The sequence below is a fragment of the Panthera tigris genome, chromosome X (genome assembly GCF_018350195.1).
Source record: "Panthera tigris isolate Pti1 chromosome X, P.tigris_Pti1_mat1.1, whole genome shotgun sequence".
Classification (NCBI taxonomy): Eukaryota; Metazoa; Chordata; class Mammalia; order Carnivora; family Felidae; genus Panthera; species Panthera tigris.
In genome coordinates, this window is record NC_056677.1 from 96,086,786 (window position 1) to 96,325,328 (window position 238,543).

General features: G+C 42.3%; 1 protein-coding gene across 6 annotated transcripts; it reads right to left on the bottom strand.

Moving 5' to 3' along the window:
• Nucleotides 1-25,071: 25,071 nt before the first annotated feature.
• KLHL13 (kelch like family member 13) lies at nt 25,072-224,883 on the bottom strand. 6 transcript variants are annotated; one of them, XM_042974024.1, is made up of 8 exons: nt 224,617-224,883; nt 146,046-146,106; nt 67,159-67,300; nt 49,437-49,569; nt 48,486-48,682; nt 36,179-36,974; nt 29,259-29,372; nt 25,072-26,671 (listed from the first exon to the last, which is right to left on the bottom strand). In XM_042974024.1, exons 2-8 carry the CDS (start codon nt 146,096-146,098, stop codon nt 26,184-26,186), a joined length of 1,923 nt encoding a protein of 640 aa, XP_042829958.1. In that variant the 5' UTR covers nt 146,099-146,106; nt 224,617-224,883; the 3' UTR covers nt 25,072-26,183. The 6 variants fall into 6 exon arrangements, with proteins under 6 accessions (XP_042829958.1, XP_042829957.1, XP_007091798.2 ...); XM_042974023.1 differs by having other exon boundaries at nt 146,046-146,119; XM_007091736.3 differs by lacking the exons at nt 146,046-146,106; nt 224,617-224,883 and adding exons at nt 106,548-106,613; nt 108,347-108,575.
• Between the last annotated feature and the right edge of the window lie 13,660 nt (nt 224,884-238,543).

Genomic DNA, 238,543 nt, shown 5'->3' on the forward strand with positions numbered 1-238,543 from the left:
AGGTTCCTCAGAAAGTTAAAAATAGATCTGCCCTACGACCCAGCAGTTGCACTGCTAGGCATTTACCCAAAGGATACAAAAATACTGATTCAAAGGGATACATGCAGGGGCGCCTGGGTGGCTCAGTGGGTTAAGTGTCCAACTTCGGCTCAGGTCACGATCTCGCGGTCTGTGAGTTCGAGCCCCGTGTCGGGCTCTGTGCTGACAGCTCGGAGCCCGGAGCCTGCTTCCGATTCTGTGTCTCCCTCTCTCTCTGCCCCTCCCCTGCTCATGCTCGCTCGCTCTCTCTCTCTCTCTCTCTCTCTCTCTCTCTCTCTCTCGCTCTCTCTCTCGCAAAAATAAATAAACATTTAAACAAAAGGATACATGCGCATAGATGTTTATGATGAGGGAGCATGTTTATGATGTTTATGATGAGGATGTTTATGATGAGGGACGTGGGGCAAACTGAGAACTGGGCTACCCAAGAACAAAGGAAAGGGGTTTAAGCGCTTGCCATGGTAATGTGGGAAACTAAGGCAAGTGAGAAATTAAATTCAATTCCCTTACTGCCTACAGTCCACTGACAAGTCCTTGAAACAGGCAGTGTCCTCCCTCTAGGAGCTCTGCTGCCTCGATGATGACACTTTGCTGGGGCAAAAGGGAATCTTGGCTTAACATTACCCTGACGACCCCCCACCCCCACCCCAGGATCCTATAAAGTCTACTTTCACATAGGAAAATTCCTTTGGAAACTTCATCTCACCTCCCCCGAGATACATGCTGGTAATCATACTCCAAGCTTATGGCCCCCAATACACATCTGAAGGGTCTCATGACTGAGGTTTCACTAAATGGTAATGAAAGGCCTTTTCCTAAGAGCAGCTGGCCCCTTCAAGGTCCTGGAAACCTTGCTTCCAAAATATCTTAGAGACTTACTCTATCCTATATACGATGGAATATCGCTCGGTGATCACAAAGAATGAAATCTTGCCATTTGCAATGACGTGGATGGAGCGAGAGCGTATAATGCTAAGTGAAATAAGTCAGAGAGAGACAAATACTCTATGATTTCATTCACACGTGGACTTTAAGAAACAAAACAGAAGAGGGGCGCCTGGGTGGCTCAGTCGGTTAAGCATCCAACTCTCGATGTCAGCTCAGGTCATGATCTCACTGATCGTGAGTTTGAGCCCCGTATGGGGCTCTGGGCTGAAGGCACAGAACCTGCCTGGGATTCTCTGTCTTCCTCTCTCTCTGCAACCCCCCCCCCTACACTCACACTCTGTCTCAAAATAAACAAATAGACATTTAAAAAATAATAATAATTAATTACATTTCAAAACGTGGGGGGGGAGGGGGTCAAAGGCAACTGGTCCTGGAGACAGGAGGCCTGGGCCAAAGTCCAAACTCTAGCACTCACTAGACACGTGACCACAAGTAAGTCCCTTCACTGCTCTGAGCCCGCACATTCCTCACCTCCTATATAGAAACAGGATAAGTAAAGAAAAAAAGAAAAGAAAAGAAAAGAAACAGGATAGGAATCCATGTCTGACCTCAAGGGTGGCTACATTTTTAAAAACTGAAAATTGTGAAATACCTATTTCAGCATTTGGGGTTTTTTTTCTTTTCTTTTCAACTAGTTGAAAGAATATGAGGATAAAGAGTGAACAGCGATCTGAGAGCTCGTATCGGCTCAAGTTACAGACACGTGGCAATGCGAAGCCATTCTAAGCTAATTTTCACAAAAATCTCAAAAACAGGCAGTTCAGTTCCTCTGTAGCACTAATTCTTTTTTTTTTTTTTTTTAATTTTTTTTTTTCAACGTTTTTTTATTTTTATTTTTGGGACAGAGAGAGGCAGAGCATGAACGGGGGAGGGGCAGAGAGAGAGGGAGACACAGAATCGGAAACAGGCTCCAGGCTCCGAGCCGTCAGCCCAGAGCCTGACGCGGGGCTCGAACTCACGGACCGCGAGATCGTGACCTGGCTGAAGTCGGACGCTTAACCGACTGCGCCACCCAGGCGCCCCTCTGTAGCACTAATTCTTAACTTTTCCGGCCACCCAATTCTAACCAAATTGTTCTTTGTGGTTTGGGGGTTTTGGTTTTGGTTTTTTGTTTTCTATATAAAATTACTGAACCACAGATGTTTGTACCTGGAAGGGATCATAGCGTTCATGTTATCCAATCCTGCTTTGTACAGATGAGGAAATGAGGCCCAGAAGGGTCAAATGCCTAGCCAAGCCATTCGGGGAGTTAGTGAGCGATCCAGAAGCAGAATCAGATTCCCCTGACTCCCTCCAGTGCCCTTCACGTTCTAGAAATCTTCTCTGTTCCATCCTGTCTCCGAACCTCCGTCCCACCTGTTTTAGTGCACTTTGAAAGGGATCTTTGCTTCTAAAACGCTCTCCCTAGCTATTTTTCTTGAGATTAATCAGTTTCCTTATCTGATTGCAGCCACACGCACATAGGAAAGTGGCCTGTCACAAATCTCTCGCACTGGTTCATATGGGTAGTTGAAACAGGACCGGCAGCTGGACCGTGTTCAATTACACGTTCATTTCTCTGGGGCCATTCAAACAGACTACAGTAAAATGCCTCTTACCCTTATAAAAACCATACTGAAATAAAAGAAAAAGAAAAGAACAGGTGGCTTTATACACGAAAGACCATTAAAACCCACAAATGGGTTAAGTTGGCAGAAAAATTCTAGCGTGGCCAGAAACAACAAAGCGTGGTATCTTGGCCAAACACTGGCCAAACATAGGGACTCCTACGGAGGATAATAGGAAGCACCGTATAGACAGACAAGACTTACCATCTCACTTGACACTTTCTTCCAAAGCCCCAGAAGCACTTAAGTCACAGATGCGCTTTTCCCTAATGACATCAAGTGGTGGGGGAAATATTGAATGGAGGCTTTCTCAAATGGTCTCTTGGGAACTTACCGCATAACACACTCAGTGGAGACTGTACTACAAAGCATTGATTCCACCTCCGGTGAGGTTCCGGTGACATCATCTGAAAGGCTTGGTCAAAGTGAAGAGGTCACTGGAGTGTGAGAATGTTCTACGGCAAGGCACTAATAGAAACTCTCACAGAAACCATTTCTTTTCTTGCCGAGGGACTCGGGGCTAGCTCATTGTTGAAGAGACAGACACTCTCCGGGGCCGCCTAATGAAATTAAATTCTAGAAATGTTTCCTGCTGAGTCAGCACTTCTTTTTATAGAGCCGAAGGAGAAACAAAAAAAAAACAAAACAAAACAAAGAAAGGACCCTAGCCCACAGGGTCCTTCCTTCCTGCCCCGCCTGCCTCACTGGCCAAGAGGCCAAGGTGCCACCCAAGGACAATGGTCTCCTCCCCCAGGCAAAAAAGATCATGGCATTTCAGATGCTGATGCTGAATGTTATAGAAATGCTGGTTGCAGGGATGATGGATCGAGTTTACTGTAACACTTTGCTCTGGGCAGGGCAACTCCCACCAGCTCATGTAATCCTTGTAGCATTCTGTGGGGTAGATATTTTATCTTACCTTTTTTTTAAAAAAATTCTTTAAGTGTATTTATTTTCTTTTGAGAAAAAGGGAAAGCACAAGTTGGGGAGGGGCAGACGGAGAGGGGGAGAGAGAGGATCCCAAGCAGGCTGTGAGCTGTCAGCACAGAGCTCGATGGGGGGCTCGAACCCACAAACCATGAGATCATGACCTGAGCAGAAATCAAGAGTTGAACACTTAACCAATTGAGCCACCCCGGCGCCCCTATGCATGCATTTTGAAGCATTCACCACCAATCACCTCAGTTACCATTTTCCTCTTTTTTCCCCCTTTTCTGGGGTGAGATCCCACAAGATCTACCCTCTCGGCAGATTTCAGATACGCAATACAATATTGTCAACTGTGGTCACACTGTTGTACCCTGGTTCTCAAAATCATCTTCTTCCCGTGCAGCCGAAACTCTGTGCCTCTTGACCCACGTCACCCATTTCGCCTTCCCCCCAACCCAGCCCCTGCTGACGACCACTCTACTGCTTCTGGGAGTTGGACTAGTTTAAACTCCACAGGTAAGCTCAGGCAGTATCTATCTGCATCTCGTTATTTCGCTCAGCGTAATGTCCGTCAGCTTTACCCAGGTTTTCACGCGTTGCACGATCTCCTTTTTTTGTCATGGCTGGTATTCTGTTGTTTACATATCCCACATTTTCTTTATGCATTCATCCACGGACAGACATTTAAGCTTTTTTCCATAGCTGAGCTATTATGAATAATGCTGAAAAGAACATAGGAGGGCAGATATCTCTTCGCGAGCCTGATTTTATTGCCTTTGGATATATAGCCAGAAACGGGATTATTGGATCATGCCGTAGATCTGTTTTTAGGTATTTTAGGAACCTCCATACTGTTTTCCCAACTGGTGGCACCAATTTACATTCCCGTCAAGAATGTACAAGGGTTCCCTTTTCTAGACATTTTTGCCAACAGGTGCTGTCTTTCTGATAATAGCTATTCTAAAATGTCTGAGGTGATATCTCATTATGGTTTTGATTTGCATTTTCCTGATGACTGATAATTGCTGAACACGTTTTCATATACCCTTTGGCCATTGGTGGGTCTTCTTTTGAGCAAGAATCCTATTCAGATCCTATGTCCATTTTTATTTTATTTATTTTTTAATTTTTTTTTAACGTTTATTTATTTTTGAGACAGAGAGAGACAGAGCATGAACGGGGGAGAGTCAGAGAGAGGGAGGCACAGAATCAGAAACAGGCTCCAGGCTCTGAGCTGTCAGCACAGAGCCCGACGTGGGGCTCGAACTCACTGACCGCGAGATCATGACCTGAGCCGAAGGCGGCCGCTTAATTGACTGAGCCACCCAGGCGCCCCCCTATGTCCATTTTTAATGGGGTTTTGCTATTTGGTTATATTAAGTCCTTATGAATTTTGGACATTAACTCCTTATCAGATATATGGCTTTCAAATATTTCCTCCCATTTTGTAACTTGCCTTTTTACTCTATCAACTGTTTCCTTTGCTTTCTAGAATATTTTTAATTTTTTGGTTTTTGGGCTTTTTTTCTTTTCTATCTAAAAGATTTTATGATTTGGGCACCGGGGTGGCTCAGTTGGTTAGGTGTCTGTCTCTTGATTTCAGCTCAGGTCATGATCTCATGGCTCATGAGTTTGAGCTCTGTGCTGACAGTGGAGAGCCTGCTTAGGGTTCTCCCTCTCTCCCCCCCTCTCTCTCTGCCCCTTAAAGTTTATTTATTTATTTTGAGAGAGAGAGCATGAGCAGGGGAGGAGCAGAGCGAGAGGGAGAATCCTAAGCAGGCTCAGCACTGTTATCATAGAGTCTTGGGCGGGACTCGATCCTAGGAACTGTGAGATCATGATCTGAGCTGAAATCAAGTCAGATGCTCACCCCACTGAGCCACGCAGGTGCCCCCCCCACCGCCAAAGATTTTTGTTTGATGTAATCCCACTTGTCTCTTTTTTTTTCTCTTGTTGCCTGTGCTTTTGGTATCATATCCAAGAAATCGCTGTCCAGACCAACGTCAAGAAGCTTTCTGTGTTTTCTTCTAGTAGTTTTACAGTTTGGGTCTTCCATTCAAGTCTTTAATCTATTTTGAGTTGATTTTTTAATATGGTGTGAGATAAGGGTTCAGTTTTATTCTTATGCATGTAGATATACGGTTGTCACAAAGGTCATTTATTAAAGAGACTATCTCTCCCCGCTGTATATTCTTGGTGTCCTTGTCAAAGATCGGTTGACTGTAGATGTGTGGACTTACTTCTGGGTTCTCTATTCTGCTCTATTGGTCTATGTGTCTATTTTTACGCTAGTACCAAAATATTTTGATTACTACAGTCTTGTAATGTATTTTGAAATCAGGAAATGTGATGCCTCCAGCTTTGTTCTTCTTGTTGAAGATTGCTTTAGCCATTTGGCGTCTTTTGTGGTTCCATATAAATTCAAAGGCTTTTTTCTATTTCTGTAAAGAAGGTCATTGAATAAATTCCTAAAGCATACAAACTAGCAAAAATCAATCAAGAAGAAATAGAAAACTTAAGTAGATCCATAGCAAATAAGGAGACTGAATCAATCATCAACCATCTCCCAACAAAGAAAAGCACAGGACCAAATGGTCTAATGGGTGAATTCTAGCAAACATTCAAAGAAGTATTAATACTAACCCTTCTTAACGTCTTCCAAAAAATAGAACAGGGAACACTTCCAAACTCATTTTGTGAGGCCAGCATTACTCTGATACCAGAACCAGATGAAAACACAGCAAAATGAGAAAACCGCAAGCCCATATCCTGGATGAAGACAGATGCAAAAATTCTCAAGAAAATGCTAATAAACTGAATTCAACAACACATTAATAGGATCAGACACCGTGACCAAGTGGGATTTACCCTTGGGAGGCAAAGTGGTTCAATGTATGCAAAGCAATCACCGTGACGCTACACATTAACAAATTAGAAGAAGAAAACCCCACAGGATCATCTCAATAGCTGTAGAAAAAGCACTTGACAAAGCTAAACAGCAATTCACGATTAAAATGGCCAACAAGGGGCACAGAGGCTGACAGCACGGAGCCTGCTTGGGATTCTCTCTCTCCCTCTGTCTCTGCCGTTCCCCAACTCTCTCTCTCTCAAAAGACATAAATAAACTTTAAATAAATAAATAAATAAATACACGCATACATAAATAAATAAATGAAATGCTCAACAAAATAGGAACACTTGGCTGGCTCAGTCAGGAAAGCATGTGACTCTTGATCTTAGGGTCAGAAGTTGGGGTCCCATGCTGGGTATAGAGATTACTAAAAAAATAAATACACTTTAAAAAAAAAAGGCAAGGAAACAAGTCTTGGCACTGTGTGGAGAAAGGCTGGGCACTAGCAGTGGGAATGTAAATTGGCACAGCCACTGTGGAAAACAGCGTGGAGGTTCCACAAAAGGTCAAAAATCGAAATACCGCACGATCCAGTAATTCTACCACTGGGTACTTAGGCACAGAAAACAAAAGCACTAATTCGAAAAGATATATGCACCCTACGCAGCTCTGTGTTATTGCAGTATTATTTACAGGAGCCGACGTGGTATGTATGTGCAACAGAACATTACCCAGCCACGAAAAAAGAACGAAATCTTGCCATTTGCGACAACGTGGGTGGCGCTAGAGAGTATTAGGCTAGCTCAAATGAGTCAGGGAAAGACAAATACCCATAGGATTTCACTTATAGGTGAAGTCTAAAAAAACAAAAGCAAACAAACGAACAAGCAAAAAGAACACACACACACAAACAGCAGGAACAGACCCACAAATACGGAGAAGTCGCGGTTGTCGGAGGGGAAGGGAAGGGGGGGGATGGGCAAGGTGGATGAAGGGGAGTAGGAGGCACGGGCTCCCAGTTATGGAATGAGCAAGTCACAAAGACGAAGGGTACAAAAAAGCTTTCAGTGCCTCAGATGGACCAGCCATACGCCAAGTATCCAGAGAACCGTCTCGACCAGTGTAGCTATATGATATGTCCGTCATCTCAAAAAGCTTTCTTGGCCAGGACTGCTCTATAATAAAACAGAATACTACTTCTTGCACATGAAAAGCTACCCAAATGTTTCCCCTCAGTCATTTTTTTAACTTTATTTATTTATTTTGAGAGAGAGAGAGAGAGAGAGAGAGAGAATGAGTGGGGAAGCAGCAGAGAGAGGGGGACAGAGGATCGGAAGCGGGCTCCAGGCTGAAGGCAGAGAGCTGATGCGGGGCTCGAGCCCCCCCCGAACCACGAGATCATGACCTGAGCCGAAGTCGGACCTTGAACTGACTAAGCCACCCAGGCGCCCCTCCCCTCGGTCATTTGTCATCCAGAATAAATAGCCTTAGTTCCTTCAACTTTGGGGAATGGTTGTAGTCGTTAGCTAGTACTGCCTAACAATGAACCCAAATGAGGTGGCTTAAAACAACGTTCGTGTGTCTCATGATTCTGGAGGTCAGAAGTCAACAGGCTCACGCGGGTTCCATGCTCTGGTATTCAGAAAGCCAAAACCAAATTGTCGACCAGGCTGGGCTCTTATCTGGAGGCTCTGGGGGAGAATGTGCTTTCACGTCCATTCAGGTTGTTGGCAGAATCACGTTTCTAGAGGATGCTCTTCACTCCTTGCCCTTGGACCCCCTCATTTATTCCCTCCACTGCAAAGCCAGCAATGGTGCCTCAAATCCCTCTGAACTTCCTATTATGCTACTAGGCAGAGAAAACTGTGTTTTTAAAGGGCTCATATGCTTGGATTGGTCCTACCTGGATAATTTACCTACCACAAGGTCAACTAACAAGTAACCAGCAAAATCCGTTTGCTGGGATGTCTTCATATTCACAGTCTGAGGGCTAGGATGGGCCATCTTGGAAAGCCATCTTAGAATTTTGCATACCGCAAATGATTTCCTGTTACTATCTAATCGTGGCCGTGACCCCTATACTTTCTTTTCTTTTCTTTTTTTTTTAAGTAGGCTTCACGCCCAGCACAGAGCCCAACATGGGGCTTGAACCCATAACCCTGAGATCAAGACCTGAGCTTAGATCAATAGTTGGATGATTAACCGACTGAGCCACCCAGGTGCCTCAACACCTATATTTTTTTAAAATTTTTTTGACATTTATTTATTTTTGAGAGAGACAGAGCATGAGTGTGGGAGGGGCAGAGAGAGAGGGGGAGACACAGAATCTGAAGCAGGCTCCAGGCTCTGACCTGTCAGCACAGGGCCCGATGCAGGGCTTGAACTCACAGACGGCGACATCATGACCTGAGCCGAAGTCGGACGCTCAACCGACTGAGCCACCCAGGCGCCCCAACACCTATGTTTTCTTTTTTTTTTTTTAACGTTTTTATTTTTGAGACAGAGAGAGACAGAGCATGAACAGGGGAGGGTCAGCGAGAGGGAGACACAGAATCTGAAACAGGCTCCAGGCTCTGAGCGGTCAGCACAGAGCCCGACACGGGGCTCGAACTCACGGACCGTGAGATCATGACCTGAGCCAAAGTCAGACACTTAACCGACCAAGCCACCCAGGCGCCCCAACACCTATGTTTTCTAAAGAGCTGTTGGCATAATGGCTGTAGACAACAATGCTGTATTATAAACTTCAAAGTTGCCGAAAGACTAGAACTTAATTGTTCTCACCACACACACACACACACACACACACACACACACACACACACACACACACAATGATAATGACGTGAGAGAGACATTAGCTAACACTACGGTGCTAATCATATTGCGATATATAAATGTACCAGATCAACGTGTTGTACACCTTAAATTTACACAATGTTATATGTCAATTGGATCTTACTAACATTTGTTAAGAATAAAGAGCGGTTGATCAAGGTCATTTCTTCGAGTTCTGCAAAAAAAAAAAACAAAAAACAAAAAAAAAACTGGCCAGCAGGAAACATTTCTGAAATTGAATTCCAACTAAAAGTGTGTTAAGTTTCCTATGTGCAGTTTGAGGTCTCCTAGAGATGAGCAATTAGCCGCAGGAACACAATCAAAACCCAGAAGTAAAGGTTTTGTTTTACCAACTCACTATTCCGAGGAACTAGGAGATCACAGTTTTTCCACTTAATGACCTACACATGTTCTGAATTCGCGTTCCGACGAAAAACCTGAACTCAAGGAGAGTTCGAGGGGTTTAGCTTTGTGTGTCTAAAACTTACTGGGCCACCTGGGTGGCTCAGTCAGTTGAACATCCAACTTCGGCACGGAGCCTGCTTCAGACCCTCTGTCCCCTCCACCCCCTGCCTCTCTCAAAATAAATAAACTTAAAAAAAAAAAAAAGGAAAGCTCATCAAAAGAAAATGTAGCAGATTTTCAGAATTAAAAATTTAACACAGGAGGTGCCTGGGCGGCTCAGCCAGTTAAGCATCTGACTCTCTTGATTTCGGCTCAGGTCTCGATCTCACGTTTAGTGAGTTTGAGCCCCTCAACCGGCTCTGTGCTGACAGTGTGGAGCCTACTTGGGGAATCTCCTTCTCTCCCTCTGCCTCTGCCCCTCTCATGCGATCTCTCTCAAAAATAAATAAGGAAGCTTTAAAGAAAATGCAACACAGAATATCCCACAAAATTAGTAAAGGCAGTGGCCTCAGAAAAAGGTTAGCAAAACAGCACATTTAAGACTAATATTAAATGATGACTTTTCCATTATTCTCACCTGATTGCCCTTGCTAACTCCTTCAAAACGCCATGGTTCGCAAAAATACTACGAAAAGTATTACGAAGCTACGGCTTCGTGGAAAAGAAGGTAGTTAGTACTTGCGACACCCTGCAAGCAGGAGCGTGATATTCTAAAAAGTTTGAATCCTGGGGCGCCTGGCTGGCTCAGTCAGTAGAGCGTGTGGTTCTTGATTGGAGAGTCGTGAGTTCGAGCCCCATCGTGCGCCGGGCTTACTTAAAAATGAATAAATCATTAAATTTTTAAAATAAACAGGTTGAATCCTACTAGGAGAACAAAACGCTCACGTGGTGAAGCGATGACAACCTTCTCCCACCGGAAGTACCAAATTGGGGGAAATATTGAAAACATACCTCACAGCCACCCAGCGTCTTCCCTTGGAGAATTCACACAAGTCCTGGGCTCAAAGGTCCGCGTATGATCTGCGGGGCAATGTTTTCAAGCGTGTCTCCCTCCTTCACAAATTGCAGATACAAAATATCTACCTCCCTCCACCTCAGGGTGGAGAGGAAAAAAACAAAACAACAATGGCTCGATGTTGATGTTCGTTTCCCCCCTCCGGCTTTACCCAGGTATAAGTGAGAAGTAAAAATTATCTCGATTTGGGGCGCCTGGGTGGCTCAGTCAATTGAGCTTCTGACTTCGGCTCAGGTCATGATCTCACGGTCTGTGGGTTCGAGCCCCGCGTCGGGCTCTGTGCTGACCGCTCACAGCCTGGAATCTGTTTCGGGTTCTGTGTCTCCCTCTCTCTGACCCTCCCCCATCCGTGCTCTGTCTTCCTCTGTCTCAAAAATAAAATAAACATTAAAAAAAATTTTTTTAAATTTTCTCGATTTAAAGTGTGCAACTCGATGTTTTGATATACATACACATGGTGAAATAATCACCACAGGCCAGCGAATTGCCATGCCCATCACCTCACATAGTCACCCTTCTCTTTTTTTGTGTGGTGAGCACACAGACCTATTACTCCCCTAACAAACTGCAAGTATACAACACTATACAGCAAAACCTTGGTTTGCGAGCATAATCCGTTCCGGAAACACGCCTGTCATCCAAAAAGCACTTGTACTTCAAAGTGAATTTCCCCGTAAGAAAGAATGGAAACTCCGATGATTCCTCCCACAACCCACAAATTTTCGCATAAAATGATCACAACACTGTAATAGGGTACAAAACAATAAAGAAACCACAAAACGTAAAGAAAAATAAACAAAGTAACCTACACTCACCTTTGAAAACCTTCGTGGCCGGCATGAGGGAGACCAGAGGGAGGAGGGTTCTTGTGTAGGACGCCGTTCACTGTCACGAAGGGAATCCCTGCTACCTCTTGGCTCAACGGGATCTTTTTCTTTTCGTGCGACCTTCACAAGGAACCTACCCAACGACACTCGCTTTTGCCTCCTTTTGAGGATTTCACGGACATGTGACATTACATTGTCATCAAACCGATTCGTCACTCGCACGGCTGCAGCCTTATGCGGTAGAGCTTTTCTACAAAATTTCGCACTGTGTCCCACATCTGACACATCTTCCTAATCTCATTTGAAGCGAGGGATTCCTCCACGCTTTTCTCCTCTTCCTCTGCAGACGAGAGGCAGAGGTAGACTTCTCATAAAGTCTTGCAATTTCGGCCACTCGCAGACCTCGTTTGCACTTCTCGATGATTTCCTTCTTAACTTCCACCGTAACCAGCTCCTTCTTACCGCCTTTCTCTTCAACCTTTTTGTGCACGGGGGCCATCGCATACGCTCGCACGGATGTTGACTACGGGACAGCATTAATAAACTCTTGTCCTAGACTGTATTTCATGTAACTGGCAATAAGGCAGCAGAGGAAAGGGCTATATATCTGCCGGCAGCCTGACCTAGAATGAAGCAAAGCATTCCGATGCTTCCTCTTGTCTGGAGAAGCAAAGGACTGTCCAGAGGTGCTGTGAAGTGACAAAAAATACACTAGTGTGGGTTGTGGGCACCTTCCAGCGTTCTGAAAGATCACTGATTTCTGCCAAACACCGTGACCTGAGACCGAGCATCTGAGCATGGGAGACGATTACCCACAATCCCGGGAGGAGAGAGAGAGAGAGAGAGAGAACCATTGGCTCAGTCGTGATCATGTGACATCCGACATCAGGTACTACTCGTATTGTAAGACATCGCTCGTTTATCAAGCGAAAATTCGTAAGAAATGTTTGCTCATCTTAGGGAACACTTGCAGAACAAGTTCCTCCCAATCCAAGGTTTTACTGTACTGTTAACTATAATCACGTTGCTGTACATTAGATGTCTAGAACTTATTCATCTGGCGTAACTGACACTTTACACCCCTTTGACCAATGATTACTATTATTACTGCATGGAACAGAGGAGGAACCTACCTCACTGAATTCCTGTGACTTCCGGCAAGATCAAATGAGCATATTGTCTTGCAATTTCCTCATCTTGCAAATGGAGACAGGGCACGGATAAATGATTCTAGAATTCAAAAAAAAATGACTTACACTTAACACAGTTTTCTATTTCCCTGGACAAGAATATTGCTTCGAGTGAAAAAGACAAGTCCATAAGCACCCTGAGTGAATGACCTCCAGACAAAGGCGGGACGCTTGCTAATCATTTCCAGTGGTGTAAGCTGACCTTCCCACAGTCTGCTCTCCGCATACCTTATCCCCAACATCCCACAAGAGGTCATGCCTGTTTACAGAGGTAATACTCATAGCGCTAACTCTGGCTGTTTTTTGCAAAGGGCTTTCACAAACCAGCGCTATCTCCAGAACGTTTGCCAAGTCTTGCTAACTCGAAAGAAGCTGTCCCTTCTTCAACATCCCTGCTTCAACTTTTCCCAGGGGCCATTTTCCTTGGTGTTGACCGTGGCGTCAGAAGAGACGCCATAAAACGTTAAAACCTTAAAGAGTTCTTCAAAATGGAGTCTAATCCCACCTTTTCATTAAAAAAAAAAAAAAAAACTTGATTTGAGAGAGAGAGAGACAGAGCACAAGCAGAGGAGGGGCAGGGAGAGAGAGACAGAGAGAGAGAGACAGAGAGAGAGAGAGAGAGAGTCCTAAGCAGCCCAATGGGGGGCTGAATCCCACGAACTGTGAAATCATGACCTGAGCCACGACCAAGAATCGGACACTTAACTGACTGAGCCACCCAGGCGCCCCAATCCCACCTTTTCTAAATGAGGAAACTGAGTTACAAAGATGTTAGACTCATAGAACTTAGTTCCATGACCATAGTCATCTATTCAGGACTATCCCTCAGCCTGGTCTGAGCTTCCGAGTACCCACATGCATAAAAGCCTACAAAAAATATGTCTGATTCCTAAGGCCAAAGAAGAAACATGGATCAGGCCAGTGCCCCCTAGCAAATGCTGAATTTAGCTCCAGGACAATCAGCTTATCCATTTCATATTGTCCAGTGAGATAATGCCTATATATTTCGAGTCGTTTAAAAAATTTTTATTTTAAAATGATTCTAGACTTACAGAAAATTTTCAAAAATAGTCCTGGGAGTTCACATATACCCTTTACCGAGCTTCTCCTAATGTCAACACCTTGCGTAATCTTGGTAAAATTAGCAAAACCAGGAAATTAACTCCATATAGTGTTATTAGCTAAACTACAGACCTCATTTGCATTCCACCAGGGTTCTTGTGCTAATGTCCCTCTTCTGTTCTGGTATCCAATCCAGATCTCATATTGTAAATATTTGTTGTGTCTCTTTGCTCTCTCTTCCAGTCTGTGATAGTCCTTTAGTATTTGACCTTCACGATCTTGGCACTTTTGACGAATACTAGTCCGTTGTTTTGCAGAAGAGCTCTGAATTATTTCAGACCATTTTCGAGAAATCCGAATCTCATCGTTCAATAAAGGGGTGCCCTCATTTTTTAAAGTCTATTTATTTATTTTGGGAGAGAGAGGGAGTGAGTGCGAGCGGGGGAGGGACAGAGAGAGAGGGAGAGAGAAAATCCCAAGCAGGCTCCATGCTGTCAGCGCAGAGCCCCATGTGGGGCTCAAACTCCCGAACCACGAGATCACGATCGGAGGCAAAATCGAGAGTCAGATGCTTATGGAACTGAACCCAAGTGGGGCCCCCATTTTGCATCCTGATCAGGCTCGTGTGTTTTACCACTCACCTCCACTTACATGGTATCTGTCTTTGTCTTGTTTTGTTTTACTCACTTAGGACCATTCCATAAATGATTGGGGTCAAATTTATCATCCCTCATTTGCCAGAATTAGACGTACTATTCTTCCAGCATCTCTGGAGAACCACCTCGTGATGCATTATGAGTAACAAGAAACACTGCTGGGACACAGGATGTGAAACTGATTAACGTGTTCATCGCGAGTGTGTGTTGTTACCCATAGGAGGGCCAGGCCATGTTAACTCAAGCCAGTCACATCCCAACGCACTGGAACCTTCAAGGTCTGGGGGATGTTGGCCATGACGGACATCAAAACACACTCCAGGGGGGGCGCCTGGGTGGCTCAGTTGGTTGGGCGGGCACCTTCGGCTCAGGTCATGATTTCACGGGTTCATGAGTTCCAGCCCCGCGTGAGCTCGGTGCCGACAGCTCGGAGCCTGGAGCCTGCTTCGGATTCCGTGTCTCCCTCTCTCTCTGCCCCTCTCCTGCTCACGCTCTGCCGCTCTCTCTCTCTCAAAAATAAACAATAAAAAAAAATTTTTTTTTAATTTCGCTTTAAAAAAAAACAACACTCTGGGGGCACCTGGGTGGCTCTATCAGTTGAGCGTCCGACTCTTGATTTCGGCTCAGGTCATGATCTTGCAGTTTCATAGGTTTGAGCCCCCGTCCAGCTCTGCACTGACAGTGTGGAGGCTGCTTGGGATTCTCTCTCTCTCTCTCTCTCTCTCTCTCTCTGCCCCTCCTCTGCTCGCATTATCTCTATCTCTCTCAGAATAAACAAACTTTCAAAAAAAAAAAAACCACTCCCAATTTCACCCCAACTTTGAGATAGCATGTTCCCATCATAAAATAACAGTACCCATCATAAAATAGAAGATGCATGCCTATAGAAGAGGATGGCCTGGATGAATAATCTTGGGCAAATCCTGGGGGCCGTGGCTGGCTCAGTCAGAAGAACATGTGACTCTTGACCTCCGGGTTATAAGTTCCAGCCCCATGTTGGGTATAGAGATTACTTAAAATTCAAAGCTTTGAAAAAAACCTTGGGCAAATCCCTTAATGTCTCTGAGATATTGGCAGTTGGGGCAGGGGAGGAAAGACAAAGGAAAGAACATGAAGGAAAAGACGTTGGATACCCCAAGGAGCTGCCATGGCACCAAAATCATGCTCTTCTGATAAAGCCCCCCTCCAACTCACCCCACTGTCAAGAGAAAGACAGACCTGAAAAAGTTGTGCCCTCATAGAGATCATGCAATCCTTTCTCTTGACAGTGGAGGCTTCTTGGAAGCAACGGCGAAAGCTTCCGTTGGGCCATACAGCGATCGGTAAATGTTGGCCGAATGGATTAACGAACGATGAATCAATGAAAAAAGCGTAGGTCATTCGAACCTTCCGATGACCCTGAAGAATAAGCAGGACAGGATTTCCATTTTAATGAAGAAGACGAGCTTAAGGGACCTGCCCTGTGATCTCATGGCTTCAGTGATTCCCATGGTGCTAGGACGAGGGAAAATAAAGAGAATGACCCAAATTAAATGCCACATTTGTCCCATGCCTTATGCTGAGCCAAGAGTAGCCAACTCAAGTGCCTTTAGAGGTCCACAGGTCATCTAAATGTGCACAGAGGACATCAGATAATACAAGTGGTAGGGACAGTGGCCCAGTGGATCATGCCTGCAAATCACGTTTAGTCCAAGGGATCTGCACCTCACACCCAAGATCTCATTTACCCTCCTCGCCACCTGTAAGGTCTGCATTATCATCCCCCCTTTACAGCCGAGGCTGTTGGGGTTTAGAGATCTAAGTGCCTTGGTCTTCCTGCTAGTGTGTGTCCAGGTCGGGGAGTCAAGCATGTGTCTAGGGGACCTCGTCACCTGGAGAAGCAGAACGTCTGGCTTTTCTTCCACAACTGCCCATACGCGGACAAAGCTCAAAGAGAGAGAGCCTCAGTAAGACTGAAGCTGTAGGTAAACATTATTGTGTTTTGCCATGTCTCTAATCTAACCCCTTTAATTTTCAGAACATCCAGCAGAAAAATATCTTAAAGACCCCCCAGTCCAGGGGCACCCGGGTGGCTCAGTCGGTTGAGCGTCCAACTTTAGCTTGGGTCATGGTGTCGCAATTCGTGAGGACTAGCACCCAGTCGAGCTCTGTACTGATGGTGCGGAGCCTGCTTGGGATTCTCTCGCCCCGCCCCTCCCTCTGCCCCACCCCCCCTTGCACACACCCGTGCTCTCTTCGAAATAAATAAATAAACTTAAAAAAAAAAAAAAAAGACCCTCTAATCCAGTGTTCTTCAAACTACCAGACAACTCTCCTTGCTTGGTCAGAAAAATTCAGTTTCTGGGGTCACAACAGGCAACTCAAATAATAGAAAATAATGGAAAATATCAGAGTCCCTCACCCATGACTGGTGGTGCATGTGATTTTGTGAAATTTGTAGACCCAGTAAAAAAGGAAATTAAAAAAAATTTTTTTTGAAGTTTATTTGTTTTGAGAGAGAGAGAGCAAGTGAGCGTGGGGAGGGGTGGGGTGAGGGAGAGAGAGAATCCCGAGCAGGCTCCCCTCTGTCAGCACAGAGCCCGACGTGGGGCTCCATCCCATGAACCGTGAGATCATGACCCGAGCTGAAATCAAGAGTCAGACCCTTCACTGACTGAGCCATCCAGATGCCCTTAAAATATATTTTTTTACAAGCTCACGTTGGGGGCACCTGGGTGGTTCAGTCCGTTGAGTATCATTTCGGCTCGGGTCACGATCCCAGGGTCGTGGGATCGAGCTCCGCGTTGGGCTGTGTTGCCACCTTGGTAGGCTTCAGGCAACTCACTTGACTCTATGTCTTTTTTTTTTTTAAGTGTATTTATTTATTTTGAGAGAGAGAGAGAGAGAGAGCAAGAGTTGGGAGGGGCAGAGAGAGAGGAAGAGAGAGAATCCCAAGCAGGCTCCGCACCATCAGCAGAGAGCCTGATGCGGGGCTCGAACTCACGAACCGTGAGATCGTGACCTAAGCCAAGATCAAGAGTCAGGCGCTTGACCGACTGAGCCACCCGGGTGCCCCTCGACGCTATGTTTTTGACCAGAGACCACACACATTCTACCCTGGACCCCTAGAAAGCAAGAGCAGACACAGATGGGATTTCACGGTTTTCTGGCCTCTCTGCAGACTCTCGGGACCACATCTGTTTTACCTGAGACATGCGTGAAGACAGTAGTGAGCACGGACGATATTTCGGTGTCTCTTCGCCACCCCTTAAGGGCGGAGGGGACCCCAATTTTCATTTAGTGGCCGTTCCCAACAGAGCCTCTATCCTTTGTGCTCTGGGAGGAGGTGCGAGACCTTCCCCCCGTGACTATCAGTGTCCCAGCTTCTCTTCTCCTTCCTCCAGTGGCCAGCCTTTAATTCTGCCCTCGTTCCTGTGCTGGATCCCTCAAAGGCACTGCCCCTTTCAGAGACCTCACTGGTTCTGACCGTGGTCACCATCCCCCAGAGGGCAAAGAGGGGTTCGGGGAAAATTTCCTCGAGAGATGGTCTCCCGCCTTCTGTTTGCAGCTATGCCCCCAAAGGTCTTCTGGATCGGGCTCCGGGCTCCTCCCAGTCCTCATGAACGACGCTGGGTCCGCGACAACATCCGCCAACCTGCGGCCGATTCGCCTTTCCCCTTCCTCTCTCAGGAACCTAGAACGGGCCTGGCTCCACTCTCCTTCGCTGAACGACAGAGTCACCTTCTAGAGACATCTGGGCGGTGGCCTGGGCTCATTGTGCTACAGCATATTATGCTCTTCTGTCTGATTCTTAGCCCACCGTCACCGTCCAGCACCCCCCAGGACACACAACTGTTGGTTTCCTACGTGTGTTCAGAGTCTGTGCAAATTACGTGTATGGCTCCCTGGGCTCCTTGGGTCTCGGTAAGCCTGCCTGCTTGCTATAGAAGGAAAATAACAGACTGAAAGGGCCCTGCGGAATGAAAGAAACGCCCAGCGTGTGGCTTCACTCCAAGCCACCCATTGGTTCCTCCCTCATAATCTGTTGGGGCCTTTCACTCATCTATGGGGCTTTCTTGGACTCCTAAGGGATAGTCGGCTGCTTATAACCCGCCCTCTACAAAGGGATCAGTTCTCCCATCCATGTACATGCCCTGCCAGCTCGTTGGAAACTCTGCTTTCTCGACCCGTGACCACACGCACCTCCTCCCTTGGAAGCAAAATTGGGAGCGCCTTCCTCTTTCTTTTTTTTTTTTTTCCAATTTTTTAAATGTTTTATTTATTTTTGAGAGGGAGGGCATGAGCAGGGGAGTGGCGGGCGGGGGGGCGGGGACAGGATCCAAAGCGGGCTCTGCACCGACAGGCTGCGAGCCCAACGCGGGGCTCAAACTCGCCAACCGTGAGATCATGACCTGAGCGGAAGTCGGCCACTCAACCAACTGGGCCACCCAGGCGCCCCAGTAGTGCCTTCCCGATTGATGGATGGGTGCATATTCTTTCACCTTCCAAAGACTTCCGCCCTTTCCGTGGACTACCCCCCCCCCCCCCCCCCCCGATCTCCCTAAGAGATAGATGGAAAAGAACCAGATCTGCTCGGTCACACGAAGAGGTAAATGACGGATGGGGGACGGAAACAAAAAGAGCAGACACCAGGTGTGACAAATATTCCAGCCATGACCCACGTGCCCCTGACACAATAGCCCTTTCCCTGTCCTCTCTGGATGGAGCTCCAATCACGGGGATTTCTTTTCGGATAATAGTAATGGGCCTTCTTTGCGGCACTGGCCTCACTGGCCCCAGGGTCTCCCTCAGGGTCCAAACAGAGCACTCAGTACTGTCCAGGTTAGAGGTCAGATCCTCTGAAGCTTCCCTGTGTGACCAGACCAGGCCAAAATGGCCGTGTCCTCCTCTTCTGCTGACTGAAGGGGAGTTTGTCTAATTCTCTAGACTTCCTGGGGCCCAGGAGGTTGGGCAGGGTGCTGAGGGCTGGCATGGTGCCACAGGGAGCTTTTGCCTTCTCCAGACCCTCCTCGCCTGACCGATGCCTCTAGAACATTGTCCCAGCTTCTTTCTTTTTCATTTATTGTGAGAGAGAGCGTGCGTGACAAAGCGAGAGCGCGCGCGAGAGAGCACAAGTCGGGGAGGGGCAGCGAGAGAGGGAGGCAGAGAATCCGGAGCAGGCTCCGCCCCGACAGCGCAGAGCCCGATGTGGGGCCGGAACTCACCAACCGCGAGATCATGACCTGAGCCGAGATCAAGAGTCGAACGGTTAACCCACGGAGCCACCCAGGCGGCCCTGTGCCAGCTTCTTAAAATACCCAGGCTTCTTGTTTCAAAGAGGTAGAGTTCTTTGATCGATGCTTTCAATTTCCAATGACATCCATTTCTCCTACGCACGCCTCTCGGGTCAGTTTCAAGCTTCGACAAAGCACGCGTGTGACCTGTTCACGCGATGAAAATGACAGGTGTGGGCTGGAGCTGGCTTACGTGGGCTTGTGAGAAACCACCGTCTGCCTTTTCCCCCAACTGCGCTCGCGGAGATGTCACATGCTGGCTTACAATTTACATGGTGGGAGTACTTACAGCACTGAAATTAGCAAATGCTATAAATTGGGGCACCCCCTTTCTTTTCCCTGGATTGTTAAAATATTAACCTGGACACCACTGTGTATAGATGAATGATTGAGTGTAAATATGGGAACCTCATAAAAGGTACAGCATAGGGAATATAGTCGATGGTGTTGGAACAACATTGTATGGTGACAGATGGTGACAATACCTGTGAGTACAGCATAACGTTGTACACCTGACACTAATGTAACGTGGTCTGTCACGTGTACTTCAATTAAAAATACAACAAAGAGGGGCGCCTGGGTGGCTCGGTCGTTGGAGCGCCTGACTCCTGAGTTTCACCCAGGTCACGTGATCTCGCGGTTCGTGAACTCGAGCCCCGCGTCGGGCTCTGCACGGAGCCTGCTTGGGATTCTCTGTCTCCCTCTCTCTTTGCTCCTCCCCTGCCCTCTCTCCCTCTCAAAAATAAATAAACTCTAAAAATATACAATAAATAAATAAGGGCACCCGGGTGGCTCAGTCAGTTGAGTGTCCAACTTCGGCTCAGGTCGTGATCTCACGGTTCATGAGTTCCAGCCCCATATCGGGCTCTCTGCTGTCCGCGCAGAGCCCGCTTCGGATCCTCTGTCCCCCTCTCGCTCTGCCCCTCCCCCACTTGCGCCCTCTCTCTCTCTCTCTCTCTCTCTCAAAAATAAACATGACAAAATACAATCGATCGATCGATCAGGGTTACCACAGACAACGAGGGGACAAAAAGCAGTCAGAAAATAGGATTATGTCACGGAAGCCCAAGAGTCTCAAAGAAGTGGTTCACCTGGCCCAGCTCTCGAGCAATTTCCGGCGTTCTCCTGCCCATCCCTGTGCATAGCTATGAGTTGAGAGTTTTTCTCTTGTGACAGAAGAAGCAAGCCGTGTCTCAGAGGCCAGGCCTCGGTTTCCTCCTGTATCTTGCTCTTGATTCTCAAGCCCAATGGGCAGAAGCGACAGTTTCTCATGAGACTTTCCTGCACCTGCTACCCCAGTCTTGGCCTCTCTGAGGCCTGCAAAGGGATCTATCCTTTTTTTTTTTTTTTTAAGTTTATTTATTTATCTTGAGAGACCGAGAGCATAAGCGGAGGAGGGGCAGAGAGAGAGAGGGAGAGGGAGAGAGAATCCCAAGCAGGCTCCGTGCTGTCAGCGCAGAGCCGACGCGAGGCGCAGTCTCACGGCCCGTGAGGTCACGACCTGAGCCCGAAATCAAGAGTTGGGCGCTTAACCGACTGAGCCACCCAGGGACCCGCCCTGAGATATATTTTTAAGAACTCGCTTTTGTTCAGTGTTGTACCCGTGAGTGTCCTAGGTATGCTTCTTAGGCGTCTGGCCCTGCTCTTGAGGGCTTTGAAAAAATGTCACCCCCCCCCCCCATCCCGAATGAAACGCTCCCTGGTGAGGATCATTAGCCCTTTTGGGCTAGGGCAGCCCCTCCCTTTGCCATAGGCCAGCATGCTCAGGGCATGGGCTGGCACTTCCCACGGAGGTGGTCCCTCCCTCTCGTACTGTCTTACTGGCAGATATTCTGAGGTTGTGGTCTTGGGCCACAGAGCCCTCTTCCATCCCGGTTTCAACCGGGGAGCAAGAGCGAGGCGGGGGACAGCGGAGGACATTTAAGTATCTAGTGGGTATTTGAAGAAGATGGGGTTTATAAATATGCAACGGAATACCACTCGGCCATGAAGAAGAATGAAGTCCCGCCATTTGCAACAACGTGGATGGAACTGGGGGGCATTGGGCGAAGTGAAATAAGCCAGAGAAAGACAGATACCCTACGTTTTCACTCCTAGGTGGAATTCGAGAAACTGAACAGAAGACCACGGGGGAAGGGAGGGGAAAAAAACGACTTATAAACAGAGAGGGAGGGAAACCATAAGGGAGTCTTAAATACAGAGAACAAACTGAAAGTTGATGGGGGTCGGAGGTGGGGGGCGGGCGGGCGGGGAAAATGGGTGATGGGCACTGAGGAGGGCACCTGTTGGGATGAGCACTGGGTGTTGTTTGTAAGCGATGAATCACTGGGTTCTACTCCCGAAGGCAAGACTACCCTGTATACACCGTATGTTAGCTAACTTGACAATAAATAAATACGTAAATACATAAATGGAGACGGAGTAAAGTATCGTAAATTTTGTTAGACCCGATAATGGGATTGGTACAAAGAAGAAAATTTTCCTTAGCGTTAAACATATGTTCCGAAGTAGTTAGGGGAGAAACATCACAATGTCCATATTTACTTGAAAACATTTTAACCTTTTAAAAAACGACATGAAGCAAATATGACAAAATATTTACACTTGTTACACAGAAGTAACAGGTACACAGGTGGTCGTTATCCTATTTTCTCTACATGCTGGAAAATTGTCCTATTTAAGATGAAATGTAGGGACACCCAGCTGGCTCAGTCGGAGGAGTGTGTGACTCTTGGTCTTGGGGTTGTGGGTTTGAGCCCCATGTTGGGTGCAGAGATTAATTTTTTTTAATTAAGAAAAAATTATTTGTTTTAGAGAGAGGGAGAGACGGTGTGCGAGTGGGGGAGGGGCAGAGAGCGAGGGAGACACAGGATCCGAAGCAGGCTCCACGCTCCGAGCTGTCGGCACAGAGCCCGACTCGGGGCTCGAACTCATGAGCTGTGAGATCATGGCCTGAGCCGAAGCCGGACGCTTAACCGGCTGAGCCACCCAGGGGCCCCTAGAGATTACTTTTAAAAAATACAATCTTGGGGCGCCTGGGTGGCTCAGTTGGTTAGGCGGCCGACTTCGGCTCAGGTCATGATCTCACGGTCCATGGGTTCAAGCCCCGTGTCGGGCTCTGTGCTGACAGCTCAGAGCCTGGAGCCTGTTTCAGATTCTGTGTCTCCCTCTCTCTGCCCCTCCCCCGTTCATGCTCTGTCTCTGTCTCAAAAATAAATAAACGTTAAAAAAAAAATTAAAAAAAAAAACAAACCAAGAGTTGGATGCTTGACTGACTGAGCTACCTGGGTGCCCCTATTTACTCTGATTTTAAATGACAACTGGGTAAAAAAACAATAGTCTATTTAGCAGTAATCACCTTGACATGGGGGGAGATAAATATTTTTCTTCCCACTTGTATTTCCCAATTGGTCTATATTTTGCACGTTACGACTACCCAAATAGTTTACTTTTTAAAATTTATTTTTATTTTCTTATTTTAGAGAGAGGGAGAACGAACAACGGGGGGGCGGGGGAGGGGCAAAGGGAGAGAGAGACCTTCAAGCAGGCCCCACCCTCAGTGTGGAGCCCGACGGGGGAGGCGGGGGGGCTCCATCCCACGACCCTGGGATCATGACCTGGGCAGACATCAGGAGTTGGACGCTCCACCGACTGAGCCACCCAGGCGCCCCCAAAAGGGTTTTTACATACGGCATTATTTGACCAATTTAAAATTCCCTTAATCCTCGTGAACTTGCCTCACATTTCCTTTCTCCCTTGCCCAGCCAAAGAGCTATCTGATGTGGAAGGAACTAAACCTGAGGTTTGGCAGCCCGCAAATGAAAAACAAACGGCGGGCACAGGAGCCAAGAATACAATTAGAGGCGATGCCAACTTTCCACCCAAGAAAGTCTGCTCACTGTTCATGGGGGGAAAAAAAAAAACACAAAAGACTTTGAACGCGGGGGGGGGGGGGGGGGGGGGGAGAGGGGCGCAAGGTCACATGGTCGAAGTAATGAAATAAAACACTCCTTAATTGTCCTGTGGAGCACCCTCTCAGGGCTAAGGTGAGGGAATTATTTTAGCAACCCGCAAAGAAACATTACACACTTACATATTTCCCTAAGTCCCTATAGTAATATTAGACGGGAAAGAGTTTCCGGTCCTAAGTTTTACTCGTCAGGACCAAGCCTGGTTATCGCGTGCATTTTTCGAAGTTCCAGAAATAGGCAAAGTAGATTTTTTTACTCATCTTTCCCACCCTACTGATGTTGACCAAGAAGGAAAATCATGAACCTTTTGAGATGCAATGCATTCTAGAACTCCTTTTTCCAGATCAAGAGCCTGAGAAAGGCAAGGGTGAGAAACGGTGTTTTGTAAAGCACGTTATTTATTTTTTTTGATAAAGACAAATAGTTAATTCGCTGGGAAGGAAAATGTGTAATCATTTACCAGCTGTTGGGATGGTTTAATAACAGCGCTGTGTGACATTAATCACCCTATTCCCTTCCTTCTGGGCACGCAGCTACCTGATATTTCCTTGCCCCCCCCCCTTTGGGTTTATATGTGACCATGGGACTGACTTCCGGCCAGGAGAATGTGGGTGAAAGTGCCGGATGCCTCTTGCAAGCCTGGCCCTTCCAGCCCTCATACCTGCAAGGCTCCGTTTTCCTTCCGTTGACTGGACAGGACTCCAAGGACGTGGAGACGAGAAGAGGCGACAAGATGCCAAGGATCGTTGCTGTTTAGAGGAGAGCCTCCGGACCAGGAACCCCGCCCCGCACTGGATTGTGGCAGGACCGTGACTCCGTCCTGCACACGCCCCCATCTTTAGGCAGGTGGGAGCTATATGCCAATGGATAAATGAGCTCCGCTGACAAGCACAGGACTGAAATCACCTGACCCCTGAAGAGGCGAAGACCTCGGCACTGCTGATTCCTCACTGGTGAAAAAAGCTGGTGACACCCTCGTTGCTCGGGGACTAGCTCCAAATTTTTGGTTCCGACCGAATCTGGTCATTGGCAGATACGGTAAGAAAAGATCATGCGTGTGGCCCTAACCTAATCTTCAAACAATCATCTCCCCATTGTTCCTTTACAATCCTAGGTCAAGAACAAATCTCTTAGGTCATTTTACATGATGTCTTCTCCTTAGGCAACACGGATCTTCTCCAAGATCAGGGAAACTGGCCTCAGAAATTTCCCTGCTCTTATGGTGGGAATGAAGAGGGGCCGATTCACATCTTAGGTGAACTAATTCCACAAAGACAACCAGCAATGAGTTTTGGCCAATGAGGTTAGACCTGGTCAGGTTACTTTCTTCCCTGAATAGAAGCCATTCGCATTAATCCACACCGTTCAGTGCTCTCGGCTCCGCTGAACCTTGCCGCACCCAAAGCAAGAAAATTAACAGAAGTCAAATCAGACAATAACAGGACGCCTGAGACCAACATGACATTAAATGCTTTTTTATTGAACAAAAAGAGATAAAACATGGAAGTTGAGATCACTGAGCAAAAGCAGCTCGCCAGGTGAAGCTGCTACATTTTGTGCTAAATAACCTTATGAATCGAGAGTATACAGAACACATGATACGTAAGTTACCTCAACAGCCAAGGAGAAGGTGTCGATTCGGAAGGAAAAATTTGGTCTTGTGACAAATGGAGTTGCTCCAAATTTCTAGCCCTTATCCACCTAAATTCAGTATGCACTGAATTCCCATTCTCATGGAAGCTGCTTTTTGGAAGAAATTTAAAAAGGCTTTTGCACGTTGATCTGACGCGCCGTTCGATGTTTAAAATTTTGTGTCCATACACACTTTAGAAACCCCGAACCCTTGTTTCTAAGTACAGGGGTCGTGCTGTTTTTTTTTTTGTTTGTTTGGTTTGGTTTGGTTTGGTTTGATCGATACTGGTGAATTACAGTTACGATTTCTCCTGTGTGTCTAACAAACTTTCTATGTTCTCAGTGCACCCACACAGACAGGTGGGTTGACAGATATGTCAGAAATACTTTATGAAAAGAGGGAGGGAGCTCATGCGAGTTGGCGACCTTTCGCTATTGTCTCCTGGTGGGGCGAGCCGCCTCCCTTTGACACGTCACAAAGATGAAAGCGAAAACTTTTTACTTTGAAGCCTAGTTATTAGCACAGTTGTAGTCACTACAATCCACCTGCAAGTTGGTTTATGGGGCTTTCTAATAGGAGATGATAAATACCTCACACCCAGTACACGGCATCAAGAAAGTACTGAAGAAACATTTTATAGACAATACCTTGGTGGGTTCTTTTTTTTTGTGGTTTTGTGGTTTTTGGGTTTTTTTTTTTTTTTTTTGTATGTTAAACATCAGCTTCAATGGGATACATTTCCAGAATGGTTTTGTTACCACTTTATAAACACTCTAAGCCAAACGAACAGCACAAATAACATCAAGGTTGTCTTTTTTCCAATATCGGTATCGATTACTGGAGGCTAATCCTAACACACTACGAAAGGGGGGCAAAAGAAGAGAATTCATGACACGTTGCAAAGATAGGACTACAGCATCTTAGCTGGAGGGATGATCTTACGGTGCAGAAAGAGGGGACTCTCTAGAAGGTGATGGTGTGGTTTCTTCGGGGGGGAAAACCGTGAGCGTACAAGCTCGGATGCCACCAAGGGACTCCGGGAGATCAAAAACCTTATGCCATTCATCTTTATCTGGGTCGTATTTCTGCACGATCTCCACCATGCAACGGTTATTCCAGGAATACCCACCAACCACGTAGATTTTATTTTCAAAGACAGCGACCCCAACATCGCTCTGCCCCCTTAGCATGGCAGCAATTGGGGTCCACTGGTCAAGGATCGGTGAGTAGTATTCACAGCTCAGGACATCGTCGTAATCGCTCGTTCCTCGGAAGTGATTGCCACCAATGACGTAGAGCCTCTCGCCCACCGTACACATGCAATGCAGACCTCTGACAGTGGTCATTGGCGCCTTCTGGATCCATTTGTCAGTATCAGGGTCGAAGCACATCAGCTCCTTTTGGAAAGTATCATGAGTAATTCCTCCTAAAGAATGAAAGTAGGCATGAGGTAGACAGAGAATTCTAAAAAAGCACAAGTAAATAAAAGGCTACCACAGATAATGAACTTGTGGCCGCACAGTGTGACACTTTACAGCTTATCGGTAAGCCATCTTCAGATTCTTTTTTTTTTTTTTTTTTAACATTTATTTATTTTTGAGACAGAGAGAGACAGAGCATGAACGGGGGAGGGGCAGAGAGAGAGGGAGACACAGAATCGGAAGCAAGCTCCAGGCTCCGAGCCATCAGCCCAGAGCCCGACGCGGGGCTCGAACTCACGGACCTCGAGATCGTGACCTGAGCTGAAGTCGGCCGCTTAACAGACTGAGCCACCCAGGCGCCCCGCCATCTTCAGATTCTTAAAGAACCACAAACTAGCTTATATTATTGCAAGGACGTTCTCAAGCAGAGACCCATGGACTTTATGAGGCTTTACTACATGAAAATATATTTGGGCCACTTTTGGAGAGCTGGGTCTGCAGTAAATCGCAGCTATGAAGCAGGCATGCCCCGGGAGCTGAGCACTGGGCTGGGGGGCGTGTTAAATTCCAGTTGCCCATTTCCTCACTTGCCACATAAGAACGGCTACCCTTGTAATCTCGTTAGCATTGGGACTTTGAAGTCAAACAAATCAAAATGCTCCTTTGCAAGGTGGATGGTATTATGCAAACACACAAGCATGTAACAATACTCGGAATTGGGTTTTTTTGGTAGAGTTCCTGCCTGGTGGGGTGAGGAAGGTAATCTCATCGTTATCAGCATGGACATTTGGAGAATTAGAATGCTGAACGCGTACGGAATTTCATATGTACAGCAGTTTGTTGTTGACCTGGTGAGTCTGTATCGTCTACAAAGGACGTTCGTAGGTCACTTATAAATCAGCCTCTACAATGAAAGTACCAGACTCTATGTTCTGCAGATTAGGGAGAGGGCTAAACAAATTTTCATCCATGTCAATCAAAACTCTACTATCTGGTGGCCAGATGGCAATCATTGTTTTCTTTCTGCTTTTTAACTTTTTTTTTTTCTCCTGTACTTTACAGAATTCTCTGGAAGCAAAACAGCATTTTTTTTTTTTTTTTTTTTTTTTTTTTTTTTTTTTTTTGGTTTGAGGATCAGCTATGGTTACGATCCTATTCTTGACTGGTAAGGTCGTTTCCGCAATACACGTTAGCTATGGCAGAGTACCACTAGAACCATTCGATGCCATTTTTTTTTTTATTTTTTTTTAATGTTTTTTATTTATTTTTGAGACAGAGAGACAGAGCATGAGCAGGGGAGGGTCAGAGAGAGAGGGAGACACAGAATCCGAAACAGGCTCCAGGCTCTGAGCGGTCAGCACAGAGCCCGACGTGGGGCTCGAACTCACGGACCGCAAGATCATGACCTGAGCCGAAGTTGGCCGCTTAGCCGACTGAGCCACCCAGGCGCCGCCCATTTTTTTTTTTTTTTATCCCAAGAGGATTTGGAGCTCTCATTATAATGGCATAGCATCTACACACATAAAATAGGTAGGGGGTGTAAATCATTGAGTAGCGGAGCATATGATTTCCTGGATGGCTCTCGCAATATAAGACATGCCGTAGTTGCTCATAAATTTAACACCAGAAACCTGCCAATCACACACTCCAGGCCTTTCACTGATCCTTCCTGATTACATATTTCATAAGGCAGCAGCGTTCAGAGACGCCGACCACAAACATCACCTTAACGCCTCTGTTCTCTAATAGTGTAGCTGCTGGCCTGGCATGGGCAGGCTCTCGGGATGGGAAGAAAGTGGCAAAAGTCGACCATGTCAGGGCCAGACGAGAAGAAGCTGCCTACCAAAGTAAAATGTCAACACCCGAGGTGAGCGTTACGTTAAAATGAGACTCCTTTCTAAATTCGACATAGGGACGATTTCAACACCAACAGTTTGAGAATGAAAGTTGTTACTGGAGCAACTTGTAGCTGTTTTAGGATTTGTTATCAGAAAAATATAAGTGCACGTCGCCAACATATAGGTAATCGGCACAGAATTATTCACGCAAGGACATCACAGTAGAATCCCATGATAATGCTGAAGAAAAGGGAAAAACACATTATCGGGTGCACTAAATGACAGAATGAACATCATTATGCATTATAGGTACATCAGAAGCAAGTTTTGCACAGTACAGCTTGCATGTTATGCAATGATATATTTCATCATAGAGTTTAGCTAAATGTAAAATCAAAATGAATTAAGTATCGCTACGGAGAATACGAACGGGGGTTGTTAGAGTACAGGCTTTATTAGAGAGAGTAGGGAGTATGGGGACTGGAAGGCAAGCTGGGGAAGCTGAATGCTTTCCAATTTCTTCAAAGTCGGGTATTTACAGCAGGACTATTTTGCTCTTAGTCTTATGACCTTATAAAATACCAAAGGCATCTATATGCAAATACAAACACACAACAGATCTTTTCAAATAAACATGAATTATACTTCGATTATCCATTTGTTCTGGATTATTTTTATATACTATATGGAAAGATGGTGACATGGTTAAAAGTGTTTGTGTTATGTTAATTGCATCTGCATTAGAATTGTTTACCTGAAATATACATCACTCCTCCATATACGGTTCCAGCATGGCCATAGTGGGGCTCACTCATTTTGGCAACGTAGGTCCACTCATTTGTTCTTGGATTGTAACACTCGACTGTGGCTGTTGTTCAGGGGGGGGAAAAAAAAGAACAGACAAGGAAATCGTGTATGAGTTCAAATTTAGCAATTCATTCTTTTTCCTTTTAAGTTGAATAATAAGAATATTTAAACAACCGATCCATATTTCTTATAGGTATGAGATACCCTTCGGGGACCTCTTTTTTTTACTCATTGAGATTGTATTACTGAGATGAACCATGAATACATTTTACATTAGATACTTATGTAATAATCTAACACATTTCTGTCGCTGCAGAAATTGCTAGGATTTCTTTGCTTCTAGTCACTTGTTACATCTTTATAATTTGACATGTCTCCCATTTCCTTCCTCTAAATATGTGGAAGATGAGAAAATCATAAGGGAGGAAAAAAAGCCAGTTCTTGGCCCCCCTGCTGATCCACCATCTAGGAAACAAAGGTTAATAGATAGGGAGCAAAATTTGAAGTTCAGAACGAACATGTATGCACACTGCCCAGTGTATGTTCTGGCTACCTATTGCTTTATTTTATATCCCGACTACAAAATAGACACTGACAATAATTTTTCTACATTTATACATTAAAGCCAATATGTGCACATATCCAATATCATTGTAGCCAGTAATGCTTTTATTGGAAGATGACTGGAGACATAATACGAAGTTAAGATTTTTATCAGGGGCGCTTCCTTTCAGTAATAAATTTATTATCTTTAACATAAAGTGTTTCGGAGAAGCGGCCTCAACTTATTTAAATATCAATCTGTTATAGCCTCAAGAACAGACCAATCACGGTCCAGACAGATAGAAAACGTGATCCCTTTTAAAAGGCAGAAAGAAATGGGGCTGTTACGAGGACTCTGGTCAAAAACACCAAGTCTAGGGTGCCTGGGTGGCTCAGTACAGCAGGCAACTCTGGATCTCAGGGTGGTGAGTTCGAGCCCCACGTGGGGTGTAGAGATTACTTAAATAAGTAAAAGTTAAAAAAAAGAAGTCCAAGAAAACAGCAGCGCCTGGGTGGCTCAGTTGGTTAAGCATCCAACCTTTGGTTTTGGCTCAGGTCATGATCTCCTGGTTTCGTGAGTTCGAGCCCCAACAAACAAATAAAAAACTTGAAAATTTTATATAATTTATTACAGACGCTGCCAGTTGCCAACCCAACTGCTTGCCTCCCCCGACGCTGCTTTTTTCTCAGGAACAGAACCACAACACCGCTCACGGAAGCACTATGCTAAACTCAAAATTCAAATTAGCGGGTTCCCTTGAAGCTGGAGTTGACCACATACGTGATGGAGTACTGGAATACCGAACTGATGAATCATCCTTTGAACAAGATTTCCTTTTTAAAACACATTTTGTTTAGTTCATTCATTTCTTCCGAGAGACAGTGTGCAAGCAAGCAGGGGAGGGGTGGAGGGAGGGAGGGAGAGAGAGGGAGAGAGAGAGAGAAGGAGAGAATCCCAAGCAGGCTCCCTGCTATCAGCGCAGAGCCCGACGCGAGGCTTGAACTCATGAATCGTGAGATCATGACCTGAGCTGAAACCAAAAGCTTAACCGGCTGAGCCACCCAGGTGCCTGAAGATTTCCTTTATTACCAAGAAAATAACGTTAACAATAGGCCGCCCTAAATAGAAAGAGCGAGAGATTCACTTTCTACTCCATTCAACAGTTTCATTTCTTCAGCAAATTGACTATGTGAAATGCTTCTTTCTCTTCTCCAACAACTCCTACGTTACACCACTGCTCACATCCCTTTACTGATCGCCTTTTGCACTGACCTGGGCTTTACATTTTCGGTCTTATTTCAAAGGCCTTTACTCTTCCCATTTTGATCTACTCTCTTGGTAGTTTTGTTCATTGCTTCAGGCTTGGACCCTCACCAACTCTATCCCTTCTAAACCCTTCCATTAAGTAGCCAGGTCCTGCAAACTCTTTCCCCCAAAAGAGGGCTATTGCCATAACTAAGGACAAGCTAAGACTAACTGTTTACTCCGAGACTGGTTTTGACTATTTGTAGTCACCAGACGTCTTCTCTAATGTCCATTTCCATTCGCCTTTACCATGACTTTCACTTAATTGACAAGCACAATCCTACTGAACGTACGTTATTATCTCTCTCTCTCTCGCTCTACCTACAGAGGATCTAGCATATTGATTGGTATTTGGCATCAGCAAAGTAATTAATGATAGGGTTTTAGCTGATAAAAGAAAGCCATCTAATCACACATCCTAGCGGTGAAAGCGTTTTAAAAGACTTCCTGAGATCATCTTTTTCACCTATTTGATGTCAAAGACAGGTTTTACCATAGTCCTATGCTTTCTTTAATGAAAGATGCTGCCTTGAACTTGGAAATTTCTAGAGTGTAACAGTCTTTCCTTGTGTCTAATTCCATCTATTCTGATGGAGTTTCCATGAGTTTTCTCTTACTCTTTTCGGACTGGAGCTGCCAGGTGAACAGCTATTCGCTCTTCATGATTATGAAAACTTTCCCATGTAGAAAGATAACGCTGTGCTTCTGTCAGTGAATTAATTGCATTTTTCCCCTAATAGAGGTTATAAGAATCCACCTGTATTTACCAGCAGTAATAGAATAGCTATGGAATACTTCATCATCCCTCAACTTTCCGTCTTCTGGCTAAATAATCCACTTCCCTTGGCTTTCCCCATCATTTAATATTTACTGCCAACCTATAGACTTTCTCCAGGAAGAACTGGTGTCGTTCTTAGCAAAATCCATACTATTTGCTTTCAAAATAGAAGACATCTAATTAAAAGTACACACACACACAGGCCCTTATTTCTATTTTCCGTGTTCACAAGGCAGTGAGATAGAGGTTAGTGCCCAACAACCCTGACAGGGGGAGGGGGCAAGGGGTGATGCAAAACACAAAGCAGTGGTTCCATCGAGGTCGATGAGCGGGAATGGCAATGAATTAGTAAGTTCTAGAATGGGGCCAGCAAATGAGAGCCGTAAGCCAAATCCAGGATGCTGCCTGCATTTGTATGTCTCACGAGATAAAAATATGAATGGCTTTTACCTTTCTAAAGAGTTGGGGGGAAAAACATCAAAGAGAAACTACTTTGTGGCATACGAAAAATCGTGTGGAATTCCAACGTCGGGGTTCCTACATTAAGCTCTAGCGGAACAAAGCCTCACCCGTTTGCTTATAAATCGTCTGTGGTTGCTTTTGTGACAAGACAGCAGAGGTAACGAGCTGACAAGATCCTATGGCCTACAAGGCTGAAAATATTGACTTTCTGGCCCTTTACAGACTTTTGCTGACCCTTATTCTAGAGAATCATCTTCAGTGACCTGGTGGCCTGCCACTTAAATTAGAGACCTTCTCCAACTTAAGAATTACACGTAGGTTGCTTACTTCTCATAAATCATCAAAGATTCCTATTTTCTCAGGTGAGCCGACGGGAGTCCAGAATCGGTCCCAAGGGATGATGTAGAACTCGCTTGTTCTTTTTGAGATGAGGAAAGAGATTAACCCCGGATAACCACCGGATTAACGCCGGATAACAACAATGGATCCCAGACAGGGGGGTATGGTCTCCAGAATCTTAGAGTGCCAGCTGGCGACGGGGTGTTTAATGAACAAAACTGCAAATCCGTTAAGGGATAGGGAGGCATTTGATAAATTTCAGTAACTTTATTGTGCATTTATTTGAAAAAAGAACCTAACACGTTTTCTGTTAAGTTTTTCAGTATTTCAAAGCTTGACTTATTAATATGGAACAGAAGCGCAAGATATCTGAGCTGTCATCTCTCTCTTCAGTATAGAAAACCTCAATGGAAGATCGATCTCTTGTATGACATAAATTTGGAAGATGCCAGAAATAACGGACTCCTCTTTCTCGTAAGTGACAGCTGGTCTAAGCTTCACGTCATTTCCAATTGTACCTGGTGTCACAGGAAAGCAGCATTTCTAAGGAATTATCTTTCCCATATGCATTAGTAGTATCTTTTAATGTACTATAGGTTTAGGTCCATACACTCCACGAAGGGATTTTAAAAAGCCAAATGCATTAAAATGATCGAAAGTGTCTTGTAAATGCTGCCCCTGGTTTCTTTTCATAATTACATATAGGCAATGGTCATTGTATATATGAAGAATAAATAATATGCCGGTACTGATGAACCTATTAATTTTTTTTTAAGATTTTATTTTTAAGGAATCTCTACCTACAGTTCTGAGACCAAGAGTCACATGCTTGGTGTGCCCGGGGGGGCTCAGTCGGTTAAGCATATGACTCCTGATTTCGACTCAGGTCATGATCTCACGGTTCGTGGGTTTGAGCCCCATGTAGGGGTCTGCACTGGCTGTGCGGAGCCTGCTTGGGATTCTCTCTGTCTCCCTCTGCTCTCTGCTCCTGCCCTGCTCTCTGTCTGTGTGTCTGTCTCTCTCTCTCACACAAAAATAAGTAAATGAACTAAAAAAAATTACTACAGACTGGCTTTGCTGGGTATGCTGACTTTAAGGAAACCAGTCCTTTTCCACAAACGTTTACTTACTTATAGATTATGGGAGGTAATGTCAAAGGAAAGACATATCATTGGCCTTTAAATGGAACTTGAGTTGTTTCTTGGTATTGAGGCTTTGGGTCTATATTATGACGATACGTGTACTTGCGAAAAATGCAGTTTATGAATTTAGATAAAGATGGGCCTAAGTTTACCAACTAGAGGGGGAATATTTTCTGGGAAGATTTAAGTCATTATCCTCAGGATGCAACTTTGGGAGATTGTGATTTTAAAGCCTAAATATAATCAAAGAGTTATTATGAATTTGGAATAGCCCATGAAAAGCAGGCTTCTTTCTTTTTTACTTTCAAACTGCAACACAGAAGGTATTTTTAATAAGAGATAGAGGGTGTGATTTCTGAAGGTCACGAGCAAGGAAGAGGCCGGTTGCCCAATGAGGATAACATGGCCAGAGCTCAGAAAAAGAAAGCCTCTAGCTTCCTGGTTTTATGTAATGATTCTCCCTGGCCCAAAGATTATAAATTCTCAGAAGAATAAGGCCTCTAATTAACACTAGGAACCATACACTGAAAACTTCCTATTGACAGGGGTGGGGACATCAGTGGGCAAGCACTATTTCCCTCGAGAAAGAGGTTTTGAGATGACCGCTGACTGCCGGGATCGAAGACCTATAATTTGTAAACTTGTAAAGATTATCCGAGACCAGTGGTTTTCCTGAGAAAGCACCAAGTCACTAGCTGCAGCTTCTGGATATTTCCAGACGCTGTAAGTGTAAAATACCAGAACAACATGAAAATAACTTGTGTGGCGTGACTGAGGAGACCTGAAATGACAATTCTACACTGAAGGATACTAATGCCTCAAATGCTTTTCAAAGTCGGATTACTGGGGGGCGCCTGGGTGGCTCAGTCGGTCAAGAGTCTGACTTTTGGTTTTGGCTCGGGGCATGACCTCACGGTTCGTGAGTTTGAGCCCCGCGTCGGGCTCTGCGTTGGCAGCAGGGAGCCTGCCTGGGATTCTCTGTCACTCTGTCTCTCCCCTACTTGTTCATGTGCTCTCTCTCACTCTCTCTCTCAAAAATAAATAAATAAACTTTAAAAATTCTGATTATTAAAATACACTGGGGAATCTGTGTGGTTCATGATAATGACACCTGAAGCCCAACCATTTGGAAAGCCTGGTCTTAGAAAAAATATCACTACGACAGCAAAAGAAGAAATCAAACTGTGGGTAGGAAAGGTCAGTGACATTAAGACATCACGAACAAGAAAGGGCTTGATAAGCTGGAAAGCGTAAGAGCTGAGAGCAGTTCTCTTTGCCTCCAATAAACAGCTTGTTCTCAAATCCATTAAGCTACTTTTTATTTCTTAGACTACAGAAGAAAAAGATTTTGATAATTACTCTCAATTTATCCAGAGCCGATGCCAACATCTTTCACTTCCCCAGCATTACAGAGCCTGGGACGCTGGTCAGCTACAAGGACTCAATTCATAACCGAATAAAAGAAGGATGGCAAAAAAGGCCAAGCAATGATGGTAATGACAGATACGTAAGGCGTGACAGTAAATGTGGTCTTCCTGACTTCTTTTTGGACAGCTATCTCATCCCAATTTCATCTAAAATTACAAAATTGATGTAGCCAAAGTACTGCTCTCTGTTCACCGTACTTGTGACCAATTTTAGATTTAGGGAGACAAAAAAGTGGCCATCAGTTTTAGCGAAGAAAGCTGTTTGGTATTTCACCAAGAGAGAATGGTTTTTGAAACGAATAGCCCCAGATCATATTACTCAAAGTAAATAAACTTTGGGTAATATCGAACTTTGTGCATTTAATTGACAAAGAAAATGACCTTACTATGTGGTCTGGGATAGGGTAACAGATTATGTAAAAGAAGAAGCAGTCACAGTGGGTCCTCTGTAGGGAAGGAGTTTAACCTGCTCACTGAAATATTATGTGGGCTTTTAAAAATGGAAAATAAGGAAACGTGCCAAACTTCTGTCTGATATTCTATCAGAATTTAAATTAGCAGAATATACTGTGCAGTTATACTGTCAAGGTGAAAACCATATATACTGCCAAATAAAATATTCTGCAACATACTGATACATTCCTAAAATATAATTTGTACCCTGGCCAACAACATACACTCGGATTAGGCATACAGATTATCTCTGCTATTTTAGGAAATGATGATAATAATACTTTAGAACACCAGTTTAAATGAAACCCTAGCTACGTCTTTGCCTTTAATTTTATGGAACTGCTTATTTTATGATTTAACAAGAATTTGGGGGTAAAGAAATTAGACTCTATGCTCAACATAAATGCGCACACTTACGCAGTTCACCAGCCGCGTTTCGCCCGCCGACTGCATACAGGTATCCTTTGAGGGCACTTAGGTGGAAGAAGGTGCGCTTTTCATTTAAAGATGCGACTTGCATCCATTTATTGTAGCGAGGATCAAATCTGAAGACTGTATCGACCGCCGTTTTCCCTTTCGTGTCATAATTACTCTGTCCGCCGACGACATAGAGGAAATTTCCAATGACGGCAATGCCATGCTGGTACCTTGGGGCATCCATGGGGGCTAAAGATTTCCATTCGTGGGCCTTTTCATCATACATGCGCAATTCCTTGCTGACAACCAGCTGCTGCCTCAGAACTCCTCCCAGTGTGACCAGATGAGTGGTGTCAGAGCGAATGGCAGTCCTGTCTGACTGCATCACTGGCTGCATATACGGCATCATTTGGTAATTGCTGGCTTCCAAAAGGAGATTCACGCACGTGTTGTCAGTTCTCATGAAATCCACGGTTTGCACATAATTAATGAGCTCCTGTGGTGTCATCAGTGGAAATCGTATGTTCTTCATTAATTTTGCAGCAAAGTCCATCCGAGGCTCTTCCAGGCGTAGCCAGCGACAGGTGGCCTTAAAGAGCTCGAGTTCAGTGCAATGCTTAAGGCTATTACTGGAAAGCACGAAGGCAAGACGCTCAAAAGGGAGTTTTAAGAACTCCCCGGTGCTCAGCAATGCGGGAAAATTCTTCAAGACAAAACTGTTGACGTATTTATCCACTTCTGTCAGATTGTAGGTGTTGGCGATCCGACCGACTTCGACACAATTGTCTAAAGTGACCTGTTGAATCAATAGACAATGTTAAGATACTTCTGTTTTCATGACACTCACATCTGGATAACAAAAATACCTGTTCTAGAATAAGACTATACTGAGAATTTTACTGTCCCTATAGATGCAAATAAAAATTGTTATCGAAATACATTAATGACCTAAAGAGAATTCACAAACCACCAATCCATTACAAAAGTGACAAAAAGAAAATTATCTACAACGCATCGACAAGAGAAAGGTTAAAAACCATGCGATCATTTCAACGGATGCAGAAAAAAGCATTTGACAAAGCACAATATCCATTCATGATAAAAACCCTCAACAATGTAGGTTTAGAGGGAACATACCTCAACATAATAAAGGCCATATATGAAAATCCCAGAGCTAACATCATACTCAATGGGGAAAAACTAAGAGCTTCTTCCCTGAGATCAAGCACAAGACAAGGATGTCTACTCTCACCACTTTTACTTAACATAGTACTGGAAGTCGTAGCCACAGTGATCAGACAAGAAAAGGAAATAAAAGGCATCCAAATTGGGAAGCAAGAAGCAAAACCTTCGATATTTGCAGAGGACATGATATTATATATGGAAAACCCGAAAGACTCCACCAAAAAACTACTAGAACTGTTGCAAAAAGCTACTAGAACTGTTCAATGAATTCAGTAAGGTTTCAGGATACAAAATCAATATACAGAAACCCACTGCATTTCCATATACCAACAATGAAGTAGCAAAAAAGAAAAGAAAAGAAAACAATCCCATTTACAATTATGCCAAGAATAATAAAATACCTAGAAATAAACTTAACCAAGGAGGTGAAAGACATGTACACTGGAAACTATAAAACACCGATGAAAAAACTGAAGATGACACAAATGGTAATATATTCCATGTTCATAGATCGCAAGAACAGATACCGTTAAAAGGTCCACACTGCACAGGGCAATCTACACATTTAATGCAATCTTTATCAAAATGCTAAGAGCATTTTTCACAGAACTAGAACAAACAATCCTAGAATTTGCATAAGACCCCAAACAGCCAAAGCAATCTTGACAAAGAAAAACGAAGCTGGAGGTATCACAATCCCAGATTTCCAGTTATCGTACAAAGCTGTAGTGATCAACACAGTGTGGTATCGGCACAAAAACGGACACGTAGATCAACAGAACAGAATAGAAAGCCCAGAAGTAAACCCGTGATTATATGGTTAATTAATCTTCGACAAAGGAGGCAAAAACATGCAATGGGAAAATGATAGTCTCTCCAACAAATGGTGTAGAGGACCCTGGAGAAGGTACATGCAAAAGGATGAAACTGGAACACTTTCTTATGCCATACACAAAAGTAACCTCAAAATGGATTAAAGACCGAAAAGTGAGACCTGAAACCATAAATATCGTAGAAGAGAGCACAGGCAGTAATTTCTCTGACATCGGCTATCGTAACATTTTTCTAGATATATCTCCTGATGCAATGGAAACACAAGCAAAAAATAAACTACTGGGACTACATCAAAATAAAAACTTCTGCGCAGCAAAGGAAACAGTCAACAAAACAAAAAGACTGAATGGGGAAGCTATTTGTGAATAAGATATCCAAAAAAGGGTTCATATCCAAAATATATAAAGAACTTACACAATTCAACACCAAGAAAACATAGATAATCTGATTTAAAACATGGGGAGAAGACACGAACAGATATTTCCTCAAAGAAGACATCCAGATGGCCAACAGACACATGAAGAAGTGCTCAACATCTGTAGCCATCAGGGAAATGCAAATTAAAACCATAAAGAGATATCACCTCAAACCCGTCAGAATGGCTAACGTCAAAAACACAAGAAGCAACAAGTGTTGGCAAGGATGTGGAGAAAAAGGAACCCTCATGCACTGTTGGCCGGAATGTAATCCGGTGCAGCCACTCTGAAAAAGAGTATGGAGGTTCCTCAGAAAATTAAAAATAGGACTACCATATGATCCAGTAGTCACACTACTGGATATTTACCCAGAGAATATGAGAACACTAATTTGAAAGGATACATGCACCCTGTTTATTGCAGCATTATTTACAACAGCCAAATTATGTAAGCAACCCAAGTGTCCATCAATAGATGAATGGATAAAGAAGATGTGGGGGGTGTGTGTGTGTGTGTGTGTGTGTGTATACACACACATATATATATACACATATACATATATCTATATGGATATACAGATATACAGATATACAATGGAATATCATTCAGCCGTAAAAAAGAATGAAATCTTGCTATCTGCAGCAACATGGATGGGTGTAGAGAGTATAAAGGTAAGCGAAATAAGTTAGTCGGAGAAAGACAAATACTGTATGATTTCACTCATATGTAGAATTTAAGAAACAAAACAAATGAACAAAGAAGTAAAGAGACAAACCAAAAAAACAGACTCGTAACTACAGAGAACAGATGGTTCCCAGAGGGGAGGTGGGCAGGGAAATGGGTGAAACAGGTGAAGGGAATTAAGAGTACGCTTATCATGATGAACCCAGAACAATGTATAGAATTGCTGAATCACTATATTGTATAACTGAAACTAATATAACACTATGTCAACTATATTGGAATTAGAATTTAAAAAAAAAGAAAAGTGGCAGACATATTTATTGACTATTGAAAAATAAGGAAAATTATCAAAATCAGTAGATTAGAAGTTACCGTGAGAAACAATGTTATAACTTGACTGTGGCCAAAAAATTCCTTTTCTCTTCTTGGAAATGTGTGTTCCCTCTCAAAAACATACTAATAAAATTCTGGCTAGATGGAAATTTTGGAAAAATAGAGGGTTATTCTATTACGGTTCATCTCAACCCATCTTCTCAGTCATGATTCCTAAAAGTAACCTTGCTAGCAAATCAATCCACAAAACAGAAAGTCTCTACTACAGGATCTCTAGATTTCTCTTTCATGTAAAGAGTCATGATTCATTACCATAATTCATTTTGATCCCTTCAAAAGTTATTGTTCCTAATAAAGGTAATCTACTAAGGCAATCATTCCTAGGGTGAAGTTATTTTCACATTATTTATGCAGAAATACAAGGAAAGGAATCATTTTCACGAGGGCTGGAACAGGTGTTGTCTCCCATCACATTTACTCATGCAGTTGTTAGTTTCTGGTGTCTGTGATGATGGCTTTGCAACATAGTTTCCCCGGGCCATTCTCTTCCTCTAGCATACTCAAGCTGTGCCTGGAGTCAAAATGAGCCCAGAGAAGTCTCCCCTGGACAGATCACAATATAGCAAAAATGGAAACTTCCAGAAAAAGGAGACAAGTGATGGAGAGGCTCGTCTTCAGCAAGAGCTCTTGCCGAAGCCTTAATAACTGGTCAGAAGGGAAAACGGGAAAATCATATCAGCAAATGTTATGCAAGGAATCAATCACTAAAATAAGCCTGCCATACAACTATCTGTGTGTGTATACAAACACACAGGCAGGTCACAGGCAAAGGACTCAAAGGTTTTCTCTTAATTTTGTCAGTGTGTGTGTTCACATATGTCACGTAAACTTCACTGACATACCTGTATTGTTACCAGATTGGCAGATGATTAAGAGAAAATTGCCTAATCCTTCTATTATCCTTTTATTTAAAAGCTGAAATGAGACTGAAATAATTACTTCTCTGCATAAAGTATCAGCCCAGCTGATACATTATCACAGAAAGCTCTAAGGTTAACACACACACACAGGAGGCTATTTTCATAGATTTATTACTCAGGAAGAATTTTAACAATTTGCTTTACAGGAATCTCCAAAAAATTTTAATTGCTTATTAAACTTAATAGCTATATATTAAAGAATACCTAAAACAGAACTGTAACACAAAAGAAGAATTAGGAAAAACAAATTAACAAATTATGGGCCTTTTGAAAGACACAGTTTAACACTGTTCAATACCTTGGATTTCCAATGTGATTAATAAAAAGTACGTTTCAATCCAATTGTAGGAGTGGCAAGTTGGCAGCTTATAAAATTTTTCATCATGTAAATGAAGTTACAGTCATTAGTCACTTGCCCAAATCACTCCGGGTGGCAGGAATTAACGTCTGGGGTAACGAATCTACTTTCTGAGTCCGGAAAGGAGTAGCCCTTCCCCAGAGCAAAGGTAATTTGCACCTTTGAACACATTTACTAGCAGGGATAAGCAAAGGTTGGTGGGAACGTAAAAATGATCCCCAAGTTTGCAGATTCTCGTCATGAGTGATAGGATTACAGATAAAAGCAACAAGAAATGGGTACTTCAAATAAGCAAAATGACGTTGTTGCTCACCAAATAGAAGTCTAAACTGATAGCCTACAAAACAAACCAAGATTAAAAAATTGAAACTGAATTAGAAATGGGATCAAGGTATTTAGTTCCTTCCCCATTTCCCGCTTCGACTTCATCCAATAAGAGAATAATTACTAAAACAACAGCATAAAAAAAAAAAAGTCTGCCTTTTATTGAAGGGCATTTGGAAAATATCTTCTATATATCAGTATGCTCAGATACAGATACACAAGACTGCAAAAGACCTTGACAGACCACTAGGATATACAGAAAGCTGTCTAGTCTTTTCTTAAAAATCACCAGAGAGGGGCGCCTGGGTGGCTCAGTCGGTTAAGCGGCCGACTTCAGCTCAGGTCATGATCTCGTGGTCCGTGAGGGCTGTGAGTTCGAGCCCCGCGTCGGGCTCTGTGCTGACAGCTCAGAGCCTGGAGCCTGTTTCAGATTCTGTGTCTCCCTCTCTCTGACCCTCCCTGTTCATGCTCTGTCTCTCTGTGTCTCAAAAATAAATAAATGTTAAGAAAAAAAAATTAAAAAAAAAATCACCAGAGAATGATATTTCATAACCTTCCAAATTGTCATCTTCTTAATTTTTTTTAAGGTTTATTTATTTTTGAGAGAGAGACACAGAATGTGAGCAGGGGAGGGGCAGAGACAGAGGGAGACACAGAATCAGAAGCAAGCTTCAGGTTCGGAGATGTCAGCACAAGAGCCCGATGCGGGGCTCGAACTCACGAACCGCGAGATCACGACCCGAGTCAAAGTCAGCCGCTTAACCGACTGAGCCACCCAGGCGCCCCCAAATTGTCATCTTCTTGATAGAAGGACTAAGTATTTTCTATACCCCATGTACAACAGCTATCACGCTGTGGGTATATAACAAAGGTTAAATACTATAATTATTGGCAATATACAAATTAAAGAAGTGACGATAGAGACAACTAAAAATAGAATAGATTTTGAATTGATATAGAAAATTACTAGACCCTTATTAATTTTTAAATGCAACTCAGACAAAAAGTATGGAATAGAAAATTGGTTCTTATGAAGTGCATGTAATCAAAGCTCAAATAATTAATTGTAGACTATAGGGATTATGGAAGCAAAGTCTAGAATAACAGTTAACAATGTGAGCAGACCAAAGTGATGGAATAATGGTAAATGATTTTTGGAAAAATACACGATTATTCAATTATGGTTCATTTTCATCAACCTCTTAGTCATGATTCTTAAAAGTGCTTCAGTTAGCATATACCCAAACATTTAGCCTAGATAGTATTAAATAATGGATGTGTGCAGTAATGTAACATTTAATGAAATTCATGTATATATTAGAATGCATTACATCTTGAAATATAAAATAGGAAGTTTAAAGCTTATTTTAAAAAAACAACTCATAAGTAGAAAGGACTCTAATTTCATCTGAATATATAACCTGGCCCGAATTCCAAGGAAGAGTTATTACAGACATGAATTCAAATACACATTAGTGTTTTAAAGGATATAGAAGCAAAAAAGGACAAAATTTCTCAACCACTTATGAGAACCAGTAAAACTGCTTTTAAAATAATCAAGTGCACATTTCAGTTGCCTTGATATAAAATATTATAAATTCTTCTACTGCAATCAAACAACCTTCATAGGTCACCCTAAAGGCAGTTCCAGAATTTTCACCCTAAAAGCATCAGAATTTTCAAAGTGCTACTCTCATTAACATACTGTCCCTCACTGCGGCTGTATTAAATTGTTCAAATCACACTCGATGCACCCAAACATTTCACTGCCATAATATGATATTTTAATGACAGGTTTCATCAGAAATCAGAAATTCATCAGAAATCAGATGGTATTCTGTTGAAGATCGGTGTGTTACACACATAAACTTCCACTTCGGAAAAAAGCAAAAACTAAAACGAGTCTCTGCTTTTGTAACTCTTAAGAAAAAGTGCAAAGACCAGGGAATTAGCTGGCAAGTTTGGGCGGGGGGGGGGGGGGGCGGGGAGGGGGGATGCTCCTCAGATAGTCCATGTGCCAAAGCGTCCTTGGTGCTGTCTAGTTTATTAAAATGGCAGCCTGGCGTCAAATACAACCACTTCAGAGAGAGAATGCGTGTCCACACACTGGGAAGAAATCAAATGAACGACTGAGGGGGACAGAGGGTGTAGGAAGGACTAGTACTTGGAATATTTAACACCCAGCCCAGTCTGGGTATCTGTGAATGAGAATAGATGCTCAACCATAAACAACCAGTATGTGGGTATCACTTGCCGAATGTCAGCCGTGACAATAAGGGAGTCGAGATTGGTTTGGTGCGGGAGGGGAGGAACGGTTTCGATTCATCGAAAAATTATCTATATGAGTTTTCCTCTAATTTGCATTAAACCTCCCCAAAGGCAAAAAAGAATTATCTGAAAAGACATGTTAATTTTTATGGGTAAATCCAATTTGGATCAAATAAGGAATGTGAAATGCAAGTAGCATACAGGAAATTCTTACATCAAGAAGGATATTCCCAAAGCTTGCTGCTGACGTCATCCCCTAACAGTAAAAGAAACTGTCTTTTCCAATGACTTCTTCTGATTTCCTTCATGTTTCCCTTGAGAGAACTCCTTTACTCTGCCTTTTGCCTCTCCCACATGGGCGCCTTCGTTTTCCACGGTCGCAAACTCTCTATTACCCTCAGTAGCCTCCATAAAAAAACCTCTCTACGTTTCATTGTGAGCTTCCCCACCCGGATCAGTGATGATAAATGTACGAGTGGAACCAAGGCTATACATGCATCAAGGAAAAACAGCAACACAACTTTAAAACAATGAGCTTAAAGAAAGAGTATCACCAAGTCGAAAGCACAATGGCATCTTCGTTCTCGGATTCGATACGCTTTTATATAAAAAGAAAATGGTTCCTTGCTCACCTTCATTCGGGTTTGTTTATTCTGTATAATTGTATATTTCAATTGTCATATTGCCGGTTCAATGACAAACGTCCTGCTTCAGCAACCTTACGTTACAAATTGGGTTTTGTGGGCTGGCCTGAAATCCTCCGTCACAGTGGTTCCGTGGGGGCAGATGCGAGATGTTACAAATTCCAAACAGCAGACAAATGATAAAAAACTTAACGACAACCTGTGTGTAAATCAGGGAATGGCCGCACAGCATTTAGCATGCTGTAGTTATAGAATGTCGTAAAGACGGAAATGAATGCCATTTCTAGGCATGTAACTAAACAGATAATTTTCCATCGTCTCCATGATATCGGAAAGCAAATGTTTTTAAGTTTATTTATTTATTTTCAGAGAGAGAGAGAGAAACAGCGCAAGTGGAGGAAGAACAGAGAGAGAGAGAGACAGAATCCCAAGCAGGCTCCGCACTGGCAGCGCAGAGCCCGACGCATGGCTCGAACTCACAAACCATGAGATCGTGACCTGAGCAGAAATTAGAGTTGGACGCTTAACCAGCTGAGCCTCCCGGACGCCCCGGAAAGCCAATGTTTTTAGAAAATTTTACCTACTCCGCTTTGCATCCTTCACTGTTATCCCTTTGTATCCATTTCATAGTTCTCTTTTCTACAACTACCAGGAAAGTAACATAGCAAGAACAAAAGCACCTGAGCCTATAAACTACAATAGTCATTAACACCCTAAGAGAAAAGCATTGCTGCGAAGGATGGCAAAGCGGGGAGTGGTTCTTGTTCTACGGAGGCTGATGCTCTGTTCTAGAACACTGGTGTTTTTCTATCTCACCAAAGGCGAGGGCGGTTTTATTGTCGTATTTAAAGTCATCACGCAAAACTAACATAAAAACGCTTTGGGGGTTATTTGCCGAGTCACATTTATTGTACCACTGCTCCTTCTCACCCACACAAACAATTAAGAAGGGGATAGACCAGAGTTGTATGGGAAGCTGATTTTTCTTTCTAAAAGCTCAAGCCTAAGTAGTGTTTTGGTTACGTGAAGTATAATCCCACCACATCATTAAAAGCATACACCTATTCGCTCAAAACCTTTGGTTTAAGCACGCAATTCTTAAAACATGAGACCGTCCTATGTAAAAATGATCCATAAAAGTTAGCTTGCGGGAGAACTCAAAACAAATCTACCGTTGAAAAAATACATTATCTAGAAACTTCCAAGGGCTACTCGTGCCTGATCCACTTGCTTGCTGAGAAGGAAAGAGGAAATAAATAGAGTAAGGCTGAACATTTGACTAAGAAATGGAATGCATGAAAGAAGGGATAAGGGAAAAGTTGGATTTTAGATAATCTCTATGCCAATGATCGACCAACTGTTCTCAAAAACTATCATGGATTCTGAGAGGGAGTATTTCCACAGTAAAATCACACAGACATATCCTCAGCAAACAGGATGAAAGACAGGTAAATAGAACGGTGCTAAGAAAAGAGGTGTTTTTCCTCAGAGTTCAGAGAAACTTCGAAAACCGAGAGGAAGGAGTAAACTGTACCACAGGTACGCTTTGTCAGACACAAGCCTCTTCTCCACTAGAAATGGGTTTTAGGAGGTCCGCAGAGGACACTAGGAATGAATAATACAATCTTTAAAGCAATAGTAAGTCTTCATAAAAATGAAGAAATTTCCAAACGGGTAAAGCACGCAGTTACAATAAATGTTTCAAATAGGTTAAAGAACCAACCTCCTAATTACACAAAATGTGTCAATATTGCAAAATTACTTTGATGTCATCTTTAAATAAACTTGTTTTAGAGTTTTCTAGAACACAATCGTTCTTCATACTGTTATTCTGACAACTGTATACTTTTACGACTTTTCATAAATTGTGCTCTATTCCATTTGGTCCTTTCCTTTCAGGTAAAGGAACAGATCGCCGCCCACATCTAAAGGTCTAAGTACTACAATTCGCTATGAGAGAAGAGGTTGACCATGAACGTCTATTATTAATGACCAGTTCCAAAGAAATCATAACACTGTATGTAGTTTGGCTCAGGATGACCACGTGTGTTGCTGAGATCAGTGTAAAAGCAAATGCTGAGAGTATATAAACGTAAGCATTAAGTGTTATTACTAAAGTAATTATTGGACGTGATACACTTAAAAAATACATTCAGTTCATTTTTTTCCTGGGATGAAGGTGTTACATGATGTCAGGGGTACGAACCTAGAAGAAAGGTGCTTACAGGTCCTAAGGGGGAGGGCCTTGTGTGACTAAATTAAAACGAGAGTCGGCGCTCAGATTCAGTACTGACAAGCAGCATCTTGAGAAATACACTTCATGTGGGTTACGCACGTGATAGAGAATAAACAACACTGTAACCCCATACTGCCTTTTGGCTGTTAGTTCAAAAGTTTATAAATAACGGTGAGACAGTAGTATGGATGCTTTAAAATGGAAACACACAAACAAGACACACTTTCCACAGTCCTGTTAAATTAGCTGTGGGCTGACTTTATAAGACAAGGAGTAGCTTATTAATAAAAGCGCTAAGGACACGTTCTCTTAAAACCGAGGGTTTGCAAACTGGGCTCCCGGTTTAGTCAATGCAACTTTTAGAAAGCCTAACAGCAATAATTTACCGATATTAGAATTGGTAGGAGTTTAAATCAAGGGTAGAAAAATGTATTATCTACTCATATAATAAATTAGAAAACATATCAAAATTTACCGCTGCCATAATTCTCCAATTACAAAAGCAAGTTCCATAAACTCCAGAAATCTTCCGGGCAATATCTCCTTGCAACCAAAGCATTTCATTTCCCGGAAGCAGAATTTAAGAGTCTCAAATAGGGCAGTGCCTTCAGGAACCACGTGACCGCTAAGCAGTTCATTGGTAGCTGTGTCTTCTCCTGTCTATTAATAAAGGCTAAAAACCATTCAGTGGGTGATGCGTTTCCATGCAATTAAGACTTATTTTTCTATATGTTGTCACATAAGTATTACTTCTTCTCAAGACCTGGCTCCCATATTTAAGGAAGGAAAAAAAATTACTGAGCCTGGTTTAAAAGGCTTCTAGAAGCTCAGATTATGTTTCCATGGAATTCCATTTAAGAAGTCTGCCTGTATAAAAACATATGAACATCAGGGAAGGGAAGCAAAAATAATATCAAAACAGGGAGAGGGGCAAGACATAAGAGGCTCTTTTTTAAAAAAAGGTTTTTTTTCATGTTTATTTATTTTTGAGAGAGAGAGAGAGACAGAGTGTGAGCGGGGTAGGGGCAGAGAGAGAGGGAGACACAGAATCCGAAGCAGGCTCCAGGCTCCGAGCCATCAGCACGGAGCCCGACGCGGGGCCCGAACTCGTCAACTGCGAGATAATGACCTGAGCCGAAGTCGGACGCTCAACCGACTGAGCCACCCAGGTGCCCCAGGAGACTCTTGAATATAAAGGACAAACTGAGGGCACTGGAGGGGGATGGGCTAGATGGGTGATGGGCATTAAGGAGGACACTCGTTGGGATGAGCACTGGGTGTTATATGTAGGGGATGAATCACTGGATTCTACTCCTGAAATCATGATTACACTATATGCTAACTAACTTCAATGTAAATTAAAAAAAAAAATAATAATAATGGTAAAGATGGCAAATTTTATGGTGTATTTTACCAAAATAAAAAAAATCGGATTAAAAAAAAAACTTATACAAAGTGGAAAAAAAGAAAAAGAAAAAAGAAGCCTGCCTGTATAAAATCGTTAAGGTAAATAAAACCAGATTAAGATATATAACATCAACAAACAGTTTAAAATCTATATCGCTATGGGGTGCCCGGGTAGCTCAGTCGGTTCAGCGTCTGACTTCAGCCCAGGTCATGATCTCGCAGTTCACGAGTTCGAGCCCCACATCGGGCTCTGTGCTGACAGCTCAGAGCCTCGGCCCTGCTTCGGATTCTGTGTCTCCCTCTCCCTCTGCCCCTCCCCGGCTCACATTCCGTGTCTCTCTCTCTCAAAAATAAATAGCATTTTTTTAAAAATTAAAAAATAAAATCTTTATCGTTACGAAGCGCTATCACTGTCTGATGCCATGCGATTACACCACAGATTTCTATTACGTAATTCTGTTTGTAAAAACGCACTGGTACTGTTTTCCTCTCAACTTGCTTCCAGAGCTCGCACTACCTGACGCGCGTCTTGAACGGCCAACGTTTCGTACGCCCACGCAACGAATTTCATCCGTCTCCAAACAGGCGACGTCAGGGTGTCCTGCAGGAAAAGCCTTGAAGCTGTGAGAATGCCTTACCCCAGATATGAGAAACACTTTGCAGAAGTCCAAAACCGGCAGAATCTGTAGAAAACTGGCAGCTTCTAGTGTATCTTGAAGGTTGTCCATGTTAAGGGAAAGCTTTGCAGTGTAAATGAAATCAATAATTTTCCTTAAACCGACTTTGCTCACACCATGAAGCTTAATGCACATTAAATCTTGTTCTTTCATGCCACCTTAAATAAAAAGACAGTCAATTAAACAAGGGTGGATAATTTAATTAAGGTCAAACTCGCTTCTGCCGCCAATTAGATGCGGTGAAATCAAGGCAAAGTTTTATTCTATGCAAGCATTCACGTCAGAGTCAGACTTCTGCATATTTTATAGTTAAAAGAGAGTACTTAAAGAGGAATATCTCTATCCTAATGGAAGTTGTATACAATGCAAGAGCTTCCAGAATGTTCCCCTGTCACTTTGTATCTTTTGACAGATTAAAGATTGTATTAGTGGGACCCAGAGTCTCTGGCAGAGAGAAAAAGAAAAGCTGTGAAATTAAAGTGGACACAGGTATGAAAAAGGTACATCCATTTCCCAAGTTTTAAAAAATGCCACCTACAACCACACATACTGGGTGTATATTCCTTTTTTTTTTTTTTTTAAGTTTATTTATTTTGAGAGAGAGAGAGAGAGAATGAGCGGGAGAGGGAAAGAGACACAGGGGGACAGAGGATCCAAAGCAGGCTCTGTGCTGACAGCAGAGAGCCCGATGTGGGGCTTGAACTCATGAACCCTGAGATCATGACCTAAGTCAAAGTCAGACGCCCAACCGACTAGGCCACCCAGGCGCCCCTGTATATTGCTTTTGAAACTATTTCTTCTGGGAAAGATACAGATCAAAAGAACTGAATTTCACTTTAGAAATAAAAACATTTAAACACGTATTTTCCATATTGTTTTAATGTGGGTGCAGAATGTGACGAGCCAACCTACCTGTGAACATGGCCTTGAAGTAATCACTAGCAGAGGCCATCATGACTCTATGCACAGGGAAGGCGTCATCCGTGTCACCTGGCATCAGGGTCACATCACAAAGCAATCCTTCAAGTCGAAGCTGGTCAAAGCCCTACAACAAGAACGTGAGTTGAGACACTAATCAAGGTTAAACGGATATACACATTTCTGCACACTCAAATCCTGTTTATATATTAATTTGCGTGCAACATATTTAGAACATAAAGCCAACAGAATAATTCCTCAGAAGACAACAACCTATTTGATATGTGACAATGTATATTTAATTCACAGTAGGAAGAAGATAAAATTATGACTGATTTAGATTAAGAACAAATATGGAAAGAGTATATACATTCACTTATTCACGCAACGACTGGTTTTAGCTTATTTTGATGTTTGTTTATTTTTGAGAGATAGAGCATGGTCAGGGGAGGAGCAGAGAGAGGGAGACACAGAATCCGAAGCAGGCTCCAGGCTCTGAGCTGTCAGCACAGAGCCCGACGTGGGGCTTGAACCCATGAACCAGGAGATCATGGCCTGAGCCGAAGTTGGACACTTAACCGACTGAGCCACCCAGGTGCCCCCCCCTTTTTAATATTTATTTATCTATTTTGAGAGAGAGAGAGAGAAAGAGAGAGGGACACCATGAATGGGGGAAGGGCAGTGAGAGAGAGGGAGAGAGAGAGAGAGAGAGAGAGAGAGAATCCCAAGCGGGCTCCACTTTCTGCACAGAGCCTGATGTGGGCCTTGATCTCATGACTGTGAGATCAGACCTGAGTCAAAATCAAGAGTCGGATGCTCAACCGACTGAGCCACCCAGGAGCCCCCCGCCGCCCTCCTACTTTGATCTGTTCTTGGGAGAATAAAACATTTTGTGATTATAATAGGCTGATCAAATGCACAAAAAGAAGAGAATATGTAATTTAATAATAAGGCTCAGAAATGGAGATTTTCACAAGATTTACTCTATAGTTTCAAAACGGTGATGTGTGATTATAAAAAATCATGAAGAAACTCATACAAATTACCTTCCAATATACAACGTAATGCAATAATGTGACACAACAAGAACTAATAGCAAGGAGTGTTCCATCCCCTTCGTATTTTCATGACCCCAAATAAAACTTCTCTTTACGGTTGTGCTTCACGAATTTAAGAAGCAAAAGGCATGACATACTGACGGATGCAGTTTTAGAAATACTGATGCTACACATATGTATAATATAAATCTCAGTCTAAACATCTCATCATAATCTTTAAATTGCTTTTTAAAGCAAATGCTTGCATCCACAGAACTAGAACTTCAAAGAGATAATGTGATCCAGCCACTTTCTCTCTGGAGAGAGACAGTAATGTTTTTATTCCAAAAATATTTATACATTATACATATACTTTAAACAGGATTATGTATCATATTTTTCTTTCTCCAACAGTGACTGACATATGTTTCTGTTCACAAATATCGACTCTTTCACAAACGCCTCTTTTCTTCTATAAACACAAACATTATATACCCCACCCTCGGTATTTTCCATTTCCCATCGCTAAATGATCCACAAGGGCTTGGCTTTTTTCTCTTTCAGATAAATTGCAAGTTAAAAAAAAAAAAGAAATATCTGCTTGTTATAAAAGTACAGGATATAAATGGAAAACCAAAACTCTACTACTGTTACTTACTTACAGGAAGTAACTACCACTAACAGCTTGGGATATATACGTCCAGGCCTCTTTTTTCTTTCTTTATTATTTTTTTTAATTTTAGAGTGGAGGCGGGGCAGAGGGAGAGAGACTCTCAAGCAGGCTCCACGCTCAGCACCGAGCCTGACATGGGGCTCGATCCCACAGCCCTGACATCATGACCTGTGTCGAAATCAAGAGTTGGATGCTCAACCAACGGAGCCACCCAGGTGCCCCAGGCCTCTTTCTATACATATGCATAATCTATCGTTTGCTTGTGTGTGTGGGAGGCGGGGGGGGGGGGGGGGGGGAGGAGGGGTGTGAGTGTGTGTGTGTATGTGTGTGTGTGTATGTATATATATATATACATATATATATATATATGTACAATGACAACTTTTGCCATTACGAGCAATGTTGCAAGAAAGCTCCTCGTACATACCCTCACTCGTGTAAGTAGATCTTGTGGGCATCACTTGTAAAAGTGGAACTGTTGGTTTGGAGAAGATGTACCGTGAAAGTTTTAGAAGCTTCTGGCAAGTTGAAGCATACGGTTTATCTTGGGAAACTGATTATGCCCTGGGCACTGGCAAAAAAAGACCCCAAAATACCAATGAAGTGAGACTAGGCACTCTATGCCACCTTGCTTTATTTTTATTCATGAAAAAATTTCTGAATCTTCTCGAAGGTGTACATACAGAGATAATGCCTGTGAAAGGCAATCATGGCTTATTCTGTCAAAAGCAGTGATTGCATCCAATCCGTTGTCTTCTTCTACTAAAACAACAATAAAAAAAAAAAAAAAAAAAAAAAAAAACCTTGGTTCATTTGCTGCCCCTTCTGTCTTTAAAATATTCCTACAGATATTTCATACTGGGAACTGCGTAATGTCAGTACGCTCCACGCCTACTATTTATTATTCCTTCTTGTTCCTTTTGAAAAAAGGAAGAGCGAATACTTCCCGTATCATTATCTGTGTCATTTCTCATTTTGTCCATATTCTATTAAAACTGCCTGTTGAGGTACAGACTCAATCCTCACGATTTGGACAGCCCGGCCAAGTCACCAGGAGCTGTCATCCTCTTCACAAACCTGATCGTTTTGTTTCCCTTTGCACTGTCTTAAAAAAGAAAAAAAATCCTCTACCCTTCCTCAGTATAATCTGGCGTCCCCCAAGAAAGGAAGCTGAAGCTCGTAGGCCACTTTTATCGCACTCTGAATATCTTCTATTCTAAGCTTAATTTACCTACCTTTGGCAAAGTGTCTGGTTTGTGAGGTTTTGCCTTTATTTTTACTGCCTATAAAGTAGTTTCCCTTTTTGTATATTTCACAGCCTTTACTTTCAAATGTGTAAATGAACAATCCTGCCATCCAATTCCGTATTTGCCAATTTTATTCCTGACTATTGCTATCTGAATCCAAATAAGAATCTGTCGATTCAGATTATATTCATACAGATTCTAAATATCTTCTTGGCGTGCTGTTATCTGTATATCCCAGCTTTGTCTAAAGAGACTACAGTTCTCTACAGATAACAGCGTGCTAACAAGATATTTAGAATCTGTATGTTGTTAGTTTCTCTAAACAACTTTTATACTCTAATCTTGTGAAGGGTGCACACATTCAAAGAGAGGGGGAGGTCATTCTCCACAGGTCTTACCTGCCTTCTATAGAATTATCTTTCGCTTTTACTCTTATACATTTCCTCCCCCATTCAACTCGAGGAAGACTCTCAAAGACACCCTGATGGGGCGCCTGACTGGTTCAGTCGAAAGAGCATGCAACTCTTGATCTCGGGGTCGTGAGTGTGAGCCCCATGTGGGATGTACGGATTACTTGAACAAATAAAACAAAACTTAAAAAAAAAAAAAGATCCCCTGCACACTTAAAATGTGTCCTTTTAATATAAAATCATTTTCTTCCACCACATTTGTACTCATTCCTCTTGTCAAAATGCTATAAGGCGTGTTGTCTGTTTCCATATGCTAGTTCACTCTCTATCGATACAGCTCTGGTTTACGCAAAACTGAGCAAAGTTTCCAGTTTTTTAGAGTATCTGTAAAATGGTTCCTATTGCTTTAAACTAAACTTCTTTCTGCCCCAATCCATATCTTAGTTCTCGATTTTTCTATTTCTTCTGGGCCTTGGGTTCCATTGATGTGGAGATTATTATCTGTTCTTGGCTTCTCTACTCTAATGTTTCCCTTTCCCCCTCCTATAACTCTTCCCATATCTATTCTTTTCTTCTTCACATCCTTTGGGGGAAAAAAACCAGAGCATTAAAAAAAAAACAACCCTTTTTCTATCCCCTGTATTAAACTAACCCAATGTATCAAAACTTCAATTCCTATTAAATAAGGGTGCCTAACTGGCTCAGTTGGTTAAGCGTCCAACTCTTGACCTCAGCTCAGGTCATGATCTCTTGGTTCGTGAGTTTGAGCCCCGCATCGGGCTCTGTGTTGACAGTGCAGATCCTGCTTGGGATTCTCTCTCTCCCCTTCTCTCTCTGCCCCTGCTGTGCACGTGCTCTCTCACTCTCTCTCTCAAAATAAATGAAATGAACTTAAAAAAATATTTTTTGTTAAGAAAATTGTTTTAAATAGAGGGAGGTACCTATATAATACCTGAAGGACTGAGACATCTTAAATGAACGTGATAAATTTTTAAATGATCATATTAAAATACAAGGGGATATGCGTTGACGTTACACAACCATAATATAGAAACCGTATGAGCTACAAGTAATTACTACCAAAAGTTGGTTGAATGTCGATAGCTTTCATTTTTCTTTCTTAAAAATTTTTAATGTTTATTTATTTTTGAGCGAGAGAGAGATGGAGAGACAGAGCATAAGTGGAAGAGGGGCGGAGAGAGAGAGAGGGAGACACAGAATCCAAAGGAGGCTCCAGGCTCTGAGCTGTCAGCATAGAGCCCGACACAGGACTCGACCCCATGAGCAGTGAGATCGTGACCTGAGCCGAAGTTGGACGCTTAACCGACTGAGCCACCCAGGCGCCCTGAATGTCAACAGCTTTCAAATTAAATATAATGTCATTGTGAAAAAGTCTAGAATGATAATTTCAGGTATTAAAAAGCAATCTGGGAAGCAAATCTTTCCATTAAATTCTGCACTGGAAGTAACTCACTAGCATATTGTATCTAGTTTTGATCAGTGTAATTTTGAAAAGGAAGTAGGAGAAGAAGGAAACACATCCTGAGAAGAGCAATAAAGAGTATTAGTGGAAAACAGGTTTTACACACAAAGATAAAGGAACTAAAGAAAAGAAGGTTAGGGGTGCCTGGGTGGCTCAGTCAGTTGAGCGACTGACTTCAGCTCAGGTCATGATCTCACGGTTTGTGAGTTCGAGCCCCATGTCCGGCTCTGTGCTGACAGCTCAGAGCCCGGAGCCTGCTTTGGATTCTGTGTCTCCCTCTCTCTCTGCCCTCCCCCGCTCATGCTCTGTCTCTCTCTGTCTCAGAAATAAACATTAAAAAAGAAAAGAAAAGAAAAGAAAGTTAAAGAATGGGTTTTTTCCCAGTCTCTAAGTAAATATAATGCATTTGATGAAAACAATGCCATATCCATGTTTAATTCAGAGGACACAAAAGGAACAGATGCATGTTTAAAGTAAAAGAGATCTATAGACTGGATATAAAAGTTTATATTAATATTAATTAAACTGTTCTTATTATACAACATTGCCTAGAGCCTAAATACTTCTAAGGGCTTTGTATCAGCACTATATCACAATATAGGAATTTACAGATTTGTTTTGTTTTGTTTCTTTAAAGAAATTTTTTTTTAATTAGTTTTCTTTATTTTTGAGAGGCAGAGAGAGACAGAGCACGTGGGGAGGAGGGGCAGAGAAGGAGGGAGACATAGACTCGGAAGCAGGCTCCGGGCTCTGAGCTGTCAGCACAGAGCCCGACGCGGGGCCCAAACGCACGAACCGCGAGATCATGACCTGAGCTGAAGCCGGACACTTAACCGACTGAGCCACCCAGGCGGCTCTGTTTTGTTTTGTTTCTTAAGGTTTTATTTTTAAGTAATCCCCATACCTAACGTGGGGCTCGAACACACAACCCCGAGATCAAGAGTCGCAAGCACTACTGACTGAGCCAGCCAGGTGCCTCTGGAATTTAAAGATCTATTTTTTTTTAATGGCCCAGCTCAACGGTTCAACCTTATTTTTCATTATTTCAGGTTGTTCTCTAGACTGGTTCATCGGTAAAAACCAGGCTTACCTTTTTTCTAGTCCCTTTATATATGCCATTATTTTTCACATACAATAGCTTCCCTCCTTCAAAGCCCAGTTCAAATTTGACCTCCTTTGTAAAGCTATCTCTAACCAAATCTCCAAAATAATCAGGCACCGTTAGCCTGAGTCTCACAATTTGGCATTTAATTATAGCCTCTAGATTTTTTTGTTTCCAGCAAAGATAAAAGAACAGGGACTGGATTTACCTTACCTCTTGAAACAACTTAAAACCAGACAAAATATATGAAAAAACAAAACAAAACAAAAAAAAACAGTAAAAGACTGGATGAAGGAGAGGGATCTGCGAAAGATGAGAAGCAAGTTAGATGAGCCCCATGATTGTTCTGGACTTTCCAAGACAGAGGTACAGGGAGGAGGAACCCACATGAAGCATGGCATTCTCCCTGCGAATGTCGAGGGAGTTAAGGCAGCTAGGTTTGTAGGGCAGAACACAGGAGAAGAGATCTGCAGAGACAGAGGGCTACGGAGATCAAAAAACAGTCTCCCTCAAAAATAAATAAAATGGGGGCGTCTGGGTGGCTCAGTCGGTGGAGCATCCGACTTCAGCTCAGGTCATGATCTCACGGTTCGTGAGATCGAGCCCCGTGTCGGGCTCTGTGCTGACAGCTCAGAGCCTGGAGCCTGCGTCGTATTCTGTGTCTCCCCCTCTCTCTGCCCCTCTCCCGCTCACACTTTGTCTCTTTCTCTCAAAAATAAATAAACATTTAAAAAAATTTAACAAAAAAAAAAAAAAGAAAGAAAGAAAGAAAGAAAGAAAGAAAGAAAGAAAGAAAGAAAGAAAGAAAGTAAAGCTGGCGTGAGGTGCCCAGCTGGCTCAGTTAGAACATGTGACTCTTAATCTCAGGGTCATGAGTCCAAGGCCAATGTTGGGCACAAAGCTTAGTGGAAAAACAAAAAACAAAAAACAAAAAAACCTGGCATGACCATAAAATAAGGCAAAATAGATTTCTGAGGAAAGAATATTTATTATCGGTCTGATGAAAGACTTCAGCTTCCTCCTTAAGAAACTAGAAATTGAGGTGCCTGGGTGGCTCAGTCGGTTAAGCAGCCAACTCTTGATTTTGGCTCAGGTCATGATCTCACAGTTTGTGAGTTCAAGCCCCACCCCGGACTCAACACAGATAGTGCAGAGCCTGCTTGGGATTCTTTCTCTCTCTCTCTCTCTCTCTCTCTCTCTCTCTCTCTCTCTCGTGCGCGCGCGCTTTCTCGCTCTGCCCCTCCCCCTGCTTGCTTGCTCTCTCTCAAAATAAATAAACATTGAAAACTAAAAGAAACTAGCAGTTAAAGAGCAGCTTAATCACCAAAAGCAGGAAAATGGAAATAATAAAGATCAGAGAGGAAACTGATGAAATGTAATATAGAAAGAGAAAAACAACAACAATAAAACCCAAAAAGGTTTGGTTCTTTGAAAAGATCCATATGTTTGATAAAACTCTAGTTAGATTAGGGAAATAAAGAGAAAAAACACAAATTACCAATACCAGGATTGAGAGAGGTGAGATTACTAGACATTGTATAGCTTTTAAAAGAATAGTGAGTAAATATGAACAATTGTATGCCAATACACTTGACAACTCAGTTGAAATGGATAAATTCCTTGAAAGACACGGGCTGCTAAAGATAACTCTACAAGAAATAAATAACCCGAATAGCTATATGTCTACTATAAAACTGAATTTTCTCTGGTGAATTCCATGAAACATTTAAGGAAGAAATATCACCAGTTCTACAGAAACATATCCAGAAAATTAAGAGGTGGGAACATGTGTCAACTCATTCGACAAAGCCAGCATTATGCTAATATCGACAAAGCCAGCATTATCTTTTTTTTTAAATTTTTTTTAACATTTATTTATTTTTGAGACAGAGAGAGACAGAGCATGAACGGGGGAGGGTCAGAGAGAGGGAGACACAGAATCCGAAACAGGCTCCAGGCTCCGAGCTGTCAGCATAGAGCCCGACGCGGGGCTCGAACTCACGGACTGCGAGATCATGACCTGAGCCGAAGTCGGCCGCTCAACCGACTGAGCCACCCAGGCACCCCGCCTGCATTATCTTAATATCAAAACCAGACAGAGATAAGAAAACTAAGAAGACTAAAACCAAAATTCCTCATGAGTACAGATGGAAAAATTCCTACAATTTTAGCAAATCAAATGTAATAATATATAGAAAGAAGATAATACATCATGGGGTTTGTTCCTTCAGTGTATGGTTGCTTTAGCCTTCAAAAATCAATCAACATAATTCACAGTATTAGCAGACGAACCAAGAAAAATGATGAGATCATCTCGATAGGTGCAAAAAAGCATTTGACAAAATGCAACATCCATTTCCGATGAAAAACACCGAACAGGACTCTCAGCCAATTATGAACAGAAAGGAACTTCCTCAAGCCTATAGCTAGCATCATAATTAATGGTCAAAGAATGAATGCTCCCCACCCCCACAAATATCAGCAAAAAAGCAAGAATGTATACGCAACCGCTGCTAATCGACATTTTTCTGGAGTTTCCGTGTAGTGCAGTAAGGCAAGAAAATGGAATAAACAGCATCAGACTGGGAAAAAAAGAAACAAAAGTATCTTTATTTATAGGGAAAATGACCGTCTACGTGGAAAACCCCACAGAATCTACCAACAGCCTCCCAGAGTAAGTCAGTTTGTCAAGATTGCAAGACACAAGGTCAATAATCATCAACACATTGTATTATTCTATACTGGCAACAAACAATCAGAAATGGAAATCCTGTATTAGGGCATCTTTATCGGTTGGTACGTGTTGTTACTTCAATATACGCTAAATAATAACAACAATGACAACATCTCATTTGAGAGCGTAGGATAAGAAGATACTAACGTAGACTGAAAGTCGTAAAGATACACACTCAACTGTGGAAGGATTAGAATACCTTACTGTATCCTACCTGTCCCGAGTACCGAAAAAGCTATTCCCAAGAAAAATCACACACTCATTTCTCTATTTGGGCAGCCATTTAGGAAACTGAAGTAAAAAAATTACAAGTTTCATTTTGATAAAAACTTCAACCATCTAGATTATGGGAGCTCTTCTTTTATCAAATAGATTATTTCACTTAGCATAAAACCCTCTAGGTCCATCCATGTTGTCACAAATGGCAAGACCTCGGCCTTTTTTATGGCTGAGTCATATTTCATTATATATATGTGTGTATATACGTATATATCCCACATCTTCTTTGTCCATTTATCTATTATGCTTCACTTGCTTATGTTAACAGCACATTTTTAGTTTTAAATTTTTTTAAGGAAACTCTACACCGAACAGGGGGCTTGAACTCACGACCCCAAGATCAAGAGTCCCATGCTCTACTCACTGAGCCAGTCAAGTGCCCCAGCAATACATTTTTAAGATGTTTATTTTATGATCACAAAAGTTTAAAATAGGGTAGAGGTCATCAACACGACGTGATCAGCAACCCAAACATCTACCTTAGGATAAGCATTTCGGAAAGTGGGTCCACTGGAAGGCCACACCAGCTAATTTGTATAGGCTCTTGGGATAATTCATTTCTTTAACGTTGCACTATACAGATAATAGTCTGAGACTATAAAATGATCTTTCATTGGTTTCGCAACTAAAACTGGGTAGAAAAAAGAATAGATAGATAAAAACGGAGAAAAATATAGAAAGAGCAGTCTGGTAGGTATCGGTCTTAACCTGAGAAAATGCCAATTAGGAACCTAGACACCCAGAGCCGGGAGGCAGTTTGAAACTCCGTAGGTCTGAGTAAGCACAGCCAACAGTCAAGAAATAATTTGTTGTGGGGCGCCTGGGTGGCTCGGTCGGTTGACTTCGGCTCGGGTCATGATCTCGCGGTTCGTGGGTTTGAGCACCACGTCTGTCTCTCTGGTGTGAGCGCAGGACCTGCTTTGCATCCTCTGTCTCTCTCTCTCTCTCTCTCAAAAATAAATAAACATTTTTTTAAAAAAAGAAATGTTGTTTCTACCTAGGTAAATATTCTACAATTAATATACACGGCCACTAGCTGAAACGTGGTACTACAGTTATGGCCTCCCTTGTCCTAACAAGGATGTGTCCAACCGGCAGTTGGCAATTTTTTTTCTCTGTTTCGTTTGTTTGCTTTGTTTTCTTCCTGATTTTTCTAATTATGCCAGAAGACGTTCCGCATAATTTTACTATTTCTATTAAGAATAAAACCTTTATGGGGCGCCTGGGTGGCTCAGTCGGTTGAATGTCCAACTCTTGATTTTGGATCAGGTCATGATCTCAAGGTCCCTGAGTTCGAGCCCCGCATCAGGCTCCACACTGACAGTGTGGAGCCTGCTTGGGATTCTCTCTCCCTGACCCTCCCCTGCTCACACTCCCTCTCTCTCTCTCAAAATATCCAAATAAACTTAAAAAAAGAAAGAATAAAATCTTTATGGGGCACCTGGCTAGCTCAATCTGAAGACCATGGGACTTTTTCTTCTCACTTTAGTGGACTTTTTATTACAGAGCTGTTAAGCATAAAGTGATACATCTTTTCTCTCTCTTTAGTTAACACGGGCAAATGTTCATTTAGTAATGTCACCTCAACCAGTTTATTGCTGACATTTATTAGCAAGTCAGGAGCTAATACTCTGAGGATACCTCACCCGTGTTTGACTTCTAGATCACTGTTTATCTCGGGGTTGTGAGTTCAAGCCTCACGTTGGGTGCAGAGATTACTTTTAAAAAAATCTTAAAAAAAAAAAAGAATAGAATCTTTGCTCTATCATTCACAACAAATTATCTGTCAGCCGTAGTTAATAAACGTTCTTACATTTAACCGTCAATGAAAACTTAGTATTGACAGACATTATGTTTAAAAAGATGATAGAGTTTAGAGCAAGATCAGAAGAAACTAATCGTAAAAACAGATTATACAAACAAGTTTACAGTCAGAAAACCTGTGTTCAAGCTCCCTGAGCTTCAGTTTCCCGATCTATAAAATGGAGACAATTCTTGGGTTTTCTGCCTCCCAATGTTGTTTAAAGCATCAATGAAGCAAGTATACATGAAAGTTATTATAACTGCCACTCAAATTCGTTTATTCCACAAACAATACCAATAGTAGCAACGAAAAGCACGGAGTACTTTCTCTGTGCCGGCTAATGGGCTAGGCTCTTTGTATATATTATCTCTTTTAATGACAGTAATAAATATAACAATAATAACGATGATGATGACGACGACGGGCCCTTGTTAAGCATTCACCATGTACCCCAGCACTAGATCGTAGGCATACAGAAACAAGAAATTGGGCCCTGGGAGTTGTGGATCGCACCGATAGGTCATATTAACGAGGACGCAGAGGAAGGAAGAGAAGCCACTAACTCTGCCTGGCTCACACGAACTCTAGCTTCAAAAGGCATTTAAAGTAGCTGTCAGGGCAACAGGCCAATGGGAGGGACCGTTTTAAGAGGTCCCGCGCTGCAGGATTACCCACGGCATAACTGCAGTGGGAAGGACATGAGTTGAGGGCAAAACCAGAATTCCAGTTTTATTATGTACATTTTAAGATGGGGATCATTATGGGGTACCTGGGTGACTCAGTTGAGCGTCCGACTTCGGCTCAGGTCATGATCTCGCAGTTCGTGGGTTCGAGCCCCGCACCGGGCTCTGTGCTGACAGCTCGGAGCCCGGAGCCTGCTTCAGATTCTGTGTCTCCCTCTCTCTCTGCCCCTCCCCTGCTCACGCGCTGTCTCTCTCAAAAATAATAAAATAAACATTAAAAAAAAAAAGATGGGGATCATTATGTGTAAGTAGGGGTTAACTAGAAACAAAAAGGACAATAAAGGCATTTCAGGAAGAGGAAATGGGTGCAAAGACCGAAGTGTGGAAAAATACATATGTTAAGAGAACGGCGACAAGTCCCAAGTCTCCCAGCGTTTGCCTTGACTATCTGTCCTGTGAACTCTACTAAGGTAAAGCAGAAACAAAGATCAGATGATTGAATGCATAAAGCACAGGGGATTGGCAAGGCAACTATGACAGAACAGAGGACTACAAAACCAAAGGTGCTGGGAGAGGGGTCCCTGGGTGGCTCGGTCGGTTGAGTATCTGACTCCTGATTTTGGCTCAGGTCATGATTTCATGGGTCGTGAGTTCGAGCCCTGCGTCGGGCTCTTTGCTGACAGTGTGGAGCCTGCTTGGGATTTCTCTCTCCCTCTCTCTCTCTGCCCCTTCCTGACTTGCTCTCTCTCTCTCTCTCTCTCTCTCTCTCTCTCTGTGCCCCACACCTCTCTGTCTCTCAAAAAATAAACTTAAAAAAAAAAAAAGAAAGTTGCGGGGAGAAAATACTTGCAAATCATGTTCCCATAAGGGATTTGTATCTAGAATACATAAAGAACTCTCCCGACTGAATAATAAGAAGATAAATAACCCAACTAAAAATGGGGCAAAGGATCTGAACGGGGGGGGGGGGGGTTCTTCAAAGATGATGCAGACACAAATGGCCACGAGCACAAACGAAAAGACGCTCAACATCACTGGCAATCAGGGAAGGACAAATCGAGACCCTGAGATCCCGCTTCACACCTACCAGGACGGCTAGAATCAAAAAGACAGAAAATTAGTGTTGGCAAGAATACGGAAAAATCGGAATCCTCACGCATTGTGGGTGGGAATGTAAAACGGAGTCTCCTGGGATTTGTGCGAGGGTCTAGGAATCCAAGCCTATTAGGGATGAAAATTCTTAAGGCACTTTCTTCGACAGCCTAGTTTGCTACATAAAGCCTGTTTAATGGAGACGAGGAATCTGCAAGAGCCGATCCTGCCAACCACACGGATGCCTTCTTTGGCACACCCATCACTCGAGGTCAGCTACCTTTCCTCCGACACGTTCCGTTTGGCTCAAATGAGAGGGATATTTGGTTTTTTTTTTTTTTTAATTTTTTAATGTTTATTTTTGAGAGAGAAAGAGAGAGCGCACGTACACACCAGGGGTTGGAGAGGCGGCGGGGGGGGGGGGGGGGCGGAGGATCCAAAGCAAGCTCTGTGTTGATAGCGGGGAGCCCGATGCGGGGCTTGAACTCAAGAACCGTGAGATCACGACCTGAGCCGAAGTCGGATACTCAACGGGCAAAGCCATCCAGGTGCCCCCAAATGAGTATTTATTATGCATCTTACTTTAATTGTCGCATTTCATCCTCACATCCCCTACCCATATCACAGATAAGGAAACTGGCCCAGAGAGGAGAGAAGATTCCCGAAGTCACATAATCAGCTGGTGGTACAATGAGGATTCCGGTTTGGGCCAAAACTCACACCTTTCCCACTAGAGTCGGTAAATCCTGCTGAGTGAGACTTCATGAAACGGCTTCTCCCCAGGGATCCCTTCCCCTGACAGCTACTTTGAAGGCCTTTTGGAGCTGAAGTTTGTAGGACTGCTAACTTTAAAACAATGATAACATTTACACATGAAACACTTCTCTCACTTGTTCCCTTGACAACCACACACCTAAGATCAGATATGGAAAAAAGTTCTCTGTCAGTGCTTGTAGGGAAAAATCGCCGTTTGTGAGGACATCATTTTTAATTGACTTTGAAAGACAGCAAGGGTCCGCCAACAGCAGTAAGAGGCCCGTAGTTCTCAGCCACCACAGAAAGTAGCATCATCACCACAAAAAAAGGCCAGTCGATGAAAGGTCACCTTTCCTCGATACAAAGTTTCTAGTTCCTTTCACATCACTGTCCCTCCTGAACTAAAACGCCATATAGCTAAGTGTCTAAGACTCAGCTATATGTGTTTCACCAACAACTTAATATATATTAATAAATATTAATAATTATATTGATTCATAAATATTAATAATTATATTGATTCATAAATATAATAACAAATTATATATATATTAGGCAGGAGCAAAGGAGAGACTGTCTGCCAGCAATGGTATTTTGTAAATTACACAGGTGACACCCAAGAATATTTCCATTGTAAAAAAAATTAAACAGGGCCGGGATTGTACAGGGCAGAAAGCATTAAGACAACATTCACCAGCCACCCTGATGCTTCCAGACCTTTGGCTGTGCATTTATGTTCATATATAGGGACACATATTATCTATTTTTTCTACCAATAGATGGGATTATGTGATACATGTTGTCCTGTAACTTTCTAATTGATGATGATGATCTAGCTAACATACCACACAACTCACTCATTTATAGTGTAGAATTCCGCCGTTTGGGGTACATTCAAGATAACACGTGCAACCGTATCCACAAATTTAGGATATTTTTGGCATCTCAAAAAGAAACCCTGGGCCCCGTAGCACCCTCATAATCCTCACATTCTCTCCAACCCAAAGCAACCACTAGTCTACTTCCTGTCTCTATGGATTTCCCTGTTCTGGCCACTTTGTATGAATGGAAGAATATTTCTTTTTTTTTCAATTTTTTTTTAATGTTTATTTATTTTTGAGAGAGACAGAGACAGAATGCGAGTGGGTTGGGGCAGAGAGAGAGGGAGACACAGAATCCGAAGCAGGCTCCAGGCTCTGAGCTGTCAGCACAGAGCCCGACGTGGGGCTCGAACTCACGAGCTGTGAGATCATGACCTGAGCCGAAGTCGGACGCTTAACCAACTGAGCCACCCAGGCACCCCCACAGCCGAAGAATATTTCATCGTGTGCAGATGCCGCCTCTGTCCTGCCCCTTTTTTCATTTAACATATTCTTTGGTAATGTTTTTAATGTTTATTTTTGAGAGAGAGACAGACAGAGAGAGAGAGAGCACAAGTGGGGGAGGGACAGAGAGAGAGGGAGACACAGAATCCGAAGCAGGCTCCAGGCTCTGAGCTGTCAGCACAGAGCCCGATGGGGGGCTTGAACTCACAAACCACGAGATCATGACCTGAGCTGAAGTCGGATGCTCAACCGGCTGAGCCACCGAGGTGCCCCTATATTCTTTCCATTCTTACACACAGATTTACTTCACCCTCTTTGGTGACTGCAAAGTATTACATAGTTCTTATGCAACATAATTTCTGTAAGCATTTCCCTGTTGATGGATATATAAGATACTCCACATGTTTCCCCATTAAAACAATAGCTTATCACGCACCATATGATACATAGGGAGAAAGGGAGAGGCCATCTTTCTTGGTGGAAGAAGGACCCTGTCTCTAGAATAGTTGTTCTAAAGGTATGTTCCTTGGCTCTGCAGCACCACCTGGGAAAGTGTTAAAAATACATGTATCTGAGTTTCTGATTTCAAAACGCTGGGGTAGGGCCCAGTGCTCACTGTTTCTACAAGCCTTCCTCCTGGTGATTCTGACATGCTTGAGGACCACTGTCCTAAATCTGCATCACTGCACTAAAGTGCCTTCCATTATCTGGTTTAAAGGCCATTTGAAAAATTAGCAGGAGTTGGGGCACCTGTGTGGCTCAGTCGGTTAAACGTCCGACTTCGGCGCAGGTCGTGACCTCCTAGTTTGTAAGTTCGAGCCCCGCGTCGGGCTCTGTGCCGACAGCTCGGAGCCTGGAGCCTGCTTCGCATTCTGTGTGTGTGTCTCTCTCTCTCTCTACCCCTCCCCCACTCGTGCTCCATCTCTCTCTCTCTCAAAAATAAATAAACAGTAAAAAACCTTTTTTTTTAATTAGCAGGAGCACGCACATTGGCTTTAACACATGACTAGGGGCATGGATACGGTGGATGTATGCTGGAGGGGTGAGTGAGTTTCTTTTAATTTTCCTTTAGAGTGATTAACGTAACACAAAAAAAGCTCTTCCTCTCAGACATTTCCTATCTGCTTGACGCCTCCTTCTCTCTTCCCAGAGCCTTGAATAACCAACAATGAAAGCCCGGATGTGGCATCAAGATGCCAGGAGATACAAGGCTTCCCCTTCCTGACCCTCACATCTCTGCTGATGAGAGAGCCATGGGACGATAAACCGTAAAACGCTGCTCCCACTCCAAACCAAAATATTGGAACATACGATGTCACCGAATCGCAGAGGGGAACTAGAGTGGAATTTCGAGATCTCCTGGTCAAGACGCGTTTTGGAGAGGAGACAGACGAAGCCCCGAAAAACGACGTGACACAACGAAGCCACACAGCAAGCCGAAAACTCGTCTCATACTCTACCGTCCACCAAACACTATACGCTAGATACAATGGTCCTTTGCCAGGAATATGCATGAAATTCACCTGGGGAGGGGCCCCTGGGTGGCTCGGTCGGTTAAGCATCCGACTTCGGCTCAGGTCATGATCTCACGGTCCGTGAGTTCGAGCCCCGCGTCGGGCTCTGTGCTGACAGCTCAGAGCCTGGAGCCCGTTCCAGATTCTGTGTCTCCCTCTCTCTCTGCCCCTTCCCTGTTCATGCTCTGTCTCTCTTTGTCTCAAAAATAAATAAACGTTAAAAAAAATAAAAAAAAAAAAAAGAAATTCACCTGGGGAGATGTCTTCGGAAAAAACAGGTAGAAAGACTGCTTTTTTTCCCCATCTCCCTAGAGGGAACACTGATATAATTTGATTATATCTAGAAGACACTGATGGACATCCAGTATTATATTGTTATTCTAATTCAGCAATGCCCTCAGAGGTCAAGGAGTGTCCACAATGGCCAAAAGTCCTGGGACCGCTTATCCTTATGCTAATTAGCTCTACATTGCCGTTTCTTTCTTTCTTTTTTAATTTTCTTTTAATGTTTACTTATTTTGGGGAGAGACAGAGCATGAGCGGGGGAGGGGCAGAGACAGAGAGGGAGACACAGAATCCGAAGCAGGCTCCAGGCTCAGAGCTGTCAACACAGAGCCCCATGCGGGGCTCGAACTAGGGAACGGTGAGATCATGACCTGAGCCAAAGTCAGACACTTAAGCGACTAAGCCACCCAGGCGCCCCCCCCTTTTTTTTTTTTTAACATTTATTCGTTTTTGAGATACAGAGAGAGAGTGCGAGCAGGGGAGAGGCAGAGAGAGACAAACACAGAATCCAAAGCAGGCTCCAGGCTCTGAGCTGTCCGCACAGAGCCCGAATCGGGGCTCGAACTCGGGAACGGTGGGATTGTGACCTGAGCCGAAGTCGGATGCTTGACCCACGGAGCCGCCAGGCGCCCCAACCACATCGCAGTCTGTGATATCTGTTTTGTTTTTTTTTTTCTCTTGGCTTTCTATTGTATTTCCGTCCTGTCCTTTGGCACTTGTTACCACTTACATCTATCAGTGTGTTTACGTCCAGCTGTCCTTATCTATACTCCCACACCTACTACTACTGTCAATGAGCTGAGACACCAATAAATATGATCTTCAGAACTATGATAACAAGGTGACAGTTAAAACAGGTCATGAGTGAGGAACCAGAAAATTTGGCGCAGGGCACTGTGATATTTATATTGGCTGAAACAAACTGGAAAGTCAATGTTCCCAGACCTAACATTCTTTGGGAAAGTGGCCGATAGCACGACCTTCTTCATACAAACAAAACAAATAACGAACTCTGGGGCTTTTTTGTTTTGAACATCAGGAAGGTATGCAGTTTTCCACCCAAGGCTTCTTCTCTGAGGTCTGTTTGCTCTGTGTGCGATCACGAAACTTAATTGTTTAAGAGCAGTTTTAGGTTCGCGGCAAAAGAGAACGGAAAGTACAGAGAGTTCCCACAGGCACTCTGCCCACGCACATGCACGCCCCTCGGCCCCCACCATCACGTCACACGTCACAAGCATCCTGTGTGGTTTCTGGGGCCACTTGAACATCACCGAAGAGACCGCTCGGATTACCTGTAACACCACGGAACTGTGGGTGTTGCTGGTAAAGATGCGTGTGGTTCCCGACTTGGAACACTGCAGATGCGACGAGAGACCCATGTCGCTGCTTCCGAGGGACAATTTCATGTGCTGGTCTTCGTCCTCCACCAGAGATCTGAAGATTTTTATAAATCGGAAAGAGAGGCCAATTAAAAGGTGATAAAGAACGCACGATAAAGACCTCATTTAGGGAGACAATCAGTCACGAGGGCCAATCGCTCGACTCCGGAATAGACTGCATTTTGTTTCGTCGCATTTGAGGCTGCTACGAAAATGACAGGTATTTGGAAAACGTTTTCGAGGGCGGAAAAGATAAACTGGAAGTGAGAAATCAACCTAAAGGCTGGTTCAAGACTATACTGACAGAGGGTTTTTGTGTTTTTAGTGCCGGAATAATTGCTTTTGGTATTGTGCTGTTGTGGTAGCAGCAACATCAAATTGTGTTATTCACAGTTAAAATTACTTTGGAATACCTAATTTTGGGAAGAGAAAAATAACAGCTATCATTTATTGAATAGTCACTATGCGTCATGTACTTGTCAAGAAATTTACACACATGACTTCGTATAATCCTTAAAACAATCCAAAGTTGGGGCGCCTGGGGGGCTCAGTCGGTTAAGCATCCGACTTCGGCTCAGGTCGTGATCTCGCGGTCCGTGAGTTCGAGCCTCGCGTCAGGCCCTGTGCTGACAGCTCGGAGCCTGGAGCCTGTTTCGGATTCTGTGTCTCCCTCTCTCTGCCCCTCCCCCGTTCATGCTCTGTCTCTCTCTGTCTCAAAAATCAATAAACGTTAAAAAAAATTAAAAAAAAAAAAAACCATCCAAAGCAAGAGGTACTACTATTATTTCCTTTGTATTAGCGGTAGGGAAAAATGGGCTACAGAAAAGTTTAAATAAATTACCTAAGGTCACAAAATTATGAAAGTAGTTGGGTCAGGATTTGAATCTACGTCTAGTATGATTCTAAATTCTGCAGACTTTGTTAATAAAAGTCAAAGATTAACTGATGTATTAATACACTGCTTCCTCTTCTATCATTAGTTGTGATTCTTTTTTTAAAATTTTTTTAATGTTTATTTTTGAGAGAGAGAGAGAGAGAGAGACAGAGCGTGAGCGGGGGAGGGGCAGAGAAAAAGGAAGACACAGAATCCGAAGCAGGCTCCAGGCTCTGAGCTGTCAGCACAGAGCCCGACGCGGGGCTCAAACTCAAGAACCGCGAGATCATGACCCGAGCCCAAGTTGGCGCTTAACCGACTGAGCCACTCGGGAGCCCCCCCATGAGTTATAATTCCAATCAACCCCCAACTGCACAAAAATTTTATATGTGAATTAATTTCTTTTTCTAGCAGTATCTCTCATTCATCATTTGGGGATTATTTAGTGAAACAGCTACAGCCTAGTGGCATTTCCATCTTTTCCAAGAAATAAAAAGTGGGAATAATAAATGCAAGCTATGCCCATGTGCGTATTACGTTAATAATTTTTCAGGATCCATAAAAAGCACTGGGGGACCTGGCATTCAACAGGTCAGTTAGTTGTTGTTGTTTTTTTTTTAATGTTTATTTATTTCTGAGGCAGAGCATGAGTGGGGGAGGAGCAGAGAAAGAGGGAGACAGGCTTCGAAGCAGGCTCCAGGCTCTAAGCTGTCAGCACAGAGCCCGACGCGGGGCTCAAACTCACAAACCGTGAGATCACGACCTGAGCCGAAGTGGGACGCTCAACCGACTGAGCCCCCCAGGCGCCCCAGGTCAGTTAGTCTTCATAGAGAATACGCAAACTACTTAATAGGGAGCCCCAGGTAACACTAAAAATTGATTACCACAGTACCACCTTTCATTATCGTAGACTAAGCAGGCTTGCTTTTCCTTAGGTACACGATGCTAATTTTTCGGTTGAGCGACTGACTCTTGATTTCAGCTCAGGTCATGATCCCAGGGTCGTCGAGTAGGGCTCTGTACTGAGCATGAAGCCTGCTGAAGATTCTCTCTCCCTTCCTCTGCCCCTCACGTTTGCTATTTACCTCGAACTTCCTACGTGTGGAATTGTTATTGTTTTTTTCTTTGTTAAGGTTTTCTTTTTAAGTACGCTCTGTACCCAGCATGGGGATCGAATCCCGCGGTCAAGAGTCGCGCGCTCCACCAGCTGAACCAGCCGGGCCTCCCAAATCATTTGTTTTTCTAACTCTGCCCTACCCGGTATCCTGAAGATTTCACGTGTTCACTACCATGCCTATAATCTCAGTTGATCGGTCTGAACGAGAAAATAGTTTGAAGACTATACCATATTAATAAAGATCCTGCTTTTTGAATGCTCACGTCAACCAAATGGTTTTAAATCCTATAACAATTAGCAAAAGTTCTGGCCTCAAGGGTGACATCAATTCCTCTTAATGATATTAGAGCCATGGTATAACCAAAAATGAATAATATATGACCATGTTTTATTCAACTCTCATGGATATTTAATAAAGAGAATCATTTAAATAAGATTTTTACAAGCATAAAAGAAAATGAATATAGCTGTCTACTAATTTCAGAAATAGCCTTAAAAAGAATTAAATTATATACATGACATACAGCATGCACACACTCCCACACCCTTTTAAACAGCTTTTGCAGGCAGACGTTTAAAATGATAGAATCAATTGGAAAAGTGGGAAATAGACTGGTATCCCCTGACCGGAAAATTTCCATTCAGACAGAATTATTTTAATGAAACATCCAAGCAGCATGTTTTATTATTTTCCGTAATCCCTGCACAGAACGTGGCACTTGAGAATTGCAACGTATGCCACCTGAATGAACACAGAATCTCATTTTTGTGGACATTTCTTTCTCATGCAGTGCCGTAAATGACCATCGATTATCATTTTTATAGAGCCACAGATGTAAAAGGGACAGGAAGAAAGCTGAAGCCGCATTGTGCCCATGACATATCCCGGAAATCGCTTTTTTTAAGAAACTACAGATAACAACTCGTTTACTTGTCATTTGTCTCTAGCTCTTAAAGTTGAATAGCAGGACGTGAAAATGCAGGCTTTCCTCGGCAAGATAATATGCTTGGCTTTCTAATTAATTCCTTCAAAAGCTGAAGAAGGCTTCACTAAAATCGTCTTCTTTATGACTTTTCATCAACATACTTTGACTTTTTACCATTCAGAACACTCCCTATTATTTCTGCATCACTAACAATACCTGCCATGTCCACCTTCTCAGCAGATTCGATATCCTCCTCTGTCTTCTTTCCATTAAGTTTACCGACTGGATGTGACGAGCATTGGTTTTCAACATGGCAAGGAGGGAAAACCTCTCAGCAAAGCCCAGGCCACAATTATATAAACCTATCCTTACAGGAATGATTATCTGAGTAATTCCAAGAACAAAGAGCATTTTAAAAATCTTATTGTTGGGGAGTGTGGGTGGCTCAGTGGGTTAAGCGTCCGACTTCAGCTCAGGGCATGATCTCGCAGTTCCCGAGTTCGAGCCCCACGTCGGGCTCTGTGCTGACGGCTCAGAGCCTGGAGATTGTGTGTCTTCGGATTCTGTGTCTCCCTCTCTCTCTGCCCTCCCCCACTCGCACTCTGTCTCTCTCTCTCTCAGAAATAAATATTAAAAAAATTTTTTTAAATAAAAATCTTATTATTTAAGTCATATGGTTAAAAGCAATGTAAAGACCAGCGGTTCTCAGAAGGGGCTGGAAGGCCAAGGGGATTTTGTTTCTCTGCCCCCATGTTTGGCAATGTTAGGAGCCATTTTTCATCGTCGCAAGGGTGTGTGTGTGTGCTACCTTCATCTAGTGGGATGCGGCTAAACATCCCAGCAATGCACGGGAAAGTTCTCGACGGCAAAGATGTACTGAGGCAAAAATGTCAAGAGTGCCAAGACTGAGAAACCTGATATAGAGAGATTAACCTACTCAGGAAAATTTTTCTAAAGCAATTTCATGTTCTAAACTACTTCCCAGTCTGAGGGTTGCCTACACGAGGTTAATGCTGGCAGTAAGAAACGCGGTGGTATTATTAATTACCACTAATTCTTCCAAGGCTACCGAACAATAAAATACCTCTGCTTTCTTCCAGCCCCACAATTTGAACAATCAAGTGTTACAGTAGATAAGTAGATAATGCTTTGGAGTTTTATAAGACAATTGTGCAGGAAAGCTTTTGTTCTATATAAATTCGTGTGAGAATAATAATTTTCTAATTCTGCTTAAGACAACTGCTATTTGGATTCACTTGTACATGCTAACTCAGAATCAAGCAAATCCCAGGGGCGCCCGGGTGGCTCAGTCGGTTGAGCTCCGACTCTTGGTTTCGGCTCAGGTCATGATCTCACGGTTCGTGAGTTTGAGCCCCGCATCGGGTTCATCGCTGCTGGTTGCGGAGCCTGCTTGGAAATCTCTCTCTCTCTCTCTCTCTCTCTCTCTCTCTCTCAAAATAAGTAAACAAACTTAAAGAAAAGAATCAAGCAAATCCTTCCTAAATAGTCCCATTTCGTCAACTCTATAAAATTCTTCACCAGAGAGAGTATGTTCAGCAATTTTCTGTTCAAAACTCAAATCTGTTTCTCGTGTCTGTGTATTTGCTATCAAGCCACTCCAGCCCACCCCACTGCCACCGGACAGATCTGGTTTTCTTGACAATGACCAACCACGGAGCACAAAAGCAATCTTTCACAGAGTGTGCACGAACCACTCAACCGTGCTTGTTCTACGAGAACAACGGCTTTTTCAATGATTCTCCCGAAAGCATTGCAAAGGGGGTCGACTTGAACATACACAAACTATGCTCTTTCTTTGCACTGCCACTTGAAGACAAAAGAAACAGGAAGTCCAAGCAACTGTCGTGCTAACAAGGTGATGCTAACATCATAATCTTGCCTAAAAGACAATGACCGTACTTTAAAAATCACTCCCGAGGGAAACGTGTGTCCATGTTGCGAGCACACAACTCATAGGGATCTCAGTGTGAATGGTTAATAGATGGAAAATGGTCAACCTCATTAGTATTCCAGAATATGCAAATTAAAGCAAAGATTCCGTCTTTCAACCTGTAAACTTAAATGAGAAATTGCTAATTTTTTAAGAGCCGTCAAATGGACACTTTTTTCTTTTTTTATGGTGAACACCAGGACAATGAAAGATGGTGCATTACATGGCTGACCCGGTAGGGAGAATGTTCTGCGTCCATCTGGTTGAAACATGTTTTCTGCAGCGCATAGTTCTGTGGAGGTTATTAGGTTGGTAGACGTTCTATAAAGAACCCGTGCCCTCAGGATTCACTACAGCAACTGGGTTTGTTGATATGCGCTGTGAGTAAGGGAAGAGTATTACTGCGTTATTTGGCTCCAAAGTGTCAAAAGGTCTTCTGACACTCCACACCGAAAACAAGAAAACAAAAGACAAAAACCCACCAGAAATTCCCCCCCCCCGCCCAGTCCACTGGAGTGAATACTCGTATGTTTTAAAAACGAGGTATCAACTTGATAAATGATGGAACGCACATCTCAGTGTCTTGCTTTCCAGCACTGCAAGCACCAGATCATGTTATGCAGAAAGCCAGGTGAGGTCAAATATCACTGACACGGAAGAGGCGACGTTGCGGTGCTCTTTGAAATCACTAGCACGAAAATACGTGAAACATCTGACGTTTTTGTGTGTGGAGATATCGTACGTGCCAACCCAAGCCCTGGCACGTTCACTTCCTGCACACGTCAAATGAAGACCAGCTCGTTAAAAGGGTGTACGCGAAAGATGCTGGATGTGCGGGAGAAAAAGTGCTGCCCAAGACTCTCCGAATCGTCGTCAAACTGTCCTCTGTACTTTGCTATGTTGTTTTTATTTCTTTTTTTTAAAGTTTATTTATTTATTTTGAGAGAGACAGAGACAACGCACGTGGGGGAGGGAAGAGAGAGAGAGAAAGAGAGAGAGAGAGAATCCCGAGCAGGCTCCACACGGAGCCCGGTGCGGGGCTCGAACTCACGAAACCGTGAGATCATGACCCGAGCCGAAGTCGAGAGTCGGACACTTAACTTACGAAGCCACCCAGCCGCCCCTCCCATGTTGTTTTTAATTTCCGATGGGGAAAAACATTTCTCAGAGAAAGTGACGAAGGTAGAAGTATCTGAATGACACCTTGAACCTTCCTCTCTTCAGTTCCCAATTAGCCTCACAGCACTTCTTTTTGGTGGCCACGATTATATTACAAAGTGGCTGAAGCCGACAGTGTGTTTTATTTCCTTTTTCAAAAGATTTAATGTTTGTAAGTACTCTCTATACCCAGTGTGGGGCTCGAACTCACAACCCCAAGGCCAAGAGTTGCATGCTCTGCCGACTGAGTCAGCCGGGCAGCGCCCAACAATGTACTTGAATAACATGACTCCACTGTAACAAAAGAATAGGGGGCTCTAAGTTAGCGTTAAAAGGATTACACGAGGGGCGCCTGGGTGGCTCAGTCGGTTGAGCGCCGACTTCGGCTCAGGTCACGATCTCGCGGTTCGTGAGTTCGAGCCCCGCATCGGGCCCCTGTGCTGACAGCTCGGAGCCCGGAGCCTGTTTCAATTCTGTGTCTCCCTCTCTCTGACCCTCCCCCTTTCATGCTCTGTCTCTCCCTGTCTCAAAAATAAATAAACATTTAAAAAAAAAAAAAAAAGGATTACACGAAGACTGTAATTTCTCAGAGTCACGGTGCTACCATAACTGAAAGTCAGCACCCGTGGGTGAGTATGCAAGAACCAACGATAACAAAACAAAACACAAATAATACTTCAAAGAAGTACTCCCCACTCCGTTTGTGTCTTCTGCTCTGAAACAGAGAAGGGTCTGCCGGCCTCGGCATTTGCTACATGAAACATTTCTCGCCATACAGTTGCACGGCAGGTGGGGGAGGAATGTAGCCACCTGTTCTCATACTCATTTGAAATTGAGTGCTAAATCTGTCAAGGTATTTCCTTCCACCCTTGAGAAATAAATTAAAAACTTAAGATGGGCAAAGTTGTTCCCCATTGATTTTTCTATAGATTCAAAGTACGCGCACCACATTGAACGCTAAAGATATTTATAACCATCCTACCTCACAAAAGTTAGTCTTAACCATCCTTCATCACCCCTCCCGGGCAAAAGCTGAATGATACACACCACACACACACACACACACACACACTCAGCTTCCATTTAAAAAGAATGGGAAATTGTTTTTAAAAAATCAGAAAGAAAATTCCAATGTATGAAGCAAGGCAATACGTATACAATACGTCTGGTATTTTCAATTTAAAGAAGGAAAAACAAAACTTGAAAGCTTCAAATATTTTAAAGATACGTCCCAACTAAAACGTCATTTATAGCGTCATTACACAAAGAAATCGTACATATCATAGCAACTTTTCTTAATAAGGCATAAATTAATAGCCGTTTAAGAAACTATGGAGAACGTATCTCTTACTGAGGTACTTGCCTGAAAGAAATCATGCAAGATAAAGCTTTGGTTAGTTATTTCTAATTTTTAGTGACATAAATGCAAGCACCTTATTGTCAACTCGCAACGGATTCGCTAACGGAACTCTTTCGCAGGTACGATATAAAATAGAGGCTAATCTTCCCAAGGCTTTCTTTCCTGCTGCAGAAATACCAGAATCCACAGAAGAGAAAGAGGGTTCAAGGTGACAGGGTCAGACGGCAAAATGATTTTCTAAAGTAACGAGGCTTCCCTATATGCCTGTGTCTGTCACGTTTAAAATAAAATCACATTAATAAATAGCCGATGTCGCTTTTAACATAGAAATAAGATTGTTTCTCCCGCACCTGCTGTGTACTCGGCATTGCACCAGCCACATTCTCGGAACAATCCCATTTTAAAGACAGGAAACTGAAGCTCAAGAGGGTTTAAGGCTTCATCATGAGTCTGGCAAATTATGATTTGAACTTGAGTCTGATTCCAGAGCCCACGACGGTCCCATTACACCGAGCCCCCCAAAATAAGTGAACACTAGAGAGTAGAGGCCCTGAAGCAACTGGCGTTTTGATGCTTCGTTTCTAAACACAAGGAAGATCTCAGAAAGACACATTCTGTCAACGGAAAGTAAGTTTCTGGTTGGATTAATTCAGTCGACAATCACCCACTTTGACCACCTCCGCTAAAACAATACCATTGCTAGAAATCACTCATGCCCTTCTCCCAACACACATAGGGTAAGGAGGTAGCATCTCTTAGTACGCAGCTCAGATCAAGTTTAGGGAGAACTTTACGATACTGATATCAACATTTAAAGGCACAGATTCTGAATTCCAGAGCCGCCCATCACTGTCACGGAAATAGCACTACAGCACAGATGAGGGAATTGGGCTAAACAAATGGAACAACAAATGATACCCCATTAGAGAACTATGACAGGATGAAAGTTAGTTACCCGAACCATAAAGCATGGGCACCAAATATCTCAATCCTGGCCCCGACAAACTTCAAAACTAATGTTCGCTCCCTCTACCTACCGTATTGCCATACTTTTAAGTCTTTCTTCCTCTTTTAAAATTCACACACCAATTTAGCTACATCGAGCGTCAGGTATCTAGATCAGAAAATTCGTCCGTTTTGAAGCTTGAGCCAAGCTATTTCTCATTCTTTACTACTATTTCTCATTCTTTCTCTATTATTTCTCATTCTTTACGTTTCTTATTAATACTGTGATAAAAGACAGATACATAGATACACACACACACATACACGCATAACCTGAAATAGAGATAAAAGAATGGATTCCCAAATGCTGATTCCATACCTACGATATATAAAGTAACCAGGTCAATGCTTCCTTGCCCTAAGAAGCCATAAGAAGGTAAGAGACGGTGGTATAGGGAGATGGGAATGTGTAGGTGTGAGTTAGGGAAAACAGCATGCGTTCCCATCATTGTCAATAACCCCCTTCCCAGGACACAGAGAAAATAGCAGTTATAATCCTCTGGCCACACATAAGCCTTCTGGAAGGGTGAGCCACCCTACAGCCAGCACCAGCCCCGCCATGGAGAAGTCTAGCTGTACCTGAGGCGGGGAGCAAGCCTTGTTCTTCTTCAATCCTCAAATGAAGAAACTGGCATGGGAGCTCCGATACCCCGGCCAACTTTCTTTAAAGGGCTTCTTGCTTTGGCTCCCAGAAGATTGGCTAACGAAGGTGTCGTTCTTACTTCTATTATCTGGACCTCACCAACTTTGAAATTTGACTGTTGAGCTATGGTGCATTTCAACAGGAGAGCGTGTGATTAAAGAATTGGGCTTACGCCTGCCTAAAATTTCAGTCTATTAAATATTCAAACATCCAAGTTATCCAATTTTTGAGTTTATTATAAAGGCTGATTCCACAAACTCAAAACCAATTAGAAATCACTGAGACAAGTCTCTTTGGGAAGAGGAGAATCATTAATCAAGCGGTAAAAATCCTATCCTTGTCTGAATTTCCTAGTTATATTGAACTTCGTAAAGTCAATAATTCATGACCGGATCTTAAGGGAATGTTTATTTCTCTTTTAAAATGAAACATGACAAAAAAACCAAAGAGTAATAAGACTTTTAAACTTACAAAGTAATAGCCAATTGCATTCCATGTTTTAAAAAAAATTTTTTTTAAATGTTTATTTATTTTTGAGACAGAGACAGAGCATGAGCATGGGAGGGGCGGAGAGAGCACGAGGCACAGAATCTGAAGCAGCTCCAGGCTCTGAGCTGTCAGCACAGAGCCCGACGCTGGGCTTGAACTCATGGACCATGAGATCATGACCTGAGCCGAAGTCGGAAGGCTAGCCGATGTGAGCCACCCAGGCACCCTGCATTCCACGTTTTAAGAAGCATTAGTGGCGGCTGAGTCCCACTGCCTTTATGTCTTCAAAGCGTGTAATAAATGTAACAAATCTCAACCTTGATTTTGCAATGACCTACAGGCATCTCTAGTTATGTCAATGAATGTGGTAAAAAATTCACTACTGAATCGATCACGTTTCAATATAACATGTTTAATGTGATGTAACCAAATTGGGGCGCCTGGGTGGCTCAGTCGGTTAAGCGTCCGACTTCAGCTCACTCACAGTTCGTGAGTTCCAGCCCCACGTCCAGCTCTGTGCCGACAGCACGGAGCCTGGAGCCCACTATGAGTTCTGTGTTTCTCCCTCTCTCTCTGCCCCTCCCCTGCCCCTGCTCACACTGTCTCACTCTCTCTCCCTCTGAAAAATAAACATCAAAAAAAATTTTTTTAATATGATGTGACCAAATCAATGTTTTACTATGGCAGCCAGTATGTTTCAGAGAGGGGAAGGTAACACAAAAAAAATACATGCGCATCACAGGACAGATTCTCAACCCGACAAATCTGGGAATCACACTTAGCTACTTCTCTCAAGCTCATCTCAGATAAGGAGCCAATGGAAGCAAAGCGTCAAATTTACGTAACATTTCAGCTTAAAATGCTTTCCATTTTGTACGCATCTGCGTCACCATTAAGGTGGGTTTTGTCCATAAAATTGTGTTAGAAGAAGACTTTAAGTTATCCCTCTTATACCACGCTTACGTAACCATCGCGTGCCTTCATTTCTCAAGTCGTCAGGAGATGCAAAAAAATCTTTACAGCCCCTTTATTTACAGCCCACCCACCTATCGACACATTCAAGTGTCATATTCTAAGTAAAAATGCAGGTTTTTTTAAAAAAAAGTTTATTTGTTTTGAGAGACAGAGAGAGAGAGAGAGAGAGAGAGAGAGAGAGAGAGACAGTGTGAGTGGGGGAAGGGGCGGAGCGAGAGGAGGCAGAGAATCCTAAGCAGGCTCTATGCTGCCAGCAGAGCCCGACGTGGGGTTTGAACTCACAGAACCATCAGTTCATAACCTGAGCCGAAACAAAGAGTTGGACGTTTAACCGACAGAGCCACCCAGGCGCCCCCTCCCCCACCACCACCAAGAACTGCAGTTTTTAACGTCAGAAATGGCTTTTGATTTGTCTCCTCAAATACCATCAAGATGCACCATCTTACTACACTCCTAGAAAACTTTTAACAAGACGACGATGATGTTTGGTTCCACATCACGACACTATTCCAAGATCTAGCTACAGGCAGCTATGCTGATGTGAGTAATGAAAAATGCTCCCCAAAAATATTTGTGTGAGTCTTCGTCCACAGCACGGTAGCACGGAGGAAGGACTCCTTTAGGGAAAGGGTTTATGTACCATGACTGTATTTCTTGACCTAAAATATTAAATATTCTCTTTTTTTCCTGTTTTTGACTATTTTTGAGAGAGAGAGAGTGAGCGTGAGTGGGGGAGGGGCAGCGAGGAGGAGACGCAGAATGTGAAGCCGGCTCCAGGCTCCGAGCTATCAGCACAGAGTCCGGTGCGGGGCTTGAACCGTGAGATCATGACCTGAGCCGAAGTCGGACGCTTAACCGACTGAGCCACCCAGGTGCACCTAAAAGTATTAAATATTCTTCATAAAACTGGTAATGATTTCCCACCAGGCAGACAGTTTTTTGGTTTTTGTTTTTGGGTTTCTTTCTTTCTTTTTTTTTTTTTTTGGAGGGAGTAGACACAAAATAAAATTCATTAGGCATTTTGCCAGTTTGGGGACAAGGTGTTTCTTTTTAGGAAAATTACGGCTTCTGGCTTAAACAGAGTATGTGTTCTCGCATGGAGTTGCAAAAGGGTAGACGCACACCATACCATTGAAACAGTATGACACAGTGGGTGTCAAACATTCACATTTGCCAGCCACTTCAGTGGGAACTTTAATTAATTTATTTTTAAAATATTTATTTTGAGAGAGAGCAAGAGCGTGAGCAGGGGAGGGGCAGAGAGAGAGAGAGAGAGAGAGAGAGAGAGAGAGAGAGAGAGAATCCCAAGCAGGCTCCACGCTGTCAGAGCAGAGCCTGACTCGGGGCTCAATCCCACTAACTGTGAGATCATGACCTGGGCCAATATTAAGGGTTGGACACCCGATCGACTGAGCCACCCAGGTGCCCTTAAGTGGGAATTTTAAATAGAAGATCATTGGAGCATCTTCGGACCGTGTGTACGTGTTTTGTAGAAGCTAGCTATGAACTGTGAAGGAATAATGAGGTACTACCTTGATGTGTTCGAGGCAGGAAAGAGGGATGTTAAGCAAGAACCGACAAGCTTTCCTCTCCTTTCCTTCCTACGCTCTTTTAAAGCAGTGTTTCACATCCCACCTTCTAATTTCCGACTCTCAGATGCAGGTGACAAGGAGACGGGGGAGAGTCACCAGGGAGGTGAGGATGGCACAGAGTCAAGGTGTTGAAAATCTGCCCAGGTGGTTGGAAAATGCTATTCTAAATGCTACGTCCCTCACTCACCCCATCTACACCAGGTACTTCTTGAAGCAATACGTCATTTTAAATCTCCCAAACCTAATCTTTTCACAGATCCCACTTTAAGGAAAAAACCGGGTTCTTTAAAGGTACTCTCAATGGAAACAACTTTGACTCCACACCTCTGAAAGATCTGATTTTATTACAGGTGTTATGTTTTAAGCAACCTCAACCCCCTACGTGGGGCTCGAGCTCACAACCCCGAGATCAAGGGTCGCACAGTCCACCGACTGAGCCGGCCAGGCGCCCCATACTCTACAGTTCCTGATGATCATTTCCGGAAGCCTGGTCAGACAGGAGAAAGTTCAGCAATCTAAGTGTCATGCATTCAAGAGAGCCACAGATGGGGTATTTTGGATTCTAGAAGGCAATCGTTATCATCAAAATATTTGTCATCTTTGACTCCCGCGGCTTCCCAATCTCCCGCGTCTAGTCAACAAACTACCACTTGTCTCCACGGTCACTGCCCGTACACCACACTTCCGGTATCTGTTACTTCTTACTTGGATTTGGTGATTCATGTAAATTACGTATTTGTTACAGCACAGCTACTTCACATACGGTGACTGTATTTAGAACTCTGAAAGTCACTCCCTTGCTCAAAAGTCTTCAATGACTCCTCACTGCTTCCTGAACAAAAACCAAATCCCACGCTCGGGTTCCAAGCTTCTTGGATCAGCCCTCCTTAACCTATTGCACATTCCAGAAAATAATTCAAAATAACTATGTATCCAACACATAGAAAATACATGAAAAACCCAAATCTATTCACAAACTATCAACCGTTTTGTTTTAGAGCGTGTTGTCTGCCGACACAGTAACGGCTATGCCCTTTTGCTATTGTTAACCAAGTAATGTGTAGAAACCATGTAGTTTAAACTCTTTGGTTTATTTTTTAAAATGCTCATTCCGGTATAGTTACCATACAGGGTTATATTAGTTTCAGCTGTACATTACAGCAATTCAGTGTTCATCAAGATAAGTGTAGTCTGAATCCCTTTCATCTCTCCCCACCCCCACCTCCCCTCTGGTAACCATCTGTTTGTTCTTTACAGTGAAGAGTCTGTTTCTTGGTTTCTCTCTCTCTCTTTTTTCCCCTTCATTTGTTTTGTTTCTTAAATTCCACATGAGTGAAATCATATGGCATTTGTCTTTCTCGGATTTATACTGTTTAGCATTCTACTCTCTAGACCCATTGATGTTGCTGTAACTGGCAAGATTTCATTCTTTTTTTATGGTTGAGTAATATTCCTGTGTGTATGTGTGTGTGTGTGTGTGTGTGTGTGTGTGTGCGTGTGTGTGTATACCACATCTTGTTTATCCATTCATCTACTGATGGACACTCGGGCTGCTTCCATAATTTGGCTATTGTAAATAATGCTGCAATAAACATAGGGGTGCACATATCCCTTTGATTTGGTGTTTTCATTTTTTGGGGTAGATACCCACTGAAGCGATTACTGGATCATAAGGTGGTTCTATTGCTCATTTTTAGAAGAACCTCCATACTTTTCTCCACAGTGGCTGCACTAGTTTGCATTCCTAGTAATAGTGCACGAGGATTCCTTTTTCTCCACATCCTCACCAACACTTGTTGTTTCTTGCGTTTCTAAGTTTAGCCATTCTGACAAGTGTGAGGTGATATCTCACTGTGGTTTTGATTTGCATTTGCCTGATGATGAGTGATGTTGAGCATCTTTTCATGTGTTTGTTGGCCATCCGGATGTCTTCTTTGGAGAAATGTCTGTTCATGTCTTCTGCTCATTTTTTAATTGGACTGTGTTTTTTCATTGTTGACTTGTGTAAGTTGTTTATATATTTTGAATTCTAACCCTTTATCACATATGTCATTTGCAAATATCTTATCCCATTCACTTCGTTGTCTTTTAGTTTTGTTGTTTCCTTCACACTGCAGAAGCTTTTTATTTTGATGTAATCCCAACAGTTTATTTTTGCTTGTGTTTCCCTTGTCTCAGGAGACATACCTAGAATATTTTTAATAGAAGGAAAATTTTACTTAATTTAAATCTAATATTTGCTAAACCTCTGCAATTAAGTTGAAGTCCTTTCAAGTATCAAAGAAGATCATAAGCAAACATGGATGATTTTTAGTACTAATTTTAAATTCACGTCTCCTAAACCCTAGTCAGACTTCATTTTCTCTTACTCTGTCATTCCTTTTTTCCAATCACACACACAAAACACATTATCATTTCAGTGCAAACATACTAGCTTCAGAACATAAACTTCTCTAAAATAGTTTTTCCCATTATGGTAAAGGATACTTGCAAATAAGTCAAATAACTCCTAACTTTCAGAGTAGTTGCTGTCTTGGAACAGATCATAATCTTATTTTCTTTATCAAATTACTCTTTGATGAACCATGACTAAAGTATTCTGGTCATTGGTAAATTGCTTCTACTAAAATAACTTTCAGTCTGTGTCAGCATCATGGTATTTATCAGCAAGCAAGAAACAGAATCAGAATCCAAACTAATTTGGATTAGTTTTTTTCATAGGAAAGATAGGCATAACTTACTCTCTAACGAGACTGTCATGTATTAGATTAGTGCATATATCAGATGAAGAAATTCACACTCTTAAGTGAAATGATCTGCACAAGGTGACCAACCTAAAAACTACTTTCCATAAATTCATTTATCTACTCAACATTTACTGAACACCTTCTATATGCCAGACACTGCACTAGGAGATAAGTAAACAGAGAGCAGGCCAGATACTTGCTTGCAAAGAAATCATAGTAAAAGAAAGAATTACTTTCCAAATGGCTAAAAGATATAAAAATAATAATAAATTGTCACCATTATCTATAAAGAGATACCATGCCGCATAATTCAAACAAACCACAGTAACAAAACTAATTGCAAACTTCGCTCCCTAGTACAGAAGTGTATCAGTTCATATATAGCACGTGAGGACCAGATAAACTAGATAAATGACATAAACTTTCCTTACTATTATTTTTTTTTAAACTTTTTTTAATGTTTTATTTCTTTTTGAGAGCGCGTGCACGTGGGCAAGTGGGGGAGGGACAGAGAGAGAGGAAGACAGAATCTGAAGCAGGCTCTCAGCTCTGAGGTGTCAGCACAGAGCCTGATGCAAGGCTCGAATCCACAGACCGCGAGATCACAACCTGATCCGAAGTCAGACACTTAAATCGACTGAGCCACCCAGGCGCCCCTCTATTATTTTATTTTAAAAGACTGTCCCAGGTCGTCAAATCATTTGGAAAAAAAAAAAAAAAGGCAGTCTCTTATTGCATCTGTCTATATAGTGCAGCAATATATCTATGAAAAATACTCTGATGATCCAGGTCTCTGGTCTACTTAAGATCAAAATGTTGGTTCCAATTCCACGAACTTTTGTTTAGTTGTGAATCATTCAGAAATGATTATATGCACAAAACCTTTGAAAGAAAATGCTCATAATGAATGACAATTGCTTCAGTTTGGTGATGCTAATGGATTGGATAACCTATTCACAGCCTAGAACATCCATACGCTTTTCAAAATTCTGGTTCAATTATTCTGTGGGTCCATCCGAAGTAAAGCTAGATCAAACTAAATGAGTTAATAAGGAATTAAGTGAGCTAACTGCAGACAAAAGCTCCAGTGTAACCCCATCTATAAAGACAAATGTAGTTAAGGCTTCTATAGTAAACCAGTCTTTTTAAAAAATTTTTATTTATTTTTATTTATTTTTGAGAGAAAGAGAGAGACAAAGCACAAGCAGGGGAGGGGCAGAGACAGAGGGAGACACAGACTCTGAAGCAGGCTCTAGGCCCCGAGCTGTCAGCACAGAGCCCGACATGGGGCTCGAACCCACAAGCCATGAGATCAGGACCTGAGCCAAAGTCGGACGCTTAACCAACTGAGCTACCCAGGCTCCCCCGTAGTAAACTAGTCTTAAACATTAATTTGTAATATAGTTGATGGAATGGGATAAAATAATAAAAGGGAAATATAAATTAAGAATGGGTTGAACCATCAGGGCACCTGGGTGGTTCAGGTTTGTGGGTTCAAGCCCCACATCAAGCTTTCTGTTGTCAGCACAGAGCCTGCTTCAGATCCTCTGTCCCCCTCTCTCTCTGCCCCTCCACCACTTGTGTTTTCTCTCTCTCTCTCTCAAAAACAAATAAGCATTAAGAAAAAAGAATGGGTTGAAATCATCAAATACAAACATGCATTAAGGAAAAGTGATCCAACATAAATATTGCATTCTCTTTCAAGGTATAAAGGTATGACAAAAAATAATTTGTAAGGTTCCTTCCAGCTTTTGGATTCAAAGAACTGCCCCTGAATATAATAATTATATTCTTTTATTTATTTTTTTTTAATTTTTTTTTAATGTTTATTTATTTTTGAGACAGAAAGAGACAGAGCATGAATGGGGGAGGGGCAGAGAGGGAGACACAGAATCGGAAGCAGGCTCCAGGCTCTGAGCCGTCAGCACAGAGCCCGACGCGGGGCTCGAACTCACGGACCGCGAGATCGTGACCTGAGCTGAAGTCGGACGCCCAACCGACGGAGCCACCCAGGCGCCCCCATATTCTTTTTTTTTTTTTTTTAAAAAGTAAGCTCTACGCCCAAAGTAGCGCTTGAACTCACCACCCAGAGATTAAGAGTTGTGTGCTCTACAAACTGAGCCAGCCAGGCACCCTTATAAGTATGCTCTTTTCAAGACAGCATGGTCTTATCCCACTGATCGGTGGGATCATTCTCATGATGTTTCCTGCTCGAAATGTTAGTGCTGTAAAATACAGGATCCAACCCTCTTAATTTTTAAAAAATTTTTTATTTTAGAGAAAGGCGGGGGGTGGGGGGGAGAGGGACAAAGGGAGAGAGAGAGAGAGAGAGAGAGAGAGAGAGAGAGAGAGAATCTTAAGCAGGCTCTATGCTCAGCATGGAGCCTGACATGGGGCTCGATCCCATGACTGTGGGATCATGACCTGAGCTGAAATCAAGAGTCGGACGCTCAACAGACTGAGCCACCCAGGTGTGGCTTTCCAACCCTTTGAAATCAAAAACTCAATCAAGCCCCTGTACCTTCCATAATAGAAGGCAGACAATGTCCAGAGAGTTAAATAACCGGTTCTGAGCTCGGAACATTCCCACACTCACCTCCCAAGTTTAGAAATGTCACTTCTCAGGCCATACCAACTTGCTGGAGAACCCAGTTTATGCTCAATAGCTGAGTGGCATAGACCACCCTCATTTGTTATTTTATTGTTCCTATCTTACTCCACAGATGTTAACTAAGTAACATCCAAATTTCCGTGTTTTCCTCTGCACAAGCACTGAGGGCATCAGCATGGCAACAGCCACATAATCATGTGCCAGCTAACTTTGTAATATCTTTTGAAGGTTTTTTTTTTTGAAGGTTCTCTACAACTTATACTGTCTATATGTCTTTCCGGAGATATGTGAAGACCTTGTAGTTGTTAAATATTACTCTCTTATAGCCCTCATGCTTTATCTAATTCTGGACAGTTCTCCAAATAAAATGAAAATAGTTGGAGAAAGTGGAAAGGATTGCAGAGGCTTTTTAAACGTTTTCCTCAGGGGAGCCTGTGTGGCTCAGTTGGTTAAGCGTTGAATTTCGGCTCAGGTCATGATCTCACAGTTCGTGGGTTCAAGCCCCGCATGGGGCGGGCTCCGTGCTGACAGCTCAGAGCCTGGAGCCTGCTTCGGATTCTGTGTCTCCCTCTCTCTCTGGCCCTCCCCTGATTGCACTCTGTCTCTCTCTCTCTCAAAAAGAAATAAGCATTAAAAAAAAACCCTTTAAAAATAAATAAATAAATAAATAAATAAATAAATAAATGGAGACTTGGACCATGCAAATGATCTCAAAAATAGTCTGCATTTTAAGAAGTCAAATCAACAATAAACTTTTTAAATGATTGCCATCTTAGTTTTAACTCACACTTGCATTTTATGTGTTTGTGTATACTTGTAAAATTGATGCATACAATACATTTGTGCTTATTTTATAGGACTTGGAGCATAATAATGAGGCTTTCAACACAACCCCAGATTATAGTGCTGTCCCTGGAGAATTCTACTTGTAAATAAGATTTCCAGGAAATCACCGTTGCAGAGTTTGAGACCTGCCTAGTTATGTTTGAATTATTATAATTTTCACGAGCAAAACCACTGGCGCAGAGATTAATAAATTTGGCTTAGTAATAAAAATGTAAAATTTGTAGAACCCCTCCTGTATTATCCAGGCGGGCCCAATCTAATCACACGAGCCCTCAGAAGTGGAAGAGGAAGGCAGAAGAGCAGGTCAGAAAACAGTTCATGAGAAGGGGCGCCCGGGTGGCTCAGTGCCTTAAGTGTCCGACTTTGGCTCAGGTCACGATCTCCCGGTTTGCGAGTTTGAGCCCCGCATGGGGCTCTGCGCGGACAGAGCGGAGCCTGATTGGGATTCTCTCTCTCTCTCTCTCTCTCTCTCTCTCTCTCTGCCCCTCCCCCACTTGCACTCGGTCTCTCTCTCTCCCAAAATAAATAAATAAACGTAAAAAAAAAAAAAAAGGAAAAGATTCATGTGAAAAGGACTCTTTTCATTGTCGGTGTTGAAGACGTTGGAAGGGAGCACAAGGCAAGAAATGCAGGCCGCCTCTAGCAGCTGACCTCAACTCTCAGCTTCTAGCCAGCAAGCAGACGGGAACCTCGTTGGTCCTACCACTGAGGAGAACGGAGTTCTGCCAGTGACCCCAATGAGCAGTTAATGGATTCTCCCCGAGAGCCTCAGATGCGGCGATCACAGCCCTGCGGATGCCTTCACGTTAGCCCAGGGAGACCCATATGAGACTTCTGGGCTCAATACTGACTCAGGAGAATCCTGGGAAAGTACTACAAAGAGCACGACAGAGCGCTGTCCATGGTGGGAGAGGGTGGGTAGCCAACAAAGGTAGAATAGCGCTTCTAGAGAAACAGGGAACCGTGAAATTCATCCTGATATTATCAGAGAGGAAAGAGAACCGCCCCAATATTTTCCTACAACATCACCACTTGACCGCACGGCCCAGTAAAGCTGACTTCTCCTTACACCACCGCTCCCTTCAAAAAAGCTTCCCTCATTTATCATACTTCTTTGTTCTTCTAATCCTAGGGAGGTATCATCTAATTAAGAGCTGGCATGAAACTAGCAAATGTCTATAAAGACAAAAAAGACATTAGCGAAGTTAAGAGCTTTGAAATCAAGCAGACCTGAGTTTGAATTCTCACTGTACGTCTTCCTTGAAGTGTAAACAGTGAGCAAGGTAATTAACCTCTCGGAACCACTGTGCCCTTTGGTGTAAAACGGAGATTTACCCTGAGAGCGCGTTTGGGAGGCAGTCTGCAAAGTGCTTGACAGCTTTTCAACGTTGCAAACAAATGCATTTCATATGAAATTTATAATACTGGTTCGACAGGCTAGATTCAAGTTTTAAGTTCCCGGAGCTCTGAAAGGTGTTTTTATTTATATTTTTCTTAGGGAAGGCTAAGTTAATTGCTTTTCTCTACTGAATCATCTCCCTATCTCCACACAGCTGGAGATGCTCTTATCTTACCATACCATAAATGTGGCAACATGGGGCAAAAACAACATATGCCCTCGTCATAGGATGTCACACCAGAGAAAATATTTCACTATCATTGAAAACAGAGGATAGGGGCGCCTGGGTGGCTCAGTCGGTTAAACGGCCGACTTCAGCTCAGGTCAGGATCTCGCGGTCCGTGAGTTCAAGCCCCGCGTCGGGCTCTGTGCTGACAGCTCGGAGCCTGGAGCCTGTTTCAGATTCTGTGTCTCCCTCTCTCTGACCCTCCCCCGTTCATGCTCTGTCTCTCTCTGTCTCAAAAATAAATAAATGTTGAAAAAACAAAAAACAAAAAACAAAAAAAACAAACAAACAAACAAAAAAAAAAGAAAACAGAGTATAATTTTATTTTTCACGAAGATTACATCCTACGGGCCAGGATCAAATTCTTGCTGCTTGAAAGGTAAAATATGTACCCTTGTGTGCTATATAAAGCACCTACATCCTGTCCAACTTATAGGATGGCATTCCGTTCCTCTTGTTTAAAAACGTGACCATCAGGGAGCCTGCGTGGTTCAGTTGGTTGAGCGTCTGACTTCGGCTCAGGTCACGATCTCGCATTCATGGATTCAAGCCCCGCATCGGGCTCTGTGCTGACAGCTCAGAGCCTGCTTTGGATTCTGTGTCTCCCTCTCTCTCTGCCCCTCCCCTGTTTGTGCTCTGTTTCTGTCTCTCAAAAAATAAAATAAAACATTAAATTTTTTTTTTAAAAAAAAGGTTACTGTCAAGTTTAAATATAAATTGGATCATTTTCCATCCTATGTAATATTCACTTTAAAATCTGGTATTGGGGTGCCTGGGTGGCTCAGTCGGTTTAGCATCCAACTTCAGCTCAGGTCACGATCTCATGGTTCGTGAAGCCTGCTTCAGATTTTCTGTCTCCCTCTCTCTCTGCCCCTTCCCACTTGTGTGTGCTCCCTCTCTATTTCTCTCTTTCTCTCTCAAAAGTAAATAAACTTCAAAAAAATTAAAAAAATAAAATAAAATCTGTTATGTATTTTCAAGGCACCTGGCTGGCTCAGACAGTGGAGCATGGGATTCTTGATCTCGGGGTAGTAAGTTTGAGCCTCATGCAGGATGTAAACATTACTTAAAAATAAGATCTTTAGGGGCAGCTGAGTGGCTCAGTCAGTTAAGTGTCTGACTCCAACTCAGGTCATGATCTCATAGTTCGTGAGTTCGAGCCCCATGTCGGGCCCTGTGCCGAGAGCTCAGAGCCTGGAGCCTGCTTCAGATTCTGTGTCTCCCTCGCTCTCTGCCCCTCCCTTGCTCATGCTCTGTCTCTCTCTCCTTCAAAAGTAAATAAACTTTAAAAAATTTTATAAATAAATTCTTAAAAAAATCTTAAAAGTAAAATCAAATCTGGTATCTATTTTCAATTCCTACCTTCAAATTTGGCCCAGACACCTTTCTCATCTATAGTGTTTTCGTTCCCATTAAACCCATTATCAATACTGAAAATACAGTAAATAAAAATTAACCTGAGGGGCGCCTGAGTGGCTCAGTCGGTTAAGCGTCCGACTTCGGCTCAGGTCATGATCGCACGGTTCACCAGTTCGAGCCCCGCGTCAGGCTCTGTGCTGACAGTTCAGAGCCTGGAGCCTGCTTCGGATTCTGTGTCTCCTTCTGTCTGCCTCTCCCCGGCTTGCACTTTGTCTCTCGCTCTGTCTCAAAAATAAATAAACCTTTAAAAAAAATTAACCTGATTATCTTGGCTCAGAATTTTCATGCGAGTAAAATAAATTGAGAAAGAGACAGACAGTATGAGTGGAGAAGGAGCAGAGAGAGAGGAAGACACAGAATCGGAGGCAGGCTCCAGGCTCTGAGTTGCCAGCACAGAGTCCGATGCGGGGCTCGAACTCATGAACTGTGAGATCGTGACCCGAGCCGATGTCAGGCGCTCAACCGACTGAGCCACCCAGGTGCCCCAAGAATAGTCATTTTAAATGACTGCAAGGACTAGAGCCCTAATACCCAGCAGGGCCGTGCCTGGCACAGAACACAAAGCGAGTAATTCTGAAGATTATAACGTCAATATACAAGGTGAGTGAGAAAGCACTGAGCGCTTTCATAAATGGATTACTCAGCAACTTCTTTATATACCAATTCCCCAAGAATCTTCCACGGACCCTGCCTCTTTCTGACAGTCTTGAGGAAAGAAAGCAATACACAGTGGTTGCCATTTCGATTTAAAATACCGTCATGCACAGCGCTTGCAATTCTTGACTCTTTAAACCACAAGTTCAAGTCATTAACACAAATTCTTGCCTCTCTCTTACATCTTTCTTTCCCCTCCCCCTCACTGGGCCCTACTTAGGTTCTCCTCTAAATATTCTAACTTTCAAGCAGAATGTCTGGAATCCTTAGAATTCTTAGTAACTCCAGACTTCCCATGAGGATGTGAGATTTGCATTTCTGCCTCTTCCCTCTGAGGCGAGTGTTTCCAGGGGTACTTGGAAGGAACATTAAAGTATATAAAAAAAAATGAATCTAGATTAATTCTTGACAGGTAGAATTCTTGGAAAGTTCTGAAAACATCAGAAATACTAGCTTTCTGTCTTGCAAGTTTCTTTGTGCTGTATTCTTCAGTCATGTAAAAAGGACTTCAAGAGATCTTTCAAAACACACACACAATTGGCTTTAAAACAAAGTTTTACGTTCACTTGCACATGCCAGGCTTCCTCAGACTAAAAAATCTGGGAAGGAAGTTTGTAAACGCTGAATTCACTATGGAACGGTGTGAATCCTATGATTAAAAAATGATATGATCCCAGGCTCTAAGACAAGCAGAGCATCTATATAAAAGGGGCAAAGTGTCTTCTAGTTGGACCACCCAGGGAGCACTGCTTTCAGATGTATTATCTTGTATAACGATTAACACAAAAAAACTATCTGGGTGAGGACAGCCAGCGGAGTGAAAGGTCTGGAAAACAAGACTCAATGCAAGGAGTGAGGTAGTGAGCTCTCTGTCACAGACAGTGATTAAGGAGAATGTGTATTACCATCTTTCAGAGGTGTTGCAGAAAGGATTCCTGCTTTAAAGGGGGTTTAGGTTCTCTAAAGGACCTCTAAGGTCACATTTATCTCTATGGTTTTCCATTAGTAAGTCTTAAAGGAGCTTACGTTTACGTTTTTTTCTCCACGTAATTTTGTTAGAGTGAGCATTTAGTAAAAACAAATTAAGCAGACAGAAATAACAGTTTATGTAGACACTAATGGTGAAAGTGGCTAAATACATTCTTTTCTAATTTGAGATTATCAATTTAAGAAGTATTTTGCTAAATAAAATACGATTTCTAAAACCACAAGATTTTGTTTTATTCCCTAAATTGGGGGGGGGGGAGACAATCTTAGGGAACAGAAAAGATGTCAAATTTAGAAAATGCCTAGTTTTATTTGACCTCTTTTTTGAATCACCCATAAACAAGGGATACTTATCTAGGATGCACAATCTTTTCTCAGGAAATCCAGATACTGAATTCTAATGATGAAATGATAGAAAGCAGTTGCTGTAAAATACTGTGCTATTGATATTTACTACAAACTCCATTTTACATATTAAACAAAATAACTGTAAACAGGAAGCTAACCGAATGCAAGTGCATTAGCCAAAGGGGGACAAGTCTAATTTACTAGACTCCTTCTATGCTCACTGCCTTTTAGCCTGAGAAAGGTGAAATTTGAAGGAAAACATCTCACAGCGTCTGCCTTGCTAGAATTCACTGTTACATTGCACTGGTTAATTCCTACCCATTGTCTTCCTCTTTTTGCCACACGGTTATTATCCAAAGTTACTGCTTGTGAAAAAAAACATGAAAGGATTGCTAATGCTAATCCGTTCTATCTCAGTGTGCCCTTAGAAACTAACAATACGTTAACCCTAGAACATTAGCCTGAAGGAACCACTTGCTGTTTTAAAACAATGAATACCAAAATACCAGAAAGCCACTTAGATGTGACTGCCCTTTCAGCTTTATTAATTTAGGCAAAAGGACAGGTTAATTTATACGGTGTACACCTGTCAGGAGCGCAGTCTTTACTAATTCAGTTTACACTGACCAGGAGATCCTCCCTCAGGCTAAGGCTGAACTTCAACCTACTGTTGAACAGAGGGTAACGCAAACACGTCACTCAGATTTCCATCAAGACGGTCCCTTCAGAGAATCCCATTCCACGTGGGTGGCACACCACCCTGCAAGGGTGCAAAATGGAAGCTGAAGGAAGACCAGATCTACCCAGTTAAAGACGAAGTATTTGGTAACCAAGCTACCTGAAGGCCAAAGGATTTTTTTTCCCCTAAATCTTTTGTCTTCAAGGTACGACTCCACTATTCCCGAAGCATACGATAATAGAGTGCGGAGGGCGCTTTATGCTATGGAAGAAACCATTTTCTTTAATGTCGTCATAAACATTGTCCTTATCATCAATCAACCTGAAAAATATGGAGAGCTTGCAACTCTCAGTCAGGCTTTCAAGACGGAGAAAGAAGACCCACTTGGGTTTGAAATCCACAAGGGAAGAACTGCCTTTCTGCGCAGTGTTTGCAGTAACTGAAATGTTGTCTCTTGTACCTTTCACCAGCGTGCCAGCACCGCCCTACCTACGGCACCAACACAGGAGCTCTAGCTGAGGGGCACCTATACCAGCCCACAAGGAGCCCACAAGGAGCCTTGACAGTTTTTCCATGCTTGCTCAATTACTACAGCACACTTTGACTACAACCGAAAATATTTTTCTTGAATTTTCAGTCTAGGAAAAACGACCCACGTCTTCCACGAAAACCACGTCACGTGTATCTGACAAATCACAGTAAATAATGCGAAAACGCTACAAACCAATACTACCCAAGCAAACGTATAAAAGGATGTTTCTCGTCACTGTCCAGAACTCTATATCCAAGATAATATTTTAAATGTTTATACGTGAGCTTGTAGACAAATTCTAAAATATCGCAATTGACCAGAAAGTCGGAATTAAACTGTTCCATCATAGGGCAAAGGCTTTAGACTCAAAGACACCAAGAACCATTTAACCTGTGTCTGCCGGCTCAGCAACTGTGAGAGCAAATATAATGTTTCTTGACTCGGTGTTTTAACTTAGTCTTTATAATTTTTGCGAGCGAAAATGATGCTCAACTTAAGTATCCTTGTGTGTGAAGTGTTGTGGAATAGTTACAACATGTTACCCATGATATTTTTATTTCTGGCCAAGTAAGACAATGAACTCCAACCTAAAACAGTCAAAAACTAAGCAATGTATTACCAAGCCCAATTTAACCTCCTCATGCTAGTCTTTTCCTATATTTAACGTTTTCCCTGTGTACATTTACATAATATTTTAAAGCCTGTGTTGATTTATTTATAAAGAAAAATAAGTTAAGGCCAATTTAATAACACAGACTGTCACAATGTCAAAACAGTGTAACCTAACGCCAGCCCTTCAAGTATATTTGTCCGTTCTACCTCTGTGCCACTACCAAGAATCAACATCAACATGCAAAGCTCTGTGGAATTTTCTAGCTTCTGCCATCTATATCAATTCATTCATATCATCAGGTCAAAGAGGTGACTGCTTAAAAGGAAGAAAGGGATTCATTCAAGATGTTTTACTAGGCTGTATCCGAGCCTGTGGCTAGTATGAATTAATACAGTATAAAAAAATGTTTTAACCGTCTCTAAAAATTGGAAAACCAGCTGCAATTTGGATCTTCTGTATAGTAAAACATAGTAGGAAGATAACACTCATTATTAGCCATTATTTATTGTACCCTACTGATTTTAAGTTTTGGGGCGTGTATGCTTTGTTTTGTTTTCACAATTAAGTTGCTTTTGGTAAATCTTTGCTCATTTCTCACCAGCCAAGATTCATAAAGTCAACAGGCACATCTCATTTTCTCAAATTATTTGAAGGAGCTCCATTAACTCGGCACCTCCACTAATCTGTGCTTTTGACACATTCAGCTTTTGAGAAACAAGTAGAACCAACCTTCCCCCCCTTTTTTTTTCTTACAAATATAAAGTTTTAACTTTACAGGAAGAGTAAAATTAACAGACGGAGAAAATCACCTGAAGCATCTCTAAGGAAGGACATAAAAAATTATCTGAAAACGACACGATGACGGGATTTCACTTTGAAATGTGCTCATTTTTCAGCACTTTCTAGGGAAAGATGCGTTTGGACTGAGAAGATGGGCACCCTTCCTCGGCAGCTGAAATCCTTTCAAAGAACCAGAGAAGACACCACTGTGCATGTGAACCTAGCAGAAAAAAAACCTAAGTAACAGAATGGCACCTCACCGGCTTTCTAAACACACAATTAACCTAAAGCAGGAAGAATTTTCCACATCTTTCCTACTGAAAGATATTTTCAAGGAAATACAGTTGAAACAGCCTTGCACTCATAAGCCCTTTTCGTACCAATATAAAAAAAAAAAAAAAAAAAAAAAGGGTCTACCTTGCCCTTATTCCTTCCTCCACCGAAAGGAAAAAAAGAAGCTTCACAGACAGTATTTCCAAAGGATATTTTATTACATCTCCTGGATTTTGTTTCTAAGGCAACAGTTTGCAAATTAAAAAAAATAAGATTTTGAAAAATTCTAGCAAGACTTCCCAATATGTTTTAGTATATATTTACTTAAAATAAATTTCTAAAATAGGCATTTGTAGAACATACTTTGCAACTCCATGTAGATATGTAGCTATTCATAGAACCGTAACTTGCACAAATTTGAACTTACACTTCTGAACTTGAATTATACAACCGGGAAAGATATAAACACCAAACTTATTAATATTCATACACAACGCAAGAATAAAAGTCCGGATTAAAAGACCCATTTTCTGATCAATGCGTTAACTCCGAATGTTTCAGACTCATCAAAAAAAAAAAAAAAAATTATAGAACACATTTCCCTATTTAACACCACACCAACATCAACCACAAAAGAAGTCATCTAAGTATTTCAGATATACAAAAATTCAGCAAAAAAATCCAACCAGTGTAAAAGATCAAAGTTTATCCTTATGCAATTCCTTAGGTATACCTTTAGACTTTTTTACATCAGTAATTCGATCACCATTAAGCACGTTAAATGAAAATAAACAAACTCCTAGGACAACAAACCGAAGGTAAGACGTGGGCATGCCAATATATTTAATGATAAGCAAGCTTGAGGTTTTTGATCTTGTGGGTTTTGGGATGTCGCTGCTTGGGATTTTTACCACCACCCCCCCCCCTTTTTTTTTTTTGCCACAAGGTTGATCCACGAATGAAAGCCCACTTTAATATCCTCTTTTCTCTCACTTACATGTATGCTGGAGAAAGTGGAGTTGACCTGGATGTTTTAAGCACAGGAACTGGGAATTTCCAGATAGCAGGAGAGCCCGTTTTCCATTTCAATGGCATGTTGTCACTACGGTACTACAATAACAGTAAACAGCGTTTCCATGACAGAGTACCAACTAGGACTTCCATTCCACGCAGCCCCGACAAGGCAGCGGCGGCCGCCGAGAACAAGCCAACGATCCTGCCAGTGCCCTGAAACCGACGCTTCCAATCTGTAAAATAGGGCTGCAAGGTACCTCCTTTAAATCCTCCTGTCCCCTAAAGCAAGATGATGATTCTATCGTTCTAACTCAACAATAGTGCCACCTCGTTAGGAAAGCGTTGACTGCAGTATATATATATATATTTTTTTAAGACTGCACCGTGCATACCACACAATGCAGCTTTATTTAATAAAAGCGGCTGGGGTTTTCTTTCTTTTTCTTTCTGTCTCTCTCTCTCTCTCTCTCTCTTTTTTTTTTTTTTAAGCTTGCAACACCATTGTTCTACCTTAACAGGGATACTGCAGCCCTGTACTATATTCTGCGCCTATTAACCTGATTTCTGACCAATAGTAGCAGGAAAAAAAAAACAGAAGGGTTTCACAGGAAAATGAAACAACATACCTACTCAGAATACACTTGTCATCCTCTGAACATTCTTCTTTTGAGCTGCAACAATACAAATGGGATATAAACCTCAGCATAGCCTTAGGCCACAGCTAATAGAGATCAGTGACTAAATTCGGCAGCCTGCTTTCCTCCTGTGCGAGCTCTGGCCACACAATACAAGAATGCCATTATGGGAAAAGCCCGTTTAAAAACTGCCAGTCTCTCTGTTTTCCAGTTAGAAGAAGGCAAAATGTAAGAACAAATATAAACTGCTGCGGAACTCTGCCCGCTCTTCTAGCGGCTTCTGATTCAAGTTGCTCTCCTTTCCCTATTCTTATTTCCAAGCCGGGATGAGCAAAATCGCATACAGTGACAACATGCTGTGGTAACACGAATACCACTCTGTCTTCTGCAGCAGAGCACAGAGTAGTGTGCTCTTAATAGCAGTCCTCGGAGGGACGCTATCAACAATCTAATTCAAGGCTGCCCTCCCCTTCTTCTCTCCCCTACGTCCCCTCGCGCTCACCCCCCCCCTCGCTTCCCCCCCCACCCCCAAAGAGCTCACAAATTGCCTAGAGGAGAGACCAATGCTGCCGGCCAAGCAGGTGTCCAGCAGGGACCGTTCCAAAGCTCAGCGGCGGGTCCGGTAACCTCTAGGGGTTAGTGACTGACAAGGAGATTGAAAAATTCAAGCTGCTGTCAAAGGCAACTGGAGGTATTTCGCGAAAGCAGTGGCAAGTAGACGTTTCATCTATATTGTTTTAAAACACTGCCAGAAAATAGCATCCTCGTAAGTGCCCTGAAAGTGATGGGGGCGGGGCGGGGGGGTTGTTTTAAGTTTCTCTTTCAAGCATCCAACTCACAAATTTTCTACACGATTCTGAGACGTGAACATAGGGCAGACGGGTATTATGCTGAACTCTTTATTTACAGGCTGAAGAATTTTACAATTTCACCTCCGATGTAGGCAAGTCGCCATCACTCAACATCTACCTATATAACCAGAATTATCTGCCTTCGCCAATGCAAGCTTAGGAAAAGCAGACTGCCCTTGTCGCGGAAGCCACCAAAAAAAATCACTGCAGTGACAAAGAGCTCATATTTCTTTTCAAGTTTGTATGCAAACAATAAACTTCTGCTTCTAACTTAAGTAGCTGGCTTTCAGATACTCTTTCGAAATTATTCCTAGTTTTAATTGAAAAGATTGAGATGTGGTCCCTTAAGAGGCTCTCAAATCTGTATTCAAAAAAGGAACAGATGAATGTGACCAGAGGAAGCAACTACTTTGAAAACTTCCAAAATACAGAATTTAATGTACCAGAAATACAGTGTGCAATGAGCTAAGGTAATCACAACTAACCGTCCTTTAAGATCCACATCCATATTCAGGCCCAAAGTATTTTCCTATGAAAGCCAACCATACATGTACATTCGGTATATACACACACCACAAGCAAACATACATATATGGAGAGAAAGGTTCTTGTGAAATTCTGACCAGTAATGCACAAACGCTATCAAATAGTAAGGAGATGTCAGCCATCACTAACTCACAAATAATTTTGAATCCAATCTATCCCACACAAACACCCCCAAAAAGCCAGGCAAGCAACTGAAAAAGTTAAATTATATTTCTCTTTTTAGTACCCACACACAAAACTGTCTCATAGAAATCTTCAGAGGAATCTGAGAAAGGAGTATTTATCAATACCCTAATGAGCAAAGTACATGTAAAAGGTTAAAAACAAAAAGCACCACTAATGCAAATAAACCATAGTCAATATTTTACATTAGAAGGCTTTGTGTAATAACTCTGAAGAGTTATGGGACAAAAAGTTTCCGGGTACAACAATCAGGAGCGGCAACTTGTTGGAAACCCCAAGAATAAAATAAAACACACACACACACACACACACACACACACACACACACACACCCATCAAGCAAGTTTGGAATGTTCCATTCCAAAAAGGTGAAGCATTCTCAAACATTTACAAATATAAAACACAAAACAGCTACACAAACTAGCTGTAGGTAGCAAGGAGGGGACGTTTTAGAAAGGAAGCTCAACCACTTTCCAGCTTCGGAAAATCTTACAAAACAGTAACTGCAAATAGAACTTCTGAGAACAAAGACCCCCCCGCCCCCCGCCAAACCTATATAAAAACATGGTTAGTGAAGCGTTTCGAGCCGTCTGTAAAGTGCACTCAACATTTATGAGGGGGAAATAGGGTGAATGTATAGTTTTCCAAGTCTCCAAACAGGTGAAGATGACTTTATTGCAAAGGTTCTGCAGTTATTAGCTTTCTGTGAACAATCAACTTATTCAAAAAAAGCAACATAATCTTTGTCTAACCTCAGGTCCCACAGGAATCAACCAGCACCAACAAATCATCTATGTCAATTTCCAACCTAGATTTCTCTTGAAGTTTAGAACCTGCTCTTGTGGACCTCTGACAATTGTAATATTTGCTCAAAGTGAAAAGAGAATAAGACTGCTCCCTCCACACCACCCTCGGTGCTTATAAGGACCCCAAACCCTAAAAGCTTACATCTGATGGTGACCATTTATTTCTGTTCAGTTTTTCTGCTTTAATAAATTGCTAGGAGTCCTTTGTAATTATCTCTCATGAGCAAGCAACTAATATGCCAAAGGCTTTAAAAAGAATTCCTTTAAGCATAAATATAGTCCATGAAATACGCTTTACGCTATTAATTTGGTTAACATCATTCTTCATACATTGTTTAGAAATAAACTTCAGCCAGGTAAAATCACCCCAATTGCAAATTAGCAGAGTCCAAATGAATCAGATTTTACTACCCTGACGGCGACTCCAGTAGCCAACTATCGAGTGTAATTACCATTACATTCTGGAACTGAAAATGTTTTCACCTACAGAGTGAAAGGGAGCAAATGATTAAGTGTGGGTTTTAAATATAATTTTATGCAGGCTCAGTGTCCCACTACTTTAATATTTAGGCTGGGAAATGTCAAAAACCCTCATTGACTTCATAGGAAACAGTGATTTCATTTATGGAACATTTGGTTTCTACTATGGACCCCACCGCGCAAAACACGCAAGATAGAAAGACAACATACGCAAACGCTCGTCAAAGCATTTTAGGAACATTAATGAATCACTTAAAAGTACCTGTGAAGTGCATATTTCAGAGATGTCATAAACAAAGGACAATGTGGGGACTTGGCCAAGGCCACAAAAAGTGTCATTCTTGGCCAAATCTTGCGACATGGAATTCCCTGGTTCCCAATGTAGAAAGAGAAGAATTTTAGAACTTTGAGAATGCTTACACATCACCTTGCTCAGTACCCTCTTTGTACAGATGAAGAACTGAGGCCCAGAGATGTTAACTTGCCCAATGTTCCATCTGCTGGTCTAAGACTCCCACTCTAGAATCCATTTGCAAAATCTTCACTGCAGAAGGTGTTTAAATAGGAGGAGGGAGAAAAAAGTAAATAAACGCCACCACCCCACTCGATGAATTGACCATGATGTCGCATATCTGTCCTCTCTCTCCATATTTTCCTGATATTCCCTAAGAACTGACCTACCTCTTCCTTGCAAGTTTTGGTTAATCCTGTGGTAGGTACAACTAGAGACTGATAGCATTAACCACAGTTTGTGTGAGCAGGCGCCGTGTAAGCTTCTCTTCGATTCTGACAGTGTCTCCTCGGACTAATCTGGGATATCCACATTATTTGCATTGCTCAGATCGGACCACAGATTAAGCCAAATCGTGTGTTCTGTTCTGTTCTACCAATCAGTAAGAGTATTTGGAAGGTGACCAAGTAGAAAATGTTAAACCTTTTAGAGCACACAAAAAAATGGACTTCCGCACAACAGAGCAAAAATCTTAAAACATTCAGGGTGCCTTATTATAGAAAATGGAACCGTTCACAGAATGGCCACATATACGTGTGTGTGTGCGCACCTCCTTGAGTTGTTTCAGGAAACTGAGTATCAAATACATTAATTTTTTTTTTACTAGATACTCAGATATGTAGCCTTGCTAAAATCAAAACAGAAAATCCCAGATGTTTCTCAAAGGTTGACTATGTTGGAAAGTCGTGAGTAACTTCATCTTTTAGAAGTACCTTCTCACATGTCAATTTCCTTAACAGAGCTGTGTGGATCCTTACGGTCCCGCAAAGGATTTACACCTATGACTATGTCTGGGATTCATATAGTAGCTATCCCCTTTCTCACAATACAAACAAGCACAAAAACACAATTGTTTTGCCGGCACACATGCGTACATATGCGTGCGTGTATGCACGCATATGCATATACAGAATTCCTCCCCACTGGCAGGAGTAAAGTGTAGGCAAGCACTCTTCCCGTCTTTGACATGTTCAAAAGAGAAGAAGGATACTGAGTTTTGGGGGAAGGAGGCACAGAACAGCCATAAGTGGGGATGGTAAGCCGGCAAGCCAGGAAACAATAGGAAAAGGGACAAAAGGAGAGGACAAAAAGGGCGAGGAGGGGAATGGCTGGAGGGAAGGAGAATGAGAAGCCAGAATGGTAGTAGTTCCCGGATGTGGCAACTTTTATACTTGGGGGTCCAATGAATGAGGTTATGGGACTAAGATAGGAGTTGGGGTAGGACAGCAAATACAGAGGGACTGAGCAGGTGACAAGGAAGGTCCAATTGCTGGGGACCCAAGGGCCCACAGGTTCTGACTATCCTTACTCTCTAAAAAAAAGGATTAGCACTGAATGGGAAATTTGGAAGTTCTTGCCCTTTCTTCCATCTTGTGTTTTCTGTAGTCTCTAGATTCTAGTAAAATCTGTAAGTCTAGTAAACTCTGTAAGTTTTTTTTCTTCCCCTTGGCTACCCCTGAGTGCCTCATTCATAGATGATTCCCAAATCCACATGCCCAAGTAAGTCTTTGCACATCTATGACATGCGCAAACGAAATCGATCCTTAAGTATCCCCCTCTATTAACAACTGCCTTAAACCCCAAACCAAAGTGTTTGTATCAGGTGTGGTGGTGGTAGACAAAAAAAACTTTTTAAATCACATACCTGATTTTGCATTCTCATTTTCAAAGTGTTTGAAAAAGGCAGTTTAGAGAGGCATTGTATTTATCGCCATCAGATAGAGATAATGTGTCTAGTGGCCATGCTTTAGTGCACCCTATGTCCCCACTGTGCGGCTTCATCTGCCTGAGACACCCTCCCTGCTCCTCCCTCAAGGAGTCCCCAATCTTTGTATCTTCCTAACTGAGCACTGCTCCGGGCACACAGGAAAGCACTCAGTAAATATTTGTCAGGTAAACTGAAAGAGAAGTTTACAAGCAGAGGGGTGATTAAATAAGAATTCTGTTCTGGGGCACCTAGGTGGCTCAGTCGGTTCAGCATCCGACTTCAGCTCAGGTCACGATCTCACAGCTTATGGGTTCGAGCCCCGCGTCGGGCTCTGTGCTGACAGCTCAGGGCCTGGAGCCTGCTTCGGATTCTGTGTCTCCCTCTCTCTCTGCCCCTCCCCCGCTTGCACTCTGTCTCTGTCTCTCAAAAATAAGCGTTTCTAAAAATTAAAAAAAAAAAAAACAAAAAAGAATTGTGTATCAAAGCCAGGATATATCCTGGAAGGATTTTTAAATCTTGACTCTGCTCTAAAAGCAGAGTTCAGGTAAAAAGAATATTCACCTGTTAATTTGATAATTTTAGGCTATGAATTCCTTAAAATGAAAAAAATTAGATATACACATTATCTTGTTAAAAATAAGTATATGCTGAAGAAAATCACCCAGAATATAGGCTTTTTTAAAATGAAATAAATGCATCACTTATGATGTCTGCTCTCATCTCAAGTAATGATAATTTATCTGTTGTCTCCCAGCAAATTCCTAAGTATCTCTTAAATTATAAATAAAACAGCCAAACCATCATTAGATTTTTCTGATGTGTTTGTACATTAAACCTGAAGACTTATTGCAATAAAAAGCCATTAAAAATGTGCAGTGTTGGGGCACCTGGCTGGCTCAGTTGGTGGAGCACGTGAGTCTTGATCTCAGGGGAGTGAATTCAGGCCCCACGTTGAACGTAGAGCTTCCTTAAAAAAATGAAAAATAAAAACAAATATACAGTGCTACTGAAAGGAAAGTTAAGAACATGGCTCTCCTAGGGGCACCTAGGTGGCTCAGTTGGTTAAGCATCTGACTCTTGATCGTCTCAGGTCATGATCTCACAGTTCATAGGTTCAAGCCCCACATCGGACTCTGCAAAATAAATGAATAAACTTAAAAAAGGCATATGGATTTCCTGGGGTGTCTGGCTGGCTCAGTCAATAGAGCACGAAACTCTTGATCTCGGGGTTGTGAGTTTGAGGGCCGCGTTGGGTGTAGAGATTACTTAAAAATAAAAACCTTAAAACAAACAAACAAAAAGACTATGGCTCTCCTGGCTAAAAACTACGTTCATATAAAGCTTTTCAAATAGTTTCACTACTTTTTTTTTAATTTGGCATCAAATATAGAAGCAAAACCATAAAAGTTGCATGGAAACAAAAGAATAAGCAATATTACAATCTTTTTATAAACCCTGAACTATTTTTTTTTTAATTTTTTTTTTAATGTTTTTATTTATTTTTGAGACAGAGAGAGGCAGAGCATGAGCAGGGGAGGGGCAGAGAGAGAGGGAGACACAGAATCAGAAGCAGGCTCCAGGCTCTGAGCTGTCAGCCCAGAGCCCGACGCGGGGCTCGAACTCACAGACTGTGAGATCATGACCTGAGCCGAAGCCGGACGCTCAACCGACTGAGTCACCCAGGCGCCCCAACCCTGAACTATTTTTTATTAAAAAAATTTTTTTTTAACGTTTATTCATTTTTGAGAGACAGAGAGAGAGAGAGCGCGTGGGTGGAGGAGGGGCAGAGTGAGAGGGAGACATAGAATCCGAAACAAACTCCAGGCTCTGAGCTGTCAGCACAGAGCCCAACACGGGGCTCAAACCCACTAACTGCAAGATCATGACCTGAGTGAAAGTTGGGACGCTGAATCAACTGAGCCACCCAGATGCCCCTGTAAATCCTGAACTATTTTAATAAGAGTAAATACTTCCTAATAATGTTTATCTATGATGGTCTAAAAACTTTTTTTTAATTTTTAAATTAAAAAAAAAATTTTTAATGTTTATTGTTTGTTTTTGAGAGAGGGAGAGAGAGAGAGAGACAGAGTGCAAGTAGGGGAGGGGCAGAGAGAGAAGGAGACACAGAATCCAAAGCAGGCTCTAGGCTCCGAGCTGTGAGCACAGAGCCCAACGTGGGACCTGAACTCACGAACCGTGAGATCATGACGTGAGTTGAAGTCAGATGCTTAATTGACTGAACCACCCAGGCTCCCCAAACTTATTTTAAGTTTATTTATTTTTGAGAGAGAGAGAGAGAGAGAGAGAGAGAGAGAGAGAGAACAAGCAGGGGAGGAACAGAGAGAGGGAGAGAGAGGATATGATGTAGGCTCCATGCTGCCAGCATAGAGCCCGATGCAGGGTTCAAACTCACAAACCATGAGATCATGACCTAAGCCAAAGTTGGGTGCTTAACTGACTGAGTCACCCCGGCACCACAAAAAACTTTTCAATAATAAGCTCATCATATATAAACCCAATCTCAAAAGGCATGTTAGTTAAGGAAAGTCAACATTTGCTTATATTCTACATTCTTTCAGCAATAACTATGCTTTTATAAAACTCCAAGTTACTGAAAGGCCTTTACAGTAACGTATGACATTTTCCTCAACATTCCAATTAAAATTAGTGAAATCATGCTACTATTTAAAAAATGATACTTATTTCCTTTTACCCAAAGAGTTATTACCACATGCACATCTGCACCATAAATGTTATAGCTAAAAAATGAGATCTAGAAGTAAACTCTTTCATGGAAAGCCAATCGTAAGGACTCATTAAGATCATACAATACTACTTAAAATTTCCACGAAAAGGGGCCCTTTATGTTCAACTAGTTTAATTTTATGTTTAGCATTTCCTGGGCCTAACTATTACAATTTCAAATTTCCTAGGAATATACATCTATAGAAACTACTGTTGACTAAATATTAAAGGCTGTAACCAGACATGAAGGAGAAAATCTTAAATTCCAAAAAAAAGACTCAGTGTCAGACTCGAACCTTGTGACCTGTTGCCATAACATGGGGCTCGAAAGTCTTCATAAAGGTATATAGTTTATAGTCATGCTATTTGCCTCCTATGGTGGCATCCAAGAAATTCAGCAACCAGTTCAATACCTCTGTTTTCTGAACTATTTTCAGATCCTTCTCATTTTCTAATTTAGAATTCTTCTCTTGGGTGATCTTACGTTAGAAAGATTTTATTCTTAGGGAAAGAAGGCGGGTATATCTTACCTTGAAAGATAACAAATATGTGGTGGTAAGTCTAAATTACAGAAGCAAGCCGAAAAGCGTGCAATTTAAAACTGTCATGCCTCAAAACGTACTCAGCAATTAATTCAGTGAAAATCCTATGATGTCAGACATCATTAACTCATGTTCTATAAAGAGCTCACGTGTTACGAACTAACCACAACACAGTTTTAAAGTTATGTCTAACTTCGTTACTTGGATGCAATGGTTGTCCAGTGGGGGGAAGTAATGTATTTTCCTTGACCTCATGTTCTATCACTAACCAAAGTAAATGCAATTTTGATATGAGGAAGCAAAAAACATATTTCAGGTGCGCCTGGGTGGCTCAGTCGGTTGAGTGTCCGCCTTCGGCTCAGGTCACGATCTCACGGTTCGTGGGTTCCAGCCCCGCATCGGGCTCTGTGCTGACAGCTCAGAGCCTGGAGCCTGCTTCGGATTCTGTGTGTGTGTGTGTCTCTCTCTCTCTGCCCCTTCTCCACTCATGCTCTGTCTCTCTCTCTCTGTCTCAAAAATAAATAAATATTAAAAAATATTTTAAACAAAAAACATACCTCATCTTCTAGGTTGACCCTAGATTTAAGCTAGATGCAATTTACTTTTATTTCTTTTATTTTTTAAAGTTTTTTTTTTAATTTTTTTTTTTAACGTTTATTTATTTTTGAGACAGAGAGAGACAGAACATGAACGGGGGAGGGGCAGAGAGAGAGGGAGACACAGAATCCGAAGCAGGCTCCAGGCTCTGAGCCATCAGCCCAGAGCCCGACGCGGGGCTCGAACTCACAAACCGCGAGATCGTGACCTGAGCTGAAGTCGGACGCTTAACTGACTGCGCCACCCAGGCGCCCCTAAAGTTTATTTATTTACGTAATCTCTACACCCAACGTGGGGCTTGAACTCACGACCCCGAGATCAAGAGTCGCACGCTCTTCATACTGAGCCAGCCAAGCGCCCCCTAACCTAGACGGGGCGTGGGCTTCGTGACTGCCTTTCTAAGTCTGTCTGCTCCAGCCAGTAAATTCAGAACCACTCCATGTCTTCAAAATAAAATACATGCTTCATTTTTAGTTTTTTGTTTACTTATTTCTGACCGAGAGAGAGAGAACATGTGGGGGGGGGAGAGGGGCAGAGAGAGAAGGAGACAGAAGATCCAAAGCGGGCTCTGCGCTGAGAGCGGAGAGCCTGACGTGGGGCTGTAACTCACAAGCTGTGAGTTCATGACCTAAACCGACTGAGCCAGCCAGGCGCCCCTCAAATACAGGTTTTAAACAACCAGTTACTTCTCGTGGGATTCTGAAGCTACAGAACATTTGAGTGAAATACTATCTTCCAATTAGCTAGCATTTACTTATTCATTCCTTATTCAGCTGGATCTAAGTCACAGACATCGTTGAGCCTTTTTATGAGTCTTCTATCACCAGGTCTGGACGTGTTATGGAAATTCCTCTGATGTTGTTCGGTCAGTAAATGAAAATATTTCTGTTTGGGAATTGCCAAAGTTAATCATTTTTCGAGATTCAGATCTGCAAAGCACAGAAACCTATACCCCAAAAAGGGCAAAGAGGCAGCAAGACCGAGCTTAATCGGACCCTCCCAACAGGGAACAAGCCCTAGCAAATTAATTAGGACCATGTTTCCACATTTGCTGACTACACTGCATTTGTTTTCACCGAGGCCTCCTTCCTCTATTAGCCATTACCGACGGTGCAAGATTGACTCCTTGAACTTCACAAATACCAAAATCAATCAACTCACTATGCCGAGCCCAAAGCCTATAAATTAGAGGTGCCTGCTGAATTAGTTCAATCACCAGTAAGTACTAAGAACTTACGACTTTGCTGGATGTTACAAGTATACAAAAGAACTCATGTTCTCCGGCCACGATCTAATCAGGCAGTCTGCACAGTCACTGGGCTAACTCTTCAAATCTCAAAACTTAATTTTTCACCTTCTGACAGCAACCTTTTTGCCTCCTGACTGTCTTCAAGTCTAAAATGGACACAAATCTTTCAAAAACACCTCCCAGTCAACATAACACACAGGGGCTATTGCGAGAATGCCTCGGGTGGAGACACATACAGACTTTGACACGAAGCATGGATGCTACCAAAGAAAGGTGGCTCTTTTCTTTACACGCCAATACACAGAGCACAGGAAAAGTCCTATACCTTGAAGGCAGGTGTTCTCAAACTTTGGTATGGCCTAACAATTACCTGGGGTGAATACTTTAACTGTAGAAGTCTGGAGGTGGGGCCTAGCACTCTGCATTTTATACAAGTGACCCAGTTGATTTTCCTGCCCAGTCCACCGAACGCGAAGAAACACTGCTTTAGAGTCAAGGTTGCTCACCCCCCCACCGGAGATAGCCCCAGCTATGGCGAGGCTGTTTTCCCTCTGGGTCGCCGGCCTTCCCCAGCATATCAGCGTGGGCTGCTCACCACTGCTTGCCAGTCTGCACCGTCCACGGCCATTATCTTGCCCCTCCCACACTCGAGATCCTTCCAGGTCTGGGTGAGTCTGAAAGCAAGGTCTCCAGCTGGCTGACAGACAGGCACAGAGGCAGACCGACAGACATACGCAGAGTGGGGGCTGTGAAGTCCCAGCAATTAGGAAACAAAGGTAGTCTAAATTACACAGACTGTCCAATAGCACGTGAAAGTGAAAAATTTGTTTCAAACCTTTTTGATCAGGAAGGATGGAGAAGGACACGGCCGTGGGCACCTGTGCTCTGGTTGTGGTCTCCCACTGACTAGCTTTGTGACTTGCCATAGTGCCCTCCCTGACCTGTAAAATAGGGAAGGGGCCCCTTTGTCCCATTCACGGCAATCTTATGAAAACCAACTGAACTTGTGTTTGGGAAAGCCCATTTGAAAATGCAGAGCACAACAGACGGTGTGTGGTATTTTTGTAACAGGATAATTTATCATTTTTTTCAGCTTCATAAACACATTAACCTAGACATTATTCCAAGTTGCCTTGATGACCGAATGTCTTCTAGTATCTCAGGGTCTTTTTTATACAAATAAATTCTCACTGGCAAAAAGGTAGAGGAAAATGCAGACCCTTGGACATACCCCGAAGTTGATTTTTTGAATATATCCTTGAAATCGGCTTGTTTTAAAGACAATTGCCTCCGTCTCCTGAAAGTGGAGTGCAAAAAAAAAAAAAAAAAAAAAAAAAAAATCTGGTTAATTGTGGCTTTACTGTATTTAGTTCCAATTTTTCAAAGCATGCTCTGCAGAATATATAGTTTAGCTGCAAATTAATAAACCATGTTCATAAATCCTGAACAGTCAATACCACTCAGAACAACTTGTAAATATGTAAATTCACTTAAAAAAAAAAAAAAACTTAACAAGAAAGCCATAAGATTCTATTTGTTTTTAGAAGCCCTCTTAATGTTTCAGAAAGTCTGGAATGAAGACTGACGTTAAATGCAACATCTATTGGCAGCTGATCTGAAAGACTAAACTGGCAAAATCGGGACAGAAGGAAAGGCTTTTCCAGTCAATATATACCCGGCCTTGGAATGCTTTGTCATTTTCCAGTGTTTGAAGCTTAGAGTTCAGTTCTTTGCTGACCCACTGTTTTGCCATAAAAACCTGAGCGCAAATGACACACATTACAAGCTTTCAGGGAACAGATGGTTAATGTTCTTCTAGGTGCGTTTACTACCAATTTTCTTATTGTCATACTGCTCATAATTAATAAAAACATAGAAACAGAGGCACCGGTCTCCTTAACCGGAAGATTTGGGTTTTGTGAACTCTCCCGTATCTCACTCCTCCGGGCTAATATAAAAGACAACGATGAACAGACGAGACTTCTGGTACTGCCCGAGGAACGCAGCTCTCAAAATAGAGACCTACTACGGAGCACTGCGGTATGGGCTGACACCAGTCAACTTTCTGAGAAAGTGTAGGAGCAGCTAACGGCAAATTTCATGCATTTAACCTTTATTACGTTTCATGTTGCAATTAGCTTACGGAGAGTCACGACCTCTGCTAAGCACTACCCTTATCTAAGTTTGTCTTCAAAATAAACAGTTCGGGCTCCTTTCTGGGTCATCTCACAAGCACTATTCAAGTCACAACTCAATCAAAGTCAGAGTCTAATAGTACCGTCAGAAAGACCTTGGCAGAGACCTTACCCAAAATGTTATCCTCAAGCTAAGGACTTCTTATGTAAAGGTAGGTAGCAAGTCTTTTATTTATTTTATTTGGAGCCATGAATTCAAAACAGCATCTCTTTAATGGCAATACTATTTCAAAGTCCACTTTTAAAACGCTATACACATAAAAATTATTATTTTGCAATCATAAAAAGCTACAATGGGTTGAATTAATATTTGCCATGTTTTAGCATTAAGCCTCACCACGCAAATAGCAATTACATTATTTTTTACTTACAAATACATTAACGTATCTTTAAATACAGCTTATTTTATATTCCTATTAATATTATTCCTTTCCTTTGTGTATTTAAGAAGAATCTGGTGTGCCACCTTCTGGTAACTGAGGGAAATTATGTATCTCTACACAAGTCACTATTCTTTATTTTAACTTTAAAAAAAAAAAATATATATATATGTATTTCTTAACCTGTAATACATTTAAGCTTCAGATATATATACAAATCTATACCACAGTCTGAAAGAAAATAAAATCTCCTTAGTGACTTTAAAAAAAAAAAAATCAAGCTTTCTCCATGCTTCCTATGATTTTTGCATGGTTACCAATATGTCTCCTGAATTCTACAATACATATAAAATTGATTTTTGTACACCGTTTCACAGCCACGTATGAAAACAACAGGCTTGCTATTGTAATGAATAAGTAACAGCAGTAAATAAAGGAAAAGAAAGGTCTCTTACCAATAAGCCCATTTTTCTCTTAAGGTTTGAACTCTCATCATTTGTCATGTTCTTGTGGATCCCTCTCTCATCAAATTCTCTGGAGTTTTAAAGTTGAGAGCTGGGAGGCACGGCTAGGCTCTGCTACACAGTAGCGCACCCCAGTGTATCTGCCTGGTATAACACTTCAGTTGCAGCTCCCAAAGGCAGAAACAGCCTTTTTATATATTCAAAAACCTATGCACTGAACACCTTCCATTGGTAGGAAATTGTAGCCGGCGTGGCTGAACTATTTTTATTTCTTATCTTAAGGACGGATCAGATTCGGGGATCAGAACCACAGGAACCTCGAGCTTAGTTCCAGTTAATTGAACGGGAACAAAGTGCCGGGCTTTAGAGCAGAGGTGGGATGAGACAAATACCAACACCGGGAGATCTGACGTAGGAGAAAACACGTTTGCCTGAAAGTAACCTTCTTTTTTCAAGGGTCGCTGCCCTGTTCTTTGTCATGTTACCTTAAATCTTCGTTCTCTGTAACCCTTCCCTCTCCCGTGCCTCTAGTAGCCAGGCATGAAGTCCTAGCCTTTCTTCTTTGTCGATTTCACAGGTGTCTAGTCCCCAGTGTTTGTTTTTGTTCTTGTTTATGTTTTTTTAGCAAATGAGCTACTTCCAAAAATACACACAACTGATCTCTCTGCATCACCCATGTTCGATCTGTCAATCACATTGCTTCTAGGTGACTCTCTTCAAAGACGGCTCTACGTGATGTAAATTAAACGTTCGACACACGGTTTAGTCAACAAATATTTGTTAAGGATTTGCTACATATGTGGTGGGTACTCCGCTAGGTGATATGGATATAAAGGTGAACAGGGAACAATCCCCTGCTCTCAGGGAGCTCTTGGTTGAGTGAGGGAAACAGACATGCAGTCTGACAGCACAAAATACGGCATAAAAGCTTTAGTCGTACATGCCTACGATTCGACAGAGGAACAATAAAAATCAGGCTGCGACTGGGGTCGAAGGATGAGGTATTATTCCCCAGGTAGACTCCAGAAGACACAGTCTGTACAGACACACAGAGATTTAAAGGAGTACAACATGTTGGAAGGGTCAAGAAAGTCTTCAATATTACTGGAGGGTGTTTAGGTACACAGTGTTGAGGGGAGTAGATTTTAACATATAAGGAAATCACATGTGAGTGAAGTGGTGTGGATTTCATCCTATGGGCAATGAGAAGCCAGTTGTTGAATGCGTGGATCACTCAAGGAATTAATCAAGCAACGATGCTCAGCACTAAGAACTCATTACGGGGGCGTCTGAGTGGCTCACTTGGTTGAGCGTCCGACTTCGGCTCAGGTCATGATCTCACGGTTGGCGGGTTTGAGCCCCGTGTCGGGCTCTGTGCTGACAGCTCGGAGCCTGGAGCCTGCTTCAGATTTCGTGTCTCCCTCTCTCTGCCCCTCCCCCACTCACACTCTGTCTCTCAAAAATGAATAAATGTTAAAAAAAATTTTTTTTAATTAAAAAAAAGGACTCATTATGAGCTGGCCAACCCACTCCTGAACTCCACCAACTGCCCGTTCTGTCTCATAGGCTTGTTTTGTTCTGTCTCCCTTTGCTTCAGAGGCCCCCCTACGTGAAATCTCTTCCCCTCTCCACTTTTCTGAACTCAACTCATCCTTCTAGATCCAGCTCAAATTCCATTCTTTTCTGTGATGTCTCCCATGGTAATTTGAGTCTCCAGTTTTGAAATGTTCCTCCATTACACGGACCATGCATTCCTCCTAAAGTTTAGCGCACAATGTTCGAAAACCCTCTTCGACTCTTTGCCTATAAAGCCAAACAAGATGGCGCGGAGAGGACACTAAGGCAAGTCAGAGCCTGATGGTAAGTGGCCGAGGAAAGCACACCTCCCCATTCTGCACAGTACACACTCCTCTCAATAACTTCCTTTACTACTCTCAAGCCTGAGAGGAAAGGGCATGAAATGTGCACAGAACTTCATCTGCACTGGGCAGCGACTCGGCATTACTAGGTAACACTGTTGGTTGTACGCATCACAACTCCCGCCGGAAAATTCCAGAGAACTGGTGAGAAAGGGATACCAACAGAATAGCTTAATTATAGAGCTGTGATCTTTGGTGGGGGGGGGGGGGGAAGAGCTGTGAGGGAGGCTTGGGGGGGGGGCATGCTTGTGTTTTACTACTTGTGGTAAACCGAGATAATTCACCTGAAGGTCCACACAATAAAACAGAATTCACGAAGACCACAGAAAGAGATGGGAGAGATGGGAAAAGCGAGGGCAGGGGATTGGATCTAGAAGGTTTAGCCTCTCATGAAGTTTTATGGGAGAAAATCCAAGTGTAAGAAGGGGGTATGGTTAAAGAAGGGGGTAATAGTATGAGCTGGAAGATTAATCTAGGGCAAGAAGCTTTACCAGAGAAACATGTCCTGGGGTGTAAATATTTAGTGTCCTCTCCCTGTGGAACCACACCCCATTATGCACAGTGTCAAATACTCAGACAAGCTTTCGTTGATGTTGGCATTTAGCCTTCAGCTTGGTCTCATCCTCTTTATGTGTGCATAATCTCTTAGATTTATGCAATGATGCAAAAACCACGGTGCTTTCTTTTATGTAGACAATAAAAAAATTCTTTTCATCTTATTCAACCATTTTATGTTAAAGAGGGTTAAGAGGACTCTGCCAATAATTTCAAAAAGCAGTTAATACTTAAAAATATTCTTTCAATGACCTAAAAATGTCCCAGATAAAAGCTGTCTGCACCTTCTTTCTTGTTTATTGAGTGCAAACACTGACCACTTTCCTTTCCATTAACTTATAAGGAAAAAATTCAAATACAGGGGGAAAAAACCAGAGAATGTGATTTTGGATAGGTGCCACACTTTTCTCAAGAATTCTCCACAACGGGGCAGTACTTAGGGGACATAAAAATGATTTAATCCACTAGGTCCTCGGAAGAATGCTTTTAAACCATGTATCAATGGTACCATAGACTTGAAAACAAAGAGAAAACAAACCAGACCGTTTCCTCATTTAATTTTGTGGAAAACAGAACAATTGCCAGAGTATGTCCCTCAAGCCTGGCAGAAAAAAGGCAATAATCGTTTTTCTATTATAGTTTAAACTAGAATAGGTTTTTTTTTTTTTTTCCCAACTTCAAAGGCATGTTCACGTGCGCTAGTTCACGTAGAAGAGGGGAACGGAGGGGAATCACCACGTCCTGCTAGGACACAGCAAGTCTCTTATGTTATTAGTGATTTTGATGACAGGGTCTGTATTCATCTAGTATAAACAATTCACTTACGTTCCATTTAAAATAGCATCATCGTGTGATCTCATCCATAGCTGTTAAGATGGCTCAGAGCAGGAGGCCTGAGTGGCTTACCGAGTTTTCTGTCGTGCAGAAAGGTCCTCGGGCGACAGACTTGGAAAACCAGTGATCGAAAGAAGGGTCGGTCAGGGGTACTCATGTTGGGAGTAACTACTCATACTCCTCCAGCCCGGAAGGTCACATTTCAGGTGAATGACCAGTGGCACAGGTGGGGTCAAAAGGGAAGAAGAGCCTTTTCCTGGGTACTAATAACTCCACCTTACTGTCACAGGATTAGGAAGAAAAGAAAAGTAGAAGGCCCGTTTCGTAACTTCCCATTTCCACTTGAATGAATCATAACCTTTTTATACAGCCTTAAAATGTAAGGAAATGCAGGCTGTCCCACTGTATGGTACCACAAAGGACGACGGAGGGTAGTTCAGGAGTAATTCAAACTACCTAACAGATCGTAAATCATTCAAGGTTGACTGTGAAATATACCCACTCGTATTTTACTGGCCCGAGTCTTAAATCCCTTACCATCGCGGACTTACTGTGAGAATCTAACATGGGCGAAGATATACGTGACAGACCACTGGGAAGAAGGAAATGTGGTCACGTTGGTGCAGAAACAGGGAACTAAGCTGACTGACGCCCCATAGGCAGAAGGGCCGACACAGGGAGTTAATGAGGAAGTAAGCATATTCCTGCGCTTTTCGACCCAGCCTTCCCATCCAGATACCCCGTCAAGTATTTTACTTGTCTTAAATGTCGGGTGGTAGCCTTAGCTAGCAGGATTCCAAATAAAAAAAAATTTACTGGACCTTTTAAGAGTCTCATTTTTCCTTTTCCCCTGGACTCTGAGGTAGGCAAGGCAGGTGTTAATATTCCCATTTTCGTGAAGAAACAGAGTTATTACATGACGACTCAAGTGACACGGCTGCTGAGAGAACTGGGAAACAAGAATCCAGGTCCCCTGACACCTAATTTGGTGTCCGTTCGTTTCCTCTGTATTGTATGAATATTTATTTTAGGGAACCCCCCCTCCCACACACACAGATATGACTCCTAAACACCGCCACGGAGTTCCTTTATGAGGAAGGAAGGAAGAGGCCGGAGGAAAAGAGGAACGGGTCATGGGAGATACAGGACGATCTCGGATTCTGGTTGCAGAATCGTCAGCCTATACCTATGCCAGAAATACCTTCCCAGTGGCAATTCTCAGAGCTCCCTTTTTATCACTCGATTAACACTTCTTGGCACTTGGAATGCCACTCCACTTGGAATGCCCTGCTCTCCTTGTCTACCAAGCGAATTTCTAGTCATACTCAAGTGTTCGAGCTTATCTCCTTCCATGAACAACAACCCCCCCCCCATCCCTTAGCAGACCCCATTGCTAGGTTTTCTAACCCCCCACGACACCTTGAATATTATAGGTCCTGTCACTTTGGATTGTAACTGTTTCTATGAACTCTAAACTAGACTGGATACTCCTGAGGGCTGCGTGTGGGTCCTCCTTATGTTTTTATTTCCCCCTCCCAGTGCCTGTCACACAGTAGTCCAGTTAGTTGTAGGAGGCAACTGGGGTGAAATCAAGTTGGCGGAGGTAAGCTCTCTCTTCCAAGACTAAGTGGTTTTCGGGTGATAATGAAATGAGAAATCGTCAAAGGGCCTCATCCTTCCTGAACGAAGATGTGAAGCGTGAGAAATAAATGAAAGACCACCACTGCAAACACTCTACCTAAATACCTAAATGACTCTTGGTGTCCGTGTGATCGACCCTGTGTGTGCCTAGCATGGTGCCCGCAACAGTAGGTATAGAACAACTTTATGATGGACGGAGGGAGGGGTGAATGGCTCGGTAAGCGACTCCTGACCTAAACTGAGCAAAGGAAACGCGTAGCTACAATAAGGAAGGGAGTCGCCAATCATCGTTTGTCAAGGTCAAGACAGGACTGGTAAAACTAAAAACCGAAGAAATGCACTTCATTGGTTTATCACCTAGGCCAGAACACTGAAATACGAAACAGCATCTCCTAAAACCAAGAATTTCCACAGACTACTCATTGAAAAGGATAAAAACCATATTCTTTGGCTTATGAGGTCTTCTTAAATTATCGTAACCAGTGCTGATGAAAAGGGGAGCCACGAAGTCCAATTTTGACAATAACTGCTCCACTAGACTGAGCAAAGAAATAAAACAGTGAATTCAACCAAGCAAGTCACTTCACATCACCACAACCTAGTAGCTCAAATGACACGGTGAGCAGTCAAGAGTAAAATACACACATTAAGCACAGGAGGGCCCAACGCTAACAAGCTCCTGTAACTTTCAAAATAGAGGGAAAAAAAAAAATACATGTTTGATTAAAGACCTGTGACTCGTCTGTTCCACTATGAGAATTACAATTTAGGCTGAAGGAAATGTCTCCAATCCCTTTGTCACACCCATTTACGCAAACCGGCAGGGTAGAAATACCAAGGATATCAACATAATGAGTGATACAAAGAATCAAAGACAATGGAGTTCCCCACAGGGAAGAGCTTATTCACAACAAACTTTAGCATTTTCTTAGGGTTAGGTAGAGGGGGTGGAGGCTCCAGCAGCTGTGAGGGCTCACTGGTACAGATCATTAACCACGATCTTGGGGCGTGTTCCGGGGTACAAAGGCTGGAGGTTTTTATTTAAATAAAAGTAACGTGGTGTCATAAAAGGGAGCCGTGTTTTGCTAACACTGCACTTGAATTTTGCTACTGGGACACAGAAACGCAGTGTATAAGTCCCTACGGGCTAGTTTGGAAATACAAGAGTCATAAAAGTCTCTAGGATCCTGAATCCTAAAGGAAAGATTGGCACAGAAGTCACACAGAACAGACAGACAGGCGGGGATTCCGACACTAACAGAGGAAATAGTCCCAGAACAATGAAGAAAAGGGTAGCAAAAGGTAGGATTCTGTATTAACCACTCACACAAGAGCCAAGAGTGAACTTGACACCCCACCATTCCTAATCTAAAATTAGAATTAATTATGCCTTCCATATTGCTTTGACTATCTCAATCCTCATTCAAAAACCTATGACTCTTTATTTGTGTGGATATATTTGTAGACTCCACTTGCAGGGTCCCACAACCCCAGCTCCACCTGACTTATTTAATCTCATTTCCCATTACGAGCTGTCCCAGATTTGCACACAACTGGAAAACACAAAATCCCTTTCACCAGGAACTGCCACAGTAGCATTCATTTAATGCAGCTTATAGCCTCTTTCTTTTAAATTTTTTTTTTAAAAATTAATTTATTTGGGGTGCCTGGGTGGCTCAGTCGATTGGGTGTCCGACTTCGGCTCAGGTTATGATCTTGAGGTTCGGGAGTTCGAGCCCCCCATCGGGCTCTCTGTTGACAGCTTAGAGACTGCAGCCTGCTTTGGATTGTTTGTCTCCCTCTCTTTCTGCCTCTCTCTCTCTCTCAAAAATAAATATTAAAAAGTTTTAAATTAGTTAATTTATTTTGAGAGAGGCAGAGAGAGTGTGAGCAGGAGGAGGGTATAGAGAGGGGGAGGATCCCAAGCAGGCTCCGCACTGTCAGCTCAGAGCCTGGCGCGGGCCTCAAACTCAGGAACCCATGAGGTCATGATCTGAGCTGAAACCCAGAGTCGGACGCTTAACCGACCGAGCCACCCAGGTGTCCCTGCAGCTTAAAGTTTCTGTGCATTCAAGAAAGGAAGGTACCAAAAATAGACAGAGTAAGGATCAGAGCAGAAAGGGAAATTCGCAAAGGCTTTCCCTGTCCTCAAATATCTTCTCCTATAGTGCCAACTCTCTCTCCAACAAACTTTCTCTCCAAGGTTTGCACCTGCGCTTTCTCTCTCTCCCTCTCTTCCCCCGTCCCCCTCTCTCTCATTGTTTGCTATGTACTACTGCCAGAAATTCCATCAAGTATGGGTTCATTTGAGCTAAAAAGAATCCTGTGAAAATTACAATAAGTAGAGCTGCCAGGATAAGGCGACTGTCAGTTAGTCTCACATTGGTGCAAATGAGTTCAGTCAAGTTCCTTCAAATAGCAAAGAGCTGCTGCCCTCAGGGAACCGGGAAGGCTGGTGGTGAGAGAGCCTTCTGGAGTCCTTGCAAACTTGGGTGGGGTACTATATGAAGGCAGCTGGCGGGGGGGGGGGGGGGGGGGGGGGATAGAGCAACTGTATCCAGAGACAGAGAAAGAGAAACCGAGATCTAGAAAAGGGTACAGAGAAGGTTGTAGAAGAATAACAAAGCTCCATTTCCTCTACTACTCTATGCCTTCCAGCCCAGAACCTGTCACGCCTGTCCCGAACCCCTGCTCCCAGGCCCTGGAGCTCAGGCTAGTACTCCAGGGGATAGATGGGCTATTTAAGAAACTTAAAATGCAGTATTTGGGGCGTGGTCAGAAATTTCCCCATCCTGCAAACAAATAACTTGTAAATAAACCTTCAGGACACACACCGTTGTTAGAGCGGAAGGACCTGCACGCACACCCTAATTAGGCTGGTCTCTTCTCTCTTTTGGAGAGGCTAGATGTTTGGATTTTTTTTTTTTTTTAATTCTGTTATCATCTATTCAACTCACAAAACACTCCCCTGGCCTAAATTACGGCCGCTGCTCTATTCATGCCAAGTTCTGCCTGTTCCTTTTTTCTTTTCTTTTCGAAGATTTTATTTTTAAGTAATCTCTACACCCAACGTGGGGCTCAAACCCACAAACCTGAGATCAAAAGCCACATGCTCCACCGACTGAGCCGGCCAGGTGCCCCAAGTGCTGCCCGTTCTTAAGTTCCAAATCAAGCTCTACCCTTTGAAGCCTGATTGGATTTGTCTAACACTCATCAAATGCCCTTTTCTGAACTCTTGCAGCCCTTAACGCACACTGTTACTATTTAGCCTTATGTGCGCTCACCTCGACTTGCAAAATGAACCTTGTAAGCTAACTTTCTACAGGCAGAGGCCATTCATTCGCCCACCCAAGCCATCAATAAGCACCTACTCTGTAACAGGTGTTGTGTTTCGGCTGGAAGTTCAAAGCTGCGTAAGCCCAGTTCCCCACCCCTCAAGGTGCTCACAGCCCCGGGAATATCAAGGCCAGTCACGGTGCTGTGTGAGATGCACTGTGGGGGAAGTGTGCTCAAGGTCATACGAATGCACACGGAGAGCCTTAGCTGGGTGAGGGAAAGGCTGGGAAGCAGGGGACGTATCACGGAGGTGACATCAGAGCTGAGTGTGAAGTCTAAGCAAGAAGGTGTCAGGCAGTCAAGTGAGACAGAGGGGAGGGCTGGAAGAGGGGGAAACCAAACTCGTTTAAGGGCGACTGCAAACAATTGTGCCAACGTAATCTTTTTTTTTTTTTAATTTTTTTTTTTAACGTTTCGTTTTGAGACACAGAGAGACAGAGCGTGAACAGGGGAGGGGCAGAGAGAGAGGGAGGCACAGAATCTGAAACAGGCTCCAGGCTCCGAGCTGTCAGCACAGAGCCCGACGCGGGGCTCGAACTCACGGACCGCAAGATCGTGACCTGAGCCGAAGTCGGCCGCTTAACCGACTGAGCCACCCAGGCGCCCCTGTGCCAACGTAATCTTAAACTAAAGCAGTAATGGCGGAGGGGGAGGCGGGATTCAGAAAGGTTTTTAGCATATGGAATGGACAGGACTTAATGACTGGAGATTGTGAGAATCGCTAATGTTTGTGGATCACTTAACATGTGCCCAGTGGTGTCACAAATGCTTTACCCATTTATTCATTTAACTTACTTAATCTTTCCTATGGCCTTATCATGTAGGTACTATTCATACCTCCATTTTACAGAAGAGGAAACGAAGGCACAGAAAAGTCCAGTGACATGACTAAAGTTATATAATGAGTAAATATTAGAACTGGAGGGGTGCTTGGGAGGCTCAGTCGGTTGAGCATCTGATTCTTGGTTTCAGCTCAGGTCATGATCCCAGGGTCATGGGATTGAGCCCAACATCAGGCTCCTCGCTGACCATGGAGCCTGTGTGCAATTCTCTCTGTCTCTCTTTCAAGTAAATTTTTAAAAATATTGGAACCGGGATTTGTCCGCAGGCAGTCTAGCTCGAGTCCACTGCTTAAACCCTCTACTCTATCTTTATTTTTTTTAATGTTTATTTAGTTTTTGAGAGAGAAAGAGAGTGGGAGCGAGGGAGGGCAGAGAGGGAGGGAGACACAGAACCTGAAGCGGGCCCCGGGCTCCGAGCTGTCGGCACAGAGCCCGACGCAGGGCTCGAACCCATGGACCGCGAGATCGTGACCTGAGCCGAAGTCAGAAGCTTAACCTACTGAGCCACCCAGGCACCCTTACTCTGTTAGCTTTAAACGTGAGATTGCTGGGGAGAGGGGAGCCCAGCAGGGCTGCAAAGTTAATGAGAGAGAAAAGGAGAGGCAAACAGGGCCACAGTAGATGAAACTCGAATACCGAATACACTGTCTGTTGCATTTATTAATTACTTCTGTTCCTTGGTCCTAATGTCAAAAGCAAATTTCTCGGTTCCTAGTCTCCATATATATTCTAGCATTTTCTTCAGTGGTACTGGTAACCTGAAAGGTACCTGGTCTTGATCTAAGTCTGTTCGTTCTCAGTTTTGGCACCTGGCACATTCAGCTTCTCCCTAGAATTATTTAGCAATGTGGCTTATCTACTTTATTAGGTAGAAGGCATCCACAGCAAAAAAAAAAAAAAAAAAAAAAAAAAAAAAAAGATGTCTTATTCACCTTTGATGAACAGCAGCCAGGACTCAGTATACATTTAATAAAATTTAATTGGCTTGGACATAGGATAACATTTCTTTTTTTTTTTTTTTAATTTTTTTTTTTAACGTTTATTTATTTTTGGGACAGAGAGAGACAGAGCATGAATGGGGGAGGGGCAGAGAGAGAGGGAGACACAGAATCAGAAGCAGGCTCCAGGCTCTGAGCCGTCAGCCCAGAGCCCGACACGGGGCTCGAACTCACGGACTGCGAGATCGTGACCTGAGCTGAAGTCAGATGCTTAACCGACTGAGCCACCCAGGCGCCCCGGATAACATTTCTTAAAGTTTCCAATTCTTCAGACATTTGTGAATGACCTTCACCTGTCATATCCCAGTGATCCCTTTATTATTTATTTGGTCTTTAAATCAGCCCTTTCACATTTACATTTGTTTTAAAAGAAAAACCTTCTACTTATTGCAAATGGAAAACTGCTATAACTTACAATAATGAGAAGGCAGCCATAAAAATAGATGCACAACTCCTAAAACAAGAGATGCTTCCACACACCTTAACACATCACCCGATTCCGCGCCCCCCCCCCCCCACAGTGCCACACTTCGCCACACTATGGGGTCGGTTTTTCTTTTTAATCGAAGTGAAGTACATAACATAAAATTAATAGTTCTTTTTTTTTTTTTAAAGTAGCTCTGTGGGGGCGCCTGGGTAGTTCAGTTGGTTGAGCGTCTGACTTCAGCCCAGGTCACGACTTCACGGTTCCTGAGTTCGAGCCCCGTGTCGGGCTCTGTGCTGACAGCTCAGAGCCTGGAGCCCGCTTCGGATTCTGTGTCTCCCTCTCTCTCTGCTCCTCCCCTGCTTGCAGTCTGTCTCTCTCAAAAATAAATAAGCATTAAAAAAAATTAAAAAAATAAAAAAAAGTAAAAGCTCTGTGCCCAACATGGGGCTTGAACTCACGATCTTGAGATCAAGAGTCGCATGTTCTACCAACTGAGCCGGCCCGGCACCCCTAACGTGAACAAAAACCCATATCCCTTAAGCAGTTGCTGCTTGTTCTCCTCTCGCCACAGCCACTGGCAACTACCCCATACACTCTGTCGCTATGGACTCATCTGTTTTGATATATCACCTAAATGGAGCCATGCACTGTGAGCCTTTGTGCCACGCTTCTTTCACGGAGCGTAATGTTTCGGAGGTTTACCCACGATGTATGATGCGCCAGTACGTCATTCCTGCTTTTGGCTAAATATTCCATTGTAGGCATATGTGCCACCTTTTGTTTACTCATTCGGCCACTGATGGACATTTGAGCTGTTTCCATCCACCTTTTGGCTCTTGGGCTGCTGTGACGGGCACGTACATGTATTTCTCCCACTGCCTGTTTTTTCCATTGTTTCAGGTATATACTTAGAAGTGGACTTTCTGGGACATATAACTCTATTTTAGCCACCTCAAAAGGTTTTGTGCGGCACTCTGCGGGTTTCAAAACAACGCGTGAGATTGAAAGGTTTCACGTCAGAAGGCGTGTCTCCAAATACATGACATGTAATTAAAGAAGCTCATTCTTACATGTTTTACTAAAATACAAATTTCAAATAATTTCGTCCTGTTTGTGTGATAGTTGTTTTCTTTGCAGTCGGGTCCTTTACGTCAGTAGCAGAAGGATCGGGGAAATTGTTAAGTCAGGTCTTCATACCTGAAGATACGTGACCGATTTCACCCAAATCATGCCCGAGTATTAGCATTTCCATCACAGTTTGGAACCTTTGCATTTTCAAAATTCCATTTTACCCGCTGATCCATGTTAGTTCAACAACAAAATAAGAAAAAAAACCCTACAACACAGATCTGATTTGAATTCGCAATTCCATATACTATAAATACTTGATATTTAAAAATTAGCATTTTCTGGGGCACCTGGGTGGCTCAGTCGGCTAAGCGTCTGACTCTTGATTTCAGCTTAGGTCATAATCTCACAGTTTTGTGGGTTCAAGCCCCACACGGGGCTCTGCGCTGACAGAGGAGAGCCTGCTTGGGATTCTCTCTCTCTCTCTCTCTCTCTCTCTCTCTCTCTCTCTCTCTCTCTCTCCCTTTCTCTCTGCCCCTCCTCCACTCATTCTCTCTCTCTCTCAAAACTAAATCAATAAGCACTTTTTAAAAATTGGCATTTTCTGGATGTGCAGTTTTGCCGCATCCCTAAAAAGACTGTAGCCATGCCTTCTTGGGCATGCCTGAGCACTGCAGTAGTAACTCCGTTGGTCCGGATAAGTAACCTGCTCGAGTCATGACCCACAAAAGCATGCCCACCATACTGCAAAAGACACTGCTCTGCTAGGACCTACTTCTTAAGGCTGCACATGCTGTGCTCACGTCTTCTTTGTGCCAAACAAACAGGAAGTTTCTATCGTGTCTGCCAACTGCCAAAGAAAGAGTGCACAGCTCATCACAAAGAATTCAATGAATTCAAAACCAAAGAAGGGGTTTCTAATGGCTCTGAAGATGCAGACCTCGGGGCGCTTGGGTGGCTCAGTCAGTTGAGCGGCCGACTTTGGCTCAGGTCATGATCTCACGGTCCGTGAATTCGAGCCCCGCGTCGGGCTCTGTGCTGACAGCTCGGAGCCTGGAGCCTGTTTCCGGTTCTGTGTCTCCCTCTCTCTGCCCCTCCCCCGTTCATGCTCTGTCTCTCTGTGTCTCAAAAATAAATAAACATTAAAAAAAAAAAAAAGATGTAGACCTCTTGACCGCCTACGAGGAAGATGAATTCTCTTCGGTGGGCATCTCACAGAACCCAAGCAGTGAAAGACAAGTGCTTTCGGGAGGACTCCCAGCCACATGCACCTTGCAACATCTTCTACGGGGAGATGTACTCATCCTGTGGTTTGACAGAATACTTGGTATTCAAAGAGCACCCACCTTTAATGTAAACAGTATGCCACATTTCTTCCAGAGTCAACCAAGTCATCCCCTAGAACATTCTACGCCCACTGCCAGACACACTATCTACTGACAAACAAGAGAGAATAATTTTTAAACAAATCCTTTCCCTTTTTCAATACAGAGATGATCAGGGAATCTTTCTATCTATTCTTGTTCTGAGGGGGAAGCATTTAACCAATTTTTCAAATGCAGTTATCCAGGGATCTATACAAAAATAGAATCTACCTGAAATGCTGCATAAAAAGTAAAATTTTCTGTCGTGAAGACTTTCACTGCCACTGACTACTCACACATAAATGGCAGGGGTTTCCAATTAAAAAATAAAACAGATGAACAAAAATCTAGCCTCGAGCCAAATATTGAAAATATGAGCCCAACGGGCACCTGGGGGGGCTCAGTCGGTTGAGCGCCCGACTTCGGCTCGGGTCATGATCTCACAGTTCCTGAGTTTGAGCCCCACATTGGGCTCTGTGCTGACAGCTCAGAGCCTGGAGCCTGCTTCAGATTCTGTGTCTCCCTCTCTCTCTGCCCCTCCCTGCTCACATTCTGTCTCTCAAAAATATACATTGAAAAAAAAAAAAAGGAAGAAAAAAGAAAAGATGAGCCCAAGACATATTAAAATAATTTAAGAGTCTCAGAATAAATTTAAAGGCCAAATATGATATTATATGTGAAGTGCCCAGCACAAGGCCTGTTCGTTGGTAACATGGCAATTTATCAAGATTAGGTGGCTCTCCTTGGAACCAAAACACAAATCCTCAGGCCAGAATTAAATCATAATTGTTGGGGCTCCTATAATCCTACTTGGTCCCCAATTTTAGCACTCAGCACATTCTGCCTCATCTAATAATTATATATATTTCTATATGTGTTTTATTAGGTTGTAAGTACTCTTGAAGGCTCCTTAAAGCTTTTAAAACAAGATGGGACCTAAAAATTCCAAACATGGAAGAGAAAACTGCGTAATAAATACAAGTAATAACACCTTACTTTTGTTTGATGCCCTACCAATTACAAAGGACTTTCATGTCCTTAACTTCACTAATTGATGATCTTTTGTTATCTCTGCCTTAACAAGAAAGCTATTGAGATGCAGGAAGGTCACACGATAGCTTGGTAAAGGCAAAGCTGAGATCAGAAACAGAGTTCATTCAGGGCGCTTGGGTGGCTCAGGTCATGATCTCGCGGTTTGTGAGTTCGAGCCCCAACGTTGGGCTCTGTGCTGACAGCTCAGCTGACAGCTGACAGCTCCTTCGGACTCTGTGCCTCCTTGTCTCACTGTCCCTTCTCCACTCTCAGTCTGTTTCTCTCTCTCAAAAATAAGTAAACATTAAAAAAATAAATAAATAAAAGAAACGTTTTATTCAGGCGAATGGGGAGAGAAGGGGAGGAGAAAAGTTAACAGTGAAGGGCGCACATGGAAGGAGAGAAGGAAGGCACAGGTATACAGGTACACAAAGACTCCATGGGAAGAACACTTCAACTTTATGGTATCTTATGATACTTCCCTGAACAATATTTGAAATGTGCTGTCTTACTTTTTTTGACTGCTGGCACGATGGGATCATCTCTTAAGAATCACCTTGCATGTGATACACGGTGGCTCACAGGGACCTTTAACTAGTTGTATCTGCCTAGGCCTCATCAGGAGAGAGAAACCAAACAATAATTCGAACTGGGAGAGTTACACATGAGGAATAATGAACTATGATGGGATTAGAACACCCGAAAATTGGAGTAATGACCAATTGCCTAGTAATGAGTAAAGAAACTTCTAAAAAGTACAGAAATCGTAGTGACCGTATCAGGAGCAACTACTATCTCTAAGGCCGAGATAGAGCACCCAAGGAAGAGATCCCTCCCCCAGGGCTGAAATACAGTGTCTACGTGTCCAAAGGAGAACCGCGCACCCAGGCCGAGATCCAGACCTTGTCTGGAGAGGGCCGAGCTGGGGTTTACTGGAGGGCAGAGAAGATGCTGTGGTGACCATCTTCTGGAATTGGCCGGAAAACCCATCCTGTAGAACTTTCTGAGACTCACCTTTGGGAACATGCCCAAAATGCACCCCTCTGGAAAGTGTCTTTGCCAGAAGCTCTGCTACAAAACTGTCTAAGGGGGCACCAGGAAGAACTCCCGACCGTTGGGTGAAGAAGTTGAGCCCTAAAGAAGATGCCCGAGTTGCAGGAACAGTCTGCCGAGTAAGCACGTGGGAACCGGGAAGCAGAGCCCCGTGCCCCCCCCCCCCCCATATCCCTCACCAGCGCCAGTTAACGCCTAACAGAACTTCCAGGCCAGGTGTAAAGGAAACAAATATTTCAAGGGCTCAGGTTCATGTTCCCAGAGCAGGCAAAAAGCATGAATCTGCAGCTGAAGGGCAATAAGACCAGTAACGGGCACATTGGTTAAGAGAGAAACACTGTTTGTAGGTATGTGAGAGCCAAACTACACACGGCTAGGTACGATGCTTGTTTGACCAAGTCCACGCAATGGACCAATTTGCTGGGATGAGAATTGTGGGAGCTGTGTTGCTTTGATTCTATTACTATTGGACTTCTTACCCAGATAATATATCCTACTAGAATGCCAGAGAAGACAACCTTAAAAGATCATATAGAATAAAGAGATCAAATCACCTTGCAATCCGGAAGCCAGACGAGACAAGGATACGCAACGAATGTGCGGTATGCACGGTAATATACTGTAGTTAAGGAATGACAGTAAAACCTTGGATCGTGAGTATCTTGTTCTGCGAGTGTTCCGCCAGATGAGCAAACATTTCTAATAAGTTTTAAGTTGATAAACGAGCCATGTCTTGTCATATAAGCAGTACGTGATGCTGAGTGTCACATGTTCACAGCTGAGCCAATGGTTCTCTCGCTCGCTCGCTGTGGGATCGTGGGTGATCGTCAATGTAATGTCACATTTCCGAGAAATCCTCAAAAGGAGGCAAAAGCAAGTGCCATTGGGTAGGTTCCTTGTTAAAGGTGCATGAAAAGAAAAAGATTCCATTGAGCCAATAGATAGCACTGATTCCATTAGTGCTAGTGAACATCGGCCTACACGATAACCCTCCTTCCTCTGGTCTCCCTCACACCGGCCACGAAGGTTTTCAAAGGCAATTTTATATTTTCTTTATTACGTTGTATTCTGTTACTGTATTGTAATCATTTTTATGTGGAAATTTTGGGGTTGTGGGATGAATCATCTGAGTTTCCATTATTTCTTATGGGGAAATTCACTTTGATATATATACAAGTGCTTTGGACGACAGGCATGTTTCCGGAACGAATTATGCTCGCAAACCAAGGTTTTACTATTCTCCTCAAGATAACGATTTTACGTGTTAAAGTGGTCTTCGCTGTCAAAGTGCTTTCATGGCTGCTGACTCGTCTTAAACCTGTGAGATGGAAATCGTTAGCCTCATTTGACGGATAGGAACATAAACCACAACTGCGGAAACTCCATCAGTTACCCCGGGTTCACATAAGCTATTTGTGATCACCCTTCCCCAACACAGAAATAAAGTTTGCTTGCGTATTTGTCCAAACAGATGCATTCAAAAGGACCTTTCAGGCTATAATCCATCCCTATCAGAGAATCCCAAACCCATCACTGGGCATCATGGGTGGTTTTCTGCTACAAGCTTCTCTCCTGCTCCAGTCTCCTAAAATTGCTACAAAATGAACTTAGTTTCAATTTACTTTGATTAGAAGTATACTTGAGGAATCTTCCAGCATTCGAAGATGACATTATCACCGGATACGGATGAATATAAAAGAAGTAAAGCTATACTCACTTCAATAGCTTTCAAAGGAACGTCTTTCTCATGCTTTTGGGGTTTGCGGGCCAGTGAAATTTCAAAAACATCTTGGGGTCCTACAAAGGGTCGCCAAATTTATTTTGCAAAGTAAGGATATTTTAAAAGGCCACTATAAATCCATGACCCTTTACCCACAATTTCAAAATGCAGACAACTGGAAATCAAATGACTCTTTTTTTTTTTCTTGCCTGTAATTCATTTGGCAGCAAAATCTGAACTGACCTGAACTCGTCTGGCAGTAAAACCTGACCTGAACGAATGTGAGGCTATCCACAGACTTTTTCTATCTCACTTGGTATAAATATGCTTACATTTCACTGCAGAAATATTACTGAAACTGATTAGGGGATGTCAAGTCAGTCCCTGCTGGGGCTATTATATAATATAGGATACATGCATTTTATTACTTGTATAAAATCCAGAAAGAACCTGAATTCTGAAACATATCTTGCCTTAAGGCTTTCCAGATAATAAGGGTACCCAGGCCCTTATCGCCGTCATTTCATTAAGGAAAGGGCAAAAGGACATTTTAACAATCCAAAAAGGGAAGGGCAATCTTAGACAGAAAGGATGGTTCTTTCTACTCAATAGATTCAGCTATCCGGGAGAAAAACATCAAGTTGTCGTTTTTCTTATTTTATTGCAAACATGTAACAATACCCATAACAAACCAGCTTCCATGTACTAAATGGCATGTGGGAACGACCGCTATTGGAAGACATTCTACTCAGATGGCTCCCTGCTCAAAAGACGGTCTTCAGACTCTTTTCGTAGTCTGGGGTGGAACTGTCATCCTAGGACGGGAACAAGCTCAGGCAGTCAATGACTGCTGTAGCCCATTGATAAATGACATTGACGCAGCACAAACGCTAGTGGTCGTGTGGAATCCATCCAACAAGAGGAGTTTTGACACGTTCCCACCTTAAACTACCTCTAGTGAACAGATCAGGAGGTGCTTGCACCCCTCTGGTCCAGATCCAACTGATTTTTAAAGAACCAAGGCAACTGAATGAACACGTATATGTAAGAATAAATCTCGAAAATCTAAAGATGCCTGACTGCTGGAACTCTGGGCAAGCTAGAAGGAAAAACCACTGGCAGGCCAGCTTGTGGGATGAGTCTCTCATGGCTTTCTCAGATTGCTTATAGTTGAGCACTGCCTATGCCCTGAACAGTCGGACGTATTAACACAACTGAACTTCCCGGACATGCCAAACTCTGTCCCAGTAGATGCTACTGAATCAGGTGTTCCCCAGAACATTTAGTTTCTGTCTTAAACTATAGGACACCTGATTCAGTAGCATCTACTGGGACAGAATTTGACATAGGCTCTTTCTGTCTCTCTCCACCATCTGCATCCACAGACGGGACCATAAATTATTCAGTTCGACAACGTTTAATGAATCTCTACTTTGCATTAGTCACTGCGTTAGATGCAGGAAAGGTATGGCTTGATGGGAACATGTCACTTTCCTCATGAGCTTCATTGTCTACTTAGGAGAGACTATTAAAAAAGTAATCATTACACCATGTCATATGATAGATGTTCAACCGAACGCTGGGGGAGGGGTGGAATATCACGTCGTTCTGTTGGGGGCGGGGAGCAGAGTTCACGGATCGAACAAGACCACAGGCTCAGAAGAGGGTCTGAATAATCCTCGAGAGGCTTTAATCACAGAAGAGGCCATGGTAACTCTCTCATCTGTACTTCAAAATATAAATCTGACAAAGACCTAATTTCCTGGATGAGAATAAATCCGATACTCCTAAAATATCAAATACTCTTCTCCCCTCATTGTTTGGTACCTGTGCCTGGCTGGTGCTCTAAGCATGTGCTTAACTCACGTGTTGGGTAATCCAAAAGTATCACAGAAATAGGAAAGACTGTGGCATATTTGGGGAAGGACCAAAAACACCATACAGCAACGGCAGAGGGTGCCAAATTGAGAAGTGGCAGAAAGTGGGGCTAGAAAGGTGGTTTGGAGTTCGGTATGAAGGGCTCTCCATGCCATGGGAAGGAAACTGGACTTCTTGAACTCGGGACCCCAACCTTAAATAACCAGGGAAAGGTAAACCAGGCAACAGGTTTTTAAATAATCTCCATTTTGGGGCGCCTGGGTGGCTCAGTCAGCTAAGCATCTGACTTCGGCTCAGGTCACGATCTCGCAGTTTGTGGGTTCGAGCCCCGTGTCGGGCTCTGTGCTGACAGCTCGGAGCCTGGAGCCTGCTTTGGATTCTGTGTCCCCCTCGCTCTCTCTCTGCCCCTCCCCCACCTGCGCTCTGTCTCTCTCTGTCTCTCAAAAATAATAAATGAACGTTAAAAAGAATTTAAAAAATAAGTAATCTCCATTTAAAAAATGATTATTATGAGATAGCAGTAGGGACTCCACAGACTAAACCATAATTACCTGAAAAATCATCTTACTCCCAACTGCCTCTTTTTCTGACAACTTATTCTATAATTAAGTAAAAGTCAAATCAGCAATAATAAACCAGTAAGTGAATTAATATCCATCTAAATAAAAGTACTCAAGTTGGGAAGCAGAAATACCATCAAATATAATGAAGAAAATATGGGTGTTGCCTGCAGGAAAGCATTATTTATAAGAATAACAACAATATGTATGTCACATGACTAACCATCCAATAGCAGGGTTAGTAAACATTAAAAATCAGGTTTGTAAGGAAAAGCATGACTGTAACTTAAAAGTCAAAATATAGAGAATGTCTATTCTCTTCCCCTTCCTGAATAGTTGAGTCCAAAAGCCATTTTAGGGTAAAGCAAAGAAGGTACCCTGGCCTGGGGAAGGAGGTGGGGGATAGAGTAGGCCCCTTTTGGGGCTTTAAGGATGAGGGTCCCTGCAGGGGAGCAGCACTGACGGCCTCCTGGCATGATGAGTTTAACTCTAAACCAAATGGGGAGGGTATTCATGCCGGGGGACAGCAGCCACAGCCAGGCAAGAATTGTTGCAGGCCAACACTTGAGGATGCAAAGGGCAATGATGCATCAGTAGGGTACTGACTACGCACAGGGGCATTGGTCAGAGAATGAGCCCCAGATTTGTTTCTCAGTGTTAAGAGATGAAGGGATAAAAATATGGGAAGAGAGAAATATAGAACGAGCTCCACGGTGTAGGACTGAAATTTGAGGTATTGATGAGAACTCACGGTTTTCAATATATAAAGATACTGAAATACTGACGTAAATGTATACATGGGTGTATAAATATACATACATACATTTCCTAGCTCTGTCCCGTGAAAGGGCCTGGAGGCAGCAAAACCCCAACAGTGAACACACACAGCACACGGATTTCATCTCCAGATACCACTGTCCACGACAAGGAACCAGGCTGGCTGATTCCATAATGCAAGGAAGTGCTCAGAAAGTAAAAGATAACTCAAAATTAAGGAAGAAAGACAGAAACGTGTCCAAAGGACATAGAAACCAACTCGAACGGGCTCCTACTGGCCACATCTAGGACCATTTGGCATCGAAATAAATAACAGATTATAATTCTTTGATTAAATTGGGAACTTACCAGAAGACCATGGAGGAGGGGGAAGGAAAAAAAAAAAAAAAAAAGAAAGAAAGGTTAGAGAGGGAGGGAGCCAAAACATAAGAGACTCTTAAAAACTGAGAACAGGGGCGCCTGGGTGGCTCAGTCGGTTAAGCGTCCGACTTCGGCTCAGGTCACGATCTCACGGCCCGTGAGTTCGAGCCCCACGTCGGGCTCTGTGCTGACAGCTCGGAGCCTGGAGCCTGTTTCGGATTCTGTGTCTCCTTTCTCTGACCCTCTCCCATTCATGCTCTGTCTCTCTCTGTCCCAAAAATAAACAAACATTAAAAAAAAATTTTTTAAAAACTGAGAACAAACTGAGGGTTGATGGGGGGTGGGAGGGATGGGAGGGTGGGTGATGGGCACTGAGAAGGGCACCTGTTGGGATGAGCACTGGGTGTGGTATGGAAACCAAGTTGACAATAAATTTCATATTTAAAAAAATAAATAAATTGGGAACCTAGGGCTACATGCTGATTAAAAACTAAGTGAAATATTAAAAGTGTGACGAGAAACAAGACATTGACAGAGTCTCAACATACTCCCAACACCCCACCCAGAAATATCACTAATTAGAACAAGCTGAGAAAGTACTTTTCCAGGGGAGAAACTAAGAGACACCACCTTAATCAACCTAACATCATCAACATGGGACAAATCAAAACCATGTGTCACCCGGCAGGATGCAATGAAAATACAGTATTGTTCCCGTGTGATTCCTGCCCAAGAATCAAAACCTGAATATAATCATGAAGAACCATTAAGACTAACCCAAACTGCAAACCATTCTACAAGGTAACTGGCCAATATAGTCTTCAAAGGTGTCAAGGTCATGGAAGCCTAGGAACAAAACTGAACAGACGTCACAATGAAACGCGATGCATGATCCTGAACTGGAACTTTTTGCCATCAAGAACACTTTGGGGCGAATTGGAAAAATGTGAATAGACTTGATTAGAATGTAGTGATGTATTAATGTTAATTTCCTGATTTTGATGGTTGAATTGAGGTTATACGGGAGAATGTTCTCATTTATAGGAATTATCCACTAGAGGATTTGGGGCTGATGGGCACTCTATCAGCAAGTTACTTTAAAATGATTCGAGAAGAAAAAACACAAAGTCCTGTGTACTGATCTTGCAGTTTTCTGTTAATTTGAGATTGTTTCAAAATAAAAAGAGTCACAACTGAAAAAGTGCTCATATAAATTTTGGCACATACATACAATAAAATAATTCTTAGGACGAGGCTGACGACAACTACAAGAAAAAATAACATGTGAGTGGTTATCATGTTCAGAAAGTGTGGAAAGCGCCTTACAAGCATACCTCATGTGATGCTACATAAAATGATGTTGAAAAGCAATGAGGGCACAAAAAATATCCTTGTTATATTAAGTGGAAAATGCGAACACAAAAGAGTATAGTATGAGCCACTTTTGTAAATCAACTATACACACATTTTATATGTACGCTTTAGATCCAAATATTGACTGACTGAATTGTGAACGATATGAATTTTCTTATTTTTTCATATGTATACCTTCTAAGTTTCAAAAATAATGATCATATTAATTTTGTAAAACAATTTATTTTTTTTAATTTTTTTTTAACGTTTATTTATTTTTGAGACAGAGAGAGACAGAGCATGAACGGGGGAGGGGCAGAGAGAGAGGGAGACACAGAATCGGAAGCAGGCTCCAGGCTCTGAGCCATCAGCCCAGAGCCCAACACGGGGCTCGAACTCACGGACCGCGAGATCGTGACCTGAGCTGAAGTCGGACGCTTAACTGACTGAGCCACCCAGGCGCCCCAAACAATTTATTTTATTTTATTTTATTTCATTTTATTTTATTTCATTTCATTTCATTTCAATTCTATTCTATTCTATTCTATTCTATTCTATTCTATTCTATTCTATTCTATTTTATTTTATTTTATTTTAGAGAGAGAGAGAGAGAGAGAGAGAGAGCATGAGCAGGGTTGAGGAGCAGAGGAAGAAAGAGAGAGAATCCCCAGACTCCATGCTCAACACAGAGTCCAACACGGGGCTCAATCCCATGACTCTGGGATCATGACCTGAGCCAAAATCAAGAGTCAGACATTCAACCGACTGAGCCACCCAGGTGCCCCAATATAATTTATTTTAAAATTTACCACCGAAAACAATGCAGAATAAAAACATGGGGGAAATGTTATTTATTATTATTAAAGAAAAGCATGATACAAAACTACACATAAGATAGGAGTCTAAATTTTGCCTTATAAAAAAAAAACAGGGGGCACCTGGGTGGCTCAGTCAGTTAAGTGGCCAACTTCGGTTCAGGTTATGATCTCACAGTTCGTGGGTTAGAGCCCTGTGTCAGGCTCTGTGCTGACAGCTCAGAGCCTGGAACCTGCTTCGGATTTTGAATCTTCCTCTCTCTGTCCCTTCCCCACTTGTGCTCTTTGTCTCTCTCTCTCTTTCTCAAAAATAAATATGAAAAAAATAAAACAACAACAAAAAACAGGATGGAAAAAATGACTGAAGGAAATATATCTAAATGTTAAAAGTAGTTAAATTTGAAAAAGGGGATTAAATTTTTTTTTTAATGTTTATTTTTTGGGGGGAACGAGTGGGGGAGGGACAGAGAGAGAGGGTAAGAGAAGATCCCAAGGAGGCTCTGGGGAGAGAGACAGAAAGAGAAATTCCCAAGCAGCCTGAGGTAGGGCTCAAATTCACGAACCGTGACATGACCTGAGCTGAAATCAAGAGTCGGACACTTAACCAACTATACTTTCCTGTATTTTCTAAGTTTTCTACCATGAATATAGACTAACATTGTAAGAAAAATGTTTTTTCTTCATTAGGTGATTAGGAAGGACTATTAATACAGAAAAGTGTTCATGGTATCATGTTGTGGAAGGAAAAAAAATACTGGGGTGTCTATCTGGCTCAGTCCATAGAGCATCCAACTCTTGACCTTGGGGTCGTGAGTTCAAGCCGCACGTTACTTTAAAAAAAAAACAAAAAATGATAAATTGTACATAATCCTGATGACTATGCAAAATATATGCATGGAAAAACAGCTGAAAGGAAGTACACCAACACAATAACTGGTTTATAATAGATAGGATGGAATAATGTGTGATTTCTTTTCTTTTCTGCATTTTCCAAAATTTCTATAATTTTCACATACACATATATCATCTTTAATGGGTGGGACATCTCTTAATAAGCGAAGGAAGTACATGGGGGTATTGGGACAAGCATTTATGATGAGTGTCTTAAAACATAATGTTTACAATAGAAAAAAGAGCCCTTATCTTAACACCCTCAGAAGAAAAAGACACAGCACGGAATAGTTGCCATGGATGTTGGGTAGGGTAGGGCAAAATGATGTCCCTCCCCCAAAGGTATCCACTTCCAAATCCCTGGGATCTGTGACTATGTTCCCTCACATAGCAGAAGAGACCTTGTAGATGTAATTAAATTTTCCTGAGATGGAGAGATTATCCTAGATTATCCAGTTGGGCTGAATACAACCATAAGGGTCCTTAAAATTAGAAGAAAGCAGACAAAGTCCAAGGGATGAGATGTGAGAAGAATTCAACCTACAGTTGCCGACTCTGTAGGTGGAGGAAGGATCCTCCTTGAAAGGAATGCAGGTAGCCTCTGGAAGCCGGGAAAAGCAAGGAAATGGGTTCACCCTTAGGGCCTCCAGAAAGGAAGGCAGCCCAGAAATGCCCTCCAGCACGGTCAAAGAATAAATCTGTTGTTTTAAGCACTAAGTTTGTGGTAATTTGATACAGCAGCAAGAGGAAACTAATACATGGGGGGTTATAGATAGCTGGAAAATAATCTGATGATTTTAGCAACTTGTTTTAAGGAAAAACAAGATAACTGAGGCAGGAGAGCAAGTCGGGCCTGAATTAACAATGTCGTTAACGGCCAGAGGTGTGCCTGGATGTAAATGTGTCATTAAGTACATCTTTTTTTTTTTTTTAATGTTTATTTTTGAGAGAGAGAGAGAGAGAGAGACACACACACACACACACACACACACACACACAGCATGAGCGGGGGAGGGGCAGAGAGAGAGGGAGACATAGAATCCGAAGCAGGATCCAGGCTCTGAGCTGTCAGCACAGAGCCCGATGCGGGGCTCAAACCCACAAACCATGAGATCATGACCTGAGCCGAAGTCGGACGCTTAACCGACTGAACCACCCAGGCGCCCCTGTCATTAAGTATATCTTTAAGGCCAAATACTACACTAGACATTCACTAGAACTGCACTCCTGGGGAAGTGTAGGACAGATTGTGTTGAGTTTCCCTTCTATTTTAATCTATGTCCCTCCTCCCCACTGATTACTAGATTAATACTTATTCCCGAGCCAACCCACAGAAAAGAAACCACTTCAACTATTTAGCTGGGAGAAAAAGTATTTTTACACATAAAAATAATGATAAAGGCTCCATCAATTTCACTGTAAGTTTATCACATCCACTGTACAATACTGAAAATTTGACAAAATACATTTTGCTATAGAAACTTGTTTTGGGGGGCACCCGGGTGGCTCAGTTGGTTGAGCGACCGACTTTGGCTCAGGTCATGATCTCGCGGTCTGTGGTCTGTGAGTTCGACCCCGCATCGGGCTCTGTGCTGACAGCTCGGAGCCTGGAGCCTGCTTCGGATGCTGTGTCTCCCTCCCTCTCTCTGCCCCTCCCCCACTCATGCTCTGTCTCTCTGTCTCAGAAATAAATAAACATTAAAAAAAAAAAAAACTAAAAAAAAGAAGAAACTTGTTTTTGGCTTTAAATCTACACGATGCATGTTTCTGATGTAAAAATGACACATAAGTGCGTCAAAATAAACCCCTGAATACTCACGTCTTGGCTCTTTTCCCTTGCTATGTGAGCTCAGAGAAGTTCTCTCACCTTTGCATATCAGATTCCCTGTCTTTTTACATTCAAGACGGTTGAATGCTATCTCTACCATCGTTTTCTATCTCTAAAGAAGTGTAGTCTGTCATTTGAGGAGCAAACTATAATTAGCAAAAGAAATAACCTTAACTGTGTTTTCAACTCCTTTCAAAAATCAACCAGAATTGATTCAGGGTCTACCTTGCGCGGGGAACAAAGGAAGGCAAGCGTATTGTGTCATTAATTTTCGAGGAAAGGAGAAAGTATTTCTGTTGGGGGGGGGCGGGGAAGGAGAAAGGAAAAGAAAGAAACGGGTAGCAGATTCAATAAACTGCCACTGTGACAATGACAGAGCCAGGGCCAAAAACACAGCGTTTCTCAAACTCCAAGCTCAGCACTGCATTCTGCCTTTTCCACAGAAGGTGGAAACTGGGTAAATGAAGCACCTTGAACGGGAGTGTGTGGGAGGGCAGGATCCAAAGCTCCTATGTCCCTCCTTTCTCCTTCATGTGACACGCGCAGACTGCAGGGTCTGCAGATCAAATAGGTCTTCTGTCCCCAGAGGTCTCCTCCGTTTGAGCACTGCCTTGGGGACCCTGGAGACAAAAGTGTGTTCTAGGTGGCCTCCCACGTGCTCCGACAGCCACCGAGGCTTGGGAAGGCAAAAAAAAAAAAAAAAAAAAAAAAAAAAAGGAACTTAGCTAAGCCTGACAGATTTGCCAACTCTGGACAATGGCTGATCTCAGGCAAGTTCGGACGAAGTTACGTAAGAGTGTTTTCAATAATGTGCCAAGGCAATATCAACGACACTCTCTATATCTAAGGCATGGCTCCTGTCAAGAACAACATCAAGTTTAATTTGAATTCACTCTGCTGTCTCTGTTATTTTGTTTCCCAGAAAACGGAGTGCTAAGATCAGACCCAGACAGAGTAGGGTTGCATGAGGGACACAGAGCTTCAAATGGCCATGGATGAATCCCAAAGGCAGGTACAGAAATGCTAATCCGATGAAAGGGTACAGCTTCCAAGAAAAAGTAAAGGTATACTTTTTTCCTGGTCATTTCAATGTGAAACGAAGCAATGGTCAAAAAAAAAAAAAAAAAAAAATGGGTTGAAGGGGTGCCTAGCCGGCTCAGTCGGTAGAGCATGCAACTCTTGATTTTGGGGTTATAGGTTCGAGCCCCAATTGGGTATAGAGATTACCTAAAAATAAAACCTTAAACAAAGCAAAAGTGTTGGGGGGGTTGGGAGTTGAAATCTCACACAACACTGATAACTAGAAAGACAAAGGAAAACTTTGTTTTCTGCCTATTTTTTTTTATTTAAAAAAATTTTTTTAATGTTTATTTTTGAGGGAGAGAGACAGAGCGTGAGTGGGAGAGGGGCAGAGAGAGAGAGGGAGACACAAAATCCAAAGCAGGCTCCAGGCTCCGAGCTGTCAGCACAGAGCCCAACGCGGGGCTCAAACTCACTAACTGTGAGATCACGACCCGAGCCGAAGTCGGATGCCTAACCGACTGAGCCACCCAGGCGCCCCTGTTTTCTGCCTGGTTTTAAAAAGCATCCACATTCATTAAGGCTCTGCATTATTTCATGGGTCCATATTCCTTGTCACCCAAAATAGAACCGAATGTAACCCAAAATAGAACATGACCCAGCTATGGTTCAGGAACCTTTCAAAATTTTACATCGTCTTTTAACACTCTCCCTGCAACTGCATTTGCTGGGAAGATGAAAAGGGAGGGAAATGAAAGATAAGAAAAAGGAGAGAAGTGAAAAGTTTTTAAAGAAAACCTTACTTTTATCCCCTTTCAAGCTCCCAATTCATTTATAGCACTGAACCTATCCGTCAGAATGTATGCATACACCCAAAGTAAGCAGAATTGGCTCGGCCTTAGGGGTCAACGCCACGGGTAGCAGATAAGAAGGCCTGCACAAAACTTAGAGCTATTCCTTTTTATTCATCTGCTGCCCTCTCTTAAAAGATCATCATGGAACTGGTTAACCATCAACTACCTACCATGTATTAGTTTGTCAGGAATTAGTGAACCAGTTAATGGAAACACATTTAGGGCAGGTGACACAGGATAGTCAACCCCACCCCCACCCCCCTCCTGCCAACACTCAGGGAGCTCACAATCCAAGGAAGGAGACAGACAGGCAGAAGGTTAAAGGCACAGACTCTGGGGCTGAACTTCCTGGGTCTGAACCCCGCATCCAGGCGCATTAGTGTGTGACTCAGGCACCTTAACATAAACCCTCTGTGCCTCAATTTCTTGTTTGTCGAATGAGAATAATGATAGGGATTATTATGAAAACAAGATAAATTAATATATAGGGCTTGAATCTGGCACAAGGCAAATGCTATTTAAGTATTAGCTATTATAATGACTATTGCCAATGGAACTATTAATACTATTTATTGGGACTTTGATCGTCGCTACCACTACCATAGAAATAAGGAACAGGAGGCGCCCGGGTGGCTCATTCGGTTAAGCGTCCAACTCTTCATTTCTGTTCAGATCGTGACTCAGGCCCTGATCTCACAGTCTGTGTGGAGCCCGCTTGGGGTTCTCTCTCCCTTCCTCTCTCTCTGCCCCTCCTCCACTCGCACTAGAAGCCACCTGCACTTTGTGGCTTTGTGGACCTCCCTCCATCTTCCAAGAGTGTGGCTCTAGCTTGTCTCCATCTTCGTATCTCCTTCTTCTGCCTCTGACTCCTCTTGTGCCCCCGTTAGACCCTTGTGATGACATTGGGCCCATCTCAACCCCGTCATGTCTGCAAAGTCCTTTTTGCCATGCGCAGTTATCAGCCAGAGGGTCTGGGGATTAGGCTGTGGCCATCTTTGAGGGGCCATGATTCTGACGACCACAGGTAGTATTTGCCAGATTTCTTCACTGTAAAGGTATTTTTTTTTCCGTTCCACACTCTCTTCCTCGAAAGTGAGTCAGGAAGTCCAAACTCAAGGCAGGAGGGAGATGAAGTTCTTTTTCTTCGATGGGGAAAATGCATACATATAAACCCACTTACACACACACATACACATATATAAAATTTGGAATTCTGTAAGGAAGATTTGTGTCTTCTCCCTCATTTATTTTTTTCCAATTGCTCATTTCTATCAGTACTGACTCATGGGTAGAAGTCTGAGAAAGGGGTTGGATTAGCACCCAAGAGCACAGAGAGAGGGACAACAGTTAATCCAATCACTCAGCAAATTTTTATTAAGTAATATGTAAAAGTGATAAATAATAAACACAGAAAGAAGGAAAATGCAGAGATTTAAACTGAGGTGATGTCACACTAAACAGGTGGCTATTTCAGATTGGGTAGTCAAAGAGAATCTCTCAAAGGGAAGAACATTTAAGTGGGGATGTGAAAAGAAGAGCCAGCCACACAAAGACCACGGGGAAGGATGTTCCAGACAAAGGGAACAGCCAGTACAAAAGCCATTCCGGGAATCTTTCTTCCTTTGAGAATAAACAAACAGAAAAACAGCTAGCACGGGGCCAATGAAAATGTATCGAAAAACGAGGAAAAGATTTGTCATCATAAACACTCAGGGAAAGAGCAGAACTCTGCAAATGCTTTCACATAGGAGCCAGAAAACAATGTCAAAAGCCTCTGACATATTCAAGAGAAGAAAACATGGTCTCAATAAACCAGGAAGAGGAAGTCAAATACGGTAACAAGATCACATGAGGAAAGTGTAAATTATATTGGCCAACTGCAAGGAAACTCAACCAGAGTAACAACCAAAACGTACGTTGGAGGGAGTAAACAGATTTGACACAGTATAAAACAACTTCATGAAACAGACGGAAAAAAGATAAATATTAAAGCGAGACGAGAAAAGATGATACTATATTAATACCCCCAAAGTGGGTGCAAATGTGAACTAAATAGTTCATATTAAGAAATCATTTGTCCCATGGAAGAGTTTATACTTTATAGCTATTGCGTCTCTAACAAGTTTTTATTGGCATGTGAAAATGCTCCTGAGACAACTAAGGAAATTAGCAGGATACAGACATGATATATACAGTATAGAAAACAATGAGTGCTTCCATTTACTGAGAACTTATGTACCATGTGCCAAGACCTATCTTCAAAACATTTTATTTTATCCTCAGAGAAACCCCACGCCGTGATACTATTTTATTTTATGGATGAGAAGACAGACCGAGAGAGGTTAAGAAACCTTCCCAAGTTCACACAGCTGCAAAGGAGCAGAGCTTGATCTTAACTTACATTGGGCCGACTTCAAAGCCTCTGCTCTTAACCACAACTCTGAAACCAGATCCCATTCAATAATTACAAACTCGGTTACATTTTTAAAAACACCAGGGCGCCTGGCTGGCTCAGTAGATTAAGTGTCTGACTCTTGGTTTCTGCTCAGGTCGTGATCTCACGGATCGTGGGTTCGAGCCCCACATCGGGCTCTGTGCTGACAGCACAGAGACTGCTTGGGATTCTCTCTCTCTTTCTGCCCTCTCCTCTCTCTCTCTCTCAAAAATAAATAAACATTAAAAAAAGAATAATGTTTAAAAATTTTTTAAAAATGAAAAAGCATCATAGGACTAGAGTAAAAATCCACCAAGGAGCTAACAGAGATTACCTTAAGTGATTATCTCCACTGTGTATATATAATTTTCTATTTTTAAGTGCTCTATAGTAAACACGTATTGCTTGTAGAGTCAAAACAAAATGGTGGAGAAGGGAATAAAGAACTTTTTAGGCTGGGACTCACGAAAAAAATTTAGACTTAAGATACAAATGTTAAGGTCTTCAGACCTTAACACATAGTTAGAGATTCAGGTAATGGCTGTAGATGAGCCTGCCCAGAAAGAATGTGTAGAATATGTACAGAATTAAAGAAGAGGAGTAAGGGAAGTAATTCCTCTCCCGGGAAAAGAAATAGTTTCTATGGCTTGGAAAACTCCTCTAGATAGATTAGACACGCAACATCACTAATACATTCGTGTCCTTTGTATGAAGGCACACAACTCTTCAGCGAGAGGAACAAGTATGCTGTTAAACTGCACATGTGCCCATGGCAATATATTATGACATAATAATGGGTAACCAAAACCTATTGAATAGCTGAGCCAAAATAAAAGTCCATTAGATAAAATGTAACTGGCCTCAGAAATTCACACATTGTCCTCTCATCGTATAATCTTTATAGGCATCTTCCTAGCCTAAGATTTCAGTTTATTATAATCATAGCCTCACTTACTTCAGCAAAGGAAAAACTAGATCCTCATAAGTTTTCAATCCTTAAAAGGCACAGAAAAACATATCTTTCTGAAAGTTTATAAAGCCAAATTACGAAAACAGTAATAAAAGGGCTTATCTTCAAAGACTGGTCATCCTTGAATGTAATCAAACAGCTGTTTATTTATCACCTACTATGTGCTTAGGCTTAATAATATAATGATATAATTCCAGACTTTTAAAACTAAAAGGAACGATGGTATCTTCCAATCCTTAAATTTTACAGAGGAGGACAGTGCTTGACAAATAGTAAAGGATCAATATTCTTAAATATCTAATGAACTGAATCAAACCCTGTGTTCCCTTAACATCATACACTATTAAGAAATAACTATAGGGGCGCCTGGGTGGCTCCGTCGGTTAAGCGTCCGACTTTGGCTCAGATCACGATCTCGCGGTCCGTGAGTTCCAGCCCCGTGTTGGGCTCTGTGCTGACAGCTCAGAGCCTGGAGCCCATTTCGGATTCTGTGTCTCCCTCTCTCTCTGCCTCTCCCCTGTTCATGCTCTGTCTCTCTCTGTCTCAAAAATAAATAAACGTTAAAAAAAATTTTTTTTAAAAGAAATAACTATATATTATGTCGGTTAAAAAAAAAAAGTGTGAGCTTTTTCCTAGAATCTGTACTGAATTTCATGAGCCTATTTTACGATTTTAATGATTGTCACTTAATATTCAATTACTTAACTATAAGTAGGGCTTGACTGTGGGAAGCAAAACTACCCAATTTAACCAAATAAAATCATCAGCAACAAATAACTGTTGACAAACGTTGTACGTTCTCAAATATTTAATGCATGCCTATTATGCACAATATTCTGTATTATATATGATATAAACACACAGTAGATATAGTTAGTCACTCGCTCAAAGGACGCCCTTAATGATGGTATAAGCAAAGACATGCTGAAATTACTTTAATGCAGGACCATATGTGATAAAATTCATTGCCCGGGTAAAACCGTTCAGAGGCAAAAGAGACCCCACTGATCTGCTTGGATCAATCGAGAAAGGCTTTAGGTAGGGCATGGAATTTGATCGAGGTCTTGAAGAACAGGTGAGATTTCAATAGTAAGAGACAGGAAAAGGCAATCTGGGTGACATTATCAGATGAGCAATTTTATGTCATTAAAAACATTTTTTTTAATGTTTATTTTTGAGACAGAGAGAGAGAGAGAGAGAGAGAGAGATTGCAAGACTAAAAGCATGAGCAGGGGAGGCGCAGAGAGAGAGGGAGACACAGACCCCGAAGCAGGCTCCAGGCTCTGAGCTGTCAGCGCAGGGCCCAATGAGGGGCTTGAACCCACGAACCGTGAGATCATGACCTGAGCCGAAGTCAGACACTTAACCGACTGAGCCACCTAGGGCCCATATTTCATTTTTTTAAAGTTTATTTATTTATTTTGAGAGAGAGAGCATGCGCCCATGTGCACGCGCACGAGTCGGGATGGGGCAGAGAGACAGAGGGAGAGACAGAATCCCAAGCAGGCTCCGCGCTGATGGCCATGGAGCCCGAGGCGGGGCTCGATCTCGCGAACCACGAGATCATGACCTGAACTGAAATTACACCTAATTAACCGACTGAGCCACCCAGGCGCAATTAGCAAAGATCACTTTGACTAGAATGTGAAGAATCTAGTTGAACAGCAAACACTGTCAAATTTACCCTTCAATATTTCACAACTCCGTCTGCAAAGATGGAGTTCCCTCCTGACCTCACCTTTGTTTCAGATGCTCCTCGTGTCTTATACCGGCTACTACAATAGTCACCTGACCGGCAGGGAACCACGTGTTAGCATTCACGGCTCTAGCGCTAACACCTGGCCCGGTGAGTGGTACATGATACTTGTTAAAGGGATGGCAACCTTATTATGTAGAGTCCAGCACTCTGTTTCCTGTATTGCAAGTACCAGACAATTATTTTACACCGTGGTTGATTTATCACAGTACTTTTAGAAAACCGGAACACCGTCAGCCTTGCACATCGTTGCAGAGATCCTTATTAGGGCTAGGAACCCCATCAAAAACTACCACCAACACAACACCAAAGGGGTGACTCTTAGCGCCGTGTGCCCTCTCAGACATGACCATAATGTGTTGTGAGGATGACGCTCAGATAGAAATGCCGTTCGCAGCGAAGTAAGCCACGTGTGGCCGATCTTTCCCAATACCTCATGAGTCGCGGGACTGAAACTTCAGATAGGGTAAAACGTACGATGAACGGTACACTGCAAGACTAAAAGCATCTAAGACTGGTAAGAGGTTAATGTCCTTTTGTATTGGCGCCCCCACCCTTAATTCTTTTTCTTTCTACATGCTTTGTTAATTTTGCATAGCACTTTTCTGCAATATATATTTTTCTATCCGACCCTACCCCTACATTCACCAAAATATAAGCTCAATGAGAACAAAAGATTCATCACTTTTCATCATATTTCACCACAGGAGAGTGTTTAGTACTTAGTGATCACAGAGCACGTGTTTGTTGAATTACACACAGAAGAAATTGTTAGATTTTTTTTTTTGATTGGCAATTACTATATGCCAGACATTGTGTTAAGCAATGGGGATACATTTAATACATTCATTATCTTATTTGAATAATTACCTTACATTCCTGTTAAATTTATATAATAATTTGGGAAGAGTTCAGGTTTTTGTTTTGTTTTGTTTTGTTTTGTTTTAAGTAGGCTTCATGCCCAATTGTGGAGTTTGAATTCGTGACCCTGAGATTAAGTAAGACCTAAGCTGAGATCGAGTCAGATGCTTAACTGACTGAGCCACCCAGGCGCCCCAAAAGGTACTGTTTCTTCATTTATTTAAAATTTTTTTTTAACGTTTATCTATTTTTGAGAAGAGAGAGACAGAGCATGAGTGGGGGAGGAGCAGAGAGAGAGGGAGACACAGAATCTGAAACAGGCTCCAGGCTCTGAGCCGTCAGCACAGAGCCCGACGCGGGGCTTGAACTCACGGACCGTGAGATCACAACCTGAGCCGAAGTCGGACGCTTAACCGACTGAGCCACCGAGGCGCCCCCAAAAGGTACTCGTTCTTCATTTTTACCTTATATCCCACTACTTTTTAGCACTCATTAGAGTTCTATCAACTAAGAAGTTGTTTTTAAGTCTTACCTTTCATAGGTACATAAGCCTATCTTCTAAAACTTGATCACTTTTTTTTCTTGGCTCTTCCTTTCCATTACCTATGCTACTTTACTGACATTGGCCAGAACTTATAAATATATATTAAGTAATGATGGTTGTAGGTATCTTTGTTTTGTTTCTGCCTATGGAACTACTCCCACATTTGACATTAAGTATGATGCTGTGCTGTTGGTTTTAGAGAGAGAATTCTTTTTCTTGTTAAGAGAGCAAGCTTCCATCACATTTTTTTAAATGTATTTTTTAAGAGGCACCTGGGTGGCTCAGTGGGTTAAGCATCCGTAGTTTCGAGTCAGGTCATGATCTCACATTTGTGAGTCTGAGCCCTGCGTCGGGCTCTGTGCTGACAGTTCAAGAGCCTGGAGCCTGCTTCGGATTCTGTGTCTCCCCCTCTCTCTGCTCCTCCCCTGCTCATTCTCTCTCACTCTCTCTCTCTCTCAAAATAAATAAACTTTTAAAAAAAATAAAAAAAATAAATGTTTTTTTTTTTTTGTAATCTCTATACCCAACATGGGACCCAAACTCACAACCCCAAGAGTCGCATGCTCTACCGACTAAGCCAGCCAGGCGTCCCTCACATTTTTATTCTTGAAACGGGTGCTGAATTTTTTCAAACACCTTCACCATTTTTTCTTTTAAGGAGATCTATCAACAGGATGCATCATATGACTTTCATAGTACTAAACAATTAACACTCTGGGATGAAACATTCTCAGTCACAGAGGGTTAATTTTTTGCATACATTCCTAAATGTGTTTGGGTTATATTTTATTTCGAATCCATAATTGATCTATAATTTGTGTACACAAACAAGCAACCTTTTTCTCAGATTTTGATACCTGAATTCTGCAGCATCATAAAATGAATGGGGCAGTTTTCCATCATTTTCTATGCTCTGAATCATTTTATTAAGTATCAGAGAATTATCGGTTTCTTTCAAAGAAGTCTTATTTATAATAAGAAAGATTAGAACAGCAGGAAATCAAAAGTCGCTGTGTTATAAACTAGGCGGTCACACAACTAGTTCCTTATGCCTTGTCAAGTATGGCTCAGGTTCCAATTCAGTTACCTCGTCATGTACAAAGGTATTAACTTAGAATTAAAACTACAAAAAGACTCAGGGTGCCTGGGTGGCTCAGTCGGTTAAGCGGTTGACTTCGGCTCAGGTCATGATCTCAAGGTTTGTGGCTTTGAGACCCGCGTCGGGCTCTGTGCCGACAGCTCAGAGCCCGGAGCCTGCTTCGGATTCTGTGTCTCCGTCTCTTTCTGCCCCTCCCTTGCTTGTGCTCTGTCTCTCTGTCTCTTAAAAATAAATAAACGTTAAAAAAAATTTTTTTAATAAAAAAAAAAACTACAGAGACTTTTCTTTTATAAAGTGTTCTTATTAACTATTCAGATTCTTTGGTTTCTGGTCAAGAATGAACTTATAATGTGAGGGCTAAAACCATAACATTTCAGGAAGAAAGCCTCAAATTTGGGAGGGCAAGGGTTTCCTGGCTAAGATGCAAAAAGCATGAGTATAAAAGAAAAAAAGGATCAATTGAACTTCATCGAAATAAAAAAAAATTCTGCTCATCAAAAGCCACAAAAATGGGACGGCAAGCCACAGACTGGAAGAAAATATTTATGATGCAATATATCTAAATATTCAGAATAAACTTAAAAACTCCTCAAATGCAAAAAGAAAACAACAAGCCAAATTTTAAAATGGGCAAAGGATTCGAACAGATACTTCTAAAAGATAGACAAATAGCTAATATGCATATGAAAATATACTCGCATCATTACACATGAGGAAAATGCAAAGTGAAATCCATAATGAGAAGCCACTACATACTCAAGAGAATGGCTAAAATTAAAAAGGGTACCTAGGCGTGCCTGGCTGGCTCAGTCAGTAGAGCATGCGACTCTTGATCTCAGGATCGTGAGTTCAAGCCCCATGTTAGGTGTGGAGCCTAGTTAAAAGTAAATAAAAAACAATGGGGCGCCTGGGTGGCTCAGTCGGTTAAGCGTCCGACTTTGGCTCAGTTCATGATCTCGCGGTCTGTGAGTTCGAGCCCCGCGTCGGACTCTGTGCTGACAGCTCAGAGCCTGGAGCCTGCTTCAGATTCTGGGTCTCCCTCCCTCTCGGCTGCTTCCCCACTCTCACTTTATCTCACTATGTCTCTCAAAAATAAATAAATGTAATAAAAAAATTAAAAAATAAAGACCGTCTTTAAAAAGAAAGAAAGAAAGAAAGAAAGAAAAGAAAATGGATAAACAAATTGTGGTATAGTTAAAAAAAAAAAAAAAAGGAATGCCACACAGCAGTAAAATAGAAATAACTACTGATACCTGCAGGGATCACGATAAATTTCAAAAACATTATTTCAAAATTTCAAAAAAACTAAAGAAGCCATACACTAAAGAATTCAACAGTGTGTCTCACTCCATTTACATGAAGTTCAAGAACAAGCAACGCTACCACATTAGTCAGCATAATCGTTCTCTTCAGAAGGAGTGGAGGCGACAGAAAGACTAGAAAGGGGAACAAGGTAATTCTCTGGCGGGGTGGAATTGTTTTATATCTTGCTCTGAGCTGTGGTAACCTGGATGTGTGCATGCGTAAAAAACGATCGAGATGTGTACTTACGTGCTTGCATATTTTACTGCATTTAATTATAGCTCCATAAAAAGTAATGGAAACAAATTCAAGTATGCTATAACTACCTCCGTTATGGACTTGACCTTTGGAAGTCAGCCCTTCCACTATTTCCTCTTCCAAATGTGTGTTATAGACCCTCCTACTCAGCGGTGCTTGGACCCCACAGACTCAATGCACTGTTAGGAATTCACCCCCTCCCCCCGGTTATTCTTTTCTTCTCTCTTTTCCCTCAACATGGCCACACATTATTCCTGCTATGACTTACTTGCTTTCTGTGTCTCTGAAGAAGTCTACCTTACGGCACCTTGCCCACACGACAGTACACATTTCAATCAACAGGCACCCTTCATATATTATTTCCCTAACAGGATTATTATGTAAAATCCCTAGTATTGTATCTGTCGAATAACTGACTTTATATACATCCCCTTCTTACTTCGAACTTTTCTGTCTTTTCATGCTCTTCTAAGATGCACCTATTTTAAAGCATATCAGAATTCAGAAACACAATATTATATTTCCAAATAGTTAAAATCCCACATTCACGTTTCAAGAATAGCACCAACATACCATGCATTATTTGCCAAGCTCTCTCTCTCTCTACATACCCCATAAACACCCATGTAATCCTTAAAACAACCAATATTATTATCCCCAATTCATAGATGAGAAAGTTAAGGTACGTGTGCAATTAAGAAATTTGCACAAGTCTAGACGACTAATAAGCGTTTGAGCCATGATGTACACAACTCCAGCATATTACTTCCAACGATTCACCCAAACCATACAATTCAACTATTGGGAACAAGGGATACTCTTTCACACCTACAAAGCAAAGGCTACGTTTCTTTAAACCATGACTTTAAAATCACAAGTTGTCAGAGAAAGTTCTGAATTTCTCATTACAGCCTGAAAAAAGCTTTAACTGGATTTTTGAATAACAGAAATGTACAATCACAGGGCAGTGCTATTTTAAAAACTACTTGGTTGAGACATCTATTGTCAAGCAATGGATACCCGTATGTATTCACTGATATGCTTAGAACAAAAACTTCAAGTCAATGGCTCCATTTACTGAATGTCAGGGGGTCACAACTCACACTAATTATGATTTCCAATTTTATTCTCTATTTTTTTGTCAGCTCAGAACCCATGGTCACTGACATGTTCTTCATTCCATCTCTCATTCCTTTGTTCATTCTTTTGTTCACTCACGCAGCAAATAGTGTCTATTAATCCAGGCATTCAACACATATTCATTAAGTACCAACTTCAGGTATAAACACAGGCAGAAGAGACATTATATAACTTATAAGCAAATTGCTTCCATAAATATACCGGTTACGGAGTATTGCAGCAACTGATTCCCCTCTATGAAGATGATCCATCATCTCTAAAACTGGGATAATGACCTGTTCAGGAGGAAAAGAAGTCAATATTTACTATAAAAATCAATACTAAAATTTTCAAATTATTCTATCTATGTAATACGTGACACATTTTGTGACCGAAAGACAAAAATGTACGTCCATGTTCCTGACGTCCATATTCTAGCTTATGAAAATTAAGAAAATGAAGAGCGTTAAAGGAATTGAATCTGCAATTGTTAAATTATCTTCAAAATTCCAGAGTGGCTCATTAGACAGTATCGACTACATTTCTGGTGAAATCATTAGAATAACAACCAGGTACACAGGAAGTTCGATTAACCCTAAGGAGACCTGAGATCCTGCATGAAGTTGGGGGAGACCAGAGAAGTTAGAGGTGAAGAGTGGAGGCCAACATTTGCCAAGGAGATACACAGCCCTACATCCCACGTTACCAGGAGCACACGAAGTCTCAAAAGCCCGTAAGCAGGGCCCACAATTTTAGAAGTGGTTGGTCAGAATTAAAGCTAGAAAGGTATAATAAGATTTTGAAAGCTTCAAAATACAGAATAGGTAACAGGGGGGTTGTTTTCTTGATCTGGACTGAATTTTTATTTCGGTGGTGGTTTTTTAATGGAAAAAGAGCAGGTGGGGTTATAGCAAACTAAGTCTAATATACTGTTTCTAGTAAATGTGAATGCTTTGCATGGGAGATGTAGAGTATATTTCACGTGCTCTATTGATTTCAAATATATTGGGAAGCAGGAATGTATATTTTAGTTAAAGGTTTCTTGTTGATAAAATCAATTTACTGCACTGGGGAGATAAAAATGTAGACTATGCAATTTAGTTTGTTTATATAATTGTTTGTAATGAAGCTATGTAAAGACCTAAAATAATTAAGCTAGAGAAAAAGGTTCTCTTCATTGTTTCCTGCCTTCTATTTCTTGGGTCTTCATAATTCTAAAAAAAAAAAAAATCAAATGGCAATATAGCATTTATATTTATTTACACAATCATATTTTCTGTTATTACAAGAAACTGAGTAGCCTCAATGAAAAAAAGTTTTAAGCATCTCAAAACCAACTGACCTTTGACTTACCTTTTCCAAAAATGTTGAAGCGGTGAGAGAATTTTGAGGTGTTGAGAAACTTTTTTACGTTTTAGTTTAGAAAGAGACCGTGCAAGCAGGGGAAGAGGGGCAGAGGGAGAGAGAGAGGGGGGATTTCAAGCAGGTTTCACGCCCTGCACGGAGTCCAACGTGGGGCTCAATCCCACGACCCTGGGATCACGCATGGCCTGAGCGGAAACCAAGAGTCAGACGCTCGACTGCCTGAGCTACCCAGGCGCCCCAGAGCTGTTGAGAAATTTTAATTGTTTTTTTTAGGCTCTACAACTGTTGTTTTAGAAGGTGTGCCAAGAGGTAAACAGCCACAGCTAGACTGTTCTTAGGAATCTGGCAATGTGAAAATAAATAATTCATGTCCCTTTTCATCAACTACATCTAGAGTGGAACATATAGGTCCCCAGAATGAGGTATTAGAACTTTCACTCGATCCCACGGTTTCAATGAATCCACCGGCTGCACTATATCTCAGAGTCTGGGGCTTTCCCATCCAAAGCCTCCAGATAATAAACCTCTGGTTTCCCAAGGCACAGAGTAGTGGATGTCGTCGGGACATGGAACTCCACCCACTTACTATAAAGACTTTCAAAGAACAGCCCACATTTTCAATCTCAAGATTTATTCCTGCCTTCTGCAGACCAGATGCCTCTGAGTGTGGAAATATGAGGAGTTCTATGGGAAGAATATGTTGGTTTCTCCCAAAAGTTCGTGTCGGGAGAGATTCTGAAGTTGTAACTTCCTCTGACCAGGTAAAAGATTAGTTTAAACTACACGATTGTCAATGTTTCCACTCCTGTTCTTTGTCCTTTCGAATTTTTCCATTTCTTCAGTCTCGCGTTAGTGAACTTAGGAAGGGAGAGGAAGTAAACAATGTAAACAGTGACCCATTTATGCAAGATTTAACTAACACTAGCTGTTTTCAATCAAGGAATCTGTATGACCAAATATATATATTAGAAAATTAACACTGCTGGGGTGCCTGGGCGGTTCAGTCAGTCAAGCATCTCACTCTTGATTTCGGCTCAGGTCATGATCTCACGATCGTGAGATCGAGCCCTGCACTGGGCTCTGTGCTGAGTATGGAGCCTGCCTGGGATTCTCTCTCTCCCTCTCTCTCTTTTCCCCTCCCCCTATTTGTGCTCTCTCTCTCAAAAGAAATAAATAAACATTAAAAGAAAAGTTAACACTACTTGCAATGTGGGGGTAGATCAGAGAGAGAGAGAGAAACTACAAGTTTCCAGAGACTAGTTCAGAAACTACTAGACCAGTTCAGAAACCACTCCCATAGTCAAAGCATGAATTAAGAGCACAGAGAAGAGCTATGGGGATCACCAGGGAAAACCAGGACTCGGGACTCACAGATATTAAAGGGATAAGGTGACAGCAAAGACAAAATCTATTTAAGTAACTGGGGAAATGGTAATGACATCAAGCGAGGCAGGGTAGAGCAAAAAAGGAAAAATACCGCAAGGAAGGAGAACAATGGTTTGGTGTAGACACACCGAAGTACTCTAGGGCACACCAGATAGCACCAAACAGACAACTGGAGACAGAAAGCGTCTAAACTTTGATTTAGATCGGAAGTAGAAATGAAAATACAAGGATATGCAGCCAGTTAAGAGCTGGAGTAATGAAATTGGGAAATATTCCTCAGAAGCGCCTTCGCCATGAAAGGGTAATCCCCCAAACACTGTTGTGCAAGGAACCAAGGAAGATAAGCTGGCAGAGAGAGAGGGAAAATAGGTAGGAGGGAAACTAAGAGAAATGTGCGATTAAAGCTAAGGAAGGAGGCGGGTTCCGAAGAATAGTGGCTGGAGGGGATTCGACGGTTTCAAGTTCTGCCCAGAACGAGTGAGCTACCAGCTAACTGATTCGACAGCTATAAAGTCAGTGATTACCTTTTTTTTCAAGAGTAGTTTGAACACAGGTGGGGAGAACCACACTGCAGTGGTTTGAAAAATATGACAAACATGAACAGGGGCACCTGGTTGGCTCAGTCAGAAGAGCATGCGGCCCTTGATCTAAGGGGCCGTGAGCTCGAGTCCCACATTGGGTGTAGAGATTACTAAAAAACAATAATAATAACGAACTTAAAAAAAAAACCAACACAAAATAAATTCTTTCAAGAACTCGCAAGGAACTCAAATTCGTCCAGGAATTACTCGATGGTAATGACGAGCAAGCAAGGCGAAAGAAAGGATGAAATAAGCAGGGAACAATCGGGGAGCCATTTAGAAAAATAACTAAGTTTATCCTACTGCACATCACATTAGGGCATCCTAAATAAATGCCAGATAGATCAAAGGGATAAAATGAAACTCTGAAACAGTACCAAGAGAATCCAAGTGAAATTACTTACAATCATGCAGTAGAGAAGGTAAGCAGGACCCCAAGTCGAGGAACCATAAAAGAAAAAAAGCCGTTAAGTGTAATTATACAAAAAAATTAGAACTCTGTGCTTTAAAAAATATCACAAGGCCAAATGGCATTTGATGAACTAGGAAAGACACATTCACCACGCACACATGAGAGACAACAAAGGGCTAATGATTTTAGCTTACACACACACACACACACACACACACACACACACACACACAATTAATCAATAAAAACAGTAAGACATTATAGTCATATAAATACAGTGTGCACGTAAAAAATGCAATTAAAAACATACAATTTGAAGCGAGGCATTGGTTCCCCTATGAAATTCACACACACACACACACGTACAAAGTCTGTTTATGTCCATTATTGGTGAGAGGGAATAGAAGTTTGGGAGGAATGTTCACTTGCCATTCTATACTTTTCTGTTCAACTTGTTTCGAAATAGAAAAATAAAGAGGATACTGCTGAGAGGTGAAGTGAGGAACTGAGAAATTACCACACGATTTGGTAACATGGAGGTCCCCGGACACCTTGATAAGAGTGGTTTACGTGGAACGGTGGAGAAAATGGCTGATTAGCATGGGTTCAAGAGAGAATGAAAGAGAGGAAACGAGTACATGAAACTCTTGCAGACTTGCACTTTAATAAGGAGCAAAAAAAAATAGGTGGTAGCTGCAGGGGCGATATAGGGTGGAGGTAGATGTTTTGTTCTGTTTTACTCATTTATTCACTCATTCATTCATTTTTAAGTAGGCTTCGTGCCCAGTGTGGAGCCAACGTGGGGCTTGACCTCACAGCCTTGAGATCAAGACCTGAGCTGAGATCAAGAGTTGGATGCTTAATCAACTGAACCACCGAGGAGCTCCTGTTTTATTTTGTTTTGCTAATGGGGGATACTAGGGCAGGTAAAACCGAAAAGCATGCCATTACACAAAAATGTAAACTGAAGAAGTACAATATTATGTTATAAATTTCAAAAGCATGTATGACAATACGTGTGTGGATTCATATATGGATATACACATACACACATATGAATACAGAAAAAGCATTAAAATATTCATGGGGATGATAATCCCCCAATTTGGGATAGTGTTACCTCAGGAGAGAAAAGGGGAGAAATGCAATTGAGGAGGGACAGACTATCTAGTTGTGTTCAAGGGACAAGGTAGCCCTGTTCCTCGGCTATTTTAACTCCTCCCCGAGGAGAGAGAGGCTAAAAGCTTCACCTGTATTTAACACTTTAATAGGTATCTGAAAAAAAAGATGGCAAAATGTTAAGCTATCACAGCTAAGTGGTGGGCATATGAGGGCTCGTTATACTGGTCTCTGTACTTTTCTGTATGTTTGAAATATTTTCATAAAAGGAAACAAAACAGCATAGTACATGAAAGCGGGGACCATGTGGATGAGCAGACAAGATATGACATATAAAGGCCCGCAGATATAGATGGACAGAATGCTTCCAAAGATTAAGGAAAAAGACAGGACAACAGACGCAGACATGCATTATAATGAAAAAGACACACGTCTCCACAGTCATGACATTCTCACGAATACAAGGAAAACTGATCATGACGCAGAGCACACACCTGACAAAGACATAATTGTGGTTTTGCCCTTAGAATGTTCTACTTAGTGCACCAGAAATGAAACAGATAAGGCTGTTTTGGATTGTTGCAATAACTTGCATCAGTTCAACCAATTTTACTCTGAAGCGTTTAAGTGATTCACAAGGCTAATATTTCACACAAACCTATCATATGTTTAGATGATATTTCAGACAGAGATCTCCAGTTTTGGACTTAGCATTTAATTAAAATCCACTGTCTCACTCTTTCCCACTCTGCCCAAGAGCCAATAGCTTTAAAAATAATGAGATTTGAGGGGCACCTGGGTGGCTCAGTCGGTTGAGCATCCAGCTTCAGCTCAGGTCATGATTTAACGGTTCGTGAGTTCGAGCCCCGCATCGGGCTCTGTGCTGACAGCGTGGAGCCTGGAGCCTGCTTCGGATTCTGTGCCCTCTCTGTACCCCTTCCCCACTCATGCTCTGTCTCTCAAAGATGAATAAACATTAAACAAAAAATTTTTTAATTAAAAAAATAAAAATAAAAAAATAATGAGATTTGAGAAATGTCTAACCAATCTTACACCATGGAAGGTAAACACTGCTGATGAATTAACCTTATGTTACAGAAAACAAACCCAGAGTGTCTAGGATCATCTGCCTTCGAATAAAATTTTGTTAAGCACACTGATAAGAAAAGCAGACAGAAAAGATCAGTGAAAAGTGTAATACACTACAAAATTGAAAAAGGGCACCGTGTAGAAAAACTATGCATAATGGTACTTCTCTCAATCAAGCAGTACAAATTCAAAATCACCTTGAAATTGCAAAGAGTGGCGTTTAAGAAATAGAATTGTATTCTCTGGGACAAGTTTTAAAAATGTCACAGAGTGTTAGACTATCAAATCTTTCAGCTTTCACAGAGGAAAGACACGACACTTGCCTCCCACCCATGGCACTGAAGACGCCCTCCTACCCTAAACACGTCAGTCCTAGATGTTGAGCTGGGTGGTGATTTTTCCCCCCTTGAGTAAATCTAGAACTGGAGCGGATTGTGTAGGATGCTCCCACATATGCACCCATAAGAACATCTGCAACACTAAAAATAATAAAGGTTGTGCCGTCTTAAAGGTTGCAGCTGTACTGGATTTCAGAACATTTATGCGAGTGATCAACTTGCCTGCTTTCCTCCTTATCAGCATTTTTGTGCTGTAACGAGGGGGTCCAGGGAGGTAGAACAGCTAGTTGTTGGCCTAAACTCCTACCAAGAAGACTCGATCCCTCATGTCCCAGAAGTTTCTCCCTTTCCCCTGGCCGCATGCCAGGATGCACTGTCCTTGACAGTTTCAGTTTTCTTCCAAAAGTCACTGAGGCGATCTGCCCACGGACCACCATGTGGTCATTACCATTACAGCTTACAGCATGCAGTTCCACTGCCTCTTACAACAGTACCACTCTTCCCCACCCCCTTTTTTTTAACGTCTGTTTATTATTTTTGAGAGACAGAGACAGAGCATGTGCGGGAGAGGGGCAGAGAGAGGGGGAGACACAGAAACTGAAGTAGCTCCAGGCTCTGAGCTGTCAGCACAGAGCTGGACACGGGGCTCGATCCCATGAACCGTGAGATCATGACCTGAGCTGAAGTCAGATGCTCAACCGATGCAACCACCCAGGCGCCCCTCTATCTGGTTTTTCTAATAGTGGTTGCCCTCTTGTAACAAGGGCTAAACTTTCTCTAATGGATGTTTAAAGGTCAACTGCCAAGCTTTAGCTGTCTTCGTCTCCTTCAATGTTACAGTGTTATAACTCTTATCTACCGGAGTGACACTGTCATGTTTCATATTGAATCATACCTCTCTCTGCTACCCACCAAAATCCTTACCCTAAATTATACACTCAGTCTCCCTCAATCTCCCTGTCACTAAGGTTTCGTTTCCCCCATTCATCTGGTCAGGGAAAAGTGCATTTCTCACCATTCCTGTCTACAGTCTTACTTTTGGAAGTTAGCAATCTGTCTCAGCCTCTTCAGTCAAAGTGCATTCTACATAATTCATTAAGCACTGTTACACAAACATCTTGCAAGAAAAAAAAGAATGAGAAAAGAAAATATGGGCAAGGGGCACCTGGGTGGCTCAGTCGGTTAAGCGTCTGACTTCGGCTCAGGTCATGATCTCGCGGTTCTTGAGTTCGAGCCCCGCGTCGGGCTCTGTGCTGACAGCTCGGAGCCTGGAGCCTGCTTCGGATTCTGTGTCTCCGTCTCTCTCTACCCCTTCCCTGTTCACTCAGGCTCGCTCGCTCTCTCTCTCTCTCAAAAATAAACATTTAAAAATTAAAAACCAAAAAAAAAAAAGAAAATATGGGCAAGAAAAAATAAAAATCATTATTTACATCAGTGGTCCACAAACTTTGAGTATGTAGCAGAATCCTCTAGAAAGCGAGATAAACCGAGATTGCTGGGCCTCACCCCCAGCATCCAGCGTTTCTCATTCAGTTGATGTGGGATAGGTCTAGAGAATTTTTCTTTTCTTTTTTTTTAAAATATTTTATTTTAAGTAATCTCTACACCCAATGTGGGGCTCAAACTTACAACCCCGAGATCAAGAGTTGCATGCCCTACTGACGGAGCCAACTGGGTGCTCCAAGAATTTGCTTTTCAAAGAAGTTCACAAGGGCTGTTCCTGCTGGGAGACCACAGATCACACTTTAAGAATTAATGACTGACAGATAACATCGTTTTTATAGAGAGCTTAGAAGAATCAACTGGAAAACTAATACAGTAAAATGCCCACTACAGCAAAATCAGCCCCATAAAGACAAAGATGTCTTCTCTTCCAACAAAATTTGTAAACTACCTAGGAATGAGCTTAAAAAAGAAACCCGGAAGACTTACAAACAATAAAATTTTACTGGTTTGTAAAACCATAAAGGACATGAATAAATGGATACAGGGAGAAATACATACAAATATCGAATAGAAAAACTCAACATCACAAAGATGCGAAGTTCCCTCAAAATTCATATAGAAATTCAACACAATTCCTATTGGCAAAGGGTCCTAAGTTCTTTTTGGCGGCAGAGGATGGCTATTTTGTATGTTGAATCCTCAGTTCATTGGAAAAAGAAAATCACCCAAAATGTTTTAAAACAGAAAAATAAGGGACGACGCAACCTTTCACAGTCGATAGTACAATGTACTGTAAAGTTACGGTAACTATAACCGTGTGGTACCAGTATGGGGACAGAGGGATCCATAGAATAAAGTCCCCAAACAGATCCAAGTGCTTATGGTTCCTAGCTATGTGGAGAAAGTGGTACTCAGGTTGGGTAACAAAAAATGGTGAATCTCTCAATAAAGAGGTTTGGGGAAACTGGCTAAGTTAGGGAAAAAACTGAAATCCCATCTACACCATACAGATACATCCCACAGATGGAATAAATAACTGAGCGTGAAAAACTAAAACTGTAACGGTAGAAGATAAAAAAGAATATATATTTTTAAAGAGGCAAAAATAAAATCTTTCTGAGGGCCAACACAAAACGCAGAAGCCGTAAAGAATATGAAAATGGTGGGGCGCCTGGGTGGCTCAGTTGGTTCAGCGTAGGACTTTGGCTCAGGTCATGATCTCGTGGTCTGTGAGTCTGAGCCCCGTGTCGGGCTCTGTGCTGACAGCTCAGAGCCTGGAGTCTGCTCCGGATTCTGCGCGCCCCCGTCTCTCTGCCCCTCCCCCACTTGTGCTCTGTCTCGCTCTCTCAAAAATAAATAAATGTTAAAAAAAAAAAATAGTTTGTCAATTTGTTAGTAAAAAGGAAGAAAGGTTACAATTCTCTAGGGTACGACTGCGCCCCGAACATACGGACAAGCGACAGCAGCAGGTGGGGGGATGAGGAGGAAACCTGCAACACGTAACCGGCAGAAGGTTAGTGTTCATAATATGTAAAGTATTCCCCAAAATCAATAATAAAGCTGTGTCAACCAGGAGGCAAGTTTCTGAAGAGGCCTTTCACCGAAAAAGAACCACAACAGGAAGAGTAAGCAAAAGCAAAGAGGTTTGAGCTCAGTCGCGTGGGTTTGTATGCGTGGGTAAAACTGGGCGAAAAGCCCCAGCCGTTTTAAGGGCACATACATTGCACAGCCTACTGCCCTTTTCCACACTGTCACCTTCAAAAGATAGTGGGACATCTCTCAGGGCCTATTTACCATGGGAAGTCCTATATCTCCCTCTAAAAACCGCAAACAAGGGAAAGACAATGAGAGAGAAAGAAGGCTTACGAGAAATTCAGAAACGAAGTCTATACCAAAATTCAGGAAAGAGAAAAAAAATTACTGTGCATTTTACTGGAGAAGGAAACTAAGCGGGAATCGTCTATTAAAGCTTCCAATTGGGGGTGAGTTTAAACAAGCAGGTGAAGGTGGTTGTTTTTTTTCCCCAGTTGCACGTTAGCAGGCCATAATTCAATTTGTCCTCAATGTTCCAAAGGGTAAAATTCTTAAGTGGTTTTATATTACAGTAATCATCTTACCAGAAAGCTGTTTATCCAAGCAAAATGAGATTCACAAGCGATCTTAAAACAAAAATGCTTGTATCTCCAAGGTAATAGAATAATCAAGTTCCAAGTGACTGCTGAAAAATCGAGATGCAACACAGGGATTTTATTACATTATATTTTTCTGGTATTATAAAAGTAAAGATTGAATCATTTAATTGTCTTTGCACGAGAGATCCGTAAGCTGATGGATTCTGGTTTTCAAATCAATCTATAGCTGAAATCTAAAGTCCATGCTTTAAATGCTGAGCAGCATCTAAACAGTAGCAAAAAGAAATAAAAGTATTTCTTTCACAGTGATAAATTCCATATGGTGTTTCTTTAAAAAGAAAAAGTATTAATCATTCCTCAAAATAACTTAGGTGAATATGAGGAGAATCCTGACTATATTTTGAATAAAATTTTTATGGGAAAATTTTGAAAAATTCACACAGATGAGATTAGTCGATGTATATTATGTGTGTGTGTATATATATATATATATATACATATATATATACACACATATATATATACATAATATACATTTATATATTATATACAAGATATTATATATAATACTTATTATTCTGACCAAGAAGAATATATTGGGTTCTACTCACATGATTAGCTATTAATATTGAATTAAGAACCCTCTTTAACTGAGATCCACTCGAATTTATAGACCACAATCTCAGAAAACAAATGGAGTATTTGATAGTAATCTGCCTTCCTAAAGGTTTCCCCTATTGTTCAACATTAAATTAAAAATACAAAGAATTTCCTTTTAAAAATATACAATACTATTTAAAAATTTTTTTAAATGTTTATTTATTTTTGAGAGAGGGAGGGGCAGAGAGAGAGAGGGAGACACAGAATCCGGAGCAGGCTCCAGGCTCTGAGCTGTCAGCACAGAGCCCGGCGCGGGGCTCAAACTCATGAACCATGAGATCGTGACCTGAGCCGAAGTAGGATGTCAACCCACTGAGCCACCCAGGAGCCCCTAAGATACAATACTACTTAACATCCCATTCATTCATAATCAAAATGAGTCAATTAAATGAAAAACAACAATAAAAACCTGGCCTGATCACAATTAGTGTAGTCCATTCACTCGTGTTGTACCTCTTTTTAGTAAGTAACCTTCAACTGGTAATAATTGGTCAGTGACAATTCACTAATTCGAGCTCAATAGAAAGCCAATGTTTCCGATTAAGAGCTTTGCAACATACACGTCTCCACTTTATTAATTGGGCCACTCAACGTTTACTGTCCAAGGGACCCGAGGGAGTGCAGGAGGCAGGTCTGGATAGAGAATAGTTCTCCTGGGTCCATAACAGGTACGTTTATCAAATGTAACAACACGAAAGAAGGCAGGAAGAGAAGGGCAGGCAGCTCTATCATTTGGACAATCTTATATGTCCACGGTGGAAATTGTATTATGGGGTTTAATTGGGTCCATCGTTCACTGATGAGTCAAAAATTTAAAGTAGGAATCATTTGTGATTTGCCTTACCATTTATTTGATCTACAGCCAAAGCTTTTTCTTTGTGCACTGGCCTACTGATTGAATCTTGACGTTTTCTTTCATAAATTAAGCTCACCATTACAATCAAATGCATGAATGGTGATTTATAGAATTGTTTTGTTTTCTTTAAAACAGGAAGAGAATATAAAGCACCTTGCACAGCAATATGAATCCAGAATCCTTAATGGTTTTTACAATTTCCCCCAAATTAAAAAAAAAATTTTTTTTAACTACACTCTACACCACACATGGGGCTCGAACTCATGCCATGCTCTACTGACTGAGCCAGCAGGCACCATCACCCCCAATCTTAAAATGGCAGGTGCGGGGACGCCTGGGTGGCTCAGTCAGTTAAGCGTCTGACTTTGGCTCAGGTCGTGATCTCATGGTTCATGAGTTTAAGCCCCGCGTCGGGCTCTGTGCTGACAGCTCATAGCCTGAAACCAGCTCCAGATTCTGTGTGTGTGTCTCTCTCTGCCCCATCCCCTGCTTGCTCTCTCTCAAAAATAAATAAACGTTAAAAAAAAATTAAAATAGCAAGTGCAGGGGCGCCTGGGTGGCTCAGTCACTTAAGCGTCCGACTTCAGCTCAAGTCATGATCTCATGGTTCGTGAGTTTGAGCCCCACATCGGGGCTGTCAGCACAGAACCCGCTTTGGATCCTCTATCCCTCTCTCTCTCTCTGCCCCTCCCCTACTTCTACTCTCTCTCTCTCTCTCTCTCTCAAAATAAACACATAAACTTAGAAAACAATTTTTTACTCAAAAATAAATAAATAAGTAAATAAATAAATAAATAAATAAATAAATAAAATGGCAGGTGCAGGACTGAGGTGAATGGAGTTACACCTCAGGCTCTAAATTTTAAGAGGGTCCCCAAAACCCAATATTCAAATAAATACTCATTGAAAGCTAGTTTACAAATGCAACCCACAACTACCATTATACTTAATAATGAAAGACTGGATGCTACCCTCTAATCTCAGGAGCAAGACAAGGATATTCAACAACGTGCTAGAAGCAGTAGCCAAGGAATCAGTCAAGGAGAAGAAATGACTGGCATCTCATTGGAAAGGAGGTAACAAAACTACCTCTATTGGCAGATGACTTGAACTTGCATAAAGAAAATCCTAAGGAATGAAGTAAAAGACTACTAGAATTAATAAATGAGTTCAGCCAGGTTATAAGATACGTCAATATACCCAAATCAATTGCATTTCTATACGTTTGCAATAAACAAAATGAAAATGGAATTAAGAAAACAATTTCAATAATCACAGCATGAGAAAGAATAAAATACTTTGGAATAAATTTCACAGAAAGTACAAAATAGATACTCTCAGAACAAAACGTTGCTAAAAAAAATTAATAATATCTAAATAAATGGGAAAACATGACTAACCTAATATTGTTAAGATGCCAACGCTCCCCAAACCGATCTGAAGATTCAACATAATCCCTATCAGAATCTCACTAACTTTTTTGTAGAAACTCTCTAGCTGATGGTAAAATTAAGGACAGTATCTCCAACAAACAACACTGGGCACAACTGGACAGCATATGCCAAATAATGAAGTTGGACCTTTCATTTCAAACCATATACAAAAATTAACTAAAATGGGGTGTCTGAGTGGCTCAGTCGGTTGAGCATCTGACCTCGGGTCATGATCTCATGTTTTGTGGGTTCGAGCCCCATGTTAGGCTCGCTGCTGTCAGTGAAGAGCCTGCTTCAGATCCTCGGTCTCCCTCTCTCTCTGCCCTTCCTCTGCTCGCATGTGCTCTCTCTCACGCTCTCTCTCTCAAAAGTAAATGAACATTAAAAAAAAATTAAAATGGGTCAACCTCTTCATGTTAGCGCTAACAGGAAAAAATTCACAGAAGAAAACCTAGAGGTAAATTGTTATGCTCTCAGATTTGGTAAAGGATTCTTAAATATGACATCAAAGCAGAAGAAAATGAAGATAATTGAGCTTCATCAAGATAAAAAATTTTTGACTGTGAGGAACATGGAGTAGGAGGTTCATGAGCTCATCTCTTCCCATAGACATACTAAAGCTACAACTACATACAATAAAACGCACTTTAAAAATGACCTAAACAGGGGCACCTGGGTGGCTCACTTGATTGACAGTCCAACTCTTGATTTTGGCTCAGGTCATGATCCGAGGGTCGTGGGATCAAGCCCTGTGTCAGGCTCTGCACTAAGTATAAAGCCTGCTTGGGATTCTCCCTCTCTCTCCCTCTGCCCCTCTCCCCAACTTGCTCGCTCTCTCTCTCTCTCTCTCTCTCTCTCAAAAAATCAAATCAAATCAAATCAAATACCTAGGAATAAATTTAACCCTGGAGGTGAAAGGCCTGTACTCTGAAAACTCTAAGACAACAATGAAAGAAACTAGAGACGACACAAATAAATGGAAAGATATAACTTGGTCATGGATTAGAAGAATTAATATTTTTAAATGTCCATACTACACAAAACAATCTACAGATTCAATGCAAAAATCTATCAAAATACCAATTGTATTTTCTCCAGAACTAGAAGAAATAAACCTAAAATTCATACAGAACCACAAAAGATCCTAAATAGCCAAAGCAATTTTGAAAAAGAAGAACAAAGCTGGAAGTATCACAACCCCAAATTTCAAACTACATTACAAAGCTACAGTAAGCAAAACAACATGGTACCGGCCAAAAAAAAAAAAAAAAGAACACATATATCAGTGAAACAGAAGACAGAGCCCAGGAATAAATCCATGCTTCTATGATCAATTAATCAATGAGAAAGAAGGCAAGCATATACAACGGGAAACAGATGGTCTCTTTAACAAATGGTGTTGGAAAAACTGGACAGCTACATGCAACAGAATGAAACTGGACCACTTTCTTATACCACATACAAAAATAAACTCAAAATGGGCTAAGGATCTAAATGTGAGACCTGCAACCACAAAAGTCTTAAAAGAAAATATAGGTAGTAAACTCTTGGACATCTGTCTTAGCAATATTTTTATGGATCTATCTCCTCAGATGAGGGAAGCAAAAGCAAAAATAACTGGGACTACATCAAACTAAAAAGCTTTTGTCCAGCAAAGGAAGCCATCAATGAAATGAAAAGACAACCTAGTGAATGGGAACAGATATTTGCAAATGATATATCCAATAAGGGATTCATATCCAAAATATATTTTTAAAACTCTAACAACTCAACATCAAAACAGACAAGCAAGCTAATTAAAAATGAGCAGATGACCTGAAGAGACATTTTTCCAAAGACATCCAGCTGGCCAACAGACACATGAAAAGATGCTCGACATCACTATAAGGGAAATGCAAATCAAAACCACAGTGAGGGGCACCTAGGTAGCTCAACTGAACATCTGAGTCCTGGTTTCCACTCAGGTCATGATCCCAGGGTTGTGGGATCAAGTCCCGTGTCAGTGTGGAGCCTGCTTAAGATCCTCTGTCTCGGGGCGCCTGGGTGGCTCAGTCGGTTGAGCGTCCGCCTTCAGCTCACGTCATGATCTCACGGTCCGTGGGTTTGAGCCCCACATCGGGCTCTGTGCTGACAGATCAGAGTCTGGAGCCTGCTTCCGATTCTGTGTCTCCCTCTCTCTCTGAGCCTCTCCCACTTATGCTCTGTCTCTCTCTCTCTATATATATATATATCAAAAATAAATAAAAACATAAAAAAAAATCCTCTGTCTCTCTCTCTCTCTCTCTCCAACCCTGCCCCCCGCCCCTCTCCTCCAATCGCCCTCTCTCTGAAAAAAAAAACCAAGATAGGACAAAAGCCATAATGAGACATCACCTGACACCAGTAGTTAGAACGGCTAAAATAAAAAGGACAAGAATAACAAGTGTTGACGAGGATGTGGAGAAGAGGGAACCCTCTCGCACTGTTGGTGGGAACGCAAACTGGTGCAGCCACTGTAGAAAACAGTATGAAGGTTCCTCAAAAAATTGAAAATAGAAATACCGTATGATCCATTTAATTTACTTCTGGGTATTTCCCCAAAGAAAACAAAAACACTAATTCAAACTGATATATGCGCTCCTTTGATTATCGCTGCCTTTTCTACAACAGCCAAGACGTGGAATAAATAAATAAATAAAGGGGCTGGCTCGGTCAGTGGAGCATGTGACTCTTGATCTCAAGATTGTGAGTTCAAGCCCCACACCGGGTGTAGAAATTGCTTAAAAAAATAATCTTTCAAAAAACTCAATCAATAAAAAGTTTTGAAGCTTCAGGCTTGCTGCCTAGAGAAAAGAGAAAACCCGGAGATGGAGTGGGTCAAAGACGCACCCTGGAGCCTCTCCAAAGTGCAGGCATGAACAAAGCTCCTGGGCCTGGAGGGAAGAAGGAGGGGGCCCAGCTGCTGGTTAGCCCCCTGCACTCCCCCCCTCCATGGGATGCCTGAGTACTGCGCTCTGTCCCGCTCCATAAATCAAATAAACGAATAGATGTTTTCAAAATGAGAAAAGGAAAAGAAACTGAAAGGCAAAAAGACAACCTCCAGAATGGGAGAAAAGATTTGCAACTCATCAATCTGATGAGGAATATCCAGAACTCCAACTTAACAACAAAAAACCCAATTAAAAAAATGCACAAAGAACCTGAATGGCTACTCGCTCCAAAGAAGACATACAAATGACCAAGAACACATGAAAAGATGCTTGACATCACTCATCATCAGCAAAATGCAGATCAAATTCACACTGAGATACTACTTCACACCCATCAGGAAGGCTATTATGAAAAACCAAACAAAACCAGTAGTAACAAATGTTGGCAGGTGTACGGAGACATTGGAGGCCTTGTGCATTACTGGTGGGAAGAGAAAATGGCGCAGCTACTGGGAAATAAGACTTTGGCAGCTCCACGGCGCCTGGGGGGCTCAGTTAAGTCTCCCTCTCTCTCTCTCTGCCCCTCCCCCCCGCACACACCGTCTTTCTCTCTCAAAACAAAATAAAGACATAAAAAGTTAAAAAAAAAAAAGTTTGGCACTTCTTGAATACATTGAACATAGGACTACCACATGACCTGCACATCGACCCCTAGAAATATACCCAGAAGATTTGAAAACAGAGGAGTGAACAAAAACTCACTCGTGCATGTAAGCGGCACCATTCACAGGAGCCCAAACTGGAAACAACCCCAATGGTCACCAGTGGGTGAATGAAGAAAGAAAATGTACTGTACCTATATGAGGGGACATCATTCAGCCACAAAAAGGAACAAAGTGCTGATTCATGCCACAACATGGATGACCACCGATAACATGACGCTAACCAAAAGAAGCCAATCAAAAAACGTAACGTACTGTAGGACTCCATTCATATACAATGCCCAGAAGACGGAAATCTACAAAGATAGGAAGTACATTAGTAGTTGCTTGGTGCTGGATGAACTGGGGGCCGGGGGGTGGTATCTAAAGGGCAGGGGGGCTATTTTTCTGGTGATAAAAATATATCAAAGTGGATTATGGTAACAGTTGTATCTGTGAATATACTAAAAATTATGGAACTGCACATTTGAAATGGATGAATCCTACGGTACGTGAATAAAATCTCAACAAACCTGTTTTTTAAAACGTCTAAGTGAATCCGGAAAACCCACGATAACCAAAAGATGAGCATTTTAAAGAAAGACAGCATTGGTATTACTGATCTTTCCTATTGCCTCAGACTCCAGTATGGCTCGGCAGGTACTACGCTGTTTCACCCATACTCAGCGGCCGCTCCTTAAATTTTCAGCATTTATTTTTTAACTTTTATTATTTTTTTTTGTAATCTGCAGCGTTTAAATGGGCCCTTGAAATTTACGTAGTCATTGCAATACATTCCCTTTTGTTTGCTTAGAAACAACTCGCTTTTCACACTTGCCTATGATTGGTGTATGTACTACTGAAATAATGCAATCACAGTTACCAGTACAAATGGTATAAGGAGGTCTGGTGTTAAGCCACTGATGCCATAGGCAAGTTCAATGGAAACCGGAAGGACAACTAGAGAAGAGACCTCTAGTCAAGAGAAGGCACTGTATCATGGCTTCAATTAATAGGACTCAAAGGCTACTGACTTGTTAAATGGGGTTTCTAATGCACTTGGTTTGGAACAGAGTTACCAGGTAAAATGGAGAACATCCAGTTCAATTCAAACGTCAGATAAACAGCAAATACATTTTTAGTATAAGGATGTCTCCAATACTGCCCGGAACTTCCTTATACTAAAAAAGTTAGTTGTTATTCATCTAAAACTTGAATCAAACTGGGCAGCCTATATTTCTATTTGCTAAATCTGGCAACCCCACTTTGAGGAAATTGCTTGTAGGGCAAACCACGGGTACTGAAAACAGCTGGCAAGAGTGGCTGAGAATTTGGGAGCCTGCCCCGTGAAGTGCAGCTTCACAAGTTCCTAAATAAGAGTGAAGGAAGGAAGATCATTTGACAACACAAGATTTGTTTTGCTAAATATTTTTACTACTTATAGCATTTCCAACCACTATTCCATCTACCCCCAGCAGACTAGAAAACAAAATTTGTATGATTATTTACATATTTACCTTCAAAAACACATAAACATAAAAACTTTTTCTGATATTTTCAATTAAAATATTTCTCCCCTCTTTCCCAAAATGTGTATTATTAACAACAAAAGGTGGGCTTTAAGGCTTTCATTTGGATTAGTGTTTACAAGAAAAAGAGGGGCTCCTGGGTGGCTCAGTCGGTTACGCGTCCGACTCTAGATCTCAGTTTCAAGTCTTGATCTCAGGGTCGTGAGTTCAAGCCCCGCATTGGGCTCTGCACTGGGCATGAAGCCTATTTTTTAAAAAAATAGTAATAAAATAAAAGAGAAAGAAACAAGTTCAGTTGCAAGTATCCAGAACACCAAGGCTTACACTTGGAACTTCCTTGCCCCTTCAAGGTTCAGGACTCCTTTTCTCTCTAGACCGCAGGAAGATGGCCAGCAGTCCAGCTGAGAAGCCCCGCGGCCCCTGCCCAGAGGCCCAACTTCCCATCAGCAGGGCACTTGCATTTAATCCTCTCTGATTTACCGAGGACAAAAAGTTTGCTTAAAAAAGCTTTTACCAAAGTAGTTAGAAGTCATGAGAGCGAAAAAGAGGCTGAAAGAAGGGGGAAAAAAAAAACCAAGGCATTTTTAAACATTTTCTTCTCACAATAGGTATGAGAAGGGGGGAATACAACAAAAGGCCATGTAAATATGTTGTCTTTAATAAGTTCATATCAGTCTTAGATTTTTTAATCTCCATGGCATCTTATTGCATCAGAGAGGGACAAGCTATGGCCAGTAATACATGAGGAAATTGCATACAAATCTCGAACACATCATCTGCTAACACAATGACCTACATTACCACGAAAAGTCCAATCATACAGGCGTTAACTCACTGGCCAGTACTCCACGTCTCCATTATCAGAGTACACAAGATGTCCTTAAGTTTCATTTAGGGTCTAACTTAAGATCTTATTATATACACAAGGATATTCGTTGCAGTACTATCTGCAAAAGCAGAAACAGTCCAAATATCTGTCAACAGGGGACTGGTTGAATAGACCACAGTATACATACACAACATGGAGCCCGACGCGGGGCTTGAACTCACGAGTGAGATCATGACCTGAGCCAAAGTTGGACACTTAACCGACGGAGCCCCCCAGGCTCTACCTGCCGGAATATATTCTTATTGGGGGGTGGGAGGAGAGGGGAAGCTCATAGTGTATATACAATGTGCTACTGTTTATTTAAGAAGGGGGGAGGGATGGTTACCTAGAGGAGGAGAGAAAGACAGTAATTGGACTTCTTTTACTATGTCTTCCTTTGTATTGACTTTCAAACTGTGTAAACACTCTACCTAATTCAAAAATAAAATGACATGTGGGGCACCTGGGCGGCTCAGTTGGTCAAGCATCTGACTCTTGATTTCGGCTCAGGTCATGATCTCACAGTTTGTGAGTTCGAGCCCCAAGTCAGACTCTGCTCTGACAGCAGAGGGCCTGCTTGGGATTCTCTCTCTCCCTCTTTCTCTCTGCCCTTCCCCTGCTCATGCTCGCTCACGCTGTCTCTCTCAGAATAAATAAATAGGGGCGCCTGGGTGGCTCAGTTGGTTAAGCGTCCGACTTCGGCTCAGGTCGTGATCTCACAGTTCATGAGTTCAAGCCCTGCATCAGGCTCTGTGCTGACAGCTCGGAGCCTGGAGCCTGCTTCAGATTCTGAGTCTCCCTCTCTCTCTGCCCCTCCCCTACTCACACTCTGTCTCTCCCTCTCTCAAAAATAAATAAACATTAAAAAAATTAAAAAATAAAATAAATTTAAAAATAAAACACCATTTAACTATATATTTCTGGTGGCCTATACCTTAAGGACAAAAAAACCTGCCCATGAGCACATACACACACATAAATTGTAAACTGCTTCCCATAATCACATCGTTGATGGTTGTGTCGGTATTGTTATTCTGAGGCTATTTAGCATGTATAGTGGAATAAACAAAATAATTATGTAGGTGTCACTGAAATTTTGGATTTGCTGAAAGGGGATAAAGATGTTATATCAATAAGGTTAAAGTTACAATCCCATAGCCTTACATCTAAATTGGCATCATCAGAAGGAATACATGATACAGTTTATCTTACAGGAAAATTGTAGCTGTATGCCAAAAAAAAAGACTTCAAAACAATGATCAATCTAGTAGAAGCAATGGTCTGACCAACTATATTGTAATCTAAATAACATTACCCACCCCCCAAAGGAACAAGGACTCTATTAAAAAATTTTTTTTTAACATTTATTTATTTTTGAGAAAGAGAGAAAGAGAGTGAGCCGAGAAGGGGCAGAGAGAGAGAGAGGGAGACACAGAATCCAAAGCAGGCTCCAGGCTCTGAGCTGTCAGCACAGAGCCTGAGGTGGGGCTCGAACCCACGAACCGCGAGATCATGACCTGAGCCGAAGTCTGGCGCTCAACTGACTGAGCCACCCAGGCGCCTCACAAAGACTCCTTTTTATAAACGGCTGATCATGGGGTCTAGAGCAGAAAATGTAGGAGACAGGAATAACTTGCACTGAAAAGCAAGGAAGTCATCAAAGACTATCAGGGACCATGTCAAGAGGACTCTGAAACCAACACAAGCCCCCACTGGCCAATTAGGAGATCATTTCAGCAGCAAGGACTGAAGCACATCATATATGTTTGAATACATGAGTTCATAATGATGCTAAAAATGAGCACTGATCATCTTTGGAAGTCACTAAAAAGCCAGTTTATTATTTTGGAAACTCCAGTACTCATCTTGCCTTTTCCATGTGATTTCTACCTCAGGATAAATGCATCGTAATAGAGGTAACTGCAGAAACTTGGGGAACAGTGAGAAGTATGTCAAAATCAGGCTGGAGGAACGGGGAGCACCAGCCACAGTGTGGAAGACCTATGGCAAAACGCACCGAACAGTTTGCAGATTGTCATGATAGTCTAAGAGAGCGGCAGGTAGATTTGGAAATAAAATAGTGGCAGTGAGGATGAGGAGGAATGAACAAATTTAACGAACTGGATGGATGGAAGGAGTTTAAAATACCACTCAAGTTTTTGTATCGTGGGGGACTGATGGATGGTGGTGCCCTTAACCAAACTAAAGTTCGGGGCACCCCGGGTGGCTCAGTAGGTTGAGCGTGCGACTTTGGCTCAGGTCATGATCTCATGCCCTGTGAGTTCAAGCCCCGTGTTGGGCTCTGTGCTGACAGCTCAGAGCCTGGAACCTGATTCGGATTCTGTGTCTCCCTCTCTCTCGGCCCCCACTCCCCCGCTCATGCTCTCTGTCTCTCTTTAAGCAAATAAACATTAAAAAAAATTTTTTTAAACATGGAAAACTCATTAAAAAAAAAATTCCAACAGAGTGCAAAATCATCCTTAGAAAAAATGCGCAATGGCCAACTAGAGAATAAGGAAACACAGGAAAAGAAGTATGGGCTGGTAGTACTCTGCTTCCTTCACGACCTTCCCGTTTTTACTTGTTCCATAGGATCCATTACATCCACTTCTGCTGTACACAAATCCTTTTTAAATGTTGACTTTGCTAGGGTCCTTTCTGTGGAAGGCACTTCAAATAAGTGATGTACACTCATTGCTCACAGGGGGGTGGGTCCAAAGATCTGGGTTTCCATCCTCGCTCAACCAGTTTCTAGCCATGTGACTTTGGGCCAGGTACCTTCCTAAGCCTCAGCAATCTTACCTATAAAACAGGGGATAGGATTTATCCTACTCATTTCCAATGTTGTCCATTCATTCGCCTCATAAACTACAAGGAGAGCAGTGATAGCAGCAGTGAGATAACACTGCTTCGGAGACCGTAAAGCAGAAGGAAAGGAGAATGTGCGAAAAGGGCGTGTGTGGTTGAATGTTTTATAGAAGATATCATTTCTTCAATTTTTAATTACTTACCAACAGTTGCTAGAGGCCCATCATGGTGCAGGGCAAACCATACATGAGTAGGTATGTGATAAAGACTTAACTACTTGCCACACACTGTCCTAAGCAATCAGCGCGAACAATTTCGGTAAAGCTCACTCCCTTGAAGGTAGACGTGAGTATGTGAAATTCACCAGTGAGGACCTTGCGATCCGGAGAGCTTGAAAAACTTGTCCAATGTCAAATCAGCCAGAAGTGACGAAACCAGGGATCGAAGCCAGTAATCTCTTCTGGATCAAGAATTATAACTCAGTGACTCACAAGGTACCTAAATGAATGCAAGTCACAAAACTCCCGGCGAAAATACTTGACTTTGCTTCCCCTTTCCCCAGACTACATTACAGCACCATTTCTTTCAGCGAAGCAGGAAGAACGTTACTTTCCAATACATCCAATTACGAAACGTCACTAAGACAATCTGCTGGAAAATTACTTGAGTATTAAGCCAAGCAATTCTTTTTAACCCAGAAAATGAAAATGTTGAATATTTTACGGTACAATGCCTAGAATGAACCAGTTTTGTGGGAACGTCATCTATTCAGACTGCAGCAAAGAAGTAAGTAAATAAGAGGCCTCAGAGACAAAACAGATGTCACAAAGCTCAAGCACAAATGAACATTCACATTAGTAACTGACATGCCCCTTGGTCCTTCGAGTACAATTCTTAAGAGGCTTGGCAAACTGGTTCTGTGCCTGCCACAAATCAGAAGGGGGCAGGGAGGCAGCTACAGGAAGGCACACTGACAGGGCGACTCCATGACATGTGATGGCAATAGAAAGACGAAAATCATAAATACTGGTTCAAGGAAGATAGGAAGAGCATGACCATCTGAGATCATATATTGCAAGTCTCAACCAATCTTAAGAGTGTCTCTAAAACACTCTATAGTAATGGCAGTGAAGATGACCATGAGTCAGCAAGAAAATATTTACCCAAAGTATTTAAAATAAAAAATATGTCGGTGTGAAGGGGGCCAAGTTATTTAAAAAGAAACACTCCACGATGCTCCACTTTACAAGGAATCAAGAAACCTGAGCGGCATCTTTACCTTTTTTCACCTTATTTTCATGAAAAATATAGCAATTCCCTAAAGGTATACCAACCGCCTTAACTCTGCTGTCAAAGTAAATCTCATAATGTATAAAGGAGTAGGGGGTAATGAGAGACTTACGGGGCTTATGGCAAGAAAAATTCACTCCCCATCACGATATAAACACACTGATGATGAACAAGATGCATTTCAGAGATACAACCCATTGTCTGCACCTTCATTACCAACAGCTGATATAACATAGAAAAAGCGTGCACAATAAAATACAATTTCCTTCCTAAGCCTCAGGAAATACACACACACACACACACACACACACACACACACCCCAACCAACTTGTCTCCAGGTAAGATGTACTTCAGGCTCTGGATCGTCCCCATGAAATGTTCCACATTCTCTCTGGCTAACACTCCCCTACAATATCAGAGATGACAACCCTCCCGTTCTCAGGGAAGAGGCATCTTATAGTATAACGATTAAGAGCATGGACTCCTCAGACAGCTAGCGTGAACTCAAATGCTAGTTCTACCAATGAATCGCAGAACCCTGAATACATAATTCTCATCTGTAAAATGAGGGGCTGGGGCACCTGAGTGGCTCGGTTGGTTAAGCGTCGACTCTTGGTTTCAGCTCAGGTCACGATCTCACGGTTTCACGGGGCCAAGTCCCACATCGGGCTCTGCACTGACAGTGCGGAACCCGCTTGGGATTCTGTCTCTTCCTCTCTCTCTCTCTGCCCCTCCCCCACTTGTACTGTCTCTGTCTCTCTCAAAATTAGAAATAAACTTAAAAAAAGTACCTAGTGCTTAACATCACTCAAAAATTGTTAGGGAGGGGTGTCTGGGTGACTCAGTCGGTTGAGCATCTGACTCTTGATTTCAGCCCAGGTCATGATCCCAGGGTCGTGGGATCGAGCCCCGCAGCAGGCTCTGCACTGAGTGTGGAGCCTGCTTGAGATTCTCTCCTCCCCCCCCCCCAAATCATGCTCATTCACTCTCTCTCTCTAAAATAAATAAAAACAAAATTTTTAAAAATTGTTATGGATACGTAATTTATAGCACACCTACAAAGAACCAGGCACTGCACAGGGCATTAGGAATACGACGATGAACAAGGGAGAGTCACCGCTTTCAAAGACCTCGATCTCACAGGGGAAACAGACCGTTAACCTAGAGCTATGAATAAAGGTATGTGTGCTATCGTGCTATGGATCACAGAGAAGGAAGACTTAACCCAACAAATTCCCGGAAGACAGGTCTCCTGTGTCTTAAATGAAGTCAGACAAGCAAAACAAAGGCCACGACAACAGTATCTCCTGAGGCACGTGAGGGCTAATCCTTGTGCATCGCATAGCACTGAGAGGGAGGTGCTACATGTTCATAAAACACGAAGCATTACACGCACTTTATCGAGTACGAGGGTACTGAAAAAGCGCAACGACTCCCAAACCACCTGCCCCACCCAGCAGTCAGGCAGCCTGAGATTCCCACAAGGAAGGCTCACCTCCCAAGCATGCCCTTATAGCCTTTTAGAAAATGCAAAACATACCTACAAGTGGAGGCAGATGAAAAGGGAACTAATATTTATAGAGGTCTTCTGTGCGCCAGGCTTTTCACATTACTTATCGTGCTGAATCCTCACAACGACCCAGTGAGGAAGGTACTACGATCCTCATTTGACAGATTTAAAAAAAAAAAAAAAAAAAAAAAATGGAGCGTTCCCAAGGTTAGAGGGCCCAAGGTCACAACGAGTAAGTGGACAAGTCAGGATTTAAACCCTGAAAACATGAACTACAACCACTCGATTATACTGTCACCCCGTGTGCCAGACCAGAGGTAACCTACATTAAGATCAGTCAGTCGCTGGGGCGCCTGGGTGGCTGAGTCGGTTAAGCGTCCGACTTCGGCTCAGGTCACGATCTCGTGGTCCGTGAGTTCGAGCCCCGCATCGGGCCCTGTGCTGACAGCTCGGAGCCTGGAGCCTGTTTCGGATTCTGTGTCTCCCTCTCTCTGCCCCTCCCCTGTTCACACTCTGTCTCTGTCTCTCTCAAAAATAAATAAACATTAAAAAAATAAAAAAAAAAATCAGTCAGTCGCTGTATTAGTTTGTTGAGGATGCCGTGAGCAAGCAGCCCAGACTGGGGGACTTGGAGAACAGAAGTGTACTGTTTCCCAATTCTAGAGGCTGGAGCTCTTAGGGAAAGGTGGTGGCAGGCTGCTTTCTTCTAAGGCCTCTCTCCCTGACTTGCAAATGGCTGTCTTCCCTCTGTGTCCCAATCTCCCCTTCTTTCAAGGACATCAGTCATAGTGGATTAGGGCCCACCCGAAAATACCCATCTCCAAACACGGTCAAATTCTGAGACCCCGGAGGTTAGGACTTCAGTATCTGAATTTAGCCGAGGATCCAATTCAGTCCCTCACGGTCACACTGTGAAAAAGATCCTCTTTGTAAGAGGACGTGAGGACTGCAAATGTTTTTAAGTCATAGGTGAAATTTATGAAGGTTGTTTTCAGAAATGCAGGCATGGGGGCGCCTGGGTGGCTCGGTCGGTTAAGCGTCCGACTTTGGCTCAGGTCGTGATCTCACAGTTCATGGGTTTGAGCCCCATGTCGGGCTTTCCACTGTCAGCCGGAGCCTGCCTGGGATCCTCTGTCCCTCTCTCTCTCTCTGCCTGTCCCCTGCTCTCTGTCTTGAAAAAAAAAAAAAAGAAAAAAGGAAAAAAGAAATGCAGGCATGTACTCTTAGCAAGGTAGAGCCAATGAGTCAGTGATTACCACTCCGTAGGGAGCATTTTGGAAACGTGTTGAAGTGCTTTTACAACTCTTAATTATTGGGGGAAACCACTAGCAACGGGTGGGCAAGGGACCAGAGTCATGGAATGCTTGGGACAGTCCCACGCAACAAAGAATCGCCCCATATCCCAGAAGAGAGGAATGTTCTACCAGGCTAAATACAACACAAGCAGGTATCAGGAGCACTCTTGTGTATACTAACACTAGGTAGTTTCTGTAAGAAGTTCAGAGAAAAGCCTAATCATTTAGGGCACGCTTCTTACGGAGATAGAAGTTTGAATCAAATAAAGACATCGTCTCAAAGTGAAATGATGTGCTCCCTCCATGCTCTATATATTAAAGCATTTTTCAACAACCTATCGTTGAAACCTTTGCAAAAATGTCAGAGGATACGGCTTTCCTTTTAACAAATTCCAAACAAACCATTATAAAAATAGTAGACACATAAAAGCACATATCTCTCGAAAGTTATTCTTAATATGTCAGATTGTCATAGCATATCTATCTATATAGATATGTAGATATAAGTTTTTGTAACACTAAAACCCTCAGCTCTGCCATTCTAGAAGTATTTATTTGGGAGGTGCCTGTAGTTTTTCAATCTTCTCTGCGTAGAGACTCTACTGCCCAACTTCTGTATGGCTTCTTGTTTTATTGTTTCGCTTTTTAAACCATCCCTTATTCCTCATCACTCGCAGAAGGATGTGGTCTTCAAGGGTTTTGGAAGTGCCGGCAATCCGGAATACGCCGCGACAGGTGGTAGTGTTTCAAAACACAAGATCCGCTTTCTGTGATACCCCGTCAGTACCCTGTCCGACATCGCACCGTACGGGGTTAGTCTGTCACCAGACTTACAAACATGGCCCGGGTCATCTGTGAGAATTATCATACTTCATTTCCCCCATTTTGACAGTCCATAATTTGTCCTGGCATGCTTTTCCTACTTCAACTAAGTCCTTCTTTCTCTGGCCATATGCAAACGAGGCTGGTAAGGTGTTACTTATCCTGACACGTTCACTTTATGGTCCACGTGCATCACTGCTTTTTTTTATTTCCTCAGGCTTCTTATACAGAATTGTCTTCTTGCTCCTCACAAAGCCAAACTGGCTCTTTAGAAGTAGGTACAAACATCCATGACTTCGTTCCATCTTCTAGGACAACAGTGCCTTCAGTTACATCCTAGAATACATACTGTGGTATTATACATTACATTCGCTTACCCTTTATGTTATAATCATGGCATTATATTATTATTATTATTATTATTATTATTATTATATGTATAGGTAGGTGATATTATCCGTGAACATTATTTCTGGCTAAAGAAAGTATTACAAAATTTTTATTTAAAAGGGGGAGGTGGGGGGGCGCCTGGGTGGCTCAGTCGGTTGAGCGTCCAACTTCAGCTCAGGCCATGATCTCACACTCCATGAGTTCAAGCCCCGCGTCGGGCTCTGTGCTGACAGCTCAGGGCCTGGAGCCTGCTTCCGATTCTGTGTCTCCCTCTCTCTCTGCCGCTCCCCTGCTCATGCTCTGTCTCTCTGTGTCTCAAAAATAAATACAAACATTAAAAAATAAAATAAAATAAAAAAATAAAAGGGGGAGGTGGGGGCCCGAAGGGGATAAGCGCGCACACGGCGCCTCCCAGAGAACTGAGCCCAGAGAACTCAGGAACTAGCCCTGAATCTGGTCAAGAGGAAAAGGAAAATGTTCTTCATTACTGGCACTCTCTGCTAGCTTAGCAGACAGAACTAAGAAACAGTGACCCCGAAACTGGCAGCAAAAACGTTAAAGAAAGAGCGGAGAAGTAGTTGATGAGAAACCCGACAATTGAGCGTGAATATGCGCAACTGACTCCTAGGTGATCCTCTCAGATCTTGCTGAGCAGCAGCCACAGCGTCAGGGTGGATTAAGGCGTCTAAGACGGAAGATGTGCAGACAGACTAGTTAGAATTTCAACCCTGAAAGGGTGGCGAGAAGCTGACTTTGACTAATAGATTAATTCTTTCAATTAAGTCTATGACCCACATAACATGCTCACCACTAGAGAGAAGCTTAGTTGTACTTCGACTGACCTGTGTATGTGCTGAACTTCAGAGGAGTAAGAAAAGGCGATCAAGAAGTCAGAAAGAATGTAAGGTCAAGAGGCCAAGAGGGTTTAGCTTCAGAAGAATAAAATTCTGTCACTAATAAGTTTCCATTGCCCGCTCTCGGCATACCAATGAGAAAAAACATTAGGGGCGCGGAAGAGAAGTAGGAGGGCCATTGGTTCAACCCATTACCTCTAAGTGGGCTCTATTCTCCTTAAGCCTGGGCCAACATCTGAGCCAGGAACTCCGGGTTACTTTTAATTAGGTACTTTTAGAACTGAAAACAGTCTAGGCTAGACTCTGATGTTTGATGTTGAAAGAAAGCATGTCATGCTATATTAGTTTGTCCTTTAACCAGAAAAGATAGCTTCGAAAGAATGGCCAAACAATTGAAGAATGAAACAATTTTCATTCCTGCTTTTCATTCTGGAACATCGAGCTCATCCACATCTCCGGTCCCTCGTTTTTAAAAAGGTCACCGTGAATTCTTAATAAATAAAGCATTAGGCTAGATTTCATTCGTATCAAATTAATCTTAAGTGAAAAACCAGGGAGGCCACATTTGATCAGATGACTTACAAAGAGAACACATTCTTATCTTTTGCTGGAACGTTAATGAATATTTTTCACTACCCAAAAGACAAAAAATTAGTTATTTTAGGAATTACGCCCTCACCGTGGTTTGAAACGTTTTCAGATTGAGTCTGAAATTACAATAAACCAAATGATGATTCATTTTAATTTTATTTGCCGGAGCCATTTAGGCTGATAAATTAAAAGGTAAACTCTCATTAACTCACAGGTAAAAATCATGAATATCTGAACGACAGCTTTGCCTCTATCAAGTTAATACCACCAATAACAAACAATTTAAATTTCTTTGATTTAACTAAACCATAAAGCATTTATGTATAGATACTTGTCTTCAACAAACATTTCTGAAGCATACGTTTCTTCTGATTTTTCACATTAAAAAAGAAAAGCTGAAAATAATGCTTTATACTCTTTAGTCAGTCTTTGCTCTCCTCTTCTTGTTTATTTAGACTAAAAAAGAAAGCTCCGCTTTCCCTTTCCCCCTCCAATTCCCAATTTTGCATGCGTTAATCTTTAGAATATAAGGTTAAAACACATTTTCTTTTCCAAACTGAAGCAGCTACTGCTATTTTTAAATATTGGATTATCCCTTTGGTCGCCTCTGAAAAATCTAGCTGCTTAAGCGACCAGCATCAAATAACCGGCAGGACTCTCTTTTTGTTCCAAATATTGGAGAAATGGGTGCCACACATTTAAGTCCGAGACAGTTTTAAAGCATACAGACATGAAAATGAGCTAGGTAGCTTCCATACAGTCATACATAGAGCCTGCTCTGGAAAGCTTCTGCAAGTAACCTTTTCTTACTCCCAAACGGTAAAGTGGGGAGAAAAGAGACTTTCAAGTCACACAGACGTGAGCTTAAATCCCAGCCTGGTCACGTATTTTCCTACCTCTTTCTCCCGGGATTTAATTTCTTCTTTGGCCATGGGATGATACCGCCTACTTCTCCGAGGGTGGTTGTAAGGACTGAATGGAAGAACAGAATGTCAAGTGCCCAAGTAAGCAGAATTGTAATAAACGTTAATTCCCTATCTTCCCCTCCCAACTTGGAGATGACTCTGAATTTTAATATATCAAAATGAAAACTCTTCGGATAAAGTGCTTTCATGCAAACCATTAGAAGAACTTACTGCAATTTCAATCTGTAATACATGTTTGATATTTTAAATGTCTATGCTCTTTTACCTCCAACTCCCTCAATTTTGGGATCCACAGATATTTTATATGTTAATGACTGCCATCTTTTAAAATAAAGAGCACTCTGCACTCAATATATTCAACTAGATTTCTATGTATTATATTAAGTTCATTTATGTAAGAATTGAAGGAAACCAAAGGTCACTCTTGGATGACAGTGTGAAATCTTCTGGTTTTGCAATGCCTAACGTACTTTAGTTTTGTTTTTTAATCCCTATACCCTTTTTCTGAACTTCTGTATTCTGAAAACCAAATTAATTTCCATACATTTTAAGAGATAAACGTATGCCAGTCTCACAGTCAGCACTAACTGAACTTGTGGGAGACCCGACACCCTTCTCAGTCTCTGAGAACTGCGAATCTTCGATGCACAGCAAGAGATAAGGGTTGTATTTTCTGGTCCCACCCCACCGGGGCAAAGCTGACTGGACCAAGGGTGAAACTTGCCCCAAACTAATTATACTGTCTCTCCAGGTATTGGAGCAGAATAATTCTAGCCTGGTTTGTTGGAGTAAACTCAGGATCCTGGGGTAGCCATGTGCAAAGAGAAGCAGAGAAAGGCAGCCTTCAGAGAGAGACGGATGAAGGAATCACACACAGAGAAGCAACATAAAGCCATTGTGGCCCAAAACACAGATGCTATAATAGGTGCAAGGTTACTGAGCCTTGCCAGCTCACTGCCCTTGACCCCTCCCCATAAAACCATTCCTTAAGGCACCGGCAGCTGTGTCTCTGTTACTCAGAAGTAAAAAAAAAAAAACTCGCCTAAGACAGGGATAAACAGTGACACACAAGCACCAAAGGTTTTATAGCTCCCCAAGGGCTGAGCATCACCATTTTCACAGATACTAAAATTTTATCCCAACTAAAATCACTTAAACTCTTTCTCCTGTTCCACTTACTGTTATTGTCTGACAACGTGGCTGGTGGCATTACTTTGAAATTATTTTCCGTTATAGCAAAAACTGTGTTTAGAGAAAAACTGAGTAGGATCATTACTTAGCAGAAAGAAAAGGGCAAAAAATTATGTTTATGGGTGGAGATGGTGATAGTTGTAAGCTCTAACTAAGATAGTTAAGCCAGAGTTTTTCATTGATCTGGACCTGTTGGTGGAATATGAAATCTCTTCAATACGTCAGGATGGACATTTGTTTCTAATGACACAGAACTGCGGGGAAAACAAAGTACTAAGAACACATACTTATTCTTTCATGTAATTTTTGTTTCAGGTACACGGACTTTTGAGTAACTAGGTTACAAAGACAACTATATTTCTTATGGCTGGTCAAGGAGCTTTAAAGTCATTGACAAAACCATGCTTCCAAAATACCAACCAGAGACAATAGGTCCTACAACTGTACCTCCATACCATATTTATTCTGAGTCAAAACAAATGACATTATTCTTAGGAAATAAAAGTTTAACCCAAAATGGATCACAGAACTAATATAAAATGCAAAACTATAAAACTTCTGGAAGAAAAGATAGGAGAAAATCTTCAGGATCTTAGGTTAGACAAATATCTTATAGCTATGCCATAAAAGCACAATCCATGTTTAAAAAAAAAAACTGATAAACTGGTCTTTATCAAAATTAAAATCTCTTGTTCTGGGAAAGATACTATCAACAGAATTGAAAAGACAAGCCACAAACTAGGAAAAAGTTATCTGCAAATCACATATCTGATCAAGGACTTGTATCCATGATCTTTCAAGAAAAATGAAAGGTAGGGAGGGAGATGAATTACAAAAACAAAACAAAACAGGGGCGCCTGGGTGGCTCAGTCGGTTAAGCATCCGACTTTGGCTCAGGTCATGATCTCGCGATCCGTGAGTCCGAGCCCTTCGTCGGGCTCTGTGCTGACCACTCGGAGCCTGGAGCCTGCTTCGGATTCTGTGTCTCCCTCTTCCTCTGCCCCTCCCTTGCTCATGTTCTGTCTCTCTCTCTCAAAAATAAATAAACATCAAAAAAATTAAAAAAAAACAAAAAGAACAATGACAATTTAACAATAAAGACAACTTAATTTTTTTAATGAGCTTTAGTTCCAAATTGATGTGTAACCAAAAGATATGAGTGACCAAGAGACACATGAAAAGATGCTCAAAATCATCAGTCATTATGTACATGCAAACTAACACAATAAGATAATTCTTTATCCTTTCTCTCCATTGGTACATACTTTAGGGAGCTTACCACAATTCCTCACACAAGTAATATTATATAAAAACATTCTTATTGTGAAAATTAATAAAGGAAAATCTTATTAAACTAAAGTGGAGGGGTGGGGGCGTCTGGGTGGCTCAGTCAGTCAAGCTTCGGACTCTTGGTTTTGACTCAGGTCATGATCCCAAGGTCATGGGATTGAGTCCTGTGTCCAGCTTGCACTGAGCGTGAAGCCTGCTTGGGATTCCTTCTCTCACTCTCTCTCTGCCCCTCCCCCTCTCCCCTCTCTGTCACATGCGCCCTCTCCCTCTCAAAACAAATAAAATAAACTGAAAACAAAAAACAAAACAAAACAAAACAAAACAAAACCCCGAGAGGTTGGCTGAGAGGCCAAAAGGGGGAAGGTCTCATGTGCTACCATTCCTCATCAACCACAGACCCCAACACAAAGAGACATGCTTTCTAAGTCTCAAGTCAACAGCACTTTACTCCCCCAGGCAGAGGAATAATGGTTTTCTCCTTCCCCAGCAAGAGCTCAGCCAATGAGAGATTGTCATGACTCAGCCAATGAGAAGCCACTATAGTTCAAAGTCCCATTTTGCTCCATTGAAGATTTTGTTTATAACAGCACTTCCCAACTACCCCCTTTCCTCTGAGGAGTGCTCCCCTCCTTCCTTGTGCAGATTTCATACGGTTTTGCCTTAGTTTGCGTGTGCCGATTTGCAATTCTCTGCTATTATTCCGCAATATACCCATTTTTGCTGGTAAAATAACTGACGGTTTTATTTGTAAGCTTAACATTGCTCACACATCTTTGCATACGTGTGAAAGACTTGATTCAATTTAGTCTACAAAGCAAAATCACTGGAATGAATATATGTATTGTTTTTATAGAAACTGCCAAATTATTCCAAAGCCCATACTAATTGACACTCCCAGGAAGAGTTAAGTGAGCGGAACTGTCTGCCACCTGCCTCCCCACCCCCCCGCCCCCCCACCCCCAATTACGAACATTTTTTTCAAAAGTCTTGCTGAATTTCCTTTGAAAAAAAAAAAAAAAAGCCCCACTGAATTTCCTGATATTTAGCTAGTGAGCCTGTCTTCCACTTACCGGCTATGCATACATCTTTTTCTATGAATTTACCATTTCAATCATACGCCCTGTTTGTGCTTTTCTTTTTAATTTTATGATTAGTTCCTTTTCTACTTTAGAATTCGTCCTTAGTCACTTTTATGTTACCATTGTTTTTTCCTACTTTGTTTCTGGTACTTTAAAAAATACGGGGCGCCTGGGTGGCTCAGTCGGTTAAGTGTCCAACTTCAGCTCAGGTCACGATCTTGCGGTCCGTGAGTTTGAGCCCCGCATCGGGCTCTGGGCTGATGGCTCAGAGCCTGGAGCCTGCTTCCGATTCTGTGTCTCCCTCTCTCTCTGCCCCTCCCCTGTTCATGCTCTGTCTCTCTCTGTCTCAAAAATAAATAAAATGTTAAAAAAAAAATTAAAAAAAAAATATGATCAACTACTGGGGTATAATTCATATATAAAATCTATCCGGTGAAAGAAAAAAATACAATGGGTATCTTACTACCTACAGAATGGCTAATGCAATTTTTAAAGAAAATACCGAGGTGCTGGCAGAAATAGTCTGACATTTTCTTACACAGTTAAATATACAGTCACCATACAATCCATAGATGCTACCAAAAGGTATTTACCCCAAGAAATGAAAATTTACGTTCACACAAAAATCTATAAACAAGTGTTCATGGCAGCTTTATTTATAATCATCCCCATCTGAAAACAGTCCGGGTGTGTTCTCCAACTGGTGAAAGGAAAAACAGGGGTACATTCATACCAAAAAATATCACTCAGCAGTAACAAGGAACCGACTGCTGATCCATGCAACAATTTGAATGAGTCTCAGAAATATCATGCTAAGTAAAAGGAGCCAGATCCCCAAGACAAAATACTATATGATTCCATTTATATGACATACTGGGAAAGGCAAAAGTACAGCGACAGAGAACAGATCAGGGCTTGCCGGAGGCCGGGATGAGGTAACTAGCTGACAAGGGAGCAAGTGAATCTGGGTGGTGGCAGAACTATTCTGTATCTTCGTGACAGGACTCTGATAGGTTTGTCCGGACTCAGAACTCACTGTTTGCTAAAACGGAGGGGAGGTTTCTATATGCAAATTACACCTCAAGGAACTAACCAAAAGGGTTTATAGAATTTTTTTTTAATGTTTGTCTATTTATTTTAGAGAGAGACAGAGCACAAGCAGGAGAGGGACAGAGAGAGAGGGAGACACAGAATGGAAGCAGGCTCCAGGCTCTGAGCTGTCAGCACAGAGCCCGACATGGGGCTTGAACTCATAGACTGTGAGATCGTGACCTGAGCCGAAGTTGGCTGCTCAACCAACTGAGCCACCCAGGCGCCCCCAAAAGGGTTTAAAAATTAAATCCAAGGGACCTGGATTTCCAATTGGACTCCTATTTAGGGATTATGAAGTGAGAACACACTATAGGACTGCTAGACGTGACACGAAGGAGCCCTTCCTGCCGCCTCTACTAATCAAATCCTTTGAATGAGGTTCCAAAATGGCACATCAGGAAAATCAAAGTAACTGAGAAAAAAAAAAAAAAAAAAGCTGCTATACCAATACTTGATCGCAGAAAGTCAGAGTAAGCCCTCTGCTCAAAAACTTAAATAGGACACTGACGTAGCATCTACTGTCTGTAGGGGAAAAAAAAACAAAACAAAACGTATAATAATGGCTGCATCTGTTCAGCGCTTTGGGAGTTCACAAAGCAGTTTCATATACGCCATCTCGTTTGAGTTTATTACAAAATACCTCAGAGCAAAGAATACGTCACTAACTCACTAAGGCCAACAAACCCTAGCTCACAGGGCCCCGCCAGCCAGGATTGTAGGAAGCAGCAAGCCCCAAAGGCCAACGGGAGATAAGCTCTGGGCACAAGTGTGAAGTAGGGATTGTCAACCCCCAAGCTTCCTTTTCCTTCCATGCTCTGAGCAGTGCTTAGCCCGGAGATAAAATTAAGCCAGTCCCAGAGAGCGGAACAGACCAGATTAGATGATAAGGCTATGGTGTCTCTGAACAGACCAACCCTGGTGGAAGAAAGCGGAGAACACGTGTATACAAGCATTTGCACACATTTGCATTCATTCCTACCCGCAGCTGCTGAGAGGAAACCGCAGGCTGTCTCTTTTCTAGGGTCCATTTAATTCTGAAAATATCTCCCTAGAGAGTATTCCTGTAAAATAAGAGTCACATTTTCTTCTTACTCCCAGGGCACCCCCTATTTCCTGAGTCCTGGGCCTTTGTTCATCGTGTTACCTCTTCCTGGGATGTGCATTTACAACCCCACTTCCCCCACCACAAAGCAGTCATTTAAACCCCACCATCCTTAAGGACCAGCCCCAAACTTCCCCAAGCAGCCAAGCAGAAGTCATCACTCCCTTCTGGTTTCTGCTGCATGCTGCTTAGCTTTCTCTTACAGAACCGATCACAATCTGCCTTAACTCACAGATGTTGGCTCACTTCCGGTCTTAAGCTCCTCAAGAGCAGAGACCTAGCCTTATTCAGCTGGGAGCCACCAAAGAGCGAGCAGTTGTACCTTCCTCTATGCACGGTAAGGTCCCAGCATGTTTGCTGACCTGCATCTGTAATCAAGTGTACCACACGTTTCCAGAAAGCACCAAGGCAAGAGGAAACACAGAGGCAGACATGGAAAGGCAAAATATTCAAAATAATAAAGCAAAACTATGTTTCCCCCTGCATCAGTGAGGGTTCTCCTGAGAAAAAGAAGCAATACAAGATTTTATATATATGTATATATATACACATATATGACATATAAATACAAAACATATTAAATATAAAATACATATATATATTTAAGTAATTTAAATAATCTCTACACCCAGTGTGGGGCTTAAACTCGTGACCCCCAAGATCAAGAGCCACATGCTCTACCGACCAAGCCAGCCAGGTGCCCCTACTATCTATATATCTATATATCTATATATCTATATATCTATATATCTATATAGATATATATCTATTTGTGTGTGTACACACACACATATATGTATATGTATATATACATATACATATATGTGTGCGTGTGTGTGTATGTATACACACACAGGCACACGCACACGAAGAGAAAGAGAGAGGGAGAGAGATTTTAAGGAATTCACTCACACCATTGTGGAGGCTGGCAGGCTGGAGACCCAGGAAAGAGTTGACGTTGAAGCTTGAGTCCGAAGGTAATTGGATAGCTGGCAGAAATCTCCTTTCTTTGGGATGGATCAGTCTTTTTCTCCTAACGTCTTCAAAGAATTGCAATCTCCTAACGTCTTCAAATAAGACACACCCACTTCATGGAGGGTAACCTGCTTCACTCAAAGTATACTGATTTAAATGTTCATCTCATCTGAAAAATGCCTCCAAAGAAACATCTAGAATGCTTAGCCAAATAGACAAACTGACATAGAAAATTAATCCTAACACTCCCTTTTTTATACATACTACTCCACACCTCCCTCTTTCTGGTCCTCCTACTACCAGAGAGGGAGCCACCTCCTTTAAGAAGAAACCGTTTTATTTAAGGGAAGCTATACAAACTCCTGCCAGGTCCTAACTAAACGACAATGTTCCAGAGGCCCAAATGACTAAGGCCATGTAAAACAAATAAATTATCCACTTACGAAATGTTCACAGGCTCGTTTCAAGTTGCAGATACACCTGAATTGGGTATAACGCATAGCGCGATTTATGTTAATTTTGTTACACTGCAGTACGTTTTACAAAGGCGCAGAAGAGTTCGTTTCAAAATAACCTTCCTCCCAGAACACGAGCCAACATTCTCTTCCTATGCTGCTCTTTCTAAACAAGGGACAAGTGGCCTCAACGGAAAGTGAGGTTTCAACAGATCAAGGAAGAAGAAACCGAGAAGAGGAAAACTGTGGCAAAATAAAATATAAGGATTGATCATCTTGAACACGAAAATCCCCTGATGCTCGAAGAAGACGTAGTGAGAAACTGTTTTATCCACTTTAACTAAGAATTTTTAAGGTCTCATCCACAAGTATTTTGTGACACGGGAGCAGAATCCAGCAGGCTACTACTCTATCCACCAAATACTGAACTTCTAGCAAAGCGCATCCGGACCTCAATCAGGATTTCTCCCGAGAGTAAGGACGACGGCATTCAAAGGGGCTAATTCCACAGGTATCTACTGAGTGCTTACTATGTGGTAGGCACTGTGGACAGTATGAAGGTGCCTCCGGCGGAGAAGACCGGGTGAAAGCAGAATCGTAGACGGACACATCGCATGGAACTGCTCCCACCGCCCGAGGTCACCCAGGGGCGCCGGCACCTAATTCCAAGTCACTGCTTCCTAAACCCACTCGGTCTCGGTCGCCTGCTTTTCCTCACAATTTCAGATGTCTTCTCTGCACAGCTCTGTCTGCCGATGCTGGCAGTTCACCTATTTCTGTCCTCCTCCCTTCTCACACCCACCCCCCGAGGCAAATAATCCGGCGCATCCCCTTGGCGCCACTACCACTGGTTTGCTGAGGACTGTCGAAATAAAAACACGTAAGCGTTATGTTACCTTTTTGAGTTTGTTTATTTTTGAAGAGAGGGACAGACAGACAGACGGAGAGAACACGTCCGAGAGCAGGGGAGGGGCAAAGAACCAGAGGGAGAGAGAGAGAGTCCCAAGCAGGCTCTGCGTTGTCAGTGCAGGGCCTGACTCAGGGCTCGAGCCCACAAACCGTGAGATCATGACCTGAGCCAAAATCAACAGTCGTATGCCTAACGGACTGAGCCACCCAGGCGCCCCAACATGTATGGTATTTTAAAATTGGTTTTCAGGGCACCTGGGTGGCTCAGTCGGTTAAGCGTCTGACTTCAGCTCAGGTCACCATGTCACGGTTCGTGGGTTTGAGCCCCGCGTCGGGCTCTGGGCTGACAGCTCAGAGCCCCAAACCTGTTTCGGATTCTGTGTCTCCTTCTCTCTCTCTGCCCCTCCCCTGATCGTGCTCTGTCTCTCTCTGTCTCTCAAAAATAAACATGAAAAACATTATTTTTCATTTGTGGTCAAAAACACATAACGTAAAATTATTTTATTTTAAGCCAAGATCTCTTCTGTGATCCAGAACCACAGAGCCAACTGTATATTAGACAACTGGGACGACACACAAGCGCCTTGATTTTCAGGTGTGCTGCATTTAACTCGTCACCCTGTCTACATGATCTGTTTTTCCCTCGCAGAGTCCTGTCGTGCTCTCTGGCGCTGGGAATGGTAGGACTTCTGCCACACCAGTGCAAACCAGAAACCCGGGCTCCATCCTTTGTTCCTTCCCACGTTCTCAATCCTTCGTCCATGCAAACTGGGAAGCCTTCAACTGGCTTTCAAACCCAACCCTCCTCCTCTCTCTATTTTCTATCAGACCTTAGTTCAGACACGTTATTTTAGAGCTCGAATTACTCTATCAGCCTTCTGACAAATCTCCTAATTAATCCTGGGACTTGCTTCCCTTCAACTCTTCCCACAAACTACAGCTTGACCAATATTGCTGAAAGGCTACCCTGAAGTCACCCCTCTCCTTACAAATACTGCCGTGGCTCCCCAGTGTCGTTAGTATAAAAACTGAATTCTTTAGAGTTCTATATAAACCTTTTAGTGAGGACCTGGTCACCTGCTACTTCTCAGCACCTTCCCTGGCCAGAACACAGAGCCCCCAGCCCTAGTCCACGTTTTACCTCCCTTATATGGCTCCCTCAGCGTGGAAGGCCCCTCCCCACCCCCACCCCCCGTATACCTAGTTACCTCCTACACATTGTCTAAGAAAGACTGAAATCAGTCTTCCTCACTACTGAAAAGCTGTAGGGGTACAAGAATATCAACTGGAGTGTACTGAGCTTGGGAGAGGTGCAAGGATCTGAGAGACTGAAACAAAAACCTCATAGATGTGAAAATTAATACAAGGAAACCTCATTGAGAATGGAGTCCGATGTGAAAAGATGCTCCACATCACCCATCATCAGAGAAATACAAATCAAAACCACCTGTCAGAATGGCTAACATGAGCAACTCAGGCAACGACAGATGTTGGCGAGGGTGCGGAGAAAGAGGAACCTTTTGCGTTGCCGGTGGGAATGCAAGCCGGTGCAGCCACTCTGGAAAGCAGGATGGAGGGTCCTCAAAAAATTAAAACTAGAACTACCCTACGACCCAGCAATGGCACTACCAGGTATTTATTCAAAGGATATAAAAATGCTGATTTCAAGAGGCAAATGCACCCAATGTTTACAGCAGTGCTATCAACAATAGCCAAGTTATGGAAAGAGTCCAAATATCCATCGGCTGATGAATGAATAAAGAAGTGGTGTGTATATACAGCGGAATATTACTCAGCGATCAAAAAGAATGAAATCTTGCCATTTGCAACAACGTGGATGGAACTAGACGGTATTATGCTAAGTGAAATAAGTCAGAGAAAGACAGATATATGATTTCACTCATATGTGGAATTTAAGAAACAAAAACAGATGAACATAGGGGATAAGTAGATAAGATAAAAGATAAAATAAAAACAGACAGGGCGGCAAATCATAAGAGACTCTTAAATACAGAGAACAAACAGGGTTGCCGGAGGGATACTGGGTCTCCTGGGACCCAGTTAACTGGGGGATGGGCTAAATGGGTGATTGGCATCAGGGAAAGCACTTGGGATGAGCACTGGCTGCTGTCTGTAAATGACGGACCACTAAATTCTACTCCTGAAATCATTATTACAATATATGTTAACTAACTTGGATTTAAATTTAAGACAGAAAAGAAAAAAGAATGGAGTCAGGAGGCCAGAAGGGGGAGCTCTCATGCCCTATCACTGGTGGTCAATTGCAGACCCAAAGGAAGAGACAGACCTTACAAGTTGATACTACTTTCGCTATTATGTGACTCCTCCAAAGAGAAGACGAAAGGTTTCCCCTCCCCCAGCAACAGCCCAGCCAGCGAGAGACTGTCACAGCTCAGGCAACGAGCAGCCACTACACTTTGAACTCACGTTTACTCCAATGGACTTCTTCTTTATAACAGCCCCCCGCCCAACTCCATTTCCTCTGTAAAAGAGCATTCTTCTCCTTTGTTCTCCAAACTTGCCTGTCTTTGTTTCAGCTTGCTTGTCCCAAAGTGTGATTCTCTGCTATTCCTAAACAAACCTGTTTTTGTTGGTAAAATACCTGGCAGTGTTATTTTTAACGCTAACACAGACCATATAAACAATTCTCCAATCCAAAAGGGATAGACCAGTAGTTCTGAAAGTATGATCTTTTTTCACACTGCTCATATGCATAGTGCACTCGGTCAGTAACTCTCAATGTGTGCACTGACCCTCTAGAAGGGAAGGGGAAGCTTCGGCAGAGATCATTACAAGTGTACGTGGTGGGGCAGGAGAAAAAGGCAAAGAGAGAACCAGCTACACAGATCCAAAGATATCTTCTTAAACGTTTATGCTGCAAGTGGGGGCAGTAAATTTAAAAAAAAAAAAAATGGATTTATCAGAGTCCAGTCTTCAAACGTACATAATTAGGGGCAAACAGCCCATGATGCTTATTTACAACTTAATAAGTTCTTATAAAATCACCAGTGGAAAATGTTTGCCATGGTCACAAATTCAATAACCTGCGTGAAAGGACATAGCAGGCAGTGGCCTAATCCAAAGGAGTGGGAACATCCATGGGATACAGCCTGCCAGTTGCATAACTGAAGAAAAAGGAATTTATTTAAAAAATACAGTGGAGGGACGCCTGGGTGGTTCAGTCAGTTAAGCTTCTAGCTTCGGCTCAGGTCATGATCTCGCGGTCCGTGGATTCAAGCCCTGTGTCTGGCTCCGTGTGGACAGCGGGGAGCCTGAAGCCTGCTTTGGATTCTCTGTCTCCCTCTCTCTCCCTCTCTCTCTCTCTCTCTCTCTCTCTCTCTCTCTGCCCTCCCCACTCGTGCTCTGCTCTGTCTCTCTCTCTCTCAAAAATAAACATACATACATGCATAAAAATAAAAACAATACAGTGGAACTGCTACAGCAGGATGAAGTTAACAAACTTACTGTGCGAGGTGAAATACAGATGAATGTCTGCTGCCAGGTCAGACTCATACATATGCATTTGAAGAGGTTCTGGACCCTTTGAGAACCAGTTTGTTCTCAATCGCCAAGAGTGGCTACAATGAAAAGAGCAGACCCATTTATGGTTGAGATTTTTACTTCAAGAAACCCTTAGGTAGAATCCACATTTCAGCTGAGGTCAACAGTGGCCTCTGCACCAAAGGGAGACCAAACAAGAAATGTTTGTGGCAGTTTATGCAGGTAGAACACCCCAGGAATCCAGCAGGTTGCTAGGTCTGTGACTATAATGAGAACTTCAAGTGCAAGAATGCAGGAAATGTAAGACAAGGGAATCAGAGAGGGGACTTTGTTTCTAACCTGCACTCAGCTAAAAGGTCTAACTGAAGAAGTTAACTCACCTATAAGGAACTGAGTTACCTCATCTGTAAAGTGTACTGGGGGTGAGAAATGGCAGCTAAAAAAATCTTCTAAGGTCCCTCCCGGCTTTGAAACGACATGAGTTGATCTGGAGTGGCTTCCCTCACAAATACACGGGAGGTGAAAGAGAAACAGGCAACCGTGAAAACTGTCAGCAAGGAAGACAAAGGTACTGATGGCTGGTTGAAGTGAGTAAATATTATATAGGGAAGCTGGATATGAGGAGTCAACTTAGTATTATTCATGAAGAAGCTTTCCCCATTGTTTCCGAAACACCCTCCCCCACCCCCCAACTTTCAGAATTACTTCCTTCATTCTTCTAAGACTCCTACGGTGATATGCCATATTTCAGGAAAATTGAATGACAAATAATGTGGTTGCTTTCCTCAACAGATGGGGTTGAACTTCCAGTTAATCCACTGTCATTTCCACAGCCAGGGGTGTATAGGGAGGAGGTTATTGGGAGAGAAAAAAGAAGAAGGAAAAGGCAAGAGGAATGGGGGATTCTTTCTCCTTCTGACTACATCATGATAAAAATGTCCATTTGCAAAGGAAGGTAAAACAATTCTAAACTTTTACACATCTAATACATGGCTTCGAAACGTATATAAAACAAAAATGTCTGAACGATACTAAGAAACTGAAAAATGCACAGATTAGATTATTTCAAACCATCTCTCTCAGGAACTGATAAAGCCAGCAGACAAAAAAATAATCTGGTAAGGTTACACATACTCTGAACACAATTACCAAGTTTAATCTATTGGCTATACATGGAACATTATTTCACCAAATGGAGAAAATATCTTGTGTTCACAAGCACACACAGAATATTTACAAAAATGGATCACATACTAAGCCACAAAGTAAGTCTCAGCAAACATCAAAAGGACTGAAAATATCATTATATTCTGTAATCACTCCAAAATTACGCTAAAAATCAACAATAAGTGAAAGCAAAAAACCATCCAAGTTTGGATATCAAGAAACACTTCTAAACAACACATAGGGTCAAAGAAGAAATCGCAATAGAAATCAGAAAATGCTTAAACGGAACAAAAACAAATACAACATAGCAAAACTTGGGAGGTGCAGCTAAAGCAAAGCTTAGAGGAAAACTTATAACCTTAAGTACTTACATTAAAAAAGAAAGGCCAGGGGGCACCTGGCTGGCTCAGCCAGTAGAGTGTGTGACTCTTGATCTCAGGGTCATGAGTTCAAGCCCCACATTGGGCATGGAGCCAACTGAAAAATTAAAAAAAAAAAGAAAAAGAAAAGAAAAGAAAGGCAACAAAACAAAACAAACCCAGATAGATTAGGCATCCAAAGTAGTAAGCTAGAAAACAAACCTGACATAATAAAAATTTTTAAAGTACAAGTATAGAAATAATAAAGAGCACAAAATGAATGAAATAGAAATCAAGAAAATCAAAAGTTGGGCTGTCGGGGGGCAGTGGCGGTTAGCTGAATAACAATGACACACTTCTGGCAAAAAGAAGAGTTAGCATGAAATACTGGGAATAAAAGTGAACATTACATAGGCTGAAAAGCTTAAAAAGATGACAGAAAAAACTTTGGGGAAACAGATACATAGAAGCATAAATTGATGAAACTTCTCTAGGAGGCAATGAGGCAATATATTAACCAAAATGAAACCTGCACGTGTCATTTGATGTAGCCATTTCACCTGTTAGAATGTTGTCTCACAAAGCGGCCCAGAAATGTATGTCCAAGGCAGTTTGCAATAGATTTATTTTTTCCCCACCCCTCACCTGCAATAGATTTAATTACAGAGTCTAGATCTAATCCAAATGTCCCTAAGTAGGAGACTACTTAGAATTAAACTGTAGAACATCCACATGATGGGTCACTATGAAATTATTAAAAATAGTAAGGTAACAAGCCACGTAAAAGGGTGTACATGAATGTTCATAGCAGCATTATTCACGATAGCCAAAAAGTGGAAGCAGCCCAAATATCCATCAATGGATGAATGTACAAAAATTTTTGGAATATCTATACAATGAAATGGTATTCAGTCATAGAAGCAATTAACTACCCAATACGCATTATAGAACATAACTACCGATACGCATTATAGAACATAAAGGAACCTGGAAATCATTGTCCTAAGTGAAAGAAGCTAAATACAATATGCTATATATATTGTATGGTTCTATTTATATGAAACGTTCAGAATAAGCAAATCCACAGAGAGAGCAGATTAGTGATTGCCAAGGACAGGGGGAGAGGGGTCTGCTAACGGATAGAGGGTCTCTTTTGATGAAAATGTTCTGTCATTAGTGGTAATGGTTGCACAATTTTGTGAATAAACTAAAAAAAACTGAACTGTACACTTGAAAAGGGTGAGTTTTATGGTATGTGAATTTTATCTCAATTTTTAAAAATTACATAGGGTAGGTATTAAGGCCCAGACATGGAAAGAGCTGTAACACGTACTGAATTTTCTTTAAAACAGCAGGCAAAGAGCGGTTTGTATCATTGTTCTCCTTTGTATTTAAAAGAGGACATATGTACGTATTTTTATTTGCATAGAAAACATCTGTAAGCATAAAGACAAAAATAAAAAACTAACAATGTCTGACACTAGAGAGCGAAGACTTATTTTTCATGGATACTTTCTGTTTTTCAAGTATATGAATTACTCTCTAATAAAGAACAGAAAGCACCTGAAATACCTACATTGACAAGGAATACTGGACAATACTATATTGACCACTACTAGAAATTAAACCACATTCATATCCTGTGATAGCGGGAAATCTCCAGCATACAGGCTAAATCTGGCATTCTGCCTCAATTCTCCCAGCCCATGAGATATGCACGAAAATGTTAGTCCTATATACCGGTCTGATGAAATACAATTTTGGTGACGCCTAATGTAATGTAATACAATCCCAATAATGAGAATGTTACTCCACAGTGACAGACTTTTTTTAATGTTAGATGTGACACTTAAAGTACTCTAAAAATCAAGAAATAAAGGATTTCTCCTGTGTCAAATGAGGAAAATAAAATATTTAAACTACACTCGTGTCTCCAAAGATCAGGCAGCAATTGAAATAACTGAAATAATAAAATCTTAGAGTCCAAAGACAACTCAAAAGATCATCTGGATCCCACCACCTATACAATGCTGAATTTTCCTCTAACCTATTACCACTGTCAAGGCGTCAATGAGCCTTTCCTTAATCACTTTTAGTGACAGGAAGTCCCTGTACCCTGAGATGGCTCATTCCATTGTTTACGGCTTTATGAGATAACCTCCCTTATATTGAGGAGATGTCTAGCACTTTGAGCTTCCGATTGAATCTAATCATATGTATACATGCATAAATACACACACATACATAAATATATGTATCTTACATGTGTGTACATTTATACCTTTATTGTCTATTTACAGGCCTACCTCAAAGATACTGCAGGTACAGTATCAGACCACTGCAATAAAGTATCACAATGGGGGTGCCTGGGTGGCTCAGTCGGTTGAGCATCCGACTTCAGCTCAGGTCAGGATCAAGCGGTTTGTGAGTTCGAGCCCCGTGTCGGGCTCTATGCTGACAGCTCGAAGCCTGGAGCCTGCTTCCGATTCTGTGTCTCCCCCTCTCTCTGCCCCTCCCCTGCTCGAGCTCTGTCTCTCTCTCTCTCTCAAAAATACATAAACATGAAAAAAAAATTCTTAAAAAAAAAGTATCACAATAAAGCAAGTTAAATGAATTTTTTATTTCCAGTGAATATAAAACTTAGGCTTAAAAAAAATATCTTTATACTATACTGGGGTCTGTTAAGTATGTGATAGCATTATGTCTGAAAAAGCAATGTACGTACCTTATTTAAAAATACTTCATTAGCTGGGCGCCTGGGTGGCTCAGTAGATTAAGCATCTGGCTTTGGCCCAGGTCATCATCTCACAGTTCGTGAGTTTGAACTCTGCATCAGGCTCTCTGCTGTCAGCACAGAGATCACTTTGGATCCTCTATTCTCCTCTCTTTCTACCCCTTCCCTGCTCATGTGCGCGTTCTCTCTCAAAAATAATAAATTTTGGGGGTGCCTGGGTGGCTCAGTCGGTTGAGTGTCCGACTTTGGCTCAGGCCATGATCTCACGGTTCGTGGGTTTGAGCCCCACGTCGGGCTCTGTGCTGATAGCTCACAGCCTGGAGCCTGCTTCGAATTCTATGTCTCCCTCTCTCTCTGCTCCTCCCCCACTCGTATTCTGTCTCTCTCCTTCAAAAATAAATTTTAAAAAAACATTTAAATTTTTTAAAAAAATAATAAATTTTTAAAAATTAAAAAAATGAAAATAAAAATACTTTATTGCTAAAAATGCTAACCACCCTCTGAGCTTTCAGCAAGTTGTAATCTTTTTGCTGGTGGAGGGTACTGCCTTGGTGTCACATGCCTGCTGACTGATGAGGACAGTGGTTGCTAAAGGTTTAGGTGACCGTGACAATTTTTTAAAATAAGAAAATGATGAAGTTTGCCACATAGATGGACTCTTCCTTTCACAATTTGTCTGTAGCGTGAGGTTCTGTTAGATAGAATATTACACACACTAGAACTTCTTTGAAATTAGATTCAATTCTCTCAAAGCCTGCACCTGCTTTATGAAACGAATGTCATACTCTAAATTCTTTGTTTTTGCATTTCAACAATTTCCCCAGCATCTCCACCAGGAGATTTCATCTCAAGAAACCACTTTCTCTGCTCATCTAGAAGGAGCAAACTGCCCGTCTGTTCAAGTTTGATCACGAGATTGTAGCAATTCAGTGTCATCTTCAGGCTCCACTTCGATTCTAGTTCTCTTGCTATTTCCACCCCGTCTGCTGTTACTTCCTCCACTGAAGCCTTGAAGCCCTCCGAGGCATCCATGAGGGTTGGGATCAACTTCTTCCAAACTCCTTTTTATGTTGACGTCTTGACTTCCTGTCGTGCATCGCAAGGGTTCTTTCTTAACGGCATCCAGAATGGCAAACCCTTTCCAGAAGGTTTTCGACGGACTTTGCCCAGATCCGTCAGAGGAATCCCTATCTATGGCAGCTAGAGCCTTACAAAATGTGTGGCTTAAATAATGACGAGGCTTCAAAGTCAAAATGACTCCTTGACCCCCGGGCTGCACACCGGCCACGAGAACAACGTGCATCTCGTATATCTTCACCAGAGCTCGTCGGTGACCGGGCGCATTTTCAACGAGCAGTACTATTTTGAACGGAATCTTTTCTTTCGGAGCAGTAGGTCTCCCCGGCGGGCTTCAGACATTCAGCAAACCACCTTGTAAACACACGTGCCGCCATCCAGTCTTGGTCATTCCTGTTAAAGAGCACAGGCACAGTGGATTTCGCATAATTCTGAAGGCCCTGGGGTTTCTGGAACCCGGCCCGTGAGCACCGGCTTCAACTTAAAGTCACTGGCTATATTCGCCTCTAATAATTAGAGTCGGCCTGCCCTTCGCAGCTTTGAAGCCGGGCACTGACTGCTCGTCTCTAGCCGCGAAAGTCCCACGTGGCATCTTCTTCCGACAGAAGGCTGTCTCGTCCACACTGCAGATCTGTTGTTTGGTGTAGCCTCTGCACTCCTGATCTTAGTTGGATCTCCTGGATGGCCTCGCGAACCGACCTCCGCTAGCTTCCAACTTTCCCGCCGCAGCCTCCTCACCTCTCTCGGCCTCCACACAACTGCAGAGAGTTAAGGCCTTGCTCCGGATCGGGCTCTGGCTTAAGGGAGCATCGTGGCCGCTTCGAGCTTCTGTCCAGACCGCTAACACTTTCTCCACATCAGCAATAGGCCGTATTGCTTACTTCCCATTCGTGTGTTCACTGGAGTAGCACTTTTAATTTCCTTCAAGAGCCTTTCCTTTGCGTGCACAATGAGGCTAACTGTCTGCTGCAAGACGCCTAGCTTTCAGCCTGTCTCGGCTTAAGACGCGCCTCCCTCGCTGAGCTTCATCATTTCTGCCTTTTGATTGAAGGGGACAGACACGTGATTCTTCGTTTCAGTTGAACAGTTACGGGCCACTGTAGGGTTATTAATTGGTCGAATTTCAATATCGTAGTGTCTCAGGGAATAGGGGGGCCTAAGAAGAGGGAGACTGGGGAACATTTGGTCGGTGGAGCAGTCAGAACACAAACAACACTTATCAATTAAGTTTACCATGTTCTACGGATACGGTTCAGGATCCACAAAACAATCAGAATAGCAATATCAGAGATCACTTATCACAGATCCCTGTAACAAACATAATAATAATGGAAAAGTTTGAAATATTGCAAGAATTATCAAAATGTGACACAGACATGCAGTGACGAAATGCTGCTTGAAAATAGTGTTGACAGACTTACTCAACACAGGGATGCCACAAACCTCCCATTTGTGGGGCGCCTGGGTGGCTCAATCGGTTAAATGTCCGACTTCAGCTCAGGTCATGATCTCACGGCTCATGAGTTCGAGCCCCGCGTCGGGCTCTGTGCTGACAGCTCAGAGCCTGGAGCCTGTTTCAGATTCTGTGTCTCCCTCTCCCTCTGCCCCTACCCCACTCACACTCTTCCTCTCAAAAATAAACATTGAAAAAAAAAATTAATAAAAAAACGCTCTAGTTTGTAAAAACACAGCATCTACCAAGTGCAACAATGGCAAAATATGACAAAATGAGATATACCCCTATATAAAAGCTTTACCTTGGATTAAATAAAGTATGCCAAATTCTTTTGTTTGTTTGTTTGTTGTTTGTTTTGTTAAACTGACCTTGCATTTATTGCCTTTTTTTCATTTCTCTGAAAGTTTTTTTTATATTAAATGTAATTTATTGTCAAATTGGTTTCCATACAACACCCAGTGGTCATCCCAACAAGTGCCCTCCTCAATGCCCATCACCCACTTTCCCCTCTCCCCCCACCCCCCATCAATCCTCAGTTTGTTCTCAGTATGTAAGAGTCTCTTATGGTTTGCCTCCCTCCCTCTCTGTAACTTTTTTCCCCCTTTTCCCCTCCCCCATGGTCTTCTGCTAAGTTTCTCAGGATCCACATATGAGTGAAAACATATGGTCTCTTTCTCTGCCTGACTTATTTCACTTAGCATAATACCCTCCAGTTCCATCCACATTGCTGCAAATGGCAGGATTTCATTCTATTTCATTGCCAAGTAGTATTCCATTGTATATATAAACCACATCTTCTTTACGCATTCATCAGTTGATGGACGTTTAGGTTCTTTCCACGATTTGGCTATCGTTGAAAGCTCTGCTATAAACATTGGGGTACACGTGCCCCTCTGCGTCAGCACTCCTGTATCCCTTGGGTAAATTCCTAGCAGTGCTATTGCCGGGTCATAGGGTAGATCTATTTTTAATTTTTTGAGGAACCTCCACACTGTTTTCCAGAGTGGCCGCACCAGTCTGCTTTCCCACCAACAGTAAACTGTGCCAAATTCTAAATCAGGCATCATTGCCTACAATTTTTATCCTAGGAGCATACCTTTTTGAAATAAAACTCAATAAATTCAAGGATCTTTTTCTCTAAAAGAGTTTGGAAGTAAGGTTTCTGACTTCCTTTTTCTTATGTATTCATAGGACAGAATTGAAGTATATGTATTTTTTCCGACTGAAGTCTACTTCTAGGTTCTTGAAGAATTACATTTCAGGGAATTTTATCTGAGCCTCTTTTAGGACAACAGTAACTTTGTACCACTTGATAATATGTTACTTTCGTCCTTGCTATCTCCCCCACTAGATTCTTGGGAGGGCAGGCTCCAGGTCTCAGGCTCCCGGCGCCATACCCCTTGCTCCCCATGATGGCCCCAGGATCAGGGGATCTGAATTGCTTCCCAAGTAGCTTGTTGCCGCTCTCAGGTCTCTCAACATCTCTGGGCTTCAAGTTCGTCATCTCTAAACTGAGAGGGATGACGTATAGATCCACATTCAGTGCCAAAAATTTCATTATACTAAGTCAACTCTTACCTCTGTGGCCATCGATGGCCCCTTCTACCCCTTCAGTGGTGTACCTCAACCCTGGGAACAAAGGAAGGCTTCGCCACTGCTGTTACTTTGAAGCCGTGCTAACTCCCGTGAGAGAAATACACCAGGAAAGACAAAGTAAAATCACGGTGAGATACTGAAGTACTGAGGAAATTTACAGTTAAAGCAGAAAGCCTTTCAATCAACCCAGTCTATATTTATGGTTTCCGAACATGTAGAACAATAATGTGTGCCAATATAATATGTCTTTAAAGGATTTTAAGGAGAGTTATGTGTTTGCTGGTTAACTAATGCTGCAATCACACACAAGTTTAATCATTACTTAAGCATTATAATAACATTACTAAATTCAGTACGACACTAGTCCCGCACCCTCACTCTCCGATTGCACTCTGTGAAGTCTGTCATCTCTACGTCCCTCCACTTCTATTGCTGTCATCTCAAAACAGATTGTTTAAATATAAGTAAACTCTTAAAGGTATAACGGATTCTTGAATGTGGGCACATGCTTCTTAGAATTAGCACTTTGCCTCATAAACTAAGGAAATGTTGCCTATATAAAGATACCTTTAAATAATATTACTGCTAAAGTAGCAAGATGGCACACGAAACTACTCCAAAATGTCTCCGGTAGGGTGAGTCTGCAGTTTCAGGCGCTGAGATGTAATTAAACCTTAATATTAACTAGCAAGAATTCAGAAATAGCAACACTAAGTCAAACTTCTGCTTCGGAAAGATGAAGTAGAAGTGATTTGCCCTATTCCTCCTAGAGAGTACAGCTAAAAACCAGTGACATGGCATATAAAACAAATACAAGAAAGCTCAGAAAGGTGGAGAGAAGACACAGACTGGCTTTGGAACTCAGGATCCAAGGAACGACACCATGGTGAGTTCCCTGGATTTTCTACTAACCTCATCTATTCCAGATGTGAAGCTGAAGAAGCTGGAAACTTAGAAATGTCGAGCACAGAGGTGGGGGAAAAAAGCCCTAAGAAAAGCCTGTTTACCCAGCCAACGGATCAGGAAAGGGGCAGCTTAGCAGGACAGAACACTTTTATTTATTTAGTTTTTAGTTTAATTATTTTGAGAGAGAGAGAGAGAGAGCGCGCGCGCAAGCGGGGGAGGAGCAGAGAGAGAGGGAGAGAGACTCCCAAGCAGGCTCTGTGCTGTCAGCCCCAGAGCCCAATATGGTGCTTGATCTCAAGAACCGTTAGACCATGACCCGAGCCCAGATCAAGAGTTGGCCACTAAACCAACTGAGCCACACAGGCGCCCCTGGACAGAACACTTTTAGACAGCAACTGCTGTCTAAACTCTAGCCAAACACCACAGAAAAAATGTAACTGTACCCACATCACCAAAGGCTTTGGGGGGAGCCTAAGCTTCCACCCTCACAAGGCTGTAATGAGGCACACTTCCCCCATGCTGGGGTGGTGTCAGAGAAGGCTGACCGGAGAGACAGAACTTACACCACTGCCTGGTGGTAATGTGGCTATTTCCACCCCCACACCACCCCTGACGCTTAGCATCAGCAGTCCTTACCCTTCTGAGTCAGGGAGGTATCACTGGAAGCCTAATGGGGAACCAGTACTCCCACCCTCACCCATCAGTAATGAAGAACTGACCCCTCAAGCATCAACAGAGGTGAACTGGGGAATCTAGACATCTAGACCTACTCGGCAGTACTGAGGCACCATTGTCCCCACCTCTGACAGAGCGGTGCCAGAAGAAGCTGATTAAAACAGGAAGTTTCAATAAAACCCCAAATCTAATGACATGCTTAAGATGTCCAAGTCTACATAAAAAAATAATAAATCACTTGTCATACCAACAGTCCAAAGGATCTCAAACTGAGTAACAAAATATATGTCGATATCGAGATGACAGAGATGTTAACGTTATGTGACAAAGATGTTAAAACAAGCATCATAAAGGCTTGAACAAGCAATTATGAACATCCTTGAAACAAATGAAAACATAGTCTCAGCAAAGAAACAAAGTCTCAGTAAAGAACTAGAAGATAAGAAGCAGCACCAAATGGAACTTTTAAACCTGAAAAATATAAGTGAAATAAAATATTCAGCAGAAAGGCTCAACAGCAGAATGAATGGGGCAGAAGAGAATAATCAGTGGACTCAAAGACAGAATATAATTAATTACCCAACCTACACAAAAGGGAGAGAAAAAAATAAAACATCAGGACTTAGGGGACTATAAGAAAAGATTTAACGTTGACATCATCAGAGTCCAAGAAGGATAGAAAAATAGGGTGCAGCTGAAAACATACTCAAAGGAATAAGGGCTGAAAACTCTCCAAATTTGGCAAAAGAAATAAGCTTACAGATTCACGAGACTGTGTGAACCCCAAATTGGGTAAACCTGAAGAAACCTAATATACATTACAGTCATACTTTGACAAAAAAAAACATCCTTAAATCAGAGAGAGACAGAGAAATGCCACCTTACCTACAGGGGAAAGCGAGTCCCATGACAGATTTTTTCAGCACTAAATCACGGAGGCCATAAGGAAGGGCACACAAGATTTTTCGAATGTGGAAAGAAAGCAACCGTCAGCCCAGAATCTGATATCCAGCAAAAATATCCTTCAGGAATGAAGGGGAAATCAATGTATTCTCAGAGGAAGGAAAACTAAGAATTTGTTGCCTGAAGACCTACTCTAAAACAAAGGCTAAAGGAAGTTCCCTAAACTGAAAGGAAATGATAAAATAAGAAATCTTGCAGTATCAGGAAGAAAGAATGAACGCAGTAAGAAAAATACGGGTAAATACAATAGACTTTCCTTCCTTCCTTATCCTCTTGAGTTGTCTAAATTGTGTTCGTGGTGATGGAATAATTCTATATCTTGATGTAGAGGTGGTTACATGATATAGAATGTGATACAATGGTACAAAATTACAAAACACATTGGACCGGTGTCAATTTCTAGGCCTTGAAAAAATACTATGGTTACCTCAGGGAAGACAAGGAGGGCACATGACTTCTTTCTGCACTGTCTTTGCGAGTGACTGTGAATCAGTAATGATTTCAAAACAAAGTTTTTTAGAAGTCTAATTATAACTAGGTTATTTCCTAAGTAATACTGAGGCAATTTAAAACAAATCCTATCAATAAGAGTTACAGGCAAAGTCATTGAAAGCTGGTGGTTAATTTTTGGTCAGTTTCTTTAGTTATTGTCCAAGTAGTTGACAACAATGACAAGTGATTTACCTGATAAAAATGTCCCCTATTCTTTGATAACTATTAAACTGCTGATGTTGTCACTTAACTCATTCTTTTGATATTTTTTCTTCTGTGGATGTTTGCTTAAAATAGCTGGAACAAAATTGAAACTAACAGTCAATGTTCCTTTGAAAATCAAATTATACTATTTATATAAAATAATAATAGCTAGCATTCACTGAATCTTACAATATTCTAGGTACTGTGCTAAACGCTCACATGCATTATTTTATTTAATTCCTATCAAATTCCTTGTTTTCTCCATTTGAGATGAGGCAACCATGACTCAACGAAATTAAGTAACTGACTCATTAACACACAAGTAGCAAGTGGCAGACTAATTTGTAGTCAGGCTTAGAGCTGATACTCTTAACCACTACTGTACTATATAAACTTTAAGTTTGTTTTGTTTCGTTTCATTTATTTTGAGAGAGAGTGTGCACACGTGAGCAGGGGAGGGGCAGAGAGAGAGGAAGAGAGAGAATCCCAAACAGGCTCCCCGAGCTGTCAGCGCAGAGCCCGACACGGGGCTCCATGCCACATATTGTGGGATCATGACCTGAGCCGAGATCAAGAGTTGGACACCAACCAACTGAATCACCCAGGCACCCCTAGTATATAAACTCTTAAGTCATCAATGCTTAAGTACTATTTTATGTGATAGATAGACAGCATGTGTGTTGATGTCTATCGAATGATTCCTATTAAATAATACATTGCAAATTATTTTGAGTATTCCAGTTAGGATTTCAATCACATTGGAAACTAGAACAAATAAATGTTTCTCAATATATTATAAGTAGGAGATCATGAAAACTGGTTTTATGCTTTAAAGGCACATTCAATAGCACGACCTTCCTACGATGACAATAAGTTTTACAATAATGTATGATGCTGAAACTGGTTGTTAGGATTCTCATGTTTTTATAAAGGCATAAGAAGTTTATGATGGGCTAAATTTACCAGATTTTCTAACAGAGTGGCGGGTAGGGTAGGGAACCACAGAAAAAATGCGGTTTTTCATTGGTTAAAATGTTTTTAATTTTCAAAAGCCAACACAGTTAACTTTAAATCATGTTGGCATACAATAATATCATAGAATAGATACTGACATCTTTAATTGTATAATATCTGAAACAAGTATTGTGGGGGTAAGCTTCCTAAAAATGTTTCACAGATATGCTAGGCTCAAATAAATACAACTTAAATGAACCTTCATTTAACTGGGTATTTCCCTGTAATTCTTAGAAAAAAGGTGAATAATACAAACTATTCTCGGGGTGCCCGGGTGGCTCAGTGAGTTAAACGCCCGACTTTGGCTCAGGTCATGATCTCACGGTTCCTGAGTTCGAGCCCCGTGTCGGGTTCTGTGCTGACAGCTCAGAGCCTAGAGCCTGTTTTGGATTCTGTGTCTCCCTCTCTCTCTGCCCCTCCCCCACTCTCACTCTGTCTGTCTCTCTCTCTCAGAAGTAAATAGACATTTAAAAAAATTTTTACATAATAATAATAATACAGACTATTCTCATATGGGACCTTAAATGATTAAGTATTCAATATATGTTTCTGAGGTTACAAACTTAGACATGTTCAAAAGCCTAAGGGAAGCCCATGCACAGGTCCCTTCAAATGCACACATTTATTGCCCTTAAAGAAACACACTCATCCCTGGCCATACAAATGCTCTTCATTTTCAGATCAAGTTTAATTTAGTGCATATCTCTGGTTACTGTTCTCTCCTTGCTTCTGTTTTGTGCCAAAATACGATACTCCATTTTAGCCTTCCAAAGAAAACTTTTTTAAACAAAATGGCTTCCAAATGCATTGAGAGGGTCCATGCCACTTCCTGTTCACGGACTACACTGGCAAAACCGCTACCGTGTTCTCGGTTACTGCCGGAATTTGTACAGTTTATTGGCATAACGTGAGAGCTTACACAATTACCTACAGTATGGCAGGACTAATATGTGGCACATTACCGATGTTACAAGCTTGCTGCTTGGGCTTACATTCTCCATTAAGAAAAATGGTGACGTGTTAACTCTCATGGGAATTCATTTAGCATTTATTCAGTTCGTATTTTTTAGCTGGCCTATTAGACAATGTGCCAGTTTCATGACCCATTTAGCCTTCAACTCGGTCCGCCTATCAGTCAAAGAAAACACGCAAAACTCGTTGTCATTGTATCACTCACCTAAGAAGTGCCAGCAGTTTCCCTCTGCAGCACGGTATTCAAGTACCTCCACTTTCTGGTCTATTCCTCTCCTTTCTCTCTTACCACTAAATACCATTCACCTGAACAGATCGCAGCAGTCACCTGTACATCCCCAAATGCACACTTTAATTCATACATTCCCTACACCTGGAATATCCTCTCATATCCAAATCCTTCCCAGCCGTCAAGGCTCACCTCCAAAACTAAGTTTGCGGTTGGGGCACCTGGGTGACTCAATCGGTTTGGCACCTGACACCCGACTTCGGCTCAGGTCATGATTTCACAGTCCGCGGCTTCGAGCCCCGCATCGGGCTCTGTGCTGACAGTGCGGAGCCTGCTTGGGATTCTCTCTCTTCCTCTCTCGCTGCCCGCCCCCCCCCGAAATAAAGAAATAAAAACTTCAAAAAAAAGAACAACTGAGTTTCTGGTTGAACCTACCTTGACTAGTCTGGTCTCTTCTACTCCTTGAGCACTTTTTTCTCAATCATCTTTTTCATCTCTGTACATACATACCATCTGTCCAACGGCATTGCAAGCTCGTTGAACACAGAGGCCCTTGGGCACGTTAACTTCTTCCTCTCCATGATATCTTACACCTTTTTTAAATCAGAAGGGTTGGATTAAATGATACGTAAGTCTCCTCCCTGATCCAAAATTTTACACATCTATTTCTTACATCTCCTATCACGTGCATATTTTAGTCATCTGATAAATATTTCAAACTGTCTATCTGATTTTACCAGTGCCTCTTATAAACTTACCCAGCCCTGGCGACTGAGAAAGAGTCTAAGTATGGCAATTTCCAAATGGCAAAAGAACTGGCGACTTGATCAAATGGCCACAATTAGTAAGCTAAATATTCATTCACTCGCTTTCTCACTCGACAAACGTCAGTTAAACATCAGGGTCGGGTATCGCACCAGAGGACACAGAGGTGACTGGCCTGGCCCTTGCCCTCAGGGAACTCCCAATCCAGTGGGAGACACAGAGAGGGAAAAGCACTCATTGTAAGAAAGATTGCTGAAGAGAAGCACACGCGACACGATAACAATGTATGAAAGAAACACCCAGCAGCAGCTGTGAGGCAGAGGAGGCTCAAGGAAATGTTCCCAGGACGGGGGACAACGAAAACCCTGAAGGGCAAGAGGCAGCCACCATATCAGGAAAAGCAGCAAGTACCACAGTGTGAGCATAAGAGGACGTGGAAAGTTTGCGGGAGTGCAATTGAGAAGGCGGCTTTAGGAGGGGTGAGAGAGGAACCAGAGGGACAGGCAGGAGCCCAGATCATGATGGGCCTGTCTGGAATGCTGACAAGTTTGGAGTCTAATCCTGAAGCAACTAGGTACTCAATATTAGGAAAATAATACCTGCAGATAAGTCCTACAATTTGACATTAGAAACAGCGTGCAGCAGAGACTGTGCTTGTCCCCCAATATCTAGTCTTCGCTTCCAATGAAGTAATAATAATTTTACTGGGGCACATGGCCGCAGAGTTAAGGGCCACGTTTTCCAGCCTCCCTTATAGCAGCTGTCGCCAACGACTGAGGTCTGGCCAGTGAGACGTGTGCACAACTGATGCTCACAACTGTTCAGTTATATCCTTAAATGGAAGGAGTATCCCATCTCCTGCCCTTCTGCCATCTCTTCGGTTACAACAAGAATGGGATAGTGAGTCAGAGAAAGCTAAAATCCCAGGACGAAGATGCTTTCTGAGGACCACAGAACAAGACAGAAGGAGCCTGGGCACCTAATAATCAAGAAGCTGCCATCCACCCTTGAACTGCTAAGATGTGAGAAAGAACACTTGTTCAAGGCACTCTATTTGGGGGCCCCTGTCACAGCAGAGTAACCTCTCCCTCCACAAATATACGGTGGAATTTAAAACTGGATCTGAAGGACTCGAGAGCTGCTCATACTCACCAATAAAACCAGACGGTAAAAAAGGAGCCCTAAAAACAAATACATAATAAACAACCAAACAAGTTCCAGAATTCCCATCTTCCAAGTGTCAATGAGCATGTATAGGTTATCAGAATGTCATCACATTAACCCAAGGCTACGCAGTAAACACGAATAGAAGGCAAACATGGATTATGAACGCAAATGACCTGCATGATGTGGTCAGGATAGGATAGCAATGGGCTCAGGTTCGTTTACGGTCCTAAAATTATTATTCCATTATTCAGAATCAGTTTTTTTAAATGGACAGAAAAATTTTCATTAACAAAGATAACACAGGAAAGGAAGGAACGAGATCTGCACCTGAATTTACCAATACCCATGCCCCCCAAACTAAGGAAACCGATCTCTAAGGTTCTCAAACTAGGTAAGTAAAAGTGAGTAAGTATAAATAGGTCTTCAGGAATCTCGGGCTGTCCTCCACGTGCCATTCCTAACACGGCAAGCTATCCACAGGGGCCCAAGAGGCCTTTTGGAGATACCCCACTAAGGCCAAGCCCTCACTGCTGACTGCCGGTATCCCACGCTGCCTTCTATGCTTGATATCCACCCCTCTCCATCTCCACCATATTGAAAATTACTCTCATGGGGCGCCTGGGTGGCTCAGTCGGTTAAGCGTCCGACTTCGGCTCAGGTCATGATCTCGCGATCTGTGAGTTCGAGCCCCGCGTCGGGCCCTGTGCTGACAGCTCGGAGCCTGGAGCCTGTTTCGGATTCTGTGTCTCCCTCTCTCTGACCCTCCCCTGTTCATGCTCTGTCTCTCTCTGTCTCAAAAATCAATAAACGTTAAAAAAAAAAAAAAGAAAAAGAAAATTACTCTCATGGCCAGGCACTTAGTATCTTTCAATAATTACATAACAAGGAAACTATTCCATGTTAATGAGGAAAGTATAGAGAATACTTTAATGAGGAAAGTATAGAGAAGACAGCACCAAGGCTTTCTGTAAACCCATTTTAATCTGCTACAGCAACAGTACATAACCTTCATTTGGATGGATTTTTTTAAAGGGGTTCTGTTAACTAAAACCCCAAACCCAAACCTGCCAACAAAAATCTTAAGAAGCCACAGGTCTAACCAAATAGTGGGAATGTCAGACAAATTCTACGACTTCAGTACCCATGGAAGTAACATTTTTAAAACAGGCAAGGCCACGAGGTGCCTGCCACATCACATCATGTCACGGAAATTACCTATTCCTATACAAGTCCCTTGCCAGCCTGCGTATCCACTAAGCGTGCTTCTCCAGTTGAAAATTAAATGATGATGGTCACAACTGTGATCGGATCATCTCCACTGAGTTACTGGGAAGGGATACAGGGAACAACCGAGAAAGTACTTTGGGCACACAGGAATCAAACAAGGGTTTAAAACTTAAGGGCAGCACTTCAGCTTGATGGAGCTAGAGGCCAATTTTCCCTTTCCTCCTTCGAGTTATGACTCCAAATACAGAGTGCCAAGAGAGACTCACTCGGCCTTATAAGGCCGTTCCACAGCATTTTAGAAGAACAAAGAAAATGAACAGGATACAGTGACTGCCTCGAGGACCAGAAGTAGGATTCTGCCTTGTTCGCCACGGCATTCCCCAGCGCACGGGTCGAAGGTGCCCACTGATTTGTCTTGAATGAATTTATGTGAAATCACTCATTTCCTCTCAGCAGAGAGTGCTGCCCTATAGAGGAAGGCTAATTAAAGCCAAGGAGTCTCCCTCATATGCAGAGAAAGCAGATTCATCTTTACAGCAGGTAGACAGACCTAACCCACATGCAGAGTCACTTAGAGCCATTCTAAGCTATTAAGGAGTCTACACCATGTCTGGCACTAAATTAAGCAGAAAATCAAACGACTGTGAAGTTTATGAGTATATCGTAATGGGCTCATTTTTTAAAATCATTGAATGCTATCTCAAAAGTCATAGAACAGTGAATAGTCACATTACTCTAAATCCTCTTTTCTAAATGGGGGATACTTTCTCGTTCACAATGGCTCTCTTAAACCAGACCAGTTTGGCTTGCCTTAAATCAGCAGATTTCTGACTCCTTTCCATGTAGCCCACTACCATAATGGCTTAATAAAATTAGCGATGGAAAAAGGCAGCATCATAATATAGACACCAAAACTCCTAAATCAAGCAAGGATTCTTTTTTATGTTTTTTCTTTTTTTCTTTTCTTTTTTTTTTTTTTAACTCCACAGCATCTCATATTCTCATATCCTAACTCCAGGTGATGTGAACTATTAATCTCCATGATAAAGATGTGCTTCCGCCTAATTCATATAAAGGTACATGGTACTTAGTTTTCTCTTTCCAGTGACAGCACTGCCATCTTATCCAATTCTTTTTTGTTAATGTTTATTTATTTATCTTCAGAGAGAGAGAGAGCGTGTGAGTGTGCGCACGTGTGGCAGAGGGGCAGGGAGAGAGAGAATTCCAAGCAAGTGCGGGGCTCGATCTCACGACTGTGAGATCATGGCCTGAGCTGAAACCAAGAGTCGAACGCTCATCCGACTGAGCCACCCAGGTGTCCTGTCCTCGTCTAATTCTATCCTACTCACTAGCTGCGAGATCATGACATCATCACCACACACGATGAATAGAGAATCCAAGTAAGCAAGTAAAAAATACACTTAGGGAAGATGGCAGAGTAGGAGGATCCTGAGCTCACCTCCTCCCACAGACGCACTGAGGCTGCCGCTATGTAAAATGCAACATACGCAGAACACGACCTGAAAACTACAAGAACAGCTCTTCCACCGCCAGGAATATAGGGAAAAAGACACACTGAAAAGAGTAGGGGGGGAAGAGACAGGTTCGGGAAACAAACACCCGGCACGCGACCCAGTAGTGGAAGGAATACCGCAGGACTGGAGGCCCGGCCTGAGGAAAAAGGGGACAAGCCCTAGATTGGGCACCCCACCCCGAGGACCTGCTCCGGGAAGACAACTCCCCCAAAATGTCTGGCTTTGAAAACCAGTGGGGTTTAACTCTCAGGAAGTAGGAGGGCTATAGCAAACTGATACTCCTCTCTCAAAGGGTCACCATAAGGAGCCCCTGGGTGGCTCAGTCGGTTAAGTATCCAACTGCGGCTCAGGTCACGATCTCATGGTTCACGAGTTCGAGCCCTGCATCGGGATCTGTGCTGACAGCTCAGAGCCTGGAGCCTGCTTTGGGTTCTGTGTGTGTCTCGCTCTCTGCCCCACCCCCACTCGTGCTCTGTCTCTGTCTCTCTCTCTCAAAAATAAATAAATATCTTTTAAAAATGGTTTTGAAAAGAAAAGAAGGCTTTCAGTGGAATTTCCCCTATAGGACCCAAGAAGTTGGTTTAATTGAAAGGCACTCTCTATCGGCCTTAATACCACCACTCTCCTGGTCTCACTATGCGCCCCAGGCCCCACCCACTCAACCCACCCATCCTGGCAGACACAAACACAGAGCACCTTCTATCCCACCACATCTGTCAAGCAGTCTCAGTTAAGATGGGCAGCCCCCTCAAAGGGACACCCACTCCACCACACCCTTCAGTCAGCCCCGGCCAGGACAAGCACACCTCCTAAGGAACTCCTGTCCTGGAAAGCAGGACCAGCCCCGCCCATCAGCAAGCCCGTAGCAGCCACAACCCACAAACAACAGGAGGAAGCAGGGAGTAGTCAAAGGTGGTAAAACTATATCTACAAAAATTAGTTCAGAGATATACAAAATGAGGGGTGTCTGGGTGGCTCTGTCAGGTAAGCTTCCGACTTTGGCTGGGGTCATGACCTCACAGTTCATGAGTTCAAACCCCGCATCAGGCTCTGTGCTGACAGCTCAGAGCTCGGAACCTGCTTCGGATTCTGTGACTCCCTCTCTCTCTGCCCCTCTCCTGCTCGTGGCTGTCTCTCCCTCTCTCTCTCTCTCTCTCTCTCTCTCTCTCTCAAAAATAAATAAGCATTGGGGCGCCTGGGTGGCTCAGTCGGTTAAGCTTCCGACTTCGGCTCAGGTCACGATCTCGCGGTCCGTGAGTTCGAGCCCCGCGTCAGGCTCTGTGCTGACAGCTCAGAGCCTGGAGCCTGCTTCCGATTCTGTGTCTCCTCTCTCTCTCTGACCCTCCCCCGTTCATGCTCTGTCTCTCTCTGTCTCAAAAATAAATAAACATTAAAAAAAAATTTTTTTTTTAAATAAATAAATAAATAAGCATTAAGAAAGAGAGAGAGAGAGATACAAAATGAAAAGATGTAAAATAAGGTGTCATATACATAAAATGTGGACGGGAGGAGGCAAAATATAGTGCGTTTAGAATGTGTTCGCAGTTAAGTGACCATCAACTTAATACTGACTCTCTTATACGTGGATACGTGCATATATATTTACAACTGTTATATAGAAACCTCATGGTAACCACAAAACAAAAACCTATAATAGACATACAAAAACCCAAATGTAACCCTACAGAAAATCATCAAATCACAAGGGAAGACAGCAAGAGAAGAAAGCAATGAAGAACTACAAAAACAACCATAAAACAAGTAACAAAATGGCAATAAGTATATACCTATCGATAGTTACTTTATTTCTTTTTAATTATTTTAAAGACTTTATCTTTAAGTAACCTTTACACCCAATATGGAGCTTGAACTTAGTAACTTGAGATCAAGAGTCACACGCTCCACCAACTGAGCCAGCCAGGCGCCCCCAATAATTACTTTAAATGTAAATGGAATAAATGCTATAATCAAAAGACATAGGGCGACTGGATGGATACATAACCAAGACCCATCTATATGCTGCCTGGAAGACGCACAATTCAGACTAAAAACACATACAGACTGAGAGCAAACAGATGAAGAAAGATACTCCACACAAATGGAACGAAAAACAAGCTGAGGCACCAATATTTCTGTTAGACAAAATACACTTTCAAACAAGGACTGTAACAAGAGACAAAGGAGGGAATTACATAATGATAAAAGGTTCAATCCAAGAAGATATAACAATTGTAAATATATATGCACCCAACATAACAGCATGAAAACATGCAAAGCAAATATTAACAGACATAAAGGGTAAAATTAACAGTAATACTACAATAGTAGTGGGCTTAACACTCTACTTACATCAGTGGATGACAATCCACACAGACAATAAGGGAACAGTGGCAATGAATGACACATGAAACCAGATGGACTTAACAGATATATACAGAACATCCCATCCAAAAACGGAATACAAATTTTTTTCAAATGGACATGGAACATTCTCCAAGATAGACAGATAACATGTTAGCCCACAAAACAAATCTCAATAAATTTTAAAAGACTGAAATCATATACAACATCTTTTCTGACAAGAGTGGTATGAAAGTAAGATATAAATTATGAGAAAAAAAAACCTGGAAAAAACCCACAACCACGTGGAGGCTAAACAACTAATGGTCAACCAAAAAATCAAAGAGTTAATCAGAAAATACCTGGAGACAAATGAAAATGGAAATGGAAATACAATGGTTCAAAAGCTTTGAGATAGAGCAAAAAAAGCTCTAAGAAGAAAGTTTATAATGATATAGGCCTATCTCAAGAAACAAGAAAAATCTCAGATCAACTATCTAACTTTATACCTAAAGGAGCTAGAAAGAGGAAGAAACAAAAGGCCCAAAGTGAGTAGAAGGAAGTAAATAATAAAGAGCAGAACAGAAAGAAGTGAAATACAGATTAAAAATACAACAGAAAAAAAGACAGTAAAACTAAGAGCTTGAATGTTGAAAAGATAAGCAAAACTGATTGATAAAAGCATAGCCAGACTCATCAAATAAGAAAGGGGGGAAGGACTCAAATAAGTAAAATCAGAAATGAAGGAGAAGTAACAACCAATACCACAGAAATACAAAGGATTACGAGACTACAACCAAAAATTTGCACACCAACAAACTGGGGAGAAACTGGAAGAAATGGATAAAGTCCTAGAAACATAGATCCTCCAAGACTGAATTGGGAAGAAATAGAAAATCTGAATAGATCAATTACTTATAAACAAATGGAATCAATAATAAAAAAAACCTCCCAACAAATAAAAATCTAGGACCAGATGGCTTCATAGGTGAATTCTACCAAAGAGTTAAAAACTAAGAAATACGCATCCTTTTCAAACAATTCCAGAAAACAGAAAAGGAAGGAATGCTTCCAAATTCATTCTATGAGGCCAACACTACCCTGATACCAAAACCAGACAAAGAAGCTACAAAAAAATAAAATTACAGAACAATGTCCCTGATAAACATAGATTTAAAAATCCTCAACAAATTTTAACCAATGACCTTAAGCAATACATTAAAAGGATCATTCACCACAACTAGGATTTATTTCAGGGATGCAAGGATGGTTCAATATCTACAAATCAATCAATGTGATACACCACATTAACAAAATAAAAGATACAAGTCATATGATCATCTCAATAAATGCAGAAAAAAAAATCTGAAAAATCCAACATTCATTCAAGACAAAAACTCAACAATGTGGGTTTATTTAATTTAAAAAAAACTCTAATGTTTTATTTTATTGTTGAGAGAGAACATGTGCTTGGGAAAGGGGCAGAGAGAGAGGGAGACAGAGGATCGGAAGCAAACTCTAACCGAGTCCAATGCAGGGCTCAAACTCAAAAATGGCAAGACCACGACCCAAGGTAAAGTTGGACACCTAACTGACTGAGCCACCTAGGTACCCCAACAATGTGGGTTTAGAGTGAACATATCTCAACATAAAAAAAAGGTCATATATGACAAAGTAGGAGATAAGATCATACTGAATGGTGCAAAGCTGAAAGGTTTTCCTCTAAGATCAGGAATAAATAGGGAATTCCACTCTTGCCACTTTTATTCAAAGTAGTACTGGAAGTCCTAGTTACAGCAATCAAACAAGAAAAAATAAATAAATAAAAAGTAACCAAAGTGGTAAGAAGGAAGGAAAACTGTCCTACTTGCAAATGACATGATACACTATATAAAAAGAAAACCAAAAAGACTCCACCAAAATCTATTAGACCTTATAAATGAATTCAGTAAAATTGCAGGAGACAAAATTGATATGCAGAAATCTGTTGCATTTCTATAAACTAATAACAAACCAGCAGAAAGAGAAATTAAGAAAACAATCCCATTTACAATTGCATCAAAAACAATATCTAGGAACAAATTTAACCAAGGAGGTGACAGGCCTATACTCTGAAAACTATAAGACACTGGTGAAAAAAAAATGAAGACAACACAAATAAATGGAAAGATACACCATGGTCATGGATTGAAAGAATTAATACTGTTAAAATATCCACATTGCCCAAAGCAATCTACAGATTCAATGCAATCCCTATCAAAATACCACAGGTAATTTTCAAAAAACTCAAACAAATAATCCTAAAATTTGAAAGGAACCACAAAAGACCTAGAATAGCCAAAGCAATCTTACAAAAAAAGAACAAAGCTGGGGTATGAAAATAAAAATCTTCTGCAAAACAAAGGAAATAATCAACAAATCTAAAAGGCCCCCTACAGAATGGGAAAAGATATTTGCAAATGACATATCTGACAAAGGGTTAGTATCCAAAATATATAAAGAACTTATAAAATTCACACCCAGGGGCATCTGGGTGGCTCGGTAGGATGAGTGCCTGACACTTGATTTTAGCTCAGGTCATGATCTCATCGTTCGTGAGATCAAGCCCAACGTCAGGCTCCATACTGACAGCACAGAGCCTGCTTGGAATTCTCTCTCTCTCTCTCTCTCTCTCTCTCTCTCTCTCTCTCTCTCAAAATAAATAAATTAAAAAAAAACTCATACCCCAAAAAGGGAATAATAATAATAATCCAATTAAAATTAGGCAGAACACAAGAATAGACATTTTTCCAAAGAAAGCACAAAAAAAGACACAGGAATGATGCAGCAGAATAAAGAGCCCAGGAATAACCCATGCTTATAAGGTTAATTAAGACAAAGGAGGCAAGCATATACAACTGGGAAAACACAGTCTCTTCAATACATAATAGTGTTGTGAAAACTGAACAGCTACATGCAAAAGAATGAAACTAGACCCCTTTCTTATGTCATATACAACAATAAACTCAAAATGGACTAAAGACCGAAACGTAAGACCTGAAACCATAAATCTCCTAAAAGAAAACACAGGTAGCAAACTCTGGGACATCAGCTTTAGCGCTGTTTTTCTGTTTTTCCCACTGTTGGTGGGAATGCAAACTGGTACAGCCGTGGTGGGAAACAGCAGGGAGCTTCCTCAAACAATTAAAAATAGAAATACCACACAATCCAGTAATTCCACGTCAGGGTACGAAAAAAACCAAAACACTAATTCCAAAAGATGTATGTACCTCTATGTTTATGGTAGTATTGTTTACAATAGCCAAGATACAGAAGCACCCTGAATACCCATTGATAGACGAACGGGTAAGGATGATGTGGAGTGTGTGTGTGAGTGTGTGTTGAAATATTACTCAGCTATAAAGTCAGCTATCTTGCCATTTGTGACAACATGGATGGACCTAGAGGGTATTATGTTAAGTGAAATAAGTCCGACTAAGAAGGGCAAATACCATACGATTGTATTTATATGTGGAATCTAAAAAACAAAACAAACAAAACAGAAACAGACCCACAAATAGAACGATCTGGTAGTTGCCAAAGGAGAGGGGTTTGGGGGGATGGGCAAAAGAGGTAAAGGCAATTAAAAGGTACAAACTTCCATTTATCAATAAGCCACAGGGATGTAAAGTACAGCTAAGGGAATACAATCAATGGTATTGTAATAACCTTGTATGGTGACAGGTGGTGAGCATTTCTTAATGTACACAATTGGTAAATCACTATGCTGCACACCTGAAACTAATATTATATTGTATGTCAACTGCATTTCAGTTATATATATACATGTATATATGTATACACTATATTTCATACACACACATATATTCACACACACACACTTAACATTTACAGCAAATCATTTTGAGTGAATCAAGTCACTTTAACTTCAAATGAAACTACTTTGGCCCCTAAAAAGAAACTCAATCCAAATACATAATAAGCATAAAAAAGTACTGAGGAAGCATAAAATAACATTTCAAAATCATTTTGAAAGAAAAAGTAGGTGAAATCAGAAGTAACAAGCGACCAATCCAAGAGTAACTCATTTAAAAAGACACCTACTGGGGTGCCTGGGTAGCTTAGTCAGTGAAGCATCTGACTGTGGCTCACGTCATGATCTCACGGCTCGTGAGTTCGAGCCCCGAGTTGGGCTCTGTGCTGACAGCTCAGAGCCTGGAGCCTGCTTCGGATTCTGGGTCTCCCTCTCTCTGCCCCTCCCCAGCTCACGTTCTCTCTCTCTCCCTCAAATATAAATAAACTTAATTAAAAAAATTAAAAAGACACCTATGTTCTTCAAGACGTCAAATTATGTCCAAAGATTTTTTTTAAGTTTACTTATTTATTGGGGGGGGGGGGGCGTAGAATGTGAGCAGGGGAGAGGCAGAGAGAGAGAGAGGAAAGAGAGAGTCTCAAGCAGGCTCCAGGCTGTCAGCACAGAGCCCGACGCAGGGCTCCATCCCACAAACCGTGAGAAGTTGGCTGCTTAGTCAATTGAGTCACTCGGGCATCCCAAAATTATTTTAATAATAGAAAATAGCCACTCTTTAGCTTGAAAGCTGACACTGACTATAACTTATCGCTGTCATGAAGAACTGGGAACAGCCTGCTTTCTCCTGCACCACACACAGATATCTGGTTTGGTAACTCCCACTGGACAGAAACATCCTTGACTAGAACAATGGGCTACATTTTAGTGAGGCGTGAGTTTAGTGAAACTCTTCATATATTTTTTTTAATTCCAATTTTCTTCACAATCCCTGTACACGATATCGTGGACTATATTTTATCGGACATTTTCCAAAACACGGCACCCCGGTCCTATATCCCGGCCAAAAAAGAAGTGCTACTTTTATCTCCACCATCTATCCACTACTAACTCATGTCAGGCACAATCTTTGGAAATATTAAAAAATGCCAGGGTGTACACATAAAATTTCTCAGTATCTCTGGCTCTGGCACACTACAGAAGCAAGTGTAGGTAAGGAGGGAGCCACTCACACAAGTGAGTTTAGCAGTTTTGTTTTTGTTTGTTCATTTTTTTAATTTATTTTGAGAGAGAGAGAGAGAGAAAACATGAACGGGGGAGGAGCAGACAGAGAGGGAGAGAGAGAATCCCAAGCAGGGTCCGTGCTGTCACACACACGAGATCATGACCTGAGCCAAAATCAAGAATCGGAGGCTCAACCGACTGAGCCACCCAGGCGCCCCTAGCACTTTTGTTCTTAAATACAAGTCTGGCTGTGTTATGGAGTACTAATATCCATATGTTAGTGATAAGTACATAATGGACAAATCATCATGGAGTCAGCATTGAAAAATCAGATAAATACAGAATCCTGTAAAGACTAGTCAGTGATCAAAATGAAATTAAAAGGCGGCGCCCTGCAATAATTTGGAGCTACGCTGCAAAAAAAAAACCCCCCAAAACCCCCAAAAAACAAAAAACAGCATAAGATCTGAGGGACACTGAGCAGGGATCTCTGAACATTTTGCTAGAAAAACAGTTAGCAACAGGCACACGGCTTCCATTCCCTTCCTGGCTACGTTTGTTTCAAAACACCTATTTCTCTTTTGGGGGTGATGAAAGTGCTCTAAAATGGATTGTGGTAATGGTTGCCCAACCCTGTGAAGATACTAAAAACCACTGAATTGTACCCTTTAGATGGGGGAATTGTAGGGCAGTTGAATTACAGCTCCGTAAAGTTGTTACGTACTCTCAAGAACATATTTGTGGAGCCTAATGTTGTACACAAAAAACAGCTGTGATTGGCTGTGGCTATGAAGGAGTCTCAATTTGATTTACCCTTGCAATTTTTTTTCCGGTTCCCAATGAACACGCACACACACGCACACACACGCACACACACGCACACGCACACACACACCTGTGCACACACGTGCAACACACATGCACACAGCTTTGGGCATTAAAACATTCAGAATGCTTTCTTTGCTCTTCAAAAAGATCCACTTCAAAAGTACCTTATTCAAAATATCTCGCCAACTTTAACACCCTCCTCTGATCCTTCCTCTTTATTTCTCCAGCATGTTTTCTAGTGCGCCTGGTTTAGCGGCGAGGCTCTTATATAATGCCCCCCATCAGTCAGAGGTAGAATAAAAAGGAAGTATTGTGGTTAAAAAAACGCAGACTCTAAAACTAGGTTGCATAGTTTTTCATGCTAGCTCTTCTACTTCTCAGGTGTGCAACTCTGGGGGAAGTTATCTAACTTCCCTGTGCCTCAGTTTTCTCATCTGTAAAATGGGGATAACGACAGTCCCTGCCTCCATAGCACTGTTGTGTGGTGTCAATGTGTCCATGCATATAAACACTTACAATGGTGCCGTGCCCGTGGTGGGTGCTATAATAACTTAGTAATTACTGCTTCACCATTAGTACCAGTATCGATCGACTCATACCGAGTTGCTTTGTGTTCTCTCTTGCCCCTGCTGGACTGTAGGGTATTTCAGGGCAGTGGATACATTTTCTTCCTCCTAGGAGAATGCTTCACATATAATTACTTAACAATTACTTTTTGCTCGTGAACGTTTAAATAAGACATCTGTATGATGCTAAAAATGTGTAAATTCTTTAGTAAATCCCAAACTCACTTTGCCAAATTGTGCAAGAAGCTATACAGGTACCGAATAATGGTTAGAATCTCCACTGCTGAAATCTTGGTTTCCCTCTGTCAAGTGAAAGATGAGAAATGTGCAAGAATCCTTTGGGCTAACAAGTTAGTTAGTTAGTTACTTATTGAGAGAGGGTGCAAGTGAGCGAGGAGCAGAGAGGGAGAGAGAATCCCACAAGGGGCAGAGAAGGAGAGAGAGGGAGGGAGACGGGGAGGGAGAGGGCCTGGAACTCCCGAACCATGAGATCATGACCTGAGCCTAAGTCCGATGCTTAACCAATTGAGCCACCCAGGAGCCCCTCTTTATATTATTATCGGAAAAAGCACTTGGTAAAAAACCAAGGGTCCTACGTTCTGCTCCTACTTCGCTCCATCTCAGACGATGGGACCTACCTTCGGCAAGTTGTTCAACCTCATTGTGCACACTACTGAAGTAAATAATAATTAACCATGCTTCCAAAGAAGGTTGCTCTCTAAGTAAATGACATTATTCTTAACATCTGAGCTTATTCCCTGAGGACAGAAGTCTAATTTTTCTAAAAGTACATTTGAATGTTGTCGTTTCATGTTCAAATATGACGGTGATCGCGATGTCTATCTGTAAATGCAGGTAACACTGCCAATACATAATAGATCTCATCAGTACGGTGAGCTAGGCTTCTCAAGTGCACGTGAATATACATTATCGTAATAATCATTGTGAAATATATAGTCAATATACAGTGATTTGGACAATGCCTTTCCCGATTCATTCCCTTCTGTACACCTATGGCATTCCACAACCAAGTTGGCCACCCAAGGATCAACGGTCTTGTCATATGTCTGACATGGGAAACGAAGAACATTGGAAGCGGGGGATGCGGGGACACTACCTCACGTGCTTCAACCCAAAAGGTTACGCCAGCCCTCTGACACCGGGAGCTGCTCTCAATAATCTACTTAGACTTATCCATTCATTTATCAAAACTGCCACTGAACTTGTATCATCTCTAAGGTATCATTTGATTTGTCGCTAGAGTAACTACAATAAAAGCTTAAGAAAACCATAACAACTCAAAACCTATAGGAGACATCATTCAAACAGAATTAACCCTCCTCCCAGTGGCTTAACTGTTACAAATATTTCAATATTTTCTTCTGTGATGACTTCAAATCTGGAATAGAGACAAATCAAGAAAATATATGACCTCTTTGATTATGAGCACACCAAAAGTTTTCATGTTTAAAGGACACTGTTTGTTGTATACATTTTCCTGCATCTCCCTTTCCCTTCGAAATGAAGATTAAACTTTTAAATCCTATTAAGGTAACCACTATCATATTTAAATATATATCAGGTCAATCGTATTAAAAAATTGATAGTCTCCTTGCATTCAGCGTGATGCCATCTTTGATTAAGCAATAAACCAAGCATTTACCTTAAGCCTTCTTGTCTGCCAGAAAACTAGTGTTACTTCTAACCAGTCAGTTCACTATTTAATAAGTGATGTATATTCAAAAAATATCACTCCGGCTGGGATTAAGGTAACATAAAGGAAAGACACAGTTTTCCCTTACATTTCTGGTTCATATATAAATGGCAAATGCCACAAGTTTTAACTAGTTAAGCCATTAATCTACTGAAAGAGTCAATAATAAGAATATCTACTAGGAGGGCACCTGGGTGGCTCAGTCTGTTAAACCGTTAAACCGTTAAACGTCCGACTCTTGGTTTCAGCTCAGGTCATGATCCCAGGGTCGTGGGATCTAGCCCTGCATGGGGCTCTGGGCTGACAACATGGAGCCTGCTTGGGATTCTCTCTCTCCCTCTCTCTCTGCCCCTCCCCTGCTCTCTCTCTCTCACACACACACAATAAAAAAATAAAACAAAAAATAAGTTTTAAAAGATAAAATTAAATTAAAAAAAAAAAGAACATCTACTCTGTAGCTTGAATTATGCTTAGGACTTTATATGCACTAGCTCATGTAATCCTTAAAACATCAGAGGAGATGTTTACAGAGGAGGCATACATGGCTCAGAGGGATGAAGGGAGTTGCCCCAAGTCACACTGACAAGAGGCAGACTCAGGATTTGAACCCAAGCCTACGATTCCAGGGCCCAAGATCTCAGCCATCAATTTCTACTGCCTTCCCACTGAGATATATTAAGTAGTAGAACAGAAAACACTGTTGACGTGAAGTTCTTGAGAAAAGAATGGCCATTTCTATAAAATGGGACCAAGAAGCCAAACTCTACAACTCTATTATCCCCGTTTACTGAAAAGACTATAAAAGCACTTGACACAGAATATAACGACCATCCCTTAATCACCCCTCTATACCCATGTCCTTAGGAGCTCAGGGCAGTAACACAACAATACAACAATGGCAGCAGGCCCTGTGGGCTGTGACCGGAGCGGCGCAGCAACAATGAAAGTGGGACGGCAATAATCAAAATCAGTGGAAAGATTCGGTGTTCGACTGACTCCCGTTCTGCTCACCGCTTTTCTCCACTTGCCTTTCTCTTCTTCATCTTTCTCATTTGGAGCAAATCAAATCATTTGCTTGGTAACAGGCATTCCTCCAATGCATTGCTCACCCCTTTTCAAAACCATCTAAAACTCGAGAAACCTTCCGTTACCCTCAAAGCACGTGAACCTCGACAACTTTGCCCTACTCTTAAAACACTGCAGTAGCCAGCAATTAACAAAGCAATCTGTATCCTGCATGTGTCGTAAATGAAAGCAGCTTTAAAGTTAGCAGAGGTTAACTTCAATCAGGGACACAGGCAAGCGCTCATAGGATGGTACAAAGCTTTGACCTCATCAATCATGTTGCTTTAAGTTCATGGTCATTGTGTTCTAACAGCCTGTCTTCTGAAGATCGGTCCTTTGGCAGGTCCTTCACTATCAATCTCAGCTATTTCCCACCAATATCAGGAACTCTGTTAGGACTCAACACAGTCGAAGACTTAGACCACTATCAAACATCCAGAGTGTTCCCTTGAAAAAAGTAATGTCTATTACCGTTCCTGAAGGTCATCATGAAAATTGAAGGCTCTGAAAATGTCTGCGCACTTGACTTAAGGAACTGACTCAGCACCCTGTGGCCTCAGTGCTTTTCAAAGGGTCACCCCCGGGGTTACCACAGCTGACCCTGCACAGGCAGAGGCTTGCTTTGAAGTTGGGTTTTACCTCCAATTTTCATACGAATACTGCATTCTAAAGCACAATACACAGGAATTTGTTCAAATATCATTAGACGTTTTTAATCAGCTACCAGCGAATGTTCTCCTGAATCTTTGTGTAATGTAAAATCAATTCTTCAAGAACACACAAGCTGTTTTATTTTGTAGCTCCTGGGGCACACTATCATGTCACCGCCCTGCTCACCCAGTATACCCACTGTACTCTAGTTTGAGGAAAAGAGCACTTCACAGACATTCTATTTGCTTCAACTAGTGCAATGCCTAGAATATAACAGGTACTTAAAACATATCTGTCGGATGAATTGGCAGAATGGTTTGAAGAACTAGTTTTCAAATGCGAGAACATTCTCGAAAAATCTTTGGAGGCATAGAATTACTCCCAAGCCCACAAAGGCAAAAGGTCAAGCACAATATATCAATTATGATTTACAAATGTTGGTAAGAAAGAACAATAAAAATTACATTTTGCTGGGGCGCCTGGGTGGCTCAGTCGGTTGGGCGGCCGACTTCGGCTCAGGTCACGATCTCGCGGTCCGTGAGTTCAAGCCCCGCGTCGGGCTCTGTGCTGACAGCTCAGAGCCTGGAGCCTGTTTCGGATTCTGTGTCTCCCTCTCTCTGCCCCTCCCCTGTTCATGCTCTGTCTCTCTCTGTCTCAAAAATAAATAAACGTTAAAAAAATTTAAAAAAAAAATTACATTTTGCTTAATTTAGTTAGAAAGGAAAGTTGCTGGGATGTCATATAGGGATAACATTTCAGGGGGCAGAGAGTAGTTAAGGTATTAAAAACCAATTCCATATACTGGACACTAAGATGAGTTTTCAGTGGTCTGTTGTGTTTTCCTTTGTACATCTTCAGTATTAATGGTTTCAAACTTACAGAGAAAAAGAAAGAATTGTAAGGCACAACTCTGTTTCCATGTAACCACACGTGGTGCGGGAACTACTAAAAGCCAGGAACCATGCCTCATTTGTTTTGTACCTTTCTCCTGCTGTTAATACTGATTTCCATACACATGAGGAGTTCAATAAATATTTAGCAACTGCAACGTTAGGAGTGTCGAATCATGTTAAATAAGTTCTTAACTCAATCCTTCCCCCCCACCCCCGCAAAGAGACTCGCCCTAAAGAAGCATGCTTTGGTTTAAATAACAAAAGAAAAACAAAAAAATAAATACTCCTAATGGTACTAGATGAGAGAGTATTGAAAGACCCGGTTCTTGGCTCATTTCAATCACATGACCCATATCTGTTTTCCTATGATAAAATGAGGATTGTACAGCCAGCCCTCTACTCATAGCTGCTGCCTGAATAAATCAGCATGTATTTACATGCTAACCGGTATGAGAAAGGTATTGGGAAGGAGACAATTGTATATTTACCTCTCTAATCTCCACCACCAACAGCAACAACTTCTTATGTGCAACGAGCTGATTTAAGCACTTTACTCTAAGGTATACAATCCCTTATCTGAAACCCTTGGTGCCAGATGTGTTTACAAATTCAGAAATACCCAGGCTTTTGGAGCGGCAGTAACCTGCACATACCATACGACGTAATACCCCAGTAGGGTCTGAGGCACTACCCCGTAAACACACGGCTAATTCTGCAGCAAAGCCAAATAAAGATTAACGTTAAGTAGAACACAGACTATAAACACCCTCGTATCAGTCCAAGTCAGACTTTGCCACCACCTGAGTGAGCGTGGCACTCACCGAACCAAACTTTTTGTCAGTTTTCAGAGTTTTTGAAATGTAACTGTTGCAAGCAACAAGTTGTAGACTTGGGTATAAGTCATTTAATCCTTGCAAGCACCCTGCGAGGTACGTTTTGTTACCCTTATCTTACAGATGAGAAATACAAGAGTAACCGACCCGGCCAGTGTCCCACAGCTAGTGAAGTCTCCCAGCCCAAACTGGAACATAAGACAGTCCTGCCCCAGGGCTTGTGCTCGCAACAACTGTACTCCGGGACCTCTCAGAAACTGCTTGAGGGTGCTTGACAGACGTGGGAAAAGTAAAACAGTATTAAACGATTTAAGTATCCAAAACACTAACCGGAGACACATCACCAAGCACCATCGATTTGCTATTCCACGACTATTTCTAGAGGGCGTACCATATGCCAGGTGTTCAGGATGCAATGATGAGCAAAGCAGGCCAGGTCTAGCTCACCTTCATGAAGTCGGAGACTCGTGGGGAGACAGCCAGGCATCCAATAAACACAATTATGTCACCCAAGGCAAGTGTGTGATTACCATTCACGTCCAGAGTTGGAGATCGGGTCAGTGGGTTTGGTGTAAAATAGGACACGGGATTTGAACTGTTTCTTGATGCGTGTGGGGATTTGCAATGACAGGGAAGAAAGGAGACGGTTTCTCCAATAGACGGTGGCATGGCAACCATCCAACAAGTGGTCACTGTGTACCTACTCTATGCCAAGAGTAAAGCTAAGCAGAAAAGTTCCAAACTGGAGAAAAATCACTTGAAACCCACAGAGGATTTGTGTACGAGAATAATAAGGACACGTAGGGCAGCAGGCCTGGGTCAGACCGTCCAGAATCCTTGAGTGCGAAGCTAAGGAATAGGAAGTAGACTCTGCAGGAGTTGTTGAAGATTATTTTGCAGGTTACTGCCCCATAGTATTAAGATCTACCCCTATGGACTGTCGATGACCATCTGAATTCTGATTTGGGGCCAACCAGACCTCAAAGCTGGATTGCTTTTGAGCAAGAGCTCAGGGCACAAAATAAATACCAAATCTAAACTAATTTTTTTTTTTTTTTGAGAGAGAGAGAGAAAGGATGCGAGTGTACAGAGCAGGGGCGGAGCAGAGAGAGAAGGAGAGAATCTTAATCCACGCTCAGCGTGGAACCTGACGTGGGGGCTTGATCTCACGACAGTGAGATCCTGACCTGAGCTGAAATGAAGAGTTGGACGCCTAACCAACTGAGCCACCCAGGCACCCCATAAATCTAAATGAATTTAAGCATGAATAGAATAACCCTAATCTCTTAAAGAATGGTGATTTAAAAACTCTGGAGAGGGGCACCTGGCTGGCTCAGTCAGAAGAGCAGGCGACTCTTGATCTCGGGGTTGTGAATTGGAGCCCCATGTTGGGTGTAGAGATTACTTAAATAAATAAATAAAAACTTTTTTTAAAAATCTTAAAAAAAAAAAAAAGAAAGAAAACTCTGGAGAAGGCAACAAGTAAAGGAAAATGGCAAACTCCTCTAAAAATCTCAAATGCCATTTCTAAAACCTAAGTATTGTTTCCCGTTCAAATGAAACTTCCAACCTTCCAAAGGAAACATATTTCTATGAGAAAATAAAACCTCGTTCTTTGGAAAACAAATTCTTGGGTTGAACAATGATCTGATTTTTAATAAAGCGGGTGAGAGCTTACCTCTGGGCACAGGTGACAATATGACAGTGGAAAGTAAACTGCTTTTCAACACATTCACCTCCCGGTCCCCTATCCCCTTATCTAAACAGAGTGGAAGAACTGAATTTATATGTATGCTGTATTTATGCAGCATACATATCAAACAAAGCTTTTCATTCTCAGGTCTTAATGGCAACACCTGAGTAGCTAGACAGCCTCTGCAAAACACATTTTTATTTATTCCCACTGAGTAATTTTTTTCCCAGTCAATGACCTCCCACAGAAAAGTAGTTAATAAACACTCTTCAATGGCTTCCCCTTCTTCTGAGCATCAAACCCAAATTCTATCTCAGAATTTCCAGGCCTGGTATTATGATCTGACTCCCTTTAGCCTCTGGAACACCTTTAACAACTCCTCCCACCCCATCTCATTGGGTCCAGCCATCCTGGCTTGCTTTCTGCTCCTCAAACACCCTGAAGTCTATTTTCCTGCCTCAAGGCCTTGGCTTACTCTGGTCTCTGCTCTTCACAAGGTAGGTTTATTCCCTCTTCTCTGAGGTCTCTGTTCAAAGGTCACCTTTGCCGCTAAGAGACCTGTCCTGACCACGCTTGCCAAATAAGCCCTTCCCAATTCTCCATGTCACATTTTGTTACTTATTTCCTTCATTGTTCTTCCTACAATCTGTAAGGATCTTCTTCATTTGTTTACTCGTTTATTGTCTATATCCTTGGGTGGACTATAGCTTCTGTGAGACTGCACAAGGGCAAGGATCATGCCTTGTAATAATACTGGCCCTCGGGGCACCTGGGTGGCTCAGTTGGTTAAGTATCTGACTTCATTCAGCTCAGGTCATGATCTCACGGTCCATGGGTTCGAGCCCCACGTCGGGCTCTGTGCTGACAGCTCAGAGCCTGGAGCTTGCTTCGGATTCTGTGTCTCCCTGTCTCTCTGCCCCTCTCCCTGCTTGTGCTCTACCTCTGTCTCTGTCTCTCTCTCAAAAATAAATAAATACACATTTAAAAAATAATAGTAACACAGGGCCTCATGCCCAGTAGAGGGTCTCGGCATATGGAAGGTGTTCAACAAATACTGTAAAATAAATTACTAAATGAATGAACAATATATTTAAAATCTGATTGATATGAATGCCAGCACCTTGGAAAAAAAAGCCTCCCCCCCCCCCATTTTGAGATGTTTTCTTTAGGGCTGTTCATTTTTCCATAATCTTTCTAAATTTTCTGAAATCTGATGATGCCTGGCAAATTGTTGAGTTATCTCACGGCAGCAAAAATAGATCCGTTCCAAGCAACGGATTTAAGAAAAAATACTTTGACGAGGTTACAGTAGTTTATTAAACATCAAAATCAAACAATTTGAAAATCGGTTAGTCTCATTTCACTACTGCAAGTCAAATTACATGAGAAGTAATGTAAAATGTAAAGAAAATGAAAAAGGCGGCAATTCCACAGCAAACTACAGTTATGTTTAGTAACATCAGGAACATCCAGTCTGAGAAGCTGTGAGTATACCAGGTGGGTTTATCAAATACATAGTGAAAAGATTCACAGCAAAATGTTTAAGACGAACTCATATCCAACTTTCTTTTTTTTTCTGGCAAACATAAGTAGTTCATGTGGGTGGCAATCTTAGCTTAGATTTAGTATTAATAATCACAAAAGGAAAAAAATAACATAATGATACAAACTATTTTCCTTGAAACAGTTTGCAAGTTAGTATGTCTTTCCAGAATGGGTTGCCAAGAAAATTACAGATTTAGGCGATTGGCCCAATTAATATAAATCCTCTTTCCCTACCACATCCCATTTTCTTAAATAAAAGTCAGGAACTTACCAAATGAGAGAAACTACAAATCATCTGCAATCCATCTAGCTAAACTGATAATCAATGGCCTTTACTATTCTTCTAGAAACTGCTTTTGTCAGAACATCAAGTTCAAACTCTGTATAGTCACACCACGCTTTTCAAAGTGTGCTTCTAAATGTGCAGATTTTAAAAGTGGGGGGAAACTGAGGCTCTTATTTATCTATTTTCTAAATACATCATTTGATGTTGCAGCAGAAACTACATTCATGGTCTCACTGGCAAAACGAGTGCTCCCAGGGCAGTGAAATGTAGCCCTTACCTTCTTTAGCAACTGTTTCTTCTGAGATCCCCGCCCGTTAACGCAGGTTATGTTATGTCCAGGGCCATGCCTGATCACACATCCAGCAAACAATTCTAGATTCTAAGTATAAGGGTATTTATAACAACTTGCAATCGAAGGAGGTAACCTTTGTAAACGTAAAAAGATGTCATAACTGCTAGGCTGATTATTTCACTTTTCTGGTCTCAAATGTGAGCACTAGATATAGCCCATTTCCAAAACACAGCCGCAAACGTCAGTATGTGCTAATTCACTGTATCTGCCTCCACTCTCAGCTTCTCCATTCAATTTTCTTCGCACACTAATTCCAGCCTGCAAGTGAGTAAAAGCTTCAGTATGGGAGCTGCTGGGGCAACTGCATGGGGGGGGGGGGGAAGGCGACATCGCAGAGAAAATACGTGGTACTGTGTGAAATCAACTTAAGTGAACTAATCTCCAGCCCACAGAAAAGGAGTCTCTTTTTTAACCACCTGGTTTGTAAACGCTGCTTCTTGATGGCTTATACAAATAGGAGATGTGCAGTAAGGAACTCTGACTTCTTTAAAAAAAAAAAAAAATTAAAAGCAGGTGCCCCTCCCAACAGAGGCCGTTTTAAACCCCAGATTCCCTCAGTTCCCATCCAATGTGCTTAGTAAACAGCCTACACTAACTTGAAGGACTACCCCAAACCACCAGAATCCTCCCTGAGTACAATAAAAGATGAACATCCCGGTTTGCAGATGAAGAAATGGAAGCAGGCATCAAACGTCCCACCCACTCTCTCTCTCCTCTTTCTCAGGCCTGCTCAGCAGTGGAGGAAGAATCAGATATAGGGCCATGTGCTAGGATCGCACACAAACATACACACGGACATACATAACATACATTTCAAGTGGCTGTGGTTCTTGGAGTAAGTTATTGAAACCTAGAAAGAAACTTTTGAGTTCCTTAGCTAATATATACTAGAGGATCATTCCCATCAATTTCGGTTAGCCGTAGGCTAGACCGTAAGCTTCCAAGAAAACCATTAGTCAACTGTGATTAAACCAAAGAAGCCAAGACATCCAGAGATGAAGACGTTCGGAGCGGAGTTAAAAGCTTCGAGGAAGCCGAGTGTGCTCCTGACTCGGGAGCCGGCAGCGAAGCCTCCCAAGTTAGAAGATTCTGAGGGAGGGATGGGTTGCGAGGCAGAAACCAGAAACTGTTAGAGGGCAAGAGACAGTGGGGCCGAGGCGAGCAGAGGGACCCCAGACCGTCAGGGCAGCGACAGGGAAGCCCGAACGAGAAGATCTTGGAGGGATAACAAAGAAGCAAAGGAAAACTGGGTTCGGGGAGGGGGGGGGGGGGGAGTCCTGAAAGAAGCCAGGCGTCTGGCGGAGCCAGCGAGTCCGGGAGGTAGGGATGAGAAGGTGCAGGGATGAGCGCGCACCCGCACGCGAGAGAAAAAGAAGGGGGGTGGGGGGCGTGCAAAGAGCCCAGCTGGTCCCCTGTCCCTGCGCCCCTGGTGCAGATCGCAACTCCTTACCCCGCACCGCCTCGCCGCGCCGGGTCCCGGAGGCGGGGAGGTGGCTGATGGAGCCCCTGCGACTTCAGGACCCTGCCTCACCTTGTTTGCCGCGTCCCCGCGTCCCGCCGCCCGTCAGCCCGCTGCTGCGCTCGGAGGGCCAGAGAGCGAGTCGCGCGGCGCAGCCGGGGCTCCGTCCGGCTGCGAGACACCAGCCCCCGCACCTCCGCACCCCCTGCTCGCCCCGGTCACTTCGCCGTCGCGCAGGAGGAGAGCGCGGACCCTAACCCGAACGCCGCTCCACTTATTTTCGAAAGTCCCCGTTCCAGGCTTCCCCGGAATGGGAGCTGAGCTGCTGCGGCCGCAGCGGCAGAGCCTCCGCCTGACCTCACCGGGGGGTGGGGGGGGGGGGGAAGAGAGAGGGGGCGGGAGCCCGGTTAAGGAGGGGAGGGGGGCGGGGGGAGGGAGCGCGCGGGCGGGGGAAACATGGCGGCGGGGGTGGCCCCGGCGGCGCCTGCGCGGGAGGCGGGGGGGAGCTGGGGCTAGGACCGTGTGTAGGGTCCGAGCAGAACTCCTCCCCCACCGCCAGCGCGCGGCGAGGGTGGGCCCGGGCCGGGGCGGGGGGTGGGGGCGGGGACCGCCAAGTGGCCCTCGCGCTTCCGAAACCGGGACGCCCGACTTTGAGCACACATGGCCTCTAGTGCCCGGGAGGCAGGAGAGGTGAAAACTGTCAAGTACCCGGGGCCGGCAGCGCGCGCGCCCCGGGTTGGCCACTCGAGCAGGAGGCCAGCCGTAGTCTCGGCCCGTCACAGTCACCGAGGGCCCGGGAGCCGGGGTGTGCCCTGGCAGCGGTGCCGCCTGCACCTCGGCGGGGCGCGCACCTCCAAACAAGCCTTCTGGTGCGATGAGCGCTCCCTCGCTTCCCCACCCCCCGCACGGGAGTACAGACTATGAAGAAACAGGAAGAATAACAACAAATACGGCAGTTTAACATTTTGCTGAGCGTTTACTACGAACCACGCGCTGAACTATTACCAATTCGCTTAACTCTCACCGCTGCTCCGCGAGGTGCACATGATCGTTATCTCCATTTTGCAAGTGAGAAAACTGAGGCGTAAAGGTCAAACGAGTTGCGAAGGTTACGCAATGAGCAAGGGACAGAGCGGGACCCGGGATCCCGAGCAGTGTGATGCCAGCGCCCAAGCCCTCCGCCACCAGGCTCCCAACAAAAACCCCAGTCAAGCCTGTTTTTCCCCTTGCAGGTCTATTCATTGCTTGCCTTCCAGAAGGTTACAGCCTGAGGCCACCTTCTTACGCCTCTCCCTTTGCCTTGTCTCCTTGTAATTCCAGGCTCCTCCTCCGAAAAATAATGGGAGCTTGCTGTTAACAGACAGTTTACTCACTGTTTTGTTTTGTTTTCTTTTCCTAAGGAAGTGACGGGGACATTGTGGGGACTAGCTCTTTATATTTCCTAATATTTCTCACTTTGCCTACCGGTAAACGGAGCAGGTATCTGAGATCTCAACATTGCTGACTTGGTGTTTCAAATTCCATACACTGAAATTCTAGCAGCGGATTGTAGGTAACTTCGAAAATAATCAGCTGCTGGAAAACTTTCTAGAACTAAAGATATGACCACATCGTAAGGCTTTATCAAACTGGTGAAGAGACTCCAAATGCACATGGAATTTGCACTGCTATCTTTTATCCGTCAGTATTTTCCACGCAATTCATATTTGTTAACTGGAATGCATTCATCGGCTTCTCCACCATGCTTATTCATTATCGTATATGTATATTACACACAAAACGCCTATTATGTGGAAAGCACCTGTTAGAGAAGGTTACAATCTCACTGAGGAGATATGTTTAAAGCAATTCATTTTGGCATATATTAAAAACCTGGCACGTAGGTTAAAAATAACTAAAAACTACACATCCAAGTCATTGCGTCATCCCTGCCATAAAAAAAGGTCCAAGTGGGGTTGTTTAACAGTAAGTTCTCAAACAGAAAAGACAGGAAAATGGATCATCAGGTGTGGCCTCCTCGGCCCTTATTCACGGGATGAGAAAACCCTTCGTGATGCATACCAAGGATAGAATTAATTATAGAATCTGAATTTGAATGATCGGATAGGAATAAGATATTATAATTACACTTACTCTGTAGGATTTATTTGCTGTTTGGGTTAGGATATTTTGAGTAGCTAATCCACTGGACAGAGCACTCTAACTTGTGGTTATAAGACACTAATGTGCTATGTGACATTGTTAGCCCCATCAACTCTCTGAGTCTGTTTTCCTGAATTTACAAAAAAAAAAAAAAATTTAATGCTTATTGATTTTTGAGACAGAAAGAGACAGAGCACAACGGGGTGAGGGGCAGAGAGAGAAGGAGACACAGAATCTGAAGCAGGCTCCAGGCTCTGAGCTGTCAGCACAGAGCCTGACACAGGGCTCAAATCCATGAACCAGTGAATCACGAGATCATGACCTGAGCCAAAGTTGGACGCTTAACCAACTGAGCCACCCAGGTGCCCTGTGTTTTCCTGAATTTAGGGTGGGGATAATAAAGATATTGACCAGACTTGCTGACTGCATTTTTCTGGATTTCAGATAAAATAAGGCATGTGAAAGTACCTTGTAAACATGTAAAAAAATATGTGTGTGTGTGTGTGTGGCGAATGTCAATGTAAAATATCAGACTAGTCACTACAAGCTAGAGATGTAATTATGAAGGATTTAACATGTTAACCTGTACCCAAAAATGTTAAGAACTAAGAAAAGCATTTGAAATGCAACTGTATGGTAAAAAATCTGAAGAATGGGGAGATACAACAGGGATTCGGGAAATAAGAAAACAATCAAAAGAAAATACTGGTGAAAAGAATACAGAAAAGGCTAATGGCTGTTATGGGCTGAATTGTGTCTCCCTCTTCAAATTCATATGTTTGATCGTAACCCCCAATACTTCAGAATGCAGTTTCATTTGGAGATGAATTCTTTAAAGAGGTAATTAAATGGAAATGGGGTGTTTAGGGTGGGCCTTAATCCAACGCGACTGTTGTCCTCATGAAGAGGAGATCAGGACACATATACACACGCACACAGAGGAAGGACCATGTGAGGATACAGTGAGACGTTAACAAGCCAAGGAAAGAGGCCACCGAAGAGACCAAACTTTGATCTTCAACATGTAGCCTCTATGAGAACTGTGAGAAGAGAAATTTCTCTTGCTTATTGTTGTTTAAGCCATGCAGTCTGTGGTGCAGCTCTACCCAACTAATATCAGGGCAAACATTTTAAATGCTGGCTGGAGTATCCCCTGTACGAGTCGTTGTTAACTGCCACAAACCTGGTGGCCAGCCTAAAAGCACACACAGTTGTTGCCGCTTCCATGGGTCAGGGGTCCAGGCAGGGCCGAGCTGGGTGCACTGCTCAGGGTCTCACAAGGCTTTACAAGCAAGGTGTCAGCCTGCCTGCATTCACACATGGAGCTCAGAGTCCTGCTTCCAAGCTCATTCACACTGTTGTCTGAATTCAGTTCCTCATGGTTGTAGGATTGAGACTCTCAGCACTTACAGGCTCCGGAGACTGCCCCTCTTCATAGGCAGTTTCTAACATAGGCAGTTGCTTTGTCAAGGTCGGCAGGAGAGCTCTCACGTCCAGAAGGGACGTTAATTCCACCTTCAAAATCTCTTCACCTCTGTCATATAATGTAACCTAATCGTCAGAGTGATCTCACAGCATACTACACTGAAGGGGAGGGGAATATATGGGGCATCTACACCAGACACCTAGAATCTTGGAGGTCATCTTAGAATTCTGCCTACCACACCCTCCAAAGTTTTGATGGCACCAGTTTAATTATATACTTACAAAAATTCACCAAGACAGAGGCCACACAGGCAGATGTGGACACACACGCGCACACACACACACACACACACACCCCAAAGAGCACAAAGCCATGGCTGATGCCTAGTCCCTCAAGACACATTTGTGAACCTGCTGTGTGCCTAACAGAGGTTAAACCCAAGAATTACAATTATGTTAACTTTGATTAAAGGACAGACGGAGGGGCGCCTGGGTGGCTCAGTCAGTTAAACGTGTGTGTGTGTGTGTGTGTGTATACACGTATGTATATTATATATACACATATATTATATAATATTTATATATTATATTTATATATTAATATATTATATAAATATATATTTATATATTAATATTTATATATCATATAAATATATATTTATATAATATATAATATTATTATATAATATATAAATACATTTATAAATATTAATATAAATATTAATATAATATATAGTATATATTATATATAGTATATAATAATATATAGTATATATTATATATAATATATATAATATATATTATATATATAATATAATATATATGTTTCATCATAATATACATATATGTATATATATAATATATCCCAATATATTATATATATTATATAGTGTGATGGAGGTAGGGTTATGTGTTTGAACACACAAAGAAAGAAATACACACTTGGTGAGTGAAGAGAAACCAACATGCTCCCACCCCCTTAGTCAGATAATGAACTCTAGAATAAGTGAGCTCTTAACTGGGCTTCAAGGAGAGGCCAAGCTCGAGCTGGAAGAGTCAGAGGGAGGAAAGGATCTAAAGTATCTGTACAGGTTTTCTAACATCAAAGGTGACCCTAGCCATAAGCTACTCTAACTCTGTGTGGGGGCCTTTGAGAAGATTCTAAGCCTGCCCTCTTCTGTCAAAACTTTGCAGAGCTGACTTCTCAGCACAGGTCCTATGCATTTAATACTCACAGGAGCTCGAATTTGGAGGGTTAGGAATCAAAACTTTCCTGGGGACTCTGTAAGCATAGGATTCTACAAATGAAGCTATCGGATGAGTTCCTCTCTTAACCTAGATGCTCCAGCCGACTCTACAGAGAACTGCACCTACGGAGACCCCCACATGCACAAAGGGTCCTCAGTTTCTATGTCTCAACTGACTTCTTACTCTGTCTTCAAACAATACACGAGTCTCCCTTTTAACTTGCCCATTCGTCACCCTCTGGCTGCAATCCCTCTCTCCTTCCTCCTTCCATTCATACCAAAAGACAATCATGGGTACATGCCCGCAGTGGGAAAGAGCTTGGTGCATTTGCCGAATGAAAGAAGGCCAGTGAGTACCGAGGGCGCGGAGGAGAACGTGGTGAAGTCGGAGATGCTGGCAAAGGCTAGATCCTGTAGGGCCTTGCAGGCCACAGTGAAGAGTTTGGAATTGACTTCAAGTGCAAACAATACCATTGACGGGCTTTAAGCATGAGAGCGATAAGAGGCAATGTATGTTTTAGAATCACCATGGCTTCTCTGAGTTGGCCGTGGGCAAAAGCCAAGCAGAAAGACGGGCGAGAAGGCTGAAGCAGGCAGACAAGCAATGACGCGGCTTAGGATAGGGTGGTGGCAATAGAGACAGACAAAAGGCACGTGGATTAAAGGTCTACTAAAGAGGATGACCCAGCAACTAGGAAGACCCATTCAACTAGATGAAAGACGATGTCATTTAATAAGTTGGGGAAGATTGGAGCAAGGTTTGGGGGGAAGGGTGTTGCATAAAAAGTTCCTTTTTAGGGGCACCTGGGTGGCTCAGCCGGTTAAGCATCCACTCTTGATTTGGGCTCCGGTCATGATCTCCTGGCCGTGAGATTGAGCCCCGCGCTGGGCTCTGCACTGGCCATGTGGAGCCTGCTTGGAATTTCCTCTCTCCCTCTCTCTCTCTGTCCCTCCCCCATGCTCTCTCTCAAAATAAATAAATAAACTTAAAAAAAGAAAAAGTTCCTTTTTAGACATGTTACATTCGTAAAATCTTCAAGGGGAGAAAACAAGCAGGCTTCTACAAGAAGTAGTGTAGAACTGTTATCTGTCTCTCCACCGACATGCTACAACATGATATATATAACAACCTGGGTGAATCTCAAAATAACAATCCTAAGTGAAAGATGCCACACAAAAAGAGGTACGTGATTCCATTTATATAACATTCTAGAAAATCAAAATGAATTTATAGTGACCCAAAGCAGATCAGTGATTGCCTGGGGCTGAGAATAGGGAGTGAGGGGAAGTAAGAATGACAAAGAAGTACGAGGAAACTTTTAACGGTGACTCATATGTTCATTATCACCATTGCAGTAATGGTTTCACCCGTGTAGACAAACGTCAATATCTATCAACTGTACACTTTAAATGCACGCAGTTCACTGTATGTCACTTGTATCTCAATAAAGCTGTTAAAAAATCGGTCGCATGCCTGGACAAACTGCACTGTCTCTATTTTATTCTCTCTCTGAGAATAAGAATGTAAAAACAGGGATACAGTCAAGATCCAGGAATGGATTAGAATCAGAGACTGAAAAGTTGGCAGGACGATCTCCATCTTCTGTCTCTGTATGTTATCCAGGAATCTACTTCATTATTCTCTCTTATTATTTTGGCACTTTATGCTTTCCTGGCTGCATGGTAGGATATGATTGGCCACAAACCCTTAGGTTATATCTCCTCTATTCTATATCTCCTCCTATTCAAGAGACCAACCACACTGAAGCTGGGATCTCTAAAACCCAGTTCCATAGTCCATTGGAGTGTCTCCAATTGGCCCCTTTTTTATCAGGTACTGACTTCTGGATCCATGAACTAATCTCTGGCCCACATGGAATCTAGACCAGATGGGAAAAATCTCAGCCTCGCCATTAAGAATATGGGAAAATAGGACCACCTGGCTGGCTCAGTCAGTGGACCATGAGACTCTTGATCTTGGGGTCGTGTGTTCAAGCCCCACGTTGGGCATGGAGCTAGCTTAAAATAAATAAGTAAATAAACAAATAAATATGTTTATTTAAAAAAAATTGGGGAAAATCGTGGTCATGACTTTAGTCACGATTGGAGCTGCAGGGAATTCATATAAACACTGTTTGTTGTATCTATTGATATGGATGTTGGAAATAAATTCCCAACATCAGGAATGTGGTTAAATACATTTTAAGAGTATATAACTGAATAATTCAGTCTTTCAAGGTGATATCTGCTTTTATGTATTGAAATGGAAAGAGGTTCATGATAGGTTGCCAAACAGTATGTATGATACCAACACAATATACACATATAGGTACATCCAGAGAAAACTATACAATGAAATAGTACCAGTAATTATCCACTGCTGTGTAGGAATATGGGTGTGATTATGTTCTTTTGTTTGTTTGTACTTTCTGATTTTTCTATACTGAGCATGGAAGAAGAAAACAATGTGATTTTGCTTTTCTGATAGAAAAGGCTTCAGAGAAAATCTGATGCAAAGTCATGTTTTAGCCATGTCATTTTTAAATAGGACTGTACCCACCAGAGATGGAAAGTAGAGCAGTTGGGATGCCTGGCTGGCTCAGTCAGTAGAGCAGGCCACTCTTGATCTGGGGGTTGTGAGTCAGAGCCCCAAGTTGGGTGTAGAGATTACTTTAAAATAATATCTAAAAAACAAAAACAAGATAAAACAGGGCAATCGTAACATATTTACAGAGCGATGGTGGTTAAAACAATGGAAAGAATTAAGAAAACTCAGGGGAACTCAGTCTCACAGAAGTCTTAGGTGCCCGATGAGACACCAAAAGCACAATGGAAAAGAAAAGAGGCCACCTCCAAGTAAGAAACAAGAACACAGCAGAACCAAAGGAGAATCAGTTGTGCTATAACCATAGAAGTGAGAGTGGAGGGGAACATGGTAACACTCTCCAGGTGGAAGTGTCCAGAGCAACTGTTGAAGTTTAAAGCTTCAGATGCCTTTTTAAAGACTTATCACAAGGGGCACCAGGGTGGTTCAGTCAGTTAAGTGTCTTGACTTCGGCCCAGGTCACGATCTCACGGTTTGTGAGTTCGAGTCCCGCATGGGCTCAACACTGACAGTGAGGAGCCTGCTTGGGATTCTCTGTCTCTGTCTCTGTCTCTCTCTCTCTCTCTGTCTCTCAAAATAAATAAATAAACCTTGAAGATTTACCATGCTATTACCATATAACGTAGTGTCCTCTTTCTCAAATGCATATCTAAATATGTCACTTATCAGTTCAAAATTGGCTCCTTCTTTGTGCATTAGACCCACAGAAATCACAAGACCAGTGCTGGAAGGGAACTCAAAGATCATTTTGTCTTCAGCCTTGATTTCACTGATAAGAAGAGTGAGGCCCAGAGAACTAAACTGATTTGCCTTGGGTCACACAACCGGTGACTTCAATCGAGTTAAAGTTTTTCAGCTGTCTGTGCCAAAAGGGCATGCAGGTAAATGAAGCCTTGGATATTCTGCTAAACTCACTTTGTCAGCAGTTTCGAGTTTCCTCGTTTGCCCACCTGTTCCTTCCCTGTAGCTCTGAATGGCCTACTCTGTCCCCCCACCCTTTGCCACCTTCCCCTCTCCTTTCTCCTGAACCTGGTAATCTTAAGGTAAGTGCTTCATTTTGCCAGGTCTCTGTTCCGATCACCATACTAGGAAGCCCTCTTCTTGCCGTCTTAGCAAACAGCTTCTCCTCTGACCAGACTCAGCTCAGTGTCACTTTCCCTAAGAAGCATTTCCTGTCCGTCCAGGTGGCAATGCACACACACCTTTGGGCAGTGGTGAAGAGCAAAGTTTACTTGGGTTTGAATCCAAGCTCCGCCACTCGCTGTGACCTTGGGCAAATTAGTGAATCTCTTTTTGCCCATTTACAGTATTCAGTAAAATGGGAATACTAGTAATTCCTTATCTACAGGATTCTCCTGAAGGCTGAATAAGTCATTATACATGAATACACTTAGAACAGTGCCTGGTCCTTGGGGTTTCTGGGCGGCTCAGTCAGTTAAACGTCTGTCTCTTGATTTCATCTCAGGTCATGATCCCATGGTCATGGGATCGAGCCCCGTGTCAGGCTCCGTGCTGACAGCACTGAGCCTGCTTGGGATCGTCTCTCTCCTCTCTCTTGGCCCCTCTCTTGTTGTCTCTCTCTCCCTGTCTTTCCCCCTCTCTCAAAATAAATAAATAAACTTAAACAAAAGAGTAGTGCCTGGCCCATAGGAAGTGCTACCTAAGTCTTGGACGTCATCATTATCTAGAACCTACTTCTCTTATCAGAGTACCTAAAACACCTTCTGGTATTTTTTACGTGTCTGCCACTTCTTAACTAGACTGTAAGCTTCCTGATGTCAGGAATAAGGGTGATAACGAGGGTTTAACAAATACTCGTGGGATAAATAAATATGTCTAACAAACAAATAATCCATACTCTAAACAAACTAGGCCCAGAGTAAGACTGTTACAAAAACAAATGCATTGGAGAAAGTAATGTCTGCCCATCCTTGCTTTTTTTAAAAAAAAAAAAAAATTATTTTTAATGTTTATTTATTTTTGAGAGAGAGAGGGACGCACATACAGAGTGGGAGCAGGGGAGAGACAGACAGAGAGAGAGACAGAGACAGAATCCGAAGCAGGCTCCAGGTTCCGAGCTGTCCGCGCAGAGCCCGATGTGGGGCTCGAACTCATGAGTTGCGAGACCATGACCTGAGCCGAGGTCAGATGCTTCACCGACTGAGCCACCCAGGCGCCCCTGCACATCCTTGCTTTAAATATCAAACCCAGCAGGTACATTTGAGTCAATGTCAATTTACAAAACTGTCGTACAGTTGTTCAGTCCTGTTAGGGGAATGTAGAAAGCGAGAACGTGCTATTCTACCACAGCCGGCCTTCGAAAGGGCTTCCATTTCCCGTTTTCCATGCTGGCAGGTGAGCCCTCCTGAACACCTTCTAACATGGGCAAGCCTTCCACCTTCGCTGACTCTTCCCTAATTCATCAATGGGATAATAACACTCAGTAAACATGTCACAAATTGTGATGATTCACGAATTAACGTCACTAACGTGCTTGAAGATGAAATGTGGAGCATCGCTAACTATTCTCGCCAGGGTTTGCATCTTTACTCTTGGCGACAGTGAATGTGAACACGGGAACTTTGTCCATAAGGGGGCTTGGCTTCTATTTCTTCGGGTTAACTTTCCGCCGCCGTAACATGGCATTTCCTTCTTATGGACTAGCCTTGCTATTTCAGGGCCAAAATAGGCAGCAAGAACTCCTTGGGAGCAGTGGTCCCACTTTCATAAACCTGACGGTTTATGGTTAGGTGGGACCCGAGCAGCATCTGATCCAGTTTCTTCCTCTAATCCCTCACCCCGGACAAAGTCTCCATCGCATCCGCAGATGCCGATCTGTTACAGTAATTGATTCGACTCAAAAGCCAAACATTTACTAACCAGCAGTGAGGACTCCTCATGCTCGCTAACGGTCAGAGCACACCTTAGCCGTGTCTTCTGATTAGCCTCAGCCTTCGCTGACATAGACAAATTGAAGAAGTCTTGGGGCGCCTGGGTGGCTCATTCGGTTAAGCATCCGACCTCGGCTCAGGTCATGATCTCACAGTTCATGAGTTCAAGCCCCGCATCAAGCTCTGTGCTGACAGCTGGGAGCCTGGAGCCTGCTTGGGATTCTGTGTCTCCCTCTGCCCCTCCCCCACTCATGCTCTCTCTCCCTCTCTCTCTCTCTCTCTCAAAAATAAATAAACACTAAAGAAAATTAAAAAGAAGCCTAGAGGGGCGCCTGGGTGGCGCAGTCGGTTAAGCGTCCGACTTCAGCCAGGTCACGATCTCGCGGTCCGTGAGTTCGAGCCCCGCGTCAGGCTCTGTCTGGGCTGATGGCTCGGAGCCTGGAGCCTGTTTCCGATTCTGCGTCTCCCTCTCTCTCTGCCCCTCCCCCGTTCATGCTCTGTCTCTCTCTGTCCCAAAAATAAATAAAAAACGTTGAAAAAAAGATTTTTAAAAAAATAAAAAGAAGCCTAGAGCAGTGGCAGCCAATAGACATATAATGTGAGCCCCAGATGTTAGCCACAAATGCAATTTTAAATTTTCAAGCAGCCACACTTTTAAAGTGAAAAAAACGGTGACGTTAATTTAATAACATATTGCATCTAATGCAATAAAACAAAACGATTTTTTTTTAGCATGTAATCATTACAAAAAACAATCAACGAGATATTTTCCATTCCTCTTTTTCGGAGCAAGTCTTTGAAGTCTGATGTGTATTTCACACTTAGAACACATCTCAGTTCAGACTGGCCACATTCCAACTGCTAGATAGGCAGGCACACGTGGCTAATGGCTAGAGGTCTTGGGATCTGGTTTACTGACCCAAAGTAAGCTGAAATTACATATATATGTGAAATTCTGTGTATAAAATATACCACCGAATGGTCTCCAGCACTACTGCCTTCACACAGTACCCTCTGAGTGCAGGAAATGACACGGAAAAATGTAAGTTTTTGTCGTCTACACATCAGAGGGGCTTCCCCATACCGCTTATAAACTACAACGGCATCGTGCAGTAATATGCTACAATAGCAAAGGTTACGTAGAAAACCTACGAACATCGTAAAGGATTTGGATTGCACGCACAAGCCAGCTATTACATTTCCGGCCAATTACCCACTGAGTGTACCGAGTTAAGAACAGAGGACATTTTGTGAATAACAGCCATGCGTTGTCTGAACGTGTGAAGGTTTGGACTCACGGAAGATTTATAAGAAAACCAATGTGTATTACTCTCGAGTACGTAGAGAAATGCAAATTAGATTGGCAAAGAGTTGGTCGAAGCCCTTGACAGACCTCTATTAATCCGAATTCTTTCCCATACGCTGTTTCCACTAAGCACACCATTCCGCGGTGCTGTCTCCTAGAAAATTTCTGCTATTCTTCAGGTGTCTCTTAATGTTTTGCTCCAGGAGACCTTTCCTCATATTCCAGACCACACTGGGGATTTCTGAACTATGCCCACAGCACGCTGTACTCGTCAAATCATATCATCCCGTGAACGCAAACCCTTCTTCATCTTCTTACTAGAATGTAAGCCCCACGAAGGGATGGACCGGTTCTGTTTTGTTTGTTACTGAATCCCAGTGTTTCAAATGAAGCCTGGAATATTGGGAGTGCACGAATAAATACTATGTACTCAATACTATCATCATTGGCTCAAGTCACTACGTAAGTATGCGATGTGAAGGAGTGACCACATGAGCATAGCAATTATACCTAAAAGAGTGCATCCATAGTGTTTATTCTTTTAAGGACTTTAGATTCTCCTGATACAATGCTGTTTATAATACTGATGTTTTTGGCAATGCTTTTATTTTTCCGTCAAAAGGGCAAAATCTCAGTTTCGGTCTACGTGGTCTCAGATTCTCCATCAGTCAGTTACACTTTAACGAGGCGATTCCGTATTGTAATTAGATTGTCCTTGAAACTTCATACCAGCCACTTCTAAAGTTTCAGAATGTGACTTATCTACCTACCTGAAGAGTTTTAAGCTATGCATCTCTTTTTGACTCCGGCCCTATGTACTTTAAGCCACCTAAATGCAGAGTTTGGGTATAACTCCCACATTTGTACATTCAAGATAGAGGAAAGCGTGTTTCAGTTACATTTGAATTTTCCTGGTACATTGGGGAATTTTTTTTTTTTTTTTAGCAACTATTTCCTTACACTACAAAATATGTACAACCAGGAGCTCCTCCTGTAAGTAGCCACACACAACTTGCTCCTCTCACTCGTCACCCCAACCGACACACCAGCCTTCCCTTGCCATTCTTTGGGTTTGACGTCCACTGCTGTTCCCTGATTACAATCACTAACAACGGCTAATATTTGTTGAGTGCTATGGTGCACAGCTAAGGTGCTAGAGCCTTCACAAACAGTATCTCATTCAATCCCCGCAAGAATCCCACATGGCAAGTGCCATTGGCATCCTCGTTTCAGAGGCACAATCTGAAACACAGGATGTTGGCTCACTTTCCTAAGGATTCACAGTGATTCAGAGGCAGAACTGGGCTTTGATCCTAGGCAGGGCGCCTCTGGAGTCTATGTTATAGCATTTCGATTAAATGTGGACATTCTGGTGGCACCCAGGGGAGGGCTCCCGTCTGCCCTGCTCTGGCCTTATCAGTGGAATAGGGGGGAAAAATGATATTTTTACTCATGATACCTGGGTATATAATAAATCATTGTGCTGTATGCCTTGAACTTACACATCTCAATAAAGCCGGAAAAACCTTTTTTTTAATGAAACTTTGAATAGATACAGTGACAATGCTAATTAGTTTTTTTCAATTTTGGTTGCTCCATTATTCCTCTTCCTAAACTACATTCTTATGTATTTGGAAATCACTGTGACAGATTTTTCCCAACATAAAAGTTATATACAGGATCTTTATTCCCATATTCTTTGTTACTGACAGCTTCCCCCCCCCCACCCGGCTCAAACTTCATCTAAAAACTGAGTTATAGGCATGGGAAGTGCAAACTTTTGACTTGGAAAGGACTTTAGATAAGATCCCACCTCTCCAACTTACAGGTAAAGATTCCAAGGTCAAGACTGAGTACGCCAGGCCTTTAGTTACTTCGTTAATATTGTTAGATAATTCCGGGTAATAAGTGTTGGGAAGAAAATAAAACAGAGAAATGGGATAGTGAGTGATCTGAGATGGCAGAAGGGCTACTTCTGAAGGGGTGGGGAGCAAACACTGCTCTAGGGAAGTAAAATTTGTACAGAGACCTGAATGATGAGAGGAAGCCATCCAAGCAAAGATCGGAGGGAAAATCGTTCCAGGGAGGGAATGGCAAGCGAAAAGCCCTGAGGCGGAATGGATTTGACGCACTAAAGGAAGAGAAAAGAGCCAATTAGAGCTGAAGGATAGTACATTATCAGCCAAGAGGTAGGGCATGATGTCATGAAAACAACATCATGTCGGTGTAGAAAAAACAAAATCACTTAGGGCCTATGGGCTGTGTCAAGAAATTTTAATATTATTTTTTTTAGTATTTTTATTTATTTATTTTTGAGAGCGAGAGAGAGAGCACACACAGGCGAGGGGCAGAGAGAGAGAGAGAGAGAGAGGGAAACAGAGAA

Bases quoted from the DNA above. Each gene is read 5' to 3' on its own strand.
- KLHL13 (XM_007091736.3), bottom strand. From the start codon at position 108,387: ATGATGAGAGTTCAAACCTTAAGAGAAAAATGGGCTTATTG. The intron at 49,570-67,158 runs GTAATCCGAGCG...TTCTTGTTGTAG, and splicing joins ACAGTTCCGTGGTGTTACAG to GGCTTTGACCAGCTTCGACT. The intron at 36,975-48,485 runs GTAAGGCATTCT...TTGATTCAACAG, and splicing joins AAGTGTTTCTCATATCTGGG to GTCACTTTAGACAATTGTGT.